General features: G+C 39.6%; 1 protein-coding gene across 1 annotated transcript; it reads left to right on the forward strand.

Moving 5' to 3' along the window:
• The first annotated feature begins 92,070 nt into the window (after positions 1 to 92,070).
• Positions 92,071 to 237,864, forward strand: LOC149219189 (uncharacterized). The gene is made up of 2 exons (XM_089386734.1): positions 92,071 to 92,256; positions 236,687 to 237,864. Exons 1-2 carry the CDS (start codon positions 92,071 to 92,073, stop codon positions 237,593 to 237,595), a joined length of 1,095 nt encoding a protein of 364 aa, XP_089242860.1. The 3' UTR covers positions 237,596 to 237,864.
• The last annotated feature ends 40,058 nt before the right edge of the window (positions 237,865 to 277,922 follow it).

Consider the following 277,922-nt stretch of genomic DNA (forward strand, 5'->3'; position numbering starts at 1 on the left):
ATCATCATTGATCTAGGACATGATCCTAGTGATCCAAAGGGTGTGAAGGCCCTTATGAAGAGGAAAGATGATGACCTCAATGCCTTGAAGAAAAGATTGAAGCTGCAGCCCACAGAGCACCCTCAAACAGCAGAACTTCAAAAGCAAAAACAGGCTGAGGACCAACTGGACCTCCTAATGCAGCAAGACCAGAGGATCAGGGAATTGGAGAGAGAGCTGGAAGGAGCATTACAAGATAAACAGGCATAATCCACTTCCCAAGCTCCTCCAACTACTTCAACAACAGCTGCAACTTTAGGGGCAGCAGTGGCCCCCACAACAGAAGCAGCAGGAACAGCAGCAGCTCCAGATGCCAGCCCAAGTGTAGAGGAATTGACCAAGGCCGTCAAAGCAATGGAGCTCCAGGCAAATGAAATAAAGACGGCCAAGGAGAAGTTGGCAGAACTGGATGCCAAGTATGACAAGTCCAAAGTGATTGTAGCAGAACAGGGCAGAGAAATAAAGGCCCAAAAAGAAAAGATAAAGGCCTTAGAGAAAGAGCTGAATCTGGAGACTGCTATGGCCGACATAAAGAGAATCCTATGGGCCAAAATTGGCCAATCCATCAAACAGCAATGGAGGTCAATAAAAATAATGCATGAGCAGATGGATTTAATGGGTCAAGCTCAAGCAGAAATTCAGAAGGCCAAGACAGTGCTAGGGAACAGAGCAGAGCAGGCAAACAGAATGATAGACTTCCTGAACAGGCAAGAAAGGGAGGAATTGGCTGCTATAGGCATTCCCAACAGAACAGAGGCTGCCCTCTCTGCCAAGAAGGTACTAACTCTCAGGAACTATATACAAACATTGGAGAGGAAGTACTATGAGATGCAAGCAGATGTGGAGGAATACAAAGTTAAAATGGGAGTGCTGCAAGCAAAAGGCCTGCCCAGCTTACTAAGTGGTGCAGGAAAATTGATCTCTTCAGATCAAATGGCCAACAGAATGGCAACCACTATTGAAAATCAGATTATTGCATCTGGCAGTTCATCTGAACAAGCAGGGCCTCCCACAGGGCAGAGCTTATATGACAAACTTGAAGGCCTGTTCTTCATTGAGAATGAAGTGAATCACCTGTTTGAAACCCCTCCCAATCTTTATATACATACAGAGGCCGAGGAAACATTGATAAAGATGCACAGACATCAAATGCCTAAGGAGGATTGGTGGCAATTCATGCTTTAGATTTTGCCACGGTAGCTTCAGTCATTCGGCCACTGCCAGCTCCAGGTCACTACAAGACAAACAACATGACAAATTTCAGCAGTTAAAGCAGCTAAAAAAGTGACTCATCACATAAGACAATGACAACTATCCAAGTTTCAGACAGCACATCTCCAGCCGACTCTAACAGCCATAAAGTCCAAATATCTTCTGACTATTTTGACAGCTGAGGCATTAAGGAATTACGGCAGCATTCACTCCTTCAGCTACTGCATTCCAGAGATTAGCATATCATAAATGAGATATTAACTCATTCGCTGATATTTTTGATGTAAATTTTGTATATATACTCCCCTGAGTAACATATAAGGGGTTGGTAATTTTCTCTATGAGACAAATGTATTGTACACTTTCAGAATTATCTAATACAAAGGGCTGGATGAGCTCAGTGATTTCCTGAAATCTTTGATGTCTGGATGATGCTACATGTGCTGATGCAGAATTCCTGTGCTGTCTGATGAAATAACAAGTTTTCCTCAAATCTCTGTTTATTGTGTTTATCATTTCCTTATGTTTATCAAACCATACTCATATTGTATTAAGCTAGCAGTGAAGAAAAAGACTAGTACAGGATTTGTTTCATTACACCTTGTGCTCAAATTTTACTGCTGTGAATTGTTTGTCTTCAAGATTAACGATGTACATGAATTCTTAACTGCTCATGTGTCTGTTAATGCTATATGTGAATGTTAACTAGAAATTCTTCAGTGCTTCTAGATTAATATTCTCGCTGTCCTTCTTTAGCAGTTTACCATAAGATTCTTAATTGCCTTGCTTAAACTGGATACACCCCACCCAATCACTATTATAAACGTTTTTTCTCAGACACTAAACTGGCTCTGCAACATCACTACAGCAAATCACTCAGCACCTCAAAATAACTAAAGGACCACTGACTCCATAGCCCAATGGACTAGAACACTTTGGAGAATGCATAAGTATCTTGACTGAAATTATCATCCAACCAAAATACAAAACAACTCTTGAATTCATAGCTAGCCTAAAATCATTACAAACAGAGATAAATATTAAAGAGAGAGCCCTCTCTGATTACAGCCTGGCTATAAGCTGTAATCAAAACATTGGTTAGTGGTTACCCCGGCCGTATTCCCTTGGAGTCAAAGGGATCAACCTGGGTGTTAACACATGGCATGATCCAGATTAGGCTGTTGGACCATCCATCAAAATTGAGTCCAGATCAAGCTATATACACACATTGTCTTCTCTTGGAAATATGGGATCTTTGTATCATCAGAGCAGAGCATATTTGGAACTTTCTTTGCCAATCATGAAATATGAAACCTATTGGTATAGGTAGCTAACAATGGCTCCACATGGGGATGGTTTTTCCATTTGAAAGACCAAGAACAGCAGGTCAGAATGCCTTAGCCCTTGACTGCTTTTACCAAAACTTGAAGTATGCTGCTTTGAAATGCCAAAATTGTGCTCTTCCCATCTTGGTAAATCTCTGAACTTATTTGCCTTTTGCTGATACCTTATAAAACTTGAGAAACTGCATTTTTACATATTTTAAAGAAAGCAATATATACACCTGGATATGTACAAGGGAAACACAACTGCACTTATGGATAGTAGTCAAAATAGTGCTTCAACATCCTGCCATTTACAGGACCTTCATCCAAATCAGCTTCATCAAGACTTTTAAGGAAATAAGTATTGTTTCCTTGTACTGCTTGAACAACAAATGGTCCTCTCCAAAGGGAATCAAATTTTCCATGTTTTCCTTTATCTTCCCTTCTTGAATCCCACTTGAGGACTTTGTCACCAATGTTGAAATCTTCTGCCTTGGTCCTTCTATCAAAAGCTTTCTTTAATTTTTCTTGTAAAACTTGAACTCTGCTGAAAACTTGGTCTCTAGTTTGCTGCAAACATATTATTTGATTGATCCTTCTTTGCATATCATTGGGCTCAGCTTGACTTTCTTGAAGCAGTTTTATAACCGGAACCCCTAGTGATGAAGGAAATTTGGCTTCTAATCCATACACCAACTCATATGGGCTGACCCCAATTGATCTCTTGGTTGTTAGTCTATCTGCCCATAAGGCATTGACCAGCTTCTTATGCCAATTCTTCTTATTTTCTTCCAGCACCTTCTTTATGATGTTTACAAGGCTTTTATTTGATGATTCAGCAAGGCCATTTCCTTGGGGATAATATGCAGTAGAATGGCCCAAGGTTATGTGAAATTTGTGGCAGAAATTCACCATCTTCTTAGATCTGAAAGCAGCAGCATTGTCTGTTATTATTTTATCAGGACAACCAAATCTAGAAAGAATATTAGTCTCAAGGAACTGAATGATAGTGGAATCATTTGCTTGTCTGCATGGAACAGCTTCAATCCATTTAGTAAAGTAGTCTGTAGCTGTTAGAATCCATCTATGTTGGCCTGAAGATGAGGGGTGAATTTCCCCAATGAAATCCAAGCCCCATTGTTGAAAAGGTCTCTCTGTTGCAATAGGCCTCAAAGGAAGTGGCAGTAATTTTCTCTTTCCCTCAAACACTTGGCATTTATGACATGAGGTGGTAAATTTCTTGACATCAGAGAAAACAGTGGGCCAATAGTAACCAGCCCTTAGTATCTTATCCACAGTGGACTTCCAATACAAGTGTCCACCACAGTCACCTGCATGAAATTCTTCCATTATTTTGTTAGTCTCTTTCTCAATTAAACAGTTTAATAATATACCCTTATGGTTTTTCCAAAGCAAATTACCATCCATGACACAAAATCTTAAAGCTTTCATTTTTAGGAACCTACACTTAGTTCTGGACAATCCTGGTGGAGCACACAGGTTTTGCAATACATAACATATATCAGAATACCAAGGGGATTGTTCAAAGGCTACATTGATCTTTGGAGTCGCCAGCTCCGGTTCATTGTCCAGCTGGTTTATGTCTAAGGCTTGGAAGTTTGCTTCTGTCATTAGTTTGGCCAAACCTTGCCCTTTTATTAGTTTTGTAGGTTTTATCTCAATATCAAATTCCAAGATGTTGGCAATCCATTTTCCTCTTCTACCCTCTAGGTTTTCTTGAGTGAGTATGTCTTTTACAATGGGACTTGGCACATAAGCTATAACATGGGAATAAAGGATGTAAATCCTAAAGTCTTTAATGGCCTTGACCAAAGCATAAGCTTGTTTCTCCATGATCTGATATTTTAGAGGTGCATCTCTAAGAGCTCTGCTAAAGAAAGCAATGGGGTTCTCATTTCCTTGGTCATCTTTCTGTAATAAAACAGCAGCTATAGTATGCTGGGAGGCAAAAGAGAAGATGATAAATTCTCTGTCAAATTGAGGATTTGTTAAGACTGGAGTTTGGGTAAGGGCCAATTTTATACCTTCAAAGGCTTGATTTGCCTCAACTGTCCATTTCACTTTTGAATCCTTCTTTAGCATGTTATTTAGTAATCTGATCAATTCTGCTAAGTTTGGGATAAACCTTCTCAAGAAGTTGATCTTACCCAAGAAGGCTTGCAATTCTTTGATGTTTCTTGGGTGGGGCATTTGTAAGATAGCTTGTATCCTGTTCGGGTCAATTCTTATGCCATCCTTAGAAATGATATGTCCTAACAACTTACCTTCTTCCAAACCAAATAGAGATTTCTTGGGATTCAAGGAAATTCCATATTTCCTGCATGTTAAGAAAATCTGTCTCAAATGCTTCAAATGTTCTTGGTCTGATTTTGAGAAAGGTGTGAGGTCATCTAAATAAATGACAAGAAAGTCATGAATCTCTTTGGCAAAAGCAATATCCATTTCTCTTTGAAATGTTGCCCCTGCATTTTTCAATCCAAAAGGCATTTTTACATATTTAAAGGTTCCCCATGGGGTTGTGAATGCAGTTTTGTCTTGATCATCAGGGTGCACTAGGATTTGATTAAAACCTGAGAATCCATCAAGTAGTGAGATCCTTGATGCTCCTACCACTCTTTGGAGGATGTGATCCATCTTAGGTAGGGGATAGTTGTCTTTGAGGGATACTTGGTTTAGGTTTCTAAGATCAACACAGAGTCTTATTTCACCAGTTTTCTTTCTTGTAGGCACTAAATTTCAGATCCAATCAGAAAACCTGATTGGTGCTATGATACCAGCTTTAAACATTTTTTGTACCTCTTTCTCAATTGCAGGGAGAAGCATGGGGTTTATCCTTCTCAATTTTTGCTTGAATGGCTTTTGATTTGGCTTGAGAGGGATTGTGTGTTGGATAACAGAGGTGTCATAGGATTTTAAATCCTCATAACCCCATGCAAAGACATCTTGAAACTCTTTGAAGAGGTCAATGTATTTAGGCTTTTGATCAGGAGGTAAGGACGCAGACAATTTTATTATCTTGGGTTTTTCAACAGTTCCAATGTTGCATTCTTCAATGGCAGCATTAAGGGGCTGCATCTTTGGTTTTCTAGGGACATCATTTGAATCAAAGATATCCTCTAGTGGAGTTAGGCCCGTTGGAAGAAAATTGTCTTTCAATTGTATTACTTCAGCCTCAGCATCAGCCACTTCTTCACTACTGATTTGTTGAATTTTTTGTATATTGTCTTTGTTAAAAATTGTTGGATGTAGGATTTGGTGAGCTGTCTTAGGTGATATTGGCTTGTTTTTTAGTTTACTCAGTATTTGTGATTGACTTGCTCCCTCAATATCAATATTTAATCCTGCAAATTCTTGTTGCAGGGTCAGGAAATTATTTATTTGTGCATCATCTTCAAATACTTGCCAGTCCTTGACATTGTTTGGGACAGAAGGTTTGTGTTTTACCTCGGCTGTAAAGCAATGGTGGGGCTCAAAAGGTAACTTGCAGGTGCTTGCAAATGTGGCCAAGCTATGAGCATGCAGGTTATGGGTTCTGGGAATCTTGGCAATTTGAAATTCAGTGAAGGACTGTAGTAGCTCAGCAGCAGCAGATCTATAAGATCTCAGTCTTTTATCATTAGTAACAAAATTTCCCTTTACCTGTTGGATAATCAAGTCTGAATCTCCCATAATTGAAACTTTTATGGCTTGTAAGGATTTTACTAGCTTAAGGCCTAGCAAGAGAGCTTCATATTCTGCCATGCTATTAGTGCATCTGAAATTTAGTCTATAGGCTCGACCTTCTGCATGATTGTTCTGCTGGTTATGTATCCAAACCCCAGCTCCTGCCCCTAATTTGTTAACTGACCCATCAAATTCTAAAAACCATAGGTTCTCTTTTTCTAGGGGAAATTCAATGACTTCTCTGTGATCTGGGATAGTGAGTTGAAGCTCTGGTTTTTCACCTGGTTTGTCTTCTAGGACAGTCTGATCACTTGATTGGATCAACTTTATTTCTAGAGCAGTAGCTTGTTCATTAATGTCCTGATCTTTTTTATGTGTCTTGGTTTCTTCATCATTTGTAAGACCTGAATTATCATTGAAGAGAATATATGAATCTATATTGGAATGGACAACATATATGGGGAAGTTTTGAGGTTTTTCTTCACTGTTGACCATGTATTTCATAAGTGACTCTCTATATAACCTCTTGGGTTGCCCAAAGACAGAGATGGTTGCATATGACATGTCTAGTTGTAGGGAACCTTGGAGTTTAGCCCCCCATGATCTTGATAACAACATCCTATATTTAGGTGGGATATCAGCAACCACAACATCCATGAGAATTGTTTTATTTGGGTACCGAACAAGGGACACACATAAGTCTTTTATCAAGCCTAGACACTTGACTTGGCTGGAGTCAAATGAAAGTAGGTCCTTATATGGTCTTGTAATATCTAGATTCAATCTTTCCATGACTGATTTGGGCATCAAGTTGTGAGAGGCACCTGAATCAAACATTGCATTGTGTAGTATCTTGTCATGAACATGCAGGCTGACATAGAAAGGTAGGATACTTGTGACTGCTGTTTTTCCATCAACTTCTGGACCGAACAATAATTCTGGGGTGTCATCCAACACATTGACATTATCTTTATTACGAGTAATTTGAAGGGACTTCTTGATTTGTTGTCTATAAATGTCATGCTTGGCTAGTTCTGAAGGAGGAACAACTACCTTCAATTTGCCAATTTCAGCTTCTAAGTCAAAGGGTTTTTCAGATTGGATTTTGGGGTTGTGGATGACAGTCTTTTCCTTGTTCACTAAATCTTCTTCTTGATTCTTATCTCGGTCTTGCGGCTTGTCCTTCTTACTCATTTCTTGAGGAGTGTTACTTGGATTGGGCTGCAAGGGTGATGAATCTGCTGGTTGCTGTTTTGAGGGAGATGTTTCAGTTATTTCTTCAACTGTTACCTCATCTGTACTTGGACAAGTTTTGTCACTTGGTTCTGTGATAATAGCTTTCTTAGGCTGTGTTGTGTCCTTTGTCTTGTCAGGCTGTGTCACATTTATAGTTCTGCTTCCTAGCTTATATTGTTTATGAACTTCATAAACAGCTGTGTCGTATCCTTGTTTAAAGTCAAATGACTCACCTGACCTGGTTTGGAATTGCTGAATGTCATCATCTTTATGATCCTCTTGACTTAGAAAAACTTGCTGCTCATCATTCAGGCCCATCAGGTTAATGTGGGTGTCATCTGTTTGCTCATCCGAAGTGGATGCCTCAGTATAGTTTTCCTGGAAAGGGGGTCTTATGTCTGGGTCAGAACCAGTCTTGCCAACGTTTGGGTTTTGATTTCTCCTAAAGTTTGGATTCATGTTAGGGTTATTTTGTGGTGCATCCCATGATGACTTTCTCTCAACTGATTCTACTCTTTCCCCCAATCTCTTCATGCCGGTGAGTATTGCATCCAGTTTTTGATCAAAGGCTGAGGGTTCTTCTTTGAAGGTGGTTCTCTTTTCCAATCTTGCCCTGTTTCTTTTAGCAATCAGGTTAGCCTCTACTGTGACAGCAACCTTTTGGGCTTCTTCAAGGGTTTCAGGTGCCCTTTCTTTTAATTGATATGCCATATCAGGGTCAAAACCATCAGGAAATTTGTACAAGGCCAGATCAGGGGGAGGTCTTAAATTCTGTGGTATTGCATTATATACATTATTGAATCTTGCACAATACTCCAACACGGTCTCTTGAGGACCTCGTCTGATTGTGTCATATTCACCAAGTATGTGCAGTGGATCTTTCTTCTTCTCCCATCTATTAGTAAAAGCTTGATAAAGGTCATCAGGGGTTGTGATGGTATTTGCAGCCAGTGATCTAAACCAAGTTCTTACATCCCCTGTGAGGCTCTGAACAAAGACTCTCATTCTCACACTGTCATCATCAATTTCATAGTTCTCAAAGTGGTCTTGCATCCTTCTAGCATGCTGAATTGCTGTGAAAGGGACAGTGGAGTCAAAATATGAGATCTTGGATTGATAGTCCTGAGGTAGAGCTGGAGCATTGGCAGGTAACTGCAGGGGTGCATATCTATTAGCCATATTTGCAGGATTTATAGGGTTAACAGGGATGACTGGGATAGCATGAATGACTGGTATAACAGGGGTAGTGGGAAAGGTGGAAACTAGAGTGTTGGTCAAGGGAATATGTGCAGTGGATGGAGGTGTAAAAGGAGGGCTTTGAGATGTGGATGGTGAACTGGGGGAATCAAGGGTAGACCGAAATAGAACCTTGATTGGAGTTGGAACAGGGTTTGGATGGGCTGTCTCAGGACTTAAATCAGCAAGAGTTTCCTGTCCCTGCTGCTTCCTGATGATCTTAGGGATTGTATTAGGATTTTCAAAAACAGCTGGTGGGTTGGGGTCAGGATTTGACCTTGTATACCGTGGATTCCTCTTGGGAGCCAGCTTCTGAACTTGTTTTTGAGTATGTTTTTTGGAATATTTTTATATCTGTAAGGACTAGGCAAGATTTTGGAATAGTTGTATATATCTCAAAGCTAACATGAAGATTGACTGAAGCAGCATTTATCTGAACCTGTTAATGTAAAACAGAAACAGTTGTGAAGGCTTCCTGGCTGGTATTCAGGCTTCATCTGTAGCTTTAGGAGATATACAGTAATTAGAAAATCCTAAGGATTCCCCAGCGGAGTCGCCAATTATGTTAACACCCAGGTTGTTCCCTTTGACTCCCAAGGGAATACGGCCGGGGTAACCACTAACCAATCTTTGGATTACAGCTCCTAGCCAAACTGTAATCAGAGAGGGCTCTCTCTTTATGATTTGTCTCTGTTCTGATAGTATTTTAGGCTAGCTATGATGTTCAGGGTTTTGTTTTATGTTTTGGTTGAGGGATGTCTTCTGTACCTAAGGTGGAAACCTTCAGATAGTTCTAGTCCATTGGGCATTGGAGTCTTTGGTTACTGGTTGTTTGAGAGGTAGATTAGGATTGCTGAAACTGTAGGACCTTTTGAATATCTCATGAAACAAACTTGATATTATAATGATGAAGTGTGTTTAACCAGTGAAAAGCAATTAAGAATTTTCCACTAAGCTTGGTTGTGAGAAAGAGATGTATTGTAAAGGAGCAGATTTGAATTCCTAAAACAATAATCACTGTGAAAGATACAGTGTAGAGGTGCAGCAATTAAGAATTACACCTTTATAACCATAACTGAGAAAAAACATTTATAATAGCATAGATTGAATTCAGGGTATTCTATGAATAAATCCTGGAATTAGTCTTTTTCTCTGCCATTAATTGTGAAATCTAGAACATGGATGAGTTATGAGAAAATAACAGAAACAACATAACGAAAGTTTAAGGAAACTTATTGAGCCATGAAAACACGCAGGAATCCTGTAGCACACAGCAATCGCATTACCACCCCTCAGACAACACAGACTTTGGAAATTCCATCGGCCTTTGTATTAAACTCTGAAAATTTACAGCCAAAGAACTCTTGAAGAGAAATCAACAACAACCCCTGCAAGATTATGCGAGGGGGGAATATATACAAGCGGTCATACAAAATATCTGAGGCGTTGAGTCATCTGAGAAATAAATACATTCACCAACTTGTACAGAAAGCAGATAAGAAGTTATTACATCATTGAATACAGAATAAGTGCTCTTTATGTATGTCAGAAGATATTTTGACCTTTGGAGGCCACTGAGTCGGTCTGACCGTTCTGCTTTAACTCTGAAAAATGCGCCTTTATGGCTGTCGTGCTGTAGTTTTTTGGCCCTGTCACCTGTAACTGTCACTGCTGCTCTGGTGGCCGAAATGGTTTTGCTGAGTTGGCTCAGCTCATTCTTCTCTATGCATGCTGATTTTATCAAAATCTTCCTGTGCATGCTAACTTGTATTTTTTGATGAAAAAACTTAGTGAATGGCTTCTGGTCTATAAGATCATCTGTATTGCCTTAGTCCACCATTCCTGTGTGGGCAATTGATGTCTAAGAATTGCCTCCAAAGTCTCATCAGCCTCTGTGTATTTGTAGAAGTTTGGAGGCACTTCAAACAGATGTTTAATTTCATTCATTATAAAGAATAAGTTCTCTACCCTGTTGAAGAGACTTTGTCCTGTAGCTGGCCCTGTTTCCTCTGAGGTGCTGGGCCTTTCAGTGATATGATTTGTGGCGAATGTGTTGACCCTCTTGGCATACTGCTCATGTGTAAGTAGCCTTCCTGCGTTGTTCAGTAAGCCAGGGAGACCTCTGTTTTGCAATGCCACATATTTGTCCATGAATCTATTGACCTCTGTCTGCATGTCCTGGGTCCTTCTTTCTAGTGTCTGCACTAGGCTTCTTAGTGTTAGGACACTCTTTATTAACAAAATAGTCTCAGTCCTGTTGGAGATTCCCATAGTTGCTAACTGAGCACTTGTTCTATTATTAAGCACATTGATCATCCTGTTGGCAACTTCAGGCATATTGCCTAGAGAGGCCCTTGATCTCTGAATTTCCTTCTGTGCTTTTGCAATGAGCTCCAACTGCTCATGAATGGTCTCAATATATTGCCATTGATCAGTTATGGATTGGCCAATATTGGCCCACAACACTGTCTTGAGCTCAGCTGTCACTTTGTCAAGTGTGAGCTCCTTCTCCAGCTCTTTTATCTTATCCTTAAGGGCCTTTATTTCCCTGCCCTTTTCTGCTATAGTCTGCTTGGATTTATCATATCTTTCATTGAGCTTGGCTAGACTCTCCCTGGCCTCATTTAGCTCTGCCATTTGGGCTTCCAGGGCTTGTATTTCATTCTTGAGCTTCTGCATATCCAGGCTTGGAGCCTGCTCTGTTGTTGGTGCAGTTGCTGATGTAGATGGTGCTGTCTGTTCAAGAGGAGGAGCTGTAGTTGGAGGGGCTTCCTCAAGGTTAATTATTTCAGGAGGAGGCTGAGATGTTTGACCTCCTTCCTTTTGCTGTAATGATGCTTGCAATGCTGCCTGTGCAGCCTCTGATTCTCCCAACTTTTCTTGAGTCTGGATCAGCTGTTTGTATAAAGACACCAGCAAAGCTGTGGCATCTTGATCATGTCTCAGCTGGGCAATTTCTTCCGTTTGAGGGTGAATAGTTGCTGGGATTTTGATCTTTTTCCTCAAAGCTGCCACGTCTGCATCCCTCAATTTCAATATTTCTTGTATGCCCTTGATGTCCTTGGGGTTATGCCCAATCTCTATGATTATATCTTCTAAGGCCCTGATCCTGTTGTCCTTTGCTTGAGAGGATGCTCTCTCCAACTCAAGTTGGGCAGCTGTATTATTTAGGCTATTTTCTAGCCTGTAGTTATCCAATGTCTTATCTGCCAAGGAGGCATACACCATCTCACCCGTTTGCTTATGCAATTCGATTTTGTCCATTGGGTGGATGTCCTTGGCAAGGACCTCAAGATTGGTCCTCAAGTAGTCTGAAGGGGACTGTGGTTGCAATGCAGTTGGCATGAAGTGACTCATGATCATTTTGCCTTCATTAACGTCGTATGCAGACATCAGTCTTTGTTGGTTAGTGGGAGCCATTTTCAACAAATGATTATATAGCTGAATTTTTATTGGCTCATTCCTCCTCTTTATGTCAATGAACTGCTGTTTGATGCTCAGTTCACCTTCTCTCTGCTGGCTTGAGGAGCTGACTTCTCCTCCCACTATCCTCTCTTGTTCCTGTTGGAAGGAACTTGTTGAGGCCTCCATACTTGGTGGGCCCATGCCCAAAGATTGCCCTATAGGCATTTCTTCCTCTAAGAAGGGATTTATTCTATGTCTTTTCTCCCCATGAGTTGTTGATGTTGTGAGGGGAGTCTCTCTGTCCCTCTTTCTGCTTATGTCTTCTTTTTGTGGGGTTTGGAGGACTGAGGCCTCCACTGTCGTTTCTGGCCTAGGAGGCACCGTGTCCTGAGCCTGCTGCTCAGTGGAAATTGGGGCTTCAGCTGCCTTTTCTTGCTGTAATGGCTACTCTTTCTCTTGTTGCCCCTCTTGTTGCTGTTGTACCTGTTGTTGTTGCTGTTGTGCCTCCTCATGAGGTGGTTGTTCTGGTTCCATCTCCTTTTCTTTGCCTTTGCTTGAGGTTTGCTCAGTAGCTTTAACCGCTTGCTGATTTGCTGTGGAGGAAGATGCAGCTGCTCCCACTTGAGTGCTTGGAAGAGTAAACACCTGTGCACAAAGCTCCAAGTCAGCCATCTTTTGGATATTTCTAACTGCTCTTTGATTTAATTCTTCTTGTGTAGCAGCCTCCTCTAAGGTTCCCCTCCTCCATTTTACTTGATTTGCATATTTTTCTATGTGAGGCAACCTTACATGGTCATAACCAGACAGCCTATACTTGACCCTTCTTAAAGTTATGAAGTGATTGGGGTCATAAGGTTTCCAAAGGAAACTGGTCTGTAGGCCAAGGGATTCTAACATGCTGTCGGCTTCTTGCCAACCTTCCTCCCTTTTATTGTAGATGAAGTGGCCTAATTGGTTTCTGACCTTGAGTTGTGCTTTCTTGCCTCTGCCTGAAAAGTGCAGCACATCAGCATTCCCAAATTGGCTGAAGTATTCCAGGGCAAACAATCTCATGGGCACATATTTGGGCAATCTGTATGGGGGCAACTCACACCCATATATTCTGATGACTGTGTGGTGTTGGTAATAGTACCAATCCCCGATGTTGTATGCCTTGGACAGCTGAAGAATCCTCTGCATCTCATCAGTTAGTCTTGGAGGAGGTGAGCTCATCATTAGAGACATGGCTGGGTGGATGAAGAGGTCTATAAATTCACAATAAGTGTATGGAGAAACAGATCTGCAGTGGAAGGCAGAGGACCAATACACCACTGACCTTGGATTTCCTTGTGCATCCACTCTCTTCATAGCAAAGTGTAACTTCTCATGTTGATAATACAAAATCAAGTGGTAGATGTAGGAGGTGTATCTGAACACCCTTTCTCTTGCCAAGTTCATTAATTGCTCATGTATTTTGTCAGATATGTAGGTGGCATAGTCATAACAGATTGGAGACTTGCCAGGGGCAAACATGAGCATCATCACCAGCACAGTCTCATCAACAAACTCAATTGAATTATAGCCCAAAATGGGACTGATCATGTCTACAAGGTCCCTGCCCAATTGGTTTAGGTAAACATGAGAAATGGGAGGGTACTTCACTGTGTCAGAGTCAATATATAATTGATTTAACTTGGTGACCTGAGCATCTGTTAATTTGGCTCCTTGCTTTATCAGATCAATCAGTGAAAGAGGAACCAATTTCTTCTCAGTTTTGAAATGGAGCATCTCTCTGATGGCTTCAGGGGTGACATAGAAAACAACTGAGCCTGAAGGGTCAATCACAGCCCTCTGAGTGGCATCGTAGGATTCAGCACATAGGTGGATTAGGTCAGGAAACTGGTTGACCTGAGGGAGTTTGAATAGAGGGAGGAAAGAATCCCAAATGCCCAATACATCTGTTCCAGCCTCATGTTTAATCCTCAACTCATTCAGCAAATGAATGTGGTACTTGCTGTGCATTAGCATTTCTTCTGCTATCTGATAATCCAGGTCTGCTAGAGGCTGCCAATCCAATTGTCTCTGAGGGGCATTTAAAGGAGCAATGTTCAATGCTACAGGAGCTACTGGTGGATCCATGGTTACTTTTAGGATTTCTGTTGTTTATAAACTGGTGTTACTGTGCAGAGCAACACCAAAGAGTTTTCTTTGAACAGAAAGGTAAATTACTGAGGAACAGAGGATAAATGGTCAATTGCAGCAATTGAAATACTGCTTAAAGTATGGATAAGATAAATGCCTGGCCTTAAACTCTTTTTCTCCGCCAAAGGGTGCAATTTGGATTTCCCGTTCACGCCTGCGCGAACAGAATGCAGGTTTTGGTAAAAACTCGGGCAAACAAGGCTCAGCAGGTGAATTTCGTCGTTACAGGTGCAAATGGGGATCAGGCGCAGGGGATTTGCTGGTGAATTATATGTTTTTTCACTGCTTTAAGCTATTTTGGCAATTTACAGACAAAACCGGGCGCCGGAGGGATTCACAAGGATAAATACCTGGTATACTGCGAGCAATAGTCACGAATGCAGGTGGAAATGGCGCGCCAGCGGTCTCCAGGTCGAATTCAGCAGGTTGGCGTGAGTTTGGACGTGAAAAACATGCAGAGAAAACAACAGTCGTTTTTTCCAAAAGTGCAAAAAACGCGAAATTTTGGCCAAAATATGGATTTTTTGGAACATTGGCGCTTTTTTTGGATGACATCAGCATGACGTCATCGGGTGGGGTCAAGGTTGGATGACGTCAGCATGATGTCATCGGGTGACGTGGTGGCATAAGAGAGGTCCACGGGGATGTTGAGGTGGCGGACAGGTGGAGTAATGGCGGACGGGGGTACCGACGCGGCGCTGACGTAGCAGTGATGCTGGCGGTGACGTAGGCAGGGCGGGTTGGCAGAAACCAGAAACATTAAGCGGTATCATATCGCACCGCTTATTATACGGAGGCTGAATTGTCAGAGGGGGCTCCGATACGATGTGGGGGTGACGCGTGGTAGAGGCCTGATGTCACCCTCTGACAAATATCGGAAGCTATTCTTCGGACGTCGGAGCCGCTCCGATATTCATGTGGGCCGTCGGATGAAAAGGGCCCGATCCGACGGTCGATGGATCGTTGAGCTGGCCGGACGATACGGATGCGGGCGGGATTAAAATAATATTTCTTTTGGTAAATGCGCCCGGCGGGAACCTTAGAACATTGGCGCATTTGCGTGGTTTTTTCAATGTTTTTTTATAAAATCGCGCATAGCGCCCCGACTTTGGATAAATCGGAAGAAGTGGGTTTTTATGTGTATTTTGCAATTGAGCGGGTTAAGGGTGAAAACAGGTTTTTTACAAGGTTTTTTAGCAAATGAAGGGTTCAATGGGTTAAATGACTTCTGAAGGGGAAAGAGGGGTAAGGCTTAGGGTTCTCAAACTGACCAGATGTCAATTTAATCCCTAACAGTGAACATATGGCTATAATGCCAAGGGGAGGGATATTTATACAATGCTTGGGGTTTATACACCATAGTGTTATAATAGTAGGGAAAGGGTAACATAGGGGATTTAGATAATAGAAGTTAGGGGTTAATATGGATGGAAAAGGCGAATGAGGAGTGAAATCACTAAGTTTATGTGAAGATAACTTAGCTTAGGGAGTAGATCAAAATGAAAAGATTTTTAGACAAGAAATGTGGCTTTTAAAGGAATAAGAACCACCATAAAACCTCAAATTCTTCCATGAATCTCAACTGATGAAGGGATGTTAGTAATGAATGTGAAAGGGGAAAATGTGAAGTTAGACATGCTCCTTTGCTTTGCTGCAACATGATGGAGAAGAAGACCTTCTCAATCCATTGATTTTCCTTTGTGAATAGGTTAGCACACATTCAATTGTAAGGAATGACATTTCTGCAACCCCATCTACTTGCCTAGCATTTTTTGTTTCTTCTTGGAGGGTGCACTTAGACTTGCAGACCCTTATTTGCCTTTTCTTTTCTCTTGGCTTTTTCTTTTGATTTTCTATCTAGAATTACCCTTATTGCTTCCAAGGTCCCAGATTAAGCAGTTGGGAACCTTAATTCTCTACCTAAGCTACTGGTCTGCCAAGATTAAACAGTTTGGACAGACTTCCTTCTCTATTCTACAACAGAAAATTGAAACATGGCATGATCCAGATTAGGCTGTTGGACCATCCATCAAAATTGAGTCCACATCAAGCTATATACACACATTGTCTTCTCTTGGAAATATGGGATCTTTGCATCATCAAAGCAGAGCATATTTGGAACTTTCTTTGCCAATCATGAAATATGAAACCTATTGGTATAGGTAGCTAACAGAGAGTAATGCCTTTTGGGTTGTCAAATGCACCAAGTACGTTTATGAGACTCATGAATGAATTTTTTAAAGATTTTATTGGTAAATTTGTAATAGTATATCTGAATGATTTATTAGTTTACAACAGGTTTAAGGAGGAGCATATGAGGCATTTGAATTATGTCTTACAAAGGCTGCAGCAAGAGAAATTATTACTGAATTTGAAGAAGTGTTCATTCATGAAAGAAGAGCCAGTGTACTTGGGTTTTGTTATTTCCGCTGAAGTGCTGAAGATGGATCCAGAGAAGATCAAGGCAATCATGGAGTAGCCTTCACCCAAGAGTGTTTTTGAGGTAAGAAGATTTCATGGTCTTGCTAGCTTTTATAGAAAATTCATCAAGAATTTTAGTAATATTAATGCACCTATTATTGAGACCATAAAGAAGGACAAACAACCATTTATATGGATTGCTGAAGTAGAAAAAAAATTCAACTATTAAAGAAGAAAATCACTGAAAATCCTATTTTGGTTTTACCTGATTTTAGTAAACCTTTCCAAGTGAAGTGTGATGCAAGTGGAGAAGCTATTGGAGGTGTTTTAGGCCAGGAAGATAAACCAATAGCCTATTTTAGTGAAAAGCTGAATGATTCAAAGAGAAAGCATTCTTCTTATGATAAGGGGTTCTATGCAGTTGTGCATTTATTGAAGAAATGTAGGCATTATATAATGTCAAAGGAGTTCATACTATATTCAGATAACCATGCACTACAGTATATCATGCAGCATCCAAAGCTTAGCTAGAAACATGCCAAATGGATAGAGTATCTTAAAGGTTTACATTTTGTTTTGAAGCATATAAATGGGCAGTCAGACAAAGTTGCAGATGCCTTAAGTAGGAGGAATGTATTATTTCAAGAGAGTCAAGTCCAAGTGTTGGGTTTTGATTTTATTAAAGAATTGTATGAAACAGATCCAGATTTTAAAGAGGCATTTGAGGCTTGTAAAAATCCTATTTTGTTGGATATGAGTAAATGGTTGGATTACTTCTTACAAGATGGACTATTGTTTAAAAAAATCAGCTGTGCATACCAAACTGTTCAATGAGGGAGAATTTAATCAAAGAAAAACATAGTGGAGGACTTGTAGGACATTTTGGTGTAGAGAAGACTTTTGAACAGTTGAACAGATTTTATTTCTGGCCGAAAATGAAATCTGAAGTGGAGAAGTATGTGAAAACTTGCAAAGTCTGTCAACATGCAAAGGGAAGGAGCCAAAACACAGGTTTGTATATCCCATTACCAATTCCAGATAGGCCTTGGGATATGGTAAGTATGGATTTTGTTTTGGGTTTACCAAAGACTCAAAGAGGTAATGATTCAATTTTTTTTGTAGTGGACAAATTTTCAAAAATGGCACACTTTATTCCATGTTATAAGACTAGTGATGCTTCTCACATTGGTAATTTGTTTTTTAAGGAAGTTGTAAGATTGCATGGATTGCCTAAGAGTATTGTCTCAGACAGGGATTCCAAATTTGTTGGACATTTCTGGAGGACATTATGGAAGAATTTGGGAACTAAACTAAGTTTCAGTTCTGCCTATCATCCACAAACTGATGGACAAAATAAAGTTATGAACAGGAGTTTGGGCAATCTTTTAAGGAGCCTTACTGCAGAACATCCAAAGCAATGGGATCAAGTGTTGGCACAAGATGAATATGCTTATAATGACTCACCTAACAGGAGTACATGACAGAGTCCATTCCATATTGTTTATGGAATGCATCCAAGAGGAGTAGCTGAGTTAAGAAACTTGGGAAAATACGAAATGGGAAGTGCAGAGGGTGAAGATTTTGCTTTAGAAATGCAAGCAATACATGAACAAGTGAAACAACAGCTACAAAATAGCAACATCAAATATAAAACCAGAGCAAACATGAGAAGAAGAGAGGTGAACTTTGAAGTTGGAGATCTGGTTTTAGCACATCTTAGAAAAGAGAGGTTTCCAAAGAGGGAGTATAACAAATTGAAGTTCAAAAAACTTGGACCGTGCAGAGTGTTGAGGAAATTTTCTACAAATTCCTATGAGATTGAGTTACCCCCTGATGTTGGAATATCACAAATTTTTAATGTTGTAGACCTATACAAGTATGAAGGTGAAACTGTAGATGATACAACGCAAGATCAACAGAACCAAGAGATTGACTAGGTAAAACAGTTACCCACAGCAAAGAATTTGCAGCTAGAAAGAATTCTGGACAAGAAGGTGTTTAAAAAAAAAGGGGACAAGAGTAATTCCAGTATTTGGTAAAGTGGAAGAATCAGCCAACCGCTGAAGCTACTTGAGTTATAGAAGCCATGCTACAGAAACTAGGTAGTTCTGTCAATGAACTCATGGACAGGAGCCCATGAAGAATTTTGTCCTCAAGAGTCTGATGCAGGAGCATGCAACTTGGAGGAAAAATATTCAAACTTAAGTCCAAAAAATCCAAAAAAATCTACAAGCAAAGGAGTGGGGTCCTTTAGCTAGCAATTTCCATGCTTTTCTAGTTTAAGATAGGGATAGAATTAAGATTAAAAGCATTTTGTAATAATCGCTCATGGATAAGCGATAATAAGTTTTATGCATGACTGCTTTAAAGCACTCTATGTAAAAGGCATGCTTTTATATGGATAAAGACTGAGAGGGCTTAACTACTATATAGAAAATGAAATAACGGGACATTCAGAGTTAGAGAGTGCCTAGAAGTATTATTGTTTGAGAAAACCTCTCTCTGTGTATCTACATTGGTGGTCTTATGTTAATTGATAATTGTATGCGTGTATCAGTTCATTGCTTTCTTCCGAGTTTGAATATAGATGAATTAGCCTTATTTTCCCATTAATGTTTAGGCTGAAGCCTTTAAAATCATTTTTTCCTTCATATCGGCGAGTGCAAGCTTCTTAAATCGTTGTATAGAGTTCCGCAGCCAAAACTCTAATTTACACAGAAAATAATGAAATTACTTAGTTTGAACAGAGTTCTGGATTTGAAATTTTATTGATTTTTGTTCATACCCATATCGAGTCTGAAACTTATCACATCGGAGAATCGCAAGTGGAGTGGGAAGGTCCTTTGGACCCGCCAAAGTCAGAAACCTCAACAGTCTGGACCCGAAATAATACAGAGCAAGGCAGATGAGTTATCGAGTCTGCAAGTGTATCGCATCACAGGTTTAGAGCAGAGGAATTCATCCCTTGGAATAGTGGGATCACTGATTTCGATCTCCGTTAATATATATATATATATATATATATATATATATATATATATATATATATATATATATATATATTATCGCATCGGAGGAAGGGAGCTGGAAGGGTCATTTAAAGCTCCAATAGTGTAATTCTTTGGAATTAACATGAAGACTGTTTGAAAGTCACAATAGTGGTTAAAAGCGTCGATAGTGTATTTTGTTCCTTTGGAACAAAATCCCTGTCGATTGTGTATTTTGCGTTGAAAACACAGTTTCCTCATTTTTAAAGCATCGATAGTGTTTTTGTGTAATTCCTTTGGAATTATAGTCTCGATAAAGTATAAGGGCTCTGTGTAATAATTTGCAGCAATAACAAGGATTGGGGTTCTAGAGGAAAACCCATGAGGCTGTCAATTTAACAGTAAATGACTAATATGCCAATAAGTGGAGAAAGAGGAATTTGGCCAAATATTGAAGAAATTGTAGCCAGATTTGAGAGGTTATTTATATCGCCTACACCCAGACCACCACAAGAGCATGGAGGTTATGGTGCACACACATGCGATTCCATCACTTGGGACTCTCACCCAAGCGAAGACCAAGAAGCAGGTCCAACAGGAGCTTGACTCATACTTTGACGAGTTGATGTGCATCGCCACCAGTCCAAACTTTCCTATCAGTGCAGACATCATGCGCAAGTATGTTTTTGGTCCGGCCACATTGAGGAAAATGATGCGCATGCTTTCAGACGAGTTGGATAGAGGAGCCCGAGCAATGTACCCAGATCCTATGGAGGCAAGGTTTAGGTTCCAGACGGATGTCACATCAGAACACATGGACACTATCAAAGACTACCAATCTTGGCATCAATATGTTACCGTTGATCAACATGAAGATGTTGAGTAGTTGGACTTCTATAGTTTTCTAAGTCAGAGTGGTGTCTAGTCTAGCTTGTTGAAGCCATTGTTCACATGGGTACATGTGCATTGTAATGTTGAGTCATGTCAAGTGTAATTCAAGTGTCAAGAGTGAATGGGGTCATAGAGTAGGTGAAGAGTCATGAGGGTAGTTGAATGGTCACAAAGGGGAACTTCAAGGGTCACCCCACCCTTTGCTATAAATAGTCCCTCATAACTCATTGTATAGGCTTTTAGTTAGCCAAGCTTCTACTAATACTATTTTGAAGAAGGCTTGGACAGTATTGTAATGCACCTTGGCTTCTCCACAGCACGGAGCTAGTAAATCGCTTTGGAGGAGCAGGCGGATGTGGCTATAACGTTCAACTATTGGGACTAGCAAGTTTACATGGTGTATTGTATGATTGTGACTTACACTTCTTTATATAGTACGAGCCACATTTTCATGCATATGTTGTTATTGTAGTTGGACTACTTCTTTTGCCTTAATGATATATGTTGTTTAACTTACATACTTGTGTCTAAACTGATTCACATCCAATTATATGAATCTTGTTGTTAATGTGTTGTGTAAGTTGTTAATGTTGTCACTATCCGTGTCGACTGCTCTACCAGACACCAAATAGACCTTTCTCATGAACCTTGCTATATCAACTGTCACACTCATCTCGAGCTGATCCATGAGTGTTGCTCGTGTTATCTTACATTGTATGATGTCACTGCCGCATTCGAGTGGACAACTCCACTGAAAGCTGTGCATGTCCTTTGTGTGGTGTGTTCCTAGATAATTTGGGACTGGTCCCTTTCAATTTGGAACTCACCTTCACCTTCCTCTCCCTTTGAAGTGTTGGAACCTCTCATACACCTTCCTTGACTCACTGCATCAGTCACACCTTTGCTACTGACAGAGTTATCTTACTTGCCTCTATGTGACATAGTGGTCAATGCATTACCTTATGACCCACTGCTGGGACTCCTACACCAATCGGTCTGAGGTGTAATTGGGACTTCTTACCGGGGAGATCCCCTTGACATGTTGGTAGGTCCAACACCATCAAAAACAACCCTCCGGATGGATTCTATTTGAAGTTATCTTTGGTTCGAATACTTGTAGGCATTGCAACCTTGAGCTTTGTGATAATTAGTTTCCATTGATTACTAAGGTCAATAGGGAAAGCTAGGGGAATTCATCCATCCCATGCATTATCTTCTTGATTCCAAGAAGAAATTTGATCAAGTGTATTTATTCCTTTACTTTGCATCCAAGTCTTGAGAGGATGGACTTCTTGAAAGCCTGAAAGAGGGGGAGAACCCATGATGCTATCACTCCACAAATTGATATCTTGTCCTCCTCCTGGAACTCTGGAATTATTATCCTTTATCAATGGAAGGGCTTTCTTGATAAGCTTCCAAATGTCCGATCAAGGCTTGATATGGATTTTTGAAACTAGAATTTGTTGTCGAGAAGAGATCAAGTATTTTTCTTCCAATACTTGCTTCCACCAAGAAGGTTATCATGTTATAAATATCCATATTATTTTAGCTCTGAGAGCTATATTCATCAATCCCGCTAGTAAAATGGTTATGTCACCATTCTCATATGGTGTTGTCACCCATTTCCAATTTATTAGACTAAATTTTTTTGACTCCACTTTAGCCCCTTTTCAGAGGAATTTCCTAATGATAAGTTTGATCTACTTTTGAATTCCTATAGGTGCTTGAATGATTGCAAATTGGTACAATGGGAGGTCTAATAAGAGTTCTTTAATCAAGATGACTCTTCCAGCTAGATTGAGCCATTTCATTCCCCAGTTTTGTATTTTATTTATTTATTTTTATTTTGTCAATTGAAACTGTCATATCTCCACTTTCGAATTTTCCTTGAAAATTGGAAGTCCCAAATACTTGAAGTGATTCCAATTTGCATTAAGGGAACATAACATATTTATAAAATGTGATAGAGGATTCTTGTTGAAGTATTCCACCCATAGATGCAACACTTTTGGTTATTTAGAGTGCAACTTGAGAATTCTAGAAATCTATCCAGGATTCTTTTTTATTCTTTTTGCAACTATGCATGAGGCCCCACCTAAAAAAAGGGTTTCATCCATGAATTGGGAGTGATTGATGCTTTTGAGGCCCTTGCTGAAGTATATGCATGTTATGGTGCCATTCTTCCTGCTATGATCTATGATTCGACTTAAGGAATCTTCCATGATAATATAGAGAAAAGGAGAGAGAGGGCATCATTTTCTAATGCCTCTTGAGCTTTGGAAAAATTCCCCTAGTCTCCCATTCACAAGAGGGGCAATCAAAAGTCCCTTTATACAAGCTGTGATGAGACCAATGAAGTCAGAAGAGAACCAAAAATTTTGGAGAACTGCAATAAGGAAAGGATGAGAGACTCGGTGAAAGGCATTGGCCATGTCTAATTTTAGAATGAAGGATTTTTCATTTGTAGACATACTAGAGTGAATGGCTTCTTGAGGCAGCATTATGCTATCCATGCGTTTCTTGTTGGAAACAAATGCTCCTTTGTTTTTTAAAATCAGATTGGGAAGAAGGGGTTTAATCCTATTGGACAAAATTTTGGAGATAATCTTATAAGTGGAATTGAAAAGGGATATGGGTCTAAAACGGTTAAAATAGGAAGGATAAGTTTCCTTAGGGATAAGGGAAAGGTAAGTGGAGTTGATGTTTCCACTTAATTTCTATTTTTTGAAGACCCACTGAATCATTTTTAACAGGTCCTTTTGTATGAGCTACCAAAAGGAGCAATAGAAGGAGACGGAGAATCCATCAGGCCCTATACCTTTGTCCGGATGAAGACTCCAAATAAATTGTTGAACTTCAAATTCATCCACTTCTTTTGTTAGAGAATCATTTGTCTCTCCTGTGATTAGTTTAGGAATGTGCCTTAAGAAGTCTTCGTAATTTTGTTCCTCTTGATCTGATCTCAACTCCCCCTTCACCGGTGATTGACTCAATATGGTTTTTGAGAAATCTCATTTTGGTGCTGTTGTGGAAAAAGGCTATGTTTTTGTCGCTAGAATGAATCTGCAAGTTTCTTGATTTTAATCTCCATGTCTCCTCCTCATTTCTATTATTCTTGTAAATTTCCCAATGAATTTTGTTTTCTCTTAGCTGAAGTTCCCTTGTTACATCACCTTCCTCAATGATTTTCTGAATATTTTCTAGCTTCTTTCTTTTTTCTAGGTTCATCTCTTCTTTCCTTTTTTGAGGTTCTTTGTAATGTAATCGGGCCCATTCCTTAAGCGTTTTTTTTGACATTTTTTAACTTTGCTTCCCAAACAAAAATTGGGGAACCATTTATGCTTTGTTTCCAAGATCTTTCCACCATGTTTTTGACATTTTCAAAATTTATCCAAAGGGGATTGAAGCAAAAAGGAAGAGGGCCAAAATTCTCGTTGTCGATGAAATTTATGGCTTTAGGCTTGCGATCTGAAGTTGTCGATGGGATTATTTTTGAAATCACTAAATAGAAATCAGAAGTGATACTATAATGGATTAATAACATATCCAATCATTCCTTCATACTTCCTGGTCCTATCCTTTTGTTACTCCAGGTATACTTCCCATTTTGGGTTGAATATCCAATAAATTGTTTGCTTCCATCATGAGTTCTAACTTGGCTCTTAAGGGGTTTGATTGAAAGTTACCACTATTTTTTTCATTAGAATTCATAACTAGATTCAGATCTCCACATATAATGTATTTTTTTTCCATTTTCATTCTCCATGCATTCATCCAAGGAATTCCAACACTGTTCCTTATCCCTAAAATTAGAAGGCGCATAAATATTAAAAAGATAGATCTGATAACTAGTAAGCTAGTTTCTGAATTATGTTTTAATCCAGTGCACTTATTTATGCTGATAAATTATCTCACAAGTGGAGATATTTCATAATGTACATATCCCTCTTGAAGTCCCGAGATGAGTTTATTGTTGTTCCTTTGAAATTCTTTATTCTTGGGATTATTTGGGTCATCTCTTGTTCTGAGGATTTGGTCTCCGGAAGTAAAAGGAAGTCTAGGGATTCCAATATTATAAGTTATTTTTTCATATTGACCTTAGAGAAGTGCCCGAGACCTCTACATTTCTAGGAGACCAAAATCATTATTTACTATTTGATGGAGCAAAGAGGCCTTTTCCTCTCACATTTTGATTTGTTTTTCCTTTTTTTCCAACACTTTTTTCTATGAATTTTTAATAGGTTGTTGCGTTCCTAAGGCCATTTCCTTCATTGCAACTTCAACCAAGATTTCCTTATTAGTTTTCTGACCATATCTCTTGTGACTATCTTGGAGGAGGAGTGAATATTTTGATTGGTTTCGAGTCAAAATTTTGTCAGGAGGAGGGGGGAGGGGACTAAGGGGGGAGGCAAGGGAAGAGGGGAGAGGAAGGAGAGAAGGAAGGGGGGAAGAGGCAGGAGGAACTTAGGGATAAGGTATAGAGGATTCGATAGGGAAGGGAGAAGGCTCATCATTTTCAAGAACGAAAGAGGCAAAGGGATTGGATTCCATAGGGGTGGAGAGGGAAGAGGGGGGAGGAGGGACATTTGAGAGGGAGGGGAAATAGAGGAAAGAGTAGAAGACTTTGAAGGCTTAGCTACATATTTTTATGTTTAAACCGGTTCCCATTGGGGTCTTGAGAGATGTTTGATTCTTTTGTTTCCTTCTTTGGGCATTTATTAGAAAACTTACCATATTTGGGACATACATTTCATTTGAAGGGAAGTTGTTCATTGTCTAAATGTCAGTTTAGTTGTCCACTTTAATCTTCACTGCTTCAGGTAGTCCCTTTACTAGATCGACTTCGACATAGATTTGAGCACAAGCCTGCATGTTCTATTTTGGTTCGCTTCTATCAATGTATTTCCCAAACGCATTGACAATAGTCTTGAATGATTTATCCCCCCAACAATGGAGAGGGAGGTGAGGGAGACGGACCCAGAAAGGAACTGCATTGGGGACATCGAGCTCATGATCAAAGTCTGGAGTTCATCTATTAACATATAAACCTATGGAATCCATGAAATAGGGGCCATTTCTAAAAATGAGGTCTTTGTCTTCTCAAGATTCAAAATAAAAGGTAAAGAAGCCTCTTTCACAAAAAACGAATGGAGGTTTTTCCTTGAATAAAAGTAGACCGGTTCCTTTCAACCCATATTTGTACAGTTTTGGGAGAGTGCCAAAGTCCAGTAAAATGATAGACCAATCACTTTTTAGATAGAGAAAGAGCGACTTTCTTGGAAACAAGAGAGGCAACATGATTTCTGGAATGTATTCAAGCTTCTTAACAAACATAGACACAACCATATGATCGTGAGGAGGGCCCAGGGAGGATATGAGGTTGTCGAAGGCTAAAGCAGCTTCATCAAAGGGGGGAGCAATAGTAGGGCGAGCCCCCTCTGGATCAAATTCTGGAGGGGCCATGGGTAAAAAACACTGGGAGAGAGATAGCAGGTGAACTCAAGGGGAGAACGCAATGTGGGAGCAACCAAGTGATTACTTGAGAATTAGCACATTGTTACCCCTCAAAGAATAAAATGTGTTGGGGTTTTGTACTTCACTTAGAAGAGAATGATCTAAATTTTTGTAGTGATTAATAAATATAATGTTTTCGTATTAATTATATTAAATAATAATAATAATAATTTAATTTTAAAGTTATAGTTAAGTTAGAATTTAAATTAGTCTATGGGATCTCCTTTATAGGACAAAGAACTTGTCTCTATGTAATTATTTGAACCTGTTTCATTGTCAAAGTGTACCCCACGTTGAATTAAAAATAATGTAAAATTTTTTTTTAATAATTATTTTACATATTTATAATTATTAAATATTTCATTAAAAATAGAATCAAGAGAAAATTTTGGGAAAATATATAAAATATATCTAATGTTGGAGGTATGTGGAACTTTGAAAATAGTTATAAATTAATTTCAAATTTAGTTTTGTATAATAAGTTTTTCTTTTCAATTATAAATGTTCTTCTTGTATTTTGATTTTTAATATGGTTAAGTTTATAGGAACTATGAATGGTAGTTGTCTAACTTGTGCTTGCACCCAAAAAAACCCAAAAAGATTGATCAAATAGAGATTTTAGTCTTCACTAATCATCTTGATGTTTACAAGCAGATTTAGATGAATGATTTTACCCTTTACTAATCATCTTTGATGTTTCCAAAGTGATTTATATGATAAATTTTACCCTTCACTAATCATCTTGGTGTTTTCACACCAACAACAATGTGATGACTCCCTATATAAAAAAATCCTCCCATAACAAATGGACCAGATGCTACCATGGGTAGGCTCTTTCATTCAAGCAATTTTACCCTTCACTAATCATCTTCGTGTTTGCACACCAACAACAATGTGATGACTCCCTATATAAAAAAAATCCTCCCATAAAAAATGGACCACATGCTACCATGGGTAGGCTCTTTCATTGAATTGTCTTTAAAGGGAGAATTTTATTTTTGTTTTTTCCATTCAATTTGTATTGTCTAGAGAACCAAGGTATGTACATACATATCTCCCTTAATATTCTTTCCATTATCATTCATTTCTTTGTGCCTGTTCATATTTAGCTAGCATCATTCACTCAATTATTGATATTCATCCATTTTGTCTAAAGTTACCTACAATGAAAATGGCTTACATGTTTGTAAGATTTGAAGGTTTTGGTTGAATCCTAGTTAAACTAGTTAAAAATATTTGAGAAGTAACTTTCATCCATTATTTTGAGTATTGTTATAGATAAAATACCATAAACATTAAAATTTCTTTCCTCTTATTTTATTTATTTAAATTATTCTAATGACAAGTTAAAACATCCATCAAATGTTAAGTTCATCCACAACTCATTGAATGGTACTTACTCTAACAAAAACATTGTGGATAACATTCAAGCTGTTTGTAACATAGTTGTGTACTTCCGTTAATGGTCATACCAAATCAAATATTTTGTTTATTTTAGGTTTAGGAATGTAATTTGTTTTTTTCTCAACTTTCAGGTTAATTTGTTAAGAATTATGTTCCTTTCAATGTAAAATAAAGTAAATAATTATAATCATTTATATATAAAAAAATTGTGTTAAAAAATAGATGAAAATATGTGAATTGCATATGAATAATGATCATAATCTTAAATAAATTATAACTTTTAAAATGTTTTATATTGTTTATAGACATAAAATATGGAAGATAATGAATTGGAGATGGTGATATGCAACTCTCAGGCGAGACACAAATCACACTGGAGATTACTCACAATCTCTCACACATTCATGAATCCAATATACTAATACATTTAAAAGAAATATAATGCAGATCAACGATTTGAAAAGATTCTTAAAAAAATAGGATCTAAAGACTGCGTAAGGCATACAATGCATAACAAAGCATAATAGTACTTATTTCTAGAAATTTCTCCATTATTCTGCTAATGCTCCCCCTTAATGAAAAAGTTTGTCTCTACCAAACCTAATTGATTCCTAAAATTTTAAACAATACCTTTCCAAGAGGCTTAGTAAATATGTGAGCCACTTGTTTATTAGTATTACAATAAACTAAATCGATTTCCTAGACTGCATGTTTTTCTTAACAAAATGATAATGCGTCTTAATGTGCTTCGATCTTGCATGGTACATAGAATTGTTGGCTAGTTTAATGGAGCTCTGATATAATAACATTTAATAATTGTTGGTGTTTTATGTTTTCCCCCCACATCTTCAAGAATCCGCCTCAACTAAAGATAATTGTCGGCATATGGTTGAGTAATTCGTCATATCATAAAATAAAGATTTTGTTATGTAAGTTCATATTTGGAGAGATCAATTGAAACACCACATAGGACTTTTAAATGAGATATTTAAATTTTAAGTAGAAATTGGCTACCAATTATTAATTTTAGCCAGTTATTGATGATGTCTTGGATTAACATCATAGGGAGAATTTTTACACTAATATTTATCTTTGTTCAGGATACCCACAAATTGAGGATGAAGTAGGTAGACATCCCAAATACATCTTCGGAACATAAAATTCATTATGAATTTATAGTGATGCATTTTGGGATTTGTAAATCTCCATCCGCTTTATAAGGCCTCATGAACAAGATTTTCAAACCCCTGCTACACAAATTTGTTATGGTCTTCTTCAATGATATCTTGATATATAATAAGGCATGGGAAAAACACATAGAACATGTTGATAAGTATTGGAAACTCTTGAGAGACAATAAATTATTTATGAAGCTCTTTGAATGTGTTTTTTGGGGTTCTTTAAGTTGTATATTTGGTTCACATTGTTAGTTAGAAAGGAGTATGAGTTAATCTCAAGAAAGTGGAGGCTATCCAAGGTTGAATACATCCTAAGAAACTGAAGAGATTGAAAGGATGTTTAGGGCTTATAGAGTGCTACATGAAATTTCAAAAAGACAAGATTGTAGCTCCCCTAACTTCATTCTTTAAAAATAATGAGTTATTTTGGGTGAGGAAGCCACACAGACATTCACTAATTTAAAGGAATCCATGTCCACTATTGAGTATTAATAGTTTCTTGCTTTAATAATTTTAATTTTTTTAGAATGTTATTCCTCAAGAAGAGGTATAGGAGAAAAATTTATACAAGAATGATTCCCATTGGCATTCACTAGTAAGAAATTTTGTGACCACAGTTTGGGAAAATTCGTATATGATAAGAAAATGATGGCTATATTTCACGTAATGGAGGCTTGACATCCATATCTCATAGCAAGGCATTTTCAAATCAAGATTGACCATCATAGTATAATTAATTTCTCTAATAACATTTTTCTTCAATAAAGAAACATAAATGTTCCACCAAGATGTGGGGATATGATATCATAAATAAGAAAGGTAAAAATGTTGTGGCTAATGCCTTATCTAGACTACAACAGCCCTGGTTAAAATTCCATGTAAAAACTAATAAAGGTAAAATAAAACCTTGGTCATGGGACACGTATTCCAAGATGAATGTTGGGAAAAAAACATAGTGATGGGGATCACTTGTGATTAATTAATGGCTAAGGAAATTGGCAAAGGCAATGGCTAAGGCTTTGGAAAGATATGAGGCATTTATTGGCATTTTATTTATGAAAATAATAGAAATTAGGAGAAAAGAGAGGTGAAAGGTCATAGGTTGTGCGTGAGGAGGAAAATGAAGAAAATAAAGGTCGCATTAGTGAAACGGCTTCTAAGGATCAGTTCATGGCTTTTGTCAGTTTAGTTTTGTAGCTCTCTCTATAATCTCTCTCTCATACTCTTGGACACTTAGAGTTTTCTTGGATCACTATTGGAGGAGTGTGGTATACTTGGAGATTTGGAGAAAGAAGGAAAAGGAAGAGCAGGATAGTGTAAGAGGACATCATGATCAAAAACTACAATGGGTTTTTCTTGAAGGTACCGAGTCGCATGTATGTTTTTCTCACTAGTTTTGGCATGCATGGCATATGCATGTGGTCTCTTGGTTATGATCTATCATTGGCATGATGGATTGCCTAGATTGACAATGGATTTTACCTAGCCTTTCCATTTCCTAGATAGTCACGGTGTTGTGGATTTTAATTTTGTTTTCTGGTTGGTTTTCTTGTGGATTGAGTTACTAGTTCCTAGAAGCCTTGGTTAGACAAACACTCTGGAAGCCCTATAACAACTTGGGTTGAGTTACTAGTCCTAAAAGCCTTGGTTGGAAAAACGCTATGGAAGCCCTTAGTGGGTTGAGTTACTAGTCTCGGAAGCCCTGGTTGGACAAACGCTCTAGAAGCCTGACAACAGGCTTGGGTTGAGTTACTAGTCCTGGAAGCCCTAGTTGGAACAAACACTCTAGAGCCCTGGATATCTTGGGTAGAGACCAATATGGTGATGGTTAGTGATGTCCGACCATGAGGTGGAATCACTGGTTGAGGGTTAAGGTGGTTTTATCTCTGGAAGACCTGGATGGTTTTGATTGATTTGTTTTATGAGATCCCACATTCATGCTTGGAATATGGCACAAGGGTGACTGGTTGAAAGAAATATTGTGTTCAACCTAGTCTACAGTCAGGTGGTTCGTTGAAGTCCCATACCTGGTTGGCTTATGCAATCATCAATAAGAGCTCTCTTTCTCCTTGGTATTTTATGGGTAACGATACTTGTTTATATGTGAATTATATGGTTGTTATATCCCTCATATTTCTATTGGTTATATGTAGGTTATGAATGGGTTTTATGATAGTGAAAATGTATGGCTCTCATCATGTTTTGGTTAATCACTAAATGTACAATGAATATGTGACATAATAGATGATAATGTGGTTATTGTGATGAGGCATCATTGCTTCTTAGTGATTCTCATATAAGTATCAAACTCATATGCTCAAATCTGTTGTTTAAACCCGTAGAATGCATATTTGTGACATGCTTGGTGAAATTTTTGTCATGGCTAGTAGGGGTCCAGTCAACTCCTTGTTCAAGTAATTACATTTGTATCATTATTCATTGTTGTATTTCATTTATGAAAGTGTCATGGAGTTCTAGGCAGTGACTTGAGCCCTGGGATTGGAAAAGTGGCACAAAATTTAGAGTCGCAGGCACAAAACTGCTTAGGAAAGTCCCCAGTCATAGGCATACCCATTCTATAGGAAAGACTGGAGTGTTCCCATTGCACTCATGCCGATGTCATGGGAGATACTGGGGGATTAATGCAGTAAAAATTTAGTTTTTCCCAGGGGCTAGTCACCTGGAAGGTTGGATGGCTCTTGGGGTTTCTACAGTAGGTTTGGAAGGTCTATGTTGTTTTGTTCCGTCGGTTCCACTTCCTTAACCAAAACATAGGGGGTTGAATCATATCATAGTAACTCTTTTCCACATGTTTACCCCGGATGGTTGATTACTTGGGTAGATGTGGGAGGAGGGTGTTACATAAACAATTTGAAGAGGATGCATCCCTCGTTGCCTTATCATTACCAAGTCCAAGATGATTTGAATAAGCCAATAGGGAATGGAAAACAAAAAATAATTTAAGCTAGCTCATCCAACGACTTCAAATGGATCCCAAACCTCAAAATTATGTATGAAAATAAGATACATTGTGGTATAAATGACACATTGTTTTGGAAAAATAATCAAGCCTAAAAAAATGGGTTTTAGAGGAGCTACATTCATCATCAATAGTAGATCACTCTGGCTTTGCATAAGACCTATGAAATTACTAAGCATTCATTCTTCTAGGAAGTCATGGAAATAGACATCCAGTATTTTATAGAACCTTGTGATACTTTCCAAAGAAATAAGGGATGGATGGTAAAGTTATTAAGGGCATTGCAACCTCTACCAATACAACCATAAATTAGGATAGAAATTTCAATGTATTGTATTGTGAAACTTCCAAGTGTGAGAAACAAAATAGTGATTATGATGGTAGTAGTTTTTTTTTCAAAATTTTCTCATTTGTATTCCCTATCTCATCATTTAACTTCTTCGTTGGTTACTTAGGGCTTCATGGATAATATCTTTAACCTACAAGATATGCCCACTTCTACTGTTTCAGATCGAGACCCCACATTCACAAGAAAATTTTAGTAGGAGTTATTTAAAATTCAAGGTACATGGTTGAATATTTGCACTGCATATCATCCTCAAAATTATGGACAAATAGAGGTGATCAATAATTGCTTGAAAACCATGTTGGAGATGCTTTGCATCTAAAAAATGCATCGGTGGGAACAATGGCTTCCCCTTACTAAATGGTGGTACAATACCACTTATCATGGAGTTACTTAAACGACACCATATAAAGTGGTTTATGGCATAAAATCCCTATATGTAGCATCCTATGTACTAGGCATGTCTAAGGTTCATGTAGTAGATAAAATGGTTCAAACTAAAAAAATTATTATCTATATCCTCAAGGACAACTTGGTTTTGGAGAAAAATTGAATGAAACAAGAAGTTGATTACCATAGATCTAATTGTTCTTTCATTGAAGGGGATAACGTGTTACTTTGACTATAGTCTTATAAATAGATACCACTCAAAGATAAACTTCCCCAAAAGTTGGCTCCTAAGTTCTATGCGCCCTATCAAGGCATACAACACATTGGTGAAGTTTACTTCAAAGTGGCTCTCCATACCATTCCATGATTCATCAAGTAGTTCATGTGTCTTGTTTGAAGAAGGTTATGAGATTAAATTGTAAAGTGCAGACCAACCTACCAGAACTTAATGAAGAAGGTTCCATTTTTCTCCAGCTAGAAGTAGTATTCAATATTAGAGAATATAAGTTTCATTAACACATCATCAAGAAAACATTGATCCAGTTGGAAAGATATGTAACTAGAATATGCCACATGGGAACTATTGGTGATTCTCTAACAATTTCCTCACCTTCAACTTTGAGGGGGATGACATGTCATGTTCCTACCCTAACCCCCTTAATTACATAATTATTAATGTATGTATCCCATTAAATAGTTAGTTAATAGTCACTCATTGTAAAAAGGGTCATATTTCCTAATAAAGCCTAAATTAGTTAGTAGGATCTCGTTATAAGTGGGCCCGTAGGTAGTTAATATTTTATATAGATAGTATATATTGAGTAGAAGGTTATGTAATGTTTCATTAACAATTGTGATTGTATTTAGAGCATTGTTCTCAAAGGTTTCCCCCATGAAGAGGCAAGTGAACATAACACTCTATTTTTTGTTATCAAAGATATCTGTCTTGGGGTTTACCTCTCCATTTTCTTGATTTTCTTCTTTTTGCACTATATTTCATGTGAATTACACTGCACAAAGAAATCTCATATTTCTTTGTCCATGTTGAATGAATCCATTGGTATAAAATCAATGTAGGATGCCAGTACCCCTTAAATCTAAGAATAACCATATATTATTCATATAGTGCATGTACATGAATTACCTCCAACATTGTGATATCCACCGTTGACACATCATCAATGTGCTAAACTATATAGGAACTAGGAATAATAGAAGATTTTTAATTCAAATATATGTTTTTCTATTGCATTCCTAAATGACAAGGTTTGGAATATGAGTATTCCCCTAAACCAACCATCCCTCCACCCAAATGCAACATCAAGAAGTGGGTTGAATCTTTACCAATGTGGCATATTGATAAAGGATTTTTATCCTCAAGTTGTTCACCCTCATAGATTAAACATTGTCGATCCACCAAAATCCCTTTGTGTTAGCTTCAATTTTTGTTTTAAAACCAACACATAATACATGGAATGCACCTACGAACCTAGGATGTTCCATAGAAAGGGACCTAACTATAATATGAAAGGTTTCCTTTAAATCAATGGATATAACCAAAATTTGTTGAAGAGGATTTCATCAAATAATTGATAGACAATCATTTTGTCAAACAATTTCTAGTCAAACATTCCATCAAACACTTGGTTAGCATTTTTGTAATAAGAACCTATAGGCTCATTCTTAGCAAAATCAACCTGCGTTCTCCTTTTAATACATTGGCCATAATGATGTTCAATGAAAAACAAAAAATGATAATAAACACTTGCAACATAGCTACACGGAAGCAACTATTTTTAGTGGAATGGGATCCTTCACACCCCCCATGACAGTCCCTACATCCTCTTGTTTCTTAAACCCTCTATTTCTCTTCCTCAAACATCTAAACTAGAATCTAAAACCACTCTTCCCTCCACTTCCTCCTATCAAAATATGAATCAAGGTTTTCCACAACACTCAACCAAGGAAAATAATAAAAGCATCCATTATTTATCTATGAGAGTCTCCTCTAGACTATGTTGGATTTAACAATATATGAAGGAAAACAAATATTTTAAAACTTCTACATCCATAGTTGTCTTTGTTTCTTTTGAGGTAGAAAGGAAAAAAAGAATATTATATTCCATGGGTAGAAATATACATATTTTGTTCCTCAGGGATACTAGAGATTCCTTACAACATTTCATTCAATTTTTTTTACCAAAAGGATGAAATATCAAACCCAATAAAGACTACCAAAATTTACACCAAAGTAGGAAACTTTCTGTAGTGAACCTTTGGATGCTTTTGAACAATTCCATTGTGTACAAAATCACTTTAGCATTAAAATAAAGATATTAAAATCATAACAATGTCTCATAAGGTTCATCTTTCTCTAAAAAGGGGGAATGGAGAAAATGCACATTAATGAAGGAAATACATGCTTTGGAGTTAAACGACTTTTTAAAAATTTCATAAGGATCTTATGTGGAAAATTTTAAAAAGAGAACATGGAGGTGGAATTTACACCTCCACCACCATAAATTTTGATAGTCAAATAATTACATAGATATTCAAATTATAAATTCTCCATAAATATTACTTTGGTTTTCTTATATAAATTTATCTATACCAAATTATTAATAATATTAGAATTATAGTATTAAATTATCTATCTATAATATAAAACCATAATTATATCATAACTGAGTTATATAAATATCTACAAATTCTTTTACTACTATACAAACATTATATCTTTTTAAATAAACATAAAAAAAAATTAGACACATAATAAAGTTGTTTCATAGTCAACCTTAATTTACATGGGATATTAATGTAACCCGGCCAAAATAAACAGAATCCAAATACCATTCATTTTCATATTCAACTTCAGCTTCAACTCTATGCATATAATTCCTACCCTTTAAAAAGCAGACTCATCTCCAAATGAATTTGCAAATCTTCAAAAGAATATATTTCTACATAGGCTTTCTTAAGATTTTCCACAGAAATATGGTATTCTTTTGTTTGCTTAAGGAAATGTTTTCAAAATGGTGGTGATTAATTCCTACGACTCAAGAAGCAGGACTAGCTCAAACATGAACAAACATCATGAATGTCGGGTGGTGATTAGTTCCCACGACTCAAGAAGCAGGAACAAACATCATGAATGTCGGTCTCAGGATATTCATGAAGCTCGACGCTTTGAAAATTCAAAATCAAAATATGAGAGAATGCTTCTAATTACTAAAATTTGACATTTAGATGAGTGGGACTGCATCGAATAGGACTGCGTCGTCAAAGCGAAAGGTGAATGAATGCCAATGTGATAGCTCATCTGGTAGTACCATGGTCGCAGGATCCTCCATGTATAGATAGCATCCGGCCTGCAAATCTTAATGAGGATAGCGTGTGTTCAGTACAGTGAAAATACATGTAGGGGGTTGTCGATTGCAGATTATTCAAGGATTTTCCGATATCAACAATGGCTCTTTTTGTCAATGCAAATGGAGCCAACAACGGAAATAGATTTGGGGCTGCTGACCACTTCAATAAGACTAAGTAATTTGCAATCGAGATTGTTGAGAAATTTAGGGCATTCAAAGTTAATATTTTCTTTGTTTGATAATCATGGAGCCAATAACGGAAATAGGTTTGGGGCCATTGACCACTTCAATAAGTCTAAGTAATTTGCAATTGAGATTGTTGAGAAATTTAGGGCATTCAAAGTTAATATTGTCTCTGCTTGATAATCATAATTACTTGTGATGCACTTTTACTTCTAATGCTTCTATCATGTTGCTTCTTTCTAATTTGATGCATCCTAACTTATTTATACTATTTTTACCTATCACAAGTGAAGGGTACTTTCTCAACAAGATCATCTTTATCATATTTTATCCTCTTCCTTCTTATGCTTATTTGTCTTTGGTTCATTCACTTCATTAGTAGAATAATCTTCTTCCTTATCCCTCTTACGTTTAGGACAATCTTTCTTGTAGTGACCAAGATTATGAAAACCATAGCTTTTTTCCTTAGCCATGTTGTTCTTTTTCTTCTTTGGAGTACTAAACTTTCCAAATTTTCCCTTTCATCTAACATTATTTGTTCCCTTCTATCTGACCTTTCGTCATTTTCATTCTTCATTCTATCTTCCTCTACCTTGTAGAGAGACCATAATTTGATGAATGGGATAACTTCCTCTTCCCTAGTAGCAATGAGGTTACCTTGTTCATTATTTAATGCATTTAGAATATCATAGATTATTTTGTTATCAGATACTATCTCTCCTAGGTCCTTCAATTGACCTTTTATTTGAGATGCCTTAGAGAGAGATGACGATATCCCTTCATCTTTTGACACCTTCAATTTATGAATATCAGAGCTAATTGATAAGATCTTTTCTACTGTGCTTCTAGAGAAAATTTCTCCCATCTTATCATATATTTATTTAGATGTCTCCAGCTTGGCTACATAGGAAATGAGTGGATATTTGATAGAATCCTTAAGAATATTTTGAGTTTTGAGATCCCTTTCCATGTATTCAGACAATACTTGTTCTTCAGATGGCTTGGAGACCTTCCCATGTACATGATCAATGACTTCATTTACTTCAAGGACAATGTCTATCCTTCATTTCCATACAAGGAATTTTGATATCTCAACCAACTTTTGGTCTTCCTTGAAACATGAAGTCATTTTACTATATTGTATTATAATAAAAGGTACTTGTGAAGATCAAATCTTTAACTTGATGATCAACTTGCTGCTTCTTACTTCAAATATTTTGGTGAGAGAGGATTGCCTTCTATGAGATCTCTTCTCCAATAGAGAGAGGATTGATTCAATCTTCCTTAGATTTGAAGAGCTTCCACTTCCTTTGATGATGTGATGATATCTGAAGTGTTACTAGGGTTTCGGTCTTTCTTCCTACTTCCTTCTTTGATCTAGGGTTTCTATGATGTAGATCTCGACATTCTTGCTTTGATGCCTTTCTTTCAAGATTGATTTTGTTGTGTCTACTTGCTTTTGACTGCCCCTTCTTGTCTTTAGCACCTAAGCTCTAATACCATATTGAGAAATCTAGGGAATTCAAAGTTAACAATTTCTCTACTTGATAATTGCTTGTGATGAACTTTTACTTCTAATGCTTCCACCATGATGTTTCTTTCTAATTTGATGCATCCTAACTTATTTATACTATTCCTACATATCACAAGTGAAGGGTACTTTCTAAAGGAGATCATCTTTATCATGTTTTTGCTTCTTCCTTCTTATGCTTCTTTGTCTTTGGTTCATTCACTTCATCAATAGAATAGCCTTCTTCCCTATCCCTCTTACATTTAGGACAATCTTTCCTGTAGTGCCCAAGATTATGAAAACCATAGCATATTTCCTTATCCAAGTTCTTCTTTTTCTTCTTTGGAGTACTAAACTTTCCAAATTTCCCTTTCGTCTTGACATTATTTGTTCCCTTCTATTTGATCTTTCGTCATTTTCATCCTTCATCCTATCTTCCTCTTCCTTGCAGAGAGACCATAATCTTATGAATGGGATAACTTCCTCTTCCCTAGTAGAATTGAGGTTACCTTATTCATCAGTTAATGCATTCAGAATAGCGAAGTGTTGTAGCGGCTGCAACACCCTCCAAAATTTTCGCCTGCACCCAATTTCAGAGCCTCCATTGGGTTTTTACTTGATGTTTGCAAGCACTCGAGTGCACCCCATGAGCTCGTGTTGAGTCTTTGCACCCTCCTCACTTGACCGTTCAATGGACATCCTTTCTCATGTTGGTCACAATTTCACACTTGCAACCATGTTTTGGTCATGCACAAGGTCCCGCTTCATGTGTACAAGTTGTATTCACTATGTAAACATTTTTTGCACTCACACACGAAGTTGTATGCATTATTGCATCATCGCGGTCATTTAACGATCTATTACAAGTGTCACATTTGTCTCTCAAACCGTCAGTCAGTCACAGTAAGTATATGCTGTCTTGATGGTTTGAGGTGTCTTGTTGTCGATTCATGTTGAGTGTGTGCTCACAAGATCACATATGCACAAGTTCACTCACTCACACACTTAGTCATTTTTCTGAAGTTCTGATGACCAGATCACCCTCCAATAGCCAAATACTTGCTGAGCTGCATTGTGTACTGTCAGAACTCAGTGAACATGTACTTCTGTCCATAATTGTGCAGAGCTTGAGGTTGTCTCCTAGGCAGACTGCAATGCGCAATCTTGGAATCGACCGAACCGAATATCACCTAGAAAAGTGCAGAAGTTTCTCAACAAGAAATCTCAGTTTACGTTGCTCGCAAGCGAATCAACCAACCCTCCAGCTAGTCAACCAGAGAGTTTGACTGGGCAGTGACCCGGGGATTCACTGACCCAAATTTTGCGCAAAAGCTATAGACCTTGCCCACTCTGCTGATTGAAGGAATTGCACTGACATGTCGGACAGACACCTTGTGTCCATCCTTGTCTCCCTCAAACAATTGCACAATTTTTCCAGCCAATCACCCAGATAGTCGGCTTGCTTCTCACCCAGAAAACTATGAATTTTTCATGAGCATTCACCCAGCTGCCCAACATCTTGGTCAACTCAAAAACTGCGACGGGATGTCGAGTAGCTCAACAACCCGCTCAGCTCAAAAACTGCGATGGGATGTCTAGCAGCCCAACATCCCCTTCAGCTCAAAAATTGCGATGGAATGTTTAGTAGCCCAACATCCTACTCAGATCAAAAAATGCGATGGGATGTCTAGTAGGATAGCATGCCAACATTTACACAGTTTTCACCAGCAGCACTCCTGCAACACACTTCCAGCTCCCCTAAAAAAATGCGTATTTTTTCCTAGCAAGCCTCTTGCAGCCCGCCGCCAGCTCCCCGGAGGAATTGTGCAATTTTTGCTGCCAAGCCCTTCTGTTTATTGGATTGCTTCCCCCTAAAAATTAGGCAAATATTCTTGCTACCTGAGCCAGATCCCGTGGACAGTCACTACTGATGTGGATTTTCCATCTTAGTCTCCTAGTGACTTCTGCACAATTTTCACTGGCAGTGCCCAGAGCCCGCTTCCTAGCTCGAAATCTGCCTTGCGTAGTTTCATAGCCTTGTCCTCTCTCCCGGTCACCTCCATTCGAAAGTGAATGACAATGCATCATGGTAGACTAGAATGTTTATGGATTTTATTTCGTTTTGTCATGAGTGATTGCAGATATAGGTACATGGATAAGACATGATGCGACGATGGACAGGATGAACAAGGAGAGCACATGCAAGGATATTTTTTCACGAACGAACGAATGAATGATGCGAGGATATTTTCTCGTGAATAGACGATGTATGCAAGGATATTTTTTCGTGAATGAATGATGCATGCGAGGATATTTTCTCGCGAACGGACGATGCATGCGAGGAGATTTTATCACAAATAGACGAACATGCGAGGAGAATTTTTCGTGGACGAACGAACGTGTGAAGCATGCCAAAGTAAAAACAAAGGAGCAAAGTTCACCTGCAAAATAAAGCAAACACCAGGACCATCGAAGGCTCCGCACACCTTTCCATGTGGAGGTGAAGCTATGATACACCACGAGGACATTCATCACTCAGAAGCACTGCAACTCGACATGGTCACCACTAGCAGCATGAACATACTAGCACTATCATGTTGAGTCGTGTCATGAGTCATGTCGGCCACATCAATACTATGGGCCATACTCTTGTAAATCAATGTAATGTAACATGGAAGTCCAAGAGACCAACATGTAATCTAAAGAGTCATGTAATTTGAAAAGTCATGAAAGTCAAATAGTCATGAGGGAAGTCAAACAATCACAAGGGCTAGTTTTACCCTTGGCTATAAATACCCCTCATTTGTACATGCAAAAGAATTTTCACCTTGGCTCCTCCCACATAGCCTTGAGAGTCTGTAATCGTTTCTTTGAGGAGCGAACAGTGGATCCAACGCCCCGCCTATAGGGTTAGTGATGTATAGTGTACCAATGTGTCTTGGAACTTTTGCTTAATTCAGAAGCCTGTTAACAAGCCAACACGTTTTCACACATGTACTATAATTGTTTGTAAAAATGATCTTGGAACACTTGTAATGAATGTTGCTTTAACATGTGTTAAAATAGTTGAACTATTTCGGTTGCTTTAATACATATGTGATCCAGGTGGATATTGGTGGCCACCCGCCAAGTCCACCTAGACCCCCACCATTGTTTCTCTCAGCAGTTTCAGTTTCCTTAATTGTAGCACAACTTACTATTTTTAGCAGTTTTTCGGGTCCTGAACTTCTGGAGCCGTTTTGAGGCCCTAAACGACGTTTTTTTGAAAATCTGGGGGCAACATGGGTCCATGGACCGATGTTGCCCTTCCCAAAGTGGTAGTGCTCGGATAGATCTTTCTAACGAGCTATTGTACGCGTCAAACGGAGATCGTATGCCAAAGTTATGACCCCGGGAAGTTGATGTACCAATTTACCCAAACGGGGCCCACAGTTTGGCTTTTCATCTCCTAGGGTTAGGTTTTGGAATGTTAAGGGTTTTCCATTGTTTCTCAACAATAAATAGGCCTTCGAGCCTCATTGTAAGACAATTCAAAGGCATGTAGCCACCACATCTCTTCTCATAGATAAGCTACCATCGCCCTAGCTGGTTTATTTCCATTTCTAGTTGTAAGCATATTTCAGTATTTTCCATTAATGAAATGAAGTATTATTTCCGCTGCATCTTTGTGTATATGGTTATCTCTGTAATTTGTTGCGTTCCTGTTTAAATCCAGATCAGTGGTATCAGAGCGGTCTGGTTTTTCTCTGTTTTTCATTGCATGTCCCCAACAAGGTTGGGATATAAGGAGTTAGGGCTTGAACTGGTCGAACCTTTGCAAGACCAGCCTCGCAAATCCCGACGGCCTCCCATGGCGGATGAGAAGAAAGACAAGGGGGCAGGAGATCCCATCAAAATCTTGCTCGAAGAAGCCCTCGAGCGACAACGGAACGCGATGATGGACAACTTTGCCTAGATCCTTCAGCGGCTACCCAGAAGCGACGCATCAGCTTCCACCAGCTACTCTGGAAACGCCACGCCCTTTAAGGTACAAGTTAATTTTGAAATCCCCATATTCAAGGGTCAAATAGAAGCAGATGCCGTAGATAAATGGTTAAATCTACTAGAGGGTTATTCTTCTGTTCATGAATTTTTGAGTCGGAAAAAGATTGTTTTCGCTCTTCTCAAAGCAGCCCCCCACGTCAAGGATTGGTGGGAAACCTACTGCGAGCAGAAGGATGAAAGTACTGGCTCACTATTGTGAGCCGCACCCACCTAGAATTCATTCCGGGATGCCATCAAGGAGCAGTACTACCCTGTCGGAAGCTATGAGGATGAATACATAAAGTCGACCACGCTGCGGCAGGGAAGGGACCAAGACGTGCCGGAGTTCACCAATTTTTTCCATACCCTTCGCAAAAAGTTGGGTATCAAGGATTCGGAGCAAAATTTGATACTCAAATACCGTGGCTGCCTGCACAAGTACATCCAGGAAGAAATACAATTCCTGAACATCTCCTCGCTCGGCGCAGCATACCGATATGCCGTCAAGGTCGAGTAGAAGTTTAAACAAAAGAAGCGAGAATTTGGATATGCGAATCCAAAGTAGGGGAAAGGTGCCCCTAAACCACAGAACAAAGGACAAAGCCAAGGCGGGACAACCCAAGACAACTCACCGAAGCTGCAAGCAAAGAAAAGTGTCGCGAAGCCGAAAAAGGACACTGGAAAATGGTGTGAGTTCCATAAGAGCTCCACTCACAACACAAGTGAGTGTCGGGCCAAGTAGTCACTGGTGGCTGAGCTAAAGGTTTTAGAATCAGATGCATGTTCCGACTCTGAGTTAGAACTCGATAAGGGGAATGACAAAGGGAAGCAGATCATTTATGTGGATCCCAACGCCACTGTTGCTACCACCAAGATCCAGAAAAATGAACCCGAAGATCCAGAGGAGGAGGAGCGTCTCTTCCACTCCCAGATGTGGGTAAAGGGCTCCACGATACAGTTCATTGTTGATAGCGGGAGTCAAAAGAATGTCATTTCAGCAGAGGTCGTGAAGCGGTTGGGCTTACCGACCACAACACATCCACAACCATACACCATTGGGTGGCTTCACCAAGGACGAGATCTTCGCGTGAGCCAGCAGTGTCGCCTTCCATACAACATCAAGCCCTTCACGGATGAGGTATTGTGTGACATTGCTCCCCTTGAAGTTTGTGATGTATTATTAGGACAACCATACTTGTGGAAGTGACATGCTGTGTATGAATCAAGGCCCCGTGCTGTTATTATTACATTGGGAAATAAGTTGTACAGGATACTAGAGGTAGCACCACCTACCGCCATCTCTTTGATTACTGCAAAACAATGCAGTAAGATCATTTCCAAAACCAGGAAATTTGTTTTCCTGATGATATGCCCTCAAGGAAAGAAGAAAACAGTGGCCGTGGCCTCCAGACGGGGTCCCTCTGCACGAAAACTACAGATGGACAAGGTTGTGGAGGAGTACGAGGACATATTCACCTCCCCTGCAGGGGTTCCTCTACACTGTCAGGTCAAGCACTCCATCGATATGACCCCAGGTGCGCCGCTACCCAATGGACCAATTTATCGGTGCTCTGTTCTGGAGAACAATGAAATCAAGATGCAGATTCAGGAGCTCCTGCAGAAAGGTCACATCCGTCCGAGTTCATCGCCTTGTGGGAGCCCGATCGTGTTGGTACAGAAGAAGGATGGGACGTGGAGACTCTGTATTGACTATCGGGCGCTGAACAAGATCACTGTCCGTAATAGGTACCCGATCCCGCGGATTGATGACCTCCTGGACCAACTAAAGGAACCGAAATATTTCAGCAAGATCGATCTGAAGTCAGGATATCACCAGGTACCAATCGAACTCTCTGATGTGTGGAAGACTACCTTCAAATCCAAGGAGGGCCTTTTCGAATGGTTGGTTATGCCTTTCGGATTGATGAATGCTCCTGCAACCTTCATGAGGCTAATGGATGACATCTTGCAGCCATTCACCAACTCCTTTGTAGTAGTATACTTGGATGACATTCTGATCTTCAGCCAGAGTTGGGAAGAGCACCTCCACCACATCTGACAGGTTCTCCAAACACTGCGGCAACACAAGCTATGTGCCAATTTGGAGAAATGCATTTTTGGCATGACCCAGGTTCAGTATCTGGGATACATCATTGATGAACAGGGGGTGCATGTCGATCCATCCAAGATCCAAGTCATTCGGGATTGGCCATCTCCAACCACTCTAACTGAGCTCCGCAGCTTTCTAGGTCTTGCCAACTTCTACCGCAAGTTCATGTTGGGGTTTTCTCATATTACTTGGCCCTTGAGTCAAGTCACCAAGGGAGGGGCAAAAGCAAAATTCTTTTGGTCTGAATCTCAACATAAGGCATTCATAGAGTTGAAGGATCGCCTCTGCACGGCACCAGTGCTCGCATTACCAGATTTACAACAACCATTTGAGGTCGAGACAGATGCCTCTGACTATGCTATTGGGGCAGTCCTTACTCAACATGGACATCCAGTGGCATATCACAGTGAAACACTTTCAGACACAGTCCGGAAGTACCCCACTTATGATAAAGAGATGTATTCCATTGTACAGGCCTGCCGACAATGGAAGCATTACATTTTGGGGAAGGGAACGGTCATCCACACAGACCACCGACCCCTGCAGTTCATACAGACCCAAGGGAAATTGCAAAATGATCGCCATCAGAAGTGGTCTACATACCTGCAACAGTTCCACTTGAATATCAAGTATAAGAAGGGAAACACCAATAATGTTGCAGATTGCCTCAGTCGACCACCGATCATGGCGTTAACCACCGTACTCAACTCTTGTGGGCACGAGACTTCTAATTGGCCACTTCTCTACAAAAGCGACCCAGAATTCGGCCACACATACCAGACACTCTTAGAGGGTCGGCATGTTCCAGATTTTCACCTCCAGGATGCCCTGTTATGCCACCTGGGTCACCTTTGTGTTCCTTCAAGCGAGTGTGCCAAGATGATTTGGGAAGCACACTACAGTCGGGCTGCTGGGCATTTCGGGGTCGAGAAAATAGTGGTAGTACTGAAAAATTATTTCTATTGGCCGTATCTTCGACAGGATGTTGGGAAGTACATCAGATCATGTACTGCCTGTGCCATTTCCAAAATGACCATTAAGAAGCACGACCTCTATACCCCGTTGCCTACCCCTAGTCGACCTTGGGAATCCATCTCCATGGATTACATGTCAGGCCTTCCTTCCACTAAGCATGGAAATGACTATGTTTTTGTGGTCGTCGACAGGTTCTCGAAGATGGCCATTATGGCGGCCTACAAGAAGAATATCACAGCAGAAGCCACTGCTAAACTCTTCTTTGAACGAGTGTGGGTGCACTTTGGGATCCCACAGTCTATCATCTCAGATTGGGACAGTCGGTTTCTCAACACATTTTGGTCTAGTCTCTGGTCAATGCTGGACACCAAACTCACGAAGTCCATAGCCTTCCATCCTCAAACTGATGGCCAGACAGAGGTTGTCAATAGGATGATTGTGCACATTCTGCGCATGTATAACTCAAAGCATCCACGCACATGGGACGAGAGCCTCCCCTATGTTCAACACAGCCACAACCGAGCTCTTCACAGCTCCACTGGCCATAGCCCTTTTCAGGTGGGTTTGGGTTTCCAGCCACTATGCCCCATTGATGTGGCCATGCCACTTGCAGCTACTCACATAAATTCAGCTCATGTCCAGTCCGAAACAGATAAGGCCACTAGCTTCATTGAGCACATCCAACATATTCGCCAGCAGGTCCATGACATTCTGGAGAAATCAAATGCCAAGTACAAGCAACGACATGATCAACATCGGGTGCCACACAAGTTTCAAGTGGGCAGCAAAGTCTGGTTGCATTTGCAAAAGGAACGCCTTACTGGAGCCTATCGGAAATTGAGACCACTCCGATATGGTCCTTACACCATTACTAAGGCTATGGGAGACAATGCATTTGAGCTCAGCATTCCCCCATTCCTTGGCCTGCACCCAGTGTTCAATGTGGACCGCCTTCGACCATACTTTCCACCATTGCTAGACACATCCGACATTGCAGAACAGCTCAAACCCATAGAATTAAATCCAGATTGCATGGAACAAGCTGCAACTGATCGGATCATGGACACACAGATCAAGAACACTCGCCAACAGAATATCCAACTGTATCGAGTTGTCAAAGCAGGCCAACTCCTTCAGCAGGGCAAGTGGCTCACCAGGGAACAAGTTCAGCAAAAGTTTCCTCATCTCATGGAGGAGCTCAACGCAATGGGGACCATTGCTTCCTAAGGGGGGAGGAATGATCCAGGTGGATATTGGTGGCCACCTGCCAAGTCCACCTGGACCCCCACCATTGTTTCTCTCAGCAGTTTCAGTTTCCTTAATTGTAGCACAACTTACTAATTTTAGCAGTTTTTCGGGTCCTGAACTTCTGGAGTCGTTTTGAGGCCCTAAACGACATTTTTTGGCAAATCTGGGGGCAACATCGGTCCATGGACTGATGTTGCCCTTCTCAAAGTGGTAGTGCTCAGATATATCTTTCTAACGAGCTATTGTACGCGTCAAACGGAGATCGTATGCCAAAGTTACGACCCCGGGAAGTTGATGTACCGATTTACCCAAACGGGGCCCACAGTTTGGCGTTTCATCTCCTAGGGTTAGGTTTTGGAATGTTAAGGGTTTTCCATTGTTTCTCAACAATAAATAGGCCTTCGAGCCTCATTGTAAGACAGTTCAGAGGCATGTAGCCACCACATCTCTTCTCAGAGATAAGCTACCATCGCCCTAGCTGGTTTATTTCCATTTCTGGTTGTAAGCATATTTCAGTATTTTCCATTAATGAATTGAAGTATTATTTCCACTGCATCTTTGTGTATATGGTTATCTCTGTAATTTGTTGCGTTCCTGTTTAAATCCGGATCAATATGTTTATGAAAATGTGTTGTATTGGTTGTTAAAGTTGTCTTGCCTGTGTGGGCTACCTCATTGTACATCAGACAGAACCTTTCCCATAAACTTGTTATAATGACCGTCGCACTTGCATGGACTACTCCATTGAGTGTTGTACGTGCTATTGTTTCTTGTGTTTGTGACTGTCGCATCTATGTGGACTGCTCCACCGAAAGCTATGCATTTCATGTTGTTTTGTGTGTCTCTGACAGAGTTTGGAATTTTCCCTTTCAACTGGAGACTCACCTCCACCCTCTCCCTCTGCAATGAAGGAACCTTGACACAAGTAACACTAGCACTCACCAGGCATGCGAACCTCGATGTTCGAAGAAAAAGAAAACCACTCTCACTTGATGAAAAGAAAGAGCTAAGGCATATCTTTAAGATAATGGCAACCGGGCCATCGTACTAGATGGGACTCCTAAACCAAATAGTGTGAGTTCTAGTTGCGACTTCATACTGGGGAGATCCCCTGAATGTTGGCGGGTCTAACACCATCAAAATTTTGGCACTAGAAGGAGGGCCAGATGACAAGCTAAGTCCTCACAATTTGTGTTGAATCTTCCCGAATATATCATGGAGTTTTTTATAGTTCACCCTCCAAAATGTCTGTCCAATAGGGCATATCTTTTACGTAAAGAGGGAGTTCTGGGATGAATTTTCACAAATCACGTATGATGGTGAAGACGAAGTGGCCCGGTCTGAGCACTTAGATAACTTCCATGCACTCATGGAGAATGTGGAAGGTTTTGATGAAACAGAGGTCTATTTTTTGCTTGCACACACACTTCGCAATCACCCATTGCGATGGTGTAGCATACTGCCTCATAACTTCATGCACTCATTCAAGCAGTTCAATGATCGAATTGAATCTGTTTTTCACCATTTTGGTCCTGAAGCACTTGATAAAATTGTTAAAATAACAGAAGGCTCCACATGAATCACCTATGGATTTTTCGCAGCGCTTCTATCTATTCATGTTTGAAGCTTCAAAAAGTAAGATGAAATTCCAATATCTCATGGACAGATTTGAATATTTCCTTATCAAATCACTTTTTCCCAAGATGAAGTTGAAGTTCAAACCCCGCTCAACATACTTCGGTGATGGAGCTGTGCAATCACAAGTGGACACAGTCACTTTCACAAGTGATTATCTGCCTTCCCCTCATCAAACAACTCCACCACTGCAGAGTGATGTGGGAGAACATGCGCACACATCTATTCAACTATCACATCCTCCCACCCTCATTACTCTCAATATCTACGCAGATTTGGTGGGGAAGCCCATGGGTTGTCATACACACTTATTATTTCAACCTCCGTCTCTGCGTTCTACTGATCCTCTAGATTGCATTGTCTCATGTTCTTCTGTTCCAGACTCTACACTTGGTGTGAACAAGGATCAATCCATCGACAGAGTTGATGTTGCACAACCAACCTGCGCTATCATTCATGAGGAGTATGACCAAGCATCTGATCATGAATCCATGGTGAAGGATGACCTCCTTCTATCCATGCCAACTCTGCTTTTTCCTAACACCATTGGTGATTTTGTTATCTCTGATTGTCTTTGTGTTAATCCATCCACGAATGAATCTGCTTCCAATCATTTGGAGAACACACTTGATGTCAACCATGATTTGATAACGGAGAGGACAAATTGTTCATTAAAAATCCACTTGATCTTTCATCTGCTTTTTCCAGAAACGCAAATGGTGAACATTCTTGCTTCTCATATACCCCTCTATATGATTCATCAAATCATGAGGATGCTGACAAACATCCTGAATTTTCTGATCATGATCGTCATGGTCTCTTTACTTCTTCATTTGATCACAATGTTGATTCACTCATTTTTAATCTGTCTAAGCCACTGATCTCTGATGATTTATCTATTGACGAAGTGGAAACCCCGTAGGCTGTCGAGGCACTTCAGCCTGAGCTGATGGTTATGTCAGGCCCTCGCTATCATGAGGTTAGTTCCACTTTTGATCAGAAACTATGCGAAACACCCGAGGCTCCTCATCGGTCATCTGTATGCACTAAAGATCAATCCAACACACAAATTTTGCTTCCTCCACCAGCATCACATGATCCCATCACCTGCACAATGGAGGAATCATTCGCAGCAAGCATATGTTGACCTTGTCAGCCACGATCAAGAGAGTGCATTTGTTTATCATCTGTACGCAGCGTGTCATAGCACCATGCCAAGTCCACAGAGGGTTTGTCTTGAACTTTCACTTTTTTATTTTCTATGGACGCTTTTAAACTCGTAGTGTGTTGGTATTCATTACTATATCTTTTATGTTTGTTGGTTCACTTGACTATGTTTCTTGCAAACCATGCCTTGATCAACATGGGCCAGCCAATGCATTGGTGGTTGCATTGGAAATATCAATTCACGTAAGTAGGCCCATGCATTGTTAGTGTAGGAATAGGGGTAGTGTTTGTTTTCCTTCTTGTCCTTGTTTTCTGGTTTGCATGTTTGTTTGCTTTCTCGCTTTGCTTGTTTGTTATCTTGCTTTCTTTGCTTACTATTTTTGTTTCATTTTGTTTTGTTCTCTTACTATCATGCTATTTTTAGTTTTGTAAATAAGTTCTACCCTCTACTTAGTTCTGGCTATTGAATGAGCATGTGGTTGAGATCCAAAGAGTCTTGTGACACTGCAACACTTGGCCAGTCCTGTGTCTATCTTATTTGTAATTAGTTATAACCTTTGGCCCATGAAGTCTTGACAGAAAATACAAGCCATTTCCCAGGGAAGCTTGGGTCCAACCATGAACCTGTGTCCACACTGAGAAACCTGATCTGAGTTGACTCAATTCCCAGATTTAACCAAGATCTTTTTCTTTTGTGATGTGATTAAAATTTCATTTAAAATAGCATAAAGGAACATATATGCATGTTGTAAAGAAGAAGGAACATGACAAGAATCAACGACATAAAACACAAGACGTTGATAACAGAGTTCGTCCAGGAGGGACTACGTCTCTGGGGCCCGTTGTTAAGACGGCGTAGGCCGTTGCATTAAGTGATGGAAAGAATAATGATGTACATGCATGTGTTTTCTCTATCATACAAGGAATATGCTTTCACGCGGGAGTGGCTCCAAGAGATGTTCTGCTGCAAGAACTCTCATTCAAAAAACGACTCCTATCAGTATGACATAATTTCACGTATTTTAATAATGAAAATCCCGCCAACATGGCATCAGAGGGATCTCAATTCAAACATACATGGTGACATATGAGTATCCCATCAACATGATGAGAAAGAGATCTCAATAAAAAAATGACAATAAGTACATCTCACATCAAGAACAAAACAAGATCCTGCATTAAACATCAAACAGGGATCTATACAACACAATGCATCTCAAGCAAAGAGACAAAGAAGTACATGATCACACTGCATATACCTCACATCAAGGAGTTATCTGAAGAAGAGGGTGATAAACTACTGGATCTGGTTGCACCATCAATATTGTGGCATCAAATCTCATGGAAATCACTGCTCATACATTGAAAGTTGACACCTGCACTCCACTTTGAAAAGTGGCCGAAAAATGGAATGATCAAATGGAAAATATGATTACATCATAATATTCGTGGTGAGGTTGGATTCACCTTTTGAGAAATGGATTTGTAGATTCCTAGCAGAGGAGAATATTTGAGAATCTCGAGGGAATCTTCTAGATTCCTTGGAGGCTGAAATTTCCTAGATTCAGAATGCAACCAATTTTATACTCATTCTTCCCAAAATTTCGCAAGGATCTTAATGGCGAGATCAATTTTCTTATTTGAGCAACAGATCTTCAGATGACCCGAAGGAGGGAATCTTTGAGGAATCTAGGGGGAATCTAAAAGATTCCTGTAGCCCTAGATTTTCACTTTGTCAGAATTCAGAAATTTGACAGTCAATTTTACACTATTCGATGCCACAAATCTGATGGTGTAATCAGATTTTCCATTTGATCATTCTATTTTTTAGCCACTTTTCAAAGTGGAGTGCAGGTGTCAGCATTCAATGTGCGAGCAATCATTTCCATGAGATTTGACACCACGAGATTGATGGTGCAGCCAGATCCAGTAGTTTATCATCCTCTTCTTCAGATAACTCCTTGATGTGAGGTATATGCAGTGTGATCATGTACTTCTTTGTCTCTTTGCTTGAGATGCATTGTGTTGTATAGATCCCTATTTGATGTTTGATGTGGGATCTTGTTTTGTTCTTGATGTGAGATGTACTTATTGTCATGTTTTTATTGAGATCCATTTATTGTCATGTTAACGGGATACTCATGTGTTTCCATGTATGTTTGAATTGAGATCCCTTTGATGCCATGTTGGCGGGATGCTCATTATTAACATACGTGAAGTTATGTCATGCTGATAGGAGTCCTTTTTTGAATGAGATTTCCTGCAACGAGAACGTCTCTTGGAGCCACTCCTACATGAGGGCATATTCCTTGTATGATAGAGAAAACACAAGCATGTACATCATCACTCTTTCCAGCACTTAATGCAACGACCTTGATCCAAGTGGATGTTGGTGGCCACCCGCCTATCCCATTTGGACCCCCACAACTGTCTCTTTCAGTTTTTCTGTTTCCTTAATTATAGCACAGTTTACTATTTTTAGCAGTTTTTCGGGTCCTAAACTTCCGGAGCCGTTTTGAGGCCCTAAACGACGTTTTTTGGGAAATCCATCGCCAAGCGATTTTTCTGTCTAAAAATCGTCTTTTCAGTCGTAGTCCTCCGAGAGATCTTTCCAAAGGGCTATCATGCGCGTCAAATGGAGATAGTACGACCAATTCGCGACCCCGGGAAGTTGATGTACCAACTTACCCAAAAACAGGGCACACAATTTGGTGTTTCATCTTCTAGGGTTAGGTTTTGGAATGTGAAGGGTTTTCCATTGTTTCTCAACAATAAATAGGCCCTCGAGCCTCATTGTAACACAGTTTTTGGAGAACAGTTCAGAGGCATGTAGCCGACACATCTCTTCTCAGAGATAAGCTACCATCGCCCTAGCTGGGTTATTTCCATTTCTATTTGTAAGCATATTTCAGTATTTTACAGTAATGAAATGAAGTATTATTTCTGCTGCATATTTGTCTTTATGGTTATCTCTGTATTTTATTGCGTTCCTGTTTAAATTCGGATCAGTGGTATCAGAGCGGTCTGCTTTTTCTCTGTTTTTCTTTGCATGTCCCCAACGAGGTCGGGATATAAGGAGTTAGGGCTTGAATTGGTCGAACCTTTGCAAGACCAGCCTCGCAAATATCGATGACCTCCCATGGCGGATGAGAAGAAAGATGAGGGGGCAGGAGATCCTAACAGAATCTTGCTCGAAGAAGCCCTCGAGCGGCAAAGGAACACGATGATGGATAGCTTTGCGCAGATCCTTCAACGGCTACCCAGAGGCGACGCATCGGCTTCCAACAGCTACTCTGGAAATGCCACGCCATTTAAGGTACAAGTTAATTTTGAAATCCCCATCTTCGAGGGTCAAATAGACGCAGATGTCGTAGATAAATGGTTAAATCTGCTAGATGGGTATTTTTCTGTTCATGAATTTTCAAGTCGGGAAAAGATTGTTTTCGCTCTTCTCAAAGCAGCCCCCCACGTCAAGGACTGGTGGGAAACCTACTGTGAACAGAAGGATGAAAGTACAGGCTCACTGTTTTCAGCCGCACCCACTTGGAATGACTTCCGGGATGCCATCAAGGAGCAGTACTACCCTGTCAAAAGCTATGAGGACAAATACATCAAATGGACCACACTGCGGCAGGGGAGAGACCAAGATGTGCTGGAGTTCACAAACATTTTTCATACCCTTCGCACACAATTGGGTATCAAGGATTCTGAGCTGCATCTGGTACTCAAATACCGTGGCTGCCTACACAGATACATCTAGGAAGAGATGGAGTTCTTGAACATCTCCCCACTCGGCACAGCATACAGATACGCTGTCAAAATCGAGCAAAAGTTCAAACAGAAGAAGCGAGACTTTGGATCTGTAAATCCAAAGCCCAAAGGACAAAGCCAAGGCGGGGTGACCCAAGACAACCCGTCGAAGCCGCAAGAGAAGAACAACACCACGAAGCCGAAGAAGGACACAGGAAAGTGGTGTGAGTTCCACAAGAGTCCCACTCATAACACAAGTGAGTGTCGGACCAAGCAGTCGCTAGTGGCCGAGTTGAAGGCTTCCGAATCAGATGCATGTTCCGACTCTGAGTCAGAACCTGACAAGGGGAATGACAAAGGGAAGCAGATCATTGATGCGGATCCCAGCGCCACTGTTGCTACTGCCAAGATCCAGAAAAATGAGCCCGAAGATCCAGAGGAGGGGGAACGTCTTTTCCACTCACAGATGTGGGTGAAGGGTTCGCCGCTGCAATTCATTGTCGACAGTGGCAGCCAAAAGAACCTCATTTCAGCAGAGGTCGTGAAGCAGTTGGGCCTACTAACTACACCACACCCACAGCCGTACAGTATCGGTTGGCTTCACGAAGGACGAGATCTCAAAGTTCGCTAGCAGTGCTGCCTTCCCTACAGCATCAAGCCTTTCACAGACGAGGTATTGTGTGATGTTACACCTTTGGATGTTTGTGATGTACTATTAGGCCAGCCATACTTGTGGAGGCGACATGCTGTGTATGAGTCAGGGCCTCGCGCTGTCATCATATCTTTGGATAATTCATTATACAGGATACCGGAGGTAGCTCCACCTACCGCCACCTCTTTGATCACTGCTAAGAAAGGCAGCAAGCTCATCTCACAGACTAGGAAATTTATGTTCTGTCTGGTTCGCTCCCAAAGTAAAGGGAAGATCGTTGCTACATCCATGACCCCCGCGAAGGGTTCCTCCACACAGCAGCAGCAACAGAGGGATACAGTCATTACAGAACACAGGAACAACTTCTCCTTACCCGGAGGGGTACCACACAAGTTTCAGGTGGGCGACAAAGTTTGGTTACATTTGCAGAGGGAGCGCCTTACCAGAACCCATCAGAAACTCAGACCACTTCGACATGGTCCTTACACCAGTAACAAGGCTACGGGAAACAATGCTTTGAAGCACAACGTTTCTCCATTCCTTCGCTTGCACCGAGTGTTCAATGTGGACCATCGCCGACCATGCTCCCCACCATTTCTGGACACATCATAGATTGCAGAACAGCTCACCAGAGACCCAGCTCAGCAAAAGCTTCCTCATCTCAGGGAGGAACTCAACGCAATGGGGACCATTGCTTCCTAAGGGGGGAGGAATGATCCAGGTGGATGTTGGTGGCCACCCGCCTATCCCATTTGGACCCCCACAACTGTGTCTTTTAGTTTTTCTGTTTCCTTAATTATAGCACAGTTTACTATTTTTAGCAGTTTTTCGGGTCCTAAACTTCCGGAGCCGTTTTGAGGCCCTAAACGACGTTTTTTGGGAAATCCACCGCCAGCGATTTTTTTGTCTTAAAATTGCCTTTTCCATCGTAGTCCTCGGAGAGATCTTTCCAAAGGGCTATCATGCGCGTCAAATGGAGATAGTACGACCAATTCGCGACCCCGGGAAGTTGATGTACCAACTTATCCAAAAACGGGGCCCACAATTTGGCGTTTCATCTTCTAGGGTTAGGTTTTGGAATGTGAAGGGTTTTCCATTGTTTCTCAACAATAAATAGGCCCTCGAGCCTCATTGTAACACAGTTTTTGGAGAACAGTTCAGAGGCATGTAGCCGACACATCTCTTCTCAGAGATAAGCTACCATCGCCCTAGCTGGGTTATTTCCATTTCTATTTGTAAGCATATTTCAGTATTTTACAGTAATGAAATGAAGAATTATTTCCGCTGCATATTTGTCTTTATGGTTATCTCTGTATTTTATTGCGTTCCTGTTTAAATTCGGATCAGTGGTATCAGAGCAGTTTGCTTTTTCTCTGTTTTTCTTTGCATGTCCCCAACGAGGTCGGGATATAAGGAGTTAGGGCTTGAATTGGTCGAACCTTTGCAAGACCAGCCTCGCAAATCTCGACGACCTCCCATGGCAGATGAGAAGAAAGACGAGGGGGCGGGAGATCCTATCAGAATCTTGCTCGCAGAAGCCCTCGAGCGGCAAAGGAACGCGATGATGGATAGCTTTGCGCAGATCCTTCAACGGCTACCCAGAGGCGACGCATCGGCTTCCAACAGCTACTCTGGAAACGCCACACCGTTTAAGGTACAAGTTAATTTTGAAATCCCCATATTCGAGGGTCAAATAGATGCAGATGCCGTAGATAAATGGTTAAATCTGCTAGATGGGTATTTTTCTGTTCATGAATTTTCAAGTCGGGAAAAGATTGTTTTCACTCTTCTCAAAGCAGCCCCCCACGTCAAGGACTGGTGGGAAACCTACTGTGAATAGAAGGATGAAAGTACAGGCTCACTGTTTTCAGCCGCACCCACTTGGAATGACTTCCGGGATGCCATCAAGGAGCAGTACTACCCTGTCAAAAGCTATGAGGACAAATACATCAAATGGACCACACTGCGGCAGGGGCGAGACCAAGATGTGCCGGAGTTCACAAACATTTTTCATACCCTTCGCACACAATTGGGTATCAAGGATTCTGAGCTGCATCTGGTACTCAAATACCGTGGCTGCCTACATAGATACATCCAGGAAGAAATGGGGTTCTTGAACATCTCCCCACTCGGCACAGCATACCGATACGCTGTCAAAATCGAGCAAAAGTTCAAACAGAAGAAGCGAGACTTTGGATCTGTAAATCCAAAGCCCAAAGGACAAAGCCAAGGCAGGGTGACCCAAGACAACCCGTCGAAGCTGCAAGAGAAGAACAACACCACGAAGCCGAAGAAGGACACAGGAAAGTGGTGTGAGTTCCACAAGAGTCCCACTCATAACACAAGTGAGTGTCAGACCAAGCAGTCGCTAGTGGCCGAGTTGAAGGCTTCCGAATCAGATGCATGCTCCGACTCTGAGTCAGAACCTGACAAGGGGAATGACAAAGGGAAGCAGATCATTGATGCGGATCCCAGCGCCACTGTTTCTACTGCCAAGATCCAGGAAAATGAGCCCGAAGATCCAGAGGAGGGGGAACGTCTTTCCCACTCACAGATGTGGGTGAAGGGTTCGCCGCTGCAATTCATTGTCGACAGTGGCAGCCAAAAGAACCTCATTTTAGCAGAGGTCGTGAAGCGGTTGGGCCTACCAACTACACCACACCCATAGCCATATAGTATCGGTTGGCTTCACGAAGGACGAGATCTCAAAGTTCACCAGCTGTGCCGCCTTCCCTACAGCATCAAGCCTTTCACAGACGAGGTATTGTGTGATGTTACACCTCTGGATGTTTGTGATGTACTATTAGGCCAGCCATACTTGTGGAGGCGACATGCTGTGTATGAGTCAAGACCTCGCGCTATCATCATCTCTTTGGATAATTCATTATACAGGATACTAGAGGTAGCCCCACCTACCACCACCTCTTTGATCACTGCTAAGAAAGGTAGCAAGCTCATCTCACAGACTAGGAAATTTATTTTCTGTCTGGTTTGCTCCCAAAGTAAAGGGAAGATCGTTGCTACATCCATGACCCCCGCGAAGGGTTCCTCCACACAACAGCAGAAACAGAGGGATACAGTCATGACAGAACACAGTAACAACTTCTCCTTACCTGGAGGGGTACCACACAAGTTTCAGGTGGGCGACAAAGTTTGGTTACATTTGCAGAGGGAGCGCCTTACCAGAACCCATTAGAAACTCAGACCACTTCGACATGGTCCTTACACTAGTAACAAGGCTACGGGAAACAATGCTTTGAAGCACAACATTCCTCCATTCCTTCGCTTGCACTGAGTGTTCAATGTGGACCATCGCCGACCATGCTCCCCACCATTTCTGGACACATCAGAGATTGCAGAATAGCTCACCAGAGACCCAGCTCAGCAGAAGCTTCCTCATCTCAGGGAGGAACTCAACGCAATGGGGACCATTGCTTCCTAAGGGGGGAGGAATGATCAAGGTGGATGTTGGTGGCCACTCGCCTATCCCATTTGGACCCCCACAACTGTCTCTTTCAGTTTTTCTGTTTCCTTAATTATAGCACAGTTTACTATTTTTAGCAGTTTTTCGGGTCCTAAACTTCCGGAGCCGTTTTGAGGCCCGAAACAACGTTTTTTGGGAAATCCACCGCCAGCGATTTTTATGCCTAAAAATCATATTTTCCATCGTAGTCCTCAGAGAGATATTTCCAACGAGCTATCATGCGCGTCAAACGGAGATAGTACGACCAATTCGCGACCCCAGGAAGTTGATGTACCAACTTACACAAAAACGGGGCCCACAATTTGGCGTTTCATCTTCTAGGGTTAGGTTTTGGAATGTGAAGGGTTTTCCATTCTTTCTCAACAATAAATAGGCCCTCGAGCCTCATTGTAACATAGTTTTTGGAGAACAGTTCAGAGGCATGTAGCCGACACATCTCTTCTCAGAGATAAGCTACCATCGCCCTAGTTGGGTTATTTCCATTTCTATTTGTAAGCATATTTCAGTATTTTACAGTAATGAAATGAAGTATTATTTCCGCTGCATATTTGTCTTTATGGTTATCTCTGTATTTTATTGCATTCCTGTTTAAATTCGGATCAGACCTACACCATCTTGGCACCGGGGCCTGGAGACGTAGCCCCTCCTAGATGAACTCCATTATCAACATCTTGTGTTTTATGTTGCTGATTCTTGTCATGTTCCTTATTCTTTACAGAATGAATATATGTTCCTTTATGCTCTTTCAAATGCAATTCTAATCACATCATGAAAGAAAAAGATCTTGGTTAAATAATGGAGTTTAGTAAACTCGGATCAAGTTTGGTATCAAAGCGGTCTTTATGTGGATGTGAATTGCGAGCGTGAACAATGGAACATGCAACGATGGCGGATGACAAAGCGATGTACGATGCCATGCTTAGAATTTCCCAAAAGGTGGAAATAATGTATGAAGTTCTACAAAAGGAGATAGAGGAAAAGCAGTGCGTGCAACTTCAATTGCGAGCCATGGAAGAGGCCCTGGAAGAACTGAAACACAACAACCAGAGTCTTCAAGTAAATAAAGTTGAATTGAATATGCTTTTACAAGAAGAGAAAGAGGAGAAACATAGTTTTCTACAACAACTGCAAGCTAAGGATGAGGCCTTGGAAAAGCTGCAGCGAGACCCATGTGAGGTAAAAAGTAATTCTCCATATTCATGTATGTTTCTTGATGATGATTTCGTTGTCTTTGAAAATCATACCACAGGAATTGGCTCCAAATTGTTGATGAAAATGGGGTATGAAGGAAAAGGTTTGGGTATTAATAGCCAAGGCATTGTCAACACCATCAAAGTAGAGGAATTACACCGTCAGACAGGACTTGGGTATGTCAGGAAGGAAGTTGGGGAATACACCAAGGCAGCTAGCGAACCAACAACAACAGATGATGAGAATCCCTCATCAGTTATTTCCAACTTGACAATGGAAGTAAAAGGTGTTGATTCCCCTTCAGTTTCATCTTCACATATTATGATTTCTATTGGAAATGTGGAGATACGAATTATAGGTACAAACATAAGGCTCCTTACCAGGATGAGGTACAAGGAGAAAAAATAACTTGGTGTTAATAACCAAGGCATGACTCAACCATTGGAGGTTGTGCACAGACCTCGATTTGCATGCTTGGGATACATTGAATGAGAATGCTCGAAGGTGTTAGATACTTCCAAGACATCGTTAAAATTGTTTAGGAAAGAGAATGATGGGAACACATCACCATCATCCCATGGCAGTGTCCATTTCAGGGAAAGAGCTGAGGAAAGCTCTCATCGCCACATTGACACCAGAGACAACAAGGAAAGGTATAACCAGTCTCGATATTCAAATGTTCATTTCAATTATAATCATGTTGTTAATGATGAATGTAAAGCATGGCATCAAAAAACATGTACCTTTTGTGGATTACATAACCATACATTTGCTAAGTGTTGGAAAAGAATAGCAGAACAAAAGAGGATGAGGTATGAAAAACCCTCTCAACAGCAAGAAAAGAAGAAGGTAAAGCAGATCTAGGGGAAGAAGACCTATTTCAGTCATTGTGACAAGAGTAGCCATCAAAGAGCCACATGTTGGAGGCTCCATCTAGAGCAGCACTTTAAAGACAAAGCATCGGTGCATGAACCAGTTGAAAAAATCATTCGACAAGAAAAACCACCATAGGGGGATGACCCATTCACATCGATAAGTGGAAAACGGTTTCTAGATATGTTAGCTTGTCATGGTCATGCTTTTGTAAATCATTTGTTGCATTTTAAACTATAAAAGTGATGATGTGTTTTCTATCACTTGTCGCTGCAACAATGATGGCTGGAATTATTTTGTGATGCATTCTAAACTATGAAAGTGTTGTTGTGTTTCCATCACTTGTCAAAGAAACAACAGTGTTTGGAATTATTTTTGTAAATCATGTGTGTAGGTTTTAACCTTGTACAGAAATTACCTGCATACGAATTCTTAAACAAAGAAAATAAACAATGCGAGAGCATAACCCATAAAACACATATGCACAAAGATTTTTCCCTGGATCCCAAAACCGGGACTACCAGCTTGATTTTTCATTATGTTCCTTTCAATGTTACAATACATATTTATACATGCCGAAGCATCCAATACCATGGACTGAAAACCATCGCGTCCAATACCATGGACCGAAAAACCATCGCGTCCAAAAAACATGTGTGAAAATCATGCACAAAACCATAGGTGGGTCCGCCCATAAAGTGGGGTTACGGGTGCCCTTCAAACCCCCTATTAACTATGTGGAAAGAATATAACACAACCCAACAATCTCCCACTTGTTGTTTTCTTTCCACAGGGGGCCACAGGAGAGCTTAGTCATTTTTTTCAGCCCTGAGATTCCCATTGCTTCTCTACACCAAGAGAACTTCTCAGAGCTCACAGATTTTGTCAATGCATCTGCAGTATTCTTCAAAGTGTCCACCTTTACCAGCAACACCTTTCTGTCTTCTATCATATCCCTCACAAAGTGATACTGAACATCAATGTGCTTTGTCTTTGAATGATAAGCAGGGTTCTTTGCCAAGAAAATTGCACTTTGGCTGTCACAGTCTATTCTTATAGCTCCCTGTACTAACCCCATACTTGAACACAATCTCTGCAACCAAACTGCTTCCTTGCTTGCATGAGTGGCTGCCATGTATTCTGCCTCTGTAGTTGACAGTGCCACTACAGATTGTTTCTTACTCATCCAATTGACTGCACCTCCAAATAGGTTAAACACATACCCACTTGTAGATCTTCTCTGATCCAGATCTCCAGCCCAGTCTGCATCAATAAAGCCATGAATATCCAACAATTTGTCCAATCCTGGTCTTCCTTGGTAGCACAAACCATAATCACTAGTGCCACGCAAATACCTAAAAACCCGCTTCACTGCTGTCGAGTGCTCCTTCCCAGCTTTTGACATAAACCTGCTCAATACTCCCACTGCATGTTTAATTTCTGGTCTAGTACAGACCATTGCATACATCAGGCTACCCACTGCACTTGCATATGGAACACGAGACATGTCCTCTTCCTCTTCTTGTGTCTTGGGACACTGTTCAGCAGATAACCTCACACCTACAGGAATAAGAACCTTCACTGGTTTACTATCCTGCATATTAAACCTCTGCAGTATTGTCTCGACATACTTCCTCTGGTTTAACCAGAGCTTCCTGTTTGACCGATCTCTTTTAATTTCAATGCCCAAAATATATTTGCAGCACCAAGATCTTTCATGTCGAATTTGGAGGACAATTGGGTCTTCAAATCCTAGATAATTTCTTTGTCATTTCCAACCAGCAACATATCATCCACATACAAGACCAGATAAATAACACGGTCACCAATTAATTTAAAATACACACAATGATCTGCTTTGCTTCTGGTGAAGCCAAGTCCCCATATAAATGTATCCAATTTCTGATACCACATCCTTGGTGACTGTTTTAACCCATACAAAGACTTCTTTAACTTGCATACGAGTTCTTTCTTACCCTTCACTGCAAAGCCTTCAGGTTGCTTCATGTAGATTTCCTCTTCCAAATCCCCGTGAAGAAATGCTGTCTTCACATCCATCTGTTCTACCTCAAAATCAAAAGCAGCAGCAACAGATAAAAGTAATCTAATAGAAGTTACCTTGGCAACAAGAGAAAAAATATCACCAAAATCAATTCCCGGCACCTGGGAATAACCTTTTGCTACCAACCGAGCTTTGTATTTCTCCACCTTTCCTTCCGCATTTGTCTTCTTCTTGAACACCCATTTGCTGCCAATGGGTTTCCTTCCAGCCGACAACTCCACCAGATCCCAAGCCTCATTTTTGTGCAAAGATGCCATTTCATCAACCATGGCCTCTTTCCAGACTTTTCCCTCCTCTGAATCCACTACTTCCTTCACAGTTCTGGGATCATCATCAGTAACAGACAAAGCAAAAGCAGATGGACTATACCTTTCTGGTTGCCTTCTTTCTCGAACTGATCTTCTCACAGCCGGAGTTTGTGGCTCTTCATCTTCTGATTCCTCCTCTGCTGTAGAGTCTGATTCTTCCTCCTTTGGCTCAAACTCTATCTTCTTAGGTTCCTTTGGTTGGACTTCATGTTGAATAACATATTTTACCTCTCTAAACACCACATCTCGGCTGTACAAAACCTTCCGTGTGACTGGGTTCCAAAGCTTATAACCCTTTAAACCATCCTTATACCCAATAAAGATGCACTTTTCAGATTTACTATCCAACTTGGTTCGTTTCTCCTTTGGAACATGTACATATGCATCACATCCAAATACCCTTAGATGTGAAAGAGAGGGTTTCTTACCAGTCCATACTTCTTGTGGAGTCTTATCCTCCAACGCTAATGAAGGTGACCTATTGACCAGGTAACATGCAGTATCCACCGCCTCTGCCCAGAATTCCTGTCCTAACCCAGCACCACTGAGCATGCTTCTTGCCCTTTCCATCAACATCTTGTTCATTCTTTCTGCGACTCCATTTTGCTGAGGTGTATATGGAGTAGTCTTCTGTCGTGCTATACCACACTTCTTATAGAATTCTTCAAATTCCTTGCTGCAAAATTCTCCACCATTATCTGTCCTCAACACCTTTATCTTCTTCTCTGTCTGATTTTCCACCAGAGCCTTAAATTCTTTAAACCTGTCAAAGACTTCAGATTTATTCTTAAGGAAATATATCCATGTATTCCTTGAGAAGTCATCTATAAATGATACATAGTACACAGACTTACCCAGTGATGGAATCTTCACAGGTCCAAACACATCACTGTGCACAAGCTCTAATATCTGTTTCGTCCTCTTACCACCAGAGGGGAAACTCACCCGATTTTGCTTCCCATACACACAATTTTCACAGAAATCAAAATCCAGAGAGCTATCGTTCATACCTTCTACCATACCTTTACCATGAAGTATTCGAAGGCCCTTCTCTCCAATATGTCCAAGCCTTTGATGCCACAACATGGTCTTCTCTTTAGAGACCACTAGATTTTCTACTCCATTTTCAGGAACCATAGAACTATTGCACCCATTAACAACAGTGCTACCTTGCAGCTTGTACAAAGTTCCAATCCGAACTCCCCGCATCAATATCAGTGCTCCTCGAACCATCTTGTAGGTATCTTTCTCGAACACCGTCTTTACACCTGCATCATCCAACTTGCTTACAGAAATCAGATTTCTGGCCAATGCAGGAATATGTAGAACACCTGGAAGTGTTCTAACCCTTCCACCTTGCAACTTCAACTTTACTTTTCCCCGACCAATGATTCTAGCCTTCCTATCATCTCCTAAGAAGACATCACCACCATCGTATTTCTCATACTCGCAGAACCACTCTCTATGGGGAGTGAAGTGAAAGGATGCACCTGAGTCAATCAACCATGCCTCATGATCTACATGTGTACTTGAAGAAGCCAAGTACACATCCCCACCTTCATCTGAGGTGGTTTTCGCCTCTGCAGAAGGAGCATCATCAGATCCCTTTCCTTTATCAGGAGCTTTAGATTTACAATCCCTTCTGAAGTGCCCTTCCTTTCCGCATTTCCAGCACACCACCTTTGTAGGTTTTCCTGGAGATTTAGATCTCCCTCTAGATTTAGATCTCCCACTCGATGACTTATTTTTGTTTCTGTTCTGGGACCGTCCTCATACAGACAAGGCATCACCATTCTGGTTGTCCATATTTTTCCGTCTCATCTCCTCCGTCAGCAAGGCTGAGACTATTTCATCAAACTGCAAAGTAGTTGCATTGCTACCTATTGCAATAACCAGACTATCCCATGAATCTGGTAGAGAACACAACAGACTGATGCACTTATCTTCATCTGAAATTTTAATATCAACAGATAATAACTGACTTACCACAGTATCAAACGCATTCAGATGCTCTGTCACCAAGTCTCCATCTTTCATCCTCAGGTTATACAGCTTTTTCCGCAGGAATAGTTTATTCACCAGAGACTTAGATTGGTACAAAGTCCCTAAATTGACCCACAAAGCCTTTGCCGTAGCTTCCCCTGATACATTCAACAACACTGAATTTGAGACACACAATCGTATTGTGCTCTTTTCCTTCCAATCCAACTTCTTCCATTCTTCATCGGTCACTCCCGATGGTTTAGTACCCGGATCTACCACGATCCACTGATATTTATCCACCAACAGATCCTCCATCTTGAGTTTCCACAACTCAAAATTCTGACCATTGAACTTCTCAATCTCTATCTTTCCACTTCTCGCCATCTTCTTTCACCACCAGAATCGATCTCGCAGATCTCCCACTGAACAGGGTCTACCACAGGCCCGAGCGAAACCCCTCAGCAACAAAGGCGTCCCCTTGAAGCCAAAACAACTCTGATACCAAATGTAGGTTTTAACCCTGTACAGAAATTACCTGCATACGAATTCTTAAACAAAGAAAATAAACAATGCGAGAGCATAACCCATAAAACACATATGCACAGAGATTTTTCCCTGGATCCCAAAACCGGGACTACCAGCTTGATTTTTCATTATGTTCCTTTCAATGTTACAATACATATTTATACATGCCGAAGCATCCAATACCATGGACCGAAAACCATTGCGTCCAATACCATGGACCGAAAAACCATCGCGTCCAAAAAACATGTGCGAAAATCATGCACAAAACCATAGGTGGGTCCGCCCAACCTAACATATGGTCCAAAACCAAAATTTTCCGGGGCGCTGCCCCGGACCCCATAAAGTGGGGTTACGGGTGCCCTTCAAACCCCCTATTAACTACGTGGAAAGAATATAACACAACCCAACAATGTGTTGCAGTGATGACTTGTTGAAGCAACAATGATATCTTGGCCTTGTTTTCATAACTAGGGTATTGTTTCCATTTTGATGTAAACTTGACCACTGAGTATGTGTTATAAACTCGTGGCAAGTATGGGATGCTTGGGTCATTAGTTGGTCATGCGAATTAAGCATGTAATTTGAAAAACAATGTACTACAGGTTTGTAGAGGTTGCATGTGTTGACTCATCGCTTATGGCCCCAAAGGACAAAGGTGAAGGAGAAGGAAGGGTGACATATCAGATACTTGTAAGTGCAGACAAGGTACAAAAAAGTTGTAGAGTATTTTCATGCTTTTGGAGGACCAAAAGATCTTTAGTGGGGAGGATTGATCTAGGCGGCTCCAGATGCAGGCAGAAGTCCAAGAGGACTCAGAAATGGTCAAAATTCAAAGTGGTCAAAATGCTCCCAAACTAGCACCAGATCGAAGTGCTCGTCGCCCTGATTCCAACAGTGTGAACGACACTCAAATCCGAGCTCATATGAGGGAGAAAGAGCCAGCCAAAGTTTTGGTCAAAGTTGGGCAGTGGGCCAAGTTTAAGTGTCCTACAAATTCACCGTCAATTGACATGGGAACCTAGCTCCTGAAGGAGGACGAATTAGTTAGATACTTAATTTGTCTAATATCCCTTATATTAGACAAAATCAAAAGATTGGCCTATTATTGAGAAATATATATATATATATATATATATATATATATATATATATATATATATATATATATATATATATATATATATATATATATATATATATATATTAAAAGAGGTGAGCGGACAATTCCCGCCACCCCCATCGGACCCAAAACCATAACATAAAACAATTTTTTATTAAAAATGGGTCAGTGGCCATGACCCCGCTAGACCCCCGACCTCCAATCAACTGTATTACATTAATATCCAAAATGTATATGTATATTGGGGGGTGGGCCACCTTAGGTGGACCTAGCCCACACCCACCACCATACATCGCATTTAATTGTGGAGCCGGTGGGGATTGAACCCACCCGGCCCCACCGGCCGCCCCATGTGGCACCATGCCAAAACAAACCACTCAAACGGTTACGCAAAACACCAATTACATAACCATTAACCACGTAAATGGTTTTGTATTAAAACAATGCGCCCAAAAAATAAAACTACGCATATATTTTGAGGGGTTGGGATTTGATCCCCCAACCTCCCTGCCTTGAATGCTCCGACTTAACCAACGTGCCAGTGGTGCTTCTTTGATATCTCTGCCCACAAGCCACCATATAAACCTTTGTATTCATTTTCATGGGGGAGAACGAAGGTGAATTTGAACAGATCGGGGATTGTAGAATGGAACGGTGGAACCGCGAGCCAGGCCAAAGATGGAACAATGATGCAGTTCTAGGAGGCAAAATGATGGCATGCTTTTTGAGACAGAGTTTTGCAGAGAATCTTAAGATGCCAAAAAGATTCTTTAGGAGGTAAAAATTCATTTTATCAGAATGTAACCAAGTTTACAGTCATTTTTCTCATATTTTCACAGGAAATGCTTTGGAAAGGTTGGATTCACCTTTTGAGCAGCAGATTTGTAGATTCCTAGTAGAGGAGAATCTTTGGGAATCTTGAGGGAATCTTCTAGATTCCTAGGAGGCTGAAATTTCTTAGATTCGGAATGCAACCAACTCTATAGTCATTCTTCTTAGAATTTCACAAGGATCTTAAATTATGGCGAGATCAGATTTCTTATTTGAGCATCAAATCCTCAGATGACCCAGAGGAGGGAATCTTTGAGGAATCTAGGGGGAATCTAAAATATTCATGTAGCCCCTGATTTTCACTTTGTCATAATTCAGAAATTTGACAGTTGATTTTACATTATTTGACACCACGAATCTAATGGTTGAATTAGATTTTCTATTTGATCATTCCATTTTTCAGCCACTTTTCAAAGGGGAGTGCAGGTGTCAACATTCAATGTGTGAGCAGTCATTTCCATGAGATTTGACGCCACAAGATTGATGGTGCATTGAGATTCGATAGTTTATCATCCTCTTCTTCAGATAACTCCTTGATCTGAGGTATATGAAATGTGATCATGTATTAATTTGTCTCTTTGCTTGAGATGCATTGTCCTGTATAGATCCCTGATTGATGTTTGATGTGGGATCTTGTTTTTTTCTTGATGTGAGATGTACTTATTGTCATGTTTTGATTGAGATCCCTTTGTCGTCATGTTGATGGGATACTCATGTTTCGCCATGTATGTTTGAATTGAGATCCCTTTGATGCCATGTTGGTGGGATGCTCATTATTAACATGCATGAAATTATGTCATGCTGATAGGAGTCCTTTTTTGAATGAGAGTTCCTACAGCAGAACATCTCTTGGAGCCACTCCTGTGTGAGGGCATATTCCTTGTATGACAGAGAAAACAATTTCATGTGCATCATCACTCTTTCCAGCACTTAATGCAAGGACCTACACCATCTTGACACCAGGGCTTAGAGACATAGTCCCTCCTGGACGAACTCTGTTATCAATATCTTGTGTTTTATGTTGTTGATTCTTGTCATGTTCCTTATTCTTTACATAATGCATATATGTTCCTTTATGCTCTTTTAAATGCAATTCTAATCACATCATGAAATCAAAAGATCTTGGTTAAATCTAGGAGTTGAGTCAACTCGGATCAAAACCCCATGCCTGTACTTTGCCTTCTGCTCTATGTGTTCAAGCTCATCCAACTAGTAGAAACAGAGAAGGGGAAATCTAAATGAGCAAACCTATGTTAGAGGTCTTACATGATTCTCTGAAGGAACAAGATCTTTTGCTCTTAATAAGTCGGGATCCCTCTTCTGCCCCAAAAATAAATAAGTTCCTATGCGCAGTCCTCTTTTAAAAAAATAAAAATAAAAAGGCGAAAGAAGAGAAAGGCTTTATGCACAGAGAGGTGAAGCATGCAACTCCACCGGGGTACTGATTAGGCTCGCTGGTAGTGGAGCAATTCATTTGTCCCTATGTGACTCCGCTGGGGTATTGTCTAGGCTTGCTGGTAGTAGAGCAACACCAGAGATGAAAATTTATACTTTGAAATTTTTTAACTCACAAGCCAAACTACCTTTCTCGATATCGAAACAATATGATCAAGATGAAACTTGTTGTTGTGTTTGACTGAGTTGGATAAAGGTGAACCATGTATGACCATGGGGTAAGTGGGGAGGCCGAAGTAACCCGCACAACGATTCAATACTCCCTGAAAGACCAAGGCCCTATGCTATCAATGGACCAAAACAAAGAAGCTAGAGTTCAACTAGTGTGTTGCCAAGTGTTGTAGAGACTGCAACACCCTCCAAAATTTTGGCTTGCATCCAATTTCGGAGCCTCCCTTGGGTTTTTACTTGATGTTTGCAAGCACTCGGGCTCACCTCATGAGCTCGTGTTGAGTCTTTGCACCCTCCTCGCTTGACCATTCAATGGACATCCTTTTGCATGTTTGTCACAATGTCACGCTTGCAGCCATGTTCTGTTCCTGCACAAGCTCCTACTTCATGTGTACAATTTGTATTCACTATGTAAACATCTGTCGCATTCACACACGAAGTTGTATGCACTTTCACACAAGCATCGTCGAGTCACTCAATGATCTATCACAAGCATCACGCTTGTCGCTCGCACTATCGGTAATTCACATAGAGTATATGATGTCTTGATGGTTTGATGTGTCTTGTTGTTGAGTCATGTTGAGTGTGTGTTCGCAAGATCATGTAGGCACAAGTTCACTCACTCACATAGTCATTTTTCTGAAGTTATGACAATAGGATCACCCTCCAATAGCCGGACCCTCATTGAGCTGCATTATGCAGTGTCAGCACTTAGTGAACATGTATTGTTGCCCAAAATTGCATAGAGCTTGAGCTTGTCTCTCAGGCAACCTGCATTGCGCAATCCTGGAATCGACCGAACCGAGTGTCACCTAGAAAAATGCAGAAGTTTCTTAGAAAGCCATCTCGATCTACGTTGCCCACAAGTGAGTCAGCCAACCCTCCAACTGGTTAACCAGAAAGTTTGACCAAGTAGTGACCGAGGGAATCACTCCCCCAAATTTTGTGCAAAAGCTACAAACCTTGCCCACTCCGCTAACTATATAAATTACGCGAACATCTCAGACAAGCACCTTGTATCTGTCCTTGTCTCCCTAAAAAATTTGCGCAATTTTTCGAGCTAGTCATCGAGACAGCCGACCTGCTGCTCACTTGCAAAATTGTGCAGTTTTAATGAGAATTCACCCAACTGCCCAACATCTCACTTAGCACAAAAACTATGATGGGATGTCCAACAACCCAGTATTGCGCTCAGCTCAAAAACTCTGATGGGATGTCCAGCATCCCAACATCCCACTCATCGCAAAAACTACGATGGAAGGTCCAACAACCCAACATCCTGCTCAACTCAAAAAACTATGATGGGATGTCCAGTAGGATAGCCTCCTAGCATTTGTGCAATTTTCACCAGCAACACTCCTACAGGCCACTGCCAGCTCCCCTGAAAAATGCACATTTTTTCCCGACAATCCTCTTGCAGTCCTCTACTAGCTCCCCGAAGGAATTGCACAGTTTTTGCTACCAAGCGCCTTTGTTGATCGAAATGGTTCCTCCAAAAAATTTCACAGACCTACCTGCTAGATGAGCTAGATCCCGCGAACATTCACTGCTGATCCAAATTTCCCATCTCAATCTCTTAGTGGCTTCTGTGTAATTTTCAACAGCAGTGCCTAGAGCCCGCATGCTAGCTCGAAATCTACCTTGCGTAGTTTCATAGCCTTTTCCTCTCTCCCAGTCACCTACATCCAAAAGAAAATGAAAATGAATCATGGTAGACTAGGAGTTTTATGGATTTGATGTCATCTCTTCATGACTGATTGCAAATATAGGTACATAGATAAAACATGATGCGACGGTGGACAGGATGAACAAGGAGAGCACATGCAAGGATATTTTTTCGCGCACAGGTGAATGAACGATGCATGCGAGTAGATTTTCTCACAAGCAGACGATGCATGCGAGGATATTTTCTCGCAAATAAATAATGCATGCAAGGATATTTTTTCGCGAACGGAAAAACATGTGAAGCATGCCAAAGTACAAGCAAAGGAGCAACGTGCACATGAAACATAAAGAGAACACCAATACAATTGAAGATTCCGCACACCTTTCCATGCGGAGATGAAGCTATGATACACCAAGAGGACATCCATCACTCAGTAGCACTGCAACATGACATGGACACCACTAGTAGCATGAAAATACCAACACTGTTGTGTCGAGTTGTGTCATGAGTCATGTTGGCCACATCACTACTGTGGGTCATACTCATGTAAATCATTATAATGTAACATGGAAGTCCAAGAGACCCACATGTAATCTAAAGAGTCATGTCATTTGAAAAGTCATTAAATTCAAATAGTCCCGAGGGAAGTCGAATAGTCATAAGGGTCAGTTTTACGCTTGGTTATAAATACCCCTCATTTGTACATGAAAAATACTTTTCACCTTGGCTCCTCCCACATAGCCTTGAGAGTCTGTAATATTTTCTTTGAGGATCGAGCAATGGTTCCATCACCCCACATATGGGGTTAGTGATGTATGGTGTACCGATGTGTCTTGGAACTTTTGCTTAATTCAGAAGCCTGTTAATAGGCTAGCAAATTTTCACACATGTATTGCAATTTTTTCTAAGACTGATCTTGGAACACTTGTAATGCATGTTGTTTTAGCCTATGTTAAAACAATTGAACTATTTCAGTTGCTTTAATACATATGTTTATGAAAATGTGTTGTATAAGTTGTTAATGATGTCTTGCCCGTGCGGGCTGCCTCGTTGGACATCAGACAAAACATTTCCCATAAACTTGTTATAACGACCATCACACTCATGCAGACTACTTCGTTGAGTGTTAGACATGCTATTCCTTCTTATGTGTGTGACTGCCGCATCCGTGTGGAATGCTTCACCAGAACCTGCACATGTCCTGTTGTGTTGTGTGCCTATGATAGAGTTGGGACTTATCCATTTTGACTAGAGACTCACCTACACCCTCTCCCTCTATAGTGAAAGAACCTTGACACAAGTAACACTAGCACTCACCAGGTATGCAAACCTCATTTTTCGAAGACAAAGTAGAACACTCTCACGTGCTGAAAAGCAAGAGCTAAGACATATATTTAAGATAATGGAAACTGATCCATCGTATTTCATGGGACTCCTACACCAAACGGTGCGAGGTCTAGTTGGGACTTCATATCGAAGAGATCCTCTGAATGTTGGCGGGTCCAACACTGTCAACACGAAGATTATTTCGTTATCAGATACTATCTCTCCTAAGTCCTTCAATTGACCTTTTATTTGAGATGCCTTAGAGAGACATGATGATATCCCTTCATCTTTTGACAGCTTCAATTTATGAATATTAGATCAAAGTGATAAGATCTTTTCTATCGTGCATCTAGAGAAAAGTTCTCCTAAATTATCATATATCTCTTTAGATGTCGTGAGCTTGGCTACATATGAAATGAGTGGATATTTGATGGAATCCTTAAGAATATTTTCAGCTTTGAGATCCCTTTCCATGTATTCAGAAAATGCTTGTTCTTCGGTTGGATTGGAGACCTTCCCATGGACATGATCAATGACTTCATTTACTTCGAGGACAATGTATATCCTTATTTTCCATACAAGGAAGTTTGATATCCCAACCAGCTTTTGGTCTTCCTTGAAGCATGAAGGCATTTTACTAGATTGTATTATAATAAGAGGTACTTACCTCTGAATATCAAATCTTCAACTTGATGATGAACTTGCTGCTTCTTATTTCAAATATTTTGGTGAGAGAGGACTTCCTTCTATGATATCTTTGCTTCAATAGAGAGAGGATTGTTTCAATCTTCCTTAGATTTGAAGAGCTTCCACTTCCTTTGATGATGTGATGATATCTGAAGTGCTTTTAGGGTTTTGATCTTTCTTCCTACTTCCTTCTTTGATCTAGGATTTCTATGATGTAGATCTCAGTCTTCTTCCTTTGATGTGTTTCTTTGAAGATTGATCTTGTTTTGACTACATGCTTTCGATTGCCGCTTCTTTCCTTTAGCACCTAAGCTCTAATACCATGTTCAGAAATCCAAGGCATTCAAAGTTAACAATTTCTCTTCTTGATAATTGCTTGTGATACACTTTTAGTTCTTTATCTTATAGTATTTACTTCATTAGCTTATTAATGTGTTCTTTCATCAAGACAATTACCACAACACATAAAAGACAAGTGACATAATATGTAGGAATCTTCAGTCAAGGCCAAAACCTCTCACCTCTTGAGAGGAAAACCTGATCAAAATGTTTCTTCTAGATCTTGAATTGATAAGTACTGAAACCATGTCACAGACCCTTGAATCTAGTATTCTCTCAAGAATATTTTCACTAACCTTGATGCTCTGCCTCTTCCTTCCTTTTCCTTTCTTCTTGATCTAGAGTTGCTCTCTTCAGCTCCTTCTAGAGAGGCTTGGTCTCTATCCTTCTTATTGCTCCTTCTTGGATTTCCCTAGAGAATTTCAGTCTCTAAGTCTTTTCTTCGATTTATAAGAAGAATCCTTCTCTTACTACCCCAGAGGAAGCTTTTTTGCCTTAACTTCACACTCCCCAGAAGAAAATTTACTGCACTAACTTCGCACTTCCCAGAAGAAACTTCTCTATTTTAGAAGATAGTCTCCTAGAGAAACTTCACTATACCCAAAAGATAATCTCCCAGAATAAACATTGCACTTCCCCATTAAGGGAATTTTGAGGTCTAAAATGGGCCTTCTAAGGAAATTATACTATAATAGTGGAAATAGTAAAATGAGATTAGATTACATCATCAAATTTTATAGGGAAAAAAAGAAAAACTATTTTTTCAAGTCGTATTTACAACTTAACACCCTATGTGTTTACTCAAATTTCAAGAAGAAACACTCATTGGATGCAAAATTTGATTCCTCATCCAAGGATTAGCCATGTTGCATACTTTAAATGGACCCTGCTACACGAAAAATGAGAAATATATGAAAACCGTGATTACAATCACATTTTTTCATGTATTTCTCATTTTTCCTATAGTAGGGTCCATCGAAAGTATGCAATATGGGCACTCCTTGAATGAGGAATTAAATTTTTCATCCAACGAGCACTCCCACTCTAAATTTGAGTAAAAACTTAGGGAGATAAGTTGAAAATACAAGTAGAAAATGTAGTTTTATTATTTTATTATTTTTAATCTTTTTACTTTTTTACTTCAAAAATGGTGAATCATCCCCCATGGTTGACGTCATCATATTGAATCCCATTAGTTCTTATAAAGTTTATTTTGGTTGTATATTTTTCTTAGGAGGCCCATTTTAGACCTCAAAACTCCCCTAATACTTTGTTGCTCCTTCTTCGCACTCCTTTACACCCTTTCTTCGCACTTCTTTATGGAATGAATTTAGATCGAACTTCGTACTTCAAATGGAGGTCGAGTTAGGCTATTTATACACTTGTTCATTGGGTCTTGAGACCAACTTGATAGCTCGAGTTAGGCCGACATTATCTAGAGAGTTCCTTCATCATTTGTAGGCTAACTCGAAGGGGTTAGGTGAAAAGTTTTTGGATGATACTTTTACATTGATAAGATGACCTTTTACAAAGTGTAACATGACTTCAATTACATGAAAATGACTCTAACATTTTATGACTAGATGAAAAATAAATCCTAAAGACTCTCAATGGGATTCTTGCCTTAAAAGCAAAATCCCTTGCTCATGAAACCCATGAAGCAAGTCAATATACTAATTTTTCTTATTTACATCTCATTACATAAAATCATAATTACATGTCATTACGAAGAACGAACCTAGTTACACTTTTCAACAGAGATAAGCTTGACCGGCAGCGAATGTAAATACCCTTTAGGATTCTATCCTATACACTTAGCGCATGATTAGTGAAGAGCACTCTAACAAACACAATTAGTTGTAATTTTTGATGAGATTACCTGTCAAGTTGTTTTGGAATTTTTTAACTCATAATAATTTTGTTTATGCAATTAAGTCTAGTGTTACCGATATAGTCTATTATTTCTTTTAAGTTCATCATTATAAATACAATATTATAATTTTTTAAGTGCATGATATTATGAAAAAAGACAAGATTATATTGGTTGATTTTCATCAATAATCATTTTACATCTCTTGAATCACTTGATCTGAATATGTAAACTTGAAGATTTTTAACAATTTGCAAGTGAAAATTATATGTGTTTTGGGTAGAGGATCAATTTACTAAACAAATAAAACAAGCGAATTTAACCACAATTTACATCCAAATATAAAAAAATAAGCATATATGAAATACATAACACAAAATATGATAAAGGAGTTCACCCTTCTTTTGGGCTACATCTCTTGATCTACCTTCCAATGTAGGGCCTCTTTCATTAAGCTCTCAAAAGTGTGTTTAAATTATTTTACATTTCTCAAACAATAAAACTGATGTCTCCAATGGATTCAACACTATCAAAAACCCCCATCTGGGTTCTTTTTGCACCTCATTTGGCCAAAAATTGAGAAAGTTATGCCTATTACAAGTTTTTCCTAAATTCTATAGCTAGTCATCCTACAATTCAACCCAAATCTGGCTTGAGCGCCCCAAACCTAGAACTGGCATGCAAATATGGCCTACAATCCCACCCAATGGGAAAAATTGTAGGACCATTAATTCACCAACTAAGCCCACAATCTCGAAAGTTTCAGTCACATAGGTGCATACGACCACATTAGGGGCTGAGATTCTAGGGCCTAACTCCACGCCCTTTGGTTTAGATTCGCTCCTGGTCACATTAGATCCTAGTGCCCTGGGGCTAGCCCCCCAGCTCTACATTTCCATGCCCATGGTCGTATATGGGGTCATGTGACCCCGGGGTTGGTCCCCTCCAACCTTCCACTTCGGCCTTGTGCGCTAGGCTCTGACGGTAATGTGCTTGGGTGTTGTGGTCATGGGCTGGGCTAAGGCCTTGCCCCTTAGCCCCTTTTCCTGCAGTCTCATTGGGTGGTTAGGGGCTAGGGCTTAGCCTAGTCCCCTCCCCCAATGGCGCCACATATAAACCATTTATATTATTTTCACCAAATATGATAAGAAACATGAGGTAATCTAATGGTTAGGCCTGTGGTTGGTTGGTGGGAGGTCACGAGATCAACTCCCATGGGCTACTCGGCCTCCATTATAGATTTTTGAACCAACCTTCGGAGTTCACGCGGCAAACCCTAGTTGGCCCACATGGCCCTCCATTATTGGACCCAATTACACTGTCAACAACCTTAAATAATAAAAAATTTGGATCCTTGGAGAAATTAGAAAAAAATCTGAACATTAGAAATTTGATTTTTTTTACCAATCTGGCGAGGTCATGTGGTATCCTTCCACTGGACAAAATTTTCTAGTCACCTATCCTTTCTGCCAAAATTTACCTGTTCGGGAATTCGATTAGAATTTGATATCAGGAGCATCTGAGATCGGTTTTGTCTGAAACGAGCTACGTTGGATTTAGATCACCGAGATCTATGGAATCATATAGGTTTCTATCTTTGTCACACACTTTGATCCCCTAGATCACTCCTCCCCATTGGAAGATTTTGGACCTCCAAAAACTCATTTCTGACAACAGTTAGATGAGGGTATAGTTACCTCACCCTTCCAACCTCAACACATTTGGTTTTACTTGTTTTTGTCGCTTTGATCTCTTCATGAATGTACTTCACTTTTGAAGTCTTTGTGTTTTTGTTAAATATAGGACCTTGCTGCAATTCTTCAAGATGTTAAGAAAACAAATTTGCCCTTGAAGGAATCTAAAGATTCCCTCCTCGGTCTTCAATCAAAGGAAACTTATTCAATTTCAATTTCACTTCACCTTGAACATTGTAGTCATAGCGATGCTTATTATAACTAGCCTTGTTTTTTTCTCAACTCTTCACCAAATGTGATCACCATCACCAGGCACCATCCTTCTTCAAAGCCAAAGAATTATGAAACCCACAAGAAGATGTTTTGGGACCAACATTCTCTTGGTCAAATAGCCTTTGCATTTTATTTTTAACCTCTACATGCTTTAACATTGGCATCTTGCTCACACCAATGTTAAAAAATGAAGCATCTTGCCACAATTACATTTCATTTTGTTTACCTCTTTTAGGAGGATACTATTTAGACTCCTGAAACATCTCATCACATGAATTAGAAACCTCAATGAAATCAGATTTTAAACTTGCTTCATATCCTTGAAACGATTTTGGTTCCTCAACATCTTTGTGCTTGAACATTAAAATTGCAAATGTTGACTAGCATTAAAAATCCTCTTCATTTATCTAGCATTCACAAGAGATAAACTCAATTTCTTGTTATGTGCTCTAACAATGCACTCAATCCCATTCTTGAACAAATGATATTTGTTCTCATGGTGATGAAAACTATCTCTCCTATCATAAAGATATGGACTTCCTAAAACAATACCACATATATCAAGTAGAACTACATCAAGTTCAACCTCATAAAGAAAGTTTGCAGTGATTCCAAATCTAAGTATGCATTTCTTTGTCACCTACAATTTTGCATTCTCACATACCCAACCTAAAGGATAAGGTTTAGGATGAGGAATGGTTTCTAAATTCAACTTTTTCAAATGTCTTCTAAGATAATATTTGTTTGTGAACCACAATCAAACAATGTATCTATCTTGGTATGTTTTGAAATGACTCTAATGTGGAAAATATCTATTCTTGTTTTATTGATATTGAGTATCATTGAGACAATTTGAAGAACTAGTAGTTGCAATGTCCTTACCTTTCAAACCCATGGATGTGATATTTGTTTCATCTCCAGAATCAAAACCTAAATATTGTTGTGTAGTTGCAACAACCTTGTATTTCTCCTTGTTATTAAACCTTTTGGGTCTTGTTTCAAGATGAAGTTTCCAACAGTGGTGTTCATCATGGCCTTCATTAGAAAAAAATTACATGGGATATTTTCTCCTTCATTCTTAACTGGAACATTATTTTTATCTTTTCCTTTACATTTCACTTTTCCTTTTTCTCCATACTTGAATGACTTCTCACTAGTTTCTTCAGAAACATTTTCCCTCTTGCCTCTAAATGAGTTTTCTGTTCACAAACCTCATCTAGTTTTGTAGGGTTAAACATGAGAATGGTATGTCTCAAATAACTATGCAATCCTAAAATGTATTTGATCAAAATATCTTAAGAGGAAAAATGTATACGCAAAATCAAGGCTCTTTACCTAAATTCTTGAGTATAATATTGCACATTTTTCCCTTTAGATTGTCTAAGGTTTTCCCAATCCATAATAGCTTTTTGCATGTATGCTAATGGATAAAAATACCTTATTATTGCAACAAAATAATCATTCCAAGAGGATAAAACCTTACCATTTTTCTTCATTTCCTCTTTAGTTTTGGCTTCCCACTAAATAAGTGTTGTACCTTCCAATCTCAAAGAAGCAAGCTGAATTTTGGTCTTATCATCCTTGATTATTTGTATCCTGCATTAAAGTTCAATATGTTGAATCCAATTATCTAATTTCTCAGCATCTACCTCGCCATTGTACTTAGGCAATTCAAACTTAATATCAAGCTTTAGCAAAGGAGTTTTACATGTCCTTTTGGAGAATTTGGAGGTGTTTGTTTTTATGAAAGGGTAGAAGAAGTAAAAGACGAGGATGAAGATGAGGATGAGAATGATGGAGGTGAAGGTGGTGGCTTGTCACCATTCCCTCCATTCCCTTTTGGAGAATTTGGAGGTGTTCTTTTTTTTTTTGTGAAAGGGTAGAAGAAGTAGAAGATGAGGATGAATATGAGCATGAGGATGATGGAGGTGAAGGTGGTGGTTTGTCACCATTCCCTCCATTCCATTTTGGAGGCTTGTCTCCTTTTCCTCCATCTCCTTTTACAGGTTATGAGCTCTCTCCATACAAACTTTCATTTCTCTCTTCATAAAGAACCTTTACCATTTCAAACATCTTAATAAATACTTTTCTAAAAGTTCTTTCATCTTCAAACATCCGTTCAGGATCTTCTTCATGTGCCATGACTATTGAAGCTTGATGTGTGTTTGTTCTCCTTGAAACAATTTGAGATCTTGGCTCCACAAGTTCTCCTTCACCTATTTTGAGCTTCAACCCTGTAAGCATTAGAAAAACACACAAACAAATCAGAACTTCACAATACCTATTCCTCTTATACCAAAATGATTTGAATATGTAAACTTAAAGAATTTTAACAACTTGCAAGTAAAAATTATATGTTTTTTGGGTAGAGGACCAATTTAATAAACACATAAAGCAAGTGAATTTAACCATAATTTATAGCAAAATGGACACAAAATAAGCATATCTGAAACACATAACACAAAACATGATAAAGGAGTTCACCCTTCTCCTGGCCTACATCTCCTAGTCCAACTTCCTATGCAGGGCAACTTTCATTAAGTGCTCAAAAGTGTGCTTACATGCTTTTACATTGCTCAAAAATAAAAAATGATGTCTACAATGGATTCATCACTGTCAAAACTCCCCATCTAGGTTCTTTCTGCACCTCATTTGGCCAAAAATTGAGAAAGTTATACCTGTTACAAGTTTTTCCCAAATTCTATAGCCAGTCATCATACAATTCAACCCAAATCTGGCTTGAGTGGTCGGAACCGACACATAAATTTTGCCTACAATCCTACCTAATGGGTGAAATTGTAGAACCATAAATCCTCCCTTAAAGCTCCTAGTCCCAAAAATATCGGTCACGTTAGCAAATACGACTAAATTGGGGGTCGAGATTCCAGGGCCTAACTCTGCGCCCTATGGTTTAGTCATGCTCTTGGTCACATTGGGTCCTGTTGACCTAGGGCTGACCCCCTAGCATTTCACTTCCATGCCCATGGTTGTATATGGGGTCATGTGACCCCAGGGCTAGGCCCCTAGGGTTGCGCCCCTCCAACATTCTGCTTCGGTCTTGTGCACTCGGCTCTGACGGTAATGTGCTTGGGTGTGATGGCCATGGGCCAGAATAAGTCCTAACCCCTTGGCACCTCTACCTATGGTCCTAAGGGCAGGGGGCCAAGGGTTAGGGCTTATCCCAATCCCCTCCCCCAATGGCGCCACATATAAACCGTTTATATAATTTTTGCACCATAGATGATAAGAAACATGCGAGGGTCTAGTGGTTAGGCTTGTGGTTTCTTGGTGGGAGGTTATGAGATCGACTCCCATGGGATTCTCAACCTCCATAATGTTATAGACATTTTTGTGCCTTACAGCATGAAGCATGAAATGTCCATAATCTAAGGGATCCAAAGTCCCTAAACATGTTGTTCCTACCCCTAGAGGAACAAGGTCAGCAAACCACAGCACTGAATAAAAGTTCTCCACCTGAAAACACTCAAAAACAAGGCAATTCTGGATCATGTCAACTGCTCCACTGAGAATCTGCGCTGAATGTCAACTGCTCCATTGTCTACCTGCGTTGAATGTCAACTGCAAAGAAGGCTACCTGCGCTGGGCGAGTTTGGACATGTGGCACAGTCATTCCTCAAGGTGTCAATGCCCAGGAAGCTTCCAAAATGACACTTGGATCAAGGAATTCGACTGGTGATGAGTAAGAGGTTCTAGATCTCCAAGTGGAAGCAAGAACCTCCAAGTGGACTCAAGAACTGAAGAATAACTGAAGTGAGAGAGGACACTAGTCAGCTTCATGCCAGCCTCAAGCTGACTCATCCTTTCTCCAAAACTCCTATATATAGATCTCTCTCATGAGGTCTAAGGAGGCTGGAATCTTGTGAATGTAAAGAATTGCTGTTGGTTTGAGTTTAGAACTATTGGGTGATTTGCTTTGAAGGAGGGGAAGAGGAGATTTCTTTCTACTGGGAAGGTGATGCTGGATTGGGCCTCTTATGGTTGTATCACTTCCTGAACCTTACTTCTTCCATTAATAAAGCATTTGAGGTTCTTCTATATGCATGTGTCTCAATGGTGTATTGTTATACTTGTGTATTTGATTTATTCTAATCCTTGAATCGATTATGAATGTATGCTTCTTGTAGTTTCCCTCTCTTGCCATTTTGCAGGATCTTGGTGTAGCTGGGCCAGTGAAAGAGCAAGGAACTGAGGGCAAGCAGCAAAGAGATAAGATTGGATCAATCATTAGCGAAAGACATCGGTTAGTGGATCTGTTTCTCCCCTCTTTTACATCTCATAAAGAAGTCATCTCAAATAGCTTTACTTTGATTGTTGCTAAGGAACTATCACCCTTAGAGTGGGATAGGGTCATTTCATATTGGATACTTTTCCCAACAACAAATTGGCGACTCCGCTGGGGATCGTATCTTGTTGGTTGTTTGTGTTTTTGCTATTCATTTCCTAAACACAGGGAGTACCGAATCGAACTGCATTTGGATCTTTCAAATGCAAAGTAGAGGGCAGCTACTCTAGCTCAGTTTCTGGGCATGTTTATGATTTGAAGAGCTGATCCACAAGGACTCTGAACGGCTCTTAGTGATAGCTTTTCATCCTCCTTTGAATCATCCTTTAGTGTGTACTTGATTGGTAGCTTTGATTTGGCCAAAAACTGTTGATTTTTGAGCAATCTGTGACCCGGAAACCAAGAGAAACGAGAGTTTCTCTCTTCATTGCAGGCACTGTGAAGGCAGTCTGCATTTCATCGCAGGTCCCGAAGGGGCTACCTGCGCTGAATGTCAAACTGACAGTGTTTTACCTGCGCTGAAACAGTCTTGGCCTTGTGCAACTGTGGTGCCCTGTGTCTATTGCCCTGTTTTCATCCCTGTTTTTGCAGCCTGTTATCAGTCAATGTACCTATCTGAAACCATCTTTCTTTGCCACTATTCCGCCTCGGTTGTATAAAGAAACTGTATTTGTTCTTTGTGTATTTCTTACATCATTTGCAGTTTCCCATAACGAAAGTGAACTAGTCTTGCTGTGGCCTCTTAGATCTAGACCTGTGATAAGTGTCGTTCTGATCTTAAGAGTTAGTTTGTTTGCTGTTCATAGCTGATTGAGCTTTTTCTTTCATCATATGGTTTGAATTTATGTATTTCTAGTGTTGAAACAAGTAAATATTAAGGTGTCTTTTGATTTTGGACAAAAGCTTGTTTGCTTTCACTTAAAATTGAATTCAAAGTTATACAACAGCTTTCTTTTTGTAGTACACCAACATTAAGAAAGAGAAAAGAAATACCTGCATTGTGCATGTGCATTTTGACAGTTTGCATGTTGATTTAGGAAAATGTGCATTAGTGTGTGCTCTATGATCTGTGTGAAAAGATGATGTCTTTCTTTTCCCTCAGTAGTTAAGATTTTCATAAGTTGAAAAGATTGAAAAAGCTTGCTTCTCATCTTTAGACTGCATTTAGGAGTTGTACCATACATCTCGTGGTGATCCATAAAGGCAAACTGCTAAACAAGATCAACCTAAAATAAATTGAATTTACAGAACAACGCTTTGAAACATAACGCAAACACATAGAGGTCTAAGCTAGAGACGTGTTCCGGCGTCGTTAAACGTGATATCTTAGCGTTGAGTGGTTGGGTGATTCCTCCACGGTGAAGCGATAAGTATCAATACGGACTTGTGCTCCCACGTACTGTCGCGTATATATTGGGAGACCCCTATAGGAACAAAGCCTTTATCCATAGGAAGCCATGTCGGCCGCCCTAATGATCGCAATGCAGTGAACACAGCATTCACGAAGATCGACCACCCGTACCGTAAAACGTATTCTGTGGTTTTGCGAAAAGTTTGGCACACCCTCTGCCTAGAACTCCAGAGTAGTTTCTTTTGGCCTTTTTCAAACTCTATAACTGAAAAAGTCCATCCGAGCATTTGTCACTTCGGGCTCGTTAAAACATCGAAGGAGACTAGAGTCATCTTTAGCTTTTTCTCGACTCTTAAAAAGTGAAAAAGCAAGTTGTGTCTAAAGCGTCGTTATAAAATTTATTTTAAAACGGAACATAATCACCTCCTATTCTTGCATTGATCTGTAGGTTGAGAACATGGAACACACCAACCAAGGAATTCCCCATGATGGAAATCCTAGTCCTTTCTCCTCTTGGGGAGAAGTTGGTGCGCCCCACATGGCCACATTGTCGCTTCCAGGACTGACAATTGGCCTGCCAATTTGGCTATTCTCAACCAATGTAGTTCAGAACACCATGGTTCCTGAACAGTCGAGTCAACAGTTAGATCAGTCTAGAGCTGCCCACCAGCCTTCTACTTCCTATAACCCTTCCTCTAATCCTTCATCTTCGCAAGGTAGAGCCGGTAAAAGCCAAGCTCCCATGGAGAAGAAGGAGAAGAAGAAGAGAGAGAAGAAGAAGAAGGAGCCTAAGGCGACTGGGGGCAAGCAAAAGACATCTGACAAAAATCCACACACAGCACAGACCGGGCCTAAATCGCCATGTGTCATATGTAGAGGAGACCACTTCCATAGAGATTGTCCCTGTATTCCCCGGATACTAAGGGACTGGTCCCCTCGTTTGCACAGTTCGGGAGCATCAACCTCTGATAGCCATGTTGAATGCTTACCGTCAACCAGCGAAAGTGAAGGTTCAAGACAAAGAGGGGGAGCAAGATCCCCCTGCAAACTGTTTGAAGGCGATCACGCCATCCACCGTTGTCCCTTCTTAGACGAAGCGAAGAGAGTTTTGGAAGATCGTCCGGTTTCACCGTTGAGACTTCCTCCTGGATACAAAAAACTCGTGCCAAGTCCTTCGTTGGTTGAGAATACAGCTGGCCCGCTCAAGTGGTCAGCTGAAGCGTCAGTCATTGAAAATGAACCTACTGAATCCAGACCGGACAAAAGTCCAAAGGTCGAAACGGCATTTGACCCGGTTCTCCCTTCAGAAGTTTCATCTTCAAATGACACCGTCACTGAAGATTCATCTTCAAATGACACCCTCACTGAAGAGAATAAGGATGACACCATCCAGATTCTTTTCATCAACACAGACTCTGACGAGCGTCAGGGCAATGCGCCCATTCCTTTATCGCAGGAAGGAATATCGTCAGGGTCATATCCGGCCGTGTATTCGGTCCCACCACCAAGCAACCTGGTTGTGTCCTTTGATTGGAACCAACTAGGCAGACCCCGGTTGCCAGCCAGTATACCATTCAGAATCATAGTCCAAATATACAGAATGGTAATGGCTGGCACTATCATTGATGAAGGGGCATCTGTGAGTATCCTTTCCTCTGTTGCTTGGAAAGCACTGGGTTCCCCGGCGCTTTTGCCTGAGATAAGAAATCTCTCGGGTTTCGATAAAGGAACCAGTCGACCATTAGGGATCCTCCCCAATGTGCCCATTACATTGAAAGGGAAGGCCGTTCAAATGAACGTGATGGTCGTTCAAGGACCCTTGGATTATAACCTACTCCTTGGACGAGACTATATATATTGCATGGGAGAAATAGTCTCCTCACTCTTTAGAGTAATGTGTTTTCCACACGAAGGAAGAATGGTCAAGCTCGTAGACCAACTTTCATTTCCGGGATCACGCATCGCAAATAGTCACATACCAACACTGAATGGTCTATTCAATCAAGAAATGTCTCCACCCCCAGTCCTTCTTCCCGATGAGTGCGAGTGATTCGGAAAGATGGGACTGGAACCCAGGGGGAATGCATCCTGGTCTGCGTTGGGCAGAGAGAACTTTGGGTATAAGGTAGAATTTCCGCGAGAGAATATGACTAGTCCGTACCCCGTCCGTGGATGGAAGAGGGGTTGTTCTAGAATAAGATTCTTTTGTCAAAGTTACGTGTTTGACAAAGGTCATTCACCCTTGGCGGAGGGTAAGTAGAGGTAACCTTGAAACTCTGTTTTATACCTGGGGGCATGCAAACTTTTGGAGTGCAAGCAAGGGGCGACTATTTATTTTTTAAAATTTTTAGGTCCTCCCTTTAAACCTGTAGGTCTAACCCTTTAAACTCGTAGGATTAGCCGTTTCCGAACTTGCATAAAGAAAGGAGAGTGAGCATAGCTTCGGTAAGGCGCAAGCTCTATAAAAAATGGGATCTTTCAGGAGACATTCTTATCTTATGACTGGTATAATCGAGCAGTTTTAGCATAAAGTTCATGCTCGTTAAAAAATAAACGCAAGATCCGAGCAGTTTTAACGCGGTCTTCATGATCGTTAAAAAATAAATATAAGCAGTGAGCAATGTTCCCTCCAGAGTTTAAGCTCATTTTTAAATAAAAAATGAACCTATCCCGGTAAATAACCACTGTGATCGTAAATTTATCAGCCATAAAAAACCTTGGTCGTGTTTGCACCTGCCACCTCCACTTTCATTTGGCCGATCGCTCACCTCCATATGATTGTTTACCCATTTTGAGGAACAGCTGTGAAGAGTGATTTCACCTAGCCATCCTTGTGACACTGCCATGATTGGAAAATTCCAACCTGTACCTGGAATCAGTTGCTATCCCTGTTTATCACTCATTCCTCAAAAGACGAGTCTTCTTTAAGCTCTTTTCAACTGACTCGTAAAATATGAAAAGATTGCCGAGTTTTGGCCTTCCAGCTCGTTAAAAGGACCGGAAGAGCTATCCCTCCTCTAGATTTTAATCTTTTTGGACCTGAGGGATTATTGCACAAAAAGATCGAGCGCTTGTTTTGTTCGGCTCGTTAAAGATATCGAAAACTCATCCCTTTTGTATTGTTTTATACTTTTTCGGACTTAAGGGATTAGATGACGAAAAAGGAATTGTGGAGTTAACTTTATGTACCTTTTCAGACTCTCTAAAAATGAAAAGGACCGAGTTTTCCTTGTCGTTAGACTCGTTAAAATGATTAAATAGTGACAAACTTGTCTTTAGACGAGAACAAGTTTCCCTATCGCTAGGCTCGCTAAAACATAGCAATGGGCTTGCCCGAAGGGCAGGTTATAGAACAAGCATATGTTATCCTCCTCAAGCTTGACAAAAATAAAGAGGTACTGGTCAAAAATGACTGGGGAAAAATTGGGAGAACCTCAAAGATTTAATGGTAGCAAGTCGCTCTTGAACATGACACTTTTCCTCCGTACCACATCGGGTTGGGTTGTTTCATTCACCGGTCTCATCACCATGGTCTCGCCAAACCATCCACATTTGGGGTAATGCTACCGATCCATCGCATCAGTGTCGTTATATGTTCAAGAGATGTTGTTCAGAAAGAGTCAACCGTGTCCCATCCACTACCATACATCATCTTTCATCCTTTCATGACCGCCACCCTGAATCATATTTCACAGATTGTTTTCACCTCCATTAAAATCATTAGCTCCGTTCCGTGTCACTGATGTGGGATTCATTAAGGCCCTCCTTTGACGGATCTCTCCTTGTCGACATCAGCTCATTATCCAAGGAGTTGATCTAGGAACAACCCCTTCAGTACTTTGAAGCTTGCATGCCTCAATGGCAAGTTTCTCACTTCTGGCGACAGGTATACATGAATGACCTTCGACCATAAGATTTTGCGTGGTGTTCGATGCCAAGTCCTTTATTCACACCACGTGAATTGTACTGCAGTACCTTGAGGGTCATTATCATTATCGGTGATTCCTCTCGCGCTTGTTAACGGTTTACATCATTGGCCGGTAATCAAGCGATGTCTTTCCATGTTCGACTTCAGCGCAATTCTCACATGGATCGACTTTTACTTAGAGTGAAGATCGAACGAGTTTGAAGACCCCGGATCTAGTTTCATCCATCCGAGCTGCGATATATATTCAGGAAATATAAAGACATTTGACATGTACATCATTGCAGCAGATGATCATCCTACTCAAGGGATGATAATTTTCACCAAAATTATCAGTCTACCATCAGACGATCGTCTGTTCTATGTACCAAAATGAATTTATAAAGCTGAGCATGGGAATGCCCGCCTCAGCTAGATCATGAAAGCAGTATGAAAAATAATGTATTGTATTGTATCTTATTACAGGTCACCTCTCAGCGATTGAATGAACTTCGGATCCTCCTGATAAAGCATTTCACCCGATAAACGACCTCATACTTTAGGGGGCAACTGTTATAGACATTTTTGTGCCTTACAGCATGAAGCATGAAATGTCCATAATCTAAGGGATCCAAAGTCCCTAAACATGTTGTTCCTACCCCTAGAGGAACAAGGTCAGCAAACCACAGCACTGAATAAAAGTTCTCCACCTGAAAACACTCAAAAACAAGGCAATTCTGGATCATGTCAACTGCTCCACTGAGCATCTGCGCTGAATGTCAACTGCTCCACTGTCTACCTGCGTTGAATGTCAACTGCAAAGAAGGCTACCTACACTGGGCGAGTTTGGACATGTGGCATAGTCATTCCTCAAGGTGTCAATGCCCAGGAAGCTTCCAAAATGACACTTGGATCAAGGAATTCGACTGGTGATGAGTAAGAGGTTCTAGATTTCCAAGTGGAAGCAAGAACCTCCAAGTGGACTCAAGAACTGAAGAATAACTAAAGTGAGAGAGGACACTAGTCGGCTTCATGCCAGCCTCAAGCTGACTCATCCTTTCTCCAAAACTCCTATATATAGATCTCTCTCATGAGGTCTAAGGAGGCTGGAATCTTGTGAATGTAAAGAATTGCTGTTGGTTTGAGTTTAGAACTATTGGGTGATTTGCTTTGAAGGAGGTGAAGAGGAGATTTCTTTCTGCTGGGAAGGTGATGCTGGATTGGGCCTCTTATGGTTGTATCACTTCCTGAACCTTACTTCTTCCATTAATAAAGCATTTGAGGTTCTTCTATATGCATGTGTCTCAATGGTGTATTGTTATACTTGTGTATTTGATTTATTCTAATCCTTGAATCGATTATGAATGTATGCTTCTTGTAGTTTCCCTCTCTTGCCATTTTTCAGGATCTTGGTGTAGCTGGGCCAGTGAAAGAGCAAGGAACTGAGGGCAAGCAGCAAAGAGAGAAGATTGGATCAATCATTAGCGAAAGACATCGGTTAGTGGATCTCTTTCTCCCCTCTTTTACATCTCATAAAGAAGTCATCTCAAATAGCTTTACTTTGATTGTTGCTAAGGAACTATCACCCTTAGAGTGGGATAGGGTCATTTCGTATTGGATACTTTTCCCAACAACACATAATAAATTTTTGAACCAACCTTCGGAGGCCACATGGAAACCCCTGGTTGGCCCACATGTCCCTCCATTATTGGACCCAATTATGCAATCAACAACCTTAAATAATAAAAAATTCAGATCCTTGGAGAAGTTAGAGAAATTTCTGAACATTAGAAATTTGATTTTTTTGAAAAATCTCGTGAGGCCATGTGGCAGCCTACTACTAGCCCAAATTGTCCAGTCACCTGTCCTTTTTGCTAAATTTTACCTGTTTGGGAATTCGATCAAAACTCGACATCGAGAGAATCCGATATCGGTTTTGAGTGAAACGAGTTGCGTTGGATTTAGATCGCTGAGATCTATCCAATCATATAGGTTTCAAGCTCTGCCAAACACTTTGAATTTTGAGAATTAATTTGATCCCCTGAATCACTCCTCCCCATTGGAAGCTTTTGGATGTCCAAAACTGATTTTCAGTCAAAAGTTAGATGAGGGTACAGTTCCCTTACCCTTCCAACTTCAACCCATTTGGTTTTGTTCTTTTTTATCACTTTGAGCTCTTCATGAATGTACTTCATTTTTGAAGTCTTTGTCTTTCTATCAAAGATAGGAGCTTGTTGCAATTCTTCAAGATGTTCAGAAAAGAAAACTACCCTTGAAGGAATCTAAACATTCCCTCCTCAGTCTTCAATCAAAGGAAACTTATTCAATTTCATATTCACTTCACCTTGAACATTGTAGCCATAATGATGCTTAACATGTCTAGCTTTGTTCTTTACTCGACTCTTCACAAAATGTGATTGCCATTGCCATGCACCATCCTTCTTCAAATAAAAAACATTATGAAACCCACAAGAAAATGTTTTGGGACCAATGTCCTATTTTTCAAATAGCCTTTTCATTTTCTTTTTGACCTATGCATGCTTTAACACTAGCATCTTGTTCACACCAATGTTCAACAATGAAGCATCCTGCTTCAATTGCATTTCATTTTGTTTACCTCTTTTAGGAGGAAACTTTTTAGACTCCTAAAACATATTATCACATGAATTAGAAACCTAAATTCAATCAGATTTCAAACTTGATTCATATCCTTGAAAGGATTTAGGTTCCTCAACATCTTTGTGCTTGAACATAAACAATGCAAAATTCTAACTACAATTAACAATCCTATTGATTTGTCCAACATTCATGAGAGATAAATTCAATTTCTTGTTATGCACTCTAACAATGTACTTAATCCCATTCTTGAAAAAATGATATATTTTCTCATGGCGATGAAAACTATATCTCTTATAATAAAGATATGGACTTCCTAAAAGAATACCACATATATCAAGCGGAACTACATCAAGTTCAACCTCATCAAGAAAGTTTGCAGTGATTGCAAAGATTCTAAGTATGCATTTCCTTGTCACTTGCAATTTTGCATTCTCACGTACCAAACCTAAAGGATAAGGTTTAGGATGAGGAATGGTTTCTAAATTCAACTCCTTGACAATGTCTTAAGAGATAAGAATTTCTTGTGAACCATTATCAAACAGTGTATCTATCTTGGTATGTTTTGAAACGACTCTAATGTGGAAAAGTTCTATTCTTGTTTTCTCATATTAAGTATCATTGAGACAATTTGAATAAATAGTACTTGCAATGTCATTACGTTTCAAACCCATGGTTGTGATCTTTGTTTCATCTTTGGAATCAAAACCTACATATTTTTTTTAATTTTGTGGAAAAATTAAATCTTTTTGTGTAGTTGTAGCATTAATCTTGTCTTTCTCCTTGTTATTAAACTTTTTGGGTCTCATTTTGGGATGAAGTTTCCATCTATGGTCTTCATCATGGCCTTCTTTAGAAAAGTGTTTACGTGTGATATTTTCTCCTTATTTCTTAAATGCATCATTCTCTTTATCTTTTCCTTTAAATTTCCCATTTCCTTTTTCTCCATACTTGAATGACTTCTCACTAGTTTCTTCAAAAACGTTGTTCCCTCTTGCCTCTAAATGAGTTGCATGTACACAAAATTCATCTAGTTTTTCAAGGTTAAACATGAGAATGGTATGTCTCAAGTAACTATGCAATCATCCAATGTATTTGAGAAAAGTATCTTGAGAGGACAAATATATACCAAAAACCAAAGCTCTTTTCCTAAATTCTTGATTATAAGATTGCAAAATTTTCCATTTACCTTGTCTAAAGTTTTGCTAATCCATAATATCTTTTTGAAGGTATTCTAATGGATAAAAATGCCTTCTTATTGCAACAACAAAATCATTCGATGAAAATCCTTACCATGTTTCTTCATGTCCTCTTGAGTTTTGGCTTCCCACCAAATAAGTGTTGCAACTTCCAGTCTACGAGAAGCAAACCAAATTTTGGTCTCATCATCCTTAATTCTTTGTATCTTGCAATACACTTCAATCTGACAAATCTAATTATCTAATAACTCATCATCTAGCTCCCCATTGTACATAGGAAATTCAAACTTAATATCAAGCTTTAGCAAAATATTTTTACCATGTCCTTTTCGAGAATTTGGAGCTGTTTACTTTTGTGAAAGGATAGAAGAAGTAGAATATGAGGATGAGGACGATGGAGGTGAAGGTGGTGATTTGTCACCATTCCCTCCATTCCCTTTTGGAGGCTTGTCTCATTTTCCTCTATCTCCTTTTGGAGGTTTTGAGCTCTCTCAAAACAACCTTTCATTTCTCTCTTCATAAAGAACCTTTACATTTCAGACATCTCAAAAAATGGTTTTCTAAAATTTATTTAATCTTCAAACATCCCTTCAGGACCTTCTTCATGTGCCATGACTATTGCAGCTTGAGGTATGTTTTTTCTCCTTGAAACAAGTTGAGATCTTGGCTCCACAATTTCTCTTTATCCTCTTTTGATATTCAACCTTGTAAGCATCAGAAAAACACTTTCAAACAAATCATATCTTTACAATAACCTATTCCTCTGATACCAAAATAATTTGAATATGTAAACTTGAAGATTTTTAACAATTTGCAAGTGAAAATTATATGTGTTTTGGGTAGAGGATAAATTTACTAAACGAATAAAACAAATGAATTTAACTACAATTTATAGCTAAACAGAGACAAAATAAGCATATCTGAAACACATAACACAAAACATGATAAAGGAGTTCACCCTTCTCATGGGCTACATCTCATGGTCCAGCTTTGAATATAGGGCATCTTACATTAAGTGACCAAAAGTGTGTTTACATGCTTTTACATTGCTAAAACAAAAAAGTTGATGTCTCCAATGGATTTAGTACTGTAAAAAACCCCCATATGGGTTCTTTTCGCACCTCATTTGGACAAAAATTGAGAAATTTATGCCTGTGACAAGTTTTTCCCAAATTCTATAGCTAGTCATCCTACAATTTGACCCAAATATGGCTTGAGTGCCCTAAACTCGGAACCGATGCGTAAATCTAGTCTACAATCCAATCTAATGGGAGAAATTGTAATACCATTAATCCACCCACTAAGCCCCCAATCTCGAGAATTTTGGTCACGTTGGCGCATACAATTGCATTAGGGGTTGAGATTCCAGGGCCTAACTTTGCGTGCCTTGGTTTAGCTACACTCCTCATCGCATGGGGTCTCAGTGCACTGGGGATAGCCCCCTAGCTCTGTATTTTCGTGCCCGTGATTGTATATGGGGTCATGTGATCCCAGGGCTTGCCCCCTCCAACCTTTCTCTTTATTCTTATGCGTTGGGCTTCGACAGTAATGTGCTTGGGTGTGGTGGCCATGGAACAGGTTAAGGCCTAGCCCCTTAGCCCCTCCTCCTGCGGTCTCATGGGCACTGGGGTGGCCATGGGCTAGGGCTTATCCCATCCCCCACCCCTAATGGCACCACATATAAACCATTTATATATTTTTTGAACCATATATGAGAAGAAACATGCAATGGTCTAGTGGTTAGGCCTATGGTTGCTTAGTGGGAGGTTACAAGTTTGACTCCTATTGGTTGCTCGACCTCCATCATAAATTTTGAACCAAACTTCATGTTGGGGAATTCGTTTTGATTTTAAAATATTTTGTAAGATTTTTGAAGATATAAAGAAGAGGAAACAGGTAGCGGCAACAATGGTCAGGTTGCAGTGAAGACAACTGGGGCGAAATGCAGGAACAAGCAATTGCAGATGGTTGCGGAAAAGTGTTAGCATAAGACAGAGGCAACTGAGCGGATAAGACGGATGAGAGGTAGCCAAGGAAAGGAACAACCGAGTAGGAACTGGTAGTGTAAGCGGTAGAAGGAATACAAAAGGAGAAAGTTGTAAGGAGAAAGGGGTTGGTTGTGGTTTGATGGATCAGTAGCATCTAGATGTGGACAAGAAGAACCTCTGGGTTGAAGATTGAACCTGTGGCCGAGAAGCATGCTGAGTCTATCATAGGTAGTTAGATCCTGTAATTGGGTATTTCTTGTAGTTACCTGTGGCTAAGGCCAATATATTATGTATTTCTCTTCTGTTGACTTAAGATGAATGAAGATCTGGACTAGTTTCTTAGTACGATGTATGTATTTTCTTATGATATATAGAACCGCTAAAATTTTAAATATACTGCAAGACTATGTATGTGGTAGCTTCATTGTGTTGAATGATATGATGTTCTCCTAAATATACGTATGATGTTGCTTACATATTGATCATTGATATACCCTTGACACTATGGTGAACCCCTTCTTATTTCTAGTCACGACACGCCTCTAATGAGACTCCTTACCCTTTGGGTAAGGTGAATATGCTGGCGTTGTCCTAGACTACAACTACCCATTGTTGGCCCTCCGTGCCTGAACCCGGGGTCTCCCCGTGATGACACTTTTGTGCCAATAAATGGCTTCGTTGCCAGGACCTGAAGTTACAAGAATCAATTTAGAACATGGTGTCGAGGATATTCAAGAAAGAGATTAGACATTGGTGGAATAATAGAGTAGATTAGTTTATAGAAAAATAAGTTATTCAAAGGGGTCAACCGATTGCCAAAGTTAGTGGAGAAACTTTGTATGCTAAGGGTGCTAGTGACTAGTATGAGATATTTTGGTTCAAGTTCGCAGAAGACTTGTATAATTGGTTAAGAAGGAAGAAAGTGTAGAATCGATCAGAGGGAATGACGTCAGCTTGTCACAACTGGACTTCCACAGACCTTGTATCACTCTGGCAGTTAGACAAGGATTTGACAAGGGCAGTTAACTTTTAAGTACATACAGTAGTGGAGGGGTACATAGTCAAGTTTTCTGCAGAAAATTATCAATCCTTCTCAAGGGTGAAAGCGATGTTCGAGTCCAGGTTAAGAGGAAGGTTGGTGAGGGAAGTGTCATTATGGATTAAAATGTTCATGGTAGAAGAAGGGCTACTACTCTCACCTACCACGACGATGGTATCATAAAACCCCAGTACTGGGGGAAGGACATAAGGGGAGAAATATACTGGTTGGAGAAAAGAGATGTTGCTGAAGGAATGGATGTAAAAGGGTTATGGAAAGCCAAAGACGTTAGGGCATAGAGGAGACTGTTGTTAGCTAACAAGTGTGGGCAAGAGTGGTTCAGAATCTGATGAAGGGAAAAATGGGACCCCACCAAGTAGGAGCGGTGTCGGGGAACCCACAAGAGGAAGGGAGAGTAAAAGAAGATGCAAGACAAGATAAGAATGGTGATCAAAAAAGTAGGAGCCAAAATAATAAAGAGGATCCTTCCTGACAGGTTGCGGGAAGGATAGCGGAGGAACAAATGCTGAGCAGTTGTGAAGAGGAAAGGGAAGAGGAAATCAACAACATCATGAGAAGGTTATTTTCTGAAGGAGAAACATCCACAAGAAGTCAGTAGCAATATCCCCAAGGTACAGGTAGTATTCCTCCCGACCTGCCCCTGGTACTATAATAAAGAGAAATTCGTTACTAAATTAGCTAAAGAAATATGAGTACACAATATGCACGAGAAATAAGGCTAGTTTCAATACAGTAAATAACATGGGAATTAGTGGTGAATGTAATCTGAGACTGCAAGGATCTCAGCAGCCCGCAACCAAGGGATTTGTGTTATTGGTGCATACTCAAATAAACGTGGCGGGATCTTTTACCAGATACCCAGAGTTTGTGGGTAGAGGAAATGAAGATGTAGAACAACACCAGTATCTCTACGAAGCTATATGGAGAGTACGACAGACACCAGACAACTTTAAATTAGTGGAGTTCTAGACCATGCTAAGGGAGAGAGCTCTGGGTTGGTTTATAAAATGGGCGGAACATAACTATAATCCCATAGTAGATGAGATCAAGTTGGGGTTTGTGCAGGAATTTAAATTACCTCAAATTGACCAACAAGGGCTATCAGAGCTATGGGAAGTTAAGCAGAAGGAAGGAGAAACTGCTTGGGAACTAATGCAAAGATTTCAATATGCCATTTCTAAGCTGAGTTACACCCTAGATCCTACTCACCAGAGAGACTGGTTCATAAAGATGCTCTTGCCCCTTACATGGACGTCGTTGATGCAACAAAAGATCAAGAATCTCTAGGATGCTTTAGAGCAAGCGTCAAGGATAGAGACTATGGAGGTGTTTTCACATGAATATCGGGGAGGGACAGGATTGCAAGATCCATATATTATGGGCCTTCAAAATCAAATTGCCACCTTAACGGAGAAATTGAAGGATCTACAACTAGTTTTTCCAGTTAGATCCAATGTATGGTGCACACACTGCATGGTGGAGGGACATGTCACGAAATAATGTCTTAGGTTGTGGGGAATTAACCATTCAGGGGGGATTGTAGGATCATCAGGAACCCCACCAACTATAGGAGTTGCAACAGTAAGAGTGCAAGGAGCTTTCCCTAGACGAACCAATCATGAATAATGTGAAAATTGTAGGATGTATGGACATCTACCGCGGATGTGCCCAATACTATAGAAGTACTCCAACGCCACTCATAATATCTATTGTGAGTTTTGTGCATCTACAATGACCACATTGACTAGTGCAGGGCATTGGATGCTTTAGTAGAATGGCTGGATGGGTCGACTTCCAGAATCATTGAGTCCAGCAGGAGAGGATGAGGAGGAAATGGGAGAGGAGGAAGAGCGGGAGGAAGAGGTCTTATAAGGTGCTACAACTGTGACCAAGAGGGGCACATCACCAGGGAATTCCTACTCCCTAGGAGGCTGTGGTGTTCATAATGAAAAATTAATACACACGCCACAAAGGATTGCCCAAAACTCATTGCAAAGTGGGAAGAAAGGACTAGACAGAGAGGGGCTAACCTAGTTAATTTCAAACCTCATAAAGATGACAGTCTTCTTGTAACTAATATAAATATAGTCACAAGAGGGGGAAACAAGACAAGGTAAGATCAAAGTGCGGGGGACCCACCCTCGATCATTAAGGAAATGTCCCCGAAGAAATCATACAAGCCTAGGGAACTAAAAAAATATTATCACGAGGCAACTAAATTGTTTGAAGGGATGGCTGAGATAAAGGAAATCCATAAACAGAATAACCACATGCTCAAGAAATCTCATCCAATAGAAGAATGGTTTAAGTTATTTCTGTAGATCGTTGAGGATGAACACATGTTGAAAGAGTTATGCAAAATTTTAAAAGCAACATTGCTAGAGGAGGAAGGGGAAGTGGAACGACCATATGCAAACTTACTAGAAAGGAATACAAGAAGAGTACGACAAAATAAGAAGAGAAGCAGAAAGGAATTCTGAATCAATGCTCAGGTTTCGGGATTCCAAATCAAGGACACAATGCTAGACCTAGGATCGAATGTAAACATCCTTCCTAGGAAGACATGGGAGGTGATGGTGAAGTCACAACTGAAATATTCATTGATACAATTGAGAATGGTGAATCAGTAATGTATCCTACCCATTAGAGGCTTGCATAAGAAGTTGGGAAAGAGAAAGGATTCTGAAAGAAATTTGGGTACATGTATTCATACATACCCTACGTACCATTCCCCAAGCTTGGTATGTGCAAGAGGAGCTTCGTAAACAAATGTTAAATTGGGATACCATGGTGTCTTAGTTCATTAGTAGCTTCTCATTCATGGATGATGATATATGCATGACTGCGACACAACATGCAATTAAAAGAAACTTATTCACCTGAGGACAGATGGTTGAAGGTTGCGTTGATGAAAAGTTCCTACAATATATTTATGACATAGGTTCTCCAAAATATGTGGCATACAACAAGGTGGATTCAGAACCATATGAATATGGATTAGAAGAATTGAGAGATCTAACCTTTGAGGAAACCGAAGGGGAATGGGATATACAAAAAAGTACCACAGGAGGAACCACACACCTACTACCAATGAAATTGAAGAAGCAAAATATTGGAACAGAAGATAAAACCAAGATGGTGTTCGTGGGGGATTATTAGGATGAACAAATGACAAAATAAACTTTTTACTTGTTCCCAACATCAGTAGTAAATCTAAAAGGAATCAAATGAGACACAGGGGAGATGAAGATTGTTCTGAGGTTGGATGCGCATCCAGTGAAGCACGGGCTATATAGATTGAACCCTAGGGTGAAAGAAAACGTTAAGAGGTAGATCAAAAAAATGTTAGAAGTGAGGATTATATTTCGGGTAGATGAAGTGAAATGGATAAGTCTGATAGTCATACAAAACAAGAAATACATGACAAAAATCAAGTTTTGTGTTGATTATAGAAGTCTGAACAATGCATGTGTGCATGATCCCTTTCCGACACCCTTTAGTGATGAAGTCTTGGACAATGTAGCGGGAAATGAATCATATTCATTCACGGATGGATTCTTGAGCTACCATCGGGACCAAATAGCCGAAGAGGAAAAAAGGAAGACAACGTTCACCACTGAATGCGTGTCATATGCTTACGATGTAATGTCGTTAGGGTTGAAGAATGCACCTATAGTCTGCTCGAGGATTTTCATAGCTGCATTCTGAGACTACATTCATAGGTTCTTAGAAGTGTACATGGATGACTGGACAATATATAGCCTACTGAAGAAACACACAAGGTTACTAAGGGTCATGTTTGAAAGGTGTCGATAGTTGAAAATTTCCTTAAACATAAAGAAGTGCGTTTTTGCAGTTCCATTTGGAACACTGTTGGGCCACATTGTCTACAAAGACAGAATGTGTGTAGATCCAGCAAAGGTTGCGGTAATTGTCAACATGGAACCGCCACAAATTGTAAAGAAACTGAGGTCCACTCTGGGCCGTATAGGGTATTACTTGCGCTTCATTAGGAATCATGCATCAATTACAGCCCCGATGGAGAATTTACTGTAGAGGATGGAAGTATTCACTTGGATGGAGGACTATCAAGTAGCATTAGATAAATTGAAAGTGAAACTGGTAATTCCTTCAATCTTTGTCTATCCAAACTGGAACAAAACATTTGATGTACATATTGATGCTTCAGGGATCGCACTAGGAGCAGTCTTAGCATAACTAGGGGAGAGAAATATGGATCACCCGGTGTACTATGCCAGTATGAAGTTGTCAACTGCAGAAAGGAACTATACGACAACAAAGAGGGAGGCAATTGCCATGATATACTCTCTGCAGAAATTCAGGCATTCCTTGTTGGGGACGCCATTCAAGTTTTTCATAGATCATTTAGCACTAGAATATTTAGTAAAAGAACAAGTGTTAGAAGGCAGGATATGTTGATGGTTATTATTCTTCCAAGAATTCACTTTCGAGGTGGTCATAAAACCTGGAAGATTGACTGTGGGGCCGGATCATCTATCATGACTGGAGACTGGAAAGAACGAAGGGGCATTGGATGATCAAGTACCTAATGTTGACTTATTCAGAATAGAAGTAGTCCCAGATTACTTAGAAGAAATTGTTGGGCTATTGACAACAGGGAACTGCCCAGAGGGTTATACACCAACGCATAAGCGACACCTAATAGTAAGGGCAACAAACTACTAATTAATCGTAGGACATCTTTATAAGATGGGCCTAGATCAAGTCCTAAGACGCTGCATACTTTAGCACGAAAGAGAAGATGTGTTATGGGAATGTCATGTTGGGGTCACGGGAGGCCATGTAGGAGGAAAAGCCACTACAAGGAAGATACTGCATGCAAGATTATGGTGGCCAACCCTCCACAAAGATTCTAAAGTGTATCCTAAGAATTGTGATGTCTATTAGAGGGTTGGGAAGCCTTCTTGACGAGATGAACTGCCCTTGAAACCCATTCATACATTGGAGATATTCGAGAAGTGGGAAATAGATTTCATCGGACCAGTAACACCACTAGTAAGACATTCACACGCAAGATACATAATAATAGCCACTGAATATCTCACCAGATGGGCAGAGGTAGCACTCGTCTAGGATTGTACGACCAACACTCCCGCAAGGTTCATTTTCGAGAATATAATTTCAAGATTTGTCTGCCCAAAAAGCTTGACAAGTGATCAAGGAACACATTTTATAAATGAAACTGTTAAGTCTCTTCTCAGATTTTTACGATTCAACATCATAAAAGTATTCCATACCATCCACAGGCCAACGAGATTATCGAGGAATTCAATAAAATACTAGAAAAAGGTCTCATGAAAATTATATCAGCTAACAGGGACAACTAGGACAAGCGTGTACTAGCAACTCTATGAGCATACAAAACAACAATGAAAAGACTTCATAAACAAACACCATTTTAGATGGTATATGGGAAGGAAGCAGTAATGGCAACATAGTTCTTAGTACCCATCATGTTTATTTCCAAGGCAGCAAAAATGACAGATAATGTAGCATTAAGAGAAAGACTAAATGAACTAATGGAACTTGACGAATCCAGATTCTTGGTCGAATTTCACCAGTCAGTAGAGTAGAGAAGGAAAAAATCTTGGCATGACAGGCATATCAGGAAGAAGACATTCAAAGTTGGAGATCACGTATTATTATATGACAACAAGTTCCAAAAGTTCCCGGGTAAATTGCAGATGCACTGGCTGGGCCCATTCATAGTTGCAGAAATTAGAGATTCTAGAGCGGTAAGGTTGGCACAACTGGATGGAGATATGCTACAAGGTTGGGTAAACGACGCACGCTTGAAGCCCTTCCACATGCCAACGAACACAATCTCAAGTTAAGGGGGTCTTGGAAACGAGCCCACAAGTAGGTAGTAGTTAATAAAAGTTAGCCAAGTCATTTCAACATTCATTTGAAGTTTGTGTCTTTTATCATCCTTTTAGCAAGAATAAGCAAAAGTGTTAATAAGGTTGCAGAAAATTGTCATAATATTGCAATCCATTTTTCATCGGGGGGGGGGGGGGGGGGGGGGGGGGGGGGGGGGGGTTGGGGGGATAGGTAGATTTAATAGTCACTCGTAGGCACACACATTTCCAGTTCTTAAGTTACACGTAGGCAGACACTTTTTCAGTCTTAATAATCACATGTTGTATCCATCCTTTCCATTGTATGAGTAGTCATTTCCATAATAAGTAACTAATAATGCAACTGTCAAGTGGAATCGATAAAATCTTTTTCCGATAGGAACAAATTTAGTTAATAAATACCTCCATTATGGTAAAGTTAATAAGCCATGTGGCCCACTATATCCTTTCCCAATCCACGTCAGAATTGTCTGGTCCAGGTTAGACGATGACTGCAAAGCATGTTTAGGATATATGAGGAAAGTTGCCAAAGTCCAATCAAGAAACGTCGTGTCAAGCTTTGCTACTTAATTTGCAATATAATGAAGCAAGCTACAAAATTTCAAGTGCAGGTAGCAAAGAAAATCCAATTCCTCTCTGAATAATAGCAGCAGAAGCGCAGGAGTGTGAAGCCTCAGGTGATGATTGTCTATCAGAGACATAGAGAAATGGAAAAAGGAATTCTCTTAGTTCCATAGGATAAACTAGATGAGCGAATTGCGCTGTTGGAAAATCTAAATGGGAAATATGACAAGCCTACCTTAGTTGAAAATGACCTTACTAATTACTTCTAGTTTCCAAAGCTAAAAAATGGAGGTCTATACAGAAGAAATTCATAAGGAAGATGGCACTAGAACAACCAAAGTTAGGGAGGATTTCAGAGGATTGTAAAGGTCGACGCTGATCAATTTGAGAAGTTTATCGGTCTTCGACACTCAACTGGTTGCAATGTAGTGTTCCAAATTACTAGCCAGCAGAATGCATGGGGGGTCCTTATGGCTCTATAGGGAGTACCCAATTCACGTAGACGATATTCATCGTCTCACAGGGCTGTTAACCAAAGGGAATGCGGTAAACACAACATTCCAGGTAGGCACCAAAAGAGAAAAGAAGCAAGGAGAAGATGATTATTAAGCAAAATATGGAATGAAGCAAGGCAGAAGGTGAGCCAAAATTGACATGATCAACAAAATTGAGATAAGGTTCACCTACTACATCATAGCAGGTAAGACCATAAGTCACTTCGCAAGGAATGAATGCACTCTAGATGAAATTTCGGTTGCAGAGCACTGTTGTAATGGAGACGTTCTCAAATGGTCTACTTTCATATTAAACGAGCTCTTCGAAGGATGTGAAGATATCTACAGGTAGAGTACCAATTTCCTATTTGAATATATACTGATGTCTGGTGATTTCGAAATGGCGGCCACCAAGGGGGAGGGAAATTCTACAGATCAGTAAAGGACAATCGTTAGCACTCCGGTATGAGCCATGGAGAGCTTTAGGGGATCCAAGTAGTAAAGAAATTAATGAGGTAGATTTCAATGTATGGTATGAGATGATTATGATTGCAATCAGGTCGACAAAGAGGATAACCAAACCAATCCTGGATTATTTCTCCGACGAAATCTAGTTTGGAGCCTCGCATGAGCTCACTTACCTTTGACTATGGTGTGTCCATCCTGACGCTTTCAGGATGAGGCCACAATTTTTTTTTTTTACTAAAGAGGCACTCCATAGCAAGATTGGCTCATGGCCGAGGGTCGCCTACGAAATTACAGAGGGTAAGTAACAATATTTGTTCAATGGCTTGAAGCCATAGTTGCAAGAGGGAGAAGTAGGGAAAAGCAACAGAAAGAGGCCGACTGAAGATGGCATTCACCTGATGTTGCTGCAAATGGAACAAAAAATGTTTGCGATAAGGCAGCTGATCACAAACTTCGATGAGTACTCTGGTGAGGCTAACCAACCCATGCAATTTCAAGGTTCTACTATGTTTTCACCAATTATTACAACTTCGTTAGCTATGGCAATCCCCACTGGCGACGCTCGAACCCCATTCCAACCAATAGTCCTGAAACTCAAAAAGAAAAGACTAATTCGGAACCCGACCATTAAAAGGCTAAGAACCACATGGACAATTCACATTTTTTACCTTATTGATCAGGTCGAACAATCAGTCTCTACATCCCCCGTTATTAAAGAACCACCCCCCCCCCCCCCCCCCCAATACCTCTACTATCCTACCTCAGTCGCGAGAATCTTCTCCCCACATTGCCTCCACTTCCACAACCCTGTCGGAAACCCTCCCCTTTAGCACACGACTAGCAACTGTAGAAATGGAGGTCAAATCAATAGAGCAGTTTAGAGGGGCCACCTCTACCAGTGGTACCCAGCGGACCTCACTAGTCTCTCTACTTTTTGGGTCGAGCCCAATCTAGGAGAAAGGACCAATTATAACTCTTCTATAGGAGGAGGGCGAACCGTACCATCCATTGTTTGCTATAAGTTTACTGGTGGTCCCTAACCCTAATATCGTTCGTCCCACTTCCTAGTTCACCCCAAAATCACAACCAATTCATTCACCCACCTCCCATTATGAGAAATCCAATGCCAGCGACCTACCAATTCGGAAATTTTTTCCAGAACAAAGCATAACGCAAGCTGACACCTCGCAGAACTGGTCTTCTTCACAACTATTTGCATTTATTCAACAAGTGACACAAAGAGCCTAAAATATACATGATGATCTAGCCAGAGAGAATGAGTAGCAAAAACAATAGCTATAGGAGGTGACAGAGGAGAGAGATCGATAATGACAAGCAAATACAAATTTGCAGGTGTAGGTTGATTAGGTAACAGAGAAGTTATGGTCATTATGGTCGACGATCACAGATGCCAACACGAAAGCTCCAAAGGACATTATAGCCTACACATTGGTGAGTTGCTTCGATCACATCCAAGCAACATGTTCAAACCTAGTAGCAACAAATGTTGATATGAGGAAGAAGCTGGAAATAGGAAGATCAGCGCTGCTAGAACCGGTTGAAATATATACGAGAACAATAGAGGGAAAGATCAGTAAGGTATAAGCAGATGACTATGCCATAATGGATAGAGTTCACAACTAGTCGGGAAGCCTTTCATTGAATATCATTTAGCATACCCTATGAGAGAGCAACTACAGGTACTATTTTCTAGTAGCAGGGACTACATGGATTCCAACCAACTCCAACAGATTGATGAGAAAATCACCACCATTCAAGCACGGGTTGATCAGATTGAAGAAGAATAAGCGAGAACCAAAATGCTAATAAGGGATATGTGCCCACTGGTCTATCTATAGGTTCTAGCTCTGAAAGAAGTCTGCAACAGCAACGGAGAACAGTGGGGACCGTCTGTGTAGTCAAAAGCCAGTTGAATTAACGTCCAATACAACTAGATACTTCACCCAATAGGCTGACACGATCATTGTTAGATGGGAGGCTACCCTCCAAAAGTATAATGAACTCAGGCAACAAACGACCACCACTGTTCCAGAGTTGGGGTCTTAGTTTGGAAAGGAAGGGCATTAGGTGGAGGAAGGTGTATTGGGAGAATAAACCACCCTGCAAATGACGGTTGAGACAACAGGAGCATTAGCTCATCAGCTAGCAAAACTAGAGCAGCCACCGATAGGAGTACCCACTGAGGCACCAACCGGACTGGAAGAGCTTGAAATGAATTGACTCGAGGATGAGTCAAAGAATTGTGGTCGGGGCCTGTTGGGGCCTTCATTTTGATTTTAAAATATTTTGTAATATTTTTGAAGATATAAAGAAGAGGAAACGGGTGGCGATAACAAGAGTCAGGTTGCGATGAAGACAACTGGGGCAAAAGGTAGGAACAGGAAATTGCGGATGGTTGCAGCAAAGTGTCAACAAAAAGAAAAGGCAGTCGAGCGAACAAGACGGATGAGAGGCAGCCAAGGAAAGGAACAGCCGAGCGAGAACTGGCAGTGCAAACGGTAGAAGGAATACAAAAGGAGAAAGTTGTAAGGAGAAATGGGTTGGTTGTGGTTTCATGGATCAATAGCTTCTAGAAGTGGACAAATAGAACCTCTGGGTTGAAGATTTAACCAGTGGCCAAGAAGCAGGCTGAGTCTATCATAGGCAGTTAGATCCTATAATCGGGTATTTCTTGTGGTTACCTATGGCTAAGGCCAATATATTATGTATTTCTCTTCTATTGACTTAAGATGAATGAAGATCTAGGCTGGTTTCTTAGTATGATGTATGCATTTTCTTATGATATATAGATCTTCTGAAATTTTAAATATACTGCAAGACTATGTATGTGGTAGCTTCACTGCATTGAATGATATGTTGTTGTCCCGAATATACATGTTATGTTGCTTACATATTGATGGTTGATATACCCTTGACCCCATGGTGAACCCCTTCTTATTTCTGGTTGCAACATGCCTAGGGTGAGACTCCTTACCCTTTGGGTAAGGTGAAAATTCCGGCGTTGTCCTAGACTACAACGAACCATTGTTGGCCCTCCGCGCCTAAACCCAAGGTCCCCCTCGATGAAACGTTTCTGCCAACACTTACAAGGCCATGTGGAAACCCTTGATTGGCCCACATGGCCCTCCATTATTGGACCCAATTACACATTCAAGAACCTTAAATAATACAAAATCTGGATCCTTGGAGAAATTAGAAAAATTTCTTAACATTAGAAATATGTTTTTTTACTAATCTGGGGAGGCCATGTGGCAGCCTACCACTGGCCCAAGTTGTCCAGTCACCTGTCCTTTTTTTCCAAAATATAGCTTGAGCACCGAAACCCTGGAATCGGCATGCAAATCTAGCCTACAATCCTGCCCAAAGGGAAAAATTGTAGGATCATTAATCCACCCATTAAGCCCCAAGTCTCGAAAATTTTGGTCATGTTGGCACATACAACCACATTTGGGGCCAGGATTCTAGGGTCTAAATTCACGCTCTTTGGTTTAGCTACACTCCTAGTTTCATTAAGTTCCGATGACCTGGGGCTGGCCCCCTAACTCCGCATTTTTTTCACCTCATTTGGAAAAAAATTGAGAAAGGTATGCCTGTTACAAGTTTTTCCCAAATTCTATAACTATTCATCCTACAATTCGACCCAAATCTAGCTTGAGCACCCAAAACCCAGAACCGACACACAAATCTGGCCTACAATCCCACCTAATGAGTGAAATTATAGGATTGTTAATCTGCCCACTGATGAGCCCCAATTTTTGGTACAATTTGGGCTCATATTGGCCTACTTACCTTGCTCAACCATTCATCTTTTATCACTTATGCATTCATTTCTTAGTATATTCGTGTTGTTTGTAGGAAGAAGGGCAAACATTATATCTATGTGGCTAATACATGATGATTTCAGGTTTTTGGCATTAAAGAGAGAAAAATACCACGCAAAAGGAGACAAGGAGACAACAAAGGTGACATTGCGGGTTCATAGGGAGGTTGTCCACGGTCTTGATGACCTTCCTCGTGATTTTCACCTTAACTCCGAGCTCCAACAGCTCTCCCCACCGAGCTTAAAGGCAGCCAACACGTTCTACAGGATCAGCAGTTTGACTTTCAGTTGGACAACCAAGCTCCACGAATGGAGGAAGCCAGCTTGATCTTCATTTTGTATAAATATGAAGGCCGTAGCCTTTGTTAGGAGCTTTTTGAACTTTTGGACTGATATTGTAATTTCTGAGCACAGCTCGGTGTTTGTTTTTGTAAGCCAGTTTTGGCATGACATTAGACTTTTGATTATGAATAAAGGCAAGAAGATTTGGATCTAATTCTGAGCTTTTAAGGGAGTTATAGCTCTCAGGTTAGGGCCCAACCTAAGAGCAATAGATCTCCTCTTCTTGTAGTGTTATTTGCCTTTCTTTCCAGCACTTTGTTTCCTTGTTTGATATGCATTTCAAGAACACAGTCTGCTGATTTGATTTCTTTAATGAGATTGAGTAGGATTAGCTTATGGTTAAATCGCTTTCAGTTGCTTAGATCAGAATAGGAGGTGTGTAATTCACTGGAGCTCCAAGAAAAGGTTGTTAGTGCCTTCACTGCCATCTCTGTTTAGGGATTGGGGTGCAGTCTATACCAACCACCAAAAAAACGCAGTCTTTTTCCACTTTTATGCAAGCTGCAACACAGTCGTTTTAATCGTGGATCCTTCCATGCATTTTGCTCTTGAGCCATACTTCTTCATTACAATTCCATGCACGACTTTTCTTCATGATTTACATCGTTGTTCATTGGTTTAATAGCACAGGTAGCACAGGTTAATGGATTCTCGTTTTTGGTGCAAGACATAAGTAATTTGTTTTATTTACACTGCTCAATATCATTCCACTTCCTTCTTCTTCTTCTTAACCACGCCTAAATCCACCTACTCGACCTCTGTTCAGCTCGTTCACCTTCCAACTCTTCCATTGCCCACGTAGCTCCATCTTTTTGACCTTTCGTTGTTTCCATCCTTCTATTCACCAACCAACTCCGTGCACTCTCTCTCCATCTTATTTCTCTGCCCCTGAGCCATCACAAGCTCCATCTCCACCTTACCTATCCACCCATACCGCTCCATCACCTCACCATCACCCAAAACTCCCACGGTAGAACATCCTGTAGAAGTTAGCAGATTTCCTGTAGAATTCCTTAGTTTCCTGTAGGATCCCCTGCAGACATCCTGTAGAAGCCTGCAAACTTGGTTTCCGAGCACCTGAACGTTGTAGACTTCTGTGGACTGATGCTAGGGACCTTCTGGGACCTCTCCTAGCCCTCCTGACCTTTCCCAAGCTTTCTCTCCCTTCGGACCACCTCTGCACAACCAAACCCTAATAAGAAACAAAGCCATAATCACTCCATCCACTTAAGCAAAAATACAAAAACAATGTTCTTTTCAATGGAAGTAGTTTAAGTTCATGCATTTCATATCACTAGAGGTAATGGCATCATTTTTAGACATTTGCACTCTCACTATTGCATCATAGAGGTTAAATTAGTCAGATTAGGGTTTACTAGGGTTTCCATGTTTTGGTTGGCTTTCAGTTCATTTTTGCAAAGTAGATTAATTTCCTTTGAGATAGCCTTCGTCCATCATTTAGAAAGCTTCTTCTGAGAACATATAGAAGTTGGCTTAAGCCCTAGCGGACTTGTGCCAATTGACCAAGTGATAGCTGCGACAAGAGCTAGTACTTGTGCATACAGCACCGTCGCTTCCAAGTTTGTACGAACTACTGGGTTGATAAAATTAGAGATAGGAAGCCCCAGGAGTTGTAGCATTATTGCTACAATACTGGAGCCCACCACCCACTAAGCCCTGAATCCTGAAAATTTCGATCACATTGGCACATATGACCACATTGGGGTCGAGATTCCAGTGCCTAACTTTATGCCCTTTGGTTTAGCCACACTCCTGGTCGCATTAGGTCCCAGTGACCTGGGGCTGGTCCCCTAGCTCCAAATTTTTGCACCCATGGTTGTGTATGGGGTCATGTGACCTCGGGACTAGCTCCCTCTGACCTTCTGCTTCGGCCTTGTGGGTTGGGTTCCAACGATAATGTGCTTGGGTGTGGTGGTTGTGGCTTGAGATAAGGCCTTGCCCCTTGGCCCTTCTGCCTGTGGTCCCATGGGCATTTTAGTGGCCACGAGCTAGGGCTTAACTCGAGCCCCTCCCCTAATGGCATCACATATAAACCACTTATATTGTTTTTGCACCATATATGATAAGAAACATGCGACAGTCTAGTGGTTAGGCCTACGGTTTCTTGGTGGGAGATCATTAGTTTGACTCTCGTCAGCTGCTCGACCTCTATAATAAAAAAAATTTAACCAACCTTCGGAGGCCACGTGTCAACCCCTGGTTGGCTTATGTGTCCCTCCATTATTGGACCCAATTCCACAGTGAACAACCTTAAATAATAAAAATTTCGGATACTTGGAGAAATTAGAAAAAATTTTGAACATTAGAAATCTGATTTTTTTTTACCACTCTAGTGAGGCCATGTGGCACCTTGCCATTGGTCGAAATTGTGTTGTCACATGTTCTTTTTGCCAAAATTTACTTATTTGGGAATTCGATTATAACTCGATATCGGGAGCATCCTATATCAGTTTTGAGTGAAACGAGTTGCATTGGATTCAAATCACAGAGATCTATCCAATCATATAGGTTTCAATCTCTTTTGCACATTTTGAATTCTGAGCACTAATTTGATCCCCTAGATCACTTGTTTAGGCTTAATAGTTCTAGTGGTTGGGAGCATGGTTTTTTCTCTCATCTACATATGCTCCAATTATTGTAACCAGCATAGATCCATAAATATCGATCTAACATGAGTCGCGAGGAGTCAAATTTCTTCACGTGCAAACTTGTTTAGAGTGCAAAATACGATGTGTTATTTTTCATTGCTTAAATTGTATTTTTAAATGATATATAGAGTAAATATAGGACCAAATAAACATTTTAATAGGTATTCTTCCTTGATATGCACCTAGTGATATCCTTATCTCAGATCAATCTTCAAGAATACTACAGCTCCCTTCAACTGATAAAAAAAATAATCAATCTGGGGCAATGGATACCTGTTCTTAATGGTCACCTTGTTCATCTTCTTGTAATCAATGCATAATCTAAGAGTATCATCCTTCTTCATTACAAAAAACATTGCTGCACCCCAAGGATATACACTTGGCCTTATGTATCCTTTATCAATCATATTTTTAAGCTACAAATTCAGTTCCACCAACTCAAGTGTGCTCATAGCGTAAGGTGCCTTGGTGCTACTCTTGTAGTCAACTCAATAGAGAAATCCACCTATCTATGAGGAGGAAACTCTAGAATCTCTACAAGAAACACATCTTCAAACTGCTTCAATATAGGATACCTCCTAAGGATTTCACCATTATCATCCTCCTGCCCTTTTTCACTGGAAACATGCACTGCGAACAATAAACATCATTTCCTATGGTTTTGCTTAGCTTTTAGGGTTGTAAAAATCCTCACTGATGTAGGATTTGTTTTTTCCTTGCAAGACTCTCTTTTCTCCATCCTCATCCAAGCACTCAATGGCCTTCTCATAGCAATTTAACTTGGCCTTATGTATAAACAACAAATCCATACCCAAAAGCATATTATATGCACCTAAAGGAAGAAAATTAAGATTTGTTGTTGTAGGCATACTATTAAGTTGAGATGCACAAGACTTTTCCCAATCATAAACTCTTCTCTTTGTCCTTCTAGGAAACTGCACCAACCAAGATTTTGCATGCACTTCATTATTCAAATGACATTGATCCACTAGTTCAGGACTAATATAGCTATAATTTGACATTTGATCAAACAAAATAGAAACAACTCGATCTTAAAACTTACCTTCAATCTTGATAATGGATTCATGGTAGTCTTCTTTCCTATTTTCAACCATTGCATAGATCCAGGGAATGATCTAAACTACATCCCCAACTATTTGCACCTCCTAAGCACTATAGATAAGAGGCCTGACATCCTTATACATAGGAAAAACTCTCTTATGATGGTCTTCACCACAAGTCCAATACTTTAATGGTTCTTTTTCACTACCTTTATTCTACTTCTCCACAGGCTGAGACCCATGCCCCTTCTTAGTTGTGTTGGATTTCTTATGAGGAGCCATATTTTCCTTCTCACTTGCAACCTAAGATATTCCTCGCTTCTTGGGCCATTTTCCTTTAGTCTTCTCATCACCCTTCCAGTCACACTTGAACTCGGGCTTCCACTTTGACTGTTCATAACAATGCTTCAACTTCCTAATGGATTCTTCTAATGACTAAGGCTCATTAAACTCAATTCAATATTTGAGTGATAAAGGCAATCCACTGATGAACATTTCGATCTTCGCTTTCTCTTCCTTGAGATATGGCATATATATCAATAGCTCTAGAAATATGGTCGTATATTCTTCATCTGACATGGAACCTATCCCGAGCTCATATAATTCCTTGGCATTTCCATAATAATGCCTCTCAAATAGGTACTCCTTCCTGAATAGTCTTTCAAATTATTCCCAAGTCAACTTCTCTCCTTTGATGCCTCTGACATGATTGACATTTTCCCACCAGATATCTACTTTTCCTTTGAGACCTAAAATATCTATCTTGGCCTTCATATTCTCTGAGTAATCATGAAGTCTAAAAACTTTCCTCATTCCAAGTAGCCATGCTTATGCATCTTCTGATTTAGTCATCTCACCATAAAAAATAGGAGGCTAGGATTTCTTGAATTTCTCTAAAAAATACCTCCTATAATGATGCTAGCAGTGATGTCTCCTAAAGGTAGAGCTAGAATAAGGTCCATGCATACTATCCATCCTCTTAGGTGTATCCAAGAGTTGGTCACTCTTTAATGTACCATCCATGTCCATTCTATACCTTTTCTAAGATTAGCTTCCATTTGCACCATTAGTATTTTCTTCTTGTCTATCTCCATGACTAGTCCCCAACTATTCGTGCCTCTATAACTGTGAAAGCCTTTGAAGAATAAATGCATTAACCTCAAATTTCTATTCTTGAGCTTTTTTAGGCCATTCTTGGGCCTCAATCAGCCTCTCATTATCAACTTTACAACTTATGATATATGCCTTCAAACTTCTCAATGTATATACTAAATCAAGAGAGTCTCCCTCTCCATGCTGCTCAACCAATCTCTCCCATCCCATTATTTATCTTTTGGTCTACACAAGGAGTCATATGAACAGTAATTCACCATTCTTCTCTTCGTCTAGTGGTCTTCTATTTCCTATAACATACCAATGATAGATAAAACAAAAGGCATAATCAAAAGCATTACCTCAATTTATTACTAGTGAGGCTATTGCATATGCATAGGGTAATCCAGATTAATAGGATAATAACATCACAAGCACATCATGTACATGGATGTAATAAAAATAACAATAGATAGCTAACATTCATGCATGGTAAACATATAGACAACTGATATGCATGCATAAAAATCTGAATTTACCTCGAGGTCCAGTGATGTGAACCTACTCTGATAGCACTCTATAATACCTCACCCAATATTTACCCAATTTTACATACTTATCAAGGTAAACATATCAAGGTAAACATAAGCTGAGAATTACTATGAATGACCCAACTTCCAAGATTCAATTATGGAAATGGAGCCTACCTTCCAACTTGTAGAATACCTACTGCAACACTCAGGGACATATGATCACAAACTTGATAGCCTGATCCCACTGGTGGCCATCTCAGTGAGCTCAGACTACTTCTCAACTTAACTTACAACCTAGCCACATGCATGAAGGCTAGTCAGTGCGGCCATAGGGCTTTGAACGCACACACAACACGTCCTCCATGTGACTACAATCGAGATTTTCTAGTTAAGATAATGCATCTGGAGACTCTGTTCTATATTTTTAGGGCTATCCTATAGACCAATTGCCCAGAACTCCCCATAACTTTATAAACAGTCTATAGTAGGCTTCAAACTTTGTTTCCAAGTTTTAATATTGCTCAAACTTACAAAACACGTGTTAGTGATTTCTACAAACACTTGGTAAACATGGCACATGTTGGTGATGAATGCATAATTATTCACTGTTTCAGTAATTTCATTAGATGTTCATCAAGAAGGCTAATTACCATCTCAAGCTAGTTTCAAAAATCACTTACTAACTCAAGCATTCATATAATTGTTTGATAGCTTGTGAAACCATGAGAAAGATCAATAACAAGAGCACATCATATAATAAGAATTATATCATTCATGTAAAAAGCAATTAACCAGAATGAAACCATTACAAACTAGTCATATGGTCGTACATTAAACTAAAACTTGTGCTCATTGATCTCAATAAATAATAACACATAATATCATAAGCATAGTACCAACCAAGTTAGGGACTTCCACGTACCACTTGACCATATATTGGGACTAAACCAAATCTCTCTTTTAGCCCAATTAGCTCCGTGCCATATTCCAAGCATGAATTTTGGATCACATGGGATAAACCAAAACATGAAGTCCATAAGAAACCACCTCCACCCTCATACCATGGTGATTTCACCTAATACCAGGTGGAGAAATCACCAAAACCATACAAGCTTGGATGCCTCTGAATTTCTTCACCATAACCAAAGGAATTTTCCTTTCTCCACCCACTTGTAAAGAGCTTCCCAGATAAAACCATATCCACTCTCAACCCTTGGGATTTTCCTAAGACCACATCAACTAGGATCCAAAATCTATTGGTAATCCAAAGCTTAACTAAGCAGGGAACCCACTACATAATGGATATCTAGAAAATGGGATAGGAATGGCTAAACATCACTGTTAATCCAAGAAAATATCCATGCCAATGACATAAAATGACCAATAAACCAATGCATAAACCATACATCATAATCCCAACAAGATAAACCAACATTGTTACAGGGAAAAGTGTCTATGCAGAACTGCTAATCCCACTAAGGTTGGTAGCTACCTTAGAAACAAACAAAGTAAAACTACTTTCGTTTTCCTTTATGAAAGATAGATGAGAGAAGAATTAAGGAGACCAACCTCTGTCTTGCGCTTGGTTCCTTGCTCGATTCCTCTCTCTTCTGATAGTCCTTTGCTACTTGCTTTCTTGTATACTCAGCTTCACAGAGTACCTGTAGAATCAAAGCAGCATAACACTATACGAGAACATGGATCTATTATCATAAACAATCTAGGATCAGATGTAAATTGACCATACAAATACATAAAACATAAATCACACAAGAGTATGGAGGAAAACTTGAATAACTTTATTGATAATCAAGAAAGAGCCAAGAGAGTTACAACCAATCATCCTGACCCAGCATCATCCTCTCAGCAGGTGAGCCCTTTCTCACCTCATGAAAAGCTTAGATCACCCAACACTATGATGTTGCCTCAAGAAACCAACAACAATTCCTTACAAGATGCAAATTCCCAGCCTCTGGATCTCTCGGATGAGGGATCCATATATAGATGTCTGCAAGGGAGATGAGTTAGCTTGTGATTTGATTAGTGTCTTCCCTCTAATAGTTCTTGATTCCACTTGGAGATTGATGATCTCTTACTTATCCCTGGTCGAATTTAGAGAGGCAAGTGTCATAGGAGAAGTTTCTGGAAGATTCCATGCTTCTCCACCTCGCGGATTGACACTGCCATTTGTCCCTTCTCGCCCATCGCACCCCATAGAAGGGGTTTTTGAAATGCAACACACCTACTATGTGTATTTAGGTGAGATGCAACGCACTTTTCCTATGGAGCAGGTGAAATGGTCCCGTTTTGACAAGTTCTGAGCAGTTTTTCATGGAGAACTTCTAGGAGAAGTTGTAATCAGTTGACCTTGTTCTTTTAGGGGTTGGAACAACACTTTTAGGGACTTAGGAGCCCTTAGTTTATGGACATTTATGCTTGGGGTTGCAGTGCCCAAAAATGTCTATAACAGTTGCCCCCTAAAGCATGAGGTCGTTAATCTTTTTGATGTCGGGCGAAATGCTTTATCATGAGGATCCGAAGTTATTTCAAGCTGGAAGGAGACCTATAATAAGATACAATACAATACATTATCTTCATAATATTTTCATGATCTAATTGAGGCGGGCATTCCCATGCTCAACTTTATAAATTCATTTTCATGTACATAGGACAGACAATCGTCTGAGTGTAGACTGATGATTCTGGTAGAGCCATCATCCCTTAGATTGGATGATTATCTGTGCAGCAATGATGTACATTTGATGTCTTTATTTTCCTGAATATATATCGCAGCACGGATGGATGAAACTAGATCCGGGGTCTTCAATCTCGTTCGATCTTCACTCAAAGTACAAGTCGATCCATGTGAGAGATGTTCTGGAGTCGAACATGGAAATACATCGCCTCATTACCAGCTAATGATGTAAGATGTTAACAAGCACGAGAGGAATCACCGATAATGATAATGATCCTCAAGGTACTGCAGTACAATTCACGTGGTGTGAATAAGGGACTTGGCATCGAACACCACGCAAAATATTTTGGTCGAAGGCCATTGAAGTGAACCTGTAGCCGGAAGTGAGAAACTTGCCATTGAGGCATGCAAGCTTCAAAGTACTGAAATGGGTGTTCCTAGATCGAATTCATGGATAATGAGCTGATGTCGACACGAAGCGATCCGTCATAGGAGGGCCTTAATGAATCCCACATCAATGACACGGAATGGAGCAAATGATTTTAATGGAGGTGAAAACGATCTGGTGATATAAGGTTTAGGGTGGCGGTCATGAAAGAATGGAGCGTAAATGTATTGCAGCAGGTGAGACACAGGTGAATTCTCTGAGTGACTTCTCTTGAACATATTGGCGACACTGACATGATGGATTGGTAGCATTAACCCCAAATGTGGATGGTGTGATGTGACCATGGTGATGTGGCCGGTGAATGAAACAACCCAACCCGACTTGGATGCGGAGTGAAAGTGTCATGTTCAAGAGCGACTTGCTACCAACAAAGTTTCTTCTGGTTTTCTTCCCAATTTTTCCCCAGTCATTGCTGACTAGTACCTCTTTATTTTTTTCAAGCTTGAGGAGGATAACATATGCTTGTTCTATAATTTTCCCTTCGGGCAAACCCATCGCTATGTTTTAACGAGCCTATCGATAGTGAAACTCGTTCTTGTCTGTTATGGACAAGTTTGTCGCTATTAGGTTTTAACGAGTTTAACAACAAAGATAACTCGGTCCTTTTCAATTTTAGAGTGTCTGAAAAGGGACGTAAAGGAAACTCCAAAAATCCTTTTTCGTCATCTAATCCCTTAGGTCTGAAAAAGTATAAAATAATACAGAAGGGATGAATTTTCGGTACTTTTAACGAGCCGAACAAAACAAGCGCTCGATATTTTTGTGTAATAATCCCTCAGGTCCAAAAAGATTAAAATCTAGAGGGATAGCACTTCCGGTCACTTTAACGAGCTGGAGAGGCCAATGGCTCGGCAATATTTTCATATTTTTCGAGTCAGTTGAAAAGAGCTTAAAGGAGACTCGTTTTTTGAGGAACGAGTGATAAATTCGGGTAACAGCTGATTCCAGGTAAGGTTTGGAATTTCTCAATCACGAAAGTGTTACAAGGATGGCTAATAGAATCACTCTTCGCAGCTGTTCCTAAAAAGGGGTAAACAATCAAGTGGAGGTAAATGATCAGCCGATACAAAGTGGAGGTGATGATGATAACATGACCAAGGCTTCAAAGGGTGAAGTACTACATTCACGATGGTTATTTACCAGAAATTGGTTCATTTTTTAGTGAGATTAAACGTTGGGGGAAACATTTGCTCATTGCTTATGTTTATTTTTTAACGAGCATGAAGTCTGCGTTAAAACTGCTCGATTAATCCAGTTGTATAATAAGAATGTATCATATATAAAAACAACATTATTTTGAAGCTTTGCCCCACATCCTTTCTTTATGCAAGTTAGGAAATGACCAATCCTACGAGTTTAAAGGGTTAGAGGACCTACAAATTTTAAAAAAAAAATGGTCACTCTTCGCTTGCATGCCGAAAGGTTTGCATACCCCCAGGTATAGAGACATAGGGTTTCAAGGTTACCTTGCAATTTCGTAGACAAAGCATTCGTTTTGCCAAAAAGGCCTTCCTCTTTCAGGTTACCAAAGATTGTTCTATTCACATCGCAAACAAAACACTTCTTCGATGATGTCTACTGAAATAGATAAAGGAGAGTGGCATAGACGCCTCCACCCACATAACTTTGACGAAGGAATCTTATTCCACTTTAACCCCATTTTCCAATTACGGACGGGAGTGTCAGACTAGTCATATATCTCTCGCGGAAACCTATGCTATACCTAAAGTTTTCCTGCCGAAGCAGACCAGGGTGCATGCCCCTGGGTTTCAGTCATGTCCCCCGAATCACTCGCGCTCATCAGGCGAATGGACTGGGGATTGATGAGACATTCTTTGCGTGAAAAGACCATTCAGGGATGGTATATGACTATTTGCCATGCATGAACCGAGGAATGAAAGCTGTTCTACGAGCTTGACCACTCTTCCTTCATGCGGAAAACACATTACTCTAAAGAGGGATGAGACAATGGCTCCCATGCAATAAATATAGTCTCGCCCAAGGAGTAGATTATAATCCAGGGGTCCTTGGACTACCATTACATTCATGTGAACGGTTTTCCCTCTCAATGTTATGGGCACATTGGGAAGGATCCCTAACGGTCGACTGGTTCCTTTGTCAAAGCCTGTTAGATTTCTCATCTCAGGCAAAAGCGATGGCGAGCCAAGCGCTTTCCAAGCAATCGAGGAAAGGATACTCACAAAATCCCCTTCATCTATGATGGTACCGGTCATAACCATTCTATATATTTGAGTAATGATTTGGAATGGTATACTAGCCAGTAAACGGGGTCTGCCTAGTAGATTCCAGTCAAAGGAAACAACTAGGTTGCTTGGAGGTGGGACCGAATAGACGGTCGGGTACGACTCTGATGAAATTCCTTCCTGCGGTAAAGGAATGGGTAAATTGCCCCCATGTTCATCGGAGTCTGTGCTTACAAAAATAATTTGCACGGTGTCATCCTTGTTCTCTTCGGTGACTGTATCATCTGAAGATGGAACCTCTGAAGGAAAGACCGGGTCAACTGCCGCCTCGAACTTTTGACTTTTGTCTAGTATGGATTCAGATGGTTTTTATTCAGTGATAGATACTTCGGCTGACCACCTGGGCGTGTCAACCGAATTTTCAACTAGTGACGGACTCGACAAGAGTTTCTTATATCCAGGAGGAAGTCATAACGGTGAAACCGGATGATCGTCCAAAACTCTTTTAGCCTCGTCTAAGAAGGGACAACGGTGTACGGCGTGATCGCCTTCACACAGTTTACAAGGAAATTTGCTTTTTCCTTTTTGTCCAGGGGCTTCACTTTCACTAGTCGACAGTGTATTTTCAACATGATCATCAGAGGTTGATGACACCGGGTTGTGCAAACGAGGAGACCAGTCCCTTAAGATCCGAGGGATGCAAGGAAAATCTCTATGAAAGTGGTCTCCCTTGCAAATGACACATGGTGATTTAGGCCTGGTCGGTGCAGTGTGTGGATTTTCACTAGACGACGCTTGGTTACCCCTTTTCGCCTTTGGCTCCTTCTTCTTCTTCTCTTTCTTCTTCTTTTCCTTCTTCTTCTCAAGTACTTGATTTTTGGCTTTACCAGCTTTATCAAGCGAAGAGGAAGGAGGAGAGGAAGAATTGGATGAAGTAGAGGGTTGGGGGGTAATCTCGGAATCGTCTAGTTGCTGACTCGATTGTTCAGGAACCGCGGTGTTCTGAACGACAGAGGTTGAGAAAAGCCATACGGGCAAGCCTATTGTCAATCCTAGAAGCAACAATGTGGCCATATGGGGCGCACCAACATCTCCCCAAGAGGAGAAGGGACTAGGATTTCCTCTAAGGGGAACTCCTTAGTTGGTGGACTCCATTTTCCTCAACCTAAGACCAACGTAGGAAAGGTGATGATTATTTCGTTTAAAATAAATTTTAGACGCTTGACACAACTTGTTTTTTCAATTTTAAAGAGCCGAGAAAAAACAAAAGATGACTCTAGTCGCCTTCGATCTTTAATGAGCCTGAAGTGACAAGTTCTCAGATGGACCTTTTCCGTTATGGAGTCCGAAAAGGAATGAAAGGGACTGCTCTGGAAATCTAGATAGAGGGATTATCAAACCAATCGCAAAACTGCAGAATACTTTTTATGGTATTGCAGTCAATATTCCCAAATGCTGTGTTCAGTGCATTGCGATCGGTAGGGCGGCAGACACGGCTTCCTATGGATAAAGGATTAAGCCTATTGTGGTCTCCCAAAATATACTCGACGGTACGTGGGAGCACAAGTCCGTACTGGCATTTATCATCTCAAAGTGGAGGAATCACGCAACCAACAGTGAAAACAACAGTTACCAGGCTTTACGACGCCGGAATACGTCTCTCGTCTAGACTTCTAGATGTTGTGCGTTAGGTTCCTAAGCGTTGCTAGATTCATTAAATTTATTTTATAGTTGATCGTGCTTAAGAAATTTTCCTTTCAGGTTCACCGTGTGATGTAGATGTACAATTCTTAAAATGCAATCTAAGATGATAAACAGTCGTTTTATCTTCTTTGTGCAATGAAAATCCTAGCTACTAAGGAAAGAGAGATAATATTCTTTCAGCAAAGAGCATAGAGCACACACTATATGCACTGTCCTAAATCAAACCAATCAAACAGTCTAAATGAAAATGCACATGCATGTATTTGTTTTCAACCTTCTTAATATGTGAATGATAAAAAGAAAGCAAATGCGCAAATCTGAATTATTTTTCAAAGCGACAATTACTAACAAGTTTCTTTTCAAAATCAAAATGAAGACAATGACAACACTTTGCGATTTGGAAATGAAAACTTGCTTTCGCCACTAGAAAAACTACTAATTCAGATCGAATACAATAGTAACAGGGTAATCAACTATCAAGAACAATCAAATTATCTTCTATGACTGAAAACGACACTTGCGACACTTTCAAATCAAGAAACGACAGTACAATTACATTACTTTTTTGTAAAGGAGAACTGAAAATGACTCAAAAAATACATAAAAACATTTACAGTTCTTTGCACAATGGAGGCGGAATAATAGTAAGGAAAGGGGTTTCAAATAGAGGTGTACTGACTATAGGAAATGTTATCTCAAAATCAGACCCTGGAAGGTTGCAGACCAGGAAGACTTCAAGTAACTATTTCAAACCGACTTTAGGCTGAGGCTTAGCCTCCTCAACCTGAGAGGGCTCTCTCAAAGGTTGATGATTTTGATCAAGATTAGATGGCTAACTCTATGAAACAAGTGAAAAATATGAATGGTTGAACATGATCAGTAAACATCCATTTCAGCTAAACTAAAAGAGGGCCAGATGTCAAAGAACGAGGAAAAGCCAGCACGCATGTAATATGGAGTTAGAGTCATAGTCGATTTAGATCTCTAAAAAAACTCCAGTCAGCACCTTGTTGTATTTATTAGTTAGTTAAATGGTTGATAGGTGTCATTAGAAGTAGTTTTCGAATTCCCCTCATGCTGGAGGAGGAATCTCGATCAGTTAGAATAAGAGCTCTATATATAGCTGAAACAGCAATGTAATTGGGGTTGGAAAACTTTATAACAGAGCATAGTATTTGGCTTTTGTAAAGACTCACTTTCAGTAATATAATTTTGATTTTACTCCTCAGGATTCATGAAGGATTTCTTATATTCAGAATGTGTGATGTTGTCCTTTCCTTAGTTTTGTTTATAGTGGTATGGATTTATAATCACTCAGAATTCACTGAATGTGCTCTGATTTCCTGTATGCATCTATAAACTGTGTGGTTCCATATGAGTGTATGTTCTGAATATTCAAATGCTGAATGCCCTGACTTCCATGTAAGGTCAATATCTTTGGTTATATTGAAGTGTTGTTGACTCCATAGGCCCAATGGATACTAGTTTAATGTATTTCCAGCATTCATATTTGTCACAGTTGTTCTACAAGAGTTAGCCATCTTATTTTTAATCAAAATCATTATTACACCCAGAGAGAGCCCTCTCAGGTTGAGGAGGCTAAGCCTCAGCCTAAAGTAGGTTTGAAATAGTTACTTAGAATCAACCTGACCAGCAGCCTATCAGGGTCTGATTTTGAGATAACATTTTGGTGCGTCTGCCGGGAGCCTGAAGATTACTCATTCCCGAAATCATGAAGCTGAACTTCTGAAGGTAGCAGGAGCTCAGAAGGTTTTCGAGGCTGTATTCTACCTTGGTGACTCTATACAATCTTAAAGTGAAAAAGGTGGCTTCGAGAGGAAGATATACAAGGAGTAATCCTGACCCAAATCCACCTACTCCTGTGGATAATCCGAACACCATGTCAAGGAGCAGGCAAAGATTTCCTGCTACACCAGGTACTTCATCTGTATCAAAATCTCTGTTCCCTAAATTTTCTAGAAGTCCTGAAGATAAAATTGTTGATGATAAAATTCATGAGGTATTTTTGAGGTCTGAGAACGAAGAAGAGCTTATTGGAATTATTTTAGATTTACAAAAAAGAGGCATTGATACTTCATCTTTAGTGTCACAAAAGGATAAGGAAGAGTTTTGGGAGGTTGTTACTTCAGAATTATTATTAGAGGAAGAAGATTTGAATCAACTCAAAGAACTTGATCCTTTTGAAGTTTTGCTCAAGTCCAAAACTGGTTTACCTCTCCCAAATTGGAGTTCCTTTGTCAGTGGTTTGCAAAGTCCAAATAGTCCTTTTCGTACCAATACTTTATCTTCTGCCTCTGCTAGTCCAAATAGTCCTCATACACTATCTCATACTAGTCCTGGTTCCACTGGTCATACAATACCTGTTGTTACTGCTCCTCCATTCATTATGGCTATACCTGCTAGGTATGCTCCTCTAGCTCTCCCTGCTGTTTTACATGATCTTCCTAGCAAATATGCTGCCAGAATTCCAACATGGGGAGGAGATGAAGATATTACAGCAGAGGAACACATGGATAGGTTCAATGATTTTGTTGACAGGGAAGAAGTGGATGATGAAGATGTAAAACTAAGATTGTTTGCTCAAACTTTCATTGGGGAAGTCAGAAAATGGTTTAAAGCCCTTAGAGTCGGAAGCATTCATAGTTGGGTAGAATTTGAAGACAGCTTTCTAAGGAAATGGGGAAACAGAACCAACCCTGTCCAAGCCCTTACTGAATACAACAATCTTAGGAGAGCTCCAGAGGAAACTGTCCAAAACTTTTCTAAGAGGTTTAATAAAATATACAATTCTATTCCAGCTCATTCGAAACCTCCTGGAGCTTTGGCACAGTTGAGATATGCTGAATCATTTGATTCAGATTTTTCTCTTTTACTCAGAGAAAGGGAGTCTGCCTCTCTTGCTGACATGCAAAATGATGCAATTAAAGTGGAGGTGAACATGCTTGCTGCTAAGAAATCAAAGATGGCAAAGACTAAGCTAAAGGAAGAAGAGAAGCCTTCTACCTCTGCTCAAGAAGACAAGTTTGAAACAATGATGAAAACCATGGAGAAATTGATGGACCGACTAGCTCTTGGGAATGCTTCTGCTCCTCCAGCACAGCAAGGACCTCAATTCAGGAACCCTCAGTTTAGAAGACCTCAGAATCAGCAAAGGCCAAGAGACAACAGAAATCAGCAAGCAGATCCTCCAGTGAGACCTCCCTTCCAACAAAATTTGGTAGATGAAGAGGAAGAAGATGAACCTGAAGTCCCTGAGGAATCAATCCATTGTTTTGATGAAGAAATGTCAGGAATTTTCTTGACTAAGGAGGAACATGATGAGTCCAGCATGATGAAATCAGGAGAAGAGCCTTCAGATTTTTTAAAGGGCTATCAGCACGCTATTTTTGAGATGCAAAAGCAGTATAATCTAAGGAATAGAGATGTCCCTATTACATCAAACAAAGCACAGCCCAAGAAGAATATCTCAAAGACAGTTGAAGATAAAAAGGAAAAATCAAAGGCGGTTGAAGGTAAGGATGATTCTCCTCTTGTCAAAAAGGATATTCAAATTCTTCCTCCTCCTAAAGAAATTGACAAGACTACTTCTGTTTTTAATCTTGAGAATGAGATTGCAAAAATTAAGATATCAGTCCCTTTTAATGAAATTCTCAAGGTAGATAAATACAGAAGCAAAATTGTGGAGATGCTTAATTCACAACCAGGAGTGGCTGATATCCTAAATGTACAAGAAGATAATCCTATTATCTGTTTGGGTCCAAGACTAGAGGATGAACAAAATGAAGAGTTTCCCCCTTTTTACATAAGCATTAGCATTCATGAGATGACTCTACATAATGCTATGTTAGACTCGGGGGCATCACATAATCTCATGCCTAAGGTAATCATGGAAAGACTGGGGTTAGAGGTAACTAGGCCATATAAGGATTTATTTTCCTTTGATTCAAAAAGAGTCCATTGCATTGGTTTGATAAAAGATGTTGTTGTGGGGCTCACACAAATTCCAGCAAAAACAACTGTTATGGACATTGTTGTTGCAGACATTCCACCAAAGTTTGGGATGCTTCTTTCAAGGTCATGGGCAGCAAAAATCAAGGGCACAATGCAGATGGATCTTACATATGCTACCATCCCAGTGTTTGGGGAACAAAGGAGGTTGGATCGCGAAACAAGGATGGCCTACATGGTAAGTAGCAAAGACAAGCCTCAGAATTTTCCTATTTACTCATGTGATACTGGTCTTGGATCAGCTATCCTTTTCAATGAATCAGTTGGAAAAGAATCACAAGATGAACCTGCAGAAAATCAGTGTCAAGATGGCCAGCAAGGAGATGAAAGAGACATCATGGGCTGCTGGTCATTATACTTTGATGGATCAGCAGGAAAAGAAGGGGCAGGAGCTGGGATTTGGATCACTAGTCCAACTGAAGAAAGTAAGTTTCTCTCATACAAATTAAACTTTGATTGTACCAACAATATGGCTGAGTACGAATCTCTGGTTTTAGGTTTGGAAACCTTGATAAAGTTGAAAGCTAAAAACATTGTTGTTTGTGGAGATTCTAAATTGGTAATTAAACAAGTAGAAGGTACATATCAAACTAAGGATGCAAGGATGAGAGCATACAGAAATTTAGTGTTGGAGATGTTGGAAAAATTTCAATCCTATTCCTTCAGCATCAAAACTAGAGATCAAAACTCTATTGCAGATTCTCTTGCTGTTTTAGCCAGTCTCTTTATTATTCCTAAGCATTATTCGGAAAGCTATGAAGTGGAGGTTCGCCATAGACCAGTCATACCGGATAATATCACAAATTGGCAAGTTTTTGAGGATGATCAGCAGGTAAGGAACTTCATTGAATTAAAAGAAGAGTTTGAGCACAATCAGATAGATCAGCAGAATATGTTAATAGAGTCAAAGGAAAGTTCTGAAGTTTTACAGTTACAAAATAACTTAATCCCTAAAGGCCTCATTCCTCTTGAAAAATTATTTGATCAAAATGATGTGTGCAAAGCACCAAGACTACAAGCTAATGAAGAGGAAGTAGAAAACTGCAATTTAGGTGACTCGGTTGTGCCTAAAATAGTCAAGATTTCCAAATTCCTTTCACCTGATATGAAGACTAAATATATTGAGATGATGAAAAGATTCATTGATGTTTTTGCATGGAGCTATGCTGACTTGAAACAATACGACTCTTCAATCATACAGCATACCATTCCTATTAAGCAGAATGAAAAGCCTTTTAAGCAGAAGCTAAGAAGAATTAATCCTCTTCTAATGCCACTGATTGAAAAAGAAGTGAAAAAACTCTTTGATGCTAAAATTATTGTTCCAATCAGATTTTCAAATTGGCTTGCTAACTTGGTACCAGTCAGAAAAAAGAATGGAGAGATCAGAATTTGTATAGACTTCAGGAACTTAAACAAGGCTTCATTGAAAGATAATTACCCCCTCCCCAAAATGGATTTCATTCTGCAAAACATTGTTGGTTCACAAAGGATGTCTATGCTTGATGGTTTCTCTGTGTACAATCAGATTCTTGTTCACCCAGATGATAAGGAGAAAACAACTTTCACTACACCATGGGGAACATTCATGTATGCAAAGATGCCCTTTGGCCTCATGAACACAGGAGCCACTTTCCAGAGAGCAATGGATATTGCTTTTGCTGAAGAGAAGGAAAAATCAGTGGTATTTTATCTTGATGATATCACAGTTTTTTCAAAAAGGGAAGAAGACCACTTAAAGCACCTTGAAAGGGTCCTACTGAAGTGTAGGAGGTTTGGTATTTCTCTAAATCCAACCAAAAGTATTTTTGCTCTAACTTCTGGAAAACTGCTTGGTCATATTATCTCTGAAGAAGGAATTAGGATTGATCCTAATAGAGTTAGTGCAATTCAAAAATTGGATTTACCAAGGAGTAAGAAGGAGGTTCAATCCTTTCTTGGGAAAGTTAACTTTGTTAGAAGATTCATTCCTAATTTTGCTGAAGTTTTCAAGAACATAACAAAGATGTTAAAGAAAGGAGCAGATTTTAAATGGACAGTTGAAGCAAAGAAATCTTTTGAAGAGATCAAGAAGGCACTTACTCAAGCACCAGTACTCATCAACCCGGATTTTACCAAGGAGTTCCTTATCTTTACATTCGCTTCTGAAGACACAATTGCTGGAGTTTTATTGCAAAAGGGAAGTCAAGGTACTGAACAACCCATTTCTTTCTTTAGCAAGACATTGGCCAATGCTGAATTGAAATATAATATTTTAGAGAAACAAGCCTATGCATTGGTGAAAGCAATTAAGGATTTCAGAATCTATGTTTTGCACTCTCACATTGTTGCATACGTCCCAAATGTTGTTATTAAAGATATTCTTACACAAGCTGATCCAGATGGAAAAAGGGGAAAGTGGATAGCAAAACTGCTGGAGTATGACATTGAAATCAAACCCATAAAGTTGGTAAAGGGTCAAGGCCTAGCCAAATTGTTGACTCAATCAAATTTGGACTGTATTGATATTAATTTAAGCACAGAAATCTCAGATATTTATGAAAATGAAGAGGAATTGGTCCAAATAAACGAGAAATTCTTGATCTCAGAATGGTACAAGGATATAGCATTTGTTTTGCAGCATAATAGAGCTCCTGATAATCTTTCAAAATCCAAAGCTCGGTTTACCAAATTGAAATCTCTCAGATATTTTGTGTATGACCAAAATTTGTTTTGGAAAGATGCAGGAGGAATATTATTAAACTGCCTCATTGAAGAAGAAGCTAATAAAGTAATTGATGAGTTTCATAAAGGGGATTGTGGAGGACATCACTATTGGAAAGCCACTGCAAACAAGGTCTTGAGAGCTGGCTATTTTTGGCCAACTATGTTTAGAGATATCTATAAAAAGATAGCCACATGCCATGAATGTCAAGTGTTTGAAGGAAAGAGAAAGCTTATGCAAATGCCCTTGGTTCCTATTTATGTTGAAGCACCTTTCCAGCAGTGGGGATTAGACTTTATAGGGGAAATCCATCCTCCTTCATCAGGATAGCATCGCTGGATTCTCACAGCCACCGATTACTTTACAAAATGGATAGAAGCAATACCTACAAGGCAAGCAAATGATTCAGTGATTATTTCTTTCTTAGAAAACAATATATTATCAAGATTTGGTTGCCCAATCAAGATCATTACAAACAATGCTCAAGCTTTCAAGTCCAAAAGGTTAATTAATTGTTGTCATCATTATCACATCTCCCTTGGACATTCTACTGCTTATTATCCACAGGGAAATGGTTTGGCTGAGTCATCAAACAAGAGTCTTGTGAGAATCATTAAGAAGCTGCTGCAAGAAAATAAAAAAGCTTGGCATTTGAAACTGAAATATGCTTTGTGGGCTGACCGGATTTGCACAAAGAGGTCCATTGGAACATCACCATATGAACTAGTATATGGTGCAGAGGCTATATTTCCCACATCCCTCGGAGTACCAGTAATGAAGTTGATTCAAGGACTAGAAGAGGAACCAAATGCTATACAACGAAGGATCAACCAGCTAATAACTTTACAAGAGAAAAGAAATGAGGTGTTTGACAGTCATCAACAAAGCTAGAACAGGATCAAGAGAGCATTTGATAAAAAGATCAAAGAAGTTACATTCCAGATTCATGATAAAGTCTTGAAATGGGAAGCCAGAATTGAAGAGAAAGGTAAACATGGTAAATTTGAAAATTTATGGAAAGGGCCATATCAAATTTATGCTTTCCATGGGAATAACACCTACATTCTACAAGAGATTGATGGGACACCATATGCTGGAGGACCTGTTAATGGCAGGTTCCTAAAGCATTACAATTGATTGAATCTCTGCCAAGTTTCTCACAAGCATTGTATATAACTGTTTTATTAGTTTTTCTTTGTTGCAAATAAATGACAAGCTGAACAGGAAGCTCAAGCCCGAGGTGAAGGCTCACAAAGCTAGAAAGGAATGCTTGTCAACTCTATCTATGTTTTCATAAATTGGACAAAGCACTGGACCTACGAGTTCTTAGTGTACTACAGGAGCACACTATCCCAAGTGGAGCCACTGTTATCACTTAGAACTAAAAATTAATACATGTAATTTTCTATCCTAGCCCGATGACAAAGGTCTGTGCTAGTTTAATTTCAAATTTTCATTTTTAATTTTCTTCCCGTAGGATTTGGAGTTTTTAAAAGAGTTCTTAACTCAAGTTGTTCTCAACTCCCATTGGTTCCCCTCTACCCATCATTGTTCTATAGCCACCTCTTGTCTTATGTGAGTCACCGTGCCTTTTCGTGATTTCGCAGCGCTATTCCAATTCGCCAATTTCATAGCGCAATCATAACTAAGCAGTTTCGCAGCGCTTCATGATTAGGCAGTTTCGCAGCGCATCATTAAAATTCAAAACTAACAGCGCTGCGAAATCATGGATTCGTACATTCCACAGCGAATCTTTGCTAAAATGTCAAGTCTGTTAGGTGAGTCATCAGCCATGTCTTCTCATGTCAGCTCATATACCATTCTTATCACATTTTAACGCTCATTGCCACTATCACCACCACTAGATCTGTTGATATGCACAAGTTATTATTCCCAAGAAATTTTACCGTGCATAAACCATAATGATGGCCGTAAGTCCTGCATGAATAACAAAATCTACAAGATTATATCTTGAAAGGTTTTAAACGGAAGAGTTTAAAATTCAAGCGAGGCTGAAAGTTCAAGCGAGGCTGAAAGTTCAAGCGAGGCTGATATTCAAGCGAGGCTGAAAATTCAAGTGAGGTTGAATCACAATTCCAACCGGAGCTGGTAGTCTTTGTGTGCGAAGATTTGAAAGAATCAATGGAGAAAAAAGAGCACAGATCCGGTAAACCTCTAAGGATTGAACCTGAAGGTCTGGATATAGCGCTGAGAAATGAAGAGGTGAAGAAAGCGTTTAAAAAGGCCGGGTGCTGGAACTTTTGCAAAAAGTTACAAGGAGGACATGCACAGGTAACTAAGGAATTCGCACTTAACTTCACTGGTTTGAATTCAAAGGTAGCCATGTTAGAAGTGAAGGTTTCTCCAGAAGTGATATCTGCTGTGACAGAGATCCCAAGAGGACAAGAGGAATGGTTCAAAAATTTTAAATTTGACATGAATCATTGCAAAGAGTTTTTGAAGGATGATTATGTAAATGAAGATTTAAGCAAGGCAGTGCCCAGGAATTATGTCAAAGAACATTATGCTCTCTTACTCACCTGCATACAGAAATATTTGACTTGTGAAGGAAGGTATAATAAGTTTATTCTTACCATTTCAAACTACTTTTGCATTTCACCGGGAAAGTCTCCATAGACTTACCTTTTTACCTGTTTCGTAGTTTGAGTAAGATGTGTGATAAGGTACAGCTGAGGAAAGAGGACTGTGAAACCTCTTTGTTTCATCATGGTTTGATTAAACTACTGGTTTTAGATGGGCTCCAGAAGATAGACAGGGATTGGAATTCATTCATTTTTATGGCTGGCTTCAAAAGCCAGACTGGCCTCACTCCCCAACCTGCCAGGGATTTTACAATAGCTGAGCTCCAAATAGAAGCAAGAGCTAAAAGAATTACAAAGTCACAAGTAAAATCACAAGTAAGAAAACCAGTGAAGCCACTGAAGCCACTCATCATCCAAGATCAAGCTCAGCAATCAACTAAGGAAAAGGCTCAGGGTAAAAAGACTGTACCTGAAACAAGCACATCTGAAGCAGTCTCAAGGGTAAGAACAAGAAGTCAAATAAATAAGGAAAAAGGTAAAGCTATAGCAGTTGAAGAAAGCCCAGTGTCCAAGGCAAGTTTAAATGATTTATTGCAGGCTATTGAATTTGAGCAGTCTATACCAGTTCAAGTCGAATTGATGCAGTCAGAACAAGAAAACACCAAGAAATCCAAGGCCTCAAAAAGGTTTAGATTTGATGTGCCAGCTGAAGAGTTCGTTTTTAAACCAAGAAGACCTATGACAAGGAGATTCCAGCAAGTACAGGAAGCACTGCCAGGAACAGAGAAAACAGGGGAAGAGATACAAAAAGACACGGGCAAAACAGTCATTGCATCTCAAGAAGATAATATAGCAGCCATACAGAGACAATTAGAATCAGCTAAATATGAAATTGCCAAATTAAAGAAAGCCACTAGAAAACATGCAGCTATCCATGCAAAGTATTATAAAACTTTATGGGAAGGAAATGCTGTTGTAGAAGCTCAGCTGAATTCAGTGGTTGATGGCCATTCACAATTTCACACGTGGACAGTACCAGCAATCAAAGAAGCCAAATACATAAGAAGGATCAATATGCATTTGAGAGCTGGGAATAAGGCTATGAGGAAACAAATTGAAGATCTGAAGGCACAGTTAAATCAGCTATCTGCTAAATAAGTTTTCATTTCAAGTAAGATTTTGTTTTAAAGTTTTGACAAATTTGCTTGATTTTATCTTTCTGAGGAAATATAAATTCCTATTCAACACGTGGGAAGTATAAAGGAGTTTTGGCAATCAAATACTCGACTAATAAGGTTCTCGGGTTAAAAGCAAGTTTTTTTGAATAATTCAGCAGTTTCGTAGCGCGCTACGAAACTGCTGTAGGTGATGATTTTAACGCAAATCAAGCAGTTTGAATTATAAGCGGGAATTTTGAAAGGAAAGTTTGAAAGGCATACAAGGCATCATCTGAAGCTATCCAACAGTCAATTAGGTCAAGACAGGTGGACGCTTAAAAAGGTTTAATCCTCAAATCCAATTTTTGCCGTAAAGTGAACACCTTTACCACAGTTCAGGGTATATCAAACGGTTTGCCTGCACATATGTTCATGGGAAAAGCTTACAGCGCATCAAGGATGTGGCAGTCTTCTACATTTTGGATAATTAAAGGCTAAAGGTCATACTTCTGTGCATTCGAATATTTTGGGGAAAACTGAAGCCGAGAAGCAAGGGTAATCTCCTAATATTTCTGAGCAGTTAAAAAGATTTAGCATCCAAGGTCAACATGGAGCATTAAACACCCATCTCATCTAAACTAAAAGAGGGCCAGATGTCAAAGAACGAGGAAAAGCCAGCACACATGTAATATGGAGTTAGAGTCATAGTTGATTTAGATCTCTAAAAAAACTCCAGTCAGCACCTTGTTGTATTTATTAGTTAGTTAAATGGTTGATAGGTGTCATTAGAAGTAGTTTTCGAATTCCCCTCATGCTGGAGGAGGAATCTCGATCAGTTAGAATAAGAGCTCTATATCTAGCTGAAACAGCAACGTAATTGGGGTTGGAAAACTTTATAACAGAGCATAGTATTTGGCTTTTGTAAAGACTCACTTTCAGTAATATAATTTTGATTTTACTCCTCAGGATTCATGAAGGATTTCTTATATTCAGAATGTGTGATGTTGTCCTTTCCTTAGTTTTGTTTACAGTGGTATGGATTTATAATCACTCAGAATTCACTGAATGTGCTCTGATTTCCTGTATGCATCTATAAACTGTGTGGTTCCATATGAGTGTATGTTCTGAATATTCAAATGCTGAATGCCCTGACTTCCATGTAAGGTCAAGATCTTTGGTTATATTGAAGTGTTGTTGACTCCATAGGCCCAATGGATACTAGTTTAATGTATTTCCAGCATTCATATTTGTCACAGTTGTTCTACAAGAGTTAGCCATCTTATTGTTAATCAAAATCATTATTACACCCAGAGAGAGCCCTCTCAGGTTGAGGAGGCTAAGCCTCAGCCTAAATTAGGTTTGAAATAGTTACTTAGAATCAACCTGACCAGCAGCCTATCAGGGTCTGATTTTGAGATAACAGGAAACAAAACTCTTGAATAGATCTGAAAAGAGTGAACACAGAAACCAAAATTTAGGAACAATGCCTAGTCTGATCAACGCACCTGTAACACAGTGAAACTGAAATGCAACGCACCTACTACACTCGGGAAGTGTGCTGAATTTGAGATTCATAGAAAAGAGAGTGCGTTGGACCAGGGACAAGACTTTGATTAGGTTCCGGGTCACAGTTTGTAGTTCAGTTCAGGGATTTTGGCCGAGCAAGCGGTAATCAGTAAATCAATCATAGGTGTAGATCTAAGGAGGTTACTAGAGCAACCACGAGGGCAATTAGAAAGCTTGTAAATCAATTGTTTAATTTATAAACAAAACCCGGAGATTGAATGAAGCAGCATTGATCTACTTTGCACTTGCATAGCAAATGCAGTTCGAAGGCTAGCTAGCTTGACTTCAGGCTCTGTCTGTAAGTTTATAAAGTAAACAAATGTATATAAACAATCAATCTATTCGCTCCCCAGCGGAGTCACAATTTTGTTACAGGGAAAAGTGTCTATGCAGAACTGCTAATTCCACTAAGGCTGGTAGCTACCTTAGAAACAAACATAGTAAAACTACTTTCGTTTTCCTTTATGAAAGATAGATGAGAGAAGAATTAAGGAGACCAACCTCTGTCTTGCGCTTGGTTCCTTGCTCAATTCCTCTCTCTTCTGATCGTCCTTTGCTACTTGCTTTCTTGTATACCCAGCTTCACAGAGTACCTGTAGAATCAAAGCAGCATAACACTATACGAGAACATGGATCTATTATCATAAACAATCTAGGATCAGATGTAAATTGACCATACAAATACATAAAATATAAATCACACAAGAGTATGGAGGAAAACTTGAATATCTTTATTGATAATCAAGAAAGAGCCAAGAGAGTTACAACCAATCGTTCTGACCTAGCATCATCCTCTCAGCAAGTGAGCCCTTCTTCACCTCATGAAAAGATTAGATCACCCAACACTATGATGTTGCCTCAAGAAACCATCAGCAATTCCTTACAAGATGCAAAATTCCAGCCTCTTGATCTCTAGGATGAGGGATCCATATATAGATGTCTGCAAGGGAGATGAGTCAACTTGTGATTTGATTAGAGTCTTCCCTCTGATAGTTCTTGATTCCACTTGGAGATTGATGATCTCTTACTCATCCCTGGTCGAATTCAGAGAGGCAAGTGTCACAGGAGAAGTTTTTGGAAGATTCCATGCTTCTCCACCTCGCGGATTGACACTGCCATTTGTCCCTTCTCGCCCATCGCACCCCATAGAATGGATTTTTGAAATGAAACGCACCTACTGTGTGTATTTAGGTGAGATGCAATGCACTTTGCCTATGGAGCAGGTGAAATGGTCCAGTTTTGACCTGTTTTGAGCAGTTTTTCATGGAGAACTTCTGGGAGAAGCTGTAATCAGTTGACCTTGTTCTTTTAGGGGTTGGAACAACACTTTTAGGGACTTAGGAGCCCTTAGTTTATGGACATTTATGCTTGGGGTTGCAGTGCCCAAATATGTCTATAACAAACATGCACACTATTACCTGCAAAAATTGTCTCGTTTGTTGCTCTTTTCTTTGCTCTTTTCTGCCCTTGCTTACTGCTACCCTAGTCATCTTCTTGGATGCCACTCGAAATGTTACACAAAATATTGTCAGCATGACTATTTGCAGTCAATGTGAGTCTATCACCACTCATACTGTCCTCCTTTGCAAGTCTCAAACCTCAGCTCTTCATGTCAAGCTTTAAAAATGAGAGAAAGTCCTTGAAAATCAATAAAGCTCTGGTTCCGCACTTTCTCTTACCATTGCTTGTGGTCCCGCACCCCTTGGTCATGTTAACTGCAGACCTGCCTACTCTGTCTCTAAAGGAGTAGGTGCGGACCCCTGTGAAAGTAAAAAAGGCACAAGTTTATTCTTAAAAACTCACTTGTGGTTAATTTTGGATGCTTCTAGAAGGAATCTTGATGTGGATGGTTCGCTCCTAGGTGGTTCATGCATCCCATAACTAAAGGAGCTAATCCCTTGATGAGAGGAGCTTATCCCTTTGAAGGAGGGCTTTATCCCTTTAAAGGTGGACCTAGTAACTTCCCTCCATTGCACTATAAATTAAGGCATTGGGCTGGTTGCTAGGGAGGTTAAAAAAGCTGAACTTTTTTTAGGGTAAATGCTGTTGGAATTGAGACTTCCTAGTTAAGATTGAGAGGAGAGATTACATACCTTTTGGCTTCATTAGGAAGAGAGTGAAACTTGTCAAAGTAAAGGAGATTCTTGCTGGACCCTGGGAGGAGCTTGTACAGCATCAAGGCACCAAGGTTGTAAAGTTCTTCTTTGATTAAAGTTAATACAATCAGATTCATTTTTCTCAATAAGTTGTCTTCTATGATTTATTTCATGAATTCCTTGATCATCATGATAAATATGCTTTATTATATTGGCTTTTCAGATGCTATTTGATGTGTGTGCCTGTTTGTGTTTGCAAATTCTTTAAAAGGGAGCTCATTTGGATCAACGGAGCGTGGCTTCCACAAACTAGCACTGGACCCGAGGTAGGCCTAAAACATCTACTAGCCTTTATTTATAAATTGCATATTTAGAGAAAGATAGAATTTGTTTGGTTTGCTTGTTGCTAGATATCCATAGATACTAGGGAGGTCGGTCTTGTCCGCAAGAACGACTTATCCGGCCGAAAAAATGGCGACTCAACTAAGGACTTGAATTTTTGGTTTTTGCCTTTGCTTTTACATTGACTTGAGAAACTGTGTCTCTGTTTCTGGTTTTTAACTTGTTGAGTGTGGGATTGGGTAGGTTCTATAGATCTTGAATTATTATTTTTTTCGTGCTTTTGAAAGAGGACCGTACCCTCCGTTTGTAACACAGTGCGGACATCCCCGCACTTTTGCTTTACATACAGAGTGGTACTGCACCTAGGTATACTGGGAGCCTGCGGACCCTGTCAAAATTCTGAAAAACTTAAAATTTTCTCATTTAGTCAACTTAGGATTTGTTTATGTGTTTTTAGCCTCTACCCAGATTTGCACATGTCTTGTCAGAAACTTTTCTTAGGTTAATTTCATTGGCATTTAGGTTCTAGGTGAAATTTCTAGAAGCTTTGTGTGCCTAGCTTGATTTTCATTTTGTCTTTGTAGTAACTCAGAGCTTAGAAGCCTTAGAAACCTCAGATCACCCTGGTTTTTGCTGGTCTTCTTATGAGTCTGACCATTTTGTAAAATCTACCTTCGTTGAGGAATCCATTTTGTTTTTCTCTTTGCGAAGCTTCGAAAGAACTTGTGTTGAATGTTTTGATTTTAATTTTTAAAAAAGAAAACAAAAAGCTGGTTGTTTTTTGATTAATTTGTGATTCTCGACAAATTAGTCCTTAGTTTGCTCATAACTAAGTAAAACATCCTTGAAAAGAAATCTTGTAAGCTTTTACTTCAATTAGCTTTTTAGAATTTATAGATCTCAAGATTAGATTTTTCAATAGTTTTGAGTGTTTATAAAAATTAAAATATATATATATATATATATATATATATATATATATATATATATATATATATATATATATCTTTTGAAAAAGTTTGTTTTTGTAGTATTTGAGTGTTTGAAAAGAAACGGAAATTTTCGTGAGCATAACTAGCTGTCTCGTTTTGAGTGTATTGGAAAAAACAAAAAGTTCTTCTTTTGATTTGATTGTTAAGGAAAGATTTGTTTTTTCAAGCATTTTCATTCTCAACTCTTTCTTTAGCTAGAAATTCATTGAAGAAAAAGGATTGTTAATCATCTTAAGTGCATTTTTAGTGATTTGGAGTCGAGTCTTCACACCATAAAGTTTCATCTCCACACCTTTTGACTTAAGAAAAAACCAATAAAAATAACGCTTAAAGTAAAATCTATCTAATAATCTTTTTATTTCTAGGGCTCTTTATCACCAACATAGCTTAGGCTAGTATCTTGGAGTAGGGAGCAATTAACTCTCCAAGATAGTAAAACAAACAAGTAGTTGTATCATGCGGTAGGAGATAAATTCCAATTGTTGCATCTATGCTCTAGGAAGCTCCTCTTATAGGAGTCAAGCACGATATCGTGTTCGAACCAGTGGGGTAATCAATCCTTCCTCATTGGGAACGATACAAGATATACACGTATTAAAAACGGTAAACCTCGGATTAACCATTGTCGAGGAGCCTGCGGTCACTTGTTGGTAAACCTTGGATTGTGTCAAGGAGCCTTCAAGGGGATTGAGCTTGCTACTTTGCCCTTGGGTGTATATCGGATCACAGACTGTTCCCCCAGGTATATTTTTTTTCGTTGGTAACCATAGTGACCATATTCTATAGGATTCTTTCCTAAGGTGACGGTGGAGGGAAGATCCCACTATACCTGGAGCAGACGTCGATTAGACTCACTTGGATTTTCTGGGGGGTTCTCTTCACTCGAGACTGTTTAGTGGAGAATCTTGTGCCAATATATTCATTAATCAGGTTGCAGGGGTAACTGTTCCAACCGAAATTTCTATATTGAATTCTGCGACGTTGGATTTCATCACCAACTAGTGTTTTTGGTACGGAAAGTTACTGTTTGTGTGTGGTTTGACCTCCTAGATTCTTTAGGCGTGTGATTCAAAATTGTTTGGTTCTTTAGAGACTTTAGGTGGTTTTCATTGAGATTTTTCTTTGTTTGCGTGTGAAGTAGTTAAAATATTTAATCGTGGCTGAATTACCGAGGAAGTCCCGTAGACTTCGGGGCCAACCTCCTAAGTTTTCACCGAGCCAACTTGAAGGGCTACGAGCCCTTGTAACTCCTAGTGATAGTAGAGTTGGGTCATGTGAAGAAGGAGAGTCTTCTTTAGTTATACATCCTGATTATCAAGTGCAAGCACCAGAGTATATTTTAGAACCTGTTTCTTTTTCCGAAGTTACTGGTAGTTTTTCTTCTACTAGTGAATTAGCCAAGGAACCTGAAATATCTGAACCTGAAACTGAACCTGCTGCTACTCCAACATCAGGATTTGCCTCTCCAACTTCTAGTGGTCCTAGTTCACCCAGGGTAAAAAGAGTCATTACCCAAAATCTTCCTTCTAGACTTATTTCTATTGAAGAACTTGTTACTCCGAAAGAAGGTATACCTATCCCTAAAAATCAACCAGCTATAGAACTTAGGGAGCGTGAATCAATCTTAGTTTTTCACCACCTCGCATTCCTTTTCATCCAACACCTAGGGGTTATTATCCTCCTTTGAATATGTCGAGACAGTCGTCCATGTTTTCTCAATCTCCAGAAACCTTTTTATATGGCGGTCCTTCTGTTCCCTCTTGGTATCAGTCTCTTACTAGTACTTTTTCGGGAGCATCTCCTCAACCTATTGAACAAGGGTTATTAACAGGTAATAACGGAACTAAGTCGTTGAGTGTAGAAGATATTCTTATGATGTCAGGTACCATTCCAAATCCGCAACCCCAAGGTGGCCAGTTACCGCCTGGGGGCAGCCTCAAGGTCCTCAATTATCGCCTGGGGGGCAACCTCGAGGTACCCAATTACCACCTCGGGGGCAACCTCAAGGACAATACATACTTACGAGACAGTACATTCCTCAAGGTCAACCCCAAACTCAGTATGTACCTCAAGGTCAACTCCAGTATCAATATGTACCTCAAGGTCAACCCTGTATTAGTACGTGACTCAAGGTTATCAACCTCAAGGTCAGTACCCAACACAAGGTTTCCAACCACCTTCCAGTCAATCATTTGTCCAAGGAACTGGAAATGTACCTTTGAATTATCAACCCTATCCTCAACCCAGTTATGGTCCTTAATATGTTCAACCTGCTATGGGTCCATACCCCAAAATGAACTTAGTGTGGGATCCATCTCAATCCCAAAAGATCTTGCAATCGAATGTGCAGTTCTCATCTCAATCTGGACAACCCTTGGTTTCTGGTTCAACCCAGCAACCTGTCCAACCTACTATTCAAACTTCTGCACCTTCTGTAGTTTCTCAGTCTGGGCCTAGTTTTCCTCGAACTCCGCCTCAAAAGACTGCTACAACATCTGTTCAATCTACCCCACCTACTTCTGGAGTATCGACAGCTCCAGTTTCTACTGTTTCTGTATCAACTCCTCAAGCATATTTACCTCAGTCTGGACCCACAATTCAGACTTTGGTTCAAATGCCTGTAGGACAACTTAGTCCAAGTACGGTTGTCACAAGTCAACCTCAATTTACTTATCAACCATACCAGGGACAATACCAATTCAGTCCTGCTGTGCAAAACCCAGTCTATTAGTATCAACCGTACCCTGGATATACTTATCAACAACCTCAATAACCCCAGTACGGTCCGGTTAATCCTGGTTTTCCGTGAGGATATAATATCCCAAATGCAATTCCAATTCCTAGTTATCCTGGATATCCTCCTCCTGGGGCTGGTCTCATGACCCAGGGTTTTAGAGACCCTAATAGTCAGTTATCGTTCATTGCAACTTTGGACTTGCCTGACTTGTCATGCCTTACGAACGATCCAATTAATTATCTTCTGTTTTGGCCGCCAATGCCGAATAAGTTGCCTAGTGATATTCCTAAGTTTGAAGGTAAATCAGGAGAGGACCCGTCGAACCATGTGATGACTTATCACCTCTGGTGTGCATCTAACTCCATTTCAGATGATTCAATTCATTTACGGCTTTTTCAACGCACTCTAATTGGTCTTGCGGCCAAGTGGTACATTGAGTTACCGCGAGCCACTTTTTATAACTTTAGTCAGTTAGCTACTTCGTTTTTAACTCATTTTCAGTTTCCAGTCAGATATGACAATGGCACAAAATTATTAACTTCATTAAAACAGTCAATGCCCACTTACATTTCAGATCACATTCATGAATGGAGGCATCGACGGCGTTTAGTGAAAGTTTTTATTCCAGATCAGATCTTAGCAGAATGGTTTGTCAAATATTTATTACCAAAAATCACTAAGGATGTAGCTAAGGTAGGAGTCATTACTGAAGAGCAAGTAATTGCTCAAGCTCAGTACCTTGACCTAGTTTATACACAGTCAGGTACGTTACACGAGAAAATCCTCGACCTTCCTAAAAAAAATCAAATAACTGCAGCTCCTTCAGGGTCTCATGCCGTTGATGGTATGATTGGTACAGTTAATACCAAAAGTAAGAAGAAATCTTCCAAGAATTCTTCTCCTATCATAACTTTACCAGATTCCCCGACAGGAGATTCTTCCGCGGAAATTTCTGCTGATATTCATGTTGTAGAGTCATCTACAGCCAAATAAAAATCCGGCGGTAAAAAGAAAGGGAAGAAGAAAAATAAAATAGATAGAAATTCGAAAGAGAAACCAGAAAAAACGGAATCTACTGATGAGAAACGCAAACCTCGTTATCCTTGTCTCATTTGTGATGAAGAGCATTTTACAAGAGACTGCCCTCATCGCGCTGAGGTTGCGAAAATCATCAAAGGTTCTCAAACGCCTGCTATTTTGAAAGATCCTTTTCCTAGTCAAGAAAGTAAGATGATAGGTTCTTCCTCAAATTCCTCAGAAGAACCCATAATGATGATGTCCCATGTTAGGATTGCGACACGATCGCAAGATTATGGAAGTAAAAATCCTATTGGTGGTAAGGAAGCAGAATCTTCTAGTTCGAACCCATCAACTTCAATTCTCGGTTCCGATCCACTACAGATCGAGAAACCTAACCCAGACTTAGTAATCAAACCGCCCGCCAAGGGTATACTTCGAAAGTCAGCTTTCTATCCACATGCGAGAGCTGCTCAGAACTATAACATTGTTGAAGATTTGGCTATTTCACCTTCAGCAATGTCGACTTTGGAGGTGCTGCAATCATGTCCAGTGCTGCGTAAATTGATATTGTCGGCTATAGGAGTTGTTGATATTCAGGACTCGAACCTTATAATTTTCGACCTAGAAAATAGTACACCTCGCTTACCTCATCAAATGGCTTTCCAAATTCCAGTGTTAGTCAAAAATAGACCTTGCTATAGGACTGTGATTGATGAGGGAGCCTCAACATGTATTATGTCGATCCAATATTGAAGATCGCTTGGTTCTCCTACGCTTAATCAATCCCCGATGATTCTAAAGGCCTTTGATGGCTGTGGGTTCCATCCTTTTGGCATTCTACAGGATTTACCTATAGGGGTTGAAGGAAAAATTGTTAATCTAGATGTGGAGGTGGTTGATGCCCCTCTAGATTACAACCTTCTCTTGGGTCGTAGTTGGTCTTACGCTATGACTGTTGTTGTTTAATCGATCTTTCAGCTTATAAAGTTTCCTCATAATGGAAAGATCATAACTATAGACCAGCTAACTTACTTTTCATCCGACCCAACCTCTTTTGAAAGTATCCAACATGTCGGCAAAACAACTATCCCTTATAAGGATGTTGGAGTAGGACTAGTTAAACATTTTGGTTTACTGGGAACTTTTTCCTTTCCTCCTCCAAACGTATCGCCTTCTACTGCAACCATTCATATGATTTCATCAGACACTATTGTTTATGATGATCCTTGGATCGTACCTTCCGAATCCAAGATAGATTCATTAGGTGATGCTATGCCTTTGAATCCAGTCATTTTCCGACCCTTCTTCAACCGAAATTGACTTAATGAATGTGGTCCATGAAGAATCACTTTCAACATCAAACTCAGATTCAACAACTTTTTCCGAACTTGTTCACACTGATGAGAAAATTCGTGAAATCTTGTCTGGTGATGATTTACCATGGGAACATCTTCATCATAGATCTTCGTTTTTACATGAGATTGATCACTTTGAAAATGATTTTTCATCTATTTTTACAACTGATTATGTCAAGGAACCTCAGAATCCAATGAAAAATACTGATTCTGAGTTAAATTTGGGAAATATTTCTCGAACTATTCCTATTGACATTTCAGTTAAGCCTGGAATTGTTGAAAACATTCATATAGGTGCCTCTTGTACGGAAGATGAAATTCAAACATATAAGGCCCTATTTCAAGAATTATGTGACGTGTTTGCCTGGTCATATGAGGAAATGCTAGGAATTGACCCAGAAATTGTTGTTCATGAAATCTAAACTTACCCGGATGCTAAACCCGTCTGGCAACGTTTGCGTCAGATTCACTCGCGAAAAGTTGCTGCTATTAAAGCATAAGTTGAAAAATTACTTAAAGCAGGTTTCATTTATCCAATTCCCTTAACGGATTGGGTATCAAATATTGTTACTGTTAACAAAAAGCAAGGAACAATAAGAATATGTATGATTATAGGGATATTAATCGAGCCTGTCCAAAAGACAATTACCCAACTCCCTATATCGATCAAATCATTGATGATTGTGCCGGCAATGAAATATTCTCCTCATGGATGGTTTTTCCGGATACAATCAAATAAATATTCTACCTGCTGATCAACCAAAAATGGCTTTCGCTTGTCCATGGGGGACATTTGCTTATTTCAAATTACCTTTTGGGCTCAAGAACTCCGGTGCAACTTTTCAAAGAGCCATGTCTTACACATTTCATGACATCAAGCACATTGTGCAACCCTATCTCGATGATTTACCTGCTCATTCATTACATCGAGCCGATCATCTCATCCATCTACAAGCAATCTTTATGAGGTTTAGGCATTATCGAATTAGGTTGAATCCACACAAGTGTGTTTTCTGTATAGAAATGGGTCGGTTACTGGGGTTTGTTGTTTCGAAAGTCGGCATTCGCGTCGATCCCTCGAAGGTTGAAGCTATTGTCAAATTGCTTCCTCCTTCAAGTCTTCGCCAACTCCAAAGTTTGCAAGGGAAATGAAACTTTTTATGTCGATTCATTCCTAACTACGCCGAGATCACAAAGGGTTTTACCGGATTGTTGAAATAGAATACTCCATTCTTTTGGGATGAGATAGCTAACAAGTCTTTTGATGCACTAAAACACGCGTTGACCTATGCACCGTTATTGCATCCTCCCAACTACAACCAGGACTACTTCTTATATGTCGCTGCCTCGCATTCCACGATCGGAATGGTGTTAGTTCAGGAAGATGAATTCGGTAGTGAACATGTGATATATTACCTTAGTCGAACCTTAAACCCAATTGAGGTAAAATATTCACATGTGGAGAAATTGGCCCTGGCAGCTGTTCAAGTTGTCCAACGTTTTCGTCATTACATTTTACTACGCAAAACTATAGTAATTTTCAATTGCAACCCTATGATCTATATTTTGACCAAACAATTTCTAGGGGCAAGTACTCCAAATGGATTGTGATCCTGCAGGAGTTTGACTTGGAATTTGAAAAATCTAAGTCAAAGAAATCTTTAGTTTTTTTGGAGTTAATGTGTGACTTCCCACGTGCTGACACTGATACTGTGGCGGAAGAGCCCATTGCGGACGAATCCTTGTTTCTAATCAACACTTTAGATCAATGGTACGGGGATATCATAGTGTATCTCTAAACCCAATCCTTTCGGCCTAAAATTTCAAGATCAGAGCGTCGAAAAATACGATTCCAATCCCAACAATACAAAATTATTGGAGATACACTTTATCGTCGTGGGGCGGACTCTATTTTCCAACGTTGTTTAACTCATGAGGAAGCTGAAAGGGTTCTAAATTACTGTCACTCTGGAGCGTGTGGCGGTCATATGTTTGGGTTTGCCACAGCCCAAAAGATATTGCGCGCTGGCTATTTCTAGCCGTCTTTGTTTAAAGATTGTATTAACGCGGTCCGAAAATGCCACAATTGCCAAATTTTTGATCGAAAGATGCGCCCTCCACCTGCTCCTCTCCACCCTATAATTGCCATCGGTCCTTTTGCGAAATGGGGTATCAATTTTATTACATGTAACCCTCACTCGGCCGGGGGGCATCCGTATATTATCCTTGCGGTAGATTATGTTACCAAGTGGGCCGAGGTGATGCCTACATTTGAGGCAGACGGCAAAACTGCTGCGATTTTCATGTTCAATCATATAATTGCTAGGTTTGGTGTTCCACAAGTGATTATCACTGATCATGGGCGTCATTTTCGAAATATTATGATGACTGAACTAACAGACCAACTTGGCCTACGTCACGACAGTTCAACTCCATATTAGCCATAGGCTAATGGTCTGGTTGAAGCCATCAACAAAGTTATAGTCATCATGATCCGACGAATCATTGGGATTCATAGGTCGAATTGGCATAACATGCTATTTTCAGCGCTTTGGGCGTATTGAACCTGAGTAGAAACGTCAACCGGTTTCACTCCTTTCCAACTAGTTTACGGTTTGGAAGCTGTGTTACCCATTGAATGCAAAATCCCGTCATTGCAAATGGCCATAGAATTACTTCCAGCCACTTCCGAAGAGGAAAAACGTATGTTGTACTTGGCTCAGCTAGATGAGAATCGGCGTGATGCTGCACTAGCAATCGAAGCTCATGCCAAACGTATTAAAGCTCAGTATGATCGAAATCTTACACCTCGTAATTTTTCGGAAGGAGACCTAGTCTTACTGTATGATCAAGAAAATGATAAATTAGGCACTGGAAAATTCGTACCCATGTGGCATGGTCCTTATGTTGTTAAGCGAAAGCTGGCAAAAAGGGCCTATGAATTGGTAGACTTTGACGGGGTCTCTTTAGGTAAGCCTAGAAATGGTCTTTACCTGAAGAGATATTATGCTTAAATATGGGTGTGGAGATTTTAGTTAGGTTAGTTTTCTTTCTAGCTTGTGTGTTTTAGATTAAAAAGTGTGCTTAGTTTAGAGAGTGTTTTTATCATTATTCCTGCTTATCTTGATTTTACTCTTGATATTGCAGATGTCGACGTCTCTCCAAACATACATTGGTTTTGTTGATGGTGCTTGTCGTAATACACATAATATTTCTTCCGCAACTTGGGTCATCTATTCGCCCTCTGATGAATTGGTATCTATGCATGGGGTAAGCCTCGGTCAAACAACGAACAACATTGCAGAGTATAGTGCAGTGATCAAGTTATTATCTGAATCCACCTCATTTGGGATTCGGTGTTTGATTTTGAGGTTAGATTCTGAACTCGTTGTGTTATAGCTTAATAGAGTATATGCCATTAGAAATCCAGTATTATTGAGATTATTTTTGAGAGTTCATCTCTTGGAACGTGAATTTGACTATATTGAATATCAGCATATTCCAAAATATTTAAATACATTAGCAGATGCAATTGCTTCTCGAATGTTAAGTAGATATTTGCAATAATCATACAAGTAAATTTAAAAACATTCCATAATATGTTTTACAAGATAAGCCGGTAATAGTGATATAGCATAGCATAGAAGTGTGTCTAATATACATCGTCTTCGGTCATAGGTTGAAAAACACCTTATGATCAACAAAATGATAGTACAAAAAGTAAAAATGTCATATGAGTCTACAACAGGCGATCATCCTATCACTGGTGATGATCACGATAAGAAACCACTGTACGAGCCACCCTACAAAGGAACCTCCTGAAAGGTCCTGGGACCCCAATCACATAGCGCTGTAGCCGAAGAGAAATGTCATCTATGCTAGTCTCTGGAATGTATGCTGTCAAACGCTCTAGATGGTTTTCCAATTCGGCTAGGGCCTCTGTAGATTCATTTTGTGGGGCTGGTGCTGCTGCAGCTGGTTGTTTCCTCTCATAGGGCCGGAGAGTGGCTAGTCGTCGTGGACCTACATCTGCATTTGAAACTTTTTACTATCAATTTTTGGATGATTTAAAAAAAAAAAATTAAATTAGAAAATGTTGAAAATGATTTTACCTGAGTCATCCCATTTCTCTCTTGGTAGAAGAGCCATGTCTGGGTCACCACGATAATCCATCCCAGCATAAGGAAAATCCTGAATAGCAAAAACTTGGTTCTCCAACCAATGAAAATACTCAGGAGGAAATCGAACAACTTCTGAACCCTCCTCAGGATGATGGGCCATAACTGCAACCCAACGCATCAGTTTGGGATCTCGGGGAAGTCCAACTCCAACGGAAAGGTGCTGTGGGACCAGCATTGGGACCCTCTCTAGATCAAAGCTCACAACTAAAGCACTGTATCCAAAGTTCTTCAGTTGTCTGTTCTTTGCTCTAGTCAGTTGGCCTTTTACATTAGCCAACACAACCTCGCACCAGTTGAAGATGGTGCCTCGAAAGTAGTCTACTGCCATCCACATTTGGGATCCAGTGGCCACATGTAGTGTTGCACTTCCACAGAGCCTGGTAACAGTAAATGCAATCACTTTGAGTTCAAGATGGGAGATGGTTTTGATATCAATCCCTTTGTCTCTAGTTTGGTCATTACAAAACTCTAGCCAGAGGCTATCGACAGACTGGCCACCTGGCCTAGTCCCGAATAGAGTCAATTGTTCACCTCTCTTAGGTAAACCAGTCAAAAAGTAAATGCCTTCTGGCTCCATTTCGAGCTGGTGGGCACCAATAAAGAAACACTGGTCCTGTATATTCCACCTGTCTACCAGCTGTTATCACCCAGGTTGTTCCCTTTGACTCTAAGGGAATACGGCCGGGGTAACCACTAACCAATCTTTGGATTACAGCTTCTAGCCAAACTGTGATCAGAGAGGGCTCTCTCTTTAATATTTATCTCTGTTTTGTACTGATTTTAGGCTAGATATAAGTTCAGGTTTGTTTAAGGTTTTGGTCGGATGATAATTTCAGTCAAGGTGCTTATGCATTCTCCAAAGTGTTCTAGTCCATTGGGCTATGGAGTCAGTGGTCCTTTAGTTATTTTGAGGTGCTGAGTGATTTGCTGTAGTGATGCTGCAGAGCCAGATTAGTGTCTGAGAACAACGTTTATAATAGTGATTAAGTGGAGTGTATCCAGTTACTGCAAGGCAGTGAAGAATCTTGCAGTGAACTGCTAAAGAAACACAAGGGGAATATTGTCCTAGAAGCAATTAAGAATTTCTAGGTAGTATTCATACTTATAGAATCAATATAGACATGAGCAATTAAGAATTCATGTGCATAGTAATCCTGAAGACAAACGTTTACAGTAGTAAAAATTGAGTACAAGGTGTAGCAAAACAAGTCCTGCACTATTCTTTCTTTTTACTGCTAGCTTAGTATAAGATGAGTATGATTTTGACAAACATAAGTAAAACAAGAACAGAGTTTGGATAAAACTTGTTATTTCATCAGACAGCACAGGAATTCTGCATCAGCACATGGAGCATCATCCAGACATCAAATATTTCAGGAAATCACTGAGCTCATCCAGCCCTTTGTATTAGATAATTCTGAAAGTGTACAATACATTTGTCTCATAGAGAAAATTACCAACCCCTTATGAGTTACTCAGGGGAGTATATATACAAAATTTACATCAAAACATCAGCGAATGAGTTAATATCTCATTTATGATATGCTAATCTCTGGAATGCAGTAGCTGAAGGAGTGAATGCTGCAGTAATTCCTTAATGCCTCAGCTGTCAAAATAGTCAGAAGATATTTGGACTTTATGGCTATTAGAGTCGGCTGGAGATGTGCTGTCTGAAACTTGGATAGCTGTCATTGTCTATGTGATGAGTCACTTTTTTAGCTGCTTTGACTGCTGACATTTGTCATGTTATTTGTCTTGTAGTGACCTGGAGCTGGCAGTGGCCGAATGACTGAAGCTACCGTGGCAAAATCTGAAGCATAAATTGCCACCAATCCTCCTTAGGCATTTGATGTCTGCGCATCTTTATCAATGTTTCCTCGGCCTCTGTATGTCTATAAAGATTGGGAGGGGTTTCAAACAGGTGATTCACTTCATTCCCAATGAAGAACAGGCCTTCAAGTTTGTCATATAAGCTCTGCCCTGTGGGAGGCCCTGCTTGTTCAGATGAACTGCCAGATGCAATAATCTGATTTTCAATAGTGGTTGCCATTCTGTTGGCCATTTGATCTGGAGAGATCAGTTTTCCTGCACCACTTAGTAAGTTGGGCAGGCCTTTTGCTTGCAGCACTCCCATTTTAACTTTGTATTCCTCCACATCTGCTTGCATCTCATAGTACTTCCTCTCCACTGTTTGTATATAGTTCCTGAGAGTTAGTACCTTCTTGGCAGAGAGAACAGCCTCTGTTCTATTGGGAATGCCCATAGCTGCCAATTCCTCCCTTTCTTGCCTGTTCAGGAAGTCTATCATTCTTTTTTCCTGCTCTGCTCTGTTCCCTAGCACTCTCTTGGCCTTCTGAATTTCTGCTTGAGCTTGACCCATTAAATCCATCTGCTCATGCATTATTTTTATTGACCTCCATTGTTGCTTGATGGATTGGCCAATTTTGGCCCATAGGATTCTCTTTATGTCGGCCATAGCAGTCTCCAGATTCAGCTCTTTCTCTAAGGCCTTTATCTTTTCTTTTTGGGCCTTTATTTCTCTGCCCTGTTCTGCTACAGTCACTTTGGACTTGTCATACTTGGCGTCCAGTTCTGCCAACTTCTCCTTGGCCTTCTTTATTTCGTCTGCCTGGAGCTCCATTGCTTTGACGGCCTTGGTCAATTCCTCTACACTTGGGCTGGCATCTGGAGCTGCTGCTGTTGTTGAAGTAGTTGGAGGAGCTTGGGAAGTGGATTCTGCCTGTTTATCTTGTAATGCTCCTTCCAGCTCTCTCTCCAATTCCCTGATCCTCTGGTCTTGCTGCATTAGGAGGTCCAGTTGGTCCTCAGCCTGTTTTTGCTTTTGAAGTTCTGCCGTTTGAGGGTGCTCTGTGGGCTGCAGCTTCAATCTTTTCTTCAAGGCATTGAGGTCATCATCTTTCTTCTTCATAAGGGCCTTCACACCCTTTGGATCACTAGGATCATGTCCTAGATCAATGATGATCTCCTCCAGAGACTTTATTCTATTGTCTTTGGCCAGAGAAGACATTCTCTCAAAGTCCAACTGGGTATTGGTGTTTTTGAGGGACTCTTTCAGCTCATGTGCCATGGTGGCCTTCTCCACCAAGGTTGCATAGACCATCTCCCCAGCTTGCTTATGGAGTTCAATCTGGTCCATGGGATGTATATCTCTGGCTAGGACCTCCACCCTTGTCTTTACAAAATCTGCAACTGTCTTAGGCTACGGCCCTTTGGGCTTAAAGTGGCTGAGGAGCAATTTTTCTTCCTGAATGTCATATACCGACATTAGCCTTTCTTGCTGGGCTGGTGTTGCATCTATGAATTGCTTGTAGACCTCAGCCCTTAGCAGCTCATTCTGAGCTTTTATTTGTTTGAAAGAAGCCTTGGTGCTCTTGGGCTTCTTGCTTTGTTGGGAAGAAGAGGACACCTCCAAACCGAGCTATAAAGTTTGCTCCTGCTGAAAGGAGCTTGTACCTGTATGTTGACTGCCCTCCCTGTCTTTTCTTGCACTGTCCAAGACATCTTCAATAATGTCTTCTACCTCTGGGGAGTCTGCTCTTTGCCTTTTGGCTTCTGGCTGGTGGGAGGATCCACTGAGAGGAGTGGACTCTTCTCTATCTCTTTTTGTCCCCCTTTCCTCATGTGCTGGGGTCTGTAAAATTGGAGCAGTTACTGGCTCAGTTTGTGGGGGTGGAATTTGCAGTGCTGGAGCTGCTGGTAGCTCAGTTTGTGGAAGGACAGTTTGCCCTTGCTGCTGTTCTTGTTGCTGCTCACCTGAAGGGGCAGACTTTTCTTTCGTTGTTTGTTCTTCTGCACCCATTATCCCTTTGCCTTTATCTAACACTGGTGCTACTGTGGAAGATGCCTTTATTACTGGTGCAGTCCTTGGGGCTGAGGCAGGGAAAATTTTAAGAACCCCCCCTAAATTTATAAATATAATAAATGGGCGAATCTCCATGGTATATAGGAAAAATGGAAGGCGATTTTATCAATAATATAATATGTATATATAATTTTTTGGCGAATCTCTCACCAGGCATGGCGAATATTTTAATCAATTATAAAATCTTGTAAGATCTTGGCGAGTCTTTTACTAAATAATAAAACTTTGTAAAGTCCTAGTGAATCTTAGCATAGGCTACATGCTAGTTTAATTTCCCCATTTAAATAGGCTACATTCTAGGGGAATACCATGGGTCAATACCATGTGCCATTTTGGTGAATACCATGGGTCAATACCATGTGCCATTTTTATTTTTATTAATTCTAATATTAGGGTTAATAATGGTTTTTTGCATGGTATTGATAACAATCTAGTCCATGGTATTTGTCCCATAGTATTTTGGCCATAGGTTTCACCTAAATATAACCCATTTTTTGAGTGTTCGTAAATATAAGGTGACTTATGGAGTAAATAAAAAAATGTTTCATTTGTTTACCATACCTCTCGTTTATTTATTTTTATTAATTTACCATACCTCTTTTACAAATATGGTATTTGGCCCATAAGATTCACTTAAATAAAACCTCTTTCTTGAGCCTTCATAAATAGAACGAGGGTTATGGACTAAATATAAAAAGAGGTTTTATTTATTTACGATACGTCTAGTTTATTTATATTTTTATTTATTTACCATACCTTTTGAGTAAGTATAAAAAGACGTTTTATTTATTTACCATACCTCCACTTTACTTATATTTTTATTTGTTTACACCCTTACATGTATATAAGGTGACTTATGGAGTAAATATAAAAAATGTTTTATTTATTTACCATACCTCTCATTTATTTATATTTTTATTAATTTACTATACCTCTTTTATAAATATGGTACTTGGCCCATAGGATTCACTTAAATAAAACCTATTCTTGAAAATGGGCGAATGGATTCATTTAAATAAAACCTATTCTTGAAAATGGGCGAATGGAAGGTTGTAAGTCCTAATTTCAAGGGCTAAATTTACCTTTTTTACCCTCTCCCTTAAAATAAGGTGGGCTATTTGAGGTGATTTGTAAAAATGTACTATGATACAAAATATTCGCCCACTAAAAATTTAAAACCCCTTAATTTCGCCAAAGGGCGAACATTCGCCCCTAAAATTATCCTTGGGCTGAGGTCCCTTCTCCCACTGAATAAGGCGGTCTGAAAGGTACCTGCTGCACATAGTCTAGGTCAATAGTTTTTTCAAGCTCCTTCACATTCTTTAGCATTGTCTCTTCCTCAGTTAGATTTTCAACTAGAGTATCTATCTGCCATTCTTGCAGGTTGGCATATTTTTCAATGTGTGGGTACTGGCAATGTTAATGCCTATAAGCCTATACTTGTTTCTCCTAACAGTGATGAAACCTTCAGGGTCATAATGGACCCACCAAAAACTATAGGACAGCTTGTATTTATCCTTAAGGATTAGGTCTGCATCTTCCCACCCTTCTTTCTTGTTCATGATGAAGGGGCCCAACTGGTGTTTGAACTTGAGGTGGGCCTTCTTTTTGGCGCTGTGGAAATGGGTGAGGTCGGACTGAATCAACTTCCTGTAATACTCCAAGGCAAATAACCTCATAGGTACATATTTTGGGAGCCTGTATGGACAGAGCTCACAGCCATAGATCCTAATGACAGTATGGTTCTCATATAGGTACCAGTCACCTATTTTATATTTTTTGGAAAGCTGCAGAGCTTTCTTTATCTCATTTGATATTCTAGGAGGAGGGGACCTCATCAACAGGCAAGAGACTGGGTATACAAATTGGTCAACAAATTCACAGTAGGTGTAGGGTGAATTTGTGACTTTGTGATAGACAGAGGTCCAGAAGATGACAGATCTTCTTTCCCCTCTGTGATCCAGCTTTTTGATGTAGCATGGGAAGGCTTCAGAATGATAGTACATGAACAGGTGGTAAATATAGGCCGAGTACTTGAATACCCCCTGTCTGTCCACTCTGCTCAACTGATCATGAATCTTGTTAGCTATGAACTTAGCAAAGTTATATTTGCGGGCAGGGGGTTGGCGTGGGCTGTAAGCAGATAGCAATACCAGCATTTTTTTATCCACATGCTCATTGTTTTTGTATCCCAACACATAGTCAATCATGTCCAGTAAAAGCCTACCTACATCATTGAAATGGACATCCAGGTAGGGAGGTGGCCCTGTAGGCTGGCACTCAGGTCTCATGAATGTCCTGGTGACCTTTTGAATTTCCTCACTGGTCATCTTGGCACCAGTGTCCAGCAAATAGTTCATGGAAAATGGGATTAGCAGCTCTGTCTGATCAAAATGTAACATTTTGTTGATGGACTCAGCATTAATGTAGAAAAGGATCCTCCCAGATGGAGTGCTAATAGCTCTGTGTTGCACATCATAGTTTTCAGCACATAGGTGAATGATTTCAGGGAAGACATTTACAGCTGGGAGACAATAGTATGGTAGGTTTGACTCCCATATCCCATGTGTACCATCACCATCCTTATAGTCCTCTCTTAATTGACAGAAGGTCTGCAAGAAGTCCCTGTAACCCTCAAAGTCTTCAATAAGATAGTCCTTGTCAGCAAATGCCAAGGCCTCCAGCTCTTTATTTGGTGGATTTAATGGAGCTACACTGAGGGATGAGGATGCAGAAGCAGCCATTGTAAAACTTGATTTTGAAATAAGGTGATGGCAATGGTTTGCAAAGTTCTTTAAGAGCTTAAGTAATAGGCCAAATGTAGACCAAGTCTGAAGTGTTTTTCTCAGTGGAAAATGCAAGCTGGTTTCTGTAGTTTGTTGCAAATTCACAGGGATGTGAATTGCTAAGGGTAAGTTGCAGAGGGTATGAGGTTTCCTTTGGTAGAAATTGCAGCTGGCCTGTACTCGGCAAAAGGGAACAATGTCGAGCACCTCGAGGACAATTTTATGGTTCTGGCCCGCGGAACGACTGTTTTAATGTCAATTTTTAGTTCTGGGGGCAATGCAAGTTACTTTAGCTGACTCTTGGTTAGCAGATAGAGCTAGACTGTGGATTTTGACCAGTCTTCAATGGTGAATTTACAGAGAAATGGAATGCATGGGCAAAATGGGGAAATCTGGTGAAATACCTGGAAAAACGTTTGACAGGCCTGCGGGCCGAACTGTGCAGGCTCAATGTAGCTGAATTCTTGACTTGTAGCGGTCTGAATCTTGAATTTGATGGCTGGAAACGAATTTTCGCGGCAGCTGGTTGACAACGGCTACGTCGTTTGTGCGTGAAAATGACCACAAACGGCTAATTTAGTCGTTTATAACGACAAATTTGGAAAAAACATGCTATTGGCGCTTTTCCGCCGATGACGTCAGCATGACATCATGGTGGGGCCCGGGTACGGAGGTGATGTGGCCGCTGAGGTGTAGGCCAGGGTGGCAGGACACGGTGGCGGGTAGATGCGGTGGCAGGGCTACGTGGAGGGCCACGGGACGCGGGGGCGGGTGGAAGCGACATGACGTCAGGCTGACGTGAGGGTGACGTGCGCCGGATGGGTGGTAATGGGGAGGCGGTAAGCGGGTTCCCCGCACCACCTTTGGGCCAAAGGCAGTATCGGGGAGGGGGCTCCGAACAACCTCACCGCCTGCCACGCATCCCTGTACGGGGCGAAAAACCATTTTCCCCCGACGCTAAAGGTCGGCAGATCCGGGCCCAAGAATACCCGCCCACCGTTAGATCATGGGTGGCGGAAGATCGACGGCTGGCGGGCCCTCCGACGGATCGTGCAAGTTGGGGGGACCCGCTGGCCTATTAAAATATTAAATTAAATATTTTCGGGCGGAGAACCTTAGGGTTAGGGGTTTTTGCACCTGTTTTGGGGATTTTTGGGTTTTTCAAGGGTTTTATAAGGGAAAAGAGGTTTTTAGGAGTGGGTTTAGCAAGGGGAAAGGGGTTTTCTGTGTTTTTCGAGCAGAGGGAAGGTGAGGGCTTAGGGGAAAGGTTGTTGCTCATAACCATAGGTTAGAGCAGCCCCAAGACAGGGTTGACCACAGCCCTTGGTGGACTGAAGCCTCCCTAAACAACTTATTTAGCTATAGTGCCAAGGGGAGGGATATTTATACAATGTTTGGGGTTTATACACCATGGTGTTATAATAATAGGGAAAGGGTAACATAGGGGAATTATACGATAGAGTTAGGGGTTAATATGGATGAAAAAGGGTGGATGAAGGGAGATACCACTAAGTTTGTTTGAAAATAACTTATCTTAGGGAGTAGAGAAAAATGAAAAGATTTTTAGACAAGAAATGTGGCTTTTAAAGGACTAAGAACCACCATAAAACCATCAATTCTTCCATGAATCTCAACTGATGATAGGATGCTAGTAATGAATGGGAAGAGGGGAAGAAGGGAGGTTAGACATGCTTCTTTGCTTTGCTGCCACCTGATAGAGAAGAACACCTTCTCAGTTCATTGATTTTGCTTTGTGAACAAGGCTAACACACATGCAATTTGTAAGAAATGACATTTCTGCAACCTCATCTGCCTACCCATCTATTTGCCTAGCATTTTTTGTTTCTTCTTGGAGGGTGCACTTGGACTTGCAGACCCTTATTTGCCTTTTCTTTTCTCTGGCTTTTCTCCTTTTGATTTTCTATGTAATTCTGCCCTTATTGCTTCGAAGGTCCCAGATTAAGCAGTTGGGAGCCTTACTTCTCTACCTAAGCTACTTGTCTGCCAAGATTGAACAGTTTGGACAGACTTCTTTCTCTATTCTACAACTGAAAATTTAAAACATGGCATGATCCAGATTAGGCTGTTGGACCATCCATCAAAATTTAGACAACACAGATTGTTTTCTCTTGGAAATATGTGATCTTTGTATGATCAAAGCAGAGCATATTTGGAACTTTTCATTGTCAATCATGAAATATGAAACCTATTGGTATAGGTAGCTAACAGTGGCTCCACATGGGGATGGTTTTTCATTTGAAAGACCAAGAACAGCACGTCAGAATGCCTTGGCCCTTGACTGCTTTTACCAAACTTGAAGTATGCTGCTTTGAAATGCAAAAATTGAGCACTTTCCTTCTTAGTAGATCTCTGAATCTATTTATCTTTTGCTGATAGTTGATATAACTTGAGAAACTGCATTTTTACATTTTCACATAAATTAATATATACTCTTGAATATGTACAATGGAAACTCAGGCTGCACTTATGGGTGATAGTCAAAATAGTGCTTCAGCATCCTGCCATTCACAGGGCCTTCATCCAAATTAGTTTCATTAAGAATTTGAAGGAAATAAGTGTTGTTTCCTTGTACTGCTTGGACAGCAAATGGTCCTCTCCAAAGGGACTCAAATTTTCCATGTTTCCCTTTATCTTCCCTTCTTGAATCCCATTTGAGGACTTTGTCTCCAACATTAAAGTCTTCTGCCTTAGTTCTTCTGTCAAAGGCCTTCTTTAGCTTTTCTTGTAACACTTGAACTCTGCTGTACACTTGATCTCTAGTTTGCTGTAAACATATTATTTGATTGATCCTTCTTTGCATATCATTTGGTTCAGCTTGGCTTTCTTGAAGAAGTTTCATAACAGGCACCCCTAGTGATGAAGGAAATTTAGCTTCTAATCCATAAACTAACTCATATGGGCTGGTCCCAATTGATCTCTTGGTTGTTAGTCTATCTGCCCATAAGGCATTAACCAGCTTCTTATGCTAGTTCTTCTTATTTTCTTCCAGCACCTTCTTTATGATGTTTACTAGGCTTTTATTTGATGATTCAGTAAGGCCATTTCCTTGGGGATAATATGCAGTAGAATGACCCAAGGTAATATGAAATTTGTGGCAGAAGTTGACCATCTTCTTGGATCTGAAAGCAACAACATTGTCTGTTATTATCTTGTTGGGGCGGCCAAATCTAGACAGTATGTTATTCTCCAAGAACTGAATAATTGTTGAATCATTTGCCTGTCTACATGGGATGGCCTCAACCCATTTGGTAAAGTAGTCTGTGGCTGTGAGGATCCATCTATGTTGGCCTGAAGATGAGGGATGAATTTCTCCAATGAAATCCAAGCCCCATTGCTGAAAAGGTCTTTCTGTTGCAATAGGCCTCAAGGGAAGTGGCAGCAACTTTCTTTTTCCCTCAAATATTTGACATTTATGGCATGAGGTAGTAAAATTCTTAACATCAGAGAACAAAGTGGGCCAATAGTAACCAGCCCTGAGTATTTTATCCACAATGGACTTCCAATATAAGTGTCCACCACAGTCACCTGCATGAAATTCTTCCTTGATCTTGTTAGTCTCATTTTCAATCAAGCAGTTCAATAAGATACCCTCATGGTTTTTCCAAAACAAATTGCCATTCATAACACAGAATCTTGAGGCTTTCATTTTCACAAACCTACACTTAGTTCTGGACAGTCCTGGGGGAGCACACAGGTTTTGTAACACATAACAGATATCAGAATACCAGGGGGATTGTTCAAAGGCTACATTGATCTTTGGAGTCGCCAGCTTCGGTTCACTGTCCAGTAGATTGATGTCCAAGGCTTGGAAATTTGTTTCAGACATTAATTTGGCCAAGCCCTGCCCTTTTATCAGTTTTGTAGGTTTTATTTCAATATCAAATTCCAAAATGTTGGCAATCCATTTTCCTCTTCTACCTTCCAAGTTCTCTTGGGTAAGTATGTCTTTCACAATTGGGCTTGGTACATAGGCTATAACATGGGAGTACAGGATGTAGATCCTAAAGTCTTTAATAGCTTTGACCAAGGCATATGCTTGCTTTTCCATGATCTGGTATTTCAGGGGTGCATCTCTAAGAGCTTTACTAAAGAAAGCAATGGGTTTCTCATTTCCTTGGTCATCTTTCTGTAATAAAACAACGACAATTGTGTGTTGGGAGGCAAAGGAAAATATGATAAATTCCCTATCAAATTGTGGATTTGTTAGAACTGGGGTTTGGGTGAGGGCCACCTTTATTCCTTCAAATGCTTGACTTGCTTCTACTGACCATTTTACCTTTGAATCCTTTTTAAGCATATTATTGAGTAACCTACTTAATTCGGCCAGATTTGGGATAAATCTCCTTAGAAAGTTGATTTTCCCCAAGAAGGCTTGTAATTCCTTCACATTTCTTGGATGAGGCATTTGTAAGATGGCCTGGATTCGGTCTGGATCAATCCTAATTCCATCTTTAGAGATGATGTGACCTAACAGTTTACCTTCCTCCAAACCAAACAGGGATTTTTTAGGATTTAAGGAAATCCCATATTTCCTACAAGTTATGAATATCTGTCTCAAATGTTTCAAATGTTCTTGGTCAGATTTGGAAAAAGGTGTGAGGTCATCTAGATAAATGACAAGGAATTCATGAATCTCTTTGGCAAAAGCAATATCCATTGCTCTTTGGAATGTGGCCCCTGCATTTTTCAACCCAAAAGGCATTTTAACATATTTGAAGGTTCCCCATGGGGTTGTAAATGCTGTTTTGTCCTGATCATCAGGATGTACTAAGATCTGGTTGAAACCTGAGAATCCATCAAGTAGAGAAATTCTTGAGGCCCCCACTACTCTCTGCAAGATGTGATCCATCTTAGGTAAGGGGTAATTATCTTTTAAGGAAACTTGATTCAAGTTCCTTAGGTCAACACAAAGCCTTATCTCACCGATTTTCTTTCTTGTAGGGACTAAGTTTGAAATCCAATCAGAAAATCTGATTGGTGCTATGATGCCTGCCTTAAACATTTTCTGTACTTCTTGTTCCATTGCTGGGAGAAGCATAGGATTAATTCTCCTAAGTTTTTGTTTAAAGGGTTTTTGATTTGGTTTGAGAGGGATGGTGTGTTGAATTACAGAGGTGTCATAGGATTTTAAATCCTCATAACTCCAGGCAAAGACATCCTGGAACTCCTTAAAAAGGTCAATGTATTTAGGCTTTTGATCAGGGGGTAAAGCAGCAGACAGCTTTATGATTTTGGGTTGTTCAGCAGTCCCAATGTTGCACTCTTCTATGGCAGTGTTGAGGGGCTGCATTTTTGGTTTGCTGGGAACATCATTGGAATCAAAAATGTCTTCTAGAGGGGCTAAGCCAGTGGGAAGAAAATTGTCCTTTAATTGTATAACTTCAGCTTCATCATCAGCTGTCTCTTCACAATCAATTTGTTGAATTTCTAGTATGTTGTCTTTGTTAAAAATTGTAGGATGTAGCATTTGGTTAGCTGTTTTAGGTGATATTGCTTTGCTATTCTGTTGATCCTGTATTTGTGATTGACTTGCTCTTTCAAGTATTTGTGATTGACTTGCTCTATCATTGTCAATACTTAGTCCTGAAAATTCTTGCTACAATGTCAAGAAGTTGTTTATTTGCATGTCATCATCAAACACTTGCCAATCCTTAACATTGTTTGGGGCAGATGGTCTGTGTTTTATCTCAGCTGTAAAGCAATGGTGGGGCTCAAAAGGTAGCTTGCAGGTACTTGCAAATGTGGCCAAGCTATGAGCATGAAGGTTCTGAGTCCTAGGAATTTTGGTAATCTGAAATTCAGTAAACGAATTTAATAATTCAGCAGCAGCAGACCTATAGGACCTCAGTCTTTTGTCATTGGTGACAAAATTACCCTTGACTTGTTGGATAACTAGGTCTGAATCTCCTAGGATTGAAACTTTTATAGCTTGTAGGGACTTTACTAGCTTGAGACCTAGTAAAAGAGCCTCATATTCAGCCATGTTGTTAGTGCATCTGAAGTTCAATCTGTAAGCTCTGCCCTCTGCATGACTGTTTTGTTTATTATGTATCCAGACTCCAGCTCCTGCCCCTAACTTGTTGATTGACCCATCAAACTCCATGAACCATAGGATCTGTTGGTCTAGGGGAGACTTAACAACTTCTCCGTGGTCAGGAACTGTGAGCTGAAGTTCTGGTTTTGTATTTTGTTCATCCTTTAGAATAGTCTCATCACTTGTTTGGATCAGCTTTACTTCTAGGACAGTAGTATTTTGTTCACTATAGCCCTGCTCTTGTTTTGATGTCTTGGTTTCATCATTATTTGTTAGACCTGAACTGTCATTGAAGAGAATGTATGAATCTATATCAGAATGGACAGCATATATGGGAAAGTTTTGAGGTTTCTCTTCACTGCTGACCATATATTTCATGAGGGATTCTCTATATAGTCTCTTGGGTTGACCAAAGACTGTGATTGTGGCATATGACATGTCTAACTGTAAGGAACCTTGGAGTTTAGCCCCCCATGATCTTGATAACAGCATCCCATACTTGGGTGGGATATCAGCAACTACAACATCCATTAGGATTGTTTTGTTTGGGTATTGGACAAGGGATACACACAAGTCCTTTATCAAGCCTAAACATTTGACTTGGCTGGAGTCAAATGAGAATAGGTCCTTATATGGTCTCGTAATGTCTAGATTCAACCTCTCCATCACTGATTTAGGCATAAGGTTATGAGAAGCACCTGAATCAAACATTGCATTGTGTAGTATTTTGTCATGCACATGTAAACTAACATAGAAAGGTAGGATCCCTGTGACTACTATTTTTCCATCAACCTCTGGACCAAACAGCAGTTCTGGGGTGTCATCCAACACATTGACATTATCTTTACTCTGAGTGAGTTGAAGGGATTTCTTGATCTGTTGTTTATAAATGTCATGTTTGGCTAATTCTGAGAGAGGAATGGCCACTTTCAGTTTGCCAATTTCAGTTTCCAAGTCAAAAGGTTTTTCAGTTTGAAACTTAGTGTTGTTGGCAGCAACTTTTTCTTTGTTCCCTAAGTTTTCTTCTTGATCCTTGTCTTGATCTTGGGGCTTATGTTTGTCATTCATCTTTTGAGGATGATCAGTTGGTTTAGGCTGCAAAGAAGGGACAGCCAGTGGCTCATGTGTTGAGGGAATTTGTTCAGTAATTTCTTCAACAGTTACCTCTTTTGTAAGTGGGTCAGTTGTGTTGATTGGTTCTGTGACTATGGCTTTTTTAGGCTGCAGCCTATCCTTTGGTTTCTCAGGCTGTGTTATATTTACAGTTCTGCTCCTTAATTTGTATTGTTTATGAACTTCATAAACAGCTGTGTCATAGCCTTGTTTGAAGTCAAATGACTCACCTGATTTGGTTTGGAACTGCTCAATTTCATCATCATTTTGATCCTCTTGACTAAGAAAAACTTGATGCCCATCATTCAAGCCCATCAGGTTGATGTGGGTATCATCTTCTTGCTCATTTGAAGTAGATGTTTCAGCATAGTTTTCTTGAAATGGAGGTCTGATTTCTGGATCAGCATTGGCCTTGCCAACGTTTGGGTTTGGATTTCTCCTAAAATTGGGATTCCTGATAGGGTTGTTTTGTGGTGCTTCCCATGATGCTTTTCTCTCAACTGATTCCACCCTATCACCCAACCTCTTCATACCATTAAGTATCGCATCAAGTTTTTGATCAAAGGCTGAAGGTTCTTCTTTGTATATGTTTCTCTTTTCTAGTCTTGCCCTGTTTCTTTTAGCAATCAGGTTTGCTTCCACTGTGACAGCAACCTTTTGGGCTTCTTGGAGAGTTTCAGGTGCCCTTTCCTTCAACTGATATGCCATGTCAGGATCAAATCCATCAGGGAATTTGTACAGGGCCAAATCAGGGGGAGGTCTTAAGTTTTGTGGTATTGCATTGTATACATTGTTGAATCTAGCACAATACTCCAGAACGGTCTCTTGAGGACCCCTCTTGATTGTGTCATATTCACCAAGTATGTGCAGGGGATCTTTCTTCTTCTCCCATCTATTAGTAAATGCTTGATAAAGCTCATCAGGGGTTGTGATAGTGTTTGCAGCAAGTGACCTGAACCAGGTTCTAACATCACCTGTCAGGCTTTGGACAAAAATTCTCATCCTCACACTGTCATCATCTATTTCATAGTTTTCAAAGTGATCTTGCATCCTCTTAGCATGTTGGATGGCAGAGTAAGGGCCAGTGGAGTCAAAGTATGTGATTTTGGTTTGGTAATCCTGAGGTAAGGCTGCAGGATTAGCAGGTAACTGTAAGGGTGCATATCTGTTTGCCATATTTACAGGGTTTAAAGGATTAACAGGGGCAGCTGGGATAATAGGAACAGTGGGTACCATAGGGGTAATAGGTAAGGGTGAACCTAGAGTGTTGGTCAAGGGGATATGTGCAGTGGATGAAGATGTGAGAGGAGGACTTTGAGATGTGGATGGTGAACTAGGCGAACTAGGGGTAGACCGGAAAAGGACCTTGCATGGAGTAGAGATGAGGCTGGGATGATCTGAATCTGAGGTTAAATCAGCAGGCTGCTCCTGCCTTTGCTGCCTCCTAATGTTTCTAGGGATAGTATTTGGATTATCAACAATGATGGGTGGATTAGGGTCAGGATTTGCCCTAGTATGCCGTGGATTTTTCTTGGGAGCCAGCTTCTAACTGTTTTTAGGATTTTATAGGAAGTTTTTATATCTGCAAGGACTGGATAAAGATTTTGGAATGGCTATATATATTTCAAAGCTGAGATGAAGATTCACTGAAAAAGCTCTTCCCTAAAGCTGTCAATGTGACACAGAAACAGTTTTGAAGGCCTCCTGACTGATTTCAGGCTTGATTTGTAGCTTTGAGAGATGTATAGAAATTGGAAAATCCTAAGAAGTCCCCAGCGGAGTTGCCATTTATGTTATCACCTAGGTTGTTCCCTTTGACTCTAAGGGAATACGGCCGGGGTAACCACTAACCAATCTTTGGATTACAGCTTCTAGCCAAACTGTGATCAGAGAGGGCTCTCTCTTTAATATTTATCTCTGTTTTGTACTGATTTTAGGCTAGCTATAAGTTCAGGTTTGTTTAAGGTTTTGGTTGGATGATAATTTCAGTCAAGGTGCTTATGCATTCTCCAAAGTGTTCTAGTCCATTGGACTATGGAGTCAGTGGTCCTTTAGTTATTTTGAGGTGCTGAGTGATTTGCTGTAGTGATGCTGCAGAGCCAGATTAGTGTCTGAGAACAACGTTTATAATAGTGATTAAGTGGAGTGTATCCAGTTACTGCAAGGCAGTGAAGAATCTTGCAGTGAACTGCTAAAGAAACATAAGGGGAATATTGTCCTGGAAGCAATTAAGAATTTCTAGGTAGTATTCATACTTATAGAATCAATATAGACATGAGCAATTAAGAATTCATGTGCATAGTAATCCTGAAGACAAACATTTACAGTAGTAAAAATTGAGTACAAGGTGTAGCAAAACAAGTCCTGCACTATTCTTTCTTTTTACTGCTAGCTTAGTATAAGATGAGTATGATTTTGACAAACATAAGTAAAACAAGAACAGAGTTTGGAGAAAACTTGTTATTTCATTAGACAACACAGGAATTCTGCATCAGCACATGGAGCATCATCCAGACATCAAATATTTCAGGAAATCACTGAGCTCATCCAGCCCTTTGTATTAGATAATTCTGAAAGTGTACAATACATTTGTCTCATAGAGAAAATTACCAACCCCTTATGAGTTACTCAGGGGAGTATATATACAAAATTTACATCAAAATATCAGCGAATGAGTTAATATCTCATTTATGATATGCTAATCTCTGGAATGCAGTAGATGAAGGAGTGAATGCTGCAGTAATTCCTTAATGCCTCAGCTGTCAAAATAGTCAGAAGATATTTGGACTTTATGGCTGTTAGAGTCGGCTGGAGATGTGCTGTCTGAAACTTGGATAGCTGTCATTGTCTATGTGATGAGTCACTTTTTTAGCTGCTTTGACTGCTGACATTTGTCATGTTATTTGTCTTGTAGTGACCTGGAGCTGGCAGTGGTTGAATGACTGAAGCTACCGTGGCAAAATCTAAAGCATAAATTGCCACCAATCCTCCTTAGGCATTTGATGTCTGTGCATCTTTATAAATGTTTCCTCGGCCTCTGTATGTCTATAAAGATTGGGAGGGGTTTCAAACAGGTGATTCACTTCATTCCCAATGAAGAACAGGCCTTCAAGTTTGTCATATAAGCTCTGCCCTGTGGGAGGCCCTGCTTGTTCAGATGAACTGCCAGATGCAATAATCTGATTTTCAATAGTGGTTGCCATTCTGTTGGCCATTTGATCTGGAGAGATCAGTTTTCCTGCACCACTTAGTAAGCTGGGCAGGCCTTTTGCTTGCAGCACTCCCATTTTAACTTTGTATTCCTCCACATCTGCTTGCATCTCATAGTACTTCCTCTCCACTGTTTGTATATAGTTCCTGAGAGTTAGTACCTTCTTGGCAGAGAGAACAGCCTCTGTTCTGTTGGGAATGCCTATAGCTGCCAATTCCTCCCTTTCTTGCCTGTTCAGGAAGTCTATCATTCTGTTTGCCTGCTCTGCTCTGTTCCCTAGCACTGTCTTGGCCTTCTGAATTTCTGCTTGAGCTTGACCCATTAAATCCATCTGCTCATGCATTATTTTTATTGACCTCCATTGTTGCTTGATGGATTGGCCAATTTTGGCCCATAGGATTCTCTTTATGTCGGCCATAGCAGTCTCCAGATTCAGCTCTTTCTCTAAGGCCTTTATCTTTTCTTTTTGGGCCTTTATTTCTCTGCCCTGTTCTGCTACAGTCACTTTGGACTTGTCATACTTGGCGTCCAGTTCTGCCAACTTCTCCTTGGCCTTCTTTATTTCGTCTGCCTGGAGCTCCATTGCTTTGACGGCCTTGGTCAATTCCTCTACACTTGGGCTGGCATCTGGAGCTGCTGCTGTTGTTGAAGTAGTTGGAGGAGCTTGGGAAGTGGATTATGCCTGTTTATCTTGTAATGATCCTTCCAGCTCTCTCTCCAATTCCCTGATCCTCTGGTCTTGCTGCATTAGGAGGTCCAGTTGGTCCTCAGCCTGTTTTTGCTTTTGAAGTTCTGCTGTTTGAGGGTGCTCTGTGGGCTGCAGCTTCAATCTTTTCTTCAAGGCATTGAGGTCATCATCTTTCTTCTTCATAAGGGCCTTCACACCCTTTGGATCACTAGGATCATGTCCTAGATCAATGATGATCTCCTCCAGAGACTTTATTCTATTGTCTTTGGCTAGAGAGGACATTCTCTCAAAGTCCAACTGGGTATTGGTGTTTTTGAGGGACTCTTTCAGCTCATGTGCCATGGTGGCCTTCTCCACCAAGGTTGCATAGACCATCTCCCCAGCTTGCTTATGGAGTTCAATCTGGTCCATGGGATGTATATCTCTGGCTAGGACCTCCACCCTTGTCTTTACAAAATCTGCAACTGTCTTAGGCTGCGGCCCTTTGGGCTTAAAGTGGCTGAGGAGCAATTTTTCTTCCTGAATGTCATATACCGACATTAGCCTTTCTTGCTGGGCTGGTGTTGCATCTATGAATTGCTTGTAGACCTCAGCCCTTAGCAGCTCATTCTGAGCTTTTATTTGTTTGAAAGAAGCCTTGGTGCTCTTGGGCTTCTTGCTTTGTTGGGAAGAAGAGGACACCTCCAAACCGAGCTGTAAAGTTTGCTCCTGCTGAAAGGAGCTTGTACCTGTATGCTGACTGCCCTCCCTGTCTTTTCTTGCACTGTCCAAGACATCTTCAGTAGTGTCTTCTACCTCTGGGGAGTCTGCTCTTTGCCTTTTGGCTTCTGGCTGGTGGGAGGATCCACTGAGAGGAGTGGACTCTTCTCTATCTCTTTTTGTCCCCCTTTCCTCATGTGCTGGGGTCTGTAAAATTGGAGCAGTTACTGGCTCAGTTTGTGGGGGTGGAATTTGCAGTGCTGGAGCTGCTGGTAGCTCAGTTTGTGGAAGGACAGTTTGCCCTTGCTGCTGTTCTTGTTGCTGCTCTTGCTGCTGCTCACCTGAAGGGGCAGAATTTTCTTTCATTGTTTGTTCTTCTGCACCCATTATCCCTTTGCCTTTATCTAACACTGGTACTACTGTGGAAGATGCCTTTATTACTGGTGCAGTCCTTGGGGCTGAGGTCCCTTCTCCCACTGAATAAGGCGTTCTGAAAGGTACCTGCTGCACATAGTCTAGGTCAATAGTTTTTTCAAGCTCCTTCACATTCTTTAGCATTGTCTCTTCCTCAGTTAGATTTTCAACTAGAGTATCCATCTGCCATTCTTGCAGGTTGGCATATTTTTCAATGTGTGGGTACTGGCAATGCTTAATGCCTATAAGCCTATACTTGTTTCTCCTAGCATTGATGAAACCTTCAGGGTCATAATGGACCCACCGAAAACTATAGGACAGCTTGTATTTATCCTTAAGGATTAGGTCTGCATCTTCCCACCCTTCTTTCTTGTTCATGATGAAGGGGCCCAACTGGTGTTTGAACTTGAGGTGGGCCTTCTTTTTGGTGCTGTGGAAATGGGTGAGGTCAGACTGAATCAACTGCCTGTAATACTCCAAGGCAAATAACCTCATAGGTACATATTTTGGGAGCCTGTATGGATAGAGCTCACAGCCATAGATCCTAATGACAGTATGGTTCTCATATAGGTACCAGTCACCTATTTTATATTTTTTGGAAAGCTGCAGAGCTTTCTTTATCTCATTTGATATTCTGGGAGGAGGGGACCTCATCAACAGGCAAGAGACTGGGTATACAAATTGGTCAACAAATTCACAGTAGGTGTAGGGTGAATTTGTGACTTTGTGATAGACAGAGGTCCAGAAGATGACAAATCTTCTTTCCCCTCTGTGATCCAGCTTTTTGATGTATCATGGGAAGGCTTCAGAATGATAATACATGAACAGGTGGTAAATATAGGCAGAGTACTTGAAGACCCCCTGTCTGTCCACTCTGCTCAACTGATCATGAATCTTGTTAGCTATGAACTTAGCAAAGTTATATTTGCGGGTAGGGGGTTGGCATGGGCTGTAAGCAGATAGCAATACCAGCATTGTTTTATCCACATGCTCACTGTTTTTGTATCCCAACACATAGGCAATCATGTCCAGTAAAAGCCTGCCTACATCATTGAAATGGACATCCAGGTAGGGAGGTGGCCCTGTAGGCTGGCACTCAGGTCTCATGAATGTCCTGGTGACCTTTTGAATTTCCTCACTGGTCATCTTGGCACCAGTGTCCAGCAAATAGTTCATGGAAAATGGGATTAGCAGCTCTGTCTGACCAAAATGTAACATTTTGTTGATGGACTCGGCATTAATGTAGAAAAGGATCCTCCCAGATGGAGTGCTAATAGCTCTGTGCTGCACATCATAGTTTTCAGCACATAGGTGAATGATTTCAGGGAAGACATTTATAGCTGGGAGACAATAGTATGGTAGGTTTGACTCCCATATCCCATGTGTACCATCACAATCCTTATAGTCCTCTCTTAATTGACAGAAGGTCTGCAAGAAGTCCCTGTTACCCTCAAAGTCTTCAATAAGATAGTCCTTGTCAGCAAATGCCAAGGCCTCCAGCTCTTTATTTGGTGGATTTAATGGAGCTACACTGAGGGATGAGGATGCAGAAGCAGCCATTGTAAAACTTGATTTTGAAATAAGGTGATGGCAATGGTTTGCAAAGTTCTTTAAGAGCTTAAGTAATAGGCCAAATGTAGACCAAGTCTGAAGTGTTTTTCTCAGTGGAAAATGCAAGCTGGTTTCTGTAGTTTGTTGCAAATTCACATTGATGTGAATTGCTAAGGGTAAGTTGCAGAGGGTATGAGGTTTCCTTTGGTAGAAATTGCAGTTGGCCTGTACTCGGCAAAAGGGAACAATGCCGAGCACATCGAGGACAATTTTATGGTTCTGGCCCGCGGAACGACTGTTTTAATGTCAATTTTTAGTTCTGGGGGCAATGCAAGTTACTTTAGCTGACTCTTGGTTAGCAGACCGAGCTAGACTGTGGATTTTGACCAGTCTTTAATGGTGAATTTATAGAGAAATGGAATGCATGGGCAAAATGGGGAAATCTGGTGAAATACCTGGAAAAACGTTTGACAGGCCTGCGGGCCGAACTGTGCAGGCTCAATGTAGTTGAATTCTTGACTTGTAGCGGTCTGAATCTTGAATTTGATGGCTGGAAATGAATTTTCGCGGAAGCTGGTTGACAACGGCTACGTCGTTTGTGCGTGAAAATGACCACAAACGGCTAATTTAGTCGTTTATAACGACAAATTTGGAAAAAACATGCTATTGGCGCTTTTCCGCCGATGACGTCAGCATGACGTCATGGTGGGGCCCGGGTATGGAGGTGACGTGGCTGCTGAGGTGTAGGCCAGGGTGGCAGGACACGGTGGCGGGTAGATGCGGTGGCAGGGCTACGTGGAGGGCCACGGGACGCGGGGGCGGGCGGAAGCGACATGACGTCAGGCTGACGTGAGGGTGACGTGCGTCGGATGGGTGGTAATGGGGAGGCGGTAAGCGGGTTCCCCGCACCACCTTTGGGCCAAAGGCGGTATCAGGGAGGGGGCTCCGAACAACCCCACCGCCTACCACGCGTCCCTGTACGGGGCGGAAAACCATTTTCCCCGGACGCTAAAGGTCGGCAGATCTGGGCCCAAGAATACCCGCCCACCGTTAGATCATGGGTGGCGGAAGATCGATGGCTGGTGGGCCCTCCGACGGATCGTGCAAGTTGGGGGGACCCGGTGGCCTATTAAAATATTAAATTAAATATTTTCGGGCGGAGAACCTTAGGGTTAGGGGTTTTTGCACCTGTTTTGGGGATTTTTGGGTTTTTCAAGGGTTTTATAAGGGAAAAGAGGTTTTTAGGAGTGGGTTTAGCAGGGGGAAAGGGGTTTTCTGTGTTTTTTGAGCAGAGGGAAGGTGAGGGCTTAGGGGAAAGGTTGTTGCTCATAACCAGAGGTTAGAGCAGCCCCAAGACAGGGTTGACCACAACCCCTGGTGGACTGAAGCCTCCCTAAACAACTTATTTAGCTATAGTGCCAAGGGGAGGGATATTTATACAATGTTTGGGGTTTATACACCATGGTGTTATAATAATAGGGAAAGGGTAACATAGGGGAATTATACGATAGAGTTAGGGGTTAATATGGATGAAAAAGGGTGGATGAAGGGAGATACCACTAAGTTTGTTTGAAAATAACTTAGCTTAGGGAGTAGAGCAAAATGAAAAGATTTTTAGACAAGAAATGTGGCTTTTAAAGGACTAAGAACCACCATAAAACCATCAATTCTTCCATGAATCTCAACTGATGATAGGATGCTAGTAATGAATGGGAAGAGGGGAAGAAGGGAGGTTATACATGCTTCTTTGCTTTGCTGCCACCTGATAGAGAAGAACACCTTCTCAGTTCATTGATTTTTCTTTGTGAACAAGGCTAACACACATGCAATTTGTAAGAAATGACATTTCTGCAACCTCATCTGCCTACCCATCTATTTGCCTAGCATTTTTTGTTTCTTCTTGGAGGGTGCACTTGGACTTGCAGACCCTTATTTGCCTTTTCTTTTCTCTGGCTTTTCTCCTTTTGATTTTCTATGTAATTCTGCCCTTATTGCTTCGAAGGTCCCAGATTAAGCAGTTGGGAGCCTTACTTCTCTACCTAAGCTACTTGTCTGCCAAGATTGAACAGTTTGGACAAACTTCTTTCTCTATTCTACAACTGAAAATTTAAAACATGGCATGATCCAGATTAGGCTGTTGGACCATCCATCAAAATTTAGACAACACAGATTGTTTTCTCTTGGAAATATGTGATCTTTGTATGATCAAAGCAGAGCATATTTGGAACTTTTCATTGTCAATCATGAAATATGAAACCTATTGGTATAGGTAGCTAACACCAGCCACTACAAAAAGTCCACCTGGGCCCTCATGCCAGGTATGGCCCAGAATTTGAATAAACCGCATGCCTTCAATGCATCAATCGAAGGTTGATTATGAATCGCGGCGAGATCCACATCCTCATGCTCCCGTTCCCGCCAGTCAAGCATGATGTATACCCTACATTCAATAAAAAGGCGGATTAAAACATTTAAAATCAAAATTTTTGGGTGGAATTTGAAAAATTTAAGTTTGAAAACCTTTGCTGCGGGGACCGCACCCTCTATGTTAGAGACAGTGCGTAGGTCCGCACTCTGCCTTAACGGCAGGTGTGGTCCCCTGACTTTTTCCTTTTATGAAAAAGTTGGGGTCCGCAGGTTTCCTATACCGCACCTGCGGACCCCCGTATGCAGGTTTTTAACCTAAATATTTTCTAAAAATCAAAATAAAACCATAAAAACAAATTTCAAACGGATGAAAATCAAGAGTAAGATGATGTGGATTACCTGGAGGTGAAGGTGTTCGATTCCGACGGACGGATTTTCCGCAATCTTCATGGTAAATTTCTTACCAAAAGCTCTCTTTTCTCACTATGAAGCCAAATGGTAAAAATAAATTTACAAAAGCCCTTTTTATAAGTTTTTTTGAATAAATGAATTTTTAATTCGTTTAGTTTTCACTTTAAAGAGGTAACTTTTGGAGCATTTTTATCTATTTTAAACAGGTATGAGTAATGTTTGAGTTTTTGTGCAGGATAACGGATTTTTCAGGCAAAATTGATCATTTTTGACAAAAAACATTAGAGTCACCTTTAAGCTCTTTTCGGACTCCTAAAATATGAAAAGACTGCCGAGTTTTTCTTTTTAAGCTCGTTAAAACAAGAACTAAAAAGACGGTCCACTTACAGCCCTTTTCTGACCGTAAAAACATGAAAAGATGTCGTTTCAAATTCGATATTGGTTATAAAACGACGTGTCATTGGTCGCTTCTTTACTTTTTCGGATTAGAGACATTAATTATGAAAAGTACTCCTTGGTCGTAATGGTCAAGCGGTTCTCTCAAGTATTATTTTATACTTTTTCGGGCTTGGGAGACACAAATTTACGAAAAAGGACAACCATGGAGTTTTCTTAAGTTTTTTCAGACTCCCTAAAATTGAAAAACGCCGAGTTTCTCCTATACTGGACTCGTTAAAACTTAACAGTAAAGGACCTATCCAATTACAAACAGGTACATACCACTCCTTCTTAGGGTTCGAATTTAAACTAAGTTGGACTCATCCGAAGGATGAGCTTATAATCAAGCAAATGCTATCCTCCTCAAGCTTGTCAAAAATAAAGAGGTACTTGCCAGAAATGGAGGGGGAAAAGAGGGGAAAATGAACCTGTTTGTCATACTTTGTGTCTCAGAAAAACATTTAACCACTCTTGAACACGACACTTTTTGTTCACCTGGGTTGGGAAATCCTTTGCCTAACAGTTAATCAAACCATATTGAAAGTCTTCAGCCGGTTTTTGGGTATTAATTTTGGGTCAATTGTCACCAAACCATCTGTTGTGTCGTTATGTGTTCAAGAGGTCAGTGCAAATAAACCATTCATCTGCAAAATATCTGTCATCCATCTTGACCATCCCTGAGTCAGTCCTTGCAACTATATTTCTTCAAACTTGATCTACGATTTCGTGTTTTGGGCTTGCCTACGACGGATCACTTTCTATCGACTTCAGCTCATTATCTAGAAAGATGATCTAGAAATCGTCAGTACCTTGGGATCTGCATGCCTCAATGGCAGGTTTCTCGCCTTCGACAATAGGTTGCATCATTGACCTTCGATCAAAGGATTCCATGACATTTTCGACATCAACACATCTATTTACATCTCATGGATTGTACTGAGTACTTTGAGAGCCATTGACATTACTAGTGGTTTCTCTCACACTTGTTAACAGTTTACATCATTGACTGGTAATCAAGTGGTTTCTACCATGTTCGACTTCGACACATTCATTCACATGGATAGAATCGTACTATTTCAGGAAGTAGAAATCAAGACCCTGGATCTAGTTTCCACCATCCAGGCTGCGAGGAATTTTGTATTCATTATACAATAGACTATTCATAAACAGATGGCTACGTCTATACTGTGTCTACATGTGTCTATACTTGTGATGTATTACAAGATCATTCCTACATCATAGCAGTTTAGTTAGTTTTCTAGTCAGCTTTGATCTGAGTATGGGAATGCCTACCTCACCAATGATATGATCTCATATATATATATATTTTGTATTGAATGTTTTTACAAGTTCCAACCGGGCTCTCCACAAGATGATCCTCGAAATGTTAAAGTACTTCACTCTTCTTAGATGATAAATGAAATCCTCATCTACTATAGACTTCGCACTTTAGGGGGCAATCTGTTACACAAAATATTGTCACCATGACTATTTGCAGTCAATGTGAATCTATCACCACTCATACTGTCCTCCTTTGCTAGTCTCAAACCTCAGCTCTTCATATCAAGCTTTAAAAAAGAGAGAAAGTCCTTGAAAATCAATAAAGCTCTGGTTCTGCACTTTCTCTTACTATTACCTGCGGTCCCGCACCCCTTGGTCATGTTACCTACGAACATGCCCGCTCTGTCTCTAAAGGAGTGGGTGCGGACCCCTGTGAAAGTCAAAAAGGCTCAAGTTTATTCTTAAAAACTCACTTGTGGTTAATTCTGGATACTTCTAGAAGGAATCTTGACGTGGATGGTTCGCTCCTAGGTGGTTCATGCATCCCATAACTAAAGGAGCTAATCCCTTGATGAGAGGAGCTTATCCCTTTGAAGGAGGGCTTTATCCCTTTGAAGGTGGACTTAGTAACTTCCCTCCATTGCACTATAAATTAAGGCATTGGGTTGGTTGCTAGGGAGGTTAAAAAATCTGAACATTTCTGAGGGTAAATGCTGTTGGAATTGAGACTTCCTAGTTAAGCTTGAGAGGAGAGATTACATACCTTTTGGCTTCATTGGGAAGAGAATGAAACTTGTCAAAGTAGAGGAGATTCTTGTTGGACCCTGGGAGGAGCTTGTACAACATCAAGGCACCAAGGTTGTAAAGTTCTTCTTTGATTAAGGTTAATACAATCAGATTCATTTTTCTCAATAAGTTGTCTTCTATGATTTATTTCATGAATTCCTTGATCGTCATGACAAATGTACTTTATTATATTGGATTTTCAGATGCTATTTGGTGTGTGTGCCTGTTTGTGTTTGAAAATTCTTTAAAAGGGAGCTCATTTGGATCAACAGAACGTGGCTTCCACAAACTAGCACTGGACCCAAGGTAGGCCTAAAACATCTACTAGCCTTTATTTATAAATTTTATATTTAGAGAAAGATAGAATTTGTTTGGTTTGCTTGTCGCTAGATATCCATAGATACTAGGGAGGTCGATCTTGTCCACAAGAACGACTTATCTGGCCGACACGAACTCCTCTTATGTTTCTTGTTTTCCTTGCTTATTCCTCATGTTTAAGAACTCTCTCTAAGTGATCTATGTCTCTTGTTGTAGTGTTCTCTTCTCTTTCCCTCCCTTTTTTCCCAAAAGAGAATGCTTGAATGATGTCTCTTCAATTTCTTTTATTTTCCTTTCCTTTTCCTTTTCATGCATATTATTTTTCTATTTTTCACCTTTTCTTGTCTCTTCCTCTTCCCCACTTGATGAAGTGGAATTTATTTCAGTTTCTTTTATTTATTTTTCACTTTTCCACATGTTCTTACTAGCCTGTAATAAATAATTTTCTATTTATTATCTTTTGCCTCTTTCCAATTCCAATGCCCACTTCCGTAGCAACTAAATAAATAACTGACCACAAGTGGATCACAATGTAATGTTTTTCCCCTCATTCAACTTGGAATATGTGCCGCATGACCTTGGTTTTATTTATTTACATGGAAACTTAACCCAAGGTTGCTACATCATGGTTCATCCTTCACTCAGAGAGATTATTCCTAAATTCAATTCTTACACCAACAATGCCATAAATCCATCAAGGAAATAGGTGGTGAAATCAATACAGTTGCTTTGGTTTACAAGAAACTCCTCCTACCTAGACTTCTAAATCCATCTCCACTTCCCTCAGCCAATCAATATTTTACATTTCCATATTATTTATATGAATTATAATTCATAGCAATATTTACAAGAGTGGTGACAAAATGTATATTTCATATCCAACCCCCTTAGAGGAACACCATCCTCAATGTTCTATACCTGAGCATAGAATTCATTGTGAGATTTATATACAAAATTCCTTTTTAAATTTAAATTTACATTTACATTTTCTTATCAAGCAAACAAAAATGGGTATGATACCCTCATCTGATCATCCATTTCTCAAGTGGCTTCATCTAGTCCAAAGTGCTTCCACTTCACCTTGACCTGCTCAAGTACTTGATTCCATAGTGTAATCTACCTTAGATCCAAAATGGTTGGTGGCTCTGTTTGGAATTCTCCCCTAGATTCCACATGTATCACATAACAATCAACAACATGATTAGCATAATTTACATACTTTTTAAGCAAGGAAAGATGCAATACATCATGTGCGTTCATTGTGGGTGGCAAGGATAATCTCTAGGCAACTCTTGCCACTCTCTTGATAATTTGAAATGGTCCACAAAATTTGGGTGTTAGATTTGCACAAGACCCAATTTTTGGTGAAATTTTCTTTGGCTTGATGCGAAAGTAAACATGTTCCCCTACTTGGAACTCCTTATGCATTATCTATTGATCAACATGGCTCTTTTTCCTGTATTGAGTTGCTTTTAAATTCTACCTTATATCAACTATTTCTTATTCCATTTCCTTCAACATATCAAGTCCAATTACCATATCCTTTGAATCATTCTAACTGATGGGTGTGTTACATTTCCTACCATACATATCCTTAAGGAGACTCATTTTCACTGATTCTTAGTAACCATTGTTGTAGGAAAACTCTACCAAAGGAAGAAACTCTTCAAACCTCTTACAATTATGCATAATATACATTCTGAGCATGTCTTCTAAAAGTCTATTAACTCTTTAAGTTTTCCCATCTGTTTGAGGATGACACATGGTATTGAAAGGTAAATTTATCCCAAAAACAATGAACAATGCTTTCCAAAACTTTGAAATAATTTTTTCATTCTGATCTAAGATGATCTTGTTGGGTATACCATGTAATATAAATATTTCCTTCATAAAAAATTCAGCGCATATTGTTTTCCTTGTAAGTGGATTTAATATTTATAAAATTAACTACTTTTCTTTGGTTATCCACCGCCACCATTCTGGCATCATGATTCCCAAATTTCCTTGGTAGTCTAGTTATAAAATCCATAGAAATAACTTCCCACTTCCATTCAAGAATGGGGATTGGCTATAAAAATTCTATTGGGTGTCTACATTCCAAATTTACTTGCTAGAACTCAAAGCATCAAGCAATATATTCAGCCACATCCTTTTTCATACCTAGTTAATAATATAACTCTTTTATGGTTGTCATCATATTTTGGTAAGCATGATGACCACAATATGGTAGTTTATGATATTCATCTAAGATGAGCTTCTTCAAGTCGCATAGACAAGTTATGTACCACCTTCATTTGAACTTTAATAGTCCATCTTCTATGAGGAAGTAGTTCTTACTCAATGTTCCCTCTAACTCTTGTTATGAACACTCTTTTATTTGCAAGTAATACTCATCCTACTACATTGCCCCTTTAAAATTTTCTTTAATGTCAATTTCACAAGTATTGATCGTTGTCTAAATTCTTTTTGAAATAACCTAAATTCTAAGTACTCACTTTCTTCATGATTCAAGGATGATCCTTCAATATATTTAATTGGTGTAGTAACTTTATTTGGTGGAATGTTGGAAAATATTAATAGTATTTCTCTTTATCACAACATTCAGTCACCAAAAAAATGGGATCTAATAAGCAATAGTTAGGTAACTTGTAAGTTAATATGTACCTTGATATGGAAAATATATAAATGGTTGAGTTTTTTCTTGATATATCTAATATTCGAGTCCTTTGAGGTCTAAAACTTTAGCTTGTAATACTCTAATATTCCTTTTCTACAATTCCACAGTTGTGAATGAAATTTGATGTATTAAGGGAAATTTATTGCAACTTTCCCAAAAATTATGGATTTTTGGCCTCTTCTCAAAGAAAAACTTACATAGTGTGCCACCTATCTAATTATTCAAATATAATTTTGAAATTTCTCTCTAAGGTACTTCTGTATTTCTCCTAAATTTATTAAATATTTCACAGTATGAAAATCTCGGAAAAGAAATATAGAAAAATATCAAGTTGACTTGTTTAAAATTTATTTTAGCAATGTTCATAAACCCTAACTTACACAAGGTATAAATTTGAAGGTATAACAAAACAAATTTTGAAATTGAACTAGATGTTCCCCAGGATTTCTACTTAATATGATCAAAATTTCACTTTCTGAAACCAATGAAGAAAAAAATTATCGTGCAAATTCCAAATTGACCTGTTTGAAAATAATTTTAGGAGCAATTAGGAACTCAAAATTCCTTAGATCATATATCCAAAATTATATCAAACCAAGATCTTAAATTTGAAATATATGTTCACAAATATTTTGAATCAATGTGGTTCAATTGTTGCCGGGAAAATTTCCCTAAGGAAAGTGTTGAAAGCCTCAACAGAGCAGGGTAAGATAATCAACAAAGAACAATCAAACAAGCATGCCAAACATATAGATTATTAACGTTGGATTTGGAGACATAACTCGAGGTCCTACATTTGAAGATGTTCTCATAGGTTCCAAGCCTTCTACTTTCTCCAAGATGTGTAGATCTACAAATCAATCACAAAAGAATATACATAATAGATAATTCAATGTGCATACATAAGAATATGTTAGATCATAATATATAAACATATAGACTATCATGCATAAGATTAGAACATATATCGGGACCAAGAAATGAGATTCTTTATTGATTAACAACAATAAGTATAGGAATGATACAACCTGATCCAGGCCAAAGACACCGACAAAGCCTTCCTCCAGATCCGTCCAGCCCAAGCCATGAAGACAACCTCTCTAATAAGTGCAAGAAGATGCTAGATAAGGATACTGAGCATCTCTGCAAAGGAAACTGAGGTTTCCTAGAGACTGGGAGTGGAGGAGACACAAGAAAAGCATACTTGATCTGGTAGAAACCGAGTATGATGTCAATATCCTTATTCTCTTGTTGTAATTAGGCCTAGCCAAGGGGTGTATATATACCACCTCAAATTGGTTATTTCAATTAGGCCATGGTCTCCTGTAGGCAGGCTCTCGGTAAAACCTATTAACCACACCCAAAAAATAACATTTTTTATTTTTTCATATTGTAAAATGTATACGCGGGTATAATATTATGGGACCTATGTATGTACGCATTTTTGTATAGGTAGAGTCGTGTATGTATTTTGAAATACTATTTTTTACTATAAATTCAAGTCTGCACAGGAAAAGAGACTTCCCAGGGCCATAAAAGAGCATTAGATCTACATGAGCGTTGAATGGACACAAATAAAAGTTATAGTGAAAATTTCAAACTAACTTGTTTGAGGCTAATTTCAGGAGCATTTAGGATCCCTAACATCCTTGGAGCATGTCTCTGAAAATATAGTAAACAAAGATCTAATTTTGAACTAGAATTTTACTAAGATTTTGAATTTATGTGGTCCAGTTTTCACTATTTGGAACCTCGCAGGAAAAAAGTTATAGTGAAAATGTTGAACTAACCTATTTAAAGTAGCAAAAACCTAGAATTGTGAGCTTTGATACTAAGTGTTATGAATTGTGTACCTTACAAATGATAAGAAACCAATAATTATAGTCATGTTTTAGGGGAAAACCTTTTTTTACAATTAATAGAATGTACAAGAAAATATTTGATGATCCTAAGACTAGGTCTCCTTAGTGTGTGTGTGTGTGGGAGACAAAGGATATAGGAGTAAAATGGGACTAGAAAAGGCTCTAGACTACATAACAATATAAAAATAGAATTGTAATCAATCCCCCTCTGGGGACTAATAAGGTGTTTTAGGATTAATATAGGCGTTATACAAGGGTTAACATATTTTATATATCCTAATATCAATGCTTCAGGTGATCATGTTTTTTTTAACAAAAATGAATGAAATAAGACAAGTATGCTTGCAAAACTTCATAAAAAAAATAATGTGTAGAGAATGGCTAAAAGAAGCTTGCTTCTACTTCTACAACACTCTTGTTACAACTCCTTGTATAAGTTTGTTGCAACTCCATCAAATTGAGGCAAGCTCGGTAGAATTGTTTTGGGATACTAATGTTGAAGTTTGATCGGATGCTTTATGACAATCCATAGCTTGCATTTGAGGTAAATGAAAATGTTAATGACAAACAAAGGTATGTAGTGAAAAAATAGAAGTGTCCTTTAGTTTAACTGATATCAAGGGATTGGGTTGCAAGAGGACTTGCAACACTTTTGGCTAGGCTCTAGAAATGGCATCTTTTTATACCATATTTCCCATGCTTTTAGCCCTTCCTTACTTACTTGAACCTTGTATTAAACAATTATTGTGTGGGATTTAAACTTAACGTGTTTCCATTACATTCATTTAATGTTTGACGTGAATTTATTATAAAATATTAGAAAATACCATATTTTCATTTATCTTTGAGTTTATTTGTAGAGACGATGTGACAAACAAGTTGTTGTGCAGGTTGTGATATTTTCATAGGATGTATTTTGGCCATGGTTGCAACATGGGTGCTATGATATGATTCCTGCAACATGGATACCCCAACACAACCACATACCCACGCAAAAGCTACAACACTAGAAGCCTTGATCCATTGGAAGTACGAGTCAACGCCATAATTTTGAGCCATGTTGTTACATATTTTTACTACTTCGTATAAAACTTATGGATCCACATAACGGTAATGTTAATCCAAGAAAATCAAAGATATGGAGATCATTTTGAAAATACAAGAAAAAATATTGGTTCGAGTGTTCAACTAAGAATCTTGGAATTCTTAGGAAAATAATTTTGGAGTCATTTATTAATTTATTATCGTTAGAAAATTATCTTAGACTTATACATTAATTGTTAATTGTTAGCGAGGATTATGGAAACTATTTGTTAGTTAGGAAATTATTGTAACCATTATGGATTTATTAAATCCACAAATAGGTTTATTTAGATATTTTTTTATTTCTAGATTCTATTTAATGTATGCATAAAAGAGAGAACTATGTCCATTGTTTGGAGAAGTCTCTTAGAGCAATGTCCAAATGATAACGAAATAAGTTATAATTATTAAAATTCAATTTTAAATGTAGTTTATAATTTCCATAATGTATGATTTAATTGATCAATCTAATCTACCTTTGCATATTTATGTAATACTAATTTATATTTATTAGCTTAGTTAATTTAATTAATTTATGTTGTCAATTTAAGAAGTGTTGATATGTAATCATATTAGCACTATGTTCTTTGGAAGCAAGGTCCACTCAAATAGAACATAGTTTTGTGTAGGTTAGATAGCTTATTTGTCTTTTTGTATAAGTTATTTATGTAATTATCTATTCATGTAAGATTTATTTTATTCCATAGTTAGTTCCTTGTTATGTGATTAGATTATTCATGTAAAATTGTGTTTTTTTATTTGCGCAATTAATTATCCATGCCAAATCTAATTTATTTATTTATTTCTAATGATTTCATTTCAGATCAGGTTGCGTTCATCTATGTTGTTGAATAAATGTGCTCGATGCATTGATTACATTTTTTGTGTGAGTAAATAAAAGGGTCATCTTGAAATAGAGTAGTATTTTATTTATTTGTGCCTATGTGATTTATTTCGTGCCTTTGTGATTTTCTCTACCTGTGTTAGGGGGTTACAACATTAACCTTCCTAACCTCATTAGGTATAAGTTTAAAATTTCCGTTCTTGTAAAATTAGGTTAGCATTTCTACCTATGTTGGGGTAGCAATGGTAAACTTCATAAGCTCACTAGGTAGAAGTATGTTATTTCAATATTCAAGTGTGATATTCAATTTCCTGCAAGTGTGTTTATCTTCTTGCAAGTATCTGTAGTCATCTTACCTTAAAATTTGTAGAACCTTTCCAAGCTTTTGAACTATCTATACTCCCTCTACAAAATTAATCATTGATACTACAACCATAAAAAAAACTAGTGGAATTAGGGTGTGTAGCTTGCATATACAATGCATAATAATTATCAAGTTCCATATGAGCCACGGGTTGACAATTAAATAAATAGTATTCAGCTTCTCTTTTTGAGAAATTAGAAAGGTAAATAAAAGGCATGTTAGCTTCTAAGCATGGGAAATTTATTACTTGGGATAAACTTCATGGAAAAGGATTTTAGGGCCCCTCTATTTGTTACCTATGTCAATAAATAGAATAGAAAATGAACATCTCCTAAACACCTATCCATTTGCATTAGCCTGATGGGATGAAGAAGCTTCCCTATTTAGACAAAGGATAGAAATAAAGTGAGATTTACTGACACCATAGCCAAGTGAAAACCATTGTCTTTCAATCACCTTATTATCAATAGAGTGTGGAAAATTTTAACTAGATTCCTCCTTTGGGAAATTTGGAAATAAAATAACTGGCGCATCCTTAAAAATGTTTCCCAAAAGATGAAGTTTTGTGTGGAGAAAAATAAAAATCAATATAAAGGAATCCATACTCATCACCCCATGAACTAATCACGATTGGAAATAGAATGACCAAGATAATTTAATCATAAAATTCCTTGAGTTGCACACTTCTAATTCTTTGAAGACACTTTAGTCAAGTTCGTTAACTATCACAATTCTTGATCATTAGGAACTAGCCCCTCCAAACTTTATTAAGCTCAACTTTAATAGTACACCAGAGGAAAAACTTGGCCTGCGAATCTTTAAGGGATTTTTTAGGGACCGTATAGGAAACATCATTCAAATATTTGTTAGGGATTTAGGAATTAAAAGCAACAACATAACAGAGCTCTTTTCCTTATAACTTGGTCCTCAAGTCGAAATTCATGAGATTAATGGTGAAGGGAGATTCACAACTAATCATCAAATTATTGAGAAAGTTTTAGTAAGGATCTTCACCATCTAAAATCTCCAATACTTCACAAATAGAAAGTGGGTTGGTTCAATTAAGGAGCCTAATATCCCAAATTCCCATCACTATACCCTCACATCCCTGAAGATTTGAGAAAAAACTAGTTGACTACCTAGCTAATGAATGGATTAATTATGACCCTATACCCCTCAACATACATTGGTGCTCAAATGCCTAGAATCTAATAAAATAAAAATTCTTAGCCTTTTCATAGCAAGATTGAGAATATTTGTATGGTGTGTCACTTAGAAAACCTCACGCAATTATGATCTTTAGTTTTCATTGGCCCTACGCTCACACATCGAAACCTGGACATGTGGCATTTAATTACACTATAATCTACATGTACTAAACATAAGTATTAACAAAGGATATGCATGGTTTAATGCTTTCATTATTGTTGTTTCCTCTTAGATTTCATTATGATTATAAGTTTTCCTCATTTCCTCACACATCTATAGTGTTTCTTAACATGGTTTCTAGTTGCACTTGCAAAAATGAATATGATTCATTGGCTCACCCTTCACTACCCTTGGAATTTTGCATAAATAAAAATCATTGAACCACTTTGGTATATTTTCTTGTTTTTGATTTCTTCTTGGTCTCTTCATTTCTAGTCTAATACAATCATCCTAACTCCTTAGTCTCTTCCTTCTCGTTCCTTTGGCGAGTTTATATTATTGATCGACTCCTCACATTTACTTTGCATCTAGTTTTGGGAAAATCTAGACTATTTCTTATACTTCTATGGTTGCTTCCCCTTGGGAGCATTAGCTTGTCATCCTAGTCTCTTCCCTCCTAATGATTTAGAGGGTCAACTGTATTTATTGGATTCTTGTGTTCACATTGCACCTATCTCTATGAACGTTTAGTTTCTCCATCAATCTTTAGTGGTTCTTTACCCTTTGGTCGCACTGCCTCTTTACTCCCACTATGTGTCTACCTAAAACCATGCCTTGTATTACAATTGATAAGGGTCATTGTTTTTAGCACAGGCATCGGGTCATTCATGAATTTGAGCACAACTAAATGCAAAGAAATAGGTAACAATATATTGGGAACAAACTCCTAGGAATGAAATCAATGTCATAGAAACAAAAACCAAGGTGTACAGATAATTCATTTAGGTTGAGGAGATAGAAGAATATGTGGGACAAAGGGAACTTGACACTCGTACAAATCAAGGTCGGTACAACAAATATCTCTAAATAGTCTCCTTTTACTAGAAAGTAAAGAGAGTTATGGGAAATGTTTTGGTGAAGAGAAGTGAAGTTCAATAAGAGATTCTGTTTCGCATTGATGCCCTCTAACTGCAATAAAAATCTGGACAACAAGGTGTCTCTGTTGGCTAAAAAGTTTGCAAACATGTATTTCTGAGACTTTGAGAAAAAAGTAGAAAATTCGAATACACATCAAGTGAACTTTCCCTTAAGTTAGCAAGTTCAGATTTAATTTTTTGGTTTTACTTTCATTCAATAATAAACTTGTTAATTAAACTAGATATAAATATAGCCATAATAATAATTCTCTACCTAGTAAAATATGTGTGAACTTATTTCACTATTTTTGACCATATAATAATACGAGCAAAAACATCATATATGTGTCACTAATTTATTTTTGTGAGCTTATTTCACCATTTTTGACAATATATTAATACGAACAAAAACTTTATAATGGGGTCACTGATTTAATTTTCCCAATCATAGACCAATAAACAAGTATAGCAAACTTAAAAAAAAGAGACCCTATTAATTATTATTATATTAAAACGTCTTTTTAATTATTATTATATTAAAATGTATTTTTTTTAAAGAATAACTCCACGTTCCAACTCGTGTCCACTTCCACTTGGGAAATTTGGACATTGACTAAATTAGCATCCTCGTGAAGAGAAAACTTTCAATCTATGGTTTGTATTAGGTAAGGAATAGTGCACCCTTTCATAAATAATAAAAAACAAAAAATATAAATATAAATTAAAAATATGGGTTGTATTAGGTAGGGAAGAAAGTGACCCATTTTATAAATAATAAAAAACAAAAATTAGAAATATAAATTATAAAGAGGATTGCTCTTTAAGAAACAATAAAATATATAAGAAATATATTATAGCTGGGATGTATTATTTATAGTTATAAAAGAGTTTTAAAGAGCTGTAAGAAAGATAAAAGAGATTTTGATTAAGTTCTATTTACATTAGCTAAGGAGAAACTTTACCTTTTCCTAAATAATGACAAACAAAAATAAGATTATAAAGAGGGTTTTTTTAACCTAATAAAATATATAATAAATAAATATAAAATAGGGTTATGATGTATTATTAATTGTATTGAGAGTGTTGGATGTGGAGCCTGATTATCTTCTGTATTCAAAGGTTTTAGCTGGATGTGCACCCCAGGAACACTGTACACCCTTCCACCCAGGGGGGACTTGTCCCTCCCACGAGGGTCTGGGGGGGCTAATCCCTCCTGGCTGAGGGATTCGGGGGCCAACAGTCCCTTGGTGGAGGTTTGGGGTAGCGCCCCCAAACCTAAAAATAGATGTAAAATTTCTTTGTAAAAGTCTAGTAATTTCTAGTCAATCTGGGTCGTTCATTAGGCGGATGATTTGACGATAGAAGTTATGTTTAATTTAGGGTTTTCTGCCCTAGAAGGCAACCCCCTCACTATATATGAGGGAATTGTATTGCATCTATGTATCTCTATATTCTGAGTGAGAAAGAGGGAGGAGATTGAGAGCGAAGAGGGTGTTACAGTGGATCTGCTGTAGGTTGTATCTCTTCAGTTTGTTGGATAATAATAAAAGGAAAGACTGGTTGTTTCTCCATGGACGTAGCCCAAACTAGGTGAGCCACGTATATCTGTGTCTCTCTTGTTTTATGCATTTTTTATGTTTATATTTTTGCAATATTTTATGTGTTCCATTGCTCTGTAATATATAATTTTCTAACAACTAGTATCAGAGTTGAAGGTCTATTTGGCTGATAAACTCGCTGGAGAGAAGGGTTCCTGGTTCGAGTGGGAGAAATGGCAGAAGATGGTAGGTTTAGGATCAAAAAATTCAACGACGAAAACTACCAGCTATGGAAGATGAAGATGGAAGATTATCTGTATCAGAGATATCTGTACATACCATTGAGTAGAAAGACAAAGAAGGCGACGAGTATGACAGACACAGAATGGGATATTCTCGACAGAAAGGCACTTGGAATAATACATGTGTGCCTAGCAGTGTCAGTAGCATTTAATATTTCAAAGGAAGCGACAATAGAAGGTTTAAGGTCGGCACTGGCCAAACTATATGAAAAACCCTCGGCCTCAAATAAGGTATTTTTTATGAAGCGTTTATTTAATATGAAGATGTCAGAAGGTGGATTTGTTGCAGACCATTTAAATGATTTTAATATAGTTACAAGTCAGTTAAGTTTTGTAGGGGTAAAGTTTGATGATGAAGTTAGGGCTCTGTTATTTCTGTGCTCATTGCTAGAAAGTTGGAATGGCTTAGTTATGGCCATTAGTAACTTTGTCTCTAGATCTAGTGCTTTAAAGTTTGATGATGTTGTCGGTACAATCCTTAGCGAGGAGATGCGACGGAAAATCTCCGGTGAGACATCAGGAAATGCTTTAACTGCAGAGATTAGGGGAAGAAAAATGGAATAACCCAGGATATCATAGTAAGTCAAGAAAAGGTAGATCCAAGTCCAGATCGGGGATAGTGTGATGGAAATGCAGGAAGAAGGGACACCTGAAGAAAGATTGCAAGTCTTGGAAGTGAAAAGAAGGAGATGTGCAGCAAGAAACTAATCATGAAGCAAATGTAACAGGTGATGTGTTGCAAGATGCTTTGATTCTTTCATTAGAAAATAGTATTGATGCCTGAGTGGCAGATTCAGGGGCTTCATTCCATGCCACACCTGATAAGAAATATTTTCATGACTATGTTCAAGGAGATTTTGGACAAGTTAAGGTTCTTGTAAAACAACAGAATGAAAACCAATGGCTACCAAAGGAGGTAAGACATGTTCCAGATCTAAGGAAAAATTTGATTTCAACGAGGCAGTTAGGTGGTGAAGGTTGTGTGACAAGTTTTACAGATATTTCTTGGAAGGTCACCAAAATAGCCCTAGTAATAGCAAAAGGCAAAAAGGTTGGTACATTGTATTTATGCAATGGTATTTCTAACTCTATTAATGCTTTAACTTCCAAAGGAGCAGATGCAACTTATGGCATCATAGGCTCGGACACATGAGTGAGAAGGGGATGAAGATTCTTCACTCAAGGAATTTGTTTCCGGGTTTGAAGAATGTTGATTTGGACTTCTGTGAGAATTGTGTTTATGGAAAATAGAAGAGAGTCAGATTCCTTAGAGTTGGGAGAGAAAAGAAGATAAAAATATTAAAGCTTGTGCATACATATGTATGGGGACCTGCTCAGGTATCATCTCTTGGTGGCTTTCGTTATTATATTACTTTTATTGATGATGCAACTAGAAAAACCTGGATTTATTGTATTCGAAATAAATCTGATGTATTTGATATTTTCAAGAAATGGAAAGCTTTCGTTGAAAATGAGATAAGAAAAAGGTTGAATTGTCTCAGATCAGACAATGGAGGTGAATATTGCAGCAAAGAGTTTGATAGGTACTATTCAGATAATGGAATTCGTAGAGAGAAGAAAGTTCTAGGAACACGACAAGAAAATAGTGTGTCAGAAAGGATGAACAGGACAATCATGGAGGGTGCAAGGTGCATGAGATTGCATACAGGATTGCCTTTACAATTTTGGGCAGAAGCTGTAGATACTATTGTTTTTCTAATAAATAGAGGGCCTTCAAGTTCCTTGGATGGTGGTATTCCAAAGGAGGCATGGACAGGTAAAAAGGTAAGCTACTCATTTTTAAAGACTTTTGGTTGTGAAACCTTTGTCCTCATTAACAAAGAAAATAGAACAAAGCTTGAGGCAAAATCAAAGAAATGTACCTTTATTGGATATGGTGTTAATGATTTTGGTTATCGCTTATATGATTATGAAAATCAAAAAATCATTAGGAGCAGAGATGTAATATTCAATGAAAAGGTCTTGTATAAGAATCAGTTGCAGGAAAAGAAACAGGAAAAAGAAAACAGAGAATACACAGTGCTTGACTATATCACAGGAAAAGTGATGGTGCCTGAAAATCATAATGATCAACAACCAGAACAACAAAAACAACAACAACAAGCACTTCAAACACCTGAAAGTGGTGTTAGAAGATCTACCAAGATAAGTAGACCCCTGAACGATACTCTCCTTCATTATATTATGTATTGTTGACTGATTCTGGTGAACCAGAATGTTACGAAGAAGCAGTGCAGGTAGAAACCAGGAAGAAGTGGGAGCAAGCCATGAAAGAAGAGATGGACTCCTTAGCACATAACCAGACTTGGGACTTAGTTAGGTTGCCTGTAGGTAAAACAACATTGTAGAATAAATGGGTTTACAAGTTGAAGGAAGAAGATGGAGGTAGAAAAAGGTATAAAACTAGACTTGTGGTGAAAGGGTTTGCATAGAAAAAGGGTATAGACTTTGATGAGACATTTTCTCCTATTGTGAAAATGACATCAATCAAAACTATTCTAAGCCTAGCAGCAGGTAAAGATTTGCATCTTGAGCAGTTATATGTAAAGACAACCTTTCTCCATGGGGATTTGGAGGAAGAGATATATATGTAGCATCCACAAGGATATGAGGTAAAAGGGAAGGAGAAACTAGTGTGCAGGTTGAAGAAGAGCTTGTATGGCTTAAAACAGACTCCAAGGCAATGGTATCTAAAATTTGACAGGTTTATGTCTGAACAAGGTTATACTAGATGTCACTCTGACCATTGTGTTTATCTCAAAAGGAAAAATGATGGCAGCTATATTATATTGTTATTGTATGTAGATGACATGCTTGTTGCAGGTTCTAACATGCAGGAAATAAATGTTCTCAAAAGGAAATTGGCAAACTCATTTTCAATGAAGGATTTGGGCGCTACAAAACAAATCCTTGGTATGAGAATAACTAGAGACAGGAAGAATCGCAAATTAACATTGTCTCAAAGTGAGTATATAGAAAAGGTGTTGAAAAGGTTTAATATGCAGAATGAAAAACCAGTCAGTATACCTTTGGATAGCCATTTCAAATTGAGTAAGGAGGTGTGTCCGAAGACTCGGGAAGAAATGGCTCATATGTCTAAAGTTCCATGTGCATCAACAGCTGGAAGTTTAATGTATGCAATGGTCTGCACAAGGCCTGATATTGCACATGCAGTGGGAGTTGTAAGCAGGAACATGAACAATCCAATAAAAGAACATTGGATGGCAGTGAAATGGATTCTCAAGTATTTGAGAGGCACCACAAATCAAGCATTAGGCTCTACAGGGATATGCCGATGCAGATATGGTAGGTGATAGACATAACAGGAGAAGCACTACATGATATGTATTTACTGTAGGTGGAACAACTGTCAGTTGGGTTTCAAAAATACAAAGTGTTGTTGCACTTTCAACAACATAAGCAGAGTATGTTGGTGCTACAGAGGCTAGTAAAGAAATGATTTGGTTACAAAGGTTATTGGATGAATTGGGTAAGAAGAAGGAGTTGGGCAGGTTATACAGTGACAGCTAGAGTGCCATACATCTTGCAAAGAACTCTGCAGTTCATTCCAAGACTAAACATATACAACTCAAATACCATTTCATATGGTCAGCATTGGAAGATGGACAGTTGAAGCTGGAAAAGATACACACCTGCCAGAATCCTGAAGATATGTTAACAAAAGTTCTAACCAGGGAGAAACTGAGAAAATGCTCAGTTTCAATTGGTCTTCAAGTATGATGAAGAAGATGATAAATAGCCAGGTCCAAAGTGGAGCCATTGTCTATAAAATGAAGGAGCAGTGGAGTTGCTATAATCAATCTCCAAGTGGGAGATTGTTGGGTGTGGAGCCTGATTATCTTCTGTATTCAAAGGTTTTAACTAGATGTATACCCCAGGAAGACTGTACACCCCTCCACATGGGGGGGTGCGGGGGGACTTGTCCCCCCCGCGGGGGTCCGGGGGGGCTAATCCCTCTCGGCTAGAGGGTTTGGGGGCCAGCAGTTCCCCAGAGGGGGTTCAGGGGCAGCGCCCTTGAAGCTAAAACTAGATGTAAAATTGCCTTGTAAAAGTCTAGTAATTTCTAGTCAGTCTGGGTTGTTCATTAGGTGGATGATCTGACGGTAGAAGTTATTTTTAATTTAGGGTTTTTTGCTCTAAAAGGCAACCCCCTCAGTATATATGAGGGAATTGTATTGCGTCTATGTATTCTGAGTGAGGAAGAGAGAGGAGACTGAGAGCGAAGAGGGTGTCACAGCAGATCTGCTATAAGTTGCATCTCTTCAGTTTGCTGGATAATAATAAAAGGAAGGATTGGCTATTTCTCCGTGGACGTAGCCCAAACTGGGTGAACCACGTATATATGTGTCTCTCTTGTTTTATGCATTTTCTGTGTTTATATTTCTGCAATATTTTATGTGTTCCATTATTCTGTAATATATAATTTTCTAACAGAGAGGTGTTATGGGTAGATGTTAAGCGTAAATGTTTAACATTTAACATTTAACAAATTTAATCTAATATAAATGTGAGTCAGATGTTATGGTATATGTTAAGGGTAAATGTTTAGCATTTAGCATTTAACAAATTTAATCTAATATCAATGCGAGTCTAGTATTGGCGTAGATGTCTAAGTGTAAATGTTTAAAATTTAATATAAACATTTAAAATTTATACGTCAGCTAAATTAAAAAAAATAAAACATTAAATGTAATAAACAAAAAGTGAAAGCTAGTTTGGGGTAGCTCAATAGGCAATGGTCCTATAAATGAAGTCTCACCAGAAGTCTTGGGTTCAAATCTTGTGTTATCCCCCAGGGAAGAAGTTGGACATGACAAAGATGTAATCCTACCAAGGTTGCAAAAAAAATAAACAAAAAGTTAAAAGAAATATAAAGTTGGATACTTAAAGTTAATACATTCTTTAAGTAAATAAAGTAATATTTATAATAATATGACATGATTCTTAACCATGGATATTCACCTCCACTTTTTTGTGAACTTATTAACATTTAAATAGTATTTGTTACAATACCATGACTTATCAATACCACATGCCCAAAAAACATAACTTAATATTTTACAACCAATTGAATTTTTTTAATTTAGATACTTTCTTAAACACAATATAATGGGGGGGGGAGGGGGGGGGGAGATATGGGGGAACAGAAAGAGAGGGAGGTGGGAGAGAGAGGAAGGGAGAGAAAGAAGGATAGAGGGAGAGAGATAGATATGGAGTTTGAGAGGGAGAGAGAGGGAGGAAAGAATAAATACATAGAGAGATCGAGGTTGAGAGAGAGAGGGAGTAATAAGGGAGAGATGGGGAGAGAGGAGAGGAGGGAAGAGAGAGAGAGAGAGAGACACAAAGATGAAGGGGAGAGAGAAGAGGAGAGAGGGAGTGAAATAATGAAAAAGTGAGAGGGATGGTGGAGAGGGAGAGCGATGAGTGGGTGAGAGATAAAGGGAGGTGGGAGAGAGAAGGAGACAGAGAGAGATGGAGCTGAAAGGGGGAGAGAGGGAGGGAAGAAGAAAGACATAGAGGGAGAAAGGTGGAGAGAGAGGGAGTGAAAGGGAAGAGATGGAGAGACAGTGAGGGAGAGAGGAGAGTGGAAGGAAAGAGAGAGAGGAGAGGGGGGGAGAGAGGGAGAGAGGGGAAGAGAGAGAGACAGAGGGAGAGGAAGAGGGAGAGGAAGAGGGAGGGATAGAGAGATAGATATAAAAAGAGTGTGTGTATGTTTGGGGGTGAGATAGAGAGAGGGAAAAAGAAAAAGACACATGGATACAAATATAGATATTACATAGTATTATATAATCATCCTTGATCCATCCTAACCCGAAATCTATCAAGCGCTGATAGGGATAAAATTTCTCTAGGTGCAAACTTTAACAATGTAAACTTTGAAACGGGAACTACAAACTCAAAACAAGAACTCTGGCAAAAAAACCCCGAAAAAACGTCAAAAACACTGCTAAAAATGAAAAGTGTGTATACTAGAACGATGATTTTTGTTTTTTAGGGTCAATTTTGAACATGTTTTAAAAATGGCAGTGAAAACAAAATTTTCATGCAAAATACAGCTTGAAAATGAAAAAATGATGATACTGGAACAATGATTTTTTTTTTAGGGTCAATCTTCAAAATTTTAAAAAAATACTAGTAAAACCAAATTTTTATGTGCCAAACAAAGTTGTTTATGAGGAAAAAAACACATTAATGTTTTTGGTAGAATATCATTTTTCTTTCCTAAGTATAAATTCAACATGTTCTCAACCATACCATGCTAGATACAAAAGAAATTGAAATTTTTTCAACTATAAAATTAAAAAGCCATGACATTATGAACAAATTACATCACTAAATGAATTCAAAAGTCATTATTTATATATTGAATAAAACATACATTATATCTCTAATTTAATATTGCATTGTAGATATTTTAAGCAATAAAAATTATCATAATTAAGACATATAATCCAACAACATAAAAATGCCTCATAACTTCTCATTTAACACCATATGGAAATCATAAATTTTATTTCAAGATATGATGCATACATCAGCTATATAAACTGTCTTAAACAATTATTCAAAATCACTCATATTTTCTTGCACACCATCAAAATTCACATCTTCAGATGAGTGACTGGATGTTGACGAAGATGTTCCATATTCTTCTCTTTCATTAACTAGTGCCCCATCTGAGTCCACATGCATGCCCATTGCTTCAGGTTTCAAAATTCTTCTAGATCTACAACTGGTTTCAGCAGACTCCCATCTCAACAATATTCCTTCTGGTAACAACCTTTTCAGAATCTCTATCGTCTTGAAGCGAAGAGTTCCTCTCTTTGTTAAATTGAAGTCATAAACAAGTATGTCAACATCCTCCAATTTTAATATGTCTGCGTGGTGGCGATTTATATTTGTACCCTTTATTTTTTCTCTTTCTGCCATTTTTTTTGTCAACTACCATCTCTGGCTTATACACACCATTGAATGGGTGTGTATTTGTGGCATACCAATGTATTTCAATACTTGTAACATCATCATTTTCTGTAAATAACTTTATAACTTTAGCAACCCAGAATGGATAGCCATTGGGATCTCCATCTGCTAGCAGTGTGATCATGCAACCCTCCTTAACATCTTGTACTAAACCCCTGTAAAGGTCTTCCATGGCTTCACATTATGCATGAGATCTTTTGGAACCAATATACATCTCTCTTTCCTCTGCCTGTGAAGAATTAATAATACCTTGAGGTTGTTGTTGTTTAATAATGTTTATTTCCTCATGTTCATTCGACACATTTTGTGGCCAAATAAATGGATTTTTCAAAGGTATATCTTCATTTGTTGTTGTTAAAATGATATCACTTTGATCATTGAAAAATGACTCCCACCAAATTAAATCAGCAATGTCAAAGTACTCATATGTATATCTAATACATTTTTTAATTTCTTCTAGGAAATCAGAATAATTTATATCTCTATTTTGTCTGCGTGCATTATGAACTTCACCAACTGATTGTAATAACAATATTTTTGATGCAAATATTGGATGATCTGGAATGAACTTCAAAAATTGCAAACCCGATGACGGTGCCCATTCTACAGTGGTTGAATACTTCTTGCCCCATATTAATGCTTTCCCATCAATTTTTTTGATACGAAATTGATGTTGGAAGCTAATTTTATTAAGTTGTTCAATGCATTTCCCCTCACCATATGATCCCAGAATAAACCTTCGCATGTCAACAGTTTCTTCCAACACATCAAAAGTAGGCTTTGGAATGTATGATTTCTTAATACATTCAATTAGTGATGGCAAGCTCCCAACTTCCTTCCTCCTCAATGTGACTGAAAAAAAACTGAACATATGATCAATATGGTCATGAGTGTGCCCAAAAAGAAGGAAACCAACCTTTACCTTTTGAAAAATTCTCAATTCAACAAGCATGTTTAGATATCCAAAAACAACCTGATTTTTGTTTTCACAGCAAGTGTTGTCCAATTGTAGATATAAAACTTCAGGAAGATTAGACCAATGATAAAGCACATCATGAATTATGGTTATGGTCAGATTTGCATCATTATGAATATTTGGAGCTGTGAAGTACACCCTTGGCAACATTTTCCCATTGAAGACCATACAACCGACCAAGTAAAACTAAATAAAATTTTCCTCCTGTAAATTTTTGGGTGTGTGAACAAAATGTGGTAAAAGTGTTTTCTTCTGGTCCATACCATCAATTATCAAACCCAAATATTTATTCAGATTATCATAACACTTCTTTTGATGCTTTTACAACTTCTTCCTTTCGTTTGTTTGTTGTTCGCGATGCTCCTGAAGTTCTTTGACAATTGAATCTACACAACATAAAAGAAAGTAATTAAGAAATATGTTTTCATAGTTGATGACTATACAATTTTAAAAGTTAAAGTTATGAATGCTTACCTCTTTCTAACCCTTCACATTTGTCCCTTTTTGATTTAAGAGAAGCACATGTACTACAAATACCCATCCTCATCTTATTAGGAATACGCACATTGTTGAATTATTTCTTCCATACCTTCACAGAATATTGATATGTAATAAACCAGCCATGTCCCTCAGCACCTTCTGCATATTCTTTGTATAAGTTTTAGATTTCTCGTCTTGAAAAATCATCTGGAATATGTATTGTCTCTCTATATGGCATACCCTCTCCATGCTTTGAAAAGAAATATTTCATCCATGACATTGCAGTATTTGATAATGGCCCAAACTTTCTTTTATGACGTACTTTTGAATAAAATGTGGGATCCTTTCCCAAATTTTCTTGAATTTTCGAGAGACGAAAATTCCCAGTTGAATGAAAGATTTTGAAAGCTTTTCTACAGATAAATAAAGTCCTAATATGATAATCATAACCTGACAATGTAGATTGCATGCACCCAACTAAATATGAAGTTTGCATGCTTTTATTCATTGACAAATATCTCTTCCTACACTCTAATGCAAATTTGAAATCCATATGTTTCAAGCAATCTTTTTGGCAACATTCACTTGAAATGAGAGCGCTGATAGAACTTCTTCTCATCAGATATTCTGCTCTACCCCTTCTATAACTAGAACAACTTGCATTGATACAAAAAGGTTTGCTCCTACTCCTTGATACAATATTTATTGGCAACATCTCCATCATTGGATCATCATTTGTATAAGGATTTTCATCATCATTAAGAGGAAAGTTATCCACACTATGATTAATTGTGTTTTTCAAATATTGACTTGGAGGATATTCTTCATCTTCCCCTTCTTCAGTGCTACTGTCATAGTCCTTAGAATTCATACTGAACGGAAAATTTGACTCGATGTTTAATGTATATTCTACCTCATGTGCATTTTCAGTGCAGCTCTCATAGTCCATAGAATTAGGACTACGTCGAAAATGTGACAGTTTACTTATTGAAGAGGCTACGTCCTGTCCTTTGTCATTGCTACCTTTATACTCATTAGAATTAGGACTAAGTGCATCATCCTGTCCTTCATCACTGCTGCTCTCATAGTCCTTAGAATTAGGACTAAGAGGACACTATGACACTCCATTCTTTTGAAATTCATCATCATGCTCTTCATCACTGTTGCTCTCATAGTCCTTAGAATTAGGACTAAGTGGACACTGTGACACTCCAATCTTTTGAAATTCATCATCCCGCTCTTCATCACTGCTGCTCTCATAGTCCTTAGAATTAGGACTAACTGGACACCGTGACACTCCATACTTTTGAAATTCATCATCATGCTCTTCATCACTACTGCTGTCATAGTCCTTAGAATTACGACTAAGTCAACACTTTGACACTCCATTCTTTTGAAATTCGTTATCACACTCTTCATCACTACTACTCTCATAGTCCTTAGAATTAGGACTAAGTGGACACCGTGACACTCCATTCTTTTGAAATTCGCCATCATGCTCTTCAACCCTGATGCTCTCATAGTCCTGAGAATTAGGGCTAAGTGGACACCATGACACTCCATTCTTTTGAACTTCACCATCATGCTCTTCATCACTGTTGCTCTCATAGTCCTCAGAATTAGGACTAAATGGACACCATGACATTCCATTCTTTTGAAATTCGCCATTATGCTCTTCAACACTGTTGCTCTCATAGTCCTCAGAATTAGGACTAAGTGGACATGGTGACACTCCATTCTTTTGAACTTCACCATCATGCTCTTCATCAATGTTGCTCTCATAGTCCTTAGAATTAGGACTAAGTGGAGATCGTGACACTCCATTCTTTTGAACTTCACCATCATGTTCTTCATCATTGTTGCTCTCATAGTCCTTAGAATTAAGACTAAGTGGACACCGTGACACTCCATTCTTTTGAAATTTGTCATCAAGTTGATCATCACTGCTGCTTTCATAGTCCTTAGAATTATGACTAAGTGGAATATGTGACTCTTTATTTATTTGAAATTCTCCATCCCCTCTTTCATCAGTGCTGCTCTCATAGTCCTTAGGATCAGGACTAAGTTGAAGAATTGACTTTCTATTCATAGTGGAAGAATTCCCGCTATATTCATCAATATGAATAGAGTTGTTACGCAATGAAGATATTGATGGTGTATAAATCGAAACTTCGCTATCAGGACAATCCATCCCTTTTAAATAGAAGATGTTGAATGATACGAATGGAGAGTCTCTTAAAGATATTATATAGCTTAAAGAATGAAATTTTCCCTCCAAAAAGTTAGATTTATTTCCTTTCATAATTTTATTCTACAATTTATTGAAAAATGTAAACTAAATTTTTTTATGAAATAAATCATTAAAGTTAAAATTGTAAACTACAACTTCTACATTAATTATTTTAATAGTTAAAGTATATAATATTTACTAAACAATTGAATGTTCTTTTTAATTTTTATAATACATTCTAAAACAAATTAATCCCACATTCACCCCGTTGTAAAACAATTCTATAATATTCGCTTTATCATATTTTCCTTCGTCGCCATAAAAAAATTAACATGTTAAATTTTTTTAAAACAAATTATTCCACATTAACCATACGGTAAAACATCTCCGTAATTTCACCTATAAACGAAATTCCATTATCACTATCACTCACATCACATCAAGGTTTTCTGGAGTTCGTTGAAAGACTTATGAATTTGTAGAGCAGCTACATTGCTATCAACAACATATTCAATGAAGAATTCTCGCAATTGAAAGGTAAGTTAAATTTTTTTCCTTGAAAATTTTCATATTAAACTAGTTTAATGAATTAGGTTTTTTTTTAAATAATACTTTTTCTGAGCCAAATTAACCAATACGTCCGTCATGAGCATGGTGGGCCCGACAAAACTCATGATGGCAGCCCACCCCGTGGCACCTCGGTGGCCCACCCAGGGTGGCGCAGGGTGGGCGGAGAGGGCGGGCAAGGCTGTGGCGCCCAGGGTGGTGCAGGGTGGGCGGAGAGGGCGGGCGGGATTGTGGCGCCCAGGGTGGGCGGAGAGGGCGGGCGGGGCTGCGGCACCCACCCCGGCGGCCCGCCCACCCCCCACGGGGGTTGGGCGATTCTCAGAATTTCCCAACCCACACGGTAGGCCGGTGGGCCGCTGCAGCTCTACCCGCCCCAACACCCCCTCTCAGCCTACCCGCTCCCCCACCCTCACACACCGCCCCCCGACACACCCCCCACCCACTCTCTCCCTCAGCGCGCACCCCACCCCACATACCCCCTGCCCCACACTACCCACCGCACCTACTTCCCCAATCCCTCATGCCCAACCCACCCCCTCATAGACTAGCCTGCCCCCTTTCCCCCCTACCCTCACACACCGCCCTTTCCCACACCCCCTACCCCAGGCGCCCCCTCCCCCACACGTCACACCCCACCCGCACCCCCCTATGCCCCTCACCCCATCTGCCTGGCCACCCCAGCCGCCACATCGCCCACACCCCACCCAACCTTACCCCACTCGCCCCGCCCCCCACACTCCCCACTCGCCCCGCCCCCCACACTCTCCACTGCGCCCGCCTCCCCACCCCCTCACGCCCCACCTGCCCCCTCACACACCACCCCGCCGCACCTCCCACCCCGTCCTACCTCCTACCCCACCCGCGCCCCCAACCCCTCACACCCCACCCGCCCACCTCCACCACCCGCCTTCCCCACCCACCCTCACACTCCCCCGTCACCCAGACGCCCACCCCCTCCTGCGCGCCCTCACACCCTGCTCACTCTCTCATACGCGTGCCCCACCTGTCCACCCCGCCCTCAGCCACCCTCTCACCCGACCACCCTACCCCTCCCCCTCCCGTCCACCCCTTCCTGCCCTTGCCCGCCCGCCCCACCTGCCCTTGCCTGCCTGCCCGCCCCACTCCTTTTCCTAACCCCTCACACCTGCCTAACCCCTGCCGCCCACCCTCACACCTCGTCCACCCTTCTGCCCCTGCCCTCACCCACCCACGCTGCCCCTGCCCTCACCCAACCTCCCTCGCCCGCACAACCCCTGCTCACCCAACCCACCCTGCGCCACCTCGGCAGCCTGTCCGGCTGGCCGCGCAGTGGTTGGGTGATTCCGGGAATTGCCCAACCATCGCACGGCCACGAGGGTGCAGCCCCACCCCGCGCCACCTTAGCAGCCCGCCCACCGGCAACGGGGGTTGGGCGATTCCGGACCGTTGGGGTGGTGCGGGGTGCACTAATTGCCCAACCCTTGTGCGGGCGGGTGGGTCGCCAGGGTGGTGCGGGGTGGGTGTCGCAGCCCCATTAGCTCGCCCGACCACCCTGCCCGCCGACCGCCCAACTCGCCCGCCCGCGCGCCCTCTTGCCTGCCCCTCCCTCGCCCACCCGCGCCGCTCGCCTCAGCCTGCGCCGCTCGCCTCAGCCCGCCTCGCCCCGTCTGCCCTCACCTGGCCGCCCTTACCTGCCCCGCCTGCCCAACCGTCCCTACCCGCACCAGCTACCTACCCACCCGCCCTCACCCACCATCCCCGTCTGCCCTCACTCACCCCTGCCTGCCCCACCCACCCCTCTCGCCCTCCCCGCCCTCACTGGCCCCTCCCGCTTGCCCACCCCGCCCAACCTCACCCGCCCTGCCTGCTCGCCCGCTTGCTTGCCCACCCTCACTCACCCACCTCGCTCGCCCTCACCCGCCCCGCCTGCCCTCGCTCACCCCCCGATCCTGCCCACCATCACCCACCCCGTTTGCCCAGCTCACCCTCACCCGCCTGCCCTCACCCACGCACCCCGCCCGCCCTTCCTGCTCTCACTCGCCTGGCCCGCCCTCTCGCCCTAACTAGCCCTGCCCTCCCTCATCCACCCGCCCGCGCCTGCCCTCGCTCGTCCTCCTGCCCGCCCACCTTGCCAGCCTACCCAGCTTGCACTCCCTCACCCGCCCTCCCGTCCGCCCACCCACCCGCCTGCCCATCGGGGGTGGTTGGGCAATTCTGAGAATCGCCTAGCCACCCTCGAGGGGCGGGCGGGCCGCCTAGGTGGTGTGGTGTGGAGCTGCTGCAACCCCATCCTACGCCACCATGGCGGCCTGCCCGTCCGCCTGCAGAGGTTGCACGATTCTCAAAATCGCCCACCACTCCATGGATAGATGGGGTGGTGTCAGTGTGCTTCTATCTTTTCTTAGTGTTAATATTTTTTTAATTCCAATTATCTGATTATACAAATAAAAAATTTATGATATATTTTCGTTGTTAATTTAAGTTAATATGTTTTCGTTACTTACTGATTTATATGTTTCTATTTTTAAAATGGCATCAAAGAAGATTTATTTGAATCTTTCTGGACCAAAGATTCTTAAAGGTGCAGCTTCAAAAAACATTGGTGAACGAACTCCACCTCAGCTCATGGCTACAAATTTTTCAAGTGCCTCAAATGATAAGAAGATGATTTCAGACTAGAAGAATTCAAAAGAGGTGAAATTTCCATTAAGAATCTGGTATGTGAAAGAAAGAAAAAGCCAAAATGTGAATATATATCTATATATTGATATACCGAATGATAATGGAATTTATGAGGTGATGAGAAGAGTCATAGATATGTGTTCGGTACCGGACACTGAATTCGTTTACATACTTACAAAAACTCCCAAATCACATGAAATGATTAAATACCGACTATCATATTCATTGTATGGCACGAGATAGGTATCTACAAAGTTGTGTAAACAAATCTTAAATGAGATGAAACAAAACATCGTAAGTATTGTTATATATATTTGTATTTTGCGTTCTTGAAAGTGTCTCGCCATATTTTTTTAACTTTGTTTTTATTGACATATGATATTTTGTTTGGCAGAATTTTGTTGAAAGTTGTTCAATTAGGTTGGAAGGCATTCATTTCATAGAGCATGACATCATGAAAGTTGTCAACAGTTTTTCCTCAGTGTCAGAAGAAGATATGGAAAACAAGCAAAATGTAATAATTGATGATGCTACAAAACTACATCCAAAGGATCAGAAAAAAAGGCCTCTAGTGTATAAATCTAGCAAAGGTAGGCAAGTTACTTTTGAGGACGATGAAGTTGAGACTGAAAGTGAATCATATGTTGTCGTTACTAAAGATAACATTGGAATTGAGAAGAGTCGTAAAAGACCAAAAGTAACAATGCCCAAGAATAAATCTGTTGAGAATGTTATGACGAAGAAAAGTAAAGTTGAAGATTTTGAAGTAGTCATTACCAACAGTCAAGAACCTAGTGAAACTTCAAAAGAAAGCAGAGAAATCATTACACCAGGAGCTGATTTAGAGGATGTCATTATCAAAACAAAACAAAATGACATTTGAAAGAATTTGACAAAGAAAAGCTTAATTGATGATGGTCGTACATTTCAGCTTAATGTCAGACAAACCTATAAGGCAAGTGAAGGACAATGTCAATATCAAGTCAGAAAGCCACATCATCTGCATGTTCACAACTTGAAGACATTGATGAGGTACAATCCATATGCTCATGTGGTTAGTTATGTGCTTCTTGTTGATCCACTTCAAGTTCCCAACAAAGAAGCATTTGATAAGTCAAAATGTTTTGAATACAATTATTATGTGCTTGGGGGGAACCATTCTGTAGAAGCTCAAAGACAATTGATGGAGGAATATCCTAATAATCCACGTTTTGAAACAATGAAATGTATCATTTATGTTGGTTTATCAGATACAGAAGCAAAGTTAGTGGCATGGGATCATAATTCAAATAACGAATATAGTATGTCTATGACTTTCATCTAAAGGGTTATATTTATTTATAATGAATTTCAAGAAAATGTGGTGGGAATAGGATAAACGTTACTGCAGATTTCCGAAAGGAATGTTGTATGGAAATAGGCTATCAAATTGAAGAGAAAACCAATTCAAAAGGTGGAAAAGGAAAGAAAATTAGTGATTTATTCAGAGGCATTGATAACATTTTCCAATTGGCATTTAGAACCGGAGATGTTTGGAAGTTTATTGATGAGATTTTTAGCATGTGGGAAAACATTGGCATTAAAACCCAGAAGGTCAAAAAGTCTAAGCCATTGATATGTAGCATCAGTAAATCAACTCTTGAAATGAAATAGATTCTAGACGATATGACTATCACACCTTGGAGAGCAATGCAAGGAGTAAAAAATGAAAAAATTGTCAAAACAATATTATCTCGTGTGAGGTCAGGGGAATTATCATCGGAGGAAATGTTTGAAGAATTTCAAAAGTAAGTTTGTTGAATTATTTTTATTTATTTCTATATTATAATTCTCTTTTAATTAAAACATGTTGTTCTTGGTAGTATTTGTTATACATCTCATTATATTAACTTCTTGTTACTTTATCTATGCAGTCACAAAGTTTACATGAAAATTCAAGAACAAATGGTTAGATTGTTGAATGAAGATAGTTGGGATGATGTTGTATGCAACTATCTAGATTCAAGTTCTACATCAACATTAAAAGCTTTTTATCTTGCATTTACAAAGGTATTTTGATTTATACATTCATTTTTATCCATCTGTGTACTATTTTTAATTTATAACTTACACCTATATTTGTTTATTTTATAAAAGATGAAGAAAGATGATAATGGAGCACCAGATAGTTTCAAAACCTTTATTGAAAAAATAAAGATCGAAAGACTGAGGAAGCAACGTATTAAGAATATTGAACTTGATCCAACTCTTACTCATTTCATTTGGAATGGGCTAGACACTATTCAATATCAAGTAATACAAGGCGACTGTGAAAACATTGCTAAACTCATACCTAAAAGGAATTATGCCCTAGTTATTGCAGATATTCCCCATGGTTTCAATATTTCAAACATTGACTATGATAGTGACCCTTATACTTATCAAGCTCTTAGTAAACTGGTTGCGGGATTTGTAGAAGTCACGCCATCACCATTATGGAGATTTGTGACATTTCATTTAGACACACAATTGGCAATGATATTGTCAAGCTTCAAGGGGAAAAAAATTCAAGGATACAGCTTACATGGCAAGACGTTTAAAATTTATATTTGATCAACGTTTAAAAATTCATTTATGTACAAGTTAATTAAACTTTTACTATTTCATGTTACAAGCAAAAGTCAAATCTTCTTAACCGTGAAGATCAACAATTTATAAATGATTTTAAGTTCATTCATATTGATAGTTGGACAAAAGATGATAGCTATATGTCTATGATTTTTAATTGGGTAGACGGAAAGAGTCATAGCCAAACACTGACTTATGATGCTGTTGTGAGAAAACTAACATATAAAGAAAAAGAAGCAAAAGGAGAGATAGTTAACATCTATCAAAAACCATAGTTATTGATTAACTATCTTATAGCCATATGTTTAAATGAAGAAGATTGGGTTCTAGATTTATTTTCTGGCTCAGGTAAGTTTTATTATATAGAATTGAATTTCAATATGTTATTTTTTAATTAATATGTCATTGTACTAATTTACTTCATTATTTTTTTGTGTTTGATAATTAGGTACAACACTAGCATGTTTCCTTCAAAAAAGAAGAAATTTCGTTGCAATTGAAAAAGATCCAATACAGCGCAATTTCATTTAGCAAAGAATTAATGCTTTTCAATTTATTCGAGATGCAATGTAAGAAATTGGGTTGAAGAAAGGGGATTTTAGTAAATCACGTGTGGCAAAAAAGGCAAAGGAACCCCAACCACCATTACATGGAATGTTTAGAAAGACATACATTGGGAGATTCGCAGACATCAAAGATCCATTAAAAGAGGAAAATGAGCAAAAAGAAATAGAAAATATTGTGGAAGAAGACAATGATGAAACTCTAGAGGACGAAGAGTTTGGATTACGTGACATTGTTGATTAAATTTAAGTTATGCTTGGAAATCAAGCTCGTTTTTTTGTAACTATTAAGTAGTTATACTTGTAATGTTTTGACTTTAACATTTTATGAGAAGAATAAACACTCAATTAAGGTTGTTATGCGTTCAATATTTGTAATATGTGATTTTCACATTAATTTTTAAGTTATTATTATTTTTTGAAAAAAATTATTATTATTGTTTTTTTGAAATGAAATTCATTAAAAAAAACCTATTATTTAACCATTTTTTGTTAAAATTTTCGTATAAAAATTGTGAATTTGATATGTCAATTCTAGCAAAAAATTATCAAAACGTGTAGTTTTTTAGTTATATTTATGTTAAAAATGGTTATTTTTATGCCAATTGTTTAAAAATATTGTTTTTTAAAAGCAATTATTTCATGTGGATTGAAAAATTAATTAAAGATGTATAAATATGTAGAATATTGAAAATTCAAAATATTGACCTTTAATTTAAAAATGCAAAACAATAAAAACCTCACTACAAAAAAATTAAAATTAAAATAAAAACAAGAAAATATGAAGAAAACAACCACTTCAAAAATTATTAAATTTACAAAATAATTATTTACATTTCATACATTAGAAAATAAAAAATAAATAAATAAAAAGCCTTTTAAAAAAAGGGTCTGATGTAGAATTACCACATTTTTAAATCAGCATCAAAAACACGACCATTCTAAAATGCAATGTACGTAAAAAAAATTATAGTGCCAAAAACTATGCTCTAAAAAACACGTGTGCTCTGCATCACCACTTTTCAAAATCGGATCACTTTTTTGCTATCTCTACAAAACGGGTAACAGTATGAGTTCCCGTTTCAAAGTTTACATTGTTCTTTTTTTTAGTGCAAAAGTTGACGAAAGGTTTACATTCGAGAGAATTGATCCTTCTCGGCTCTTGATAGATCTACGATTAAGATGGATTTAAGTTGGTAATTATATAATAGTTTTAAAAGTAGTAAAAAGATAAAATAGATTTGATTAAGTTGTATTTATAAAAATTGAAAATGTAAAATGCATAGCTTAATAAAAAATTAATATTGTAAGTAAAAATCAAATAGAAATAGAATTTTACACTTGTGAATATGATAATTTTTTAATTAAATTGAAAAGTAAGAAAGGCATGACAAATTTTGAGTAAATTTCAATTCTCCATCTTAATTATTATTAAAAATTCATTGATATGCAGTAAAACTTAAATTCCTATTACCCATTTAAATTATTAATAATTAATTTGAACTAACCTACCACCCATTTAAATTATTAATGATTAATTTGAATTAAATCAAAATTTCAGAAATACTGTTCTAAAATAAACATATACATTGAAATTCAAATCGCTACTATCCACTTAATAAATACTAATAATTAAATTAGATTAGATTAAAATTTTAGAAATCCTATTACAAAATAAACAAGTCGTAAATATTTAAATGATCTATTTTTAACCAGTTGAAGCAAATATAAATATGCTCCATCAAAATTTTGAAGTTTAGTTACTCTACCAAACATCTTTATGCCGGTTATAGATTCCAGAAATATCTTATATCTTTATGCCTGTTATAGATTCTAGAAATATCTTATAATCCAATGGATAGTAGAGAAGTTAATTGTAATGTCTCCAAATTCTTACAATCAAATTAAATAAGTTCAACAACACACACTGTCATAATTGTACAAGTGGAATGGAACCAAGTCCTTCCCGGATGGTTTCCTATCTTGAAGGGGACGTTAATAAGATTCGCTTCTTTGACTTTGTATGCTTTGGGAATTATTTAAAAATAAAATGTTGTAGCTAGAAGGGTTTGGGTGTCTCACCGTTCAACCAACCTGGCCCTTCTGCATGTGCATGTAGTAAAGAAGAAAACTCCTCGGATTTGACACTGTAATGCAAGGCACTGACACGGGTGGTAGCTGGCACTAGATTCGCAGTTCTCATGTGCCTACCTAGATGGTCAATGTTATCATTTCTAGAACATGTGCAAATTATATGAAGGTTTAGCCTTTGGTTGTGTATGAAATTTCCACCCATTTGTGAGAAACTACAAGAAGGCTGGAAAAGTAAGAGGAGACCAGGAAATGACGAAATTTCTATAATAGTTTGTCAATGAAAGGATTGTCTACCCATTTCCAATATTAGTTACAAAGCCTATGCAATTCATGAGTGGGAAATTTCATAAATATTTTGACACTTCAGATGTGATAACTAAAGGCACAAGACTTTGAAAATTCAAAGAATTGTGTGTAATCCTCTTATAATCTCTAAAAATCACCGATCACATGCTTTTTAATCGCTAGTTACTCTTATAATTTCTAAACTTCAGTCCACAAATGGATATTCATAGAGGAATTAAAAAATCAACTTGAACTCCAAAAAAATAAATAATACACTACTTTAAAATGACTATTCAGATAAAGAATGGAAGTAAATATTTAGCCAAGAGAATGCAAAGAGTATCAAACATGCCTTTTGTTGAAAAAATAGGGCTTTTCCATAGTGTCTTTAGTGTGCTCGTCTTAAAGGCATGGAAATAAATAGAGAACTTGTCCTAGTGCCATCTATAAAACAATAATACTCGCCATAAAAAAATGAAAAACTCAGTGTTAAGAATCGGCTATAAAGGATTTCGGTTGTTGGAAATGTAAAGGAGGAAAGATACAAATTAAAACAAAAATTCATACACACAAAACACATGAACGGCTCCTCTTCAATTGACCACACAAATTTGGCTTGATTACAATAAACCCAATGAGGGGTATTTATACTTTTTTAACTTTTGACTCAATTAATTCTGAACATGAAAACACTTACTAAATTTGATCTTTTCAAATATAAGATTGAACTCGAACTAATACTCACTTGATTCAAATTAACTCACACTAAAACCAGTTGACTCAAAATCTAAATTTGGACTACTCCGCATGTGGGAGTAATTATCTATTTTTAAAAATCCCCCTTATTTACAACTGCTAAACTAAGACATGACTGATGAAAACTCAAACATGTTTGTTGGTCTAAGTTTTAGCTACACTTACAACACCTAAATTTCCTCTATGAAGCTCAAATACTTCTTTTGTTAATGGCTTAGTGAATATATCGGCCAATTAATCACTCGATTTACAAGGCTTTAAATAAACTTCTCCATAGCTCTAAAGATCCCTAATAAAAAGATATCTTATATCAATATGTATTCTCTTTTGATGAAACACACTATGCTTGGATAATGCAATGGCTAAGGTGTTGCCACAATAAATCGTGGTTGATCCTTCTTGTTTCTGCTTAAGTCCATCCAAAACTCTTGGTAACCATACTTCTTGACATGTTGCTACATATTTTGCTTCCACTAATGAAAGTGTCACAATAGGCCACTTCTTAGATGTCCATGATATCACACTTGAACCAAAATGAAACACATAACTAGAAGTGATTTTCCTATCATCCAAACTTGCTGCAAAATCACTATCAATGTATCCAACAAAATCTCTCTTCTTTGTGCTTGCATAAAATATGCCACAATCTATAGTTCTTGCTATGCATCTCAAAATCCTTTTGACAAATTTCTAATGTGAGTATTTTGGAGACCCAATAAATATATAAATAAAACTAACTCCATGCATAATATTTGGTCTAGTAGTTGTGAGATACACAAGGTTGCTAACCAATCGTCTGAAAAGAGTTGGGTTGACATCTGATCCTTCATCATCCTTAACTTTGTACTTGTCACTATTGGTGCAAGAGCATGTTTACAATTTTTCATTTTGAATCTTTTCAACAATTCTTTAGTATTTATTTTGACAAATAATAATCTCTTTCTGTGATTGCTCAACTTCTATGCCAAGAAAATATTTTATAACACCAAATATTTTTCATTTCAAATTCTTTCTTCATTGTTGCTTTAAACTCGTCTAGTTCAAGATTACCAGTATAAATCATATCATCCCCATACAAACAAACAATCAAAATTTGGCCATACTCATTTACCTTTGTGTACAAATTTGGTTCAATGCTGCTTATGCAAAATACATTCTTGATCATGTAACTTCCAATGCTAATAGACTAGGTTCTTGGCGCTTGTTTGAGTCCATAAAGTGTTTTCTTCAATCTGTAAACTTTGTTTTTTTTACCTTCAACTTCATAGTGTGGGGGTTGTTGCACATAGATTTTTCCTTCCAAAATACCATTCAAGAAAGTTGATTACACATCCATCTGATACACTTTCCACTTATTTTGAGTTTTTGTTGTCAAGAGTGCTATTACCATATCCAATCTTGCTACTGGAGCAAGGGTTTCTCCAAAGCCTATCCCTAGTTGCTGCAAGAACCCTTTTACTATAAACCTTGTTTTAAATCTGTCAATTTCTCTTTTTTCATTCAACTTTGTCTTATACACCCATTTCACAACAATGAGATTTTTATCTTTTGGTAAATCAACCAAATCCCAAGTATCATTCTTTTCTATAGATTCTATTTCTTTATATATAACTTGCACCCAATTCTCATCTTTGATAACTTTTTCATAAGATGAAGGTTGAAAAAACAACAACGCAAAATTTGAACTAACATCCAAATCATCAGAAATATTTCAAGCATAATTCTCATTTTTCTCTTACCATTGCTTGATTCATCACCTGATTGATACCTGAGATTAATTTGATTTGTTGATATGTTTGAAGATCCCCTGTTATTTTTGCTTCTCATTTTTTGCAACATCCTCTTCTTCCATGAGTGGTACTCTTGCATCAACGATTTTATCTACACTCCCATTCCATGACTCTTGTTCTTTGAACACAACATCTCTATTGATTATAGTGAGTCTTAGTAATAGGGTTATACAATTTATATGTTTTTTATTGCTCACTATAACCAATAAATATGAAATTTTCACTTTTATCATCTAACTTACCTCTTAGCTCTTTAGTTACATGTGCATAAGCTATACTTCCAAACAATCTGATATTAGACACGCTACAAGGCATACCCGATCATGCTTCTTGTGGAATTCTGTTCAACACACTCTTTGTAATAAATATATTTATCACATAAACAATGCATGCAACTCCTTTCACCAAGTACTCGTTTGACAAGTTTCTTCTTTTCAACTTGCTTCTTTCCATGTTCATAATTGTTTGGTTCTTTCTCTCTACTACACCATTCTGCAACAGTGTGTATTTGTTTGTGAACTGCCTTCTGATTCCATATTGTTTGTAGTATACATGAAATCCCTTCGAATCATATTTTCCACCACGATCTAATCTCAATACCTTGATCTGACGATCACTCTCATTCTCTACTAAGGCTTTGAATTATTTGAACTTTACAAAAGTTTCAGAGTTCTGTGTTAGAAAATAAACCCTCGTCTTTTCGCTGAAATCATCAATACATGTGAGGAAGTAATAATTTTTTTCAATCGATTGTGTCTGTATAGATCCACACGAGTATGTATGAACCAACTCTAGTGGTCTCTTTGCTCTGTATGCAACTCCTTTAAAAAAAAATTCATGGTGTTTTTTTCCCAAGATACAACACTCACAAGCACTAGAGAGTTCTTTGATGGGAGGTAATCTTGTAACCATCTGTTTTTGCTGCAACAATGTTAAACCAGAGAAATGCAAATGTCCAAACATAAAGTGCCATAACCAGTAATCATCAAAACATGCAATTGTAAAAGAACTAACTTGATTTTTGTAATTCATGATGAGAGGGAAGAGTTTGTTCCTCATCATTTGCACCTTTGTTATTAGAATAAATTAAAGAGACAATGAGATTGAGGATATGCAACCTTAGCCTCCTAAGCCTATGAACTTGAGCTCACTGACACCCAAATATTGTACTTGATTTTCCCTTTGAAAATGTGTAGAGATAGACAAAGTGAAAGGGATAAGAATCAGGCCCATGAGATTTTGGAATAACGGCGAAGGGTGCATTGTTAAGGCACTCGATGCGAAAGGTCACTGGTTTCTCCCATAAGTACCAACTTACCAAAAACAAAAAACAAAAATTAAGAGAAAATGGAAGGTTTTGACAACTCGCTCACCATAAATTGCATTGTTTTCATTTCAAATTTAATAATTTTTATTTTTTTTTAACTTTCCATATCTAATTTTTTTTTTTTTAACTTTCCATATCTAAAAAATAATTCTATTTCCTGCCAACAATAACTATTTCAACTTTAAACCTTTCCTATGATAAGGATTGAGAAAAATGAAAGTGGACACACATGAAGGCAAACAAAGTCACAGCACGATCTCTCCTTTTGTTAAGCATATTGACTGCAAACTGTAGAAAAGAGAATAATCGGTTTTCTTTTACGTTACAAATACATAGTGGAGAGTGCATGATGGACAACTACAAACAACCTATATACTTTTCTCTGATAAAACAATAATACAGACCTTGAAAATAGAAAAGCTAGTGTTTAGAATTGCACTTACAAGAATTACCCTATTTTGGCATTGAACGCTAATAGTAGGTAAAAACGAAGAAACATAAAACATGTGGACAGAGTCATCTACCAAGGGACGCTAGTTTTATGAGTCGAGTCCTCAAACTAAAAAGTAGATCAAATTAGGTTTACTCCAATAAAGACAAGGACCAATAATACATTCTTAAAATAATTACTTCAATAATACACTCTTAAAATTGAGGAAGGAGTGTGGAGAATTGCCCTTAAAAGAATCCTCTGGGTTTTCACATCGAACGCTGATAACTGATAAGGACCGAGTCATACAATTTAGAAAATAAAAATAAAAAGTCAACTCAGCCTAATTAGATTGTAAAATGTTAAAGCATTTGGAAATTTGATAAATAAATGATAATCAATTATTTTACGAGCTACTACTATCATAGAATTTCTAACTGTTCATGTCATCTACATTCAAAATAACAATGACTTAACACAAATGAAATTACCAAACCTTAACTGTTAGCATCCTCTAAACAATTGATTATTCATTGTTTCTCACTTGTTGTGGGGGACAACAATCGTCCATGTAAGGAATATAATATTCGTGAAAAGTCATAAGAAAGATGAACATGAATGAAACCAGATACAATGTTGTTGCGTACATCTACCTTCGGTAATAGGGCCGTGCCTACGAAACGTAACACTTAAAAGAAATTGTGAAAAGCAATGGGATTGTGGGTCGATCATGAAGTTGTTACCTGTAGTCATGAATATGCAGTTAAAGCCAATCGTTGGAGGCTTCTGGACAGAATAATATCGCCTGTGGTAGTAGCTTACCTGAAGAAAAGGGCTTATGACAAGTGGTTCGCCGTTCAAGAAACATCTCTAACTTGCAGTGGCTCGGGCTAATTGCAATGCGAACAAATTTTAAAGAAGAAACTTCAACAAAACAAAAAATGCAAATAGTGACCATTAGACTGTGGGACGTACTCTCACTAAGCACGAAAGAAAATATGTTAGCAGATTTCATAAAATTATAGAGCAGAGGACAATGTACATGGAGAATGGGCGTAAAGTACCGTGCATATCTGCAATGCAGAGGTTCCGATGGAAATAATGGTGGCGTGTAAGACCACTTGTTGCATGTCTGTCAGTGTGGAAACAATCAAAAAAAAAAAAACTTGGCTTGTCTTTACCGTAATTACAGACTAACCATTTTAATTGTAGTTCTCTATTTTGATAATACCGCAGTACATATAGTGGATCTTCCTTTTACAACATATAAATGAACAATTCGAGTGGTTCTTTTTTTACAACACATAAATGAACGACTCTTGGATGACACAAATGACAAGACCTTTTTGGTATATACAGGGGTCTAAAAAGTCACATGATGATCAGGGCCTACATAACAATAATAATATAAGGGCAGAAAATTAAAAATTGTGGGTTTCTATGAAGTACAATAATAAAAATATGAGGGATACGCTAGTATTATAGGGACCTAACGAGGGGATCTAGTACATCTATAGCTCCACCCCACAACTCATTTGAGGAATCTAGAGTTACTAAAACTCCACTAACAATTAGTTTAGGGAATCCAAAGCTTATAAGTCCCCACACTCAATAACACCATAGGAATCTATAAGTCTAAGCTTCTCCACCCACTTTGCTCATCAGGAATCTAGAACCTAGTGCCTACACCTATCTCCTACAGGAATCTAGAACACACTAGTAGTTCCACCTTATGGACACCATGGGAATCCATATATTTGGTCTCCACCTGTAATTCAAAAGATCAAGAGTTCAGAGCATCACTATGGCTCCACTTGAAGCACACAGGAGTTGAGAGCGCTTTCTCCACCTGTACTCTTCAACAGTAATTATTTTTTCCTTTTTTTTTTTCAGCCTATCCTTGCATTTTGGCCAACACTCCTCTTCCTGAGGTTCTCTTCTTGTCTCTACAGACCCTATTTTATTTTTAAATCTTTGTCCACCCCCTCGGTGGCTCCCCTTGCTGAACTATTTTTCCCCCAAAATTCTCTATCCCATGGTGTGTTTGACCGAGGTTGTTCTAACATGGTGATGGTGTCAGTGGTCCTGCCTCTTCAACTCCATATACCACCATAATTTTGAGTGTGTCCTTGTGCCTTTTTTCATAGTGACAACCCACGTAGGATGATTAGCATATGCTTATCGTCTCTCCCTTCTTGGCAATGGGTCTCATTCGCAGGCTTTAATGCATGACAATACTACCTATGGGGTTTTTAATTTAGAAAAGTACTTAGGTTGGTTAGATTGTAGGCCACGACTTCTAAATCAATCCTCCCCCTTCTCCTCCACATACTCTGAATCATTATCCCTCTCAAGCCAATCATCATTTCTATTTTTACTATTTATATAAATTTACATTGGTTTTACATGAAGATGCTTGTAACAATATTTACAAAAGGGTGGCAATGGGGTTGCTACATTACTATAATTGTGGGGTTCTCATGAGTTTACGAAGTTGCTACAGAACTAGTCATGTTACCATAGAACACATGTTATTGAATATCCTAGTTCATATCTAAAGGGTGATCTTTTATTATTGATGAAATTGAAAATAATCATATATTATTGAGATTTTTCCTTTGAGCTAATGGTTTGATATTCCAGTGCTTGTAAATATATACCCATGGACCATTACAACTCATGCTATTTTTTTATTGTAAGTGATAGAGATCCCATTTTTTATCCCAAGGCATTGCATTCAAGCCCATTCTTTCCTTGAAGCCATCAACAAACATCAAAATCTTATAATTTAATAGCATGTAAACAATCCATTGAATCAGTCTTATGAAAATAAAGTATGGTACCCATATTGTCCAAATCATTTAATGGCACAACAAATAAAGAATATAAATATGCAAAAGAAATTAATGGGTCATCATCCAAGAGTTGAATCCCACTTCAAATTCATAACTATAGCAACAAATCTAGGCACTTTATCCACTACTATGTATTTGCATGTCTTGGGCAATCAAATTCACCCTAGCTTCCAAGAAATTGATGCATGAAAATGTAGGGATAATTTGTATTTGTGGTTAAAGGCATTTATTTATCCATTAATAAGAAGGTTGTGCTCCCCATTAAGATTGCAACTACTCTAGGGACTTTCAACCAATCATGTAACTGATTTAAGGAGCATTGCTTGAATCTAGGATAGGATTTAGTTACAAATTTGGTTCATTAAATTTAACAAGAAGAATACCATAGACTCTATAAAAAGTGGGATAATCACTTGTATGAGGTGGATCAACATAATAGAAGTTGGACTTGTAGAATAAAATAGTCTTCAAAAATATTTTTTTCCATTCTGTATTTTTCTTAATGTAATTCAAGTTTGGTGCTCTCGCAAATCCCATCATCCTATTTTCTAGAGGGGGCCCACTCTAGAGAATTGGGATTGTGGATCTTTTGGTAGCTATTTTTTTTTTAGATTGTAGGTTTATGTCAATTTTAAAATCTTAACCATTTACTTTCTACAATTTCATTTCGTGTTCAACATTCATGATTTCTATTGTTTAAATTGATAAAAACTGAGTTTATTACCTAAATGGCTCTCCAGGTGAGATACCTGGAGAGTGTATAAACACTCATACACACACTCTATTCAATCAGGAGAACAACCTAGTACATATAGGCTTTCACACTAATAGGATGGTTTCAACCACTCCCTAGATATTAGGATCTGAGATCTAAGATTAGAGTCTCAATCCTATCATCATCATAACAATAATCTAAGTTTAGCTTTCTCCATTAATTCCAACACCCCCCTTAATGGAGAAAGGGCACTGAACAATAACATATGCCTGCTGGTCTAGTCTCAGCTAGGCTTACAATTAAAACATAAAAAAAAACTTGGTAACAGAGTTTTCATCTTAGTCTTCTTGCTTGAGAGTCCATACTTGTTCATCTTGAATCGAGGCTTCATCTTCACTTTCCTCGCCATGAGGTAGTGATGTATCTTCACCTCATTTCTTCCCCAGTGATGGAAAGCTTGAATTCTTATTCTCGCCCTTCTCAAGATTATCCTAGGCTAGATAGGAGAATTTTCCCTTTCACTATTCCCTGTGTCAACCATCTGAACGTTCTCTCCAGCTTTGTCTTCTTCTGCCAAGTCTTTGCAATCAACTTCATGTGGCTTGTCCAATTTATCTTCAACACTTTGTTCCTCTTCACACCCTTCCTGAAGATCAGCTCATGTGTCTTCAATCTCAGGATGTTGCACAACATACTGTGCCTCTTGATTCTCGTGGTCATCAACAGAACCACATTGTTTTTCTGAAATTTCTTCTAACTCGAGCATACTACTCATGCTAATGCCTCCAAATGCCCACATGGGAAAATCATCATCATCAAAATCAAAAATATCTAAAAATATAGACATGTTGCTAAAGTCCAGCTTATCTCACTTTATCTTGCTTCAAGATTTCTTTTCGACTCCACACGGTCCTCTAACGAGCTCCAACAACCTCGTTACCACGTAGGTGAGAAACTTCTCCCTTTGGAAGCTCTTCAACTGTAGAACCTTGTAGACTGTGGATTTTGTGCCACGCAAGTCTTAGTGCCCTCGGCTCTGGCGACAAGCAACAAAACGACCTCTCACACGCTGGAAACACTATCGGTATCTAATTCTGATGTATGTAATTAGAAATAACACATATTTCTAAAAATGGGTTCAAATCAGCGAGAACTTTCGCATTTTTTATTGTGGCATATAATCACTGGTCCAATCTGCAGATTTCATTCACCCCTTAGCTTCTTGTTTTAGCGCAACAAGGATATGGTCGATCACACACAAGAGAGACTGTATGGCTAGTATGACTCTACGCACAATGGAAGATACCTTGAGATCAATGTCGGTATGGCTCTGCACGCAACGATATGGTCAACGTATGAAAGGAGTATTGTAAGGACCTGCGGTCCTTGACACAACCGCCGATGAGAAGTGCGACAGCTCGACTTGGTGAACAAGCAGTTGGATGAAGAAATGCGAGCTCTGACTTAATATGCATGGAGACATATGTTATAAGACACATAAGGAAGGTTGAGCGAGAGTTTATATGGCGTGGGGAAGCATTGGAATACACCCATGGCCGACTTACATGATTGTGGCAACTTAGGAAAAGCTTGTTGGCTGACCAACAATAACCAAAGGCGAACAGACATGTATGTGGGCGTTTGGCAAGTCGGCTTGGGCAGCGTGACTTTCCCAACCATTGGTATAAGTAAATGGTGCGATGAAGGCTTGAAAACATCAATTCGAATGCACTCATTCGTGGAGCAAGGAGAAGTGCGAGTTAAGAATTGAAGCCGCAACAAATAGGAGAGGCGCAGCTCTATGTGCCCATCCTTGGGCAAGGCCCCACAGAGATAACGCACGGGTCTTGGTTCTTGGGTGAGGGCATAGGAAAAGGTGCCCACCGTTCGAACGAAGGCGTGAGAAGGTAGGTACCCGGGATTTGGTAAAGGCGTGCACGGGTTCTTGGGTGATTCGAGTGAGCGCCCGCCCGTCGTGTAAGGCTAAACGTGAAGGTGGAGAAGGGGACGTGGGTGAGGTCACCTGCCCACATGCGGAAGTAAACGAAGGGTGACTTGGGTGAGGTCGCCCGCCCGTCATGCAAAGGGTGAACGAGTGACTCGGGTGAGGTCGCCCGCCCATCGTACAAGGTGAATGAAGTTCGGTTGAGGAGTGCGGTTGGTCGTCCGATGTGAGGACGCACCCACCCAACTCGGGCAAGAAACTTGGTTGGCACACGAAGGTGTGACCTTGATGTAAAATTGGCTAAGTATGAAACTTGGTGTCTCCAAGTATACTTGTAAAGCATTGTAACTGTTGTAAAGTTGTATAATATATATTTTGGGTAGACTCATTGTTCAGGGAGTTGCCCCTCCCTTTATACTATGCAATCGTGTTCTTCATTTATAATTGTTGATGATAATGAATGTGTATGGGTGTTCATTGGTATAAAGGAAACATTAATAATACTTGGTTGCGAAACACAAACTAAGTAGGATAAGTGGTTAGGCGTAGTCCACGAACATAAGTATTGGTGAAAAGAAAGTGTTCGGTGGTGCCACACCTCGCCAAGAGCAGTTGAAAGACTACCGTCGGCCTGGGGGCGTGACAAGTATGGTCTTGAACCCTGCAGATGGTTGGGATGCACAATGGTTTGTTGGCCTTGAGCTACTTCGTCCCCCACCTAAGAAATACAAATGAATGGTAGTGCAGTCATTGTATAGATACTCAAATTTATTCAATAGGTCAACGCCCAATCTATCAATAGTTCCATCCTTTAATTCAGTTCCTTCACGTAACGTCTGAGGAGACTGGTAGTACAAATTTCATGGCCTCTACCATGGCTTCCACCACAGCCCCAGCTCTGGAGTTCTCACACCCTTGTGTGATCTCCGCGATAGTCCGTAGATCAATGACCTCCACCACGACAGTGAAAAAAATGATGTTTCTCTAGTGATTTGTTACCACGGCCTTTACCACAGCCTTCCTTCACACCGCCATGCTGGATTACTGTTACAAAAAAATATCGTCACCATGATTATTTGCAGTCGGTATGAGTCTATCATCACTTGTACTGTCCTACTAAGCAAGTCTCAGACCTCAGCTCTTCAAATCAAGCTTTGGAAATGAGAGAAAGACATTAAAAATCAATGTAACTCTGGTTCCGCACTTTCTCTCATGGTCACCTGTGGTCCCGCACCTTCTGTGTACAAAAGCTGCGGACCTACCCGCTCTGTCCCTAACGGTGTAGGTGCGGACCCCTGTGAAAGTCAAAAGGCGCAAGTTTTATCTTGAAAAACTCACTTTGGGTTAATTCTAGAGGTTTCTAGAATGAATTTTGACGTGGATTGTTCGCTCTGAGATGGTTCATGCATCCCAAAAGAGAAGGAGCTAATCCATTGATGAGAGGAGCTATCCCTTTGAAGGAGGGCTTTATCCCTTTGAAGGAGGACCTAGTAACCTCCCTCCATTGCACTATAAATATAGGCATTGGGCTGGTTGCTAAGGAGTTTAGAAGCTGAACATTTTTGAGGGTAAATGCTGGTGAAATCGAGACTTCCTAGTTGAGCTTAAGAGGAGAGATCACACATCTTTTTGGCTTCATTGGGGAGTGAGTGAAACTTGTCAAAGTAGAGGAGACTTCTTGCTGGACCCTGGGAGGAGCTTGTACAGCGTCAAGGCAAAGGTTGTAAAGTTCTTCTTCTTTTGAATTAATACAATGAAACTCATTTTTCTCAACAAGTATCTTATGTTATTTGTTTCATGGACTCCTTGACTTTCATGTTAAATATGTTTTATGCAAATGGCTTTTCAGGTGCTATTTAATTTGTTTGCCTTGTTTGTGTTTGCAAATTCACGAAAAGGAGCTCATTTGGATCAAAGAAGCGAGGGCCTCCACAAGCTTGCGTTGGACCTAAGGTAGGCCCTAAAAACGCTTGTTTGCTATTGTTTATCGAAGCATATTTAGAGAAAGATAGTGTCTGGTTGGTTTGCTTGTCATTAGGTCTTCTTTAGATTCTAGGAAGGTCTATCTTGTCCGCAAGATCGACTTATTCCGTGTGACAAAATGGCGACTCCACTGGGGACTTGATTGTTTTCCTTGTTTTTACTTTGACCTGAGAAACTCTATTTTTGTTTTTGTTTTTGGCTTGTTGTGTGTAAAATTGGGTAGAGTTTGTAGATCCAGGGTTATTTTTCATTTTTCATAGCTTTGGGAGAGGACCGCACCCTAGCTGTTTGACACAGTGCGTACTTACTCGCAGCTTGGCTTTTAGCACAGAGCGGGACCACACCTGTGCCAAATGTGGGCCTGCGGACCCTGTCAAAATTTTGAAAACCCTAAGATTTCCTCTGTTAGTTAGCTTAGTTTGTCTTTAGAAATTGTTATCCACTGCCCAGACCTACATATAACTTGTCAGAAGCTTTCCTTGGATTGATTTCGTTAGTATTAGGGTTTTAGGTGAAATTCCTAGGAGTTTTGCTTGTTGGGTTTGTTTTTCATTTTGGTGGTGTAGTGGCTCTGAGCTTAGAGGCTGTAGGGACTTCAAATCACCTTAGTGTCTACCAGCTTTCTTATGAGTCTGACCATTTATGAAATCTCCCCTTGTTTGAGGAATCCGCTTTGAGTTTTCTCTTTACAAAACTTCGAAAACCTTGTGTTTGAAAGTTTGGATTTTCATTTTCAAAAAGAAAACAAAATTGGTTGTTCTTGACTGATTTGTGATTCTGCATATATTAGTCCTTAGCTTGCATCTAGCTGAGTAAAACATCCTTAAAAAAGACTTTTAGTAGGCTTTGACTTCAAATAGGTTTTCATAATTTGTAGATCTCAAAGTTAGTCATTTTCATTAGTTTTGAGTGTTTTATTAAAAAATATAAAAAATATCTTTTGAAAACAAAAAGTTTGTTTTTTGTGGTGATTGAATGTTTTGAAACGAAAAAGGGAAATTTTTGTGAAATAACTAGTTGTCTCGTTTGAGTGCTTTGGAAAGGAAAAGCTCTTCTTTTAATTTGTTTTATTGAGAAAGATTTGTGTTTACAAAGTATTTTCATTCTCAAACTCTTTCTTAGTTTAGAAGTTCATCGAAGAGAAAAAGATTGTTTAGATCATCTTAGGTGCATTTTTAGTGATTTTGAGTCGAGTCTTCATACCACGAGTTTCATCTCCGCACCTTTGGACTTAAACAAAAACCACTAAAATTAACGCTTAAAGTAAAATTCACCTAGTAACATTTTTATTTCTAGGGCTCTGATACACCAACTTAGCTTAGGCTAGTGTCTTGGAGTAGGAGAGTAATTAACTCTCCAAGACAGTAAAAACAAACAAGTAGCTGTATCTTGTGGTAGGGAAGAAATCCAATTGTTGCATTTATGCTCTGGGAAAGCTCCTCTTAAAGGAGAAGCACGAGATCGTGTCTGAACCAGTGTGGGAATCAATCCTTCCTCATTGGGAACGACGCCAGATATTCACGTATTAAAAACGATAAACCTCAGATTAACCATTGTCGAGGAGCCTGGGGTCACTTGTTGGTAAACCTTGGATTATGTCAAGGAGCATTCAAGGGGATTGAGCTTGCTACTCTGCCCTTGCGTGCGTATCGGATCGTAGACTATTCCCCCAGGTGTATTTGTCTCAGTTGGTAACCTTAGTGGCCATATTCTTTAGGACTCTTCCTAAGGTGACAGTGGTGGGAAGATCCCATTGTACCTGGAGCAGACGTCGGCTAGACTCACTTGGATTTTCTGGGGGGTTCACTTCACTCGAGATGGTTAAGTGGAGGAACTTGTGCCAGTCTATTCATTAAGCAGGTTGCTGGGGTAACTGTTCCAACCGCCATTTCTGTACTGAACTCTGCGACGTTGGATTTCATCACCAACTAGTGTTTTCGGTCCGGAAAGTTATTGTTTGTGTGTGTTTGATCTCCTAGATTCTTTAGGCGTGTGATTCAAATTTGTTTGGTTCTTTAGAGACTTTAGGTGCTTTTTATTGAGATTTTACTTTGTTTGCGTGTGAAGTAGTTAAAAGTCTTTAACTGTGGCTGAATTACCAAGACAGTCCCGTAGACTTCGGGGCCAGTCTCCTGAGATTATAAACGTGGCTGAGTTACTGAGGAAGTCCTGTAGACTTTGGGGCCAACCTCCTGAGGAAGTACCGAGCCAACTTGAAGGCTTAAAAGTCCTCGTAACTCCTAGAGACAGTAGAGTTGGGTCACCTGAGGAAGGAGAATCTTCTTTGATAGTACATCCTGATTTTCAAACGCCAGTAGCAGAGTATAATCCACAGTCAGTGTCTGTCTCCGAAATCGCTGGTAGCTTTTCATCTACTAGTGATATAGGTGAATAACCCAAAATATCTGAGCCTGAAAGTGAATTTGCTGCTACTCCGACATCGGGGTTTGTTTCTCAAACTTTTAGTGGTCCTGGTTCACTTAGGGTAGAAAGAGTAATCACTCAAGATCTTCCTTCTGGACTTATTGCTATTGAAGAACTTGCTCCGGAAGAAGAAGTAGGCATCCCTATCCCTAAAAATCAACCTGTTATTGAACTAAGGGAGCATGAATCAATTTTTTACAGTCCACCTAGGAGCAGTTCTTGGTATCTTTCTTTGACTAATTATTTAGAAAACTCAGGGTTAAGTTTTTCACCACCTCGTGCTCCTTATCACTCAACACCTAGAGGTTTTTATACTCCCGTAAATATGTCAGGACAGTCGTCCATGTTTACTCAATCGCTCGAATCCTTTTTGTACGGCGGTCCATCTGTTCCCTCTGGGTATCAGTCTCTTTCTGGTACTTTTTTGGGAGCATCTCCTTAACCCATTGAGCAAGGGTTACTAACTGGAAGCAATGGTACAAAGCCGTTGAGTGTAGAAGACATTCTTATGATGTCAGGTTCTATTCCCAATCCTCAACCTCAAGGTGGCTAGTTACCGCCTAGGGGGCAGCCTCAATTAACGCCTAGGGGGCAACCTCAAGGTACACAATTTGCATCTGGGGGGCAACCTCAAGGATAGTACATACCTACGGGATAGTACATTCCTCAAGGTCAACCCCAGACTCAATATGTACCCCAAGGTCAACCCTAGTATCAATTTATACCTCAAGGTCAACCCCAGTATCAGTATGTGCCTCAAGGGTATCAACCCCAAGGTCAATACTCGAACCAAGGTTTCCAACCACCCCAAGGTCAAACATATGTTCAAGGAACGGGAAATGTACCTTTCAATTATCAATCCTACCCTAAACCCGGTTATGGTCCTCAATATTCTCAACCAATTATGGGTCAGTACCCCGGAATGAATATAGTGTGGGATCCATCGCAAACCCAACAGGTGTTGCAGCCAAGTGTACAGTTGTCATCTCAAACTGGACAACCCCTAGTTTCTGGTACACCCTAGCAACCAGTCCAGTATAACATTCAAACTTCTGTACCTTCGCTAGTTTCTCAGCCTGGGCCCAGTACACCTTGCACTCCGCCTCAAACGACTGCTACAACTGCGCAACATCTGTTCAATCTACCCCACCTACTTCTGGAGTATCGACAGCTCCGATTTCTACTGTTCCTGTATCTACTCCTCAGACATCTTTACCACCGTCTGGATCTACGATTCAAACTTCGGTTCAGATGCCTGTAGGACAACCTGGTTTAAGTACAGTTGTCACAAGTCAACCACAATTCACCTATCAACCGTACCAGGGACAGTACCAATTCGGTCCTACTGTCCAGAAGCCAGTTTATCAGTATCAACTGTATCCTGGGTACACTTATCAACAATCTCAACAACCCCAGTACGGTCCAGTTAATCCTGGTTTTCCAGGAGGATACAATATCCCGAACGTGATTCCTATTCCTAGTTATCCTGGATATCCTCCTCCTGGGGCTGGTCTCATGACCCAGAGTTTTAGGGATCCTAATCGGCAGTTGTCGTTTATCGCAACTTTGGAATTACCTGACTTGTCGCGCCTAACGAACGATCCAATTAATTATCTTCCATTTTGGCCGCCAATGCCGAATAAGTTGCCCAGTGACATTCCCAAGTTCGAAGGTAAATCAGGAGAGGACCCGTCGAACCATGTGATGACTTACCACCTCAAGTGTGCGTCTAACTCCATCACAGATGCTTCAATCCGTATTAGACTTTTCCAGCGCACTCTAATTGGTCTCGCGGCCAAATGGTACATTGAGTTACCGTGAGGTACTTTTTATAATTTTAGTCAATTAGCTACCTCGTTTTTAACTCATTTTCAGTTGCCAATCCGATATGACAATGGCACGGAATTGTTAACTTCGGTGAAACAATCGACATCCACTTACATTTCAGATCATATTCATGAGTGGAGACGTCGACGTCGTTTAGTGAAGGTATTTATTCTGGATCAGATCTTGGCTGAGTGCTTTGTAAAATCTTTGTTGCCAAATATCACTGAAGATGTTGCTAAAGCCGACGTTGTTACTGAGGAGCAAGTGATTGCTCAAGCACAGTACCTTGACTTGGTCTATACTCAATTAGGTACGTTACATGAAAAAATCCCCGATCTTCCCAAGAAAAATCAAATCGCTGCAGCTCCTTCAGGATCTCATGCCGTTGATGGTATGATTGGCACGATTAACACTAAAAGTAAGAAGAAGTCTTCCAAGAATTCTTCCCCTATCATAACCTTGCCTGACTCCCCGACAGGAGATTCTTCTGCAGATATTTCTGCCGATATTCACGTTGTAGAGTCATCTACAGCCAAATCAAAATCCGGTGGGAAGAAGAAAGGAAAGAAGAAGAATAAAACAGACAAAAGTTCAAAGGAGAAACCTAAAAAGGCGGAATCCAATGATGAAAAGCGTAAACCTCATTATCCTTGTCTCATTTGTGACGATTAACATTTTATAAGAGACTGCCCTCATCGTGCAGAGGTTGCGAAAATTGTCAAGGGTTCCCAAACTCCTGTTGTTTTGAAAGATCCTTTTCCAGCTCAAGACAACAAGATGATAGGTTCATCCTCGAGTGCCAATGAAGAACCCATATTGATGATGTCCCATGTTAGGATTGCGACTTGATCGCAAGATTATGGTAGTAAGAGTCCTGTTGATGGTAAAGAAGCAGAATCTTCTCATTATAATCCATCAACCTCAGCTCTCGGTTCCGATCCACTACAGATCGAGAAACCTAATCCAGACTTGGTAATCAAACCGCCCGCCAAGGGTATACTTCGAAAGTTAGATTTCAATCGACATGTGAGAGCGGCTCAGAATTATAACATTGTTGAGGATTTAGCTGTTTCACCCTCAGCAATGTCGGCTTTGGAAGTGCTGCAATCATGCCCAGCACAACATAAATTACTTTTGTCGGCTATAGGAGATGTTGATGTTCAGGACCCGAACCTAATAATTTTCGATCTAGAAAATAGTACACCGCGTTTGCCTCATCAAATGGCTTTCCAGATTACAGTGATAGTAAAAAACAGGCCTATTCATCGGACTGTAATTGATGAGGGAGCCTCAATGTGTATTATGTCGATACAGTGTTGGAGATCGCTTGGTTCTCCTTCGCTAAATCAATCCCCGACGATTCTAAAGGCCTTTGATGGTCGTGGGTTTCATCCTTTTGGCATTCTACAGGATTTGCCTATAGGGGTTGAAGGAAAAATCGTTAGTCTAGATGTGGAGGTGGTTGAGGCCCCTCTAGACTACAACCTTCTCTTGGGTCAAAGTTGGTCTTACGCTATGACAGCAGTAGTTTCATCGGTCTTTCGAGTAATAAAGTTTCCACACAATGGAAAGATCGTAACAATAGACCAACTGGCTTACTTTCCATCCGACCCAGCCTCTTCGAAGAGTATTCAGCATGTTGGTAAAACGACTATCCCATATAAGGATGTTGGAGTAGGATTAGTTAAATATTCCGGTTTACTGGGAACTTTTCCTTTTCCTCCAATCAACGCATCATCTTCATTTGCAACCATTCATATGATTACATCAGACACCATTATTTATGATGATCCTTGGATCGTCCCTTCTGAATCTGAGATAGACTCATTTGGCAATTCCATGCCTTTGAGCCCATATGAAATTGCCTATGAAGCCATGCAGTCATTTGCCGACCCGTGTTCAACCGAAAAATGACTTAATGAATGTGGTACGTGAGGAATCACTTTTCACATCAACCTCAGATTTAACTACGTTTTCTGAACTTGTTCACTCTGATGAGCAAATTCGTGAAATCCTATGTGTATATGATTTACCATGGGAAGACCTCCATCACAGATCTTCGTTTTTACCTGAGGATGATCGTTTTGAAAATGATTTCTCATCAATTTTTACAACTAAATATGTCAAGGAACCTCAGAATCCAATGAAACATCTTGATTCAGAGTTAAATTTGGGAAACATCTCTCGAACTATTCCTATTGACATTTCGGTTAAGCCCGAAATTGTTGAGAACATTCATATAGGTGCCTCGTGTACAGATGACGAAATTCAATTATATAAGGTCCTATTTCAAGAATTCTGTGACGTGTTTGCTTGGTCCTATGAGGAAATGCCAGGAATTGATCCTCAAAGGGCAATGTCTTATGCGTTTCATGACATCAAGCAAATTGTGCAACCGTATCTCGATGATTTGCCTGCTCATTCATTACATCAAGCTGATCACCTTGTCCATTTACGAGCAATCTTTATGAGGTGTAGGCATTATCATATCCGATTGAACCCACACAAATGTGTCTTCTGTATAGAAACGGGTCGATTGTTGGGGTTTGTAGTTTCGAAAGCCGGCATTCGCGTTGATCCCTCAAAGGTCAAAGCTATCATCAAATTGCCTCCTCCTTCGAGTCTTCACCAACTCCAAAGTTTGCAGGGGAAAGCAAACTTTTTATGTCGATTCATTCCTAACTACGCCGAGGTTACAAAGGGTTTTACCCGGTTGTTGAAGCAAAACACTCCATTCTATGAGATAGCTCAGAAATCTTTTGATGCACTCAAACACGCGTTGACCCATGCACCGTTGTTACATCCTCCCAACTACAACCAGGATTACTTCTTGTATCTCGCCGCCTCTCATTCCACCATTGAAATGGTCTTATTTCAGGAAGATGAATTCGCAACGGAACATGTGATATATTACCTCAGTCGAACCTTAAATCCCACTGAGCTAAAATACTCACATGTGGAGAAATTGGCATTGGCAGCCGTTCAAGCTATCCAATGTTTTCGTCACTACATTCTACTATGTAAAACTACGGTAATTTTGGATTGCAACCCTGTTGGAGAGGTAAATCCCCTCTACGGATAGAGGCGATCCCTACTAGCCCAGCAAGGGTCTAGCAACAATCACACAATGCTGCTATGCATGTTCCTAATTACAATTAAACAAGAGGTAAAGAGCACCTACTTGGATTCCCGCGCTGTCGTTTGACGAAGAGATGCTGCCTTCGCTCCTTCGCTTCGACCGGTCACAATCCTCCGCGATCCCCGCGAATAGACACCTGCACACACGAAGAGGAAACAAACGCAAGCGTGAAATCTAGTAAAAGCAACCATACATCGGTCAGAAAAGATGTAATTCACATTCAACCATTGCATGTACAAATGAGAATGGAACAATAGTAGCAGCCATCTATTATTAATCAAGACAGAGAAGAGTACAACCAAATGTTCTGATGTCGGTATCCTTCTCAGGAGGGGCCAGTCAGAAAGCGTCTCAAGCATTCACCTTTGGAAATGATTCTCCCAAGATAAGGAACTCTCTCTCACGCAAGCAACACAAAACAACCTTCCCTAAGCTATCAATCACTTCCACACTTAGCACACCAAATACCTATAGTAGCAGTAATCTGAGCACTATAAGCTCTATACAATCCAAGCTATTCCCCCAAAAACTAGCTGCTCATGGTAATGGTGGAAGTTTATATAGGAGAAGGAGCCTCCTAAAAGGGTGGAAGGATGAGCTTATCCTTGAGGGAAGTGGTTGCAAAGAGTCGAACAGACATGCCATAGAAGGGAATCGATACTCACAAAGCTAACAACCAAACCTGGAGTGATCTGGAACGCTGGCTGTTGGAACAAATTCGCCCAAACAGGATCAGCGCGGATTATAAGGCAACTGACGCGCTGACGTCGCGCCTCAATAACTGGGAAAGTCATGTCAGCGCGACCCAATACAAAGGAGCGGTGCACTGGCTCACAAAATACGACCAGCGCGGAAAAGTGATGTGCTTCCGCGCTGGCAGCGCACTGAAAACATTAAGAACCGCCGGTCAGTGCGGATATTTTAGAAACAGACACGCTGATGAGGAAAACTTTGGAAAAGTGGGTTTTGGGCCAGTTCAGAAGGCATGAACTTGATTATTGTGAATTCTTGACACAGTAGGGTGACTGACAGGGAGACAGTGACAAATTACTGTGTAACAGATGCCCCCTAAAGCATGAAGACCGAGAGAGTGGGAGGGGTGAAATTCTTTACAACGCTTTTCCGAACTGGAACACCATCAAGAAGGACCGAATATCTCTGATAATCAAGTACATGCAGTCTAGGCATGGGCGCAGCCATCCGAAAGACATGTGAAAAGGTCTGTGGAATGGACGCAGCCACCCAGCTAAAGAGACCAAAATAATGATAGGGTATGCAGCCATCCATGAAGACTCAGGCATGGGCGCAGCCATCCATCAACGAGTCATGTAATGATCATCCACAAAATCGCAACCTGGACCATAACAGACAGAGATCCAGGGTCTTGCGTTCCGTCCCGACCCGAACAAAGTACAAGTCCAAGCATGCGAATACATGAGCTGAAGTCGAACATGCATGAACATCGTCTGATTACCAGTCAATGATGAAAACTGTTAACAGACGCGAGAGGTACCACCAATAATGACAATGGCCCTCAAGGTACTAAAGGTACAATCCGTAGCATGTGAATCAATGAGCTGGTGTCGAACACCCACGGAATCATTCGATCAGAGGCCAATGATGAAAACCTCGCGTCGAACACGAAGAACCTGCCATTGAGGCATGCAGGCTCCAAGGCACCTGAAGGGAGTCTCTAAGTCAGCTTCCTGGATAATGAGCTGAAGTCGACAGGAAGTGACCTTGATCGAAGGTGGGCCATAATGATTCCCACATCATCGACGCGAGACAGAGGTCAAAATAATTCGTGTGAGACAGCAGATGAGGTTGTACTATTGCAGAGGTCAACTTCTCTTGAACATATCGGCGGCACTATAACGGATTTGGCAGTATTTGACATCGAATGAGCGGAGGGTATGGTGATGATGGCAACGAGCAGATGAGAGGTCAAATAGTATAACCCAAACCCACGGGGGCTAGTGAAAAACAAGATGAGACGGGCCCACCCAGACACGAAGCAGAAGAGTGCCATGTTCAAGAGTGACATACTGCCGACACGACTATGATTATAGTTCCATTTCCCCACCATTTCTGGCAGGTACCCCGGTTATTTTTGGATGACAAGCTTGACGGGGATAACATATGCTTGAAGAGTGTCATTTCGACAATGTCTGATGTCATCAAATGTTTAACGAGCCTGACAAAGGAAAAACTCGGCGTCTTTTCTTGTTTAGAGAGTCTGAAAAGACAGTGGAAAAGGAGACTCCAAGGGGGTCCTTTTTCGTACAGTTGTGTCTCTCGAGCCCGAAAAAGTATAAAACAATGCTCGAAAGAACCGCCCGACCATTATGATCGAGGAGTACTTTTCGTAAATAGTGCTTTCGACCCGAAAAAGTAAAAAAGTGGTTGGAAACACATCGTTTTAGAGCCAATAACGAGTGCGAAACGACAAACACCCGGCAATCTTTTTTAAATTATACGGTCGAAAAAAGAGCTTAAAATGACCGCCTCTCGTTCCTTTTAACAAGTCGAGAGGGAACCCGGCAATCTTTTCATCTTTAAACGGTCGGAAAAGAGCTGAAAGCAGACCTCCATTTTTATTCTCTTTAACGAGTCAAAAAGGGAAAAATACTCGGCAATCTTTTCACATTTTACAAGTCAGAAAAGAGCTTAAAGGAGACTCGTCCTAGAGGAACGAGTGGTATAAAGGGTAGCAACTAGTTCCGGCAATGGTGGAACTGTTCAAAACATGTAACGGTTAAGAGGCTGGCTAATAAAACCACTCATCGCTGCGGTTCCTCAAGAAAGGATAAACAACCAAGTGAGAGCATATGATCGGCCTAAGAGATGGTAGCAATGGAATGAAACAACCAAGGCTCATCTAGCAGAATTCAGCAGATAAAAATGGCAATCACGAGATGTAAATCGGGTATGGGTTCATTTTTACACAAGCTTGAACCGTGGAGAACTCTGCTTGGATTCGGTTTCATGTTTACACAAGCTTGAAACGAAAAACTATGCTTGTTATAAGTTCGCATGCCCCCAGCATAATAATGCAAATCGAGGTACATGCCCCCCAAGCTTCATTGCATTCGACAAAGTGGATGGAATGAAGGTTCACTTTCGAGATCTTGGAAAGACTCGACTGGGATTTTACGAGATCTTAATCAAAAGACTCGATTTGGAAAGGGAGTTGTTTCATTTTTTTAATGAGGTTGACACAGTAAAAGAACTATCCTCATAACCCTTGTTCCATGTTTTAACGAGCTTGACACAAGATCAGGAACTATGCTCGAACACCTAATTGCATTTTTTAAGGAGCTTGACACAGGAAAGCGAACTATGCTCCGACCAGACCCAGTTTCATTTTTTAAGGAGCTTGACACCGGAAAAGAACTATGCTCCACTCCTTGTTTCATTTTTTAACGAGGTCGACACAAGATCAGAACTATCCTCGGACTAAGCCTAGTTTCATTTTTTAAGGAGCTTGACACCGGAAAGGAACTATGCTCTGTACACTTTGTTTCATTTTTTAACGAGCTTGACACAAGACAAGGAACTGTGCTCCCAACAGGCTTCATCATAATGAACGGGAAGTGGAGGCCCCCAAGAAAGTGGCTCCGGAGGGGAGGCCAACATCTTGGAAATCAGGACCTAATGCCCCCAGGACCCTATGGACGATGGTGTCATCACTGGGTACGGGCACGGGGTGGGCGGCCACGTAGTTGATTTGCGGCGAGGCAGATGCAACTTGTGGATGAAAGCCAGGAGGGAAGGACAATTGTGCCGGAGGGGCTTGTGGACGAACGAACAATAATTGATCGATCGTCACTATTCTTCCATCGTGTGGAAAGCAAACCACACGGAAAAGTGAAGAAACAAGGGCTCCCATGGCATACACATAGTCACGACCAAGGAGAAGACTGAAGTCTAAAGAACCTTGGGTAACCGAGACGTCTATATAGACGGTCTTGCCTCCCAAAGTAATAGGGAACTTCGGGAGGATCCCTAATGGCTGACTCGTTCCTCCATCAAACGCGGTGAGATGCGGTGCGACAGGTAGAAGCGATGGGGAACCCAAAGCTCGCCAAGTAGTAACGGGCATGAGACTAACCGATGCTCCTTCGTCTAACACAGTGCTGGGCAGCGCCTTATTGCAAGCATAGGCGGTGACCCAGAAAGGCACGTGGGATGGAAGGGGAGGGGTAGTCAAACGACTCCAGTCAAAGGAAATGACCGAACTACTTGGTGGGGGAACCATATGGTTGCCCCCCTGCTCGGAAAGAACCGACTCTGAATTCTCTGGAGAGGTTTCAGGAGAACCTTTATCAAGCTCGGGAGAATCTGAGGAGACGAGAAGAACATGAGAATTTTGCTCTTCCGAAACAGAGTGAGCGAGCGGCGAACTCGAGTCAACACTCTGTCCGACCGATGACTGGTCTGGGACAGGCTGGGAACAGCCGGTTTCAGGAAGAGGGGGCTGTACAAGAGAAGAATCTGAAGTAATCTCTTGGTCAGCAGGGACGCGATCTGCAGTCGCAGAAAGACTTTGATAACCAGCGGGAAATGGATTCGGAGGAGCAGCAAGACTTTCCAACACAGCAGAGGCTTTATCCATGAGTGGACAAAGGTGAAGGGGATGTTTGCCTTCATAAAGTCGACAGGGGATTCGAAGCTTCCCTTTCTCTTTACCATTCCCAACTGATGAGGTAGCATCGCCATGATCATCAGTGGACAATGAATGGCGGACCGGATCGTGAGACCAAACTTCTAATACCCTGGGAATGCCAGGACAATCACGAAGTAGATGGTCCTCCTTGCATAATCGACAAGGAAACTTGACCTTCCGCGGAGGAGCAGAAGGTGACCCGACTTCAGGTATACTGGAGGGGATAGCTGGACTTGAGGGGGGGACTGTGTGTGTAGGCTCTCCCTTAGGGGACTTCTTCTTCTTGGTCTTCTTCTTCTTCTTCTTAGCCACCTGGTTATGCGAATCGAGACTTTCACCAGGCGAAGTATAAGAGGACGACGTAGAAGTAGGCGTCAAAGGGGATAGATCCACCTTATGATCAACATGACGTTGTTCAGGTGGAGGGACTGATGGACTAACAGCCGATACGGTAGGGACCAAAGAGGTTGAAAACAACCACACAGGCAACCCGACAGTTAACCCTGGTAGGGACAACGTCGCCATATACGGAGCACCAACATTCCCAAGAGGAGGGAATTGTCCTGGATTCCCATCAGAGGGGGAACCTGGGTTAGTGAATCCCGGAAAAGTTGCCATAGCAAACGAAAACGAAACCTACTCAAGCTAACGCACACAAGATCTAACCAGGTGATGTTATCGTGGCCGAATAAATTTTAAGACACAAGAACCAAACTTGACCTTTTCATGTTTCAAGAGTCGAGAAAAGGACGAAAAGATGACTCCAGTCTCCTTCGAATGTTTAATGAGCACGAAGTGACAAGACGCTCACAGGCACCTTTTCATTTAGGGAGTCCGAAAAGGATCAAAAGTGACTGCTCTGGAGACTCTAGGTAAAGGGTTTACCAAGCGACCCGTAAAACTGCTTATACACCTTAGCAATCGTATGAGAGCCAAGGACTTTCCGTACTGCAGTCAATCTTCCCGAATGCTGTGTTCGGTGCGTTACGGTTCACAAGGCGGCAGACTCGGCTTCCTATGGATAAAGGATAAAAGCCTAGTGGGGTCTCCCTATATACGCGACGGTACGTGGGAGCACAGTCCGTGTTAGACCACTATCGAGTCACAGAAGGAGGAATCACCCAACCATAATGTGAAACAACAGTGACTATGTTTAAAGACGCCAGAACACGTCTCTAACCTAGACCTCTAGATATTTGCGTTTAGTTCCAATGCGTTTTTAGAGTCATTCGGTTCATTTTATAGTTGATCTTGAGATTAAGTTTCGATTTCAGGTCTTATCGTATGTTCTCTCACAATTACCTAGATGCAAACTACATGCCAAAGAATTTCATTTTGTTCGATGAATTCTAGCTATGAGAGAGTAAAGAATTTTGATCAAACAAAACAAATACCAGCAAACAAGCAACTTAATGCAGCTACAAGCGAGGAAAGGAAACTTTTTCTTTTGAAAATGCAAATCAACGAAATGTTCTTTTCCTTTTCAATTTTCAAAAGCAAAGCTACTAGTTTGATTTTCTTTCAATGGCACAAAGAATCTAAGTGAATTTGGAGGAACCGGAACACCAAGCAAATCACTTAATGAAAGCACACAAAGTTCCCAAAAAACCCAACAAAGATTTTCAAATCAAAAGGAAAACTAAGTTCTGCACGAGCTATGTGATCTAAGCTCGGCAAGACAAGCAAGGATTGCAAGCAAAGAGGAAGCGAAAACCACTTGGAAACACAACCCAAAACACTTCAACAATCACTGAACAAGTGCATAAACAAATCTGAAGTTGGCTGGTCAAACAAGCAAACAAGATCCCTAAGGAAGGCTTGACACGCACACGGCCACTAGATGCCCTAGGGCTAGAGTGTGAAATCAATGGAGAAAAGCAAATACCCGAAGGATGAGAGTTACAACCAGTCAATTAGAGACTCAACACAATCCAGCAACTGTAAAGGTGATGGCAAAAACACAAACCAAGCAGTGAAAGAAAAGAGGAAGGTATTTGCAAAATCAAAAAGATGAGCAAAACGAAACCCTGTGGAACAAGACTTCGCAAGCCAGCAGCTCAGAGTTCAAATAGTGAAAAACAAGCCACAAACCAAGTGGAGAGAAGAGGGGAAAGCTAAAGGAAAAGGTTCAGGAGGCTGATCTGGACAAAATCAGGTTTTACAGGATCAACGCGGGTGGCCTTCAGCAACTTAGCGCTGACAGGAGGTGTCCCGTAGCAACTTTGCGACGTCAGCGCGGAAATACACGGATAAAGCGCGCTGTCTCAGAAAAACGAGGTCAGCGCGACTATTAATCACACAGACGCGATGACAAGGAGGACAAAGAAGCAAGTGTGCGACGTCAGCGCGGAAGCACACGGATAAAGCGCGTTGTCTCTGAAAACGAGGTCAGCGCGGCTATTGATGGTACAGGCGCGATGACAAGGACAACACAAAAGAAGGGACGCGACGTCAGCGCGTCTGTTTTGAATTAAAGCGCGCTGAGGGTAAAAAGCCAGTAAAACAAAACGAAAACTTCCCAAACCAAAGGTAAAGACCTTTTAACAGTTGAAACACTTCCCAGATGCACCCAGAAAGTTTACAAACAGAGAAACAATCCCAAAATCTCGACAAGAGATAACAATCAAATTCAAACACACAAGTGGACTCAAGAGACAAAAAGGCTGATCCCTAGTGGAGTTGCCAAATTGTTGGAGAGGTAAATCCCCTCTACGGATAGAGGCGATCCCTACTAGCCCAGCAAGGGTCTAGCAACAATCACACAATGCTGCTATGCATGTTCCTAATTACAATTAAACAAGAGGTAAAGAGCACCTACTTGGATTCCCGCGCTGTCGTTTGACGAAGAGATGCTGCCTTCGCTCCTTCGCTTCGACCGGTCACAATCCTCTGCGATCCCCGCGAATAGACACCTGCACACACGAAGAGGAAACAAACGCAAGCGTGAAATCTAGTAAAAGCAACCATACATCGGTCAGAAAAGATGTAATTCACATTCAACCATTGCATGTACAAATGAGAATGGAACAATAGTAGCAGTCATCTATTATTAATCAAGACAGAGAAGAGTACAACCAAATGTTCTGACGTCGGTATCCTTCTCAGGAGGGGCCAGTCAGCAAGCGTCTCAAGCATTCACCTTTGGAAATGATTCTCCCAAGATAAGGAACTCTCTCTCACACAAGCAACACAAAACAACCTTCCCTAAGCTATCAATCACTTCCACACTTAGCACACCAAATACCTATAGTAGCAGTAATCTGAGCACTATAAGCTCTATACAATCCAAGCTATTCCCCAAAAACTAGCTGCTCATGGTAATGGTGGAAGTTTATATAGGAGAAGGAGCCTCCTAAAAGGGTGGAAGGATGAGCTTATCCTTGAGGGAAGTGGTTACAAAGAGTCGAACAGACATGCCATAGAAGGGAGTCGATACTCACAAAGCTAACAACCAAACCTGGAGTGATCTGGAAGGCTGGCTGTTGGAACAAATTCGCCCAAACAGGATCAGCGCGGATTATAAGGCAACTGACGCGCTGACGTCGCGCCTCAATAACTGGGAAAGTCACGTCAGCGCGACCCAATACAAAGGAGCGGTGCGCTGGCTCACAAAATGCGACCAGCGCGGAAAAGTGATGTGCTTCCGCGCTGGCAGCGCACTGAAAACATTAAGAACCGCCGGTCAGCGCGGATATTTTAGAAACAGACGCGCTGATGAGGAAAACTTTGGAAAAGTGGGTTTTGGGCCAGTTCAGAAGGCATGAACTTGATTATTGTGAATTCTTGACACAGTAGGGTGACTGACAGGGAGACAGTGACAAATTACTGTGTAACAAAGCCTATGATCTAAATTTTGACCAAGCAATTGCTAGGGGGCAAGTACTCTAAATGGATCGTTATCATGCAAGAGTTCGACTTGGAATTTGAGAAATCTAAGTCTAAGAAATCTTTAGTTTTTGTGGAGTTAATGTGTGACTTCCCGCGTGCTGACACAGAAACTGTGGCGGAGGAGCCCATTGCGAACGAATCCTTGTTTCTAATCAGCACTTTAGATCCGTGGTATGGGGATCCTTGTTTATCTCTAGACCCAATCCTTTCGGCCAGAAATTTCAAGGTCAGAACGTCGGAAAATTCGATTCCAGTCCCAACAATTCAGAATTATTGGAGATACTCTTTATCGCCGTGGGGCGAACTCTGTTTTTCGACGTTGCTTAACTCACGAGGAAGCTGACAGGGTTCTAAATGACTGTTACTCTGGAGCGTGTGGCGGTCATATGTCTGGGTTTGCCACAGCCCAAAAGATATTATGCGCTGGCTACTTCTGGCCGTCTTTATTTAAAGATTGTATTACGGCGGTCCGAAAATGCCACAACTACCAGATTTTTGATTGTAAGATGCGCGCTCCACCTGCTCCTCTCCACCCTATAATGGCTGTTGGTCTTTTTTCTAAATGGGGTATCGATTTTATTACATGTAACCCTCACTCGGCCGGGGGGCATGCGTATATCATCCTTGCGGTATATTATTTTACTAAGTGGGCCGAGGCGATGCCTACATTCGAGGCAGACGTCAAGACAGCTGCAATTTTCGTGTTCAATCATATAATTGCTAGGTTTGGTGTCCCACAAGCGATAATCATTGATCATGGGCGTCATTTTTGAAAGGTTATGATGACCGAACTTACAGGCCAGCTTGGTTTACGTCACGATAGCTCAACCCGTTATTATCCACAAGCGAATGGTCTGGTTGAATCCATCAACAAAGTTTTAGTTATCATGATCCGACGAATCATTGGGATTCATCGGTCGAATTGGCACAGCATGCTATTTTCAGCGCTCTGGGCATACCGAACTTCAGTAAAAACATCAACAAGGTTCACCCCTTTCCAACTAGTCTATGGTTTGGAAGCCGTGTTACCCATTGAATGCGAAATCCCGTCACTGCAAATGGCCATCGAATTACTTCCAGCCACTTCCAAAGAGGAAAAGCGTTTGTTATACTTGGCTCAATTAGATGAGAATCGACGTGATGTTGCATTGGCGATCGAGACTCACGCAAAACACATGAAAGCTCAGTATGATCGAAATGTGACCCCTCGAAATTTTTCGGAAGGAGATCTAGTCTTAGTTTATGATCAAGCTAATGATAAATTAGGCGCTGGAAAATTCGTTCCTATGTGGCATGGTCCCTATGTTGTCAAGCGAAAGCTAGCCAAAGGGGCTTATGAATTGGTAGACTTTGATGGGGACTCTTTGGGTAAACCCAGAAATGGCCTTTACTTGAAGAGGTATTATGCTTAAAAGGATGGGTATGGAGATTTAGTTAGGATAGTTTTTTCTTTCTAGCTAGTGTGTTTTAGTTTAAACAGTGTGGTTAGCTTAGAGAGTGTTTTTTCGTCATTATTCCTGCTTATCTTGGTTTTACTCTTGATATTGCAGATGTCGATGCCTCTCCAAACATACATTGGTTTCGCTGATGGTGCTTGTCGTAATACATGGAACATCTCTTCCGCAGCTTGGGTTATCTATTCACCCTCTGACGAGTTAGTATCTATGCATGGGGTAAGCCTCGGTCAAACAACAAACAACATTGTCGAGTATAGTGCAGTGATTGAGTTATTGTCTGAATCTATTTCATTTGGGATTCAGAGTTTGATAGTGAGGTTAGATTCTGAACTCGTTGTATTACAGCTTAATGAAATCCAGTGTTATTAAGATTGTTTTTGAGAGTGCGTCTCTTGGAATATGAATTTGATTACATTGAATATCAGCATATTCCGAGATCTTTAAATACATTAGCAGATGCAATTGCTTCTCGAATGTTAAATAGACATTTGCAATAATCATACATGTAAATTTAAAACCATTCCATAACATGATTTACAAAGATAAGCTGGTAATAGTGATATATATATATATATATATATATATATATATATATATATATATAGGAGTGTGTCAAAAATACATCGTCTTCAATCATAGGTTGAAAAACACCTTATGATCGGCAAAAATAATAAGTACAAAAAAAAAAAATGTCACATGTGCCCACAATAGGCAATCATCCTATCACTGGTGATGATCTCTATAAGAAACCACTACACGGGCCACCTTGCAAAGGAACCTCCTAAAAGGTCCCAGGGCTCCAATCACATAGCGCTGAAGTCGACGAGGAATGTCATCTATAGTGGTCTCAGGAATATCTCCTGTCAAGCGCTCGAGATGACCCTCCAACTCGGCCAAAACCTCTGCCGATTCGTCCTGCGGAGCTGGAGCGGGTGCAACTGGTTGCCTCCTCTCGAAAGGCTGGAGAACAGTTGGTCGCTGTGGACCCACATCTGCATTTTAAAATTTTTACTATCAGTTTTGAGACGATGGAAAAATAAGAAAAAAAATTAAATAGAAAAAATGTTGAAAAGGATTTTACCTGACTCGTCCCCCTGCTCTGCTGGTGGAAGAACCATGTCTGGGTCACCACGAAAATCTATCCCAGCGTAAGGGAAGTCCTGAATGGAAAAGACCTGGTTTTCCAACCATTGGAAATACTCAGGTTTGAACCGAGCAACCTCTGTCCTCTCGTCCCGGTGACGGGCCATGACTGCGACCCATCGCATCAGTTTGGGCTCTCGAGGAAGCCCAGCTCCAACAGTAAGGTGCTGCGGGATCAGCATAGGAACCATCTCTAGGCCAAAACTCACGACTAAAGCCCCATAACCAAAGGTCTTTAGTCATCCGGTTCTTGGCCCTGGTCAGTTGGCCTTTCACATTGGCCAACACAGCATCGCACCAGTTGAAGATGGTGCCTCGAAAGCAATCAACTTCCATACACATCTGGGATCCGATGGCAATATGTAATGCGGTAGCTCCGCAAAGTCTGGTGACAGCGAATGCAATCACCATGAGCTCAGGACAAGATATCGTCTTTATGTCTATCCCTTTATCTCTAGCCTAGCTGTTGCAGTACTCTAGCCGGAGGCTATCGACAGATTGGCCACCTAGCCTAGTCCCGTGCAGAGTCAAGTATTCGCCTCTCTTAGGCAAACCAGTCAAGAAATATATGTCCACCGGCTCGATTTCGAGCTTTTGGCCACCAATGAAGAAGCACTGGTCTTGTATGCTCCATCTGTCAACCAGCCACTGTAAGAAATCCACCTGAGCCCTCATGCCAGGAATTGCCCATAATTTGTACAATCCGCACGCCCTCAAAGCATCAAGTGAAGGCTTATGATTCCATGCGGCAGCATCCACGTCCTCATGCTCTCGTTCACGCCAATCTAGCATGATGTACTCTCTGCATCAAGTATAAAGACAAATTGAAATGCTAGAAAATATTTTGTGTGGTCCATTTTTGAGAATTTTTGGGTTCAAAACCCTTGCGGCGGGGTACACACCCTCCAGGTTAGACACAGTGCATGGAACCTCACTTTGTCTACACGGAAGGTGCGGACCCCGAGCGTTTTCCCAATGGAGAAAAAGTCGGGGTCCGCAGGCCCGCAATGGTAAACCTGCGGGCCCCTACGCGCGGGTTTTGCGCCTAAAAACCCTCCCAAAAATGAAAACAAAGGACTAAAACAAAAAATTAAACGGTTGAAAATGAAGAGTGGGATGATGTGGATTACCTGGAGAAGACGGCGTTCGATTCCGACGGTTGGATTTTCCGCAATCTTCACGGGAAGTTTTCTGAGCAAAAGCATTATTTTCTCACTCAAACTCAAACGGTGAAAATGAATTGACAAAGGCCCTTTTTATAAGTTTTTTGAGTAAATAAATTGCAAATTTGTTTATATTTCACTTTGAAAAGGTATTTTGCGACATTTTTATCCATTTCAAACAGGTATGAGTAATGTTTGTGTTTTTGTGCAGAATAACGGATTATTCGGGTGAAATCTATCTTTTTCGACGAAAAAACAAGTAGAGACACCTTTAAGCTCTTTTCTGACTCCTAAAACATGAAAAGATTGCCGAGTGTTTCTTTTAGACTCGTTAAAATAGAATTAGAAGACGGTCCACTTATAGCTCTTTTCCGACCGTAAAAACATGAAAAGATTGTCGGATTTTTGTCGTTTCAAATTCGATATTGGTTATAAAACGAAGTGTCATTGATCGCTTTTTTACTTTTTCGGGTCAAAGGCACTAATGACGAAAAGTACTCCTTGGTCGTAGAAGATCAAGCGGTTCTCTCAAGTATTATTTTATACTTTTTCGGGCTTGGGAGACACAAATTTACGAAAAAGGTCAACCCTGGAGTCTTCTTAAGTTTTTTCAGACTCTCTAAAATTGAAAAACGCCGAGTTTCTCCTATACTGGACTTGTTAAAATTTCACAGTAAAGGACCTGTTCAATTACAAACGGGAACTATCCACTCCTTCTTAGGGTTCGAATTTAAACTAAGTTGGACTCATCCGAAGGATGAGCTTATAATCAAGCAAATGTTATCCTCCTCAAGCTTGTCAAAAATAAAGAGGTACTTGCCAGAAATGGTGGGGGAAAAGAGAGAAAAATGAGCCTGTTTGTCATACTTTGTAACCACTCTTGAACACGACACTTTCATTCACTTGGGTTGGGAAATCCTTTGCCTAACAGTTGATCAAACCACATTAAAGGTTTTCAGCCAGTTTCTGGGTATTAACTTTGGGTCAATTGTCACCAAACCATCTGTCGTGTCGTTATGTGTTCAAGAGGTCACTGCCAATAAGCCATTCATTTGAAAAATATATGTCATCCATCTTGACCATCCTTGAGTCAGTCCTTGCAACTAAATTTCTTCAACTTGATCTATGATTTCATGTTGTGGGCTTGTCTACGACGGATCGCTTTCTATCGACATCAGCTCATTATCTAGAAAGATGATCTAGAAATCGTCAGTACCTTGAGATCTGCATGCCTCAATGGCAGGCTTATCGCCTTTGACGACAGTTTACGTCATTGACTTTCGATCAAAGGATTCCGTGACATGTTCGACATCAACACATTTATTCGCATCTCATGGATTGTACTGGGTACTTTGAGAGCCATTGACATCATTGGTGGTTTCTCTCACATTTGTTAACAGTTTACATCATTGACTGGTAATCAAGTGGTTTCTACCATGTTCGACATCAACACATTCATTCGCATGGATAGAATCGTACTATTTCGGGAAGTAGAAATGAAGACCCTGGATCTAGTTTCCACAATCCAGGTTGCGAGGAATTTTGTATTCATTATATAATGGACTATTCATAAACAGATGGCTGCGTCCATACTATGTTCACATGAGTCTATACTTGTGATGTTTTACAAGATCATTCCTGTATCAGAACAGTAGTTAGTTTCTAGTTAGATTTTATCTGAGTATGGGAATGCCTACCTCAGCGATGATATGATCTCATATATATATTTTGCATTGAATCTTTTTACAGGTTCCAACCAGGTTCTCCACAAGATGATCCTCGAAATGATAAAGTACTTCACTCTTCCTAAATGATAAGAAATCCTCATCTACTACAGACTTCGCACTTTAGGGGGCAATTTGTTACACAAAAATATCATCACCATGATTATTTGCAGTCGGTATGAGTCTATCATCACTTGTATTGTCCTCCTAAGCAAGTCTCAGACCTCAGCTCTTCAAATCAAGCTTTGGAAATGAGAGAAAGACATTAAAAATCAATGTAACTCTGGTTCCGCACTTTCTCTCATGGTCACCTGCGGTCCCGCACCTTCTGTGTACAAAAGCTGCGGACCTACCTGCTCTGTCCCTAACGGTGTAGGTGCGGACCCCTGTGAAAGTCAAAAGGCGCAAGTTTTATCTTAAAAAACTCACTTTGGGTTAATTCTAGAGGTTTCTAGAAGGAATTTTGACGTGGATTGTTCGCTCTGAGGTGGTTCATGCATCCCAAAAGAGAAGGAGCTAATCCCTTGATGAGAGGAGCTATCCCTTTGAAGGAGGGCTTTATCCCTTTGAAGGAGGACCTAGTAACCTCCCTCCATTGCACTGTAAATACAAGCATTGGGTTGGTTGCTAAGGAGGTTAGAATCTGAACATTTTTGAGGGTAAATGCTGGTGAATTCAAGACTTCCTAGTTGAGCTTAAGAGGAGAGATCACACATCTTTTTGGCTTCATTGGGGAGTGAGTGAAACTTGTCAAAGTAGAGGAGGCTTCTTGTTGGACCCTGGGAGGAGCTTGTACAGCGTCAAGGCAAAGGTTGTAAAGTTCTTCTTCTTTTGAATTAATACAATGAAACTCATTTTTCTCAACAAGTATCTTATGTTATTTGTTTCATGGACTCCTTGACTTTCATGTTAAATATGTTTTATTCAATTGGCTTTTCAGGTGCTATTTAATTTGTTTGCCTTGTTTGTGTTTGCAGATTCGCGAAAAGGAGCTCATTTGGATCAAAGGAGCGAGGGCATCCACAAGCTTGCGTTGGACCTAAGGTAGGCCCTAAAAACACTTGCTTGCTATTGTTTATCAAAGCATATTTAGAGAAAGATAGTGTCTGGTTGGTTTGCTTGTCATTAGGTCTTCTTTAGATTCTAGGAAGGTCCATCTTGTCCGCAAGATCGACTTATTCCGTGTGACAATTACCACAGCCTTCAAGGATGTTCTTCAAATCGACAACTCATCACAACATCCACTATGGAATGCATTGCCTCGTCAACATGGACTGTATTCAAATAAAAAATTTCCAGAGTTTAAAAAAAAAGTCGATTCACCAGGTTTTCTTCGCAACCATACTTACGTTGCGGGTCAGCAATCAACAACCCTCACCACACCAGCGATTAGCCAAGATTACTCGTCTCTGGGTCTTTTTTTTTTAATTGTGATGCCCGCAAATCAAAGCTCATGCAGTGAATCAAGTCGTTCGCCTCTCAACCAGCAGATTACGCAGGAGCAAGGCACCTTTACTCTATCGGCCTCCTCCAATTAACAACACGCCAGTCCAATCAGTGGCTGCCTCCACAATTTTTATGATGAAACCCACGTCGGCGATCCTCCACGAAAGGTCTCTGCAGATGTTCCTCCATGGTGATCCTCCACGGTAGACCTCCACGAAGCGACCTCCGTGCAAATCTCAGCACTTCTTCCCGTGGCCTTCACATGACAATCCGTAGCGATACTAAGAGGCTCTCAGTTGTTTGTCAAAGCACACAGGCTTTTCAAACAACACGCAAGCTTCTTGCAGGTCTCAGGCATCTAATCCCATGTAGACGGCAACCCACCTTGCACCAATGTCGGTGCGATTGTACACCAAAGATTCGCAAAGGTCTTCACAACTGTACACGACAGACCTAATACTTACAACGATTTCGTGTTAGTCGCGCCTTTCAAATCCTCCACTCAGCGTACAGGTCCCTCCGTTCTATAGCTCTGACACCATGATAAAAATTGAGTTTATTACCTAAATGGCTCTCTAGGTGAGATACCTGGAGAGTGTATAAACACTCATACAGACACTCTATTCAATCAGGAGAACAACCTAGTACATATAGGCTTTCACACTAACAGGATGGTTTCAACCACTTCCCAGATATTAGGATCTGAGGTCTAAGATTTGAGTCTCAATCCTATCATCATCATAACAATAATCTAAGATTAGCTTTCTCCATTAATTCCAACATAAATATTAAAAAAAAAAAGCGTTAAACCCTTCCAAACCTCACAAGCAGTTGATACTTTCAAATATTGAACGAGATGTCGACCACTTGAGATTTTTCCTTTTAGTGGAATGGTTTTCATCTAGTGGGTATAGCAGAATCGTCATGAAGCTAGACTCTAAAGAATCAAGTCCCTATAGTTTTAGATGTGTGTGTTTACCTATTCATAAGTATGGTGTGTCTTTTATTTATGTAACAGAAGATTTCTTTCATAGATTAGAAACATATTAGGATTGTCTAATTAACTAAATAAAATTTTTATTCTTGCATTTATTATACATGAGACCTCACAAGCTTATTAGCTTCTAGTTGATAATTTGATAATAATTTATTTAATCACTCTTGTTTCCAATTATAGGGTAATTAATACCTCATCGCACTTAGTAATTCTAACTGTGAAAATTCACAATCTTGTCTCTTAGGATTGAAACCATATTTCTATAAAGAAATCCCTAACTAATGAAGGGGCAGTAAAGAAACCATAACATTATGATTTTAAGTAGAAGAATATTGATTTCCATTAATAAAGGGATCAATATGCTTCTTTCTCAATGAATGAGACTTTCTTGCCATTTTTTCTAATAAAATGAGTATGGGCATTTATAAATAGATTTCAACAAAAAAAAAATTGTAACCCAAACTTACTCAAAAGGAAAACATGCAACCAATACAAATATGAAAAAGAGAAAAACTTTTATACTTCAAACTAATCTTTATTTCATTTTAAATTTGTTTTTTTAATAATATATCATTTTTATATTTTTTTATTAATAACGCTAATTAAAAAACAGACAAACAAATATCACATGTATTTAAATGATGAAAATTCAAACTAATTTATTAGAGTAAAATAATTGATTATAATACTAATTTGAAACCCATTCTTTAACATGGATGACTTGTTTTTCTTTTTATTTTAATTTCTCACATTTATGAAAAACTCATTGTTAAAATTATCACTTAATTTAAAAAATAAAAAAGATTCTATAAGATATATAAGATATATGTAAAATTAATGATAAAGAAATTAGGTATTCTTATCCATGATTTGGAATCCATTTTTTTTTCAATGTAACTAATCTAACGATATGTTTTGAATATATAAATTATAATTTTTGTTTATATTCAAATTAGAATTTTGTATATAAAAACGAAAATAAATCAAATACTTTTAATATTATATTTATTTCCATGGTTGGGTTTTTTTCAAAATTATATATAATTAAAAATTAAAATTTATAATAATGAGAGTACAAATATTTATTTTAATTTCGAAATATATTAATTTTTAAATATATTAATTTTTATTTTAATATTATATTTGTTTTTATTATTGTGTTTTTTTCAAAATTATATATAATTAAAAATTAAAAATTATAATAATGAGAATAAATATATTTATTTAATTTCTAAATATATTAATATGTTATAAAAGATAATTTTATACTTCATAAAAAAATTCTCATCCCAAAAATTAAACTATAATTTTTTTTATGTAAAAATTAATAATAAAAAAATAAATTATTGTAAAATTATTTTAATTTTGATAATAAAATGTTCGCATCTAATTCTTAATTTTTAAATAATTATATTAAAAACTCCACAGTTAAGCGCGCTTGAGCCAGAGGAGATGTGGGAAGTGACCATTGATGCATCTAATTCTTAATTTTTAAATAATTATATTAAAAACTCCACAGTTAAGCGCGCTTGAGCCAGAGGAGATGTGGGAAGTGACCATTGATGCTATGTGATTCATTTAACTAGTTTCAATCCCACTTCTTCACCCCTGCATCACCCGATGCAATGAGTGCTAAGTGAACAATTCAAAAATCATGAGAAATCAGTTTCGACTACCTCTCATGGAAATGGTCATAGGTTAATGACTTATTTAACGCAGTTGAATCCCAAAAACGATATTTGATATAATATATGTTTTTAAATAATTTATAAATAATAAAAAGTATATTTTATACCATCACAATGATAAAAAACATGATCATTTTCCATATGTGATACTGATCAAAGCAATTATCATCTTCCATATGTACTTTAACATAATTAGCATAATAAATTAGCATCATTATTCTCATAAAATATCATGATGGATAATTGTTAAATGAAAAATATTTTAAAATTTGACATATTTATTTATAAAATGATTTATTATAGATTTTTCATATTATAATCAATTTGATTTTATAACTATATATCAAGTCACAATCTTTGACTTCCAATTTGAATAATAAATAGAAAAAAAAACACTATTAATATTCTTCAAAATTCCCCGAAAAAATTATACCCATTACCATTTTCATAACACAATTATCTAATTTAATTAATTGAATAATTACTTAATTATTTATGTATAAAATATCTTTTTTTATAGCTTTAGTATATTATGTTTTTTTGCTTTGAAAGTTATAGAAATTTAAGTTATATTTTGAAAAAATCTGACACGGATTTTTGTAAATCTAAGTAAAAGCTATCAAATTTCATAATTTTAGGTGTTCTAAACGTTTTTGATGGTGCCGAATCTTTTTCCACCATCACAAATATGATTCAAACAGTCTCTACAAGATTTTTTGAATTTTTTCTAAGGAGATTCCGACCACTTTTCCTTGTGCCAGTGCAGATGCTACATGTAAGAGACTCGACGTCACCTTGTTGACATTGAACTGGATGTTACCTTGGTAAAAGTAAAATTAGCATCAAACTGATGAAACTAGAAATTACCCTGCAAGATTAAAAACTCGACATTATTTTAGTAAAATTAGACATTATTTTCTTGGAAGATTAAAAACTATTTTTTTGGTTTATATATCTACATGCTTGAGGTGATGGTATCTATTTGGATAAGTTTGTTATAAGGCATCTTTTATATTTAGATTTGCAAAAGCAATTACTATCCCTTTGATAAATTTTGTAGAAGGGTAGGAATGCAAGTCAATACAAAATGAAAGTAGTGGTTTTCTATAAAAAAGAAAACATAACCAACATAAGTTCTACTTTGAAGGCAATGTTATGGAAGAAGTTGCAGATTGCAAGTACCGCAGAATTGATTTCAACAAAAGTCTGGGATTGGCTGTAAAAAGAAAAGAACTATGGGTTTCAAAATATGTGTAGAGAGACAGAGTTATGGAACTAGAAAACTACTCAAACTCTTTTTGGGCTTCTAGTGATTAAGATGATTCTCTATGGTTGTGAATTGTGGGCCAGTAGTGCATCCGACATGCATTGGAAATAAATTGAGAAAATTCAGAAGCTTCTTGATTACAACAAATTCAAAATTAAAAACTGCAGTTCCTTATGCTATCTTGTTGAGTGAAGTGGGGGTTGCTCCTATTGAAACAATTGTTATGGTGCTAGTCATAAGGTATTTAAACAAACAAATGGAAAAGAGCAGATGACCTAAGGTTGTCTTTAATGACATATTGTGCAAAAAAAAGAAGACTTGATGCAACAAAATAACAAATGGTTTAGTAAATTGGGTATTTGCTTGAACACGTGCCCCATAAACAATAAAGAGATAAAAAAAAATTGTTATGGATAAGTTCCATAAACTTATTTAGGTTAAGGAGCTAGGGAGAAAGAAAAAGTACTATAGAGGCCAATATTTTTTGGAGAGCCAAAATTCTTATTGCTCAACTAATTCTCATCAACTTGATTGTGAAACAGCGCTTGGAAAAGGTCAAAAGAAGTGTGGGAGGAAAAAGTATGTATTTTTTGTTCTTTAGGAAAAGTGGAAATTGAAAAGCATTTCATTTTAAAATGAGAAACCTTCAAAGACAACAAGGAAAGTTTAGAATGAGAGACCTTCAAAGACAACAAGGAAAGTTATACAAACAACTATGTCTTGGGATAATCTATTTAGCTAGGGATTTGTCGAGACGTGGGAGCATTTATTGTGAGAAAAAAAAACCGAATACATCAACGAGATGAAAAACAATTTGTCCCTTACCCTCTAAAATAAAATGAAGAGAAAATTATAAAATAGACTTATTCTTTTCAAATAAGTAAAATATCAATACAAAAAGTTTCTTGTTTTAGCTTGGAATTGACACATTTTTTTTTGTTAGTAATGTATTTCTAACGTGTAATTGAAAAAATTGTGGTGTGGTGTGAGTTATATGTTAGAGACTATTTCTGTTTTAGAATTGTTCATAATAATGGTTACAGATTAAATCCACGCCCCCTGAATTGTATATTTTGGATTAAATCCATATACGGAATGAAAAATTCATAGCCTGACAAAGACAAATAAGTGCAGACAAACAATCCTGGCATGAAAGTGAAATTTCCATAAACAATAAAAGATTCTGCACTCCACTCATGACATTTCCATAAACAATAAAAGATTCTACACTCCACTACTCCTGTTACAAGTTTAAAAAGCAAAAATTGAAGACTTAGAGTCGTTCCGTTGGCACTACTCCTGTTACAAGTTTGAAAAGCAAAAAATTGAAGACTTAGAGTCGTTCCGTTGGCACTACTCCTGTTACAAGTTTGAAAAGCAAAAAATTGAAGACTTAGAGTCGTTCCATCCACACGGAAGCGAGGTTGCCTAAACCTGCCCCGTCGCTTGCATTTATCACCCATAAAAGAATCCCACCAGGAAACTTGATTTAGCAAAAGCAGGAGGCGGCCGGGCAATACTTTGTTAAGGTTTCAGGGTTTCCGATAGATATCCGCGGTCAAAGCAAAAGCCATGGAGAGAGGGGAAGAGGAGCTCCAGTTACTCGGCATTGAGGAAGAGGTCTTCAATACCCTTCTCTGCTCCTCCCGCCGTGACCTAGTGCGCACTCTCACTTTCACGCTGCTTCTCCCTCTGTCTTTTGCAACTCTGGTGCTATGCCTGATACCCGGCCCTCTGGTGCTTTATAAATCCAATCAAGGGCCTCTAGGGCTCAACAAATTGAATCGAGTCTTTCAACGGGTTGAACCGGTCGACTTCCTCCCCGGCAATCGGACGCTGCAGATAATAACCTTGGTATCCACGGGCTTTCAACAGCTCGGGACGACGAACGTTGTGTTTGAATTTTGGCTGTTGTCGACTGCGGCGGTGATGTACACGGCAGCCTCCATTTACATAGCCAAAGGAGTTTCCTTTCCAAATACTGAGGCCGTCGTTCCAAGGTTTTGGAAGCACCTGGCAGTAACTCTCTTCTGGTTTTTTACAGTCGTCTTGGTCCATACCACGGTCTACATGTTGGCCTTCTTTCTGGTTATGTACAGCGTGGGATTCGATAAATATTTGCATTCAAGAGAGTTTCTTTTCAATTCAATTCCGATACTCACCTTCTTCTTCTGTGTGCTTGTGTATGTAAACCTGATTGGGTACCTGGTCCACGTTATATCTGCGTTACAGGAGCAATATTACAGCTCAACTGCCACGGAAAAAACGAAGCACGTCATCAAAGAAAAACGGACAGCTCTCTTGTCGCTCGTTATGTTTTACTTCATATTTAGCCAAGGCGCTGGACTTTTTTGGCATGGAATCGCCGAGCTGCAGAGGACCGTGCCTGCGGCATTCCTTGCTGGGTTGCTGTCTTTAGTTATCTTCGGGATGCTGGTAACGCAGACCGAGGTGTAGTTTGTCTGCAAATGATACTTCCCATTTGGAAGTTTATAAGGTGGGCGGCCATGGGCCTCCGATGTAGCTGTAGCCTGTGCATAAACAATAAAATTCAGACCACAGGGTTAAGGTATGCATGTGACGTATTCAATAGAAGGATGGGGATTCTTTGCCCTTGCCAGCTTTGAAAACACGCTGAACAAACGCCGAATAAATATAAGAAACAGCCATCATTATGTAGTCATGTATTGTTGATATATCCTAAGATACATAAAGTGTAATTCTAGACAAAATAGACATTTTTGTTTGTTTATACAGAAAGAAAATTTTCTTATCTCGTTAATGCAAGGTAACCTAGATTAAATTGGAGGCCATGTTTTTACTGTTCTAAACACAATTGCATTTTATGCCTTATGTACATGATAATTGCAAGTAATAATATTACATAATGATTGTCAGAATCTTAACACTATAGTGGTATATTTTATGGTTTATGAATATTTTTATTTTTTATTTTGTTAATGCAAAGTAACGGATTAAATTGGAGGTCATATTTTTACGGATCTAAAGACAATCGCATTTTAGGTCTTATTAGACCCTGCCTGGGACAATTAGCCATCGAAAGAGCGTTGAAGGGGTATTAATCTTTTGTTTGACAAAAATATTTATGGGCATCACAACTTTAACCAAAGTTTTAATATTAGAAAATAATATAAAATTTATTATGTAATTTTATTGGTCAATAAGATTTGGAGTTTTATGGTAATACTCACAAGTCCCAATGCACTTTATTTTACAATATATTTAATTTTGCAGGTAATTGCAAACTTTGGATATTTGTATTTTACTTTGCCATATCTTAAGTTTGAGTCCATGCATCTAATTGCACACTTTGCATATCTTGATTTTGGCTGGCTAACAGGTATTGTAATCTTTGGATAAAACAACTAAACTGTTTTATACAAATTTAAAAATAACAAAGTTAAAATAATACATAAAAAGGACATAATAATCTCTTAAATGTTGGATCGAGTAAGTTAAAAAAAACCACAATATAAAAAAATACATAATAATTTCTTAAATTTTATTGTCACTGTCACTTCCACGGAACTGCTTCCACAATGTTGAAAGCTAGTTAGCTTTCTGTTTTACTTCCACGTTGTTGTTGGCACCGCTTCCAGAATGTTGGAAGTTAGTTAGCTATCTGTTTTATCTCTAGATTGTTTTTGGCACCTGGCTCGCATTATTGATGCCACTAAAAACTCTAAAACCATTTCTTCTTGTAATCAAGGTCTCAAGCTTCCCATTTAGATGGGGCTTTGCAACTGAAGGAATACCGCTTTGCAAACTAAAGGTATGCCGCTGCTGTAGACGGAAGATATTATTTTACATATATCTTCCCATTTAGACGTGTTGAAATGATAATTTCAACTGCAGTGCCAAAATCGTCTTGGGATTTGTTAGTTCTTTCTTTCCCTTTGCAATGCGATTTGATCGCTATCACACTTTAACCCATTGCACCCGTATGTATCATGTTTTGCACCGTTTGCAATTTCGCAATGCGATCTGATCGCAAATCGCAAATCACATCCACGCCCTATTGCCCTTTGTTACGCCCTGTGTTTTCTGCCGATTGCGATTCTGTGATGCTATCCGATCGCAAATCGCAAATCGCACCCATATGTTTGTGCTCCACTTTTCTTCTTCTGCCGACACGACGTTGTGATGTGATCCGATCGCAAATCGCATATCTCACTTTCTTCAAACAAATCTCAGTGAAACAATAAATGAAAAATTTACTGTGGTTGGTAAACTTTGGTAAAAGCCTTTAATTTTATTGTTTTTTATTTTCACAAAGTATGACAGTAAAAATGTAATGTCCTGTTTTATTGATTATTGAACATAGAAATGTATGTGTAGATGCAGTAGCGCGATGTGACAGAGTTCTCCTTTTGTAAGACACAACAGTGTATTTTCAGCAAAGACAGAGCATTTTTGTTTTAAAATGCACAGCAGTGCAGTGACAGAGTAATTTCCCAGGGAGACAGTGAAGTTTTTTTTACTGCATTTGAAGCAATTCAATTGGTGTAATCCCTATGATAGAGGAAGAATCTTTTGTAATAGTCAGTCTTATAAATGAATACAAGTTTCTTTTGTGTGTGTTAAACTCTGTGCTCTGGAAACAAATTTTTAGTTCCGCTGTGGTAAAAATAGAGGATCATTCTCTGTTCTGTTCAGTTTCATTTTTGTTTGGAATCAACAGAAATTCTCAACAAGACGTTGTTGCTGGATCAGTTTGTTGCTGCTGCAAACAAACTGAAGGTATGCGTTTACATATATTCAGTTTTCTTTTACATATATCTTCCCATTTAAAGGTTGTTGGATTACTTTGCTACTGCTGCAAACTGAACATATATGCTCTTACATATATGGATAATTTACTGGATCTCTAAATGAATCAACAACAACAACAATAGGTTGAGGACAAAGGTATAGATATAGAGATATTTTCCAGATTTTAAAATGATGAATTGATAGTTTATGGCCTAATACAGATACCTAGAGATGCCTTCATCTAACATTCTCTTTCAACGACTATTACACAGAAATATTTAACAGAACACAGATGTTTTCGATGGGAGGTTTTCAATGATATTATGTACTGTTGTTACATAGAAATACTTCAAAAAGAGGGGCGTTGTTGATGATGCCATGTCCCAGAAGTCGACAACCATATCCTTCAACGGGTTGTCAATACAGTACCCTATATTAATAGCTTCCAAAATGAGGCAATGGCATCAGCAGGATCCTTCTAAAAGAGGCGTTTCCATAAAATTTCAATTACTTGTTATCTTTCACACAAAATTCATGAATGATATATGTTATATAACAAATATGGATGAAATAGGGAGACAAATTTAACCTGAAGGAGAGATTTAACCTGAAGTTTCTTGGCTCTGTAGTAGGGGCATGGCCAACCGGACTTTGTACATAGCGTTGAGATTTTACAATTTAGTAATAGTAAGCACTAATGCTTTGTGAGCCGAAATACCTGACTCGGAAGAGAAAGGTAGGGTGTAAAATTTAAATCCATGGTTCTAATTCAAATTTTATTGTTTTCTATTAGTGAAGTTCTCCATGACTTTATCCATTGTCCATGACTTTATCAGGTGATTGAAATTGCTACTACTGAGGTTGTGTATGATTTTATCTGGTGAAGTCTTACAGACCGATTGCTCAAATTTCCCTATCAAAATTTTTAGAAACAAAGTAAAATAAATTACTGCTCAAATTATGTCTTGATCATTTTTTTTCAAGACACAGTAAAATAATTTTTTTTCAGAAGCATAGTAAAATAAAGTGAATTAAGATGGATATTTAGCTGAATAAGTTTAGAAAATAATTTACGTGCCCTTCCTTCAAGTTGGCTTCCGCATCTTGGTAATTGCCCTAGTTTCAATTTGCTCTTCATCCGGCATAGATGTTAATCCCCATTCTCATCCCAATGACGAATAGATATGGATGGCGTTTTGGATGGGGTTTGCCTGATGAGATTTATGTCCATCTGTAATCATAACCTGTTAGGATATTTCGACACATAGGAAATAGTTAAGTACAACTTGGTCTAGTATAGAGTTAGGTAAAGTGTGTTTCTTTACCGTTGTACATTTTGTAACTTACAATCCGATGGTCACGATATGTAGTGATCCGACGGTTCATTCTCTCCTCGGTATTACCGACACTTGATCCGTGGCTTGACACCCGATTGGTCATGGAGGGTCATTTGTAGGGTAATCCGTGCACGAGAGAAACATATGTAAATTTTCATTCTTTTATTAATAAATTGCCTGAAGTGGCCGCGTTGGCTCAGGCCGTGGAATGTTTCCCTGTTTGAGGGTTTTAACCACGTCAAAATACTAGTGTATTGATCTGCGATCTGGTTGTGAGTGGTGTCCTTTTGGTGTTCTGTCTGAGGAACTTACCCTGTAAATTCCTACATGGTATCAAAGCTATTTGAGGGCCGCGTCTGTTGGTGATCCAAATCTGAAGCCGGTAGAACTGCATCCGACTGCCGTTTCCTAGATCTGTTGTTTCTGACTGCTTTCGGGCCGAGTGAACTGCTCTATTGTGTTGGGAGCATCTGTTCCAGTGAGGAACCCCTTTCGTTTCATGCGAAAAGGTTTCAGGTAGCCCTAGCTGCTTCATTTTTAAGATCTAGAGGTATACATTGTTTATTTGCAGTTTACTGTTATTTTCTCTCTGTTTATTTCAGTTTCGGTTTATTTAGCCTTTTTATTACCGGATCTATACCTTTCATTTCTGTGTATGCTCTTTGCCCTGCGACTCTGTGCGATCTGGGCAAATCAGAAACAGAAAGGAAGGATTTTTCTCATGCGTATGCTCTTTTCCCTGCGCCTTAGGGTGATCTCGAAAAATCAGAAACATTGAGGAAAATATTTAGTTTCCGGCCAAAGTTAACTTTGAGCCGCAAGGTTCATTTTTGAAAATATTTAGTTTTTCGGCTAAAGCTAACTTCGAGCCATAAGGTTCGTTTTCTTTGCATGTCCATGTTGGGTTTTGTGGTTTTTGTTTTGTAGGGAAAAAGAGCTTTCTCAAAGCAAGCACGCAACCCAAAGCACCCCCCCCCCCCCCTCTCTCTCTCTCAAATTTTTTGTATAGATCAATTGGTTCAAAGCTATTTTAAGAGAGTAGAGGTCTTGGGTTCAAGTCTCCATTTTTTGGGGGCGGATTTTTTCATTTCCGCACATTCCTGCACTTCGTCGGCAACTTCAACAACTTTGTTTTTCAAAAAGCCATAACTTCTTCATCCGGAAGCCGTTTTCAGAGCCGTTTTTTTTAAACCAGCCTAATTTTTCGAGATCTATCCATTGGAACACTTATTTTCAGCATCTTTAGCTTCAGTTTCCATTGAAATGGAAAGTCAATACCAAGTTACCCTTGACAACACCAACTACTTCCAATGGTTGGCTTACATTGAGGATTTACTTAGAAGTAAAGGTCTCTACAGAATAGCCTTAGGCCAAGAGAAGAAACCGAAGGATGAAGATAAGGCTGCTAAATGGGAAAATAGGCAAGATCAAGCACGTGGATTGATAGGGATGTCTATTTCTCCAGATCTTAGATTCCATATTGCAGAAATTGATACTCCTGATGAAGCAATGAAACAAATCAATAAATTTTTTGGGATTAAAAATGAAATTAGAGCCCATCAACTTGAAAATGAGTTGCTTACATTGGACCCTAATAATTTTTCTTGCATTGAAGATTTCTTGTCCAAGTTAAAGACCCTTAGATATCTTTTGGAAGGTGTTAAAGTTAAGAAAGAAGATAGTAACCTTATCTATTCCATTCTTACAAAGTTGGGACCAGCCTACTCTGTGTTTGTTTCCACCTTCCATTCTACAAGAGAAGCCTTCATTTCTCAAGGAACAGACTACAAGCCCCCTTCCTTTGACTCTTTTTGTGATTCTTTAATAAGAGAACAAGAAAAACTCTTACACCTTGGTCTTCTTAATCTTGGAAACTCTTCCAAGAAAGCGTTAGCCGCCCAGCAGCAACCAAATTCAAAGAATCCTAAGAAGTCATATCCTAAAAAGAATGGTCCTAAACCAAACAAGGGTCCTAAGCAATTTCAGCCCCAAAATGAAAAATCATTTCAACAAAATGATAAGACAAATAAAATCAAAGGGAAGAAGACTGATAGACATTGCAATTTTTGTAATCGAGATGGCCACTTAGAATCAAAATGCTTTAAGAAGATGGAAGCCTTGGAAGCAGCAATGAAGAAGCATAACATCCATTTGGGGCAATCTTCAACTTCAACTTCATCTTCAGGAATGGCACTTTCTGCATGTGGTTGTCAAGCATCTCGGTCTGGCTATGCATTAAATGCATCTTCTTCTTCTTCTTCTCATTCTCATGAGTGGCTCATTGATTCTGGAGCTTCTTATCACATGGCCAAAAACAAAGCCATGTTTTCTTCTTTAAATGATTGTAACACCAAAAATATATATGTTGGTGATGATAGATCTCTTAATGTTGTAGGGACTGGAACTGTTCATCTAGACAATGGTCGGTTTAATGATGTATTATGTGTTCCAACCTTGTCCTGCAACCTTCTATCTGTATATCAGATAACTCATTCAGGTGAAGGTAAAATCGTTGAATTTTCACCTCATGATGTTGTAATCAAGGACTTAAAAGATCCTAAACAGATTTTGGCTACTGGCATTGTTGATGATTCTACAAGGTTGTATAAGTTTCACAACTTTGGGTCATCAAATCTTCCCTCAATATTTGTTGCTCATAACGATGAAGTGAGCAAACTTTGGCATGAGCAATTTGGTCACTTAAACTATCGCTCCCTTTAGCATCTATGTAAAGAAAATATGGTGACAGGTCTTCCTATGGTATCTTGCAAATATGGTGTTTGTTCCGGATGTGTACTCGGAAAACATCATTGGGACAGTTTTGAAAAACATGCCTCTTGGCACGCCTCAGCCCCTTTACAACTTGTGCATAGTGATTTATGTGGTCCACTTCCAGTTGTGTCATTCTCTGGCTGCAAGTATTTCTTAACTTTCATTGATGATTTCTCCAGACGCACTTGGGTATACTTCTTAAAACTCAAGAGTGAAGTATTTAACACTTTTTTGGCCTTCAAGGCCTTTGTTGAAAAACAATCTGGACATCAAATCCTTAAGTTAAGATCTGATAATGGCGGAGAATATGTTAAAAACACATTCATCAACTATTGCACTGAGAATGGAATTCAAATGCAACATATTGTTCCATATACTCCACAACAAAATGGTGTAGCTGAAAGGAAGAATCGCACCTTAAAGGAAATGGCTAATTATATGCTACAATCTAAAGGACTTGGTCTTAGTTTTTGGGCAGAAGCAATTAACTGTGCAAATTACATAATAAATCGCACTCCTACTAAGGCTTTAAAGAATATCACTCCAGAAGAAGCATGGAGCTCAATCAAACCAGATGTAAGTCACTTTCGTGTTTTTGGAAGTGAAGCGTGGGCCCATATTCCAGATGAAAAGCATAAAGCTTTAGAACCTAAGAGTGAAAAATGTACTTTTGTTGGATATTCTGAAGATGTCAAAGGCTATAGACTTATTCCATTTAAGTCCAAAAATGTTATCATTAGAAGAGATGTAAAATTTGATGAAAATATATCGGCCTGCGAGCCTAGTCCGGCGGATGTGCCACCTCTCCCTATCTCTTCTACCTTTGAAAACATTTCTTCTTCAGATGATGAAAGTGAGGATGACAATCTTCCCCCACCATCTCAGGATCCTCCTTCAGCTCCTGAGCTTCCAAAAAGGGTTCGTGCTACTCGCGATGCAGCAGGTGATCTTGCCGGTGATCCTACAGATCAGCGACGCACACGTTCTCAGTTCGAGAGAGCCTCTTCTTTATTGGCTCAAGCTCTAGTAAATTATGATCCTGACACCTTTTCAGAAGCTTCAGGCCATCCAGATTGGGAAGCAGCTATGAATGAAGAATATCATTCATTATTGGCAAACGATACATGGGATCTTGTTCCTCTACCAAAGGGACGAAAACTTGTTAGATGCAAATGGGTTTACAGAACCAAGTATGGACCAGATGGGAAAGTTGATAAACATAAAGCTCGTCTTGCTGCTAAAGGTTTTTCACAGGTTGAAGGCATTGACTACACTGAAACCTTCTCCCCTGTTGCCAAAATGAACTCTATCCGCCTTGTTCTTTCCCTTGTTGCCTCTTTCAAATGGGAAGTCCATCAGATGGATGTTAAATCTGCCTTCTTGCATGGGGACTTGCATGAAGAAATCTATATGTAACAACCCATTTGCTTCATACAAACAGACTCCAGCCTTGTATGTCGACTTAAGAAATCCCTTTATGTTCTCAAGCAAGCTCCTCGGGCTTGGTATGCCAAAATGGATAGCTTTCTTTTAGAATCTGGCTTTTCTAGGTGTCATTCTGACAATACTGTCTACACCAAGAAAGTGGGCAACTCTCTTATCATCCTTGTTCTTTATGTTGATGATCTTATCCTTACTGGAAGTGATCCCAACCTTATAAACCATGTGAAGTCTAGCCTTAAAAGGAAATTTGAAATGACAGACTTAGGACACTTACACTATTTTCTCGGTCTTCAAGTCTTGCAATCCAAGGAGGGTATTTCCCTTTCCCAGTCCAAGTATGCTTGTGATATTCTACGTCATTTTCACATGGAAGACTGTAAGCCATCCCCTTCATCCTTTCAGTCTGGAGTCAAACTTTCAGTCACTTGTACTTCTCCTGAAGTTGATGCTACCTTATACCGTCAACTTGTAGGAAAACTTTTGTATCTAACCCATACTCGTCCTGACCTTTCCTTTGTTGTTGGCCTTGTTGCTCGGTTCATGCAAAACCCCCGTGAAAGTCATCGGAAAGCAGCTAAAAGAATACTTCGTTATGTTCGAGGTACAGTTCAGTTTGGGATTCATTACAGTAGCGAAGCATCTCCTGTATTGGTTGGTTTCACTGATTCCGATTGGGCTGGTGACCCTGATGATCGGAAGTCTACTGCCGGTTATGTGTTCACTCTTGGTTCAGGACCTATTACATGGGCTTGCAAGAAACAAGGTGCCATTTCTCTTTCATCAGCAGAAGCAGAGTATCGTGGTGCCGTAGAAGCTAGTAAGGAAGCCTTGTGGCTTCGTCAGATCTTGTCAGAGTTTGGCTTTGAGCAGCAGCATCCGAATACACTTTGGTGTGATAATCAAAGAGCCATTCAGCTATGCAAAGATCCAGTCCAACATCAGCGCAGCAAACACATTGAACTGCACATGCACTTCATCAGAAAGCTCATTCATGACCATGTTCTTGAAGTGCAATATTGTTCAACAGATGATCAAGTTGCAGACATCTTCACAAAGGCTTTCACAGAGGCGAAGTTCACTAAACTTTGATCTATGGTTGGAGTTCAGGAAGTTGTCACTAAGGGGGGATAGGCTCTAGTGCCTCCTTCCTTCTCCTATTGTGTCATATTTGTAAATCCTTCAATCCTATCCCAAGTTGTTCTTAAGGGGGGATGTTAGGATATTCCGACACATAGGAAATAGTTAAGTACAACTTGGTCTAGTATAGAGTTAGGTATAGAGTTAGGTAAAGTGTGTTTCTTTACTGTTGTACATTTGTTAACTTACAATCTGACGGTCACGATATGTAGTGATCCGACGGTTCATTCTCTCCTCGGTATTACCGACACTTGATCCGTGGCTTGACACCCGATTGGTCCATGAATTCTATTTAAAGCGCATGGAGGGTCATTTGTAGGGTAATCCGTGCATGAGAGAAACATATGTAAATTTTCATTCTTTTATTAATAAATTGCCTAAAGTGGCCGCGTTGGCTCAGGCCGTGGACTGTTTCCCTCTTTGAGGGTTTTAACCACGTCAAAATATTGGTGTATTGATCTGCGATCTGGTTGTGAGCGGTGTCCTTTTGGTGTTCTGTCTGAGGAACTTACCCTGTAAATTCCTACATAACCCTCCTCAACTGGGCAACCCTCTTCAACTAAGCAAACTGTAGGTCTGGTTCTATCAACTATTGATAAAAAAAGGTTTAAAAATAGCTTCTACTTCACAATAAATAAGTTCCCTTTATAGAAGTGTCATTTAGACTTTATGCACAGAGCCTATGTCAACCAACTAGTTCTAACACAATCCTTTATTTCCAGCCATCATAGACAACTTACACTTCTTACAAGGAAGAACCAGGAAGAATTCAATGCATTTCGAAGGGCTCGAGAATGATTATGTTTAGTGTATCTCTAGAAGAGACAATGAATGAGAAGAGAGCTTCCAGGATTCAGATCATAGGTTTTGAGTTTCCCTCTGTCTCTGGTTTGCAGCACCTTTTTCTTCAACGACAGTTACGAATTTCAATCCTAAAAGCAAAGGCTTCACACATGGCTTGTGAAAACAAGCCTTGTACAAAAACATTTGCTTCACACATGGCTTGTGAGAACAAGCCTCATATGAGAAAATGTTGCTAGGATCAATTTCACTTTGGTAGCAGTGGACATGCTCAGCCTGTAAACTTGCTTTCAATTTTGAAAGCACCCATCACAAATTTGAAATCACGTCGCTGTAGGCATGCACCCACCAACGCAAAGAAAGAGAAATGTGATGTTGTTTTCTCAATATCATAATAATTGATCACCATTTTGAGCCACTAAATCATCTTTGACAGACTAGACTTGAACCTGTAATATGTAATCCTAAAATGGCCTAATGCAATGCGTTGGTGGAGCTGCTACAATGGCCTAATGCGTCGGTGGAGCAGCATCAGTGCAATCATAACCCCTTTGCTTTCAGTAAATCAATACTGCCTAAACTATACTTAGGAAAATAACTATGTTGTTTAGGGGTTCGGGGGATCATGGAATGAGAGATACGTGGTTCGGGGACTCATGGCTTGAGAGATATGCGGCTATCCTACATGTCATTTTGTAGATTGTAATTGTTTTTTAATTAAATAGAAAATTTGAAATGATTCCTTTAATTTTTTTTTTTAATTTGCAACTGTCACACACCCTGCAACATATTAAATGTCACACGCATGTATTACATGTATCTCTTGTCATGACATTCTTGATAGCTCGTAGTAGTGATTCCTCCATCTATCTATGGTTATTAATCTCCTTGTATCTTTGTATCTTGTTCTTTCTCACATTATTTCGAAGTGAAATCACCCTTTAGCCCTATTGTTCATGCATATAAAATGTAGGCTGGGGAGGTCTATGTTTGTGCTATTTCTATTTCTAATTGTGATACGGGTTTATACGGACTCATATTTACATAAGTACGTTTCATATGCTAAACCAAGAAACTAAGGTCTCAATTTTTTCTCCTAGCTTTTAATGTGAAAAAACCAGGTAAGAAAGAATAAAGAAAATAAAATGTTTGGAGTGGTAAATTGAAAAGTGTGAACTTGATTCCTTTTCCAATTCCATAGCCTTCCTCGTCTCCCTAATCCGGCGAGCAGTAGAGAAGGTGACAAATTCTCCAAAGAGGGTGTTCGTTGGGTAATCCCATGTTATGGGAGAGGGTCTCTTGAAAGGTAGAATCCATTCATGTTATAGGAAGGGCTTGTTATAGACATTTTTGTGCCTTACAGCTATAAGCATGAAATGTCCATAATATAAGGGATCCAAAGTCCCTAAACATGTTGTTCCTACCCCTAGAGGAACAAGGCTAACAAACCACAACAATTCACAGAAGTTCTCCACCAGAAACTGCTCAAAAACAAGTCAATTCAGGATCAATTCAGTGGCTCCACTAGCTGTCTGCGCTGAATGTCAAAGCCAACACTAGCTGTCTGCGCTGAATGTCAAAGCCAACACTGGCTACCTGCGCTGAGCGAGAATTGCCAAATGGCAAGTTCATTCCAAGAGGTGTCAAGACCCAGGAAGCTTCCAGAATCTTCCTCAATGACACTTGCCTCAGTGAATTCGACTGGTGATGAGTAAGAGGTTCCTAATCTCCAAGTGGAAGCAAGAACCTCCAAGTGGAATCAAGAACTGACAGAGGGAGAGGACACTAGTCAGATCTCAAGCTGACTCATCCTCTCTCCAAACATCTATATATGGATCTCTCCTCCATGAGATCTAAGGGCTGGAATTTTGTTATTGCAAAGAATTGTTGTTGGTTTGAGATTGGAATCATTGGGTGCTTAATGCTTTGAAGGGGGTGAAGATAGGAATTCCATTTGCTGGGAAGGAGATGCTGGATTGGAGCCCTCTGGGTTGTATCTCTTCCTGAACCTTGTTATTCATCAATAAAGCTATCTTGGTTTCTCCTATATACTGATGTATCTTTGATGTATGGTTGCATTAGTATGTTTAGTTTATTTCTAATCCTGAACTAGTTATGAATATGAATCCATGTCTTGTGTAGCGTTCTCTTCTTGTGATCTTGCAGAAACCTCCTGAAGCGGGGCGAGCGAGAAGGCAAGTAGCTGGGAACTCTCCAAGAGAAGAGAAACCGGATCGAGGGACAAATGGAAGACACCGGTTAGTCCATCCATCTCTCTTCATTCTTAATTCATAAAGGAAGAATACTAGAATAGCTGTCTCTATTTGTTGCTAAGGCACTGTCACACCTTAGGTAGATAGGATCGTCTTGCATAGGCATTTTTCCCCACAACAAATTAGTGACTCCGCTGGGGAGATCTGTTTAGTCATTTTATTTGTGTTTCTATCATTGTTTGTTTCATAGACTCGACAGCAACAATCGAATTGCATCTGCTATTCCCAGATGCAAAGTAGACAGTTGCTGCTTTGATCCAATCACTGGACTTGTCTATGATCTAAACAATGGACTCACAAATGATTTGATGATCCTTTTTGATAGATCTTAGTACCCCCTCAAAGCATCCCTTTGATTGCACCTTGCTTGTTGCTTTTATTTGGCCTGAAACAGTAGATTAAATAGCAATCTGTGACCCAGAACCAGTGAGAAACTCTCGTTTCTCCTTTAGCGCGACCCCTGTGAAGAGGTTCTGCATTTCAACGCAGGTCCCGTGAAGGCTACCTGCGCTGAATGTCAAAACCCCTGTGTTGAGGTTGCGCTGAACCAGTTAGGCCTTGTGCAGCTGGGGTTCTCTGCTCTGTTTTTCCTTGTTTTGATCTCTCATTTTTGCAGCCTGTAACCAGCATAGGTACCAGTCTGATAACTCCTTTTCTCTGCTTAAATTCCGCCTCCTTTTGTACAAAAAGACTGTGAGTGTTTTTATGTGTTTGTGGCGTCATTTGCAATTTTCCTTTACAAGAGTGAAATAATCATCCTGTAGCCCTTGATTCAGATCTGTTGATTGTGATCTTAGGAGAGAGTTCATTGGATGTTTACAGTTGATTATACATTTACTTTTTCTTGTGGTTTGAGTTTGTCTCTTTTAAGTGTCGAAACAAGTGTTCATTTCGAAAGTCGTAAAGTGTTGTATTCCCTTCTACCCTTTCTGATTTCGAAAAAGTAAACTTGTTTGTATTTGTCATTTAAAAACAAATTCAAAGTTGTACAAAAAGCTTTCTTTGTAGGCATCAATACTAAGAAAGCGGAAAACAAACACCTGCATTGTGCATTTGCATCTTGATAGTTTGCATATTTGATTTAGGAAAAGTGCATTAGAGTGTGTTGATTGCTCTTTGAGAAAAGATGGTGTCTTTCTTTTCCCTTAGTAGCTAGGATTTTCAAAGCTGAAAAGATATAAAGCTTGCTTATCATCTTTATACTGCATTTAGGAATTGTATCATACATCTCGTGGTGATCCAGAAAGGCAAACTTCTAAAAAGATCAACTTAAAATAAACTGAATGAACTTAACAACGCTTTGCAACATAACGCACAACATAGAGGTCTAGGCTAGAGACGTGTTCTGGCGTCGTAAAGCCTGGTGACTGTCGATCTCGTTGAAGGTGGATGATTCCTCCTGAGGGAAGATAGCGCCAGTACGGATTGTGCTCCCATGTACCGTCGCATATATATTGGGAGACCCCCATAGGAATATAACCTTTATCCTTAGGAAGCCGTGTCGGTCGCCCTACTGATCGCAATGCACTGAACACAGCATTCGGGAAGATCGACCGCCCGTACCTTAAAAAGTATTCTGCGGTTTTGCGAAAAGTTTGGCACACCCTCTGCCTAGAACTCCAGAGCAGTTCCTTTTGGCCTTTTTCAGACTCTATAACGGAAAAAGTCCATCCGAGCATTTGTCACTTCGGGCTCGTTAAAACATCGAAGGAGACTAGAGTCATCTTTTGCTTTTTCTCGACTCTTTAAAATTGAAAAAGCAGGTTGTGTCTAAGCGTCGTTAAAATTTATTTTAAACGGAATAATCATCACCATTCCCTCATTGATCTTCGAAGTTAGTCTCTTTTCATCGTAAGTTCTTGTAGAATCGCTAGAAAATCTTTTGGATAGACTAGATATGTCTGAACAACCGTCGACATCCAGGACTGTGTCATCCGACACAGCAGCGGCAGAGCCTCCTGCTGCTACCCCAACGATGTTCGATGGTATACCATCTGTCCCGGCAAGTTATCAACAACAAGCCGGAGTCCCATCAGGGACTGCTTCGACGACATGGTTAGTTCCTATTTCTTCATCCGGATTATCATCTGGTATTTCTTATGTTGAAACTCAACAAATTGATCCAATGTGTCTTCAAAGGCCAATCTGCCCTTTAAGTACTGGGTTGCCACCATATGGAGGGCAGTATGCCTTTTCATTGTTCCCTCCCGGAGAACAACCATATGGGAGTTTACAACAAAGTTTAGGTCAAACTGGAATTACATCCAGCGGTTGGGTACCAATACTGCCTCAGCAACCAAGGGTTGTATATTCAATGCAACCAGTCCACCCTATGTCGAATATTCCCACTATACCTGCTATGGTTACTGCGTCGCAAGTACAAGCGCTACCTGTTGTATGTCAACCCCAACAGCCTCACGTTGCAATACAACAGCCTCTTGTCTCAACGACTCAATCACAACCTCAGGTTAGTGCCTCCTTATCTGGAGTGACTCAGGATCAAACAAGTAATGTGACTCCTCATCTTGGTCAATCATCCAGTATTGGTCAACAACAAATGGTTCAACAACCAGAGCTGGTTCAAACTCAACAACCCCCATTCCAGCAATCATATCAAGGACCTGAGCAACAAGTCTTTGTAAGTAATGGGCAATCGCATTTCCAAAGCGGTTATCAACAACCATATTATAATGGTTATGCCCATCAACCTTGTCAAAGTTGCCAGCATCAAATACATTATGCTGGTATGCAAAGACCCACTGCTCAGGCGATTCCATATTATCCTGGGTATGCTTCGCCTAACCTGAATCAACAGTTTCCCTTTGTAGCAACTCTAGAATTACCAGATCTAAACCAGTTGACGAATGATCCAATTGCTTATGCCCCTTGGTGGCCAGCAATCCCGCATAAACTTCCGTCAGATATTCCTAAATTTAATGGAAATCCGGGTGAAGATCCGTCGAATCATGTGATGACATTTCATCTGTGGTGTTCATCAAACACCCTAAACGATGATTCGATTAGGCTTCGCCTTTTTCAGAGGACGTTAACTGGTCCAGCGGCAAAATGGTATATTGAATCTCCTAGAGCTTCGTTCAACAACTTCAGTACCTTAGCCATGACTTTCTTAACCCATTTTCAATTACCGATAAGGTATGAAATGGGAACGGAACTCCTAACCAACTTCAAACAGACAACGGCCACTCACATATCTGATCATATACATGAGTGGCGACGTCGTCGTAGGATGGTAAAAACGTACGTTCCCGATTAGCTATTAGCTGAATGGTTTATCAAATCCTTACTTCCTACAATCACGGAAGATGTGGCAAAGGGGGGAGTCGTAACGGAAGAGCAAGTCATCGCTCGTGCGCAATATCTGGACTTGGTCTATACTCAGTCTAGCACGCTCTACGACAAAATACCTGACGCCCCTAGACTGGAATTCTCAATTCCTCCTGGACCTCCTAAATCAAACAATGACTCTCATGCCATCGATGGCGTGATTGGCACGACAGACACGAAATCGAAAAAGGCTACATCTAAAAGGGCCCGTAAGATTTCCAGTCAAAATGCAAATGAGGAAATTCTTGCCTCGGAAGTAAATGCCGCGTCGACCGACAAGGGCAAACAACTGAAGCAACCGGGGGGCAAGAAGAAAAAGAAAGGGAGAAAAAGGAAACCCCCTGCGGGGTGTCATATATGCGATGAGGATCATTGGACGAGAGATTGTCCACATATAGCTGAAGTTAAGAAACTCTTTAAGAGTTCAAAACCCTCAGCAGTATTGACTGATCCGTTTCCAAACCCGGGAACCAAACTGGTTGCTAATCAAAATACTTCCCGATCCCAAGTGCTTATGTTGTCTGTCTCAAAGCAGCAAAATGATGCTTTGACAAGGAATAAAGATTACGGGAATCCACAGCTATCGAATAACAAGGCTAATGAACAACCTAGTAGTTCGACAACAACTTTGACCGAAGTTGTGCCACCCATCATTCCTAAACCAATGATAAAGTCGCCAAAGGGAGGAGTACACAAATCGACATTTAATCCTCGTGCCAAAGTAGCACAAAATTATAATATAGTAGAGGACATGGCCCAATCGCCATCCGCTATGTCGACACTTGAGGTACCGCAAACTTGCCTCTCCCAAGAGCAAGCTTTATTATCAGCAATAGGTGGGATTGGCCCAAGGGATTCCAATCTTGTGGCCTTTGATCATAAAGGATATGACCCTCAGTTACCAGCTCAACTAGCTTTCCTTATCCAAGTGAAAGCCCTCAACAAAACTGTTCATCGAACAATTATTGATGAGGGGGCATCTACGTGTATTATGTCGATGAGTTGCTGGAAGAATTTAGGTTCACCACCCTTGTCGAGATCGTCAACGACGTTAAAAGCATTTGATGGACGATCATACACTCCATACGGGATTTTAAGTAACTTGCAAGTTGAACTAGGGGGCAAAACAGTAGGAATTGATGTTGAAGTAATTGATGGAAACCTCGATTACAACATCCTACTGGGAAGGCCCTGGATATATGCCATGGCCGCAGTTGTGTCGACCTACTTCAGGAAGATTGCATTTCCCTTTCAAGGAAGAATTACAGTCGTCGACCAACAAACTTTCCTCCCCGACAGTTCACAAGTTACGGGAAGCATTCCAATGATCCATGGAAGCAATCATTCGCTTCAAAATATTGGAGTAGGTCTCCTAAAAGACCCTGCCTTAATGGGTACTTTTGCCCTACCGCCTGCAAGTAATCTGGCGGAAGTGGCCACAGTGGAAACCTACAATATGAAATCTTCTATATCTAATGGATTCGAAAGATTCCTAAACATTTTGTCAGCGTGGATCATCGCCCTAATAGAAATACTGTAAATACAGTGGGCTCCGAGGACGGTTCTAATCTCGTGTCAACCTCGTTAAAAAATGAAACAAGGAGTCATGAGGATAGTTCTTTTACTGTGTCAACCTCATTAAAAAATGAAACAATCTCCTTTCCAAATCTCAAAGGTAAACCTTCATTCCAACCACCAAGTTGAATGCAATGAAGCTTGGGGGGCATGCACCTCGATTTGCGTTGTTATGCTGGGGGCATGCAAACTTATCATCGAGCAGTTTTAGCACATAGTTCATGCTCGTTAAAAAATAAACGCAAGATTCGAGCAGTTTTAGCACACAGTTCATGCTCGTTAAAAAATAAACGCAAGATCCGAGCAGTTTTAGCGCATAGTTCATGCTCGTTAAAAAATAAACATAAGATCGAGCAAATGTTTCCACCCACGTTTAAGCTCATTAAAAAATGAACTATTCCGGTAAATAACCACTATGAATGTAATATCATCAGCCATTAAAGCCTTGGTCGTGTTTGCACCGTCACCTCCACTTTTCCATTGGCCGATCGTTCACCTCCATATGTTTGTTTACCCATTTTGAGGAACAGCTGCGAAGAGTGATTTCACTAGCCATCCTTGTGACACTGCCGTGATTGGAAAATTCCAACCTGTACCTGGAATCAGCTGCTAACCCATTTTATCACTCGTTCCTCAAAAGACGAGTCTTCTTTAAGCTCTTTTCATCTGACTCGTAAAATATGAAAAGATTGCCGAGTCCTTGGCCTTCCAGCTCGTTAAAGGGACAGGAAGTGCTATCCCTCCTCTAGATTTTAATCTTTTTGGACCTGAGGGATTATTGCACAAAAAGATCGAGCACTTGTTTTGATTCGGCTCGTTAAAACTATCGAAAACTCATCCCTTCTGTATTGTTTTATACTTTTTCGGACTTAAGGGATTAGATGACGAAAAAGGACTTTTGGAGTTAAATTTATGTACCTTTTCAGACTCTCTAAAAATGAAAAGGACCGAGTTATCTTTGTCGTTAGACTCGTTAAAATCATTAAATAGCGACAAACTTGTCTTTAGACGAGAACGAGTTTCACTATCGCTAGGCTCGTTAAAACATAGCGATGGGCTTGCCCGAAGGGCAGGTTATAGAACAAGCATATGTTATCCTCCTCAAGCTTGACAAAAATAAAGAGGTACTGGTCAGCAATGACTTGGGAAAAATTGGGAGAAACACAAGAAAACTTTGATGGTAGCAAGTCGCTCTTGAACATGACACTTTTCCTCCGTACCACAATCGGGTTGGGTTGTTTCATTCACTGGTCACATCCATGGTCTCGCCATACCATCCATATTTGGGGTAATGCTACCGATCCATCGCATCAGTGTCGCCATATGTTCAAGAGAAGTCGTTCAGAAAAGTCAACCGTGTCCCATCCACTGCCGTACATTATCCTTCATCCTTTCATGACCGCCACCCTGAATCATATGTCACAGATCGTTTTCACCTCCATCAAAATCATTAGCTCCGTTCCATGTCATTGATGTGGGATTCATTAAGGCCCTCCTTTGACGGATCGCTTCTTGTCGACATCAGCTCATTATCCAAGAAGTTGATCTAGGAACAACCCCTTCAGTACTTTGAAGCTTGCATGCCTCAATGGCAAGTTTCTCACTTTCGGCGACAGGTATACATCAATGACCTTCAACCGAAAGATTTTGCGTGGTGTTCGACGCCAAGTCCTTTATTCACACCATGTGAATTGTACTGCAGTACCTTGAGGGTCATTATCATTATCGGTGATTCCTCTCGCGCTTGTTAACGGTTTACATCATCGACCGGTAATCAAGCGATGTCTTTCCATGTTCGACTTCAGAACATTTCTCACATGGATCGAATTGTACTTAGAGTGAAGATCGAACGAGTTTGAAGACCCCAGATCTAGTTTCATCCATCCGGGCTGCGATATATATTCAGGAAAGATAAAGACATTGACATGTACATCATTGCAGCAGATAATCATCCTATCCAAAGGATGATAATTTCATCAAAATTATCAGTCTACCACCAGACGATTGTCTGTTCTATGTATAGAAAAATGAATTTATAAAGCTGAGCATGGGAATGCTCGCCTCAGCTAGATCATGAAAGCAGTATGAAAAATAATGTATTGTACTGTATCTTATTACAGGTCTCCTCCCAGCATTGGATGAACTTCGGATCCTCCTGATAAAGCATTTCACCCGATAAACGGCCTCATACTTTAGGGGGCAACTGTTATAGACATTTTTGTGCCTTACAGCTATAAGCATGAAATGTCCATAATCTAAGGGATCCAAAGTCCCTAAACATGTTGTTCCTACCCCTAGAGGAACAAGGCTAACAAACCACAGCAATTCACAGAAGTTCTCCACCAGAAACTGCTCAAAAACAAGTCAATTCAGGATCAATTCAGTGGCTCCACTAGCTGTCTGCGCTGAATGTCAAAGCCAACACTAGCTACCTGCGCTGAATGTCAAAGCCAACACTGGCTACCTGCGCTGAGCGAGAGTTGACAAATGGCAAGTTCATTCCAAGAGGTGTCAAGACCCAGGAAGCTTCCAGAATCTTCCTCAATGACACTTGCCTCAGTGAATTCGACTGGTGATGAGTAAGAGGTTCCTAATCTCCAAGTGGAAGCAAGAACCTCCAAGTGGAATCAAGAACTGACAGAAGGAGAGGACACTAATCAGATCTCAAGTTGACTCATCCTCTCTCCAAACATCTATATATGGATCTCTCCTCCATGAGATCTAAGGGCTGGAATTTTGTTATTGCAAAGAATTGTTGTTGGTTTGAGATTGGAATCATTGGTTGCTTAATGCTTTGAAGGGGGTGAAGATAGGAATTCCATTTGCTGGGAAGGAGATGCTGGATTGGAGCCCTCTGGGTTGTATCTCTTCCTGAACCTTGTTATTCATCAATAAAGCTATCTTGGTTTCTCCTATATACTGATGTATCTTTGATGTATGGTTGCATTAGTATGTTTAGTTTATTTCTAATCCTGAACTAGTTATGAATATGAATCCATGTCTTGTGTAGCGTTCTCTTCTTGTGATCTTGCAGAAACCTCCTGAAGCTGGGCGAGCGAGAAGGCAAGTAGCTGGGAACTCTCCAAGAGAAGAGAAACCGGATCAAGGGACAAACGGAAGACACCGGTTAGTCCATCCATCTCTCTTCATTCTTAATTCATAAAGGAAGAATACTAGAATAGCTGTCTCTGTTTGTTGCTAAGGCACTGTCACACCTTAGGTGGATAGGATCGTCCTGCATAGGCATTTTTCGCCACAACAGGGCTTCCTCTGTGGCGGTTGTGGTCTACCCTCTCAGCGAGATTCCTAGGAATTCGACACGAACTATCTTGAGCTTACGTGCATTTCATGTGACACTCCAGCGACTCCTCCAAATCCACGGTTGTGGCTTAAAAAATCGACAAGAGCTTTGATTTATTTTGATATTTATTTATTGCCTACCAGGTAGGTACTCTACTTCCATCCATGATGGCTGGCTCACACTACTCTAGCTGGGGTCACCACTTTTAGTGAAATAGAGGCCCCACCTAGCAGGGCGTCTGGCCTGGATCAATTTTAGGTAACTAAATGAGTAAGCCGCTCTTTAGAAAAGACACTTACAGTGACCGTTCCTGTTCTACTAATGACCACTTAATATATTGACTCCAAAGCTTAATGAACATAATCACAAGAATAAACTGCCATGAGCTTCAATATATTGAAAATGTGTTTAATATTTTAATTTTAGCATGTGTCATATAGACCCATCTATGTTCGCACCCTAGCCCCAAGGGCTAAAGCCAAGTAATTTGACCAAGAAGCAAACATTTCAGAGTGACAACCATGTATGGCTAGCTTTGAGAGGAAGTACGTGATTATTAATTTAGAAATATAAGCCACTCATTTATCTCTTGAGCCATGTGATGCATAGTCCTGTCAATGAGTGATTATAATAAAAATGAATATCTACATGGTCTAGAAATGGTAGTGGATTGGTTGTATCTATGCCATGGAATAGTTAGCCAGAGCTAACAGTGTACCACTGCAGGTGCTTTTGGTATTACTGCATCTCATTAGAAGCATATACTCGTTTTGTCTACACCAGTAACGGATGAAGAGATTGAAGACATGGAAAATTATTCACAATAGGCGAGATAACAAAGTACATGGGTAAAACAACCAGAAAGCAACCAGGTATGAATTCTAAGACCAATTGGGAAAGACAACCAAGTATGAATTCCCACTAGAAAACAACCAGGTATAAATTCCAAGACCAAGACCAATTGGGAAAAACAACCAAGTATGAATTCCAAAGACCAGGACACATATGAACTGTTATCGCTAAAATAATCCCAACCGGGTATGAATTCCAAGATCAATTGGGAAAAACAACCAAGTATGAATTCCAAAGAGCAAGAACTAGAAAACAACCAGGTATGAATTCCAAAGACCAAAACACATATGAACTGTTAGGTATGAATTCCAAAGACCAGAACACATATGAACTGTTATCGCTAAAATTATCCCATGTATATAAGCATTTTGAAATTTTTTTATTATAAAACTTGGTACCAAATCCATATATCATAGTACATTTATATGAAGTTTTAATTAAAAAAATACATTCAAATTACACATGAACAAAATTTATTCGAAGTACAAATTAACTAAATTCATTAAGACTTCCTCAATCTCTGGCAACTCCTATTTCCACCTCTATAGCAAAGTTAATGCTGTCTGACATGCAAGGGGAATAGGAGTTGCCTTGCATTAACATGCCAAAGTCAATTTTGAGGGAAATATAAATGCAAAGCAACTCTTATTCCCCTTGCATGTCAGAGAGCATTAACTTTGCTATAGAGGTGGAAATAGGAGTTGCCCTCAATCTCCTCTCAAAGTAGTTCAATCCTGGGTCAAATCAATAGTTAATGAAATTCATTAAAACTTCCTTAGTTTCCTGTCAAACTTGTTCGGTCCCCTGTCCCGTCAAACTTGTTCAGTCCCCCGTCAAATCAGCAGGGACTACAGCTGCTTGCGGCACTTGTTTATATGATACTTGCAAATAATAATAATTGTTGGAATTTTTATAATAAAAGTTATATAGTAGTTAGTATATGTTATTTAATTTATATTATTTTAAATTAAAATATAAAATAATAAAATGTAAAAGTATATATATTTTATTTTGTAATAATAAAACAATTGTATTTAGGAAAAAGATTACATTGAAATATTGTTTATATGTTTCAAATTGATTTCCAATTACACATAAAAGTTAATGGAGAATTTCATGGACATTAAAAATATGTTTTTTATATTTAACCTAATTTGACAATTTTATAAGATTTTTATTACTTTTTAATTTTAAATTATACAAATATTTATTAAAAACTTAGTATTAATAAACATTTTATTATGAATCATTATTTTATTAATCAATTTTAATATGGATTTTTAAACTTATTTTGCTTTTATTTACTACTATCAATTTATCTCCAAATATACCAGGTCTATTATTTCATATTTATTGTTTCGTTGCTTCAATGAAAGGTAATTAAAACATTTTTCATCTCCAAATCACTCTTAGAGTCTTCAAATCTGTTTGATTAATTTTCATAATTTTTTTATTAATGTAATTTGTCCCATTAGGAAACTATAATAAATGGTAATAAAATACATTTGACCAAGCAATATTAAGAAACTTAAAGTTAATTTGCACAAATTGTAAGGTTAAAGTAGCCTTGTCATTGTAAGTCTAGCACAACTCAACACACACAATATTTTATGGTCCTCAAATACTTTTAAGCCGCCATGTTTAATAAATCGTATAAAGCTTCGTTTTCACTCACAAAAGTTCAAAAAATAGTAATTCAATACACATAATTTGGGAGGTTTAATGCATAGCTCAACTCGTTATAATAAATTTACTTCATTTATAGCTATTAATCTAATAATTAAATTTTAATTTATAATTACTATTAAAAATATTCTAAAATATTACTATTAATTTAATAATTAAATTAAAATCCAAAACAAAATTATGCTAAATATGCTACAATTAACATCTTTGCATGATTAATCTGCATGATAGATTATTAATTCGTATACAATGCAGACCATAAGTTATTTCACTTTGTGAAAGAGAAGAAGAAACAAAACTAACTACTATCCATATTTTGTGGCTAAGCCCCTCTCTAAGAAATCTCACAAAATATGATTAGCTACATGAAAAAATATACATTTGAATGGAATCATCTCATAGTCTAGTTCTAAAATCTATTCATTCTTCCAACACTTAAAGGAGATTTTTTCTAATAATCCAAGTAGAAAATTTGAAACCCCTTCCTTATTAAGATGGATGGTTTTAGAAATAAATCTCTAAAATTTAATCAATAAATCCTTGATATCCCAAAAAACTTCACTACACCACAAATGTAAAAAAAACACATGAAACACATCCATAACTGAAGTTGTCTCCCCGCCAAACAAAACCAAAATGTTCTAAATAAAGAAAGACTACCAGATCAACATTATCATGACACCAAAGACCTTACGTTAAAATGACTTGACAATCCTCTATTATTTTGATAAGTTACTAATCCCTGCTATGTGCGGGTAGCTTTACTAGGCCCTCCTGCCCACTATAGAGCATTATATTAACCTGCTTTAAAGGAAAATATGCTACCCAATCGTATGTTCCTACTTCTGAAAATTTTCCACATTTGTAAGGTTCAACGCAAAAACCAAGTTTGAGACCTATCATGAGCAACATTTTCTAAGAATACTTAAAGCTAAGCCACGCTAAAGGTATTTTCCACCAACTAATTGGTTCTTTATAGTTGCACTACAGGAACTTTATCCAGAGTTTGGTGCAATGCATTTCCCTATTTGTGGTGCAAAAGGATTCTATTGTTATGGTTGAATCTATTTACAAATTCAATAGAATTTTTGATAAATTGTAATATAGAGTTGTTTCAATGAGAATCGACTTAACAATCCGTTTCATTACAAGTTTAAGCCAAATTAGCTGCCAGTCCAAACTGGTCCATCGATCAATCCAAATACAAACATGAAAGCAAGCCAGCAACATGTAAAATATGTCTGTGAGGACATATCATTGTCCGAAAGCATACAGATCTTATCCCAGAAAATAATGGCCAACTCCAAACTCCTTTAAACATCAACTAAAATTATTTGACGGATCGTGTACAGTCCACCAATCCCAGCAAATATATAGTAGATATTAATATTTGTGGAGTTATTGTTCATGCATTTGGGTTTGGGTACGGGTTGGATTTAACCCAGTACAAAATTTAATAAATGACATATATTACTCTACTATATTAATGAGACACAGTTTATTTACTAGATTAATATTTGTGGAGTTATTGTTTCATTAAGCAGGGGCTCCTGTCACAAGCTTGCTACTTTCTGCGTCTCTTCGTTCGGCCCTGATAGTCAACTCCTGGTGAACCAGTGGTGAACCTACTCAGAACTTTCACGCTCTTATGGCCTAAACAATGGCTTCCTCACCTAACAACGGTCGTGACGTCCCTTCGTTCATTTGGAAAACTTCCTGCGAACTTCGGATGAAATCACAGAGACAACTACTACCGCAGCAGACAATGCAAAAGCGCAGACAAGGTATTCAGATGCAGAATGGTGTACTCATTTTATTTCAGAATGGATAAACTGATTACAAAGAGATTCTTTACAGAGATAGACTATCTTCGCATTTATCGTACTTTATGCCGTTCTCAAGGAACAAGCATTACCGAAGGCTACCTGGCGATAGATAGGCTCTGCCTCAGAATATGACACAACTCATTTACAGACTGGACGACTTTCTAAATGATTCGGCCACTTTAGGTTCTCACCAGTGCCGAGCACACTAATGCGCAGGCTCCCAAATCACCTAAGGACTTGAGTTCTTCTTGTGTTGCAAGCAGATCAGACAGAATGTCCGCAGATGCAGAGTAGGAGAGGCACTCGACTCAAAACACACAAAGACTCTAACTGACTCCAAATGCGAATGCCTTTGTAATGGGCCTTACCCTCCTTATATAGGAAGTGAAGGGGGACAATCATCACTGTAGGTCATCCGTGAACTGACCTAAAGGTGGATGGAATTATTACTTTCGGATAGTGCTAGGGCAACGTCCACACAAAGATTCCAGTCCGATGGATGGAATAGTTTCTTTTGGGTAATGCCAAAGCGACATCTGATCGTAGATTCCTGTCCGGAAAAGTAAATCTTACGAAAGATAACAAAGTGGATGCTTTTTGTAAAAGCCCACAGACAAATATAGACCGTAAATTATTTACACTGTGAATGCTTTGGTACAACAAATCTCACAAGAAATCTGGTCACAATTAAGCCCTTGTGACTGGTACTCATTATTACATCAGAAAATAGTAAGATTAGGGAATCTGTCCCTTTTATACTACATTGTGTCCCAGGCTTTTATGTAGATCCTGCGGACAATCATCGGCTTCCGTAGTACAATTTGATACTGGACTTTGGTTAATACAAGCCATTCCATGTGTTCTCTCATATATTCTTCAAGGGAATTATTATATGGAGATGACTTGTATGCTGCGCATTCACCTTCAGTCATTTGTTTAACAGTGTTATAAATAGGGTGATTACAGTTTGTACTACATTGCTCAATACATGGTCTACAAATATTTTTGCAATATTTTTCATGTTCTACAGGATCCATGGCAGTTCTGTTTATTCCATAGTTAATCCACTAGTCTCTAAACCATTTGCATTGCTGATATCCTTGGAAATGACCAATGGCACTAAATCTGACTCTGGTATAGTAGGTTTCGACCTTGTCGTCGAGGTTGAGAAATTCCCACATGAGCTGCTTGTAGTCTGCAAAGTTGTACATTGTATCTGGAAATATGGTCCTGGGATCATTTCTTGGCCATCTGGAAGCTGGCTGAGTTCTAACATGGCTTGGCTCATTCCAGAGATCTCTTGTCCTATATATGCAGACATACCCTTCATACATTCCTGTGCTGCGTCCACCATGGCACCAGATAGTGGCAATGTCGTGAAAATTTTGTTCCAAAGACTGTCGTGCAAGATCACCATCCTGTCTTTCTTTATCATATAACATATCATGAATCTACTTTCCTCCTTTAGGGTAAACTTTTCTTTCTCAAACAAAGTTTTGGAGGTCGGTATGCGGCTGTAGGTTGGCATCTAACACCTTTGTATTTTGGAGCTACCACGTGAGTTTCCAGTTTATTTTATAGGTCTCCCAGTCTTGGTCATCAGGGACAGTTCTCAAGACTTCTTGTTTCTGGTGCTAGTCCCACTCTGTGATAATCATCATGACATGATATTTTGATTCAATGTATTCTCTGCTTAAAAAAACAGGCAGATTATTGTCTTTTCCTTTGATGTGCTCTACCTGAAAAATCAAATTTTGCAAATAAAGCCTGCCATTCGGCAAACTTGGCTTCTCCAACCTTCTTGATGTCTTTTGTTAACACCTTTTGCAGAGCAGATGCATCAGTTCTCAGAAGAAAAGGTTTATTAATGAGATAAACTTCAAACTTACTGATACAGTTCCATGCTGCCTTGACCTCTTTCTCGATCATGGAGTAATTCAGTTCAGCTGGATTCCATACTCCAGAGGCGAATTGAACAACTTGTTCTTCTTTTCCAACCTTTTGCTTTAAGACTCCACCCCATCCAATATTACTTGCGTCTGATTCAACAATTTTGTAGGCAATATCATCAACAACGTATAGAATAGGCAAAGATTTTACCTTTGCTTTAATGTTCTGGACTGCTCTGGTATAAAATTTTGTCCATTCTCGAGGATTCTTCTTTAGCCGTTTGTTCAATATCCTTCTGTCATTGGAACAGTCCTGGTAAAAGTTGCTGACGTAGTTTAGGCAGCCTAAGAACCTTTGCAGTTGGTTCTTTTCTGTAATGACATCTGGAAACTTATCTGCAAATTCTAAAGCATGTTTCTGCAAAGTTATCTGCCCATTGCAGATTGTATGACCCAAAAATTTGATAGTGATTTGGAATACCTCTATCTTCTTTTTGCTAAGCACCAGGCCATTGTGCTTAATCAAATTCTTAAAAATATTTACATGTTTAAAATGTTCCTGGATGTTCTTGGAAAATATTAATACATCATCAATATATACAATCAGCCAATCAAAATATGGCTTAAAAATACCGTCCATTACCTTTTGAAATTTTGATGGAGCATTCTTGAGTCCAAAAGGCATAACATTCCATTCATAATGTCTTGCTGGTATGCTGAAGGCAGTTTTAAACTTATCTTTCTCAGCAATGGCCACTTGCCAAAATCCTTCTTTCAGGTCAAATTTGGAAAAACTCTTGGCACCTGCTATCCTTCTGATTAAGTCTCCTTTGTGTGGTATCGGATAGGTGTCATTAGCTAGGACTAAATTGAGAGGCTTATAATTGATAACTAGTCTCGGGATGCCTCTATTTGTTCAACTCTTTTGTTTACATAGAACCCATAACAGTTCTAGGGACTATCAGATTCTCTTATTAGTCCTCTACTAAGGAGTTGCTGAATTTCTTTTTGGCAAAGATCTCTGTATTCTTTGCTCATTGGAATGGCTCTACTCTTACAAGGCTTACCAGCGTATCCTTCCTTGTAAGGGAGCTCGATTGTGTGCTGCTTCCTATGCCAGAATGCATTAGGTTCTTCTGAGCAGCAATCTTCTTCTAATTGTGTCTTCAATTCTCCAATTCTAGTCTTGATCTGGGGTGCTTTAAACTGTTCTTCGATCCTCAAAGTAGATTTCAGATCTTTTAGATCCGACAATCTAGCTTCGGCCCTATCCAGATTTTGCACAGTATGTACCATTGTAGAAATTCTAGGACTGGAGATATATGGAAGTTCAATTTTCTTTCTTGTCCCTTTTGAAGTGGGGATAGAAATAAAATATTCAACTTTTCCTCCTTTGAGTCTGAGTGACCCATGAGGTTCTACTGCTGCAAGAAATATATTACCAAGTATGCAATCTACTGGAATGCCAGCTACTGCAAACTTCACATAAACACAGTGGCTATCAAAGCAAACAGATGCTTTGGGTACTTCATATCTAAGCTTTTTATTACCCAATCCCACCACTTCTCTTTCTGCAGTCACCCAATATTTTGCTGGGATATTTTTCATATTTAAAATGTTAATATCTGCTCCAGAATCAATAAGAGCAACCATTTCAAACATTTGCCCTTTTATACAGATATTTACGAGAACATGATATTGTTGATAGGAGATAGTAAGTAACCTCATATCCCTGAACCCAAAATTTGGATCCTTCATTCCTTTCAGCAATTTGAACTTCTTGATTACTGCTATGAGAAGCAGTATGCAATGGCTGATCATTATCTTCTTCTTTTGCCATCTATTTCCCTTTCTGTATTTCTGCCATTTGAGCTGTTAATTCAGAAATTTTAGTCTTGAGGATATGAATTTCTCAACCGACTTCTCCTAAAGTAAGGGACCTTACTCTATCAGGCTTCTGCTGATGCCTCTGAAATGATTTTGTATTTTTCTCATATGATGCATCAACACAAATAGATTTCTTACCTGAGTTGTTTGAAGCTTTTGCTTTTAGCTGATCCATAAAAGCTTTCGTCAGCCGATTTTTCGTCTCTCCATCCTCCATAGCACGAATTTGTGACAAAATCTTCAGTTCTTCTTCTTCTGTCACGGCCATAAGGACTTTTTCTTTCAGGGGCTTAGGCTTTTCTCCTTCTTCTTCACTTGAGTCGCTGAAATATTCAGAATCAGAAATATACTGAACATGGCAAGCACATTCTTCAGAATCAGAACATAAACAGTCTGAAGAATTTGAATCTAAACATTACTCGATATGAGCATGAAGTTCTTCTGCAAATGAAGAACTAAAAGAATCATAAGAAAACTCTTCAATTTGGTGCTGCTGAGTTATTTCTCTGATGGTGACGTTCGGGCAGTGTTCTGTGCTGGGAGCATGAGAACCACATTTCATGCATACAATTTCTCTTCTTCCTTCTTGCTTTACTTGTTTGTTTCTTTGGGCAAAGATTTGGGACTTCTTTCCCTTGTTTAGTTTTGATGCTTCACCCTCTGGACATCGAGAGGAAGTGTGTCCAGTTTTCCCACACAACCAACAAGTAATTTTATTCCATCTGTCTTGCTTATGAGTATGCAGATGTATATCAGAGGGATTGTAATAATGCGTTTTGGGAACATTTTTATAATACCCTCTTTTTGTTCCAGAGGCTTGGCCTCGCCTCGGCTTGAATATCTGCGTTTGGAGTGTGGATAATTTCTTCGATTTTTGTAGAAAGTCTCTTTAAACTCTCTTTTGGCTCTTTTCTTAGCCTTCCTTTTCTTTACCAAAGGATCATCCAGTGTTAATCCATATTTACTGCATATGGATTTTTTGTCAGGCAGTCTGGAAAGCTTTTCCAGTGACTTATTTACCTTTGAGCTAGTGCATAGACTGACCAGTGTCTTTGTAGTGAGAGAATAAATCTCTCCCCATGTATATGACTCAAAGAGTAATTGAAAGACTTCCTGCATTCTTATATAATCAACAAATTTAGATGGCCGAGCTGCAAGATATACCTGTTTCCATAACAGGTTCTTTGAGTCTTTGACTTCATATATCCTCTTCATCCAATCCCTGTGGAAGTCATCATATTGAGACATTTTTTGGCACTTTAAATTCATCATAATGACTTCATTTTTATCAGCGATCTCTGTTTCACTTCCACTCCAATGTTCCAAGATCATTCATGTAAGTGCCCCTATCATGTTGCTGATAACTGTGCCATCAGGATTATGTATCACATCTCCTTTCTCATCTTTTAGCACTTCTGCTTCCATTGTTTCTCTGAGCTTTGGAGATGATTCTATCTCCCACCACCTGAGGAGTGTCCCTGTAAAACACTAAATAATTGTCCTACAAGCATCAATTTCAGATTTCCCTCGCAGACACATGAGCTTATATTATGTATACATGATATCAATCATCTGCCTTATTTGGCCTATACTCATGTTATCTATATTCCACTCTCTGTGGGAATCAAGGAAAAAGGTGTGTGTTTTAGGAAGTTTTCCTTTGCCTTCTATGTCAGGTGCAAGATATTTGTTGAACATATGTTCAAGAGGTTCATATATGGGAAAGATCTGGTCTGTCTGTTCTTTTCCTTTTTCTACTTCTTCATCCTTAAAGAGGGATGCAATTGTGGTTTTATTTGTAGCCTGAGTATCTGATGAAGACATGGCTACTTCTTTAGGAAATAATGCAGGAAACCTGTCTATAGATTTCACAGGGTCCTGTATTCTTATGCTTCTTTTTACAAGAAAGGAGTTTGGAACTGGCTTCTCAATTTTAGACAGACTTATATTTTCAACTTTGCCAGTTAAACCAAATATAATTTGTTTAGTTGTGTTAAATGACCAACTAACTTTTCTTCTACTCCTTCTATTTTGTTTAATGACTCTCTGGCATAAGAATGAATCGTTCTAGTTTCAAACTGTACATTGTTCAAACATTTATTTACATCATTTAATGATACTTGGTGTTACACAAAAATATCGTCACCATGATTATTTGCAGTCAGTATGAGTCTATCATCACTTGTACTTTCCTCCTAAGCAGGTTTCAGACCTCAGTTCTTCAAATCAAGCTTTGGAAATGAGAGAAAGACATTAAAAATCAATGTAACTCTGGTTCCGCACTTTCTCTCATGGTCACCTGCGGTCCCGCACCTTCTGTGTACAAAATTTGTGGACCTACCCGCTCTGTCCCTAACGGTGTAGGTGCGAACCCCTGTGAAAGTCAAAAGGCGCAAGTTTTATCTTAAAAAACTCACTTTGGGTTAATTCTAGAGGTTTCTAGAAGGAATTTTGATGTGGATTGTTCGCTATGAGGTGGTTCATGCATACCAAAAGAGAAGGAGCTAATCCCTTGATGAGAGGAGCTATCCCTTTGAAGGAGGGCTTTATCCCTTTGAAGGAGGACCTAGTAACCTCCCTCCATTGCACTATAAATACAGGCATTGGGCTGGTTGCTAGGGAGGTTAGAAGCTGAACATTTTTTAGGGTAAATGCTGGTGAAATCAAGACTTCCTAGTTAAGCCTAAAGAGGAGAGATCAAATACCTTTTTGGTTTCATTGGGGAGTGAGTGAAACTTGTCAAAGTAGAGGAGATTTCTTTCTGGACCCTGGGAGGAGCTTGTACAGCGTCAAGGCAAAGGTTGTAAAGTTCTTCTTCTTTTGAATTAATACAATCAAACTCATTTTTCTCAACAAGTATCTTATGTTATTTGTTTCATGGACTCCTTGAATTTCATGTTAAATATGTTTTATGCAATTGGCTTTTCAGGTGCTATTTAATTTGTTTGCCTTGTTTGTGTTTGCAGATTCGCGAAAAGGAGCTCATTTGGATCGAAGAAGCGAGGGCATCCACAAGCTTGCGTTGGACCTAAGGTAGGCCCTAAAAACACTTGTTTGCTATTGTTTATCAAAGCATATTTAGAGAAAGATAGTGTCTGGTTGGTTTGCTTGTCATTAGGTCTTCTTTAGATTCTAGGAAGGTCTATCTTGTCCGCAAGATCGACTTATTCTGTGTGACAAAATGGCGACTCCACTGGGGACTTGATTGTTTTCCTTGTTTTTACTTTGACCTGAGAAACTCTATTTTGTTTCTGTTTTTGGTTGTTGTGTGTAAAATTGGGTAGAGTTTGTAGATCCAGGGTTATTTTTAGTTTTTCATAGCTTTGGGAGAGAACCGCACCCTAGTTGTTTGACACAGTGCGTACTTACCCGCAGCTTGTCTTTTAGCACAGAGCGGGACCGCACCTGTGTAATGTGGCTGTGGGCTTGGACCCTGTCAAAAATTTGAAAACCCTAAAATTTCCTCTTTTAGTCAGCTTAGTTTGTTTTTAGAAATTGTTATCCACTGCCCAGACCTACATATAACTTGTCAGAAGCTTTCCTTGGATTGGTTTCGTTAGTATTAGGGTTTTAGGTGAAATTCCTAGGAGTTTTGCTTGTTGGGTTGTTTTTCATTTTGGTTGTGTAGTGGCTCTGAGCTTAGAGGCTGTAGGGACTTCAGATCACCTTAGTGTCTACCAGCTTTCTTATGAGTCTAACCATTTATGAAATCTCCCCTTGTTTGAGGAATCCGCTTTGAGGTTTCTCTTTACAAAACTTCGAAAAGCTTGTGTTTGAGAGTTTGGATTTTCATTTTCAAAAAGTAAACAAAATTGGTTGTTCTTGACTGATTTGTGATTCTGCATAATTAGTCCTTAGCTTGCATCTAGCTGAGTAAAACATCCTTAAAAAAGACTTTTAGTAGGCTTTGACTTCAAATAGATTTTTTATAGTTTGTAGATCTCAAAGTTAGTCATTTTCATTAGTTTTGAGTCTTTTATTAAAAAATATAAAAAATATCTTTTGAAAAAAGTTGTTTTTGTAGTGATTGAGTGCTTTGAAACGAAAAAGGAATTTTTTGTGAAATAACTAGTTGTCTCGTTTTGAGTGTTTTGGAAAGGAAAAGCTCTTCTTTTAATTTGTTTTATTGAGAACGATTTGTGTTTACAAAGTATTTGCATTCTCAAACTCTTTCTTAGTTTAGAAGTTCATCGAAGAGAAAAAGATTGTTTAGATCATCTTAGGTGCATTTTTAGTGATTTTGAGTCGAGTCTTCATACCGCGATTTTCATCTCCGCACCTTTGGACTTAAACAAAAACCACTAAAATTAACGCTTAAAGTAAAATTCACCTAGTAACATTTGTATTGCTAGGGTTCTGATACACCAACGTAGCTTAGGCTAGTGTCTTGGAGTAGGAGAGTAATTAACTCTCCAAGACAGTAAAAACAAACAAGTAGTTGTATCTTGTGGTAGGGAAGAAATCCAATTGTTGCATTTATGCTCTGGGAAAGCTCCTCTTAAAGGAGAAGCACGAGATCGTGTCCGAACCAGTGTGGGAATCAATCCTTCCTCATTGGGAACGACGCCAGATATTCACCTATTAAAAAACGGTAAACCTCGGATTAACCATTGTCGAGGAGCCTGGGGTCACTTGTTGGTAAACCTTAGATTATGTCAAGGAGCCTTCAAAGGGATTGAGCTTGCTACTCTGCCCTTGCGTGCGTATCGGATCGTAGACTGTTCCCCAGGTGTATTTGTCTCAGTTGGTAACCTTAGTGGCCATATTCTTTAGGACTCTTCCTGAGGTGACAGTGGTGGGAAGATCCCACTGTACCTGGAGCAGACGTCAACTAGACTCACTTGGATTTTCTGGGGGGTTCACTTCACTCGAGATGGTCAAGTGGAGGAAATTGTGCCAGTCTGTTCATTAAGTAGGTTCCGGGGTAACTGTTCCAACCACCATTTCTGTATTGAACTCTGCGATGTTGGATTTCATCACCAACTAGTGTTTTCAGTCCGAAAGTTACTATTTGTGTGTGTTTGATCTCCTAGATTCTTTATGCGTGTGATTCAAATTTTTTTTGTTCTTTAGAGACTTTAGGTGCTTTTTCATTGAGATTTTACTTTGTTTGCGTGTGAAGTAGTTAAAAGTTTTTAACTGTGGCTGAATTACTAAGACAGTCCCGTAGACTTCAGGGCCAGTCTCCTGAGATTGTAAACGTGGTTGAGTTACTGAGGAAGTCCCATAGACTTCGGGGCCAACCTCCTTAGGAAGTACCAAGCCAGCTTGAAGGCTTGAAAGTCCTCGTAACTCCTAGAGACAGTAGAGTTGGGTCACCGGAAGAAGGAGAATCTTCTTTGATAGTAAATCCTGATTTTCAAACGCCAGTAGCAGACTATAATCCGCAGTCAGTGTCTGTTTCCAAAATTGCTGGTAACTTTTCATCTACTACTGATATAGGTGAGGAACCTGAAATATCTGAGCCTGAAATTGAATTTGCTGCTACTCCGACATCGGGGTTTGTTTCTCCAACTTTTAGTGGTCCTAGTTCACCTAGGGTAGAAAGAGTAATCACTCAAGATCTTCCTTATGGACTTATTGCTATTGAAGAACTTGCTCCGGAAGAAGAAGAAGTAGGCATCCCTATCCCTGAAAATCAACAGGTTATTGAACTAAGGGAGCGTGAATCAATTTTTTACAGTCCACCTAGCAGCAGTTCTTGGTATCTTTCTTTGACTAATTATTTAGAAAACTCAGGGTTAAGTTTTTCACCACTTCATGCTCCTTATCACTCAACACCTAGAGGTTTTTATACTCCCGTAAATATGTCAAGACAGTCGTCCATGTTTACTCAATCGCCCGAATCCTTTTTGTACGGCGGTCCATCTGTTCCCTCTGGGTATCAGTCTCTTTCTGGTACTTTTTTGGGAGCATCTCCTCAACCCATTGAGCAAGGGTTATTAACTGGAAGCAATGGTACAAATCCGTTGAGCGTAGAAGACATTCTTATGATGTCAGGTTCTATTCCCAATCCTCAACCTCAAGGTGGCCAGTTATTGCCTGGGGGCAGCCTCAATTAACGCCTGGGGGGCAACCTCAAGGTACACAATTTGCATCTGGGGGGCAACCTCAAGGACAGTACATACCTATGGGACAGTATGTTCCTCAAGGTCAACCCCAGACTCAATATGTACCCCAAGGTCAACCCCAGTATCAATTTATACCTCAAGGTCAACCCCAGTATCAGTATGTGCCTCAAGGGTATCAACCCCAAGGTCAATACTCGAACCAAGGTTTCCAACCACCCTAAGGTCAAACGTTTGTTCAAGGAACGGAAATGTACCTTTGAATTATCAATCCTACCCTCAACCTAGTTATGGTCCTCAGTAATCTCAACCAGTTATGGGTCAGTACCCCGAAGAATATAGTGTGGGATCCATCGCAAACCCAACAGGTGTTGCAGCCAAGTGTACAGTTGTCATCTCAAACTGGACAACCCTTAGTTTCTGGTTCATCCCAGCAACCAGTCCAGTCTAACATTCAAACTTCTGTACCTTCGGTAGTTTCTCAGTCTGGGCCTAGTACACCTTGTACTCTGCCTCAAACGACTGCTACAACTGCCGCAACATCTGTTCAATCTACCCCACCTACTTCTGGAGTATCGACATCTCTTGTTTCTACTTTTCCTGTATCTACTCCTCAGACATCTTTACCACCGTCTGGATCTACGATTCAAACTTCGGTTCAAATGCCTGTAGGACAACCTGGTTTAAGTACGGTTGTCACAAGTCAACCACAATTCACTTATCAACCGTACCAGGGACAGTACCAATTCGGTCCTGCTATGCAGCAGCCAATTTATCAGTATCAACCGTACCAGGGACAGTACCAATTCGGTCCTGCAGTGTAGCAGCCAGTTATCAGTATCAACTGTACCCTGGGTACACTTATCAACAACCACAACAACCCCAGTACGGTCCGTTAATCTTGGTTTTCCGGGAGGATACAATATCCCGAACGCCATTCCCCATTCCTATATCCTGGATATCCTCTTCCTGGGGCTGGTTTCATGACCCAGAGTTTTAGGGACCCTAATCGACAGTTACCGTTTATCGCAACTTTGGACTTACCTGACTTGTCGCGCCTAACGAACGATCCCATTAATTATCTTCCGTTTTGGCCGCCAATGCCGAATAAGTTGCCCAGTGACATTCCCAAGTTCGAAGGTAAATCAGGAGAGGACCCGTCGAACCATGTGACGACTTACCACCTCTGGTGTGCGTCTAACTCCATCACAGATGATTCAATCCGTCTTAGACTTTCCAGCACACTCTAATTCGTCTCGCGGCCAAGTGGTACATTGAGTTACCGCGAGGCACTTTTTATAATTTTAGTCAGTTAGCTACCTCGTTTTTAACTCACTTTTATTTGCCAGTCCGATATGACAATGGCACGGAATTGTTAACTTCACTAAAACAATCGACATCCACTTACATTTCAGATCATATTCATGAGTGGAGACGTCGACGTCGTTTAGTGAAGGTATTTATTCCGGATCAGATCTTGGCTGAGTGGTTTGTAAAATCTTTATTGCCAAAGATCACTGAAGATGTTGCTAAAGCCGGAGTTGTTACTGAGGAGCAAGTCATTGCTCAAGCACAATACCTTGACTTGGTCTATACTCAGTCGGGTACGTTACATGAAAAAATCCTCGATCTCCCAAGCAAAATCAAATCACTGCAGCTCCTTCGGGATTTCATGCCGCCGATGGTATGATTGGCACGGTTAACACTAAAATTAAGAAGAAGTCTTCCAAGAATTCTTCTCCCATTATAACCTTGTCTGATTCCCCAATAGGAATTCTTCTGCAGAGATTTCCGCCGATATTCACGTTGTAGAATCATCTACAGCCAAATCAAAATCCGGTGGGAAGAAGAAAGGAAAGAAGGAATAAAACGGACAAAAGTTCAAAGGAGAAACTGAAAATGCGGAATCCAATGACGAAAAGCGCAAACCTCGTTATCCTTGTCTCATTTGTGACGATGAACATTTTACAAGAGACTGCCCTCATCGTGCAGAGGTTGCGAAAATTGTCAAGGGTTCCCAAACTCCTGCTGTTTTGAAGGATCCTTTTCCGGCTCAAGACAGTAAGATGATAGGTTCATCCTCGAGTGCCAATGAAGAACCCATACTGATGATGTCCCATGTTAGGATTGCGACTCGATCGCAAGATTATGGTAGTAAGAGTCCTGTTGATGGTAAAGAAGCAGAATCTTCTCATTCTAATCCATCAACCTCAGCTCCCGGTTCCGATCCACTACAGATCGAGAAACCTAATCCAGACTTGGTAATCAAACCACCCGCCAAGGGTATACTTCGAAAGTCAGCTTTCAATCCACATGCGAGAGCGGCTCAGAATTATAACATTGTTGAGGATTTAGCTGTTTCATCCTCAGCAATGTCGGCTTTGGAAGTGCTGCAATCATGCTCAGCACAACGTAAATTGCTTTTGTCGGCTATAGGAGCTGTTGATCTTCAGGACCCGAACCTAATAATTTTCGATCTAGAAAATAGTACACCACATTTGCCCTCATCAAATGGCTTTCCAGATTCCAGTGATAGTCAAAAACAGGCCTATTCATCGGACTGTAATTGATGAGGGAGCCTCAACGTGTATTATGTCGATACAGTGTTGGAGATCGCTTGGTTCTCCTTCGCTAAATCAATCCCCGACAATTCTAAAGGCCTTTGATGGCCGTGGGTTTCATCCTTTTGGCATTCTACAGGATTTGCCTATAGGGGTTGAAGGAAAAACCGTTAGTCTAGATGTGGAGGTGGTTGATGCCCCTCTAGATTACAACCTTCTCTTGGGTCGAAGTTGGTCTTACGCTATGACAGCAGTCGTTTCATCGGTCTTTCGAGTAATAAAGTTTCCACACAATGGAAAGATCGTAACAATAGACCAGCTGGCTTACTTTTCATCCGACCCAGCCTCTTCGGAGAGTATTCAACATGTTGGTAAAATGACTATCCCATATAAGGATGTTGGAGTAGGATTAGTTAAAGATGTCGGTTTACTGGGAACTTTTCCTTTTCCTCCAATCAACGCATCATCTTCATTTGCAACCATTCATATGATTACATCAGACACCATTATTTATGATGATCCTTGGATCGTCCCTTCTGAATCTGAGATAGACTCGTTTGGTAATGCCATGCCTTTGAGTCCATATGAAATTGCCTATGAAGCCGTGCAGTCTTTTGCCGACCCATGTTCAACCGAAAATGACTTAATGAATGTGGTCCGTGAGGAATCACTTTTCACATCAACCTTGGATTTAACTACGTTTCCCTGAACTCGTTCACTATGATGAGAAAATTCGTGAAATCCTATGTGTAGATGATTTACCATGGAAGATCTCCATCACAGATCTTCGTTTTTACCTGAGGATGATAGTTTTGAAAATGATTTGTCATCAATTTTTACAACAGAATATGTCAAGGAACCTCAGAATCCAATGAAACATCCCGATTCAGAGTTAAATTTGGGAAAACATCTCTCGAACTATTCCTATTGACATTTCGGTTAAGCCCGAAATGTTGAGAACATTCATATAGGTGCCTCATGTAGAGATGACGAAATTCAATTATATAAGGCCCTATTTCAAGAATTCCGCGACGTGTTTGCCTGGTCCTATGAGGAAATGCCAGGAATTGATCCCGGGATTGTTGTTCATGAGATCAAGACTTACCCGACGCTAAACCCGTCCGGCAACGTTTTGCGTCAGATTCACCCACGAAAAGCTGCTGCAATTAAAGCAGAAGTTGAAAAATTGTTGAAAGCAAGTTTCATTAATCCGATCCCGTTAACGATTGGGTATCGAATATTGTTTCGGTTAACAAAAAGTAGGGAACAATAAGAATATGCATCGACTATAGGGACATTAATCGATCCTGACCAAAAGACAATTACCCAACTCCTTATATCGATCAAATCATTGATGATTGTGCTGGCAGCGAAATATTCTCCTTTACGGACGATTTTTTCTGAATACAATCAAATCAACATTCTACCTACCGATCAACCAAAAACGGATTTCATTTGTCCATGGGGGACATTTTCTTATTGCAAATTACCTTTTGGGCTTAAGAATGCTTGGAGCAACTTTTCAAAGGGCGATGTCTTATGTGTTTCATGACATCAAGCACATTGTGCAACCCTATCTCGATGACTTGCCTACTCATTCATTACATCGAGCTGATCACCTCGTCCATTTACGAGCAATCTTTATGAGGTGTAGGCATTATCGTATTCGGTTGAACCCACACAAATGTGTCTTCTGTATAGAAACGGGTCGATTGCTGGGGTTTGTAGTTTCGAAAGCCGACATTCGCGTTGATCCCTAGAAGGTCGAAGCTATCATCAAATTGCCTCCTCCTTCGAGTCTTCGCCACTCCAAAGTTTGCAGGGAAAGCAAAATTTTTTGTACGACGATTCATTCCTAACTACGCCGAGGTTACAAAGGGTTTTACCTGGTTTTTTGAAACAAAACACTCAATTCTATTGGGATGAGATAGCTCAAAAATCTTTTGATGCACTCAAACATGTGTTGACCCATGCACCGTTGTTGCATCCTCCCAACTACAACCAGGATTACTTCTTGTATCTCGCCGCCTCTCATTCCACCATTGGAATGGTCTTAGTTCAGGAAGATGAATTCGGAATGGAACATGTGATATATTACCTCAGTCGAACCTTGAATCCTACTGAGCTAAAATACTCACATGTGGAGAAATTGGCATTGGCAGCCGTTTAAGCTGTCCAACGTTTTCGTCACTACATTTTACTACGTAAAACTACGGTAATTTCGGATTGTAACCCTATGATCTAAATTTTGACCAAACAATTGCGAGGGGGCAAGTACTCTAAATGGATCGTTATCCTGCCAGAGTTCGACTTGGAATTTGAGAAATCTAAGTCTAAGAAATCTTTATTTTTTTCGGAGTTAATGTGTGACTTCCCGCGTGCTGACACGGAAACTGTGGCGGAGGAGCCCATTGCGGACGAATTCTTGTTTCTAATCAGCACTTTAGATCCATGGTATGGGGATATCATCGTTTATCTCCATACCCAATCCTTTCGGCCAGAAATTTCAAGGTCAGAACGTCGGAAAATTCGATTCTAGTCCCAACAATTCAGAATTATTGGAGATACTCTTTATCGCCGTGGGGCGGATTCTGTTTTTCGACGTTGTTTAACTCACGAGGAAGCTGAAAGGGTTCTAAATGACTGTCACTCTGGAGTGTGTGGCGGTCATATTCTGGGTTTTCCACAGCCCAAAAGATATTGTGCGCTGGCTACTTCTGCCGTCTTTATTTAAAGATTGTATTACGGCGGTCCGAAAATGCCACAACTGCAAGATTTTTGATCGTAAGATGCGCGCTCCACCTACTCCTCTCCACCCTATAATTTTCGTTGGTCCTTTTACTAAATGGGGTATCGATTTTATTACATGTAACCCTCACTCGGCCGGGGGGCATGCGTATATCATCCTTGTGGTAGATTATTTTACTAAGTGGGCCGAGGCGATGCCTACATTTCGAGGCAGACGCAAGACAGCTGCAATTTTCGTGTTCAATCATATAATTGCTAGGTTTGGTGTCCCACAAGCGATAATAACTAATCATGGGCGTCATTTTCGAAACGTTTATGATGACCGAACTTACAGGGCAGCTTTTATTACGTCACATAGTTCAACCCCTTATTATCCACAAGCGAATGGTCTGGTTGAGTCCATCAACAAAGTTTTAGTTATCATGATCCGACGAATCATTGGGATTCATCGGTCGAATTGGCACAACATCTATTTTCAGCGCTTTGGGCATACCAAACTTCAGTAAAAAC

Source organism: Pinus tabuliformis, chromosome Q, assembly GCF_031772625.1.
Source record: "Pinus tabuliformis cultivar Carrire ecotype Pingquan chromosome Q, CPIR1, whole genome shotgun sequence".
NCBI classification, from domain to species: domain Eukaryota; kingdom Viridiplantae; phylum Streptophyta; class Pinopsida; order Pinales; family Pinaceae; genus Pinus; species Pinus tabuliformis.

Bases quoted from the DNA above. Each gene is read 5' to 3' on its own strand.
- LOC149219189 (XM_089386734.1), top strand. From the start codon at position 92,071: ATGGGAATTAGTGGTGAATGTAATCTGAGACTGCAAGGATCTCAGCAG. The intron at 92,257-236,686 runs GTACGACAGACA...GGTTTCCGATAG, and splicing joins TCTACGAAGCTATATGGAGA to ATATCCGCGGTCAAAGCAAA.